Below are 288,358 nucleotides of genomic sequence, written 5' to 3' on the forward strand. Positions count from 1 at the left end.
CAGGCATTGTCATGAAAAGCAGATTAGTCATGTGTGTGTTTGTTTAATTTTTTTCCCCTTTTGTAATGAAATGAGAATGAATCTCATTTCATTTGTGGTGTGGGGGGAAGTTTTCCTGGAAAGCAGATTACAGCCATGAATTACTAATGGGCATATTGAACTTTTTAAGGAAGACCTGGGTTTTTAAAAGAAACTTACAAACAAGGACACTTGGGGAGGTGATGGCATGTTGGTAGTATTGTCACTAGACTAATATTCCAGAGACCCACGATAATGCTCTGGGGACTCGGGTTTGAATCCCGCTACAGCAGATGGTGAAATTTGAATTCAATAAAAATCTGGAATTAAAAGCCTAATGATGACCATGAAACCATTGCTGATTGTTGTAAAAACCCATCTGGTTCACTAATGTCCTTTAGGGAAGGAAATTTGCTGCCATTACCTGGTCTGGCCTACATGTAACTCCAGACACACAGCAATGTGGTTGACTCTTAGATGCCCTCTGAACAAGGGCAGTTAGGGATGGGCAATAAGTGCTGGCCTAGGCAGCGATGCCCACAACGCATGAATGAATAGAAAAAACTGAGCAAAAGATGGCTGATAATGTAAAGTAACCACTTTCTGTAAAATTCCTGTGCGGATTATACTGACAGACCTGTCCTGAGAGAACATGGAATTTTGTACCTGAAAAGGTGTCAGGGCCTTCTTCAAGCAGCAAAAGTGAGATAGGAAAGATGCAAAAGACTGAACTTTAATCTCCTGTGGTTGCAGACACAAAAGACTGATTTCTATGTTTCAGGAGTCACCCAAAAATTCGTCTCTTGCTGATTCATATCTCAGAATGTGTAAATAGTTCTGATATGATTGCAAAACAACCATTTCTCCTCATGGGAATACACAGGGAAAAAGCTAGCTGCAGACCAGTGTGCTGGGTGAGTGTGTCAGCAAGAAGAAAAAGCAGTCACCCTTGCAGTTTGCAGGCAAAGTTTCTCTCTCTCTCTCTGTTGCTGGAAGCAAGGCTCAGCAGAAGCCACAATCAAAAAGGAAATAGGACAACCTCTTCAGCTACCCTGCAGAACTAAGTGTCTCCAACCAACTGTGAATCTGCCAAGGTCAGTGCACTGGAATCGCCCAACTTAATGGCTGCAATGTACCACTATCTACGCCTCATGGACAAGCATAGGACTAATTTGTATATTTTTAAAAATTTTTTTTTGGACTCTTAACTTCTCATTTCTGATTTGTGTTTATGGGTGTTGCATTTTTATTATTTTTCTTGGGTTTTAGTAACTAATAAACTTACTCTTTCTTTGACTCAAGAAATCCTGGTTAAATTGGCTCCATAATAAAAGTAAATAGATTTGGATGGAAAAAGTTATCCAAGGGGAAAGGATTTTTAAATTAACATTGTTGGAACCAACCAAGGGAGTTGAATAAAGAAGAGGAGCCAGCTAATTCTTCCTTACCTGGGATCATTACAAAATTGGGGTCCTGTCCCGGTCATAACAAATTGGGGAACTCATCTGGGAATTTAACAAATTGGGGACCTCGTCCAGGGATTGATCATAACAGCATGCAAGATGAATCAGTCTTGCAGGCGATGATACAGAATTTCCAGCAGTAGTAGTTCAGCAGTTTGAACCTAGGGTCTGTGGTTAGGCCGATTGTCAGGAGATGGGGGTGTTTTAATGGGACTTTGGCCTCTTTAAGGGATTCCGGTTCAGTGTCCAGCTTGGGCGCTAGCACAACTGAGGTGTTTCAGATTCTGTTGCCAGGTGCTTTATGTTGGCACAGCAACAGGTAGGCAGTCTGCTCCTGAGCTTGGGCCAGCCATTATGAGCCCAGGTGATCGGAAGGGGCCTCTCCCACTTTCATACCAGGTAGGGTTACAGTGCTGTGGCCTGGGGCATTAATACAGATAATTTTAAATTCAGTGGGCAACACTGTCAGGTTGTCTCGCAATTCTGCATTGAGGTGGGTGGATATGAGATCCAATCTAGTTGGGATCCCTCTGCTGGTCAGTTGGGTAGTAGGTGCTGGGTCTTTTGGAACACTACTGCCCTCTGGTGGATAGTCAGCTCTCACTGTCCTTCCAGGTGGCTTTTCAATTAAGTGGGGCATCACCCTCACTCTTTCTGGGCCAATTTGGGAACCTTCCTGGTCCCCATTGAAATTCACCATAAAGCTGCTGGCCAGACCAATCACTGGCTTCTTAGTTGGTGCCTTTGGATTGGAAGGGGGCCCTCTCTTAACTTGTTCCATGTCCCCTGGAACACCACACTATCAAGTGGAGGTTCTGCCCCATGTACACCCTTGTGGCTTTTTGACTAAGAAAGGCATCTCACTCCCTGCCTGCTCATTGGTTTGGGAACTCCCTTTGCCCCTATTTAATATTGAAAAAAGGTTTCTGCCAGCCTTATGTTCTGGCAATTCCTTAGCCTTTGGTCTTTCCCAGTTTAATAGCTTGCTTTCCTTCAGGATCTTCAACTATGCGGGGCATCTTCCTCACTATCTCTTTCGCTGCTCTAGGACTTCTCTGGTCCGCGTTTAATTCTGGGATATTCTGTGAGCCTGTTACCTCTTTTAACTTTACTGGCCTGGCATCAGCCTTGCTACATTTGAGCAGCCCTTGCTCAATAGTTGTGAGTGCTATTTCGCCCTTTTGGGCCTCTGGACCTTCCCCAGCTTTCTGCTCTTTTGCAGAATTCTGCTGGCTGATATTGGCCTCTTTTTATTCGTTGGCCAACACCTTGCTGCTGGTCAAGTCGTTTCCAAGGAGGAAATCGATTCCTGCTACTGGTAGTTCAGGGACAATTCCTACCCTGACAGGGCCTGAAGCAAGATCACGCACTAGGTGGACCCTATGGAGGGGTGCAAACACAGATCCTCCTCCCACTCCACTGATCAGTGCTTTGTCCTTCAGGGAGGACTCGGGGGGTGGGGGTTGATTTAGGTTTCCCTCCAATATTAAGGACTGAATGGTATGTGTGTCCTGGAGCAGCACAACAGACTTGCTCGCATTCTTGGATGGGTATGGGGACACTGTTCCTGAAAGGGCAAAACTCTGGAAGAACTTGAAGTTTGTCTGGCTCAGACACACATAGTGCCATGCTCTCCAAAGGCTAAGTTTTGGTAGTGAGAGTCTCTGCCTGCTCTGCTGCACCAGCCATTGGGGCATCCTTTGGATGGAGCCCGATCAGACCCGTAGGCTTCCCTTGCAATCTCCAACATTTAGGTCTAGACTGGCCTATTTTATTGCAATGAGAAAACATCGGCTTCTGGGGGCTTTTCTTTCTGGCTTCTTGCACCCTTCTTTGTGTTTCCTTTTTTGGATGGAGGGGGCCTCTTCTTTCTGGGTCGCCCTGCTTATCTTTCCAATGCTCATGGGAATGGTTTGGAAAGGGTTTGCTTGAGTTTCCAGGCCTACGGGTGAGGTCGTGGCTGTCTGCTGACTACTGCATCCCTGGCTGTGAGGATTCTCTGCTCCTCTAGGTGCATCCGCAGGTTGGAGGATAAGCAATTTTAGAATTCCCCCAACAATATCAACTCACTCAACCCCTCACAGGTGCATGGGCTTCTTAGGGGTCTTATCCATCAGTTGAACATGATTTGCTTCAGCTGTTCAAACTCGATGTAGGCTCAATGTGTGGACTTCTTATGAGTGGCCCAGAATTGCTGGCAATATGTCTCCAGGACTAACTCAAAGGCACTTAGGATGGAAGCCTTGGTTTGCTTATAATTCACGGACACATCAGGGGTCAGCGTGGAGTAGGTGTCTTGGTCTGACAGCTGTCCTTGAATTAAAAATATCCAGATATCCGATGGCCATTTTAGCTGTCTTGCTGCTTTCTCAAAAGTGGAAAAAATGACTCCATGTCACTGTCTTTTGAATTTTGGGAATGAATCTAGCATACTTGAGGGCCTGAGAGAGTAGTTCTGGGTTCAGGAGATGGGGGTACTACCAGGTAGAGAGAGAGATTTTCCCTCACAGCTTCCGGTTGTCTGATCTGTCTCCCTTTGAGCTGCTAGCTCTATTCACAATTTTCAGAGCTGGAATTCTCTTTCCCTTTCCTGTTTCTTCCCCTGTGTTTCCCTTTCTCACTCTCTCCCTCTCCTGTGCTTCCCTTTCTCTCTCTCTCTTGTTCTCTTGCGCTTTCTTTCTCTTTCCTGTTTCTTCTCCTGAAATTCTAACTGCAATCAGATCTTTTCCAAGTTCAATTTGGCTGTGGGGGTGCGGGGCAGGGTGGATTTACAGTCAGGGTTGTGCCCTACATCTAACTGCTCTATTGGTAATGTGAGATCCACATGTCCTACCAACAGCTGGATCTGTCCATTTCTCTTCCCTTGATGGGCAATTTTAACCGTATCTTCCTAGCTGCAGCTTTCAGTTAAGGGACGCTAATGTTTCACTGTTCAAATTTCTCTGTTTGACCCACATCTGGGCATCAAGTTTCCATCTTCTCAGTGTTAGGGAGAAGGAATTTGCTGTGGTAAGTTACTGTGTTTTAATATTTGTTTCAGTCACTGAGTTTTCCTCTTAGCTTCCAATTGCCTCTTTTATATCAGATTTGGCTTTTATATCAGATTAAACTTGGACTCAGCGTCAGGCTCAAATGGGTGATCCTGAATTTGAGCTCCCCATTTCTGTTATGGACAGGAGGGGAGTTAAGGTTGGGTTCTGCAAGGGCCACTCAGCTCCTGACCTCATTACAGCCTTGGTTCAAACGTAGACAAAAAAGCTGAACTTGAGGTGAGGTGAAAGTGACAGACCTTGACATCAAGGAAGTATTTGACCAAGTGTGACATCAAGGAGCCCAAACAAAGCTGGAATCAATGGAAATCGGGGGGGAAACTTGCCATTGGTAGGAGTCATACCTACCACAAAGGAAGATGGTTGTGGTTGTTGGAGGTCAATCTGCTCAGTTCCAGGACAACCCATTAAGGTAGTGTCCTAGGCCCAACCATCTTCAGCTGCTTCATCAATGACCTTCCTTCCATCATAAGCTCAAAAGTGGGGATGTTCACTAATGATTGCACAATGTTCAGCATCATTTGCGACTCCTCAGATACTGAAGCAGTCCATGTTCAAATGCAGGAAGACCTGGATAATATCCAGGCCTGGGCTGACAGGTGGCAAGTAACATTCATGCCACACAAGTGCCGGGCAATGAACCATCACCAGCAAGAGAGAATCTAACCATTGCCCTTTGACATTCAATAGCATTATCAATGCTGAATCCGCCACTATCAACATCCTGTGGCAGGGATTACCATTGACATGAAACTGAACTAGAATAGCCAAGAGCAGGTCAGAGGCTAGAAATCCTGCAGTGAGTAGCTCATCTCCTGACTCCCCAAAGGCTGTCCACCATCTACAAGGCACAAGTCAGGAGTGTAACAGAATACCCATTTGGTTAGCACCCCTTTCACAAACATTCACTCCCTTCACCATTGACGCACAGTGGTAGATGTGTGTACCATCTGCAAAATGCACTGCAGGAACTCACCAAGCCTCTTTGGACAGCAACTTCCAAACCATATACCTACACCATTTGGACTGCTGCAGTTTAAGAAAGAAGCTCACCACCACCTTCTCAAGGGCAGTTAGGGATGGGCAATAAATGCTGGCCTAGCCAGCAATGCCACTCCCTGGAATGAATGAAAAAAATTTAAAAGGCACTCAGCAGCTACACTTGTGTGCTTACAAACTCAAAACTCCTGCCTTTACTCTTCAGACTCTAACTCAAGACTACTGGCTACAGAGGTAGCCCGGCTGCTCTGCTATCAAGATCATGTGATCTTACATTACAACATTTGTCTTAAAGGTATATTACACATTAGATTACTACAATAGCTCCCTTTGAATTTGGTCTCTATAGCCCACAGGGGGTCATTATTGGCTGCTCAGGGATAACAATGTGCAGGTTTCCCCAAAACTGCCAGATGGCTTCTTCTGTTTGTGGCCACAGACATAGAGTCAGCCATTTTAGGTCTTTGTCCAGTTTGAAATTTTTAGGGATAGCAAGGAGCACATCTCTATATGTATTTTATAAAAGAAATATACAGGATGAGGTCTTAGTCCCCCACACATTGCTTTTAATTCTAGAGTATGCATTGAGAATGTAGAATGTGCAATTTCTTGACATGGGACAGCTGGAAGTTAAGACTAAGTGTCATCTTCAGGTAACGCAAGGATTATAGGACCAATGTGGAGTGATGTAATTATTTTCATATTTTCATTATAAATTCCATTATACTTATAACAAAAATGACCTATGTAAACATGTCAGGCTGCAATTACACCCTCCCTATCCATCCACTGATGTAGCAGAGGAAATGGCATTCCCTTTCTTGTACTGACAGCACTGCAGCACAGCTGTGTAGACAACTGCAAAGTTTGTTGGGATGGAGACAGAAGGTGCTGCGGATCATTCAGTACGGTCGACCACATCTCCAGTAGTCTTGACTTGTCAAGCCACTGAGAACGGATGTCCAAGAGCGAGATTTGGGGCTGGCCAATCGCAACCAAGTCCACTGTAATCAAGTCACACACAAGTGTTTCTTATGTGCATACCAACAGGAGGACAAGCTCATTGTAATGGGGGCTTCAATGCAAGGGTAGAAGATGACTATCATGCCTAGGATGGTGTTCTGGGGAAGCAAGGTGTGGGGAAATCCAACAATCATGGCATGCTTCTCCCAAGTCTTTACACCTGCTGGAATATGTCAATCACCAGCACCATCTCAAGACAGAAGGCAAAGTGCAAAAACATTTGGAATGTTTTTTTCATTATTCATTCATGGGATGTGGGCTTTGCTGGCTGGGCTAGCATTTATTGCCCATCCCTAGTTGCCCGCAGGAAGGTGGTGGTGAGCTGCAGTCCATGTGGTGTAAATACACCCACAGTGCTGTTAGGGAGAGAGTTCCAGGGTTTTGACCCAGCAACAGTGAAGAAACAGCAACAGTTTTCCAAGTCAGGATGGTGAGTGACTTGGAGGGGAACTTCCAGGTGGTGGTGTTCTCATCTATCTGCTGCCTTTGTCCTTCTAGATGGTAGTGGTCGTGGGTTTGGAAGGCACTGCTGAAGGAACCTTGGTGAATTCCTGCAGTGCATCTTGTAGATGGTATACAGTGCTGCTACTGTGCATCGGTGATGAATGGAGTGAATGTTTGTGGATGTGGTGCCAATCAAGCGGGCTGCTTTGTCCTGGATGGTGTCAAGCTTCTTGAGTGTTGTGGGAGCTGCACTCATCCATGCAAGTGGGGAGTATTCCATCACATTCCTGACTTGTGCCTTGTAGATGGCGGACAGGCTTTGGGGAGTCAGGAGGTGAGTTACTCATTGGAGGATTCCTAGCCTCTGATCTGTTCATGTAGCCACAGTATTTATATGGCTAGTCCAGTTCAGTGTCTGGTCAACAGTAACCCCCAGTGTGTTGATAGTGGGGGTTTCAGTGATGCTAATGCCATTGAACATCAAGGGGCGATGGTTGGATTCTCTCTTGTTGGAGATGGTCATTGCCACTTGTGTGGCATGAATGTTACTTGCCACTTGTCAGCCTATGCCTGGATATTGCTGCTTCAGTATCTGAGGAGTCACGAATGGTGAACATTGTGCAATCATCAGCGAACATCCCCACTTCTGACCTTATAATGGAAGGAAGGTCATTGATGAAGCAGCCGAAGATGGTTGGGACGGACTCAAGATCTACTCAAGATGCACTCAAGATCTAAACACTGGCAACAGGTTAACTTTATCATTACATGGCAGAACACCAGGGTTATGATCACCAGTGTTATTAGAGGAGTGCTTTACAGACCACAGGTCTGCTATGCTCAACGATTAAATTTACTATCTTGCCAAAAATACCAACATGAACTAGACCCCCCCCCCCACCCACCCACACACACACACACCAAGAAAGCTACATGTGCAGAAACCGGCATCTGTCGACTGCTGCAAATAATTCAGGCTCAGACTTGAGAAATGATTGTCCTTCAAAGAAAACCCAAGTGATGATGGTGAAGTAACATGGTCAACCTTCAAATCAGCAGTCCTGGATACAGCCAAAGATCTCCTGGGAAGACAGAAAATAAACCACTGAGATTGGGGACGATATATTAACGTGGATAGAGGACTGGCTAACAAGAAAGAAAGTTGGGATAAATGGGTCACTTTCACGATGGCAAACTGTAACTAATGGGGTGCCACAGGGAACATTGCAGAGGCCTCAACTATTTACAATCTATATTAATGACCTGGATGAAGGGACTATCTGTATTGTAGCCAAATTTGCCGACGATTATGAAGATGGGTAGGCAAGCAAATTGTGAGGAGGATACAAAAAGTCTGCAAAGGGATCTAGATAAAGTCTGTGGGCAGCACCTTCCAAGTCCAGCGACCACTACCACCTAGGACAAGGGCAGCAGATGCATGGGAATACCACCACCTGCAAGTTCCCCTCTAAACCACACACCATCCTGACTTGGAACTATATCACCATTCCTCCATTGTCGCTGAATTAAATTCCTAGAACTCCCTCCCTAACAGCACTGTGGGTGCACCTACACCACATGGACTGCAGCAGTTCAAGACTGCCATCTTCTCAAGGGCACCTAGGGAAGTGCAATAAATGGTGGCATTGCCAGTGATACCCACATCCCGTGAAAGAATAAAACACAAGAGAATGGAGGAAACGAGGTATCAAACCTGCAACACATGCCACATAAAAAACTGCAGTAACATTTATCCTCCTGTATTCTGTGACACATGGACCGCCTATTCCAGATGCATTATGCAGTTAGACAGATTCTGCATGAGCTGCATTTAGAACATTCATGGACATCAAATGGGAGGACAAAGTGTCCAACACTGAGGTACATAAAGAGCAGAAATGTCTGGAATTGAAGCACTCCTCATCGGAGCTCAGCTCAGATGGAGCGGACATGTAGTATGCATAACTGATGATAAAATCCTTAAGATGGTCACATATTCACAACTTGGACACACATCACCTGCGAGGTGCGCTGAGATTAACGTTCGAGGACTCCTCGAAGACAAACCTCAGGGAAGTGGCATGTCACCCACAGACTGGGAGAAAAATACAAAAAAAGAGCTACTTGGGAGCAATCAAGCACTGGTATTGCTTCCTTCAAACAGCAAAGAATACAGGCAACTAAGGAAAAAAAAGACAAGCCAGAAAGACTGGGCAGTCCCATCAGACAATTCATCCTTACCCACATAGTGGAAAGCAATGCAAGTCTGTAATTGGACTGCGCAGCCACGTTAGAACGCACAACAGATGACTATGCATGCAAGAAATGGCTATCTTCGATAATGAAGGAAAACCATCAATGACAATCCATTTTTCTGAGTGCATTACAATGTGACAAGTTTATATAAGCAGCTCTCCAGCCAAAAGATTTCAACTGCTTATGGTAGTATGTGTGGAAAATTGGAGAGCAATGGCCTTTTACCTGACTCTGGATCTTCAGCGGGCTGTTTCTATTTCGCCTTAGGCTGTCTTTCTCTTGTGCTTCTTCAGATTTCCTTTAGCACTTCTGTAGTACAGAATGGTGTATCAGGGAAAAGGAGCCACCAATAGATACAAGCAGTATTTAGGATGGAGATTGGGGGTAAAGTGCTCTTAGCAGCTTCCTTCTGATCATCTTGTCACTTCCACCATATGCCCCCATATGTGTCTTCTCACAATCCATTCACTTTCCTCACTAACCTTACCTTTTCCCCATTGTCTTTACACTCATTCACTTTATCCTTCCCTTCCTCTTACACTGTGGTCACTCACCTACTCTCTTCCCACCCACGGACAGGAAGCAACCAGGATTTCCCCTTTTCCTCTCCTTCCCATTCCTCCTTTAGTATGCTTCTGAAGGAAAACAAGCCTCTATTAAAAAATGGAATTAGAAAAGAACAAATTGTCTGCCTTTCTATGTCTCTCTCTCCCATTTGTTTAAGGGGTTGGAAATGAATCAGTCACCCAGTACAATCATTTAGCATTGAGTTTTTCTGTCAGGCATGGTCAATGAGCTTCAAAATTCAACTAGTATTTATTTAAAATAACATTTTATGAGGATACACACTTGCTCCCCCTCATCTCTTCCCTCTGACTTTCTGAAAATTATAGGAAAAAATGCTGCAACAGGTGTGAAATCAGAACACTTCCTGCTCTTTTACAATGACTGTTTATAAACAGTGATTTTAGCTTGAGCAAACATTTTTGCTGTCCACCTGCTTTTCTTCAAATAATTTTGAAAAAATTAAATGGAAACTATTAGATGTTGAAAAAATATTTCTGAATATGGGTAGACTAATACATCCTGGAAAATCAGGTACACTTAAAAATCAGTTTTTGTCTCCTTATCCAAGGAAGGGTATGCTTACCCAAGAGGGGGTACACACTGAAGATTTGCTAGATTTAATTCTGGGATGAGAAGGCTGTCCTAAGAGGAGAGATTAAGTAGAGTCACCCTCTATTTCTCAGAATTCAGAAGAAATAGAGGTAATTGTATTGAAACATTTATAATTCTTAAGGGGCTTGATAAGCTAGGTGCTGAGAGAATGTTTCCACAGGCTGGAGAGTCTAGAATCAGAGATCACAATTTTTTTTAATTCATTCACTGGATGAACTGCTTTGTCCTGGACAGTGTCTAGCTTGTTCAGTGTTGTAGGAGCTGCACTCATCCAGGCAATTGGGGAGTATTCCATCACATTCCTGACTTGTGCCTTGTAGATGGTGGACAGGCTTTGGGGAGTCAGGAGACTTACTCGTTGCACGATTCCTAGCCTCTGACCTGCTCTTGTAACCACAGTATTTATATGGCTAGTCCAGTTCAGTTTCTGGTCAATGGTAATCCCCAGATTACCTGGATGTGGGCTTTGCTGGTTGGGCCAGCATTTATTGCCCATCCCTAGCTGCCCTTGAGAAGGTGGTGGTGAGCTGCCTTCTTGAACCGCTACAGTCCATGTGGTTTAGGTACACCCACAGTGCTGTTAGGGAGGGAGATCCAGGATTTTGACCCAGCAACAGTGAAGGAACGGAGATATATTTCCAAGTCAGGATGGTATGTGACTTGGAGGGGAACTTCCGGTTGGTGGTATTCCCATCTATCTGCTGCCCTTGTCCATTTAGGCGGTAGTGGTCGTGGGTTTGGAAGGTGCTGTCGAAGAAACCTTGGTGATTTCCTGCAGTGCATCTTGTAGATGGTACACCCTGCTGCTACTGTGCGTCGATGGTGGAGGGAGTGAATGTTTGTGGATGTGGTGCAAATCAAGTGAGCTGCTTTGTCCTGGACAGTGTCTAGCTTGTTCAGTGTTGTAGGAGCTGCACTCATCCAGGCAATTGGGGAGTATTCCATCACATTCCTGACTTGTGCCTTGTAGATAGTGGACAGGCTTTGGGGAGTCAGGAGACTTACTCGTTGCACGATTCCTAGCCTCTGACCTGCTCTTGTAACCACAGTATTTATATGGCTAGTCCAGTTCAGTTTCTGGTCAATGGTAATCCCCAGGACGTTGATAGTGGGGGATTCAGTGTTGGTAATGCTATTGGACATCAAGGGGTGATAGTTGGATTCTCTCTTGTTGGAGATGGTCATTGCCTGACGCTTGTGTGGCACGAATGTTACTTGCTACTTGTCAGCTTGGATTTGCTCAGGCCTTGCTGCATTTGGACATGGACTGCTTCAGTATCAGAGTTGTCGCACATGATGAACATTGTGCAATCATCAGCGAACATCCCCACTTCTGACCTTATGATGGAAGGAAGGTCATTGATGAAGCAGCTGAAGATGATTGTGCCTAGGACACTACCCTGAAGAACCCCTGCAGTGATGTCTTGGAGCTGAGATGACTGACCTCCAACAACCACAACCATCTTCCTTTGTGCTAGGTATGACTCCAACCAGCAGAAAGTTTTCCCTGATTCCCATTGATTCCAGTTTTGCTTGTGCTTCTCAATGCCACTCTCGGTCAAATGCTGCCTTGATGTCAAGGGCAGTCACTCTTACCTCACGAGTTCAGCCCTTTTGTCCATGTTTGAACCAAGGCTGTAACGAGGTCAGGGGCTGAGTGGCCCTGGCGGAACCCAAACTGGACATCAGTGAGCAGGTTATTGCTAAGCAAGTGCCACTTGATAGCACTGTCGATGACCCCTTCCATTACTTTACTGATGATTGAGAGTAAACTGATGGGGCGGTAATTGGCTGGGTTGGATTTGTCCTGCTTTTTTTGTAAGGATACGGCCAATTAAGCAGAGGGGAAATTTCTTCAATCAAAGGATTGTGAATCTTTGGAATGCTCTGCCCCGGAGGAATATGGATACAGATTGAGTATATTCAAGACAGATCAATATATTCTGGATAGAACTTGTATGCCTCCAATTTAACAAAATATTTCAAGGTGTTTGACAGGGTATTATGAAACAAAAGATGATTGAGCCACATCAGGAGATATTAGGTCAGATGACCAAAAGCTTAGTCAAAGAGGTTGGTTTTAAGGGGTATTTTAAAGGGCAAAGCAAGGTAGAGAGGCAGAAAGGTTCAGTTGAGGTAATTCAAGAGATTAAGGTTCAGGCAGCTGAAGGCTCCAAAAGTTAAATGATTTAAAATAGGGGATGCTCGAGATGCCAGAATTAGAAGAATTAGGGAATCAAGCGTTATGGGGATTGTGCAGAAAGGTGGAAGTGAGGTAGAAAGTCTGCCATGATCTTGCTGAATGACAGAGCAGGCTTGAAGGACCAAATGGCATACTCCTGCCCCTATTTTTAGAAACATATTTAGAAGCATTAAACAACAGAAAATAAGTACAATGGAAAAATTTAATATGCTCTTGCAAAAAATAATTTTATTCTGCTGACTTTTATTTGGGACATTAGAAATTTCAATTCCTGAACAAAAGAGAGACACAGGGTGAAGGCTTTCAGTGAGAGATGTGTGGAAATTCAGTGGCCAGATTACGCAATAAGAGTGATGACTTTAGAGGCAGTTTCCATTATAAATCTGGCATTGTAACAAGAAAGGCTGACCACAAAATATGGAACAGAAACAACAGGAAGTAATCCAGACAGGAATGCATTCAGACAGAAGGCTTTTATTACAAGAGATTTCTTGCATTTGCTCATTTACAGGAACTGGGTTATGATTGAGATCTTTAGATACCAATTTCCTCAAGTGTTAGCTGTGGCTCTGTTCGTAGCACTCTCGCGAGAGCCACGGGCTTAGGATTCAAGTACCAGGAGGCATTAGAGCTTAAAAATCAAGGCTGACATTCCAGTGCAGTACTGAGGGGTATTGCACTTTTGAAGGTGCAGTCTTTTGGATGAGATGTTAAATTGAGGCCCTGCCTGCACTCTGGTGGATATTAAAGATCACATGATGTTATTTCTGTTGGGCATGAAAAGAACTATTTAAAGTCTTTCTTTTACGGTCACTAGGCAAATACAGGGAATTGTGGCTACTTATAAACTGAAGTTAACTGTGGAGTTAATCAGAGGACATTAGAATTTCTCAAATTTCAGGCTTCAGATGAATAATTGGATGAAACAAATATTGTTTTACATCTGTAACAGTGCAAGTGCCTAGTATGCAACTGATAGGCACGAGCTGTGTGCACACACACATTACTGCTGCAGTCCACTGGCTTAAACCATGCAAACTAACCAAATAATATAAACAGAAGTATTTGGAATACATCAATAAATCAATGTCAAAAAACAGTACTCCCAGAAAGCAGCGATCATAGAGAACAGTCTCCACCTCAATTCTTCCCTCTTAAGGTGCTGAGGTGCACTCAACTGACCAATGTACAAGCTCCTCAAGCTGACCCTAACCTGTCCTCAACCAATGAGCATCAGTGGACTATCCAGCTGAGAGGGTCATTACAGTTGCTTGCCAGCCTGTCCTCAAACAGTATCACTTTTTTTTTCAAACAAGTCAATAGCTATCAAATAGGAGCAAAAGAATCCTCTTCCTAAATTGCATACCCAAGCAAAGGGCATTGGAGCCAACTAGTTTGAGGGGGAATTAATTTTATCTTCCTGGTTTGCAAGTCCCAGTTCCATAATCAGAAGTTTGCTTAGTGAGTGAGCCACAAAGTCAGTTTTCTAATAGTTTTCAGAATGTTCACATTATATTGTTAATGAATTAAAAATCAACCCATAATTCAAAATATATAGACACAAAACTCAACACAGGTTAAAGTGATGCTCTTTGCATTTAATCAAATTTAGCTTTTGTACAAGAAATAAAGTAAGCATCCAGGTCAAAGACCCCACTGACAGTCAAACTCTCCTTTTGACAGTTACCCAAATTAAAAGATTTTTTTTATTTTGTTTTTTACATAAAATACCTATTTTCATTTACATAACATTTTTTAATCATTTGCGTACATTTTAAACTGTCTTTTTCAGAACTGTACAACTTTGTTACAAGCCAACACGCGAGTGTGTTTTTCCATCCCCTATATGGAAACAAAAATTCCTCAGTAAGAGTTCCTCGGCAACAATATATCTAATGCAAGTTTAGGAACTTTGCAACCCTAACAATGGAAGCGCTGAAGTTTGAAGAAGCACGTGATACCATGATACAGTGGCTGCTTCTCATTTCAACAAAAAAAAACTAGCTTCTCATTTTAAAAAAAATTTTAATTAATATATTTTTTAAACACTTTGCTTTAACACGCACTGAACAGTGCGAGTTATTTTTGGGTTTTAAATACATAAAACAAAGAGGGGAAAATAGGCAATACAACATTACCCAGTAACAAAGGTAGAATGAAACACAGAGGCCACCTGCCTGCAACACAACGGCAATCTCCTGCCGTTTTCTATCCTCCGAGTTCAATAAAATCCTTTTTTTTTTAAGGAGTGTTTTTTTAAAAAAACTTTTTCCTCTTTGAATTTGAAAGTTGCTGTAGAGCTGTCCCATTCAGAACCGAGTAGTGCACTTTTGTCCATCAGCCTTCAAGTTAAAGTTTCCATTTTCTCTCCCCTTCCCAATCAGTGTCGTCGCATTTTAACTTTTCGGACTGGACTATCTACCCCTCCACCTTCATCGCCCTCGTCATCTTCATCGTCCACACAATCGTGTGTCTTTCTCCAGTAATTTTCTGCAGCACAGTCACTCCTCCTGCGGTGCTTTGGTAAAATCACTGACCGCCGATTCTCCTCTTTGTCCATTTCTAAAATTCTTGGCCTTTGAAAGAAAACAACAAAGCTTGAGTTAACTTCTGTCATGCCACACACCAATAACAAGTGTTCAATTATTTAAGACAAATTTAATTATTACTAGTTACATCACAGGTCAAGGACATGGTGGGATCCTAGTCATCCATATGGAATCCTGGCCAATTAGAAAAGTTTCACGCATACCAAGTAATGACAGTTTGTTATATTACAAGGATCTTAAAATCAAGTCTGATCACAACTCAGCCAACAACCTTATTCAGCCACCAGTAATTTTGCAGGGAAGTACATCAGCAAAATCAGCTGGCCAAATGTTCCCTATTCGAACACAGCTGAGACTGGTTACCTTCGCAGTGGGAATGAAACTTGAGTGCACAAACTAGGCTGACACTTCATTACAGTTCTCAGGAAGCATTCTGAGAGATGTGCCACTGAGGAGTTGAGTCCCCCCACCTCTTGTTATGCTCTAAACTGAGGTACATAAAAGATCATGAGGCTTTTTTGAAGGAGAGCAAGAAGCTTTCCAAGTCTTGACCAACATTTATTCTTCAAACAATTCCAACAAAACAAATTAAAAGGTCATATATCTCACTTCCAGGAATGAGACTCCCTAATATTCCCTAGCACATGACTTGCTCCCTACCTGTGGGCAGCATCTGGATCCGCCTTCCGATGAGACCGTTTCTGTTTTAGTACCACTTGGTATCGGTCACTATTGGACTGTCTGTTGGACATGTGAACTGGTAACACTGAACTGGTTAATGATTTTGACTCCAAACGTGGTGCATCTGTCCTTGTTCTGTGGGAGTAAAATACAGAAGCAACAGAAAAAAAAATTACACAATTGAGATAACCTTATCATTGAACATGATTGGTGTAGAACTTTTCAAAACAGGGTGCGTATTGAAAATACTGATTATTGGTACATCTTATCTATAGTTCTTATCCTCAGTAGTTTTGCAAGTGGACAGATTAGGAATAGATGAAACAAAAAGAAAAATGACAATAAACAAAAGTCTGAAATAATAGCAGAAAATACTCAGCAGAGAGAAAATTGTTTTCTTCTTAGGCAGTCCCTTGGGGTCAAGGATGACTTGCTTCGATACTAAAAATGAGTTCTCAGCTGACTGAAGAGTCCAATGCATGACCTACAGTCTCTGTCATAGGTGGGGCAGATAGTGGTAGGGGGATAATGGGTGCCTGGGTTGCCACATGCTCCTTTTGCTGTGAACACTTGGTTTGTTTCAGGGTGGTGCTGCAAGCATCCCTTACTGTTACAACACTGGAGAACAGTCACGCAGACCAGGTCAAATCACAGGCAATTAACCTGAGGGTAGTGAATAAAAAGTGTTTATAGGACAGTATGCTCACGTGAGAGAGAGCAAGAGCATGGGGTGGAAGAATGGGTGAGGGCACTATAACAATAATGTGGAGAAAGAGAAAATCATTGATGCACAAACAGATGGGGTAAGGCCAACATGCCTGATACTAGTGAGATGCTGTGGTTTAAAGCCAATAGCCAGAAGTTTTTAATGACACTTGTAACTTTATGGAGAGCACAGCTGACGGCTTCCTGTTCTCTCCTCACACCAATATCCACAGCACTCATTTTATCTCTTCCCAGCAGTGAAAGACTGAGTAAATAGTTCCAGGATTTGAAACCATGATCATGACTCCCAATCCAATGCTCAAAACATATGGACAGGGAACTTATTGTTTACCCACCCATCAGTGAAAAACAAACTTCATCAGCTTTCTAAGCTCAGTTTTTTTTGGTTATACAGTTATTCTTTTGTCATTTTCTATAAGAGATTAGAATTAAGACAGAAACAGCTACAACCACAGGCAGCAAACGGAAGAGCACAATGGTGTGTGTTAAAAATTGTTGCATCACACCGAAAAAATGTAAAGCTCTTACTTTCGTAGTATGATAACAGCCCTCCGCTCCCTGATATCTTGTGGTCGAATGCAGTGAGTGATTTCATCTGCAGCGTAATCACTGTAAGGAAATAACAGATCATGAGTCACTGGGAAAATGAAACCAATTCTACCCACATACCCATGTGCCATTGTTTCTGGCCACTAGATTGCTCTTATATCATTCCCCTCCCGCCACTCACCTCTCCCAAACTTCATCTTCTGTAGCCACCAACTCTAGCAAATTTATAACACCATGGACTTGGGTAACGTACACAAAGATCATGAGAGCTTACACAGCAAGTATCAGTAAGGTATTCTATGAAGGAAGACATCAAAGCTGAGTATGATTATGCCTATTCCCAATGTCCACACATACATGGGTTACAAAAAGACCAGGCAACTGAACGATGGTACACATGCCAAGAATCCTTGGGTAGTGATTAGCATCAGGGACTTTGTCTACAGGTGTGACATTGAACCCAGTTGCAACGCCCAACACCTCAGCTCACACATGGCAGGCATTGCAAAGTTAAAGCTAAGAAGGTGCCAAGCTGCGAGCGGGCGAAGCCGGGAGCCAGCTGCATCCAGTCTGAGAGTTCAGAGCCACCGAGGGAAAGAAAACTGGAGTGAGATATCACAGGGAAACAACTAAGTTTGCCGAGTGAGTGAGGTTGGTGAGTATTTTGTTAGTTTATCTTTCAATTACTCATAAAACCTTTCAAAACTGGTGTACTTTATTTGCATAAGTAAATTTTACTAGCAGCAATAAAATTCATTATGAGTAGTAAGTTTTATTAATTATAAATTAAGAAAAAATTAATTAACACAAAATAAAGACAGCAGGGCAGGTGATGTGTTGTGACTGCAGAACGTGAGCGCTCCTGGATACTAGTGAGACCCAGGGCAAACACTTCTGCACTAAGTGTCTGCAGCTTGACAAACTTTGGCTCAAGAGTCATTGAGCCGGAGACTGAGCTGCAGACACTGCAATGCATCAAGGATGGAGGACACTTTTGTTCCAAGAGGCAGTAACATCCCTTACGATAGGGTCTTCTGGTTTGGTCAGTGGTCAAGGATTGAGTGAGAGAGACAGGTAAGGGGATCAAGAAGATTGAAGTTGAGGATCCTCAGCCTTTGCAATTGTCTAACAGGTTCAAGGTGGATTTTCAAATTCATTCATGGGATGTGGGCATCTCTGGCTAGGCCAGCATCTATTGCTCGTTCCTAGTTGCTCGAGAAGGTGCGGTGAGCTGCCTTCTTGAACTGCTGCAGTCCATGTGATGTACGTACACCCACCATATGGACTGCAGCAAATTTTGCAACCTGTATGGATGAAAGTGTTGGTTGGCAGGTGGATGTGCAAACTGACCATGGCATTGTGGTACAGGAAGCTATTTAAGCAAGGGAAATTAAAAATGTAGTAGGGAACAGTATAGTCAGGGGGATAGACACAGTTCTCTGTGGCCGTGATCAAGAATCCAGATGGCTGCGTTGTCTGCCCGATGCCAGGGTTTTAATCTGGGCTGGAAATTTTAACTTAGAGTGGGAAGGGGAGGATTCAGTGGTCCTAGTCCACATAGATACCAAAGTCATAGCAGAACATCTTTCCCAGTTCTACCTGAGGGAGTATGAGTAGCTAGGGGCTAAATTAAAAAGCAGAACATCAAAGGTAATAATCTTTGGATTGCTATCTGAGCCACGAGCAAATTGACGAAAGATGAGTAAGATTAGAGAGTTAAGTGCCTGGCTCAAAGGTTGGTGTGGTAGAAATGAGTTTCAATTCATTCTGAATAAGAGTCCTACAGACTCGAAACGTTAACTCTGTTTTTCCCTCCACAGATGCTGTTAGATCTGCTGAGTTTTTCCAGCATTTTCTGTTTTTGTTTCAATTCGTGGGGGGTATGGCACCAGTGCTGGGGAAGTGGGAGCTGTACCGTTGAGATGGTCTTCACGTGAACCATGCTGGAACAAGTGTTCTAGTGAATCATACAGCTAGGGCCGTAGAGAGGGATTAACCTAAATATTGGGGGCTAGGGCTCATCAAGTGTGCGAAGGTGTTTTAAATTAATTAGAGAAGACAAGGCGGGAGAGCAAGATAGCAATAAGTGAAATGAAGTGGCAGCAAGAGGGGTGGCGGTGGGATAGTGGTATTGTCACTGACTAGTATTCCAGAGACTCAGGGTAATGCTCTGGGGACCCGGGTCCAAATCCCACCACAGCAGAATTAAAACTCTGATGACTACCATGAAACCATTGCCGTTTGTCATAAAAACCCATCTGGTAATGCCTCCTTTAGGGAAGGAAATCTGCTGTCCTTACCTGGTCTGGCCTACATGTGATTCCAGACCCACAGCAATGTGGTTTACTCTTAAATGCCCTCTGAACAAGGGCAATTAGGGATGGGCAATAATACTGGCCTAGCCAGCGACACCCACATCCCATGAACAAATATTAAAAAAAGGGACAAAGTGTACAAATACACAAAGTGTACAAGAGCGCGCCAGCAGGTAAGGCTTGAGTATTATGAAAATACGGAAGGTTCCATTTGATTGGAAAATAGCAAACGTAACTCCTTTATTTAAAAGAGAGATAGAAAAACATGAAACTACAGACCAGTTAGCTTAACATCTGTCATAGGGAAAATGCTAGAAGCTAAAGATGTTATAGTAGGGCACTTCAAAAAGTTTAAGGTAATCAGGCAGAGTCAACATGGTTTTGTGAAAGGGAAATCATGTTTAAACAATTTCTTGGAGTTCTTTGAAGGAGTCATATGTGCTGTGGATAAAGGGAAACCAGTAGATGTACTGTACTTAGATTTCCAGAAGGCATTTGATAAGGTTATTGCAGAAAATAAAAGCTCCTGGTGTAGGGGGAAATATATTGGCATGGATAGAACATTGATGAGCTAACAGGAAACAGAGGGTAGCCAAAATTGAGTCTTTTTCTGGTTGGCGGGATGTAACAAGTGGTATGCCATTGGGGTCATTGCTGGAACCACAACTTCTTACAATTTATATAGAGACAGATGATATGGTTGCTAAATTTGCTGACGACACAAAGTTAGGTAGGAAAGTAAGTTGTGAGGAGGACATAAGGAGGCTACAAAGTGACATAGATAGGTTAAGCGAATGGGCAAAGACCTGACAAATGGAGTATAATGTGGGCAAATGTGAAATTGTCCATTTTGGCAGGAAGAATAAAAAAGCATATTATCTAAATGGTGAGAGATTGCAGAACTCATGGATCTAGGTGTCCTAGTGCATGAATCACAAAAGGCTAGTATGCAGGTACAGCAAGTAATTAGGAAAGCTAATATAGTGTTTTGATTAATTGAGAGAGGAATTGAATACAGAAATAGGGAGATTATACTTCAATTGAGACCACATCTGGGAGTACTGTGTACAGTATTGGATTCCTTATTTAAGGAAAGATGTAAATGCTTTAGTAGTTCAGAGAAGGTTTACTAGGCTAATACCAGGAATGGGCGGGTTGTCTTATGAGGAAAGGTTGGACAGGTTAGGCTTGTATCCACTGGAGTTTAGAAGAGTAAGAGGCGACTTGATTGAAGCATACAAGATCTTGAGGGGCCTTGATAGGGTGGGTGGGAGAGTCTAGAACTAGGGGTCACTGTTTAAAAATAAGGGGTTGCTCATTTAAGACAGAGATGAGAAGAAATTTTTTTCTCAGCGAGTCCTGAGTCTTTGGAACTCTCTTCCTCAAAAGGCAGTGGAAGCAGGGTCTTTAAATAATTTTAAGGCAGAGCTAGATTGATCCTTGATTAACAAGGGGGCGAAAGGTTATTGGGAGTAGGCAGGGGGTTACAATCAGATCAGCCATGATCTTATTGAATGGTGGAACAAGTTTTAAGGGCCAAGTGGCGTACTCCTGCTCCTAGTTTGTATGTTTGTGTGTATCTGAATGCACATTGCATTTGTAAGAAAACACAGGAATTGACAGTGCAAATAGAATAAATATGTATGATCTGATAACCATTAGAGACATGGCTGCAGGATGACAAAGACTGAGACAGGAATATTCAATGGTACATGACATTTAAGTAGGACAAGAAGCTAGAAAAATTGGAGGGGTAACTGTTAATTCAGAATGACATTGGTACAAGAGAGAGAGATGACCGTAGTTCTGGGAACCATGATGTATGCATAGAAATGAAAAATAGTGAAGTTAGGAAGTCATTTGTTGGGAGTGTCTTATAGGTCCCCTCACAGTTACCACACTGTAGGACGGAGTATACAGGAAGAAGTAATGGGAGTTTTTGAGAAAGGTATGGCCATAATCATGGGCGATTTTAATCTACATATAGATTGGATGAATCAGATTGTGAACTCATCATCAAGGTTACCTTTGCCAGTGTGTTTTCAGGATAGTTTCTTGGAGCAGCACATTCTAGAGCCAACCAGAGAGCAGGTTATACAAATCTGGTAATGTGCAATGAGATCAGATTAATTAATGATCTCATAGTAAAGGCACCCCTAGGTAGCAGCGATCATAATATGATTGAAGTTCACATTCAGTTTTGAGGGAGTAAAGAGTGGATTCTAAGGTTAGTATTTTAAACTTAAATAAAGGGCAATTATGAAGGTATGAAGACAGAGCTGGTTGAAGTGAACTGGGAAATTAAGTTAAGGGATAGGTCAGTAGAGGTGCAGTGGCAGACACTTAATGAGATACTTCAGAATAGATACATTCCAGTGAGAAAGAAAGACTAAAAGAAGAGCGCACCATCTGTGGCTAATTTAGGAAGTTAAAGGCAGTATGAAATTGACAGAAAAAAATGTATAATTCTGCAAGAAACGATTATAAGATTATAAGGAGGGAGAAATTAAGAATATGAGAGAAAGCCAGCTAGAAATATAAAAACAGATAGTGAGTGTTCTTACAGGTATTTTGAAAGGAAACGAGTAAAGTGAACGTTGGTCGCCCACAGAGTCTGGAGTCTGGAGAATTAATAATGGAAAATAAGGAAATGGCAGATGAATTGAATAGATATTTTGCATTTGTCTCCACTGTTGAGGATACAAATAACATCCCAGAAATAACTGAATCAGGTAGTGAAAGGGAAGGAAGAACTCAAAACAATTACAATCACCAGGGAAAGGGTACTGAGAAAATTATTCAAACTAAAAGTTGACAAGTTCCCAGGCCCTGATGGACTTCATCCTCAGGTCTTAAAACAAGGAGCTGCTGGCATAGTAGGTGAATTGTTTTAATTTTCCAAAATTCCCTAGATTCTGTAAAGGTCCTTGTAGGTTGGAAAATAGCAAATGTGGCTCCTCTATTCAAGAAAGGAGGGAACAAAATGCAGGAAACTACAAGCTAGTTAGCCTAACCGTGGAGGTGGTGGAGGAGTGGTATTGCTACTGGACTAGTAATCCAGAGATCCAGGTTAATGCTCTGGACACAGGTTCAAATCCCACCATGGCAGCTGGTTGAATTTGTATTCAATTAATAAAAGTAATAGTGACCTTGAAACCATTGTTGATTGTCGTAAAAACCCATCTGGCTCACTAATGCCCTTTAGGGAAGGAAATCTGCCGTCCTTACCTGGTCTGGTCTACTTGTGATTCCAGACTCTCAGAAATGTGGTGAACTCTTAACTGCCCTCTGAAGTGGCCTAGCAAGCCATTCAGCTGTATTAAGCTGTTACAAAGTCTGACAGCAGCGGTTCAAGAAGGCTGCTCACCATCACTTTCACAAGGGCAATTAGGGATAGGCAATAAATGCTGGCCTAGTCAACAGTGCCCATATCCCATGAAAGAAGTAAAAGTAACATTTGTCACAGGGAAAATACTTTTATTAAGGAGGTTATAGCAAGCCACTTAGAAAATTTTTAATGCAATCAGGCAGAGTCAACATGGTTTTGTGAAACAAAAAACATGTTTGATTAATTTATTGGCGTCCTTTGAAGAAGTAACAAGCAACGTGAATAAAGGGGAACCTGCGGAGGTACAGTACTTAGATTTCCAGAAGGCATTTGACAAGGTGCCAAATCAAAGGTTACAATACAAAATAAGAGCTCATGGTGTAGAGGGTAACAAATCAACATAGAGGATTGGTTAGCTAACAGGAAACAAAAAGTAGTGATAAATAGGTCATTTTTGGGTTAGCAAGATGTGACGAGTGAAGTGCCAGAGGGATCAGTGCTGAGGCCTCAACTATTTACAATTTTTGGATAAAGGGACTGAATGTATGGTTGCTAAATTTGCTGATGACACAAAAGTAGGTAGGAAAGTAAGTTGTGAAGGTGGCATAAGGAGTGCAAAGGGATGCAGATAGGTTAAATGAATGGGCAAAAATTTGGCAGATGGAGTATAGTGTGGCAGGAAGGATAAAAAAGCAGCATATTATTTAAATGGAGGGAGAGATTGCAGAACTATGAGGCACAGAGGGCTGTGGGTTTCCTGGTACACGAATTACAAAATGTTAGTATGCCGAAACAGCAAGTGATTTGAAAGGCAAATGGAATGTTGTTGCTTATTATGAGGGGAATGGAATATAAAAATAGGGATGTTTTGCTACAGCTGCATAGGCGAGACTACATCTGGCATGCTATGCACAGTTTTGGTCTCCTTATTTAAGAAAGAATATAAATGCATTAGCAGTTCAGTTGACAGGTCTGGCGTTTAGAAGAATGAGAGGTGACCTTATTGAGAGATATAAAATCCTGAGGGGTCTTGACAGGGAGGATACTGAAAGGATGTTTCCCCTCGTGGGAGACACTATAACTAGGGGACACAGTTTAAAAATAAAGGGGCTTCCCAAGACAGAGACGAGTAGACATTTTTTCTTTCAGAAGGTCTTTGGAACTCTTCCCCAGAAAGCAGTGGAGGCAGGGTGAATATTTTTAAGGCAGAGGTGGACAGATTCTTGACTAACAAGGTAGTTGAAGCTTATTGGGGGTAGGCGGGAACCTGGAGTTGGGGCCATGATCAGATCAGCCACGATGCTACTAAATGCTGGAGCAGGCTTGAAGTGAAGAGGTAATTGCATGCACCTCTGGCAAGAGGACAGGGAGAGACACAGTAAATGAGGAGAGCTCCCAAAGATCTGCTCTTATTCCTAAAATTATGCTCCTGTGTCCTAATTTGTGTCAAAAATCAGAAAATTTAAAGTATACTACACTGATGAGTGTTTTGGATCAGTTCATACCAGCACATTCAGGAACTTGGTGAGTCCCACCTCCAATAATGGAGCTTCACAATCAAACAAGGCAAAGTTAGCAAGTGGGAGGTACCCAAGATCACCAACGGTGAGGCTATGTTGATAAATGCAGAGCTGCACTGGTCAGAACCAGCTATAGTAAGATAGATTCCAAATGCCAAAAACAGATCAAGCATACAGCAAAATGGAACAAAGTAAGCGGGAGTTAGGTGGGCTCAAGCACAACCTCACTTACTAAAACATCAAGACTGTGAGCTAGGAAAACTTCCCAGGTGTTCACACAAGTTGCGATGCAGTATCATACAGGTATCAGTTGGTACAAGCACCAGCAGGGAAATCGCAAATGGTAGAAATGTGAATGGAGCAATGCATCTCATCAGAGGTGTCTATGAAAAATGCAAGAGAGCCTGGCTCCCAAAAATCATCTTATCATAAAATGATGTATCACAGATGGAGCATTTTCATTCCCCATTCTCCACCTTCAAGTATTTATCCAATTGCCTTTTGAATGCTACCATTGAATCTGCTTCCTTGAACCCTTCACAGTACATTCTAAATCATAACACGTTGTGTCACAAGTAAGTTTCCTAGTGTTGCTGCTGGTTCTTTTGCCAATAACCTTGAATCAGAGTCCTCCAACTGATCCAGAACTCCTACTTGTTGAATGTGATGGCAATAAGTAATCTGGAACTCAAACCTATTGAAGGGTCACTGACTTTTCTGCCACTGGAAACAGTTTCATCTTTATTTACTCTATCAAAATCCTATGATTTTGAACATGTCTATCAAATCTCCTCTGAATCTACTTCTGCTCCAAGGAGAACAATCTTGGTTTCTCCAATCTCTCCACATAACTGAAGTCCCTCATGCGTTGTACCATTCTAGTAAGCCTCTTCTTCAGCCTCTCCAGGGCCTTGACACCTGGCCTAAAGTGTGGTGCCCAGTTGAAGCTTAACCAGTGCTTTATAAACTTTACCATAACTTACTTGCTTTTGTACTCTGTTCCATATTGATAAAGCCAAGGATTGCACATGCTTTAACAGTCTTCTCAACTTGCTCTGCCACCTTCGAAGAATTGTGCACATACCCTTAGGTCTCCCTGTTCTTACACATCCTATGGTATGTGCATTCCTTTGTTTTTTTCCCTTCAGCAGCCAAACTTTCTGCCGAAGTGCTTGAGTCCTTTTAACCATTTACTGCTCAACGCATGTCATACCTACATAGTTTGAATAGCCTGTTGGTCTGTAAATTATATCCTATCCCAATTATATGTGCCACTTTTATATTTTAGTACTTTTACACTAGATAATTTTATTGGGTTCAACAGCTCAGAACATATCTCTTGGCAAACTCTCACTTTCTAGGGTCCAGTGTGTGCTTTTACCTGCTCTGCATCTAGGCAATTTGACTGGGCCCAGACATTAAACAGACACTATTTTAACATCCTTGTTATACCACCCACCCTCATGTAATCTCACTTGGCCTCCGAAGACAGTGGAATATACACTTCGCTACAATTAGTCTTAAACCATACACTGCCAAACAGATTGATAAAATTGGCCTTAATAATCATGAGTGCTGTCATCACAATTGATTTTCTTTAACAAGGCTCATGCTCTTCAATTTATGTTAAGAAACGTCCCCAGGAATCCCATCTTTTCCAATATTATTTATTTCTATTTACTGCTTCAATTTATTCACTAAAGAATGATTTTTCTGGCACTCATCACTCTGAGAGCAAGGCTGGAATAGAAGACTTAAACCCTAAGGGCAATGGCTTCCTGACAGCTCCTGCTTTTTCAATCACACACATGAATACTGCTCATGTTTTCAACACATCCCAGTAAAACTGTGAAACCTCTCTACAAGAGATGCAATAAGTGAACAAACTTAAACCTGCATCAGTGTCAAAAAAAGACATGAAACAGAAGCTCTACTGTTTTAGCTGAATGTGTGTGTGAAATCTTAAGTATAAGACAGGAGCCATGTGCCAGATACTGAAATAACCAAGCACGTTTCAACTGAAAAAGAACCCTAAATCTGTACCTGCATTTGTCGTTAGCTCTTTGTTCAGCTGCAACCAGGAGTGCTATTCAATTGCAGCACGAGCAATACAAATGAGAGACTGTGGAATAAATCTATTTTTTCACTTAAATCATCTCCGACAAAAAGTTGTCACTCCTACCCACAGCACTTTCAGTCAGGAAGATCGCATATGAAAAAATCTATCCACAGCAGTAGAAAGGAAGCCTGAGTATTACAGGAAGGCATATCTCTCCTTGCTATCATCTTTGTCTCTACCACAAAAACTAAATTAGGGGCAAGGGAGAATCTGAACATGATCAGAACAAGTTTGACATTTTTTGTACTTGGGATTCTGATACTCATGAGGTGGGTAGGAAGTGAAGGGTGGATGGGCTAGCATTCACCTAGCACCTTTCACAAGATCAGGACATGCCAAACCACCTTAAGGATAACAAAGTATGAAATATGAAACATGAGGAATAGGCCATTCAGCCTCTTGAGCCTGCTTACCATTTAATATCATCACAGATTTGACTGTGGCCTGAACTCCAATTTTCCTGCCCAGCTGCCGCCACCACCCCACCCTCCCCCAACCCAAATAACCCGTCTCTTGTCTAACTCAGCCTTCAAGGCATTCAATGGTCCAGCCGCCCCCTGCTCACGGGGGAAGGAAAATTCTAAAGATTCATGACCTGCAGAGATGAAATTTCTCTTCATCTCAGTCTCAAATGGGAGATACCTTATTCTGAAACAGTGCCCCCTAGTTTTAGGTTCCCCCATGAGGAGAAGCATCCTCTTAGCATTTACCATGTCAAGATCCCTCAATCTTATGTTTCAATAAAATCACCTTTCATTTCCCTAAATTCCAATGAGCATAGGCCCAACCAGCTCAACCTCTCCTCATAAGACAACCCTTTCATCATAGGAATCAGCCTAGTGAGCTTTCACCAAGCTGCTTCCAATGCATGTACGTTCTTCGTTAAGTAAGATGACCAAAACTGCACTGTACACAATACTCTAGGTGTGGTCTCACCAATGCCCTGTGTTGTAGTAAGACTTCCCTACTTTTATACTCCATCCCCTTTGCAATAAAGGCCAACATACAATTTACCTTCCTAATTACTAAACGAACCTGCATGCTAACTTTTTGTGATGCACGTACAAGGAAACTCAGATCCGTGTCTGGTAGCATTTGTTATTCTCTCTCCATTTAAATAATATTCTGCTTTTCTATTCTTCCTACCAAAGTGGATAACTTCACATCTTCCCACATTATACTCCATCTGCCAATTTTGCACCCCCCCACAACCCCACAAACATGTTTAATATATGTATATCCCTTCTGCAGCCCCTGTCCTCCTCACAATATGCTTTCCCATCTATTTTTGTATAGTCAGCAAATTTGGCTACATTACACTCTGTTGCTTCATTCAACTCTAATATATATTTTAAACACTTCAGAAGTGTACTTGCAGTTGTAACGCAAGGAAACACTGAGTACTAAACAATTCCTATTACTTGGTTTTCATGCCACAATGTGTCTCTGTGATACCTGAACTTGCAGCACAGGTCCAATCAGCCCAGAGTTTAAATGATAGAAACAACACTGCAGAAGTGAGGTGCCAAGAGGTAGCCTGCCAACACTGCAACAGGTTGGTAACTGATTTAACTTGTGGTTCACCTCCTGAATAATGTGTGTTATTGATAAAATGAGACTTTTACAAATTAGCTGAAGGATGTTAACAGATGTGATACTACGGTTTAATTTCATTATACAACAGTGGTTCTAAAACTCTTAATGTCTCAGATGTGGTGTGAACTCAGAGTTGTTGGGTGGGTGGGGTCCTTCAGATAGCAACCTTCACTACTGTATCGTTAAACATACAATCATCCGAAAAGCACTGGGCCTAATAAGACACATGGCCATACTTGCTGTGACACAGTCCCTCAAAATCTGGCAGTGTGGTTGATAGGGCACATCTAATCTCTCATGCGACATCAAGGTTTGAGTGATATTAAGATATTGTTCAGACCAGTGTGCTAAATCTAGCTTCACACAAATACGTACTGGCAAAAGGGGCAATCACTTGCAACGCGATGTCAGGATAGTCAGGCTTCATACCAAACCAGAATTCTGTTGGAGAAACTCTGGAGAACAGTTTTGGTAAAAATTTGATGCAATGAAATTTCAATAAGCTATTCAATTTCAGCTGCAGGCAAATCCAGTTGTTCAGGCTGACAGTGAAAAGGATTTTGGACCAAACCAAACTTTTATCACATCAAAATCAGGGAAAAAGAATGCAAAATGCACCTCCAGGCAGCTGAGATGGTTGGTCATCACAAGCATGAGACACTGTTCAAGTCCTTGGCAGAGAGAAACTGGAGAGTAGGGGAAAAGAGTCAACTTCAACAACGTATTGGGCTTGAACTTCCTCGAAGTGGCAGAGTTGGATTGCCACCGCTCCACTCCTAGTTTCTTACCTTAAATTCTTTTCGATCCTGTCTCGCCCGACCTGCCAACTCAAGCTGGGCAAGATCCAGGCAGTGCAGCGCATCTCTGGGACCTAGCATCGAAGGGCAGCTCTGCCGGATGCAAGGAGGCCATGCCCCCACCCCTTTTTTTTTAATGACGCTAGCTGCCATAAACCAGGTAAGTTAAAGGTCCAAAACAAAAACAGAATTACCTGGAGAAACTCAGCAGGTCTGGCAGCATCGGCGGAGAAGAAGAGTTGACATTTCGAGTCCTCATGACCCTTTGACCGAAAAAAGGTCCAGCCAAGTTTAAAAGTCCTGGACATGGCAGGAGAAGGTAAGTGTATAAGGTAATTGGGTAGGATTTGGTATGGGGTGGGGGGTGGGATCCTGCAGGGCTCGGTGTGAGTCTGTGCAATAGTTGCTCAGAAGTTAGAAGTGGTTTTGATTCTTTTAAATTTTTTCTAGGTAACTGTCGATATAAACCAATCAGAACCGTCTGAAGTTTGCAATTTAAATGGCATTTTCGGATGGTTCCCTATGCTGGGCAATTGCCCAAATTGCCCGGGGAAATTTGCACTTCCAGGGAATTGACATGCAAACCATGCCTGGGAACTTCTGGTGGTGGTGGTGATCCTTAGCACATCCCCCAATATAATGCCCTGGAGCTTGGATGTTATGGCTTCTCTCCACGAATGGTGTGAGCTGATCACTCAGTTGAAGAATGTTTATGTTCTTTCCTTGCATTTTTGCGTTCATTTAGTTCCCAAATATGTCTGTGACATAAGACAGGAGGAATATAATATAAAAGCAAAAAACTGCGGATGCTGGAAACCCAAAAACAAAAACAAAAATACCTGGAAAAACTCAGCAGGTCTGGCAGCATCTGCGGAGAGGAACACAGTTAACATTTCAAGTCCGAATGACCCTTCAACAAAACTAAGTAAAAATAAAAGAGAGGTGAAATATAAGCTGGTTTTGGGGAGGGGGGGGGCGCAGGTAGAGCTGGATAGAAGGCCAGTGATACGTGGAGATAACCAAAAGATGTCACAGACAAAAGGACAAAGAGGTGTTGAAGGTGGTGATATTATCCAAGGAATGTGCTAATTAAGGATAGAAAGCAGGACAAGCAAGGTACAGATAGCCCTAGTGGGGGTGGGGTGAAGGAATCGAAAAAGGCTAAAAGGTAGAGATAAAACAATGGATGGAAATACATTTAAAAATAATGGAAATAGGAGGGAAAAGAAAAATCTATATAAATTATTGGGAAATAAGGGGGGGCGGGGGGTGGGTGGGGGAAAGAATCGGAAAGGGGGTGGGGATAGAGGAGAGATTTCATGATCTAAAATTGTTGACTCAATATTCAGTCCGGAAGGCTGTAAAGTGCCTAGTCGGATGATGAGGTGCTGTTGCTCCATTTTGCGTTGAGCTTCACTGGAACAATGCAGCAGGCCAAGGATGGTCATGTGGGCATGAGAGCAGGGTGGAGTGTTGAAATGGCAAGCGACAGGGAGGTCTGGATAATGCTTGTGGACAGACCGAAGATGTTCTGCATAGCAGTCACCCAGTCTGCGTTTGGTCTCTCCAATGTAGAGGAAACCGCAACAAATGCAGTAGACTAAATTGAGGGAAGTGCAAGTGAAGTGCTGCTTCACTTGAAAGGAGTGTTTGGGCCCTTGGACAGTGAGGAGAGGGGAAATAAAGGGGCAGGTGTTGCACTTTCTGCGGTTGCATGGGAAGGTGCCGTGGGAGGGGGTTGAGGTGTAGGGGGTGATGGAAGAGTGGACCAGGGTGTCCCGAAGGGAACGGTTCCCGTGGAATTCCGCCGGGTGAATGAAGGGAAGATGTGTTTGGTGGTGGCATCATGCTGGAGTTGGCGGAAATGGCGGAGGATTATCCTTTGCATGCGGAGGCTGGTGGGGTGATGAGTGAGTACAAGGGGGACCCTATCATGTTTCTGGGAGGGAGAGGAAGGTGTGAGGGCGGATGCACAGGAGATATCATGTTTTCATCAGAGAAAATCAATGTATTCCATATTTTGGCTGTCCATTCCTCAGTTCAAGAAACCTTTGCAGCAAACCAATGAGGAGTTTGGGAGTTTTATGCATGCAGAGGTACTTCTTGGCTCAAACCCTCCAATTGCATGATGGGAACCCCGCCTCACCACTTGGTCTTCCAATTGGGATTCCCGTTGAGGCCGACTGTGGAAATTTGGTCACTCCCCTCCAGCAAGCTGGGCAAAAAAATTGGGTGGTCACATCATGGGACCTCGAAGCTGGCCCCTGAACAGAGTCTCTGCTCCACAGCCGCCGTCACAGTCTTGGGTCATGCGACCCCAAAAATCTCATTCCACAACCTCACTGGACGTCGAGACCCATGATTTGGTAACCCTTGCTGCGCAAGCTTGCTGTGCCCTCTGGTGCTAACTAAGCAGTACTGTTGTAGATTGGTCAACTATCAAAACACTTTAAAATATTACAGCAATACACTACCAATATCTATTTGGTGTCCCTGATTTTACCATAAAAATACAAAGATATCAACCACAAAAGAACGAACCAGTCTTTAGTAGAGCTCAAATAAGCATTTGAAAGAATCTCTTAAAATGTCAGGTAGTATGATGGAAAACAGTTAGTAAATATTGCCATTAAAAAAACATTTTGAATCTTCACATTCAAAGTTAGTGGTCCTAGTGCTGGAGGATGGTATAGCCTCCATCTAAAACACTGCAGGTCTTGGATTCATGCACTACTCTGGGAGCCTTAGGACATAGACTAAGGGAGTGCTGCACTGGCAGTGGTACCATCTTTCAGATGGGACGTTAAACAGAGGCCCGTCTGCCCAATTAGGTAGGTGTTAAAAGTCCTGTAATGCTATATGAAAAAAAAAAGCAAAGCAGTTATTCAAATTGCCTGAGCTAAACGCCTCCCTCAACCATCATCACCAAAACAGTCAACTGGTCACTTATCTCACTGCTGTTGTGGGACCTTATTTCCATCTTTGCCTATCTAATAACAGCAACTATACTGTTAGTAAAAAAAAAAATTGGCTGCGAAGTGCATCTGGGCACGAGGACATGAAACACACTATGTACGTGCAAATATTTTTCCTTCTGCATCAAGCAGTCCCAGATTAAGTAGAGCAATGTTATCCAATACATTAACCGGTAGTCATGTGTACCTAATTGGAAATGCAGATCTGGATAAATGTAACTTTGATTATTGAATAAAAAGTGAGTAACACCAATGGCTATGAGATCTCAGCATTTACAAGTACTTTACCTTTTTGGTAAATTTGTTGGTAAAATGGCAATAACAACAACTTGTACTCATTTGGCACCCTTAACATAATGAAGCAGCACAAGGCACTTAGCAGGAGCATCAAACAAAAATTAACACCAAGCCACATAAGGAGATATTAGTGCAGATGACCAAAAGCCAGTCAAAGAAGTTTTGAGTGCCTTAAAGGAGGAAAGAGAGTTGAGAGGCAAAGATATTTAGAAGGGAATGCCTTGTCAGCTGGATGCACAGTTGCCAATGGTGCAACAAATAAAATCAGGGATGTTCAAGAGTCAGAAATGGAGGAGCATGGATATCTGAAGATTGTAGGCTAGAGGAGATTACAGATATAGGGAGTGGAGGGATCATAGAGGGATTTAGAAATAAGGATAAGAACTGTAAGATCCAGGCATTTCTGAACTGGGAACCAATGTAGGCCAGCAAGCATGGTGTGATGAACAAATGGGACTTGGTGCAAGTTAGGAAATGGGGAGAGTTTGAATTCTGGCAAGTTTGCAGAAGGTAGAATATAGGAGGCCTGCCAGCTGTGCATTGGAATAGTCAAGTCTAGAGGCAAAGGCACAGATGAGGATTTCAGCAGCTGATAAGCTGAGGCAGGGCAGAGTCAGGCGATGTTTCGGGGACAGAGATAAGTTGACTTAGTAATGGCACAGATCCGTAGTCAGTAGGTCATCTCAGGGTTAAATATGGCACCAAACTTGTGAGCTGGTTCAGTCTCAGACAATTGCTAACAAGAGGGGTGGACTAGATGGCAAGGAAATGGAGCTTATGGCAGGGAAGGAAGACAACAGCTTTGTCTTCCCAATATTTAGTTGGTGGAAATTTTTGCTTATCCAGTTCTGAATGTCAGGCAAGCAGCCTGACAATTTAAAGACAGTGGAGCAGTCGAGAGTGGTGAGGGGGTGAGATAGATCTCGGTGCCGTCACAGACTCATGAAAACTAACATTTGTTTTCAGACAATGTCACCGAGGGGTAGCATCTGGATAAGAAACAGGAGAAGGCCAAGGATAGATGGTGGGGGACACCAGAGGTAATGATGCAGGAGCAGGAATAAAAGCCACTGCAGATGATTTTCTGTCTATGACTCAATAGATAGAAATGGAACCAAGCAAGTGCAGGCCCACACAGCTGGATGGTAGTGGAGAGACATTAGGAGGATGGTGAGGTCAACTTTCTCAAAGGCTACAGACTAGTCCAGAGAGGAGAGATAGTTTACCAGGGTCACAGTCACAAATGGCATCTTATAAGAGTCATTTTGGCACTGGCAGAAGAGTAACCTGTTGTGAGGGTTTCAAACATGGAGCTCTGGAAAAGTTGGGCATGGTTTCAGGAGGTGACAGCACATTCAAAAACATGAGAAAAGGGAGGATGGGATTTGCTGGTAGTCTGCAAGGAAGCAGGGTTAATGGCTGATTTTTTTGAGGATGGGGTGATGACGTCAAGGTAAAAATCAGATCCCGAAGTGTTTTTTTGCATTGTATGTGCCTTACCTTATTATTTACTGCTTATTTGCTGTTAAAATGGTGCTAGAGAGATGAAAACCCAATACTTTAGCACTATAGAAAAATTATATGGAGAGATCAGCTTAACCAATAAGAATAATTGACACAACCAAATTTCACACCTGACCTTACAATCAATAGTAAGACAGAAATCTGGATCCCAAAGGTGAAAAATCAACATGTGCACGAAAGCATCCTGATATATTTTCAATCCCCAAAATCTTAAAAGTAGTCTATGTTGAGCACTTTCCCACAGAATAAACTTTAACTATCTACATGTGAGGTTCAAATAATTAAATTACATTGGAGAACATTCCAGCCTGTCCAAACCATGTACGAGGCTTATAAAGCCCTTGCTAATCTGCCATTGCTTGCAACATGCACTGAACCCAAGTTCAGAACAAAATATGCATTCCTTTGTCAATTTAAGCACTTGTCACAACTAAATGACTAAACTAGTTTGATTTAGTCTTGTAGCAGGACTCTAGATCTAAGGATGCAAGAACATGGCGTTGTACTACACTTAGTGAGGAGGCCTGGTAGTAAAATATAAATAATTAACAGTTGTACCTCATCACTTGCCATTTTATAATTTACCGGCAGTTTAATTCTACAACTTCTGAAATGTGATTTATAACAAAAAAAATGAAAAACAGCACCTGCTTTGTTCCCATAATTTCTAAATAGGAAGCTTTGTTCCTTTTCCAAAAATGTTAGCTTTAGGACTTGCAGCTTGCTACATGGGTTTATCCAGCATTACCCAGGCTAATACTGCAGTAAATCAAAACAAATGCCAAGAAAGGGATTGGCACACTATGAAATAAATACGTTACATGTTAAATATTTGCACAGAAAATAAAACTACATCACCCAAAAGTGCTGTGAAGCAGGAGAAAGATTAAATGCTTGCTTTACCTTCCAAAAGCAAATTGAACACAAGCACATTTTACAAACTTTACCCCGAAAATCTCTGAACATGCAGCAACACCTTGGTACATCACATAAGTGGCCATTCTCAATGTATTAAACTGGACAGTGAACATCAGCAACATGTACAAACAAGATGAGAAACAATAGCTCAGTATCCCATTGGGGAATGTGTTTACTCAAAGAGAAACTGAATTTCCTGGTAATTATACTGCAATGAAGAGGGTGTCATTCAGCCTAAAATTGAATAACCAACATGCACTAATTCCAGAATGATAGAGAGCTGCCAGCATAATCAATGCCTTTATTTAAAATCTGAGGGGGATAACTTACTGGAGTAAATAGTTAAACAAATATAAGCAGGAACCGAGTGATAAAGCAACTAGACATTATGAACTCCCCCCTCGATTTAGCCTGGCACTAACCCACCCACACTATGACACCTCTGGTTTCCATTAGCTTTGGAACACTGATATACTTTTCTCTGGAAGTGGTGTTCTGAGTTTAGATTGACCCAAGAAAAGCAGTACAAAAGTGATGTAAGAGAGCTGCAGACAGGAGCTGAGATTAGACTCACTTGGCACATAACAGTTAGCAGAAACTTCCATATTGGGGCACTGCTACTCAGATGAATATTGGTCTGATAATAAGGCCTGAGCAGTTAGCTGGGAGGCACAATTTCTTACCACATTGTGGTAGACATAAAGCTGCTGATGCATCTTTCGATAGTCCAGCTAGATAAGGGGGTCTCTTTTGGCAACAGATGTTTCCTGTTGTCCAAAATACAGGAAAAACAGCCTATTTGTTCCAAGTGCTGCTCTTCTGGCCAAGTAATACGACTGTTACATTGAGGGAAAGCTACCATTACAAAAATAGCAACAGAGACGGGGAGCTAGCTATTTTTAGGTGTTGCTATGGTCTGCAGTGGGTTGGTTCACCAACATGCTCATCAGTGACATAATTCAGGTCCCAGTCCAAGATTTCACTTCTTGGCAACTTCAAAGAGAGATACCAAATTCTCCCCAGCCTGACAAGAAAAGTGGCCATTTCTCCTCCACTTGCCACACCTCAGTTGGCAAAGGTACTTCTGAGCATGGTGTCTGTGCATGAAGATCAAGAGGGTTCCAGGTTTGAGCCTGGCTTCAGCTGACTTAGCTGATCCAACAGTGACGATACAATAATGGTGACCTCAACATGTGTAGGAGACACAAAATGGGGATGGGTCTAGGATGCAGAGAAGGCAAGTCTGCCACAGCACTCCTCCTGATCATAATCTATCAGTTTCTACTGGGGGTGCTCTCTGTGGACAAATAGCCCACTGTACAGGCTCAGCAAGCAGCATGAGTTGCAAAGAGGTGGAAACAGGAAAATATCCAACTAAATAGGGGACAGTCACCTGGGGCACCTGTACACTTTCCACTCACAAAACACATCATCATACTCTAAAAAGCAAACCTGAAATAAAAAGGCAGAAATGCTGTAAACACTCACCACATCAGATAACATTTGAGGAGAGAGAAACAGAGTTAACATTTCTCGTTGACCCCTCAGAACTGAAAAGATATTAGAGATTAACAGTGTTTAAACAAGTACAGAAGCAGGGAAATATGAGTATGGAATGGTTGTAACTTGCCTGGAAGCATATTTCCTTGCTCACTCGGGGATAGCAAACTGCACAAGATGACCAAAAAGATTACTGTCATAAAGTTATCATGACACAGGAGGCATCCATTCAGCCCATCTAGTCCAAGTCCAGCTTTCTGTACAGCAATCCAGTCCTATTCCCGTGTTCTATATGCTTGTAGCTCTATAAGTTTATTTCCCTGAAGTGCCCACCCAATTTCCTTTCAAAATCATCGATAGTCTCCACTCCCACCACTCTCCTAGGCAGAGGGGCCCAGGGCATTGCCACTCCATGTAAAAAAATTTTCCCTCATGACCATGTGTTTCTTGCCCAAAATATTAAACATGTGCCTCGTAATTCCTGTACCAACAGCAAATGGAAACAGCTTTTCTTTGTCTATATTATCTAAACCTGCCATTATCTTGTATACCTCTATCAGATCTCCCTTCAATCCCCATTAAACAAGCTGTTTTGAACTTAAGGTCAATACAATTCATTTAACAGTAAAAAAGCTAACTAAAAAGAGACAGTAGTAAGTTGATAGTTCAAATCAACTTGAGGCTTGATAGATTACTTTTAACTGCTAGTTGGTCTCATTATCTTTAGGCAAGCTGAGTGATTGAGCTAGCATTAACTGCTGGATTTTAGTGTATAATCTTACTATTCAGCAAAATATGACTTACCAAAATTAAAAAGCGGCCTGCTAATTTTTTTCATATGGCAAATTACCTCAATACTGACACACTCTGAGACCCATCACCCCCACTTAAATGCTAACACATTCCCAGAAAACCGTTGTAAATGCTGATACACTCCAAGAGGCCTCAAGCAAATGCAGACATGCTCCTTGGGACATCCCTCAATCTAATTACAAAAGGCAAAGTCAGTTACCCAATGGAAATTAGTGATACAAGCACAGAAGCTGCTTTTCCATCAGTAAAAACCAACTGAACGAATGTACTAACAAATACAGAAAAGATATAGGAGTCAGAATTTGAAAAAACGTGCTCTAAAATACAGGATGCACAGCCCCAAAGACAAAACGTGATGACCTTACAGATTCTATTCCAAAATCCTGAGACTATGAAATAAGTCATTTATTATTTGGAAATGTATGTGAAGCTGAAATAATGAAACATTTCAACACAAGAAATCAAAGCAAAAGTATCAGGTAAGAGAGTATCAGAGTATCAACATTTGACTAGATATACTGCATGAATGCATTTTGTACTACATTGAAATCTAATTGCACCATTAGAATTGGTCAAGTTAATAGAAACAAGTCTTTAAATGAATGTTTTTAAAAGGCACAGCACTTTTAAAGAAATGTCTTACAAAATACATTCTTGAATGGATTAACTACAGCTGCTGGCTCTTCCTAACATTTTCACTTATGGTACATTTTATTCCAGTGACAACACCTAAAATGAATACAATTTATAAGAATTGGTACTCAAATCTGTGTTTTCTTTATTCATTCACAGGATGTTGGTTATCACTGGCAAGGCTGGCATTTGTTGCCCATCCCTAATTGCCTAAGAGAAGGTGAAGACGAGCTGTCTTCATGAACTGCTGCAATCCAAGTGGTACGGGTACTCTCTCAACGCCGTTACGAAGGAAGTCCCAGGGTTTTGACTCAGTGACAGTGAAGGAACGGCGATATAGTTCCAAGTCAGGATGGTGTGTGGCTTGGAGGGGAACTTGCAGGTGGTGATGTCCCCATGCATCTGTTGCCCTTGCACTTCTAGGTGGTAGAGGTTGTGGGTTTGGAAGGTGCTGTCAAAGGAGATTTGGTGCGTTGCTGCAGTGCATCTAGTAAATGATACACACTGCTGCCACTGTGCATTGGTGGAGGGGGAATGAATGTTTAAGGTGGAGGGGGAATGAATGTTTAAGGTGGTGCATAGGGTGCCAGTTAAGCGGGCTGCTTTGTCCTGGAGGGTGTTGAGCTTCTTGAGTGTTGTTGAAGTTGTACTCATCCAGGCAAGTGGAAGTATTCCATTACTCTCCTAATTGGGGCCTTGTGGATAGGTTTTTGGGAGTCAGATGGTGAGTTACTCACCATAGGATTCCCAGCCTCTGACCTGCTCTTTATTTATATTGTATTTATATTGCTGGTCCAGTTCAGTTTCCAGTTAATGGTAACCACCAGGATGTTAATAGTGGGGAATTCAGTGATGATCATGCCATTGAATTTCATGGGGAGATGGTTAGATTCTATCTTGCTGGAAATGGTCATTCATGCACACAAGTGCTAGGCAATGTTTCTTGTCATTTGTCAGCCCAAGCCTAAATGCTGTCCAGATCTTGCTGCATATGGGACAGACTGCTTCAGTATCTGAGGAGTTGCAAATAGCCCTGAACATTGCACAGTGAACACCCCCACTTCTAACCTTTTGATGGAGGAAGGTCATTGTGGAAGCAGCTGAAGGTCGTTGGGCCTGGGTTGCAGAACCCCGAGAAATCCCGCAGCAATGTCCTGAGACTGAGATGCTTGACTTTCAATAACCACAACCATCTTCCTTTGTGCTAGGTATGACTCCAACCAATGGGGCTCCTTGATGTTACACTCTGTCAAATGCTGCCTTGATGTCAAGGGAAGTCACTCTCACCTCTTGAGTTCAGTTCTTTTGTCCATATTTGGACCAAGGCTGTAATGAGGTCAGGAGCTGAGTTATCCTGGGTAGAACCCAAATTGAGAGTCAGTGAGCAGGTTATTGTAAGTGCCACTTGACAGCACTATCAATGACATCTTGTGTCACTTTGCTGATTATAATGTGTCACAAGCCATCAATGGCATACACTTATCTGGTGATCTGAATTTAAACAAATGTCACAGTGTGCTTTGCATTGCCAGAATGAAATGCAAGAGATTTAGGATAGAAAGGAGAAACTTCTTTTACACAGAGTGACGTGAGTCTGTGAAATTAATTTAAGAATCAGTATTGGAAAGCAACACCACGGCAATGTTTAAGAATAGGTTAGGAGATTGAAAGAACCTTGAATCAAGGATCTGGAGAAAGGATTGGCACACAAGATGAGGACTACTGACATGTAGAATAATCACCAACATAGAGTAGCTGTGTCAAATAGCCTGCTGACATTATAACTTCTATGTAATTCACAAAGGGGGAGCACCCACAAGGAATTCTGCAGTGGGGAGAGGAAAGAGGAAGACTAAACAAGATCCTAAACAGGGTAATATGAGGTTTTAAAATGCAGGGCAAGAGGTTGCAAAGCAAAGACATTTTGGAGAGGATTCAAGGACTTGTGGCTGAAGACCTGCATCCAAAGGTGCAGCAAGTAATCTGGAGTCAGAAGACGAGTGTGTGGAAATTACTAAAAAACCCAAAAAATGGCTTCTTTCACAGCGAGGCTTCTCAAACTGTTTTACAGCCAATTAAGCACGTGATATTGTTCAATCTGTTTTTGTGATTTCATTTGAGGAATAAATATTGGCCAGGACACCAGGGATAACTTCTCTGTTCTTGCAATAGTGTCACAGGATCTTTTACATCCACTCAAGCAGGCAGACAGTTATCAGTTTAATGTCTCATCCAAAAGAAGCACCTCCAGTATTGCATTGGAATGTCAGTCTGGCTTTCTGTACTCAAGTCCTGAAGTGGGACTTGAACCCAGAACCTTATGACTCAGATGCAAGAATGCCTCCCACAGTGTCACTTGAGTGACAGCTGACACTAATCAAATAAAATGGGGTGAGATTGTGAAGGAATGCGGACACAAACAAGAATGCTGGTGTAGATTCAGTGAGACACAAGGATCCAGAGGAACTGGATGAGAATGAACTCTCAGTGCTCTTTCCAAGAAGACATGAACCAGAATTCTGCATTTGCTAATGTTTGTAAAGGATGGAAGCAGGTGAAGAGAACGTTTCAGGAATTGATAATGAAGATAATGCAGGCATGGATGAAGGTTTTATTAGCAAAGGAAATGAGATGATGTAAGTTGGCCTGGTATAGAAATGGAAGGCAGGAGCTGGATGTTGAGTCGGAATGTCAGCCCAGGGTTGAACATAATATGGAACCTGTGCAACATCAGCTCAGTGGAGTAAAAAACTAAGAAGCTTGAAATCATATAAATGTTGGAGCGAACCAAACAGATTCAATTCCAGGTGCATGTAAAACCATCAATGGTGGGGAATCAGAGCATGAGAACAAAAGGGGATCAAGGGAGGTACTGAAGTTGGAATGTGACTTAAAGATAATGAGCATCTTGAAAGGCAAGAACAGCAAAGAATGAGGTAGTCCAGAGCTGATAACAGTGTAACCTGAAACAATCTGAAAACTCTATACCAGTCTCAGAGATTACATAAGAGCCAGCGAACTGAATTACTGCCTTTTAAGTACTAGTTATCTTTAACCGGTAATATTGTCTGTTTAATTTGATATTAAGCCAACTTAGTGGATCAAAGATTTCAGAGGAACAATGCAAAACTGTTGTGATTATATTACAATCTGAATTACAAATATATACACAATGATTAAGAGTGTTCCTTTCAAAGGAATACCAAATAAATAAATGGGTTATAGTGGTTGACTTCTAATCTCTGACAACTTCTATTCAGCTAAGAAGTTAGAGAACAATTCAAACTGCAGGCCTCCATCTAACATGATCAATCCCATTTAATGATCAATCGAGCAGTGAAAAAACATTGCTCCCTCCCACCCATTCTGTACCTGCCAAGATAAACCCCAGCACTTCAAGAGCACTGATGGTGACATTTTTGGATTGTGAGCTCACTGTTGTTTTGCATCATAGTTATGCCACAGAAACAGACCATTCGGCCCAGTAGGTCTATGTTTGTGTTTATGGTCCACATGAGCCTTTCACCTTTCTTCATCTAAATCTTCATACATTTCAATTCCTTTCTCCTTCATGTGCTTCTCTAGTTTTCCTTAAAACCAGACACCTCAACTATGCCTTGTGGTAGCAAGTTTCACATTCTCAACACTCTCTGGATAAAGAAGTTGGTCTCCTGAATTCGCTATTGAATTTATTGGTGACTCTCATATTTATAATCATTCGCTCTGGACTCGCCTGCAAGTGGAGACATTTTCTCTACATCTACCCTTTCATAACCGTGAAGGCCTGTGTCAGGTCACTCCTCAACCTCCAGAGAAAACAGCCTCAGCTTAATTAACCTTTATGATAGGTATTACAACTCAGTGGTGGTATCATTCTAGGAAATCATTTTTTGTGCCGTCTCCAGTGCTTGACAATCTTTTTTAAAAACACGGAGACCAGAACTCTTTATCACTTTCTGCATTTTGTTGTAGTCCTTCTCTGCATTAACTATACACCCCAATTTGGTATCATCCACAAATTCTGAAATTGTACTTCGGATTCCCAAGTCCAAATTGTTTATGCAAACAGTGAACAACAGGGAATTCAGGACTAATCCAGCCAGCACCTTTACCACCTTTTGCCAATCCGAGCTCTGATGTTTTTTTTGTAGTCAGCCTGCTATCCATTCTGCTACTAGCCCAACTCCACATATTTTGACCTTAGTCATGAGTTTATTATTTACCTCATTGAAGGGCCTTTCAATATACATAATATATAAATTATATGTTACATATTCCATGTGCCAGGATCCAGTATTAAACAAGTGTGTGACCACCTCCTCAAACAGGCATTTAGATATTTATTTCAGTGTTTTATCCGTTTACACAGCAACCATGGAAAACTGATCTCTACATCCTCTCAACTGTACTGAAAAGTATGGATACACAACTTCTGGCTGTTGACAATTCCTGGTATAAACAGATAGATATATCCACACATCACTAGTCAAGATCTGTCAGTGCATGAATAAAATATTAGTACTGGAAGAGTAACAGCTGAAAAGGAAGAGCCAGAAGAAAACCAAGTAATGTGTTCTGAAACTCTGATACTGCAAGGAAGGTGGGGGGTGGTGTTGCTCATTTTCAAAGCTTTTTCATTTGGTCATGCTCTGAACTGTATTTTCACAACTCTGATTCTGAGATCAAAGATATTATTCTATTACTGGCATCAGATCTTCAAATGGTCACACAATAAGAGCAGCTACTCACTCACTCTAACAAAGTCCCCTTTAGCCAAAGCATTGTTGAAGTGCCCATTAATAGCATAATTACACCCAGTGCAGAATGCGTTTTTACCCGACAATAACTACAAAACTACAACCGACCTGCCTAAAATCCAGTCTGCAAGATGGTAGCCCCAAATCAAAGTAGTACCCCAAGTCAGTGATTGGCAAAAGCCTGGGAGCAGACCACCACCTTTTGACCTTCAGATCAGGGCTTAGTTGTCAAAGTATTAAAAAAGGTTAAACAAAGAACTAATTCATTTCGCATTTTCATTAAGAAGTTCTAATTTTTAAAACTAGATTTGGAAAATATATAGGTCAGGTTATCACATGACACTTATCACAAATTAACATGAATTCTTACCTATAAATTAGGACAAAGTATGTTATAATTAACCTATTATAAAAACTACAACTTCTCTGGGAAACTTTATGGCCACAAACTTTTGTAGAATAGCATAATGGCCAATGTCTTCCCCAAGCAGAAAATGATGAAATAAGACTAAGAAAATGGTCTATACCCCCATGTCTATCAGTCTTTTTCTTCCAAAATACTGCTGGTTTATTAGGGAGCCTGACATTTTTTACTTGTTTTCCCCCCACTCTTCCATCCTGCTTTAACCCTCCGGGTCTCAGATGCAGTCTTTTTTCTATATTATCTCTTATAGTGCCTTACCTTGTCTTATGCTATCACCTGCCATTTAATCATCTCTTGTTCACGACCTAATTACTTCATCAACTATTCTTTTCCTTCCCTATATGTGCTTGTTTATCCTCGAACTATCACCTGCTTCTAGGCTGTAACTAGGGTCACAAGACATGAAATGTTAAGCTAAAACAAAAATAAAAATACCTGGAAAAACTCAGTAGGTCTGACAGCACCTGCGGAGAGGAACACAGTTAACGTTTCAAGTCCATATGACTCTGCAACAGAACAAATGTTAAGCTATCCCATCTCTCACAACAGGTGCTCCTTGATCTGCTGAACATTTCCAGCATTCATCTTTATTTAAGACTTTCAGAATCTGGATTTTGTTTTTTGTTCCAAGCCTGTGGAGGGCAGCATTACAGAACATTTCCTATGCCTCCAAGTGTCATTGAGGCAAAAAGGCAAGCAGAGTGCAGAAAAAAGGTGAACTAAATGTGTAAAACCACTTACTTTCTATAAAGCACCTTTCATGTAGTAAAACATCCCAAGGTGCTTCATAGGTGCATGACTCGACAAAAATTGACAATCGCATCAGAAGAGATATTAGGATGAGTTTTAAGGAGGATCTTGAAAATGGAGAGGTTAATAGATGAGTTGCAGAGAGTTGGGTCTATATGGCTGAAGGCATGGCAGCCAGAAGTGGGGATTGGGAGGGTGGGGAGGGCAGTGCACGGCAACCCAGTTAGTGGAACACAAAAATTACAGAGGCTTGTAGGGCAAAGGAACTTACAGAGGTAGAGAGGAGGAAGGATTTTAAAGAGGATGCAAATTTTAAAAAAATCAAGGTGTTAGTAGACTGGGAGCCAATGTAGATCTGTGAGCAGGGTGATGGGTGAACAGGTCTTGGTGCGAATTAGGATACAGGCAGAGTTTTGGATGATCTCAAATTTATGGAGAGTGGAAGGTGGGAGAACAGGCAGGAGTGAATTGGAATAGTCAAGTCCAGAGGTAAGATAAGCATAGATGAGAATTTCAGCAGAGATGCTGAGGCAGGGACTGAAGTGGGCAATACTGTGGAGGTGCGAATAGGTGGTTTTCATGTTGGAGAAGATGTGGAGTTAGAAGCTCAGCTCTGGGTCGAATGGGACATTGGGCTTGCCAATAGTTTGCTTTAGTCCAAGATGGTGGCCAGCAAGTGGAATGTAATCGGTGGCAAGGGAGCAGACTTTGTGGTGGGTTCAAAGACAATAGCTTCAGACTTCCCAATGTTTAATTATAAAGTGATCTGACAACTCTCAGAAGGTGGAGAAGATAAGATAGGTGATGGTAGGGTAGAGCTGGATGTCATCAGCATCCATGTAGGTCCTGATGCCATGTCTATGATGAGGTTGCTGCGGGGCAGTTTGAGAAATAAGGAGAAGCCAAGGATATATTCACAGGGAACTCCAGAGGTAACAGTGAGGGAGCAGGAAGAGAAGCCATTACAAGGGATTCTCTGGCTATGACCGGATATGGGAGGACAGAAAGAAGCAGGATGCAAGTGTTAAGGTATACAAGGAAGTGACTGGAGATGGTCCTGTCTACGAGAAACTGTGGGACTATAGAGGACATGTGAGATGGCAAGGTTAAGGTGGTGGTTGTGAATATTGGTAGAAGTATTTTTATGGAGGGAGGTATTGAGAGAGAACATGAAGGCAGGGGACTCATGGAGAGGGGCAATGAAAAGTATGATCAATGTCACATAAAACATCACATTCCTTCAAATAGGAAGGAAACTCTCAATTTTTGTGATGACATCTTCCTACTTTATTTCACCACAACTCTACAGTGATTCCACAGCAGGTCAGGGCAATATCTGTGGAACAAACTGACCAGTTGAGATTTCCAGTGCGAATCCTGCCTGATCTACTGAGTGTTTGGTGATTTTGTTTCAAATCTCTGGCACTTCCATTTTTTTCCCCTATGTGTCAATGACTTGAATTCAACCTATGTTTATATCAATATTCAGAACAAAGTTGGCCTAACTGCTAACACACTGAAGATATCCAATAAAACTCAACTGATCCATAACTGCATTCACACAACTGCATTGTACTGATTGAAGTATTTCATATATTTGCATACATTATTTGTTCAGAAATATAAACAGTACAGATTAAATGCACTTTCACCAAGTTGGTCAAGGGCATGTTGAAATCTGCTTGCTTTTTGTCAAACACCTTCAGACCCAAAGAAGACACCCCAGTCAGTCATACCAAAGAGCTAAATTTTCAGAGTTATTTACCTCCCCAACTTGAAGCTTCTACTAAGTGGGTTTGATTAATTCTTGACAGGACCACTGGTTGCATGCTGGGGGAGGGGAGGAAAGGAAAGATAAAGGCCAGACTGACTTTCTTGCTTAACACCACTTCCTGCCAGCCAGACACACAAAAAAAAGCAGAAACTGCTGCATGGATGGAAGTGCCAAGTGACTCCACCCTCCTAGCTCGGAGTCCTTTCAGCAGCCAGGAGTATACAGAAGAAGATATTTCAGTGTAGGCTATGTTAATGAGATAGTGGCTGGCTGCAACTAGCTCCAGCATGTGCCAGAATGATTGATAACCAAAACAAGATAGACAATGCCAACTAGATTTAGAGTTTCAAACATATTCTATGCCATATTTATAAATCGGATTTTAAAAAAGCTAGTTTTGGTAATTTTTACCATGAAACCATTGTTGATTGAAATGAAGACCCATCTGGTTCACTAAGATCTGTTAGAGAAGGAAATCTGCCATCCTTACCTGGTCTGGCCTACTTTCAACTCCAGACCCACCGCAATCTGGTTGACTCTTAGTGCCCCCTGAAATGGCCTAGAAAGCCACTCAGAAGTATAAAAATGCAAAGTCTACAAAAAGGAATGGAACCAGATGGACCACCTGACATCGACCTGGGCACCGGAAACAACAATGGCAAACCCAGCTCCGTCGACACTGCAAAGTCCTCCTTACTAACATCTTGGGGCTTGTGCCAAAATGGGAAGAGCTGGAACTCCCTCCCAAACAACAGTGTGGGTGTACCTGCACCTCATGGACTGCAGCGGTTCAAGGCGGCTAACTGCCACCTTCTCAAGGGCAACTAGGCAATAAAAAACGCTGGCCTAACCAATGATATCCATGTCCCATGAAAGAATTTAAAAAATGACAAATCGTCAAGTAGTGTACACTGTTTCCAGGCATTACCACTCCATATCTAAAGGAAACTATTCCTCAAGAGTCTCCAGTCCCATTTATTAAAAAAAATGAGGAGGGGCAGAGCACAAAAGATCAATGCAATCATTTCAGAACAGGAACTGCACACTAACTGAACAATACTCTAGCACACAGTGCTTCACAAGTTGGTGGTTTGTAGAGTCCTACCTACAATTTGCACATCCTTGAGCGTAACAGTCAGGTTGTTTTAATTCCTGTTACCAGTTTCCAATGTCAAATAAAACAGAAAATGTTGGAAATCTACAGGTTAATCAAACAACTATTTCTCATTTCCAACATTAGCAATTTTTCTATTTATCCTAATTATTCCCTAAATCTGAGGTGCTGAGTGGAATGAATTAATTAATGCTTCTCCATAAGGAAGGCATGTAAGGGAGAGAGCTATCCAAGACTCCTGCTTTGAGGGAATACCACTCAAGGCCTGCATATAGACTGTATAAATCATGCATGCAAGTTTCTTCCCTCACACTTTTAGTTATCCTCAAAGGTGTCAAATCACAACAGGAAATAGTCCTAAGGGTACTAATGGCACCTAAATGGCTGTACCACATGCGAGTTCAGTGTCAACAACTAGCGTGAGGACTCTGGCCAAGCCAGATGCTGTCTCCACCCAACACTCATAGGTGTATATTCCAGGACAGTGAGCAAAGGAAACAATGGCTGATTCCTTCCTACTCTTAATTAAACACACACTCCTCAACTGAGAGAAAACCAAGACCACCTTATTCTATGAAGTTTCATATTAACCGGATACTGTAATCATCCATTAACCTATGAGTGGTGTGGAAAATTATATGCGTTGCTTGAAGTAGTCATCTCAATATTTAAGACAGGTTTGAATATTATTGACCTTCACAGGCCATTCAAATTTCCTGTTACAGAGCTGTAACAGAGTGCCTACTGTAGTGCCCTACACCACAGGCATGTCCATGCTGGCTGTATACAAACACGTAACCCATTACAAAACTTGATCTACAGAAAATCAATTTTATTTGTTGGATACAGTCCTACTAGCCATAGTCCTCAATACATGAAGTACAGGCTTCAAAAGAAAAATATAACATTTAAAAAAAAAGTTCAGGAAGCATTCTATTGAAATAATTACATCCTGAATGAGTCATCTCTCAGACCATATTTCGGTCCATGTTACAGCCTCAAAAAAAAACAAGAATGGCAGATGCACATTTGAAAACTAGCATTTCATATGATACACACTTGTCTAGCAAATAAAGCTTTTAGAAAGTTTGAACAGCCCATGCAGTGGCTGCTAATTCAATACAGAAACACTAACAAGGAAAATATATGCAAAAGTTCATAAGGGTGCATATACTTTTAAATACAAAAGTGTATTAAATAGATGGAAGAACTTAATCAGAAGTTGCCAATTGAGAACTGCATTAATCAACAATGATGAGATGAGATTCGCATGGGAAAATAATCCATGGATGAAGAAGGTTAAACACCAAAGTGCAAAAGATTACAAAATAGAATCTAACCCTGGAAATTGGCTTTGCAGGGCAGAATTGTCAGTGATCAGTGCATCTAGGTGTGCAAGCTTATTGGTGAATTGGAACAAATGTATGCAACCAAAATGGTGACGATTATATATATTGCCTTGCCCCGTTCAGCATTTTACTTCCTTCTCCTAGCTCCGTTTGATTTTGTCTCTCTTTTGGCTAGATACAGACAAGCAATCTACTCACCAGCCCCTGCCAGTCATTCTTCAACCAGATGTTCAAAGTAGCCCCAAAACCTCAGCTGCTAATCTTTCCTTTCCATGGGAGAAGTGCTTAACCTCACTTTTCTCCACGTGTCCAAATCAAAACCTTGTAGCTGTCAAACTACATTCAAACCGAATTGTGGCATAGCGTGTTATCTTTTCACCTTGCTGTGTGCTGGGGATTGGAATTTTCGCTTCCAATTGCATTGCATACATTTACATGATGCTGATCTGACTTAAGCAAGATTACCAATGTAAACCAGACATAATAAAATTCCATTAACATTATTTGGAATGTTAATTCTGAATACTTCTACCAAACAGAGATTTTGATAGTTTTTCTCAATTTATCCTATTTCCAGTGGCAGGAAGGTACACAAACAGATGGCATAGGTTTATATAATTGACAAAATAACCAAAGATGACGAAAATTTTCTTGAGTTATAATTTGGAGCGCATAAAAGGATATTGGAACTTGATGCATCAAGGAATTGGATATATGTGGAAAAACCTACATTTATTTAGTGCCTTTCATAGTCAGAGAAGAGTCCAAAGCATTTTACAAAGGAACAGGGGTAGGTCATCCTGCCTCTAGAGCCTGTGCTGCCACCATTGCCATTTAATAAGATGACATCTGATCAATACCCTAACTCCATCCACCTGCTTTGGCTCCAACCTCTTAACCAGCAAAAGTCTCAGATTTAAAATTATTGAAGTAGCATCTACTGTTATGGGGGGTGGGGTCCCCACACTTTTACCACTCTTTGCGTGAAGTATTTCCTACCTTTTAACTTTTTCCTGAATGGCCTGGCTCTAATTTTAGGTAGTGCCCTCTGCTCTAAACTGCATGACCAGTAGAAAAAGTTTCACACTATCATGTCAATTCCTTTCAAACATAATGCCCTGCCTATTTTAGATACTGCCTCAAAACACTCAGTTAGGATTGTTAGACAAGACCTCTCTTTACAAATCCAATGAATACAGCCACTGAAAAACTTTTGAAGCATTGTCAGGAATGTAAAAAAATGGAAAGAGCAGGTATTAGGATTACTAGGAAAGCAATTTCAAAGGGCTTCTTTCAGTACTGTATAATTCTAAGAATGAGATAACTGCCCTGGTTCCAAGACTTAAATCTTCCTGACAGCAAGCAACTATAAATGTAAACTATACAAAGTGGTACAGACACTGGAAAGGTTGTTTCACCTCCATGTACTTCATTTTTGGCACAAGTCATATTTCTCTCGAGAAACCTAAGAACTGACCCTGGCAACTCTCTCACTACCTCTCCGCCAGGGCAAAAGACGTTCAAACTTTTGAGAGATTACACTCCTGAAATATTTATCAATTGTACCGATGCTCATTACTCCTGCAACTCACCTAAGCACAGTGACACTGCCTCTCCGGACAGGTAAATAGTAGACTGGCTCCGACACCCTGATGGGTTTGAACTGGAACTTGCAGCCAAAACAGAGAGCCGAATCGCTGAAGAAGGAGACGGAAACGATGGGCCTCTCGAAGATATGGATGGGATCCACGTGGGAGACGATGCAGCCGCCCGGCTGATAGTCATTGATGACAGCGCTGTTGACGAAACCCTCAGGGATAATCCGGTGATCCACAAGCTTTTTGATGACCAGGTCGTGGACCCAATCGGGGATGTCGTCCACATCTCCCTTGGGATATAGGCGCTCTTGGCCAGGACCTCGCTTTTCCAGCTGTGAGCCGTACGTGTAGCCTTCCCCAAAGAAGTATTTGTTCCGTAACGGGGCCCTGTCCACCGTGTGGTCCCGGTAAATGCCCTTCTCGGCCCGGGAAACCACGTCGTCGATTTGCGTCTCGATCTGGGTACACTGGTCGGCGGTGAAGAGCCGCACCTGGCGGATGCCCTGCTTCACCCGCCGGGCTTCTCCTTGCCGCTCGTCGTCGTAGTCGCTGTGGTATTTGCTGTGCTCGTACTCGTCGCCACCGCCGCACAGCCCTGGCAGACCAGCCTCTCCCACCTCCGCCTCGAGTTTCCGCTTGCGGCCGTTGTAAGGCGCCGAGGCCGCCCGCTGTTTCTCGCGGTGAGGCGATTGAAGCTTCTCCCTCAAGTCTGCGTAGCCACCTGCCGCCATCTTGGCCGGGGAAGGGGCGGGGTTAACGTGGAAGGGGCGGGGTTAGAGTAAGGGCCAAATTATTGTCAACAATGGGCCACTGCGCATGCTCTCCACAGCGTACGCTCAGTTCCAGGCTCCAGTTGCGTTGCGCATGCTCAGTGCCGGCTGACAGTTACGAAAGCAGTTCAGGTATTTAGCAACCTTAATGAACGAATCATCTTCCGTAAGTCTTCTCCGAATAAATGGGACGCGATTTCCACCTATAGTAATTACGAGCTCCTGTACTTTACATATAATTTTCGCCGTAACTCTCGGGCGCAAACCTTTCCCGGACAGCCTGCAGACCTCTCCACATACGCTAACGCCTCAACCGAACCTTGCAATGGATTCCCCGCCCACAGGCGGCGGTGATTCGTTAGAAGCCGCGTGCTGCAGGGCAGCTGGCGCAATAGCCAGCGGTTATTGGCCACCTTAGCTGTCAATCAGATTACATCACCTCCCTTCAGCCATCAAGTTCGTTAGACGAGGACTGTCTCGGTCTTTATCGCAACCGTTCGCTCAAGAGTCGCCCTTTCTTTTGCCTGTAAAATTATCCTGACTAAAAATGATATTTATTTCAGGTTACTTTATTACTAGTTATTTATGAATAGATTTTCCTCTAGGTTGGATGCCACTTGTACTGCCAATGTAAATAATATAGTTCGCTGGCCCGCTAAGATACTCCAAGAGCAGAGAAGGATCCGGGGTAGCAGCACGTGACTCGAGCTCTGGCTCCAGGCTCAGGGGTCAACTGCTCAGGTTCACCATGACTTCATTGTAAAGATTTATCCAATTATCAGCTTTCTGCTTTCCCATTTACCATTAGGTAAAATTTCCAGCTGAATCAACTATCAAAACAAAAATTTCAAGCATTCGGCCCATCGTGTCAATGCCAACCCTACTGTATCACTCTTAAACTAACTCCGCTGCCTCCTTCTCTCCCCATAGCCCTAATACTTTTTAAGCTTTAAATATTATCCAGATTTTCTCTCTAAGATTCCACGGCCTCTGCCTAAATAACTCGTTGTTGCAAAACTTTCCATACTGCAGAAACCCTATATGAGGAAACTTCTAACTTATTTCCCTTTGATCAATGTGAGAGGTGGTGGGATCAATCATCATTGCCCACAGTCTCCACTTGTCTTTGCATTCTCAGCTGACTCTGAGCACAAAAATCAAGGCTAATGCTCCAGTATAGTACTGAAGGAGAGCTGCACTGCTGGAGGTACTGTCTTTCAGATGAGATGTTTTTCATTTGTATGGCTGGGGAAACAGTTATAGTTTGATTTTGAGGCTGACAATCCATTCAACACCTTCAGCTGACAGTGTGAATGGCTGTGATGCTACCAGGAATTGATCTTTCAGGGCAAAAGTTCAGTGTATGGGCAATGATCTGATTTGGATGGCCACAGTCACCATTTGAGCTGTTCCTCATGTTCCATTTGTGGAGCAAGTGGCCACATCTTCGTTGGTGATGCATTGCCCAGATTTTTTGTGCAAGGTTGAAACCTAGGACATCACGACAATGGTCACAGTATCACAATATCTTTACAGTGTAGAAGGAGGCCATTCGGCCCATTGAGTCTGCACTGGCTTTCTGAAAGAGCATTCCACCAGTCTTATCCCTGTAACCTTGCACATTCTTTCTTTTCAGGTAGCGATCCAATTTCCTTTTGAATACCTTGATTGAACCTGCCTCCACCACCCTTTCAGAAAGCTTGTTCCAGACTCCAAACACCCCCGGGTAAAAAAAAAAATTCCTCACACCACATTTACTTCTTTTGCCAATTATTTTGAATCTGTGCCCTCTAGTTCTTAATGTTCTCTTGAGTGGGAACAGATTTTCAATATTTACCCTGCCTGTGTCCCTCAGGATCTTGAATACCTCTATCAAGTCTCCTCCCAGACTTCTTTTCTCTGAGGAAAAGATTCCCAATTTCTCCAATCTATCCGCATAGCTACAGTTCTTTATCCCTGGAATCATTCTTGTGAATCTCCTCTGTACTCACTCCAAAGCCTTCACATCCTTCCTCAAGTATGGTGCCCAGAACTGGATGCAGTACTCCAGATGAGGCCTAACTTGCCTTATAGAAGTTCAACATGATCTCCTTACTCTTGTACTCAATGCCCCTGTTAATAAAGCCTAATATACTATATGCTTTATTAACTGCTATCTCAACATGCCATCTTCAATGACCTATTACATTTACACTGAGGTCCCTTTGTTCCTGCACCTTCTTTAGAGGTTCACCCTTTATTTTATACTGTCTCACATTTTTTCTGCCAAAATGAATCACGTCACATTTCTCTGCATTGAACTTCATCTGTCACTTCTCTGCCTAACCCACCAACATGTCTGTCCTCTTGAAGTTCAAGATTAACCCCATCACAATTGATAACATTTCCAATCCTTGTATCATCTGCAAGTTTTGAAATTATGTCCTGCATACCACAATCTAGGTCATTAATATATACCAGGAAGAGCAAGGATCCTAACACTGACCCCTGGGGAACTCCACTATAAACCTCCCTTCAATCTGAAAAATAACCATTTATCACTACTCTCTGTTTCCTGTCACTTAGCCAATTTCTTCTCCAAGTGCCTCCTTTCCCTTACCAGGTTGTGGGTGGTAATGTTTGCAGTCAGCCATCATCATCCTTCCATCGAGACTGTTGTCACTTTGCAGGGTGTGGAGTGTGTTCCAGTTGGGGCCATGGGATTTCAGACAAGTGCATGGGGTTTTTTTCAGGTCCTGTGTCAATGGGAGTGTTTTGTTGGCTATCAGTTTGTGGTGTTCTTTCAGGAGGTTGTTTTCTCTGTGGACATCATGGTGTTCAATATGTGCTAGCACAGAAAGCCATTTGAGCTGTGTAGATCTCAATGTCCCAGAAATAATCCTCATGATGCTCTCTTAGGTGGATGTATAAGGTCCTGTGGTGCTATTTTGAAGAGGTGCAGTAGGGAAGTTAAACCCCATGCCCTGGCCAATATTTATCCCTTAATCAGCATCACAAAAGCAGATTATCTGGAAATTTTCATATTGCTGTTTGTGGGAACTTACTGTGTGTCAGTTAGCTGCTGCATTTCCTACATTGCAAGTGACTATACGTCAAAAGAACTTCTTTGGCAGTAAAGTACAGAAATGGCATGTGGGGAAAGGACTATATAAATGCATTTTTTTTCATTTTAATCTCATCATTGCCTCCAAACCAGATGACTGATCTCTCATTATAACTATACTTTCCCATCCCTGCTATCATCCTGTAAAATCTATGCTGTATGCTCCCTATGGCTCCAATATTCTTTCCACCCATTGCTTGTTGTTGAACAAAATTTTCTGGGCATTGTTGCAATTTGTAAAATGTAAACAGGACATCCAGTGTGTTTTGAAATAAATGCTCAATATTTTTGCTCTCAGTAGCAGATTCATCTCCTTTAAAAATTCTGAAACATTTCCTGAAAATAAGAGTTGTTGTTGGTAGTCTTTTCCTACACTTGCCTTCATTGGAGGAAAGTATGTAGTGAGGTTCCCCCAGGGGAACCCCAGGTCAGTATTAGGAGCACTCCTTTATTGCTATACATTGACTTAGACTTGGGAGTGCAGGGCACAATTCCAAATTTGCAGATGACACAAAAATTGGAAGTATTGTGAGCGGTGAGGAAAGTGATGGATCTCAAGATGACATACTTTAGGAAGGATGCGAAGGCATTGGAGAGGGTGCAGAAAAGGTTTCCAAGAATGGTTCTGGGAACGAGGGACTTAAGTGTCAAGGGTAGATTGGGGAAGCTGAGATTGTTTTCTTTACAGAAGAGAAGGCTGAGAGGAGATTTGATATAAATGTTCAAAATCACGAGGAGCCTGGACAGAGTAGATAGGGAGAAATTGTTCCCATTGGTGGAAGGGTCGAGAACCAGTGGACACTGATTTGAAGCGATTGGTTTGGCAAAAGAATCAGAGGTAACATGAGGCCTCTTTTATGCAGTGAGGGGTTAGATCTGGAATCACTGCCTAAGAGTGTGGTGAAGGTAGATTCAATCATGGCTTTCAAATTAAAATTGGATAATTATCTGATGAGAAAAAAATTGCAAGGCTATAGGGAAAAGGCATGGGAATGGAACTAGCTGAATTGCTGTAGCAATGGGCTGGCATTTTAAAAATTCATTTTATGGGATGTGGGCGTCGCTGGCTAGGCCAGCATTTATTACCTATCACTGATTGCCCTTGAGAACATGGTGGTGAGCTGCCTTCTTGAACCGCTGCAGACCCTGTGGCGTAGTTACACCCACAGTGCTGTTAGGGAGGGAGTTCCAGGATTTTGACCCAGCAACAGTGAAGGAACGGTGATATATTTCCAAGTCAGGATGGTGAATGGCTTGGAGCGGAACTTCCAGCTGGTGATGTTCCCATGTGTTTGCTATCCCTGTCCTTGTAGATTGTAGTGGCCGTGGGTTTGGAAGGTGCTGCTTAAGGAGCCTTGGTGAGTTTCTGCGGTGCATCTTGTAGATGTTTGTCAGTGGTGGAGCGAGTGAATGTATGTGGAAGGGGTGCCAATCAAGCAGACTGCTTTGTCCTGGATGGTATCAAGCTTCTTGAGTGTTGAAGTCACATTCACCCAGGCAAGTGGAGAGTATTCCATCACACTCCTGACTTGTGCCTTGTAGATGGTGGACAGGCTTCGGGGAGACAGGAGGTGAGTTACTCACCACAGGATTCCTAGCCTCTGACTTGCTCTTGCAGCCACAGTATTTAAATGGCTAGTCAGTTCAGTTTCTGGTCAATTGTAACTCCCTGGATATTGATAGTGGGGGATTCAGTGATGGTAATGCCATTGAATGTCAAGGGTTAATGGTTATATTCTCTCTTGTTGGAGATGGTCATTGCTTGGCGCTTGTATGGCGTGAATGTTACTTGCCACTTGTCAGCCCAAGCCTGGATATTGTCCAGATCTTGTTGCATTTGGACATGGATTGTTTCAGTACCTGAGGAGCTGCGAATGGTGCTGAACATTGTGCAGTCATCAGCGAACATCCCCACTTCTGACCTTATGATGGAAGGAAGGTCATTGATGAAGCAGCTGAAGATGGTTGAGCTTAGGACACCACCCTGAGGAACTTCTGCAGTGATGTCCTGGAGCTGAGATGATTGACCTCCAACAACCACAACCATCCTCCTTTGTGCTAGTATGATTCCAACCAGCTGAGAGTTTTCCCCTGATTCTCATTGACTCCAGTTTTGCTAGGAATCCTTGATGCCACACTCAGTAAAATGCTGCCTTGATGTCAAGGGCAGTCACTCTCATTTCACCTCGGGAGTTCAGCTCTTTGGTCCATGGTTGAACTAAGATTTTTGAACCAATGAGGTCAGACACTGAGTGGCTCTGGCAGAACCCAAACTGAGCTTCAGTAAGCAGGTTAGTGCTAGGCAAGTGACGCTTGATAGCACTGTTAATGACCTCTTCCATTACTTTCCTGATGATAGAGAGTAGGCTGATTGGCTCGTAATTGGCTGGATTGGATTTGTCCTGCTTTTTGTGCACAGGACATACCTGGGCAATTTTCCACATTGCCGGGCAGATGCCTGTGATGTAGCTGTATTGGAACAGCTTGACTAGGGGCACGGCAAGTTCTGGAGCACAAGTCTTCAGTGCTATTGCCAGGGCCCATAGCCTTTGCAGTATCCAGTGCCTTCAGCCATTTCTTGATATCACGTGGAGTGAATCGAATTGGCTGAAGACTGGCATCTGTGATGCTGGGGATCACTGGAGGGGGCCGAGATGGATCATTCACTCGGTAATTCTGGCTGAAGATTGTTGAGAGTGCTTCAGCCTTATCTTTTGCACTGATGTTTCCCCCATCATTGAGGATAGGGAACAAAAACAAAAATAGCTGGAAAAACTCAGCAGGTCTGACAGCATCTGTGGAGAGGAACACAGTTAACGTTTAGAGTCCATATGACTCTTCATCAGAAGTAAGGAAAAATAGAAATGAAATGAAATATAAGCTGGTTGAGGTGGGGGCGGTGGGACTGGTAGAGCTGGATAGAGGGCCAGTGATAGGTGGAGGCAAAGAGGAGATTGCCAAAGACGTCATAGACAAAAGGACAAAGGGGTGTTGATGGTAGTGATATTAGCTATAGAATGTGCTAATGGTGACATTAAGGGTAGAAAGCAGGACGAGCAAGTGACAGATAGCCCTGGGGGATGGGAGGAAGAGATTGAAATGAGCTAAAAGGTGGAGGTGAAACAATGAATGGAAATACATTAAAAATAATAGAAATAGGTGGGAAAAGAAAAAAATATATTAAAAATATATATATATATATTAAAAAAATATAAATTATTGGAAAAAGGGGGATTGGAAAGGGGGTGGGGATGGAGGAGAGAGTTCATGATCTGAAGTTGTTGAACCCAATGTTAAGCCCGGAAGGCTGCAAAGTGCCTAGTCGGAAGATGAGGTGCTGTTCCTCCAGTTTGCATTGAGCTTCACTGGAACATTGCAGCAGGCCAAGGATGGACATGTGGGCATGAGAGCAGGGTGGCGTGTTGAAATGGCAAGCGACAGGGTGGTCTGGGTCATGCTTGCAGACAGACTGAAGGTGTTCCGCAAAGCGGTCACCCAGTCTGCGTTTGGTCTCTTCAGTGTAGAGGAGACTGCATTGGGAGCAGCAAATGCAGTAGACTAAATTGAGGGAAGTGCAAGTGAAGTGCTGTTTCACTTGAAAGGAGTGTTTGGGCCCTTGGATGGTGAGGAGGGGGGAAGTAAAGGGGCAGATGTTGCACCTTCTGCAGTTGCATGGGAAGGTGCTATGGGATGGGGTTGATGTGTAGGGGTTGATGGAGGTGTGCACCAGGGCATCCCGGAGGGAACGGTCTCTACGGAATGCTGATGGGGGGTTGAAGGGAAGATGTGTTTGGTGCTGGCATCATGCTGGAGTTGGCAGAAATGGCGGAGGATGATCTTTTGAATGTGGAGGCTGGTGGGGTGATAAGTGAGGATGAAGGGGACCCTATCATGGTTCTGGGAGGGAGAGGAAGATGTGAGGGCGCATGTGTGGGAGAACCTCCCAGAACCATGATAGGGTCCCCCTCATCCTCACTTATCATCCCACCAGCCTTCGCATTCAAAGGATCATCCTCCGCCATTTCTGCCAACTCCAGCACGATGCCAACACATCTTCCCTTCACCGCCCTGCCGCACCCCTCCCCCTTCTGTCGGCATTCCGTAGGGACCGTTCCTTCCAGGATACCTTGATCCAATCCTTCATCAGCCCCTACACCTCAACCCCCTCCCCTCAGCACCTTCCCCTGCAAACGCAGAAGGTGCACACCTGCCCCTTTACTCCCCCCCACCTCACCGTCCAAGGGCTCAATAACTCCTTTCAAGTGAAGCAGCACTTCACTTGCACTTCCCTCAATTTAGTTTACTGCATTCGCTGCTCCCAATGCGGTCTCTTCAACACTGGAGAGACCAAATGCAGACTGGGTGATCACTTTGTGGAACACCTTCAGTCTGTCCACAAGCATGACCCGGACCTCAATGTCGCTTGCCATTTCAACACACCACCCTACTCTCATGCCCACATGTCCGTCCTTGGCCTGTTGCAATATTCCAGTGAAGTTCAACGCAAATTGGAGGAACAGCACCTCATCTTCCATTTAGGCACTATGCAGCCTTCCGGACTGAATATTGAGTTCAACAATTTCAGATCATGAACTCTCTCCTCCATCCCCACCCTCTTTCCGATCCCCCTTTTTCCAACAATTTATATATTTTTTATATATATATATTTTTTTTTCTTTTCCCACCTATTTCTATTATTTTTAAATGTATTTCCATTCATTGTTTTATCTCCACCTTTTAGCTCATTTCAATCTCTTCCTCCCATCCCCCAGGGCTATCTGTCACTTGCTCGTCCTGCTTTCTACCCTTAATGTCAACATTAGCACATTCTATAGCTAATATCACCACCATCAACATCCCTTTGTCCTTTTGTCTATGACATCTTTGGCAATCTCTTCTTTGCCTCCACCTATCACTGGCCCTCTATCCAGCACTAGCTCTACCTGTCCCACCCCCCTCAACCAGCTTATATTTCATTTCATTTCTATTTTTCCTTAGTTCTGATAAAGAGTCATATGGACTCGAAACGTTAACTGTGTTCCTCTCTGCAGATGCTGTCAGACCTGCTGACTGTTTCTATCTATTTTTGTTTTTGTTTCAGTTTTCCAGCATCCACAGTATTTTGCTTTTATATTGAGGATAGGGATACTTATGGAGCTTCCTCCTCTAGTGAATTGTTTAATTGTTCACAATGGGCCAACTGGCCTCCTCTATGTTGAAAATATTCTATGATTCCATGTGATTCTATTACTTTCCTTGCTGAATGAACATGCCCCGAAAGTGTCTTAATTATATGAATGGTAGTTGGCCATTCAGTCCATCGAGCCAGTTCTGCTATTTTTAGTCTTAACTCCCTTTGTGCAACAGTAGAGGAAACTGACCAGTGTAATCCAAGAAATTCATTGTTCCATGAGAGTGACACATTGTTTACATTTGTTTTTATTTTTAGGCTTGTTTGCAAATGTTTGTGTGAAACAAGGAATTGCAACTGGAAATCCTGAAATGGACTGTTGGGACAATCAGGCCAAACACACAAAGAACAGAACTTTAAAAGTTCAGGAAGGAAAAAAGGGAAAATACTCAAACACCCTAATAACAATAATATTCAAACAATGGAGGTAACCTATTCAAAACATATTTCACATTAACATAAGGATAAGTATTTATATAATATCCATTAACTCAATGAATGGAAATGTGGGGGTTTCTGTGGGAAAAAGACAATAAAGTCATTTGGAAGAAGTTATTTTATGTTCTCAAAAAACCCAGCAGAAGTGATTAAAGCAGCTTGTTCTCCAAGAAGTTATACAAAAAATTATTCTTGGATTCTGCAACACCAATATATTCACCTAATAATCCAATTATAGTTTCATAAAAATATATCACATATACTGAACCAATACAAGCACCAAAAATCCTTCAGTTCTTAAAAAAAATGGGGCTGGGTGCAAATATGCAGCTATAACAACTCATAAACAACAACTCAAAATGACATTCAACAGCACTGGATATATTCAAAAAAGAATGTATATTTATTGCATTTTTTTCACCGTATCAATTTGACAGCTGAAAAATTCTAAAAATACATAATTCTACAATAGTATTTCTTAAGAAAACATTTTATAAATCTGTGATCTTTGAGTGGAATATTTGGAGAGTTGTTGTTAAAAGAAAAGCTGTCTGCTTTCCTTTCTCTATGCTTAAGTGGGACATAAGACAGTGTCAATGACAGGCTGCAATCATGAAGCAAGGATTGTTTGCTTCTTTGTGTTAATTATTAATGACTGAGAGCCCCTTTTACGATGAGCAAAACCACGAGTATCCTGCAAGGATCTGCATTGAGACCTTAAGTGTTTACTGTATATATTAATGACTTAGGAGATGGGACAGAGAGCCACATATGCATGTTTACCGATGACACAAAGATAGGTAGCATTGTGTATGTATGTTACAGATCGCTCAGGGAATCAGAGTTGTAGCAACATGCACATTTACATACATATCATAGTTCGGAGCCATTGATAGTGAAGGTAGAGTCTCCAACTTTCATTCCATCACTCTTACCACCTGTGTTGGAATGATGTTGGTGTGTGTTGGAAGGATTTGCAGGTTGATAATCAACCTGTTTGGTCACATTATGAATGCGCTTTATGAATGTTCCTGGGGTTGGACTTGAACCTGAAGCTTCTAGCTCAGAGGCAAGATGCTACCCATTGTGCCACAAGACCTCCTTAAGCAGTGTAGATAGAAGTATAAAATTATAAACGATATTAAGTGAATGGGCAGAACTGGCAAATGGATTTCAATGTAGTCAAATATGAGGTCATCCACTTTGAACGTAAAAAATACAGATTACTTTCCAAATGGCAAAAATCAAAGAGATTTGGTGACCCAGGTACCTAAGATCATTAAAATATCATGAATGGGTACAGAAAAATAATTACAAAAGCTAATGGAATACTGGCCTTTATCTCCAGTGGACGGAAGTACAAGGCAATAAAGTTATACCACGACTATACAAAGCTCTGGTTAGAACCTACCTGGAGCACTGTGAACCATACCTGGACCCTATGCCTCGGCAAGGATATTTTGGTGATACTGTAGGAGAGAGTGCAGCCTAGATTTACCAGAATGATGCCAGAACTCCAAGGGTTAAATTACGACAAGAGATAACACAAATTCAGGTTGTATTCCCTGGAATTAGATGACTAAGGAGTGATTTGATTGCAGTTTAAGAAATTAAGGGGAATAGATAGGGTAGACAGAGAGAAACTATTTCCTTTCATCAGAACTGATTCTGATATAAGTCATCAAACTGAAACATTCAATTTATCTCTCCATAGATACTGCCAGACCAGTAGTTCCAGTTTTCTCTTTTTATTTTTTTATTTCAGATTTCCAGCATCCACAGTACTTTATATTTGTTGAGAAAGTATTTCCACAGGTTGGGAAGTCTTGTGCATAGTCTAAAAATTACAGCCAGGCCATTCAGGACTGAAATTAGGAAATATTTCTACAGGCAAAATGTTGCTAGAAGTTTGGAACTCTCTTCCACAAACAGCAATCAATGTTAGATCACCTGTTAATTTTAAATCTGAGATTGATAGATTATTGTGAACCAAAGGCATTAAGGATTATTGGGCAAAATATACAGAGGCCATGCTCTCATTAAATGGTGGAATAGGTTTGAGGAGATAATTGAGTGTTTCTGTAGTACCAAGAGAAAAGCCACCAAAAAGTCAAAGACTCCATTTGTGGTTGTGAATTAGCTCAGTTTTGCTGGGAGAATACAATTCACTGCAGTGCCCCAGATTAGGGAGAAAGGCTAAAAAAAAAAAATCAGTCAGATCCCTCCCTCCTGATCACTGACCCCTGGTGGAAAATCTATGGAGATCCAGTAAGCAACAGATCCAACTGTGACACAAAAAACAAATTACTGCAAATTCTGGAAACCCTCAGCAGGTCAGACAGCACCTGTGAAGGGAGAACCAGAGTTAATGTTTCATGTTCATGACCTTTCTTGAGAATTTGGAAAAGTTAGAAATGTACTGTAATAGGGTTTAAGTAAGTGAAAGGTGGAAGGATGGAAGATCTGTAATAGAGTGGGGAAAAAAGGAGAGATTAAACATCAAAAGAGGTGGTGGTGCAGAGCCAAAGTGTCTGCTGATAGGACAAGTAAAGAAACAAAAGATTTTTCTAGAGGAGGTATGAATGGCTGAATGATTAACAGCTGCTGTCGGAAGGCAAAAACAAGGGAAACACTAGATTATAACCGAAACCTGCAAAGCAAAAGGAAACAAAATAGGGACAGATCAAGATCTGAAATTGTTGACCTCAGTATAGAGTCCAGAAGGCTGGAGGGTGTCTAATCAAAAGATAAGATACAGTTCCTCAAGCTTATGTTGAGCTTTCAGTGGAACACTGCAGAAGGCAGTGTCACACTCCATCCCCACCAAATCCCTGCCATTGAATAGCCTGCAAGCATCATCAGAACAGATGCGATGGAGGCGAAGGAACTGAGAGAATGGGATGGAGTCCTTACAGGAAGCGGGGTGTGAGGAGCTGTAGTCGAGGTAGCTGTGTGAGTCAGTAGGCTTGTAATGGATATTGGTGGACAGTCCATCACCAGAAATTGTTCTGATGATGCTACCTTCAAAAACAGTTCCTCTGACATGTCCTCCTTCTTCCTTAACCAAGGTTTCCCACCCACGGTCGTTGACAGGGCCCTCAACCGTGTCCGGCCCATCTCCTGCGCATCTGCCCTCACGCCTTCACCTCCCTCCCAGAAACATGATAGGGTCCCCCTTGTCCTCACTTATCACCCCACCAGCCTCCGCATTCAAAGGATCATCCTCCGCCATTTCCGCCAACTCCAGCATGATGCCACCATCAACCACATCTTCCCTTCACCCCACTGGCGGCATTCCATAGGGATCGTTCCCTCCGGGACACCCTGGTCCACTCCTCCATCACCCCCTACTCCTCAACCCCCACCTACGGTACCTCCCCATGTAAACGCAAAAGATGCAACACCTGCCCCTTCACTTCCTCTCTCCTCACTGTCCAAGGGTCCAAACACTCCTTTCAAGTGAAGCAGCATTTCACTTGCATTTCCCCCAACTTAGTCTACTGCATTTGTTGCTCCCATTTCGGTCTCCTCTATATTGGAGAGACCAAATGCAAACTGGGTGACCGCTTTGCAGAACACCTTCGGTCTGTCCGCAAGAATGACCCAAACCTCCCTGTCGCTTGCCATTTTAACATTCCACCCTGCTCTCTTGCCCACATGTCTGTTCTTGGCTTGCTGCATTGTTCCAGTGAAGCTCAACACAAACTGGAGGAACAGCACCTCATCTTCCGACTAGGTACTTTACAGCCTTCCGGACTGAATATTGAGTACAACAACTTTAGATCTTGAACTCCCTCCTCCATCCCCACCCCCTTTCCGTTTCTTCCCCCTCCCTTTTGTTTTTTCCAATCATTTATATAGATTTTTCTTTTCCCACCTATTTCCATTATTTTTAAATCTATACCTTTTATGCCCTGTTAGTCTTATTTCACCCCCACTAGAGCTGTACCTTGCGTGTCCTGCCATTCATTCTTAATTAGCACATTATTTTAGATAATATCACCACCTTCAACACCTCTTTGTTCTTTTGTCTGTGACATCTTTTGATTATCTGCTCCTATCACTGCATGCTTGTCCCTACAACCACCATCACCCCCCGCCACTTTTCTACCCCCACCTTAAACCAGCTTATATTTCACCCCTCTCCTATTTTTACTCAGTTCTGTTGAAGGGTCATGAGGACTCGAAACGTCAACTTTGTTCTTCTCCGCCGATGCTGCCAGACCTGCTGAGTTTTTCCAGGTAATTCTGTTTTTGTAAAGGATCCTAACAGTTAATTTTCTAGGGATAGTTAAACCTGAGTTCTGACCTGAGCTGGCTTTGCTTAAGACTAGCCATGCCTGTGCTTAACTGAGAGTCTACAACAGTGGGAAGGTTGGTGGAGATTTGAAGGGAAAACCTTGCTAGAAGTAAGCACAAGGACAGAGAAATCTTAACTGTTATATGATTCTTTGAAACGGTACTCAGACCAAGTGGTTAATCTTCCAATTTTTGATAAGTATCTGACTTGAGATTTTTGGGGTATAAGTCACAGAATTGTTACAGTGCAGAAGGAAGTCATTCAGCCCATTGTATCTGCACCAGCTCTCCAAATGAGCAATTCACTTAGTCAAATGGGTATAAAAGTAAATTTAAGTTTGGTTTAGAGTATAAGTAACTGTGTTCATTGTACTTTTAATATTTTTAATGTAATTGACTAGTTAAGATGGAGTATAGTTATTACTATTCATGTTCTTTGATTTTTGTGTAGTAAAATTATTTCATTTTAAACTGTGAACCTTGTGGCTTCATTCTTTAGTGACTTTTCAGATTCTTTAAAAAACACATTACTGGTTCTACCGAGATCATAACAGTATAGTTGGGGAATCCCACATCCATGGCTAATCTCTCTCAGTCTAAAAGAGGATGGTGACACAACAGGACATCCATTAGGGTATAGGATCAGAGTTTACTTTTGGTGTCCCTTCAGGAAGCCAGTGTCGTCTCTATAACATCAACAGAAACTCTACCTGTGTGAAATTAACAGTTGTTTATATTGAAGGTGAGATTCTGTGACTTGTACACATCTCTCTGATGTCTAATATCTAGTTCTTTCCAATGTATCGATTGATAATACCATCTTTAACCATGGTGTTGCCGCACAGGGTAGAGACTGATGAAATGGTGAGGCCACAATCTCAGTTCCATCAGCACTGGGTGCAATTTTTGTATGGCCAGCGCTAATCACAGCAAGGTAATCTCACTGGGGGGAAGAGTCAACCTCTTCTCTCGAGCCAGCAGCATGGACTCCACATGCATGGCTGTGACACGGCACATTTCCAAAGCCTGTGGGGGAACAGATCAGGTGATTACAGCAGGCCCAGTATTTGGTTTGTATTTATATATGAAAAGGAGGAGGTCAGTCAGCTCCTCAAGCCTGTTCTGTCATTCAATCAGATTATGACTGACCTGTATTTCAACCCATTTACCCATTTGATCCAGATCCCATCTGTGAGCCCAAGCTTTTCAAATTCCATTTCTCTCCGACTGAAGATGCTGACTTCAGCTGGAATACAGTTCCATGGGAATGTGCTATTCAGGAGCCTCCACTAGGTTCTTACCAGGGTTGAGGACTCAGTGATGATTTATAGTGAAAGATTGGAGAAGTTAGGATTGTTCTCCTTGGAACGGAGAAGGTTAAGAGTGACCTAGGAGGTTTTCAAAAAGATGAGAACTTTTGAAAGAGTAGAGAGAAAAACTATTTGTTCTGGTGAGTGGGTCAATAACCAAGGGTCATAGATTTAAAGTCATTGGTAAAAGATCCGGAGGTGAGATGAGGAGAACCTTTTTCCATTCAGAGTTGTCCGGAACTGAACTGCTTTTAAAAAAAACTTGGACAGGGACTTGAGAACAATGAATTTACAGGGTTACAGGCAAAAAGCAGGGGTGTGAGCCTAAGCATGCCTATGCTTTCAGAGAGCTAGCACAAGTACTACAGACCAATTGGCCTCCTTCTGTAAGTTTCTTTAATTTTAGGCTGGATTTTCACCCTTGAGGCATGTAGCGGGAGTTGGGAAAATTCCTGGCTTGGCCCGCCTGCCTTGGGAGAAAGTGCCAGGAAAGATGGGATTTTCATTGTGTGTGCGTTTTGCAGCCTGCAGTCGGGGCAGCTAACCCGGGGAAAAAGTTTGGAAAAAAGCCCGCCTCGATGCTATGGGACCTCATCTCTGTTATAATGAAAGTAGTAAGGCCCTCTAGCCCTTGCCCTTCACACCACCTTGCCTGCTACACACCCCCCATGCCCCATCCATACTACTCCATGCCCCCACTCACCTGCTGTGACCCCTCATGCCCCCCCATCACCAGGTATGTCCCCAGAAACCCTTATGCCCCCATGCCAAGCAAAGGCACTTACATGCCCATTCACCCATTATACACTGTATGGAACCAATGAACCCGGTAGGGACAAAAGGCTGTGTAAAACAAAAAGCTTTTAAAAATATCATTGATAACTTTCCATTTGCTTAAAACAAAACTTTTCACTACAGGCCAATAAATATCATCCAGCCTTTTTAACGTATCAACAGTTGAAACCAAAAGGACTTGAAACCTCTTTATCTTATGTAAATAAACATTGTGCAATTGACAGAAGAGATCAGAGAGCCAGAGCTATCAATCAAACCATGTTTTACCTGGGGTTCAGGTGCTACAATGTTCTAATAAAATTTCTGGGCTGTAAGCTAAGAAAGCATAATGAGGTTTAAGCCAAACCCATCATTAGAGTACTGAAACAATTAAGCCCCAGGGAAAACATTGCTTGAATGACAACTCTGGCTCTCTTGTCTCTTCTGTCAATTGTACAGTGTTAATTTACACAAGATAAATTGTTTCAAGTGCTTGCAATTTCAGCTATTGATACGTTAAAGGGTCTAGATGATTACCACCTTTATTAGCCTATAGTAAAAAGGATTTTTTAAGGAAATTGAGAATTAAAAAAATGAATGACTTCTTTAAAGATTTTTTTACACATCCTATTATTATAGGGTTCATTGGTTCTATACAGTGTATAGTGGATGAATGAGCATGTATGTGCCATAGCTTGGCATGAGGGGCCATAGGGAGTGGATGCAGGGGGGGCATGAGGTGGTCCTTTTGAACTTGGCTTTCATGCAGACTATTGTTTATGGCACGCCTGAATTGCCGTGAATCACAACACTTTGAAAAGCTGGCCTGATTCCTTTAAAATTGCGGAATTCTAGGAAATGCCTATCCTTGCAATGGAGCCAGCCAGGCCTGGAATGCAGGGTGCAGGCTCGTGACCTGAAGCAGCCCGCACCCTTAAATGGCACTGTTAAAAATTAGAAGCCTTGGGAATGGAGTTGGGAATGCCGGAATCGGGTTCCAGCCACCATTTTTACCCCTCCATGAAATCTCCCTGACTCCATGAAATTCCAGCCCTTTATCTCTAGACACTCTAAATCCTCAAAACGTGTTAAATATGTTAAGGGGAGTGTGAGATGTCCTGCTGTTGTCCTTTTGTTCTGTGCTCTAGTTACATGTTAGCTCTGTGTAATCCCAGGATCCAAACAACATTGCACTAATGGGGTGGCACCTCGCCAGAGGGAGAAGGTTTAACTGCCCAGTCCCAACTTCATGTAGCAGAACTGTGGAAATCGTGCATAACTGTCAAGGGTTTCTGCAACTCTTCCATTCAGCTAATGGAAATGAGTGGTAGAACCCTATGGAAATTTTCCTTCAAAGGGCTGATCATATTGCAAATTCTAGTCCTGTGTAAGCGGTACTGGACCAGGAGGCAGCACCTCTCGCTGAACCATGTTAATAATCTGGCAGCTCTCAAAGGACCAGATTCACACCTAGCTAAGCAGGCAGACTTTGCAGATCTTCCTTCAAAATCCCTTAGATTGAGTAGATGAAACCTATATTCCCTGGAGTTTAGAAGAATAAGATGTGAGCTAATTGAAACGTATAAAATTCCTAAGGGGCATTACAGGGTAGATGCTGAAAATATGGAATAGCAGTCTCAGATTAAGGGGTTAGCTATGTAGGACTGCTTAAGGTGAAATTTCCTCACTCAGTGTTGTGAATCTTTGAAATTCTCTACCCCAGAGAGCAGTGGATGCTTAGTCTTTGACTAAGATAGATGTCAATAGATTTTTGGGTACTGAAGCAATTAATGGATATGAACATAGTGTGGGAGATGAAGTTGAGGTAGAAAAAATCAACCATGATCTTATTAAATGGCAGAGCAGGCTCAAATGGCTAAATGGCCTACTCCTGCTCCTGTTTCTTATGTTTTTATTTTTCTGCAGGTTCTGTGGAAACAACAGGTTTGATGGACTTTTATATTTACCCAATTGCTTCTAAACTGTAAGTGCTTTCAACTAATTGTAAGTAGCAACACCGAACATTCACACACAACCCTTACAAACCTGATCAAGCTGAAGTTGTGTTATTCTTTGGGACATCAAGTCTCCCAGTTTAATCTCCACATATGGATAGCTGTCACTAGGGCCTGATCGCTGAGTTAGGGTGGACTGTACCTCCTTCAATGGGAAATTGACCATCAGTTCCTGCAAAATAAGGGTCACAATATACAGCTTTTACAGTGTCTGAATTACCCCTTCCAATTCCAGATGCAAGTTATCCTAGAGATAGAATAGATGACTCATGGTGGGGTGGTGGGCGAATGGGATGGAACATCCTGGCTCACAGGCATCCTCACCTTGCTGTTTCTTGTTAACGACAGGATCCTCATATCTCAACTCCCCCCATCGTATGACCAAGAACAGAACCTAGGATCATTCTCCTTTTTTGGAATTTGGATTCTCCAGATTCAAAGATTATTCCTTAACTAGGATTTGATTCACTCCCCACCCTCCTGTGTGGAAATGGGACAAAGATTCCTTGCAGTGTGTCTTCCCTTTGGAAATTATGGAGATGTTCAAAACATCTCTGTAAACAACAGTGTATTAAAATGATTATCCCACGAAGAATATCCAACCCATTTATGTCCTGCGACACCCCTCCCCCCCACCCCACCCATTAATGCTGAACAAAAGGAACTTTCATTTGTCATCACCAAGTTTCTCTGGCAACCAACTGTAAGGTGGATGGGAGAAGAAGATCTGATCTGAATGTTGGAAGGCCTGGCATTTAATTGCTGTTGAGCCAGCTGCAGAATGTCTCCACTCCCACAACTGGCGGACTCCTCTGGATAGCATAAAGAAGATGAGGATAAACCCTGTAACAAAGAGGAGGTAACCCAATTTTCCAAAAGTGGAAATTTGGGATCCAGTTGACAGAGTCAGTGCAGGGAATGTGACTATAATTCACTGAGTTATTGCTCAGGGCATTTCTCCAATTCCTTGCAAGTTATTGATCACAATGTTTCCCCAATTCCCTGTGAGTTTTCATCGTGGCTTTGCCCAAATTCCTTAAGCTATCAATCACAGTATTGCCCCAATTCCCCGTGAATTATTGATCATGCCTCTACCCTGGTTCCTCTTGAATTACTAATCATAACCATGCCCCAATTCCTTGAGTTATAAAGCAGAGCATGGTATACGGAGGGGAAGCCAAAGGGAAAATTGAGAAAATATAATAGCTTGAAATTAATAAACATTGACATTTTAAATATTTTGCATTGATGCCTGGCACATAGGTGACTATGGAAAAGAGAAACCAGTGGGAGATACATCTGTTAATTCTGGCCACCTACTTTGAAGAGGAAGAGAAGTAAATGCTCAATCAAGCCAGAGAACGGAGAAATTGCTGAATAAAGACACATGTCTAAGCTTTTTGTCTTGCACTCAGCAGGATATTTCACAACAATACTAGACAAAAAGAACATGTACACACATTGTGCCTGTTTCAGCTAAACAAAACAAGTGACAGCCATTCACTCACTCATTCCTCAGGGCAATGCCTTGACCAATCAGGGTCAAGCTGCCTTTTTAAATTTCAAACAATGCTTGATAGTTAACTGTCAGTCACCACCACTGGTGCATTGGAAAGCCTCTACCAATCAGAGTCCACATGCTAACCAATCAGCATTCTCTTCACATGCAGTATAAATTGATATTTTCCCCTTATATTGGTATTCTTGCGTTTTGTCCTGTTGAGTGCAAGATGAAATGCATAAGCGTGTCTCTTTTTTTTCAGCAATACTCAAGTTCTGTACTACAGAATGGAGAATGCGAATATCAGAGATGCAACTGAAAATGTTATACAGAGGGAATAAAGACTATTATTTAACTGCTGGGAGGGACTGGATAAAGAAAGAAAGGAAGCTTTGCATTTATATAGCATTTTTCATGATCACTAGACATCTCAAAGCGTTTTACAGTCAATAAAGTACTTTTTGAAGTGTAGTCACTGTTGTATTATGAGAAGCACAGCTGTTGATTTTCCCTCAGCCAACTCTCACAAACAGCAATGTGATAATGACAGGATAATCTGCTTTTTGTGATGTTGATTGAGGGATATGTATTGGCGAGGACACTGGGATAACTCCCCTACTCTTCTTTGAAAAAGTGCCATGGGATTTTTTACATCCACCCAATTAGATGGGGTCTTGGTTGAACACCCCATCCAAAAGACAGCACCTCCAACAGTGCAATGCTTCCTCAGTACTTCACTGGAGTGTCAGCCTTGATTTTTGTGCTCGAGTCCAGGAGTGGGATTATGAACTTGGAATCTTGTGATTCAGAGGAAGCGTGCTACCAACAGGACCATGGTTGACACAAGAGTGTCCTTGACAGATGGCTGGTCATGGCCAAAGAGAGGAGATGGAATAATATTCTGGGGTTTTATAAGATCATCTTTGTGGATCAGGGGTTATTTATCTGAAATTTTGCTCTGGTAATTCAGTGGGTGGGTGATCGGGGAGTTGCTACATGGGCTGTGGGAGGAGATACAGTGTGTGAGTAGGGTCAGTGATAGGGTTGAGGGCACAAGGAATTAACTTGATGGGCTCAATGACCCTTTCAATCTGTGGTTTTTTAATAGACTTAAAATATCTTCAGCAACTCACATGAGTCTCCTTGTTGAGGAAATTGAGTCCATTCTGGTTGACGGCCAGAATACAAGGGGCAACAATCGCACTGTTGCTGCTGCTCTGGATGTAGAAGAATGAGGATCCAAACATGGGGAATGCACTCACAAGTCCTTTGTGAAGAAAGAGAAACTAGTCACTGAAACAGGGTGAGAACATTGCAAATCAATCCCTATTCACACAGTGAAGCACAGGGTGGGGTCACTGGATGAAAAATACAGGATCCAGACCAGCACCTTGCCCAAGTGGACTGATTTATGAGAGTCTAGACAGAATCATGAATTGTATCAAACACTGTTCTTTCCCCATTTGACATTCATGTGTGGGATTAAGAATACTGTTGATGTTTCATCCTTCCTCCATAGGCCATAAGTGTTCAGGCCAGTTGCAGCTCTTGCACACAGCCAGCCCAGCACAGTTTGTGATCTTAACTATCAACAGCATTCAGAACTGCACTATAATGTCAGCCATTGCTGTTCCAATTTGAGCCCAACTGTTATGGGAAAAGCCCTGTTCTCCACTCAGCATCTCCGACTTAAAGCTGTAACTAATGTCAGAACTGTTGTAATTAGGGGTACCATGTAGCACATCAGGGTAAACTATGATCTGTCACAGCACAAACCTCTTCTGCTTAGTCACCAGCAAATTGTAATGCACTGAGTGAGAGTAGACACTTACCAAGGAACTGGGCTCTGGCCTGGTGAGAGCTAAGGGCCTGAACATGTTGAATATTCTGTGTCACCATGTTCAACCAAGGCTGTGGCCGCTGATCTCTGTAAATCTGTGCAGGTATGTAATCCTGCACCTCCCGGCTTAGAGAAAGAGAGAGAGATAAAGTGAGAGTCTCGCATAGTGGGGAGCGGCAACTTATTTTAAAAAAGATAAATTTTATCCCCAACATTTAAGTACCAAAATGAGCTCCAAAGGGATTTGTGGGTCTACTATTTCACCAACCACCACCACGGTTCACATTTAATCCTCCAATTTACCCTCATGTCCTGTGGGACACCGGAGCCTCAGAGGCTCTCATGAGCCCAGAAGAGTTCAGGTTAGGCATTAAACAGAGCTGGGATTAGACCTGCTCTGCAACAGTACATTGGTGCTTAAGGGGACTCAGTTCCTATGTTTTCTAACCAAATTCAAATTTAATATAAACTACTGGATCTCCTGTGGCATTGCTCATCAATAAGGTCTGACTTGTGCTTGACATGTATGGTTGCTATGTTGGCCTGTACTTTCAAGGCTGTTTGTTATTGTAGCAGAGCTTCATTAAAATTCATTAAGGTCTGAAGTCCTGCTCCCGGAGCATTCTGTGCTGGCAGGGAGACGGTTAGACCCCAAAGACCCTCATATCATTGCAGCTCCTGCTGTCACAGTAGCATTAGCAACACAAAGCAGAGGTTGGATTTTCTACAGAACATGCAGGGAATTCCATCAAGAATGGCTTTCCCAACATAATTGCTTCCAGGAGCAGGAATGTGTTATGCTTTTTTAAGGAGCTGTGCACTGCCTGTTGGCAGGTGCAACACAGGTTAGATACAGAGTACAGCTCCCTCTTTATTGTCCCATCAAACACTCCCGGGGCAGGTCCAGCACAGATTAAAGATCAGGAGTAAAGCTCCTATTACATTGTCCCAATGATTTAATGGAGCTTGTCACTCAGGCAGTCAGTACAGTTGGCTTCATAATATTACCCCAATGCTAAATGTGCAATAACTGTGCAGACCATTATGAGCACCACCACACAGGACTCTGGTCATGATTTAGGTACAGATGAAAGGGCAAGGTGTCCATCCAAGTTCAACTGTCTACAACAAGCCCACTATCCATTGTTTAGCTGATGTTTAGGATTGTGCCTCTGTTGCACAAGCCAATGTTCTAATGGACTCAGAGACCTGGCTCTTTAACAGGTGTCCATCAACAGGGTCCATTGAGTTACAGGTACTGCAATTTGTGAAGAATCTCTAGACAGGTCTATCTACTCTATGCCTGCTGCAGTTTGCAGTGATGGACTCACATGGTGGGCAGGTATAGATTGTCTTTTGCCCGATGTTGTAGACCTGCCAACTTTGACACTTGCTGGAGCTGACTGTCACTCATCATATCCTGATTCAGGATATGCAAGAGTCCTTTTAGGTAATCTGGAACAATCTGAATTTTAAAATAAACATATCTGCGTTACTTACAGGTGGATATCATACAAAACAAGTATTAATCTCACGCAACAAGAAGCTGAAATGTATTCATTTGCACTTTGTCTCTTGATCTCTCATTGCTTTTGATCCCCTGGTACCAGGCACCAGAGGGCAGGTGAACAGTGAGCCGGGAAACACTGGCCACCATAGCCTATGAGCTGGGAAACACTGGCCACCGCAGCCAGTGAACTGGGAAACACTGGCCACCACAGCCAGTGAGCTGGGAAACACTGGCCACCACAGCCAATGAGCTGGGAAACACTGGCCACCACAGCCAGTGAGTGGGGAAACACTGGCCACTACAGCCAGTGAGCTGGGAAACACTGGCCACCACAGCCAATGAGCTGGGAAACACTGGCCACCATAGCCAGTGAGCTGGGAAACACTGGCCACCATAGCCAATGAGCTGGGAAACACTGGCCACCACAGCCAGTGCACTCAGGAACACCTGGTATAATGGGAAGTGCTCCCAGTTCTGTGAGATTTACCCTCTCAACTTTTGTCCTTTCTTTCTTGTGAGGGAGAACTTGATCCACTGTACATACATATTTCAGATTTTGCATCTGCAGTATTTTGCTTTTATCACTGTAAATATATATTGGAGATCAGGAACTCACTGTATTGAGAAATGGGGAGAGGTGTGAGTGAGTGAGTTCCTACTCTGACCTTTTCTGCCAACCACTTCAAACCCTCAGCAAGGACAATTTTTGACTTGCTTCCTTAAATGCAAAACTGTTGGGCATATGTGTCAAAGATTGGTGCCTTGTCTGGTGCATAGAATCTGACAATGTGGAAACTAAATACTGCAATTGATTTTTTCCCAGTCTGCGAAGCCTTAATACTGCAGTTACTGCAGTGTTACTGTTCTAGAGCTGGAGCACACAATGGCTGGAACAACACGAGGCTGCGGAAGGAAAATAAAATCTATTTTGTTTTCCTACAACATTTCTATGCTTATCTGGAAACAAATTCTTTCCCTCCTTTGCAGCTTTGAACTTGTCCATTACTGCGATATCCACGGTCCCAGGTTATAATCCACAGTCACACACAGCTCTTCATTACTGCAATGTCCCCAGTACCTGATTATAATGCACAGTCACGCACAGCTCATTCTCAAACTTGAGTGGTTGAAACCAGAGCACACGTCGGAAACAGAAAGTGAAGTTTTGATCAACTTGCTCCATTTCTGCAGCTATATCAAGGATGTAATCTTTCTTTTTCAGTGGATGTACATTTTGTCCTGAAACATAATATGGGCTATTATCACATGGGACTGTAGCAGACAAGCCAACCACCCTCCCGGCTCACACGCACACACATACTTTCCCCTCACATTGCCATATTCATGCAAAAATAGACACTAAAATGGTCTCTAAAGAGAATACCTTTGTTGGTGATGACAAACACGGAATATTCATCTGCAGCCTCTGGGTTTTGAAGCCCCATTTCGCTGCAAAAATCTTCAATCACGTCAGCCGCAACCTGGACCGGAACAAAACAGCCAATCACCATCACTCATTCTAATCATCAGACAACTACAAGAAGATTTTTGCAGTAGCTTTCTAAAGGAGGGGGTGGGAAGGGGGGACATGAGAGAAGATGGAGCTGAGGGGGTGGGGGTGTTGAGAAAGAAGGGGGGCCGAGAAAGAGAGGGGGAGAGGGGGCGTGAGAGAGATGGAGGAAGAGAGAGAGGAGGCAAGAGTTGGGGGGAGAGGGCAAGAGGGAAAAGAGATGTTAGCACAAGAGAGTAAGGAGGTTTGGACAAGAGGTGGGGTGAGGTGAGGGGGGATGGGGTAGGGTAAGGGGTATCAGGCAAAAAGGAAAGGTGTTGGATGAGAAGGGGTTGGGCGTGAGGGAGAGGGGGTCGGGTGAGAGAAGAGGCAGTGAGAGAGGTGAGGGGGCAGCGTGGGAGTCATATTTGCTCATCCGATATTTAACTGCTCGACTGGTTTTCGCTCTCTACATTGCAAGCAGAAAGTTTATTATTTAATGCCCAATCTGTGGGCCACATTTTGGGTGCATTGTGCTAATGTGCCAGCTGTGCTGCCAATTCAAGGTGTCTTTAATTAACCCCTTCCATTCTGGACTTACTGTGCAGGTTTTTATCTTCAGATGTCTCTCCACGTTACCAGGCAACAAGAAGACTTGTCGTTTGGAGCTTCTCCCAGCCTAGGGGGAGGGAAGGGGAAGTATCATTCGAAACAATCAAGAAAACGTTAATGTTTATTTAATTATTCTTTAAAAGATGCAATAGGTTTTGTCAGAACCATTCCCTGTGGTGAAGCATTCTGTGCTCTACACTCCCTCTGGTTAAAGAGGTTTCTCTCAACCTCTCCCCTCACGGAGAATTTTAATAGCTAAACATCACCACAGATTCCTCAACCAGAGCAAATAGCCTTTTCCTCTTCACCCCATCAAAACCCTCCAGCATTTAAAAAAACTTGGGTTGCCAGGAGGCATTCGTGTTGCACGGGTGCCGGACAGTGGTCATTTCTGGCAGGAGAGAGTCTAGCCATCACCCCTTGACGTTCAATGGCATTACCATCACTGAACCACCCCCCCCCCCCCCCCCCACCCCACCCCCGCCAACTATCAACATCCTGTGGGTTGCCATTGACCAGAAACCGAACTGGACTATCCATATAAATACTGTGGCTACAAGAGTAGGTCAGAGGCTAGGAATCCTGCAGTGAGTAACTCACCTTCTGACTCCCGAAAGCCTGTCCATCATCTACAAGGCACAAGTCAGGAATGTGATGGAATATTCTCCACTTGCTTGGATGAGTGCAACTCCCACAACTCTCAAGAAGCTGGACATTGTCCAGGACAAAGCAGCCCACTTGATTGGCACCACATCTACAAACATTCACTCCCTTCACAACCGATGCACAGTATCAGCAGTATGTACCATCTACAAGATGCACTGCAGAAATTGACCAAGGCTTCTTCGACAGCACCTTCCAAACCCATGACCACTACCATCTAGAAGGAGAAGGGCAACAGATAGATGGGAATACCACCACCTGGAAGTTACCATCCGATTCACTCACCATCCTGACTTGGAAATATATTGCTATTCCTTCACTATCACTGGGTCAAAATCTTGGAACTCCCTTCCTAACAGCACTGTGGATGTACCTACACCACATGGACTGCAGCGGTTTAAGAAGGCAGCTCACCACCACCTTCTCTAGGGCAACTAGGGATGGGCAATAAATGCTGGCCCAGCCAGCGAAGCCCACATCCTGTGACTGAATATTTAAAAAATTATTCAATCTCCATAGAATCTTTTCAGTGGGAGCCATCCCAGCATCTCAAATCTCTCCTCAAAACTAAATTCCCATCGCTGGCATCAATCGGGTGAATCTACACTCTCTGCTCTTTCTGGCTTTAATATTCTTTCTATAATGGAGTTCCAAAACTGAATCTAGTCTTTAACTGTGACTTAACCAATATTTAGTACAAATTCATTACTACTTCATTTCTCTATGGTCCAGACTTTTGTCTCTGGCTTGGGAAATGAAAGTTGGGCCTATTTGAAACTGGAGCCTGCTGGTCTCTGAGAGACAATTAATTTCAATTAATAACTCTGGAATTAAATGTTGGTCTCAGTAATGATGACCATGAAACCATTGTTTATTGACATTAAAAACCCATTTTAAGTTCACTAATGTCCTTCCCTGGTCTGGCCTATGTGTGACTCCAGACCCACAGCAATGTGGTTGACTCTTAAATGCCCTCTAAAATGGCCTAGCAAGCCACTCAGTTCTATCAAAATGTTACGGAAAAGGTAACAAGGAATGAAACTGGACGGACCACCCAGCATCAACTTAGACTCCGGAAATGACAATGGCACACTCAGCTCTGTCTACCTTTTAAAGTCCTCCTTGCCAATATCTGGGGTTGTGCCAAATTGGGGGAGCTGTCCCACAGACTAGTCAAGCAACAGCCTGACATATTCATACTCATGAATCATACCTTATAGACAATGTCTCAGACACCATCATCACCATTCCTGGGTATGTACTGTATTACCAAAGACCCACCAGTGGTGGTGGCACAGTGGTATACAGTTGGGAAAGAGTTGCCCTGGGAGTCCTCAACATTCACTCAAGACCCTATGAAGTCTTATGGCATCAGGTCAAATGTGGATAAGGAAACCTACTGCTGATTACCAGCTACCACCTTACCTCAGATGATGAATCAGTATTCTTCCATGCTGAATACCATCCATAAGGTGCTGTGGGCCCTTAACAGCAGCAGAATTATATTCAACCACAATCTGTGATCTCATGATCCACCATTTTCCCCCTCTACTATTACCATCAAGCTGAGGACCCACCCTGGTTCAATGAGTTCAGTCGGGCATGCCAAGAGTAGCACCAGGTATACCTAAAAAGGGGTTATCAAGCTGGTGAAGCTACAACAGGACAACATGCGTACACAATATTATAAGTAGCATGTGATAGAGCTAAGCGAGCCCACAACCAACGGATCAGATCTAAGCTCAGCAGCCCTGCCACATCCAGTCCACCTGGTGGTGGACAATTAAACAACTCACTGGAAGGAGAGGCTCCACAAATATCACCATTCTCAACAAGGGAAATTCAGCACATCAGTGCAAAAGACAAGGCTGAAGCACTTGCAACAATCTTTGGTCAGAAGTGCTGAGTGGATAATGCATCTTGGCCTCCTCCGGAGGTCCCCAGCATCACAGCTGCCAAACTTCAGCCAATTTGATTCTCTCCATGTGATATCAAGGAACAGCTGAAGGCGTTAATACTGTAAGGACTTTGGGCCATGATAATATTCTGGCAAAAGTACTAAAGACTTGTGCTTCAGAACTAGCTGTGCTCCTAGCCAGGCTGTTCCTGTACAGTTACCAGCATTGTGGTAAATTGCCCAGGTACGTCCTACCCAGAAAAAGCAAGACAAATCCAATCCAGCCAATTACTGCCCATAAGTCTAGTCTCGATCATCAGCAAAGTGGTGGGAGATGTCATCAACAGAGCTATCAAGTGGCACTTACACATTTACAGTCGGGGCAATATTTGCCCCCCTTCGGGGGGGAAGTGCGGGAGCGGGCGGGCGACCTTCCGATTGGCGCTCCGGGTTGGGGGGGCACCGCCATTTTACGTGGGCAGGCCAGTTAAGTCCTGCCCAGTGTGACGTCCACCAGGAAGCGCTGTGCGCTCCCTGTGTGGGTGGGGGTGGATTCCCTCAGCCGGGATTGAGCTCTTTCGCGCATGCACGCAAAAGTGCACACGGATCTCCCTGAGGCAAAGTGCTGCCTCAGGGAGGTCGGCTCCGATTGAAAGTTTTAAATAAGGTGATAAAAAAAATACCTGCTACGTCCCCTTATGTGACAATGTCACATGAGTTGGGACATGTCCATAACTTTAATTGAACCGTTTCATAAAAATTTAAATACCCTCATGAAGCCTCATCCCGTCCGTGGATGAGGTTTCATGTTTTTTCTGAAGCCCAGCTGGGCTCCCGGCCTGCCCGCCAACTTTAAGGTTGGATGGGTAGGTCCATTAATCATCTTAATTAGTTTTTTAATGGCCTTAATAGACTGCTGACAGTTCAGCGGGCGCCCGCTGAACTGAGAATCTAAATGACGCAGGGTAACGATGGGATGCATGCTCGACGTATCCCCGCATCATTTTACGCGTCGGCAAGTGGCCCCCACTTGCTGACCAGAAGATACTGCCCTTGCTCACTGACACTCAGTTTGGGTTCTGCCAGGGCCACTCAGCTCCTGACCTCATTATAACCTTAGTCCAAACATAGACCGAAGAGCTGAACTCACAAGTTGAGGTTAGAGTGACTGCTGTTGACATCCAGGCACCATTTGACCGATTGTGGCATGGAGAAGCCCTAGCAATCTGGTGTCTATGGGTTTCAGGGGGAAATCTCCCTATTCATTGGAGTCATACCTAGCACAAAGGAAGATGGTTGGGGTCGTTGGAGGTCAGTCATCTTAGCTCCAGGACATCACTGCCGGAGTTCCATAGGATAGTGTCCTCAGCCTAACCATCTTTAGCTGCTTCATCAATGACCTTCTTTCCATCATAAGGTCAGAAGTGGGGATGTTCGCTGATGGTTGCACAATGTTCAGCACCATTCACAACTCCTCAGATAATGAAGCAGTCCATGTCCAAATGCAACAAGACCTGGACAATATCCAGGCTTGGGCTGAAAAACAACAAGTTACATTTGCACCACACTAGTGCCAGGCAATGACCATCTCCATCAAGAGAGAATCCAACATCTTCCCTTGACAACCAATGACATTACCATTGCTGAATCTCCCATGATCAACATCCAGACGGTTACCATTGACCAGAAACTGGACTAGCCATTTAAATACTGTGGCTACAAGAGCAGGTCAGAAGCTGGGAATTCTGTGGCAAGTTACTCACCTCCTGACTCCCCAAAGCCTGTCCGCCACCTACAACGCACAAGTGAGGAGTATGGTGGAATACTCTCCACTTGTCAGGATGAGTGCAGCTCCAATAATACTCAAGAAGCTCCACACCATTCAGGACAAAGCAGCCCATTTGATTGACACCCCATCCAGAACCATTCGCTCCCTCTACCACTGATGCACAGTGGTAGCAGTTCTGCCATCTACAAGATGCACTGGAGCAACTCACAAAGCCTTCTTAGATAGCACCTTCCAAACCCATGACCTCTCCAAACTAGAAGGACAAGGGCAGCAGATGCTTGGGAACACCACCACCTGACAGTTCCCCACCAAGTCATGCGCCATCCTGACTTGGAACTATATCGTTATTCTTGCGCTCCCTTCCTAACAGCACTGTGTGTGTATCTACACCACATGGACTTCAGCGGTTCTTGAAGGTGGCTCACCACCACCTTCTCAACAGCAATTAGGGACAGGCAACAAATGCTGGCCTAGCCAGCGGTGCCCACATCCTGCAAAAGAATAAACAAAAATTTTGTTTCTCGATTCAAAACATATTACCTCACACTTATCTATGTAAAACCGTACAGCCCAATCTGCTACATCCTCTTGAAAAATTCAGTTCTTCTCCCCAGTTGCCAAAGCTCCTAGTTCGTTGTATCTGTCCAAATCATTCACGTACACTAAGAGCAAATGAGGATTCTTCACTTAAATTTGCGATCACTACTTTCAACTCTTCTCCAAGCTAAAAAGCATATGTTTTATTGTAACTCTGATGTCAATCAATCAGCTTTCTATCCATTCCGTCACATTCTGAGATCCACACTCAGTGCCATGCGCCGCCATATGAACACACTCGACCTCTCCCTCCAGCAGCACCACTGCACCCTTTTTCAAAGCTGCGTGTGCCCCCAGTTTCATTTTATTCTTTGTCTCATTCGACGCCTCAGCAGGAAACTTTTTCTCTTTCTCTCAAGTGCTAAGGAACGCAAGCTCCAACAACTCATCGACACCAACACCCATCCAGGACCCTCCACCACTGCCTGTCCCTCCGTCCCCACCCCATCTTCCAATCCCAGCCCCGGCCGTGTATTCACTATATCCCCTGACCTTCCCCTCTCCGACGCTGAATGTTCAGTGCTCAGCAAAGGACTTAGTTTCATACCCTTACGCCCTCATCTCAATGAATTTCAGGCTCAACACGATGCTGAACTCTTCTTCCACCGCCTTTGTCGCTGTGCTCACTTCTTTGGGCAGGACCCCTCTCCCCGTTCAATGGATCCTTTTATCCACATCCAATATTCTCCCTCCACCTGGACCCCTCCCTCTGGATTCTTACCTTCTCTTGATCTTTTCATTGAGAACTGTTGGCATGACATTAGTCGTCTCAATTTCTCTGCTCCTCTCACCCATTCTAACCTGTCTCTCTGAATTTACTGCACTCCGTTCTCTCAGGTCCAACCCTAACATTGTCATCAAACCCGCTGACAAGGTGCTGTTGTTGTCTGGCGCACTGACCTCTACCTCGCGGAGGCTGAGCGTCAACTCGCAGACACTTCGTCCTACCTCTCCCTGGACCATGACCCCACCACTGAACATCAAGCCATTGTTTCCAGGACTGTCACTAACCTTATCTCCTCTGGAGATCTTCCTTCCACAGCTTCCAACCTGATAGTCGCCCAACATTGGACGGCCCGCTTCTACCTCCTACCCAAAATCCACAAACAGGACTGTCCCGGCAGACCGATCGTGTCAGCCTGTTCCTGCCCCACGGAACTCATTTCCGGCTATCTTGAATCCCTTCTCTCTCCCCTTGTCCAGTCCCTTCCCACCTACATCTGTGATTCCTCTGACACCTTACGTCACATCAACAATTTCCAGTGCCCTGGCCCCAACCGCCTCCTCTTCACCATGGACGTTCAATCCTTCTACACCTCCATCCCCCACCGGGATGGTCTGAGGGCTCTCAGCTTCTTCCTCGAACAGAGGCCCGAACAATCCCCATGCACCACTACTCTCCTCCATCTGGCTGAACATGTTCTCATACTGAACAATTTCTCCAAACAAAAGGTGTGGCTATGGGTACCCGCATGGGCCCCAGCTATGCCTGTCTCTTTATGGGGAATGTGGAACATTCCTTGTTCCAGTCCTACTCCAGCCCCATCCCACAACTCTTTCTCCGGTACGTCGATGATTACTTCGGTGCTGCTTCATGCTCTCGTCAGGACCTGGAAAAATTTATTAATTTTGCTTCCAATCTCCACCCCTCCATCATTTTCACATGTTCCATTTCTGACACTTCCCTTCCCTTCCTTGACCTCTCTGTCTCAATTTCTGGTGATAGACTGTCCACCAATATCCATTACAAGCCTACCGACTCCCACAGCTACCTCGACTACAGCTCCTCACACCCCGCTTCCTGTAAGGACTCCATCCCATTCTCTCAGTTTCTTCGCCTCCGTCGCATCTGTTCTGATGATGCTACCTTCAAAAACAGTTCCTCTGACATGTCCTCCTTCTTCCTTAACCGAGGTTTTCCACCCACGTTCGTTGACAGGGCCCTCAACCGTGTCCGGCCCATCTCCCGTGCATCCGCCCTCATGCCTTCTCCTCCCTCCCAGAAACATGATAGGGTCCCCCATGTCCTCACTTATCACCCCACCAGCCTCCGCATTCAAAGGATCATCCTCCGCCATTTCCGCCAACTCCAGCATGATGCCACCACCAAACACATCTTCCCTTCATCCTCCCTGGCGGCATTCCATAGGGATCGTTCCCTCCGTGACACTCTGGTCCACTCCTCCATCACCCCCTACTCCTCAACCCCCACCTACGGCACCTTCCCATGCAAACGCAAAATATGCAACCCTTGCCCCTTCACTTCCTCTCTCCTCACCGTCCAAGGGCCGAAGCACTCCTTTCAAGTGAAGCAGCATTTCACTTGCATTTCCCCCAACTTAGTCTACTGCATTCGTTGCTCCCAATGCGGTTTCCTCTATATTGGAGAGACCAAACGCAGACTGGGTGACTGCTTTGCAGAACACCTTTGGTCTGTCTGCAAGCATTACCCAGACCTCCTTGTCGCTTGCCATTTTAACACTCCACCCTACTCTCTTGTCCACATGTCAGTCCTTGGCTTGCTGCATTGTTCCAGTGAAGCTCAACGCAAACTGGAGGAACAGCACCTCATCTTCCGACTAGGTACTTTACAGCCTTCCGGACTGAATATTGAGTTCAACAACTTTAGATCTTGAACTCCCTCCTCCATCCCCACCCCATTTCTGTTTCTTCCCCCTCCCTTTTGTTTTTTCCAATAATTTATATAGTTTTTTCTTTTCCCACCTTTTTCCATTATTTTTAAATCTATACCTTTTATGCCCTTTTAGTCTTATTTCACCCCACCCCCACTAGAGCTATCTGTACCTTGCTTGTCCTGCTATCAATTCTTAATTAGCACATTCTTTTAGATAATATTTCACTCACCACCATAGCTTTGAGCTCCATGCCATCTGGGAATTGGGTCCTGCCTCCGAGCAGGAAGGTTTTCTTCAGGTTGTGATCGCAAGCTTTAGCAATTCCTGCACACAGAGGGTCAGAGTCAGGCTGTTAAACTCTGATGTGCAAACTGGGTCAGAATCAATGTATTAAACAATGCTGCGCAGAGCAGATCAGGATCAATCTGTTAAACATCGCTGCTCTGCATATAGTTTTTAAAACAGAAAATGGCGATAAGAAAAGTCATAAGGAAAGAAGGTAGTCACACTCTAACAAAATATAAATAAATAAAAAGCACCTTGAAAACTGGCAACGGGCATCCTGCAGACAGACTCCAGTAATTTAAAGAGGAAAGGTTTGAGCACCTCTGAACACTTGTAATAGGCGGTGAGGATATAGAGCAGCCTCCAACCTCGCTGAACACTATCACTGCAACAGACATTGAAACAACTTCAACAACTTGTTGATCTCATGAACCTGCATATTGCAGGTGATCAGTTCCATAAACTGCTCATGTCCCTTAATCACCTTTGCTATAGACATAAAAAGAAAGAACTTGAATTCCTATAGTGCCTTTCACATCTTCAGGATGCTTTACAATCAATGACGTACTTCGCTGTAGTCACTGTGTAACATAGGAAACACAGCAGCCAATTAGCGCACGAAAAGATCCCACAAACAGCAATGTGATAATGATCACATAATCTTTTAAGTGATGTTGGTTAAGGAATAAATATTGGTCAGAACCCTGGGGAGAACTCCACTGCTCTTCTTTGAATAGGGGCTGTGGAATTTTTAAATCTGCCTGAGAGGACAGACAGGGCCCCAGTTTATGGAAGGTTGTGTTTGTTGCCAAAGCCATGCATGCACAGTTCCACTGTTTACTCTGTTACGTAAGCAACATAAACAAGGAGCAACATGGCGGTGCTTTTACTTGGCTTCTTTAGGGAAACGATGGCCAGGATACTAGAATGTTCCTCCTCTCTTGTGGAGAAACCTCTGCCTCCCTCCCCCCACTGGGCCTGGCTTCAGCACTGTCTGTCCCAGATTGAAGTTCACCTGAGAGCCTCAAACTAACCTGTTAACGGGGGCAGGGGCGGCTGCGCCACACGCACAAACATTCCTGGCCACCTGCCCAGAGAGCTCCGGATAAAGCTGCCCGGCTTGGCGCTTTTCAAAAAATAATCTTGGTTCTGGACAACTTTATGACTGAGGTTGAATTTGGGAGCTTGGGTCCTGCTCCTACCCATTAGCCCCCACATGCCACCCTCCTACAGCCTGCCCATTAGTCGATGTGCCTGTCAATCAAACTGTTGCCATAGCATTTTGTCCCTCATCAAAAAAAGCTCTCTGGCAAGCTGAGCCCAGCGGAGTGACGTCATTGGATTTCTGTACTATAAGAACGCGCCATCTTGTGCAGCCATCTTGCATTGGCAGGAGATACAGTGTTTAACAAATCATTTGAAGGATGGCACCTTCCACATTGCAACAGCCCCTCAGTTCTGCACTGGAGTGTCAGCCTGGATTAAGTTGCTCAAATCTCAGGAGTGTGACTTGCTGACTATGAGATGAGAGTGCTGCTATTGAGCCGGGGGGACAATTCGAATTTGTTAATATTACCCCCCAACTCACTACTTTCCAGGCTTAAAGACAGAAGTCACAGTAGTGAGTAGTTCCAGTATTACATCATAACGTGTTGGAAGTCTCCTTCTTGTTGGAGAAATTCAATTTTTTTTATTTCAATCACCCCCACGCCCATCCCCAAGACCTCACTCCTCCATTTGAGCTCTCCCCTTGCACGGGAGTGAGTCCAATACCTAAAGCACAACAGAGACGATCTTCATAGGCAAGCCCAAGGTTGGTTTATTTGCTGTAGCTTGGGTCCCAACTGAACCTATATGAAGTGGGAAGGGCAGTTGTGGGCATGTACCAAACACTTGCCATCTTTCTCTAACTATCCTTCTCTGTGAGATTTCTGTATACTCAGTGGCAATGAGTATTATAGCCAAGGTCAAGCGGTGTTTGGGCAGCTTGGGGCTATGACTGGCAGGTGCTATTTCCTTACGTTTTGGAGCTGGTGTTGTCAGTGATCTGTTTGATAATCTGGCAGTAGGTTTCATCTTTCATCACCTCGTGTTCCCCGCACAGCTACAAAAGATAGAACAAAGTCAAAGGAAAGTGTCAAAACTCCTCACTAAGCAGCAGGAGGAGATCTGGCACATAGATCTTGTGTACAAAATGTGACCATCCCACCTTTTCCATACTGTTGTGCAGAGGACCAAGCATTACAGGGAGAAACCAGGAATGCCACAGTGACTGAAGCATCACTGGTTGCACTTCGGGGGTGGTGATCTGCCCACTTATTGCTGCTCTCCTGGCTGTAGACTCATTGGAGCTGAGTTAGAGCAGAAAGGAAAGGAAATAGGACACATTAGAGGGCACCTTGGCCCAAAAAAGCAAATAATGCCCCAAAGATATGTCCTATTAAGAAATAAAATAGCTAGTGAGTTGGCACATTGACTTTTCACTTGTTAATCAGTCTTACCTTCCTGGAGCCTCCTTTCTCTGTCAAACAGTAATCTAGTAAGCTCTCCAACTCCCAGCCATTCTCTTCCTTCTCTTAAACATAACAATTTTTGCTCAGCTGGCTGGGCAAGTTTCCCTCAAATCCAACTGCAATCACCATCCAAAGGCAAGGAGCCATACCTTTCCTTTTAAAGGTGAGGTTTCTTAAAGGACAATACCTTTACTCTGAGAACAGAGCCCTCAATCACATTGCTATAGCACGCATTCGCCTACTTACAGACAGCCATACATTGATATGAGTGAATATACAAGTACTATACTCACATTCATACATACCAACACATGCATATTGCACAGGCATGCAAGTCACCCTTTACCTTAAGGATAGTATAGACAGCATCTTGTTCTGTCTGTCCTTTGAGTGGATGATCCCCCATAAATTTCATGACAGCTGCAGAAGAGAAACATATGTCAGTTATCAATAACTGGCTGTTGTGGAACTCAGCTACGAAGATCAGAAGGCAGCCAGGTACAATTCCATTCTTCTGCTGAGTTCAGATTGATTTCAGATATCGGTGGGCCTCAGCACCTGTAGACTTGTTGGAAACAAATCAGCATTCTCACTCCAGACTTACTGCAGAAATCACTGCTGGAAAGAGGATGTCAAATGTGGTCCCAGACAGTAAGGACACTCAGGGCTGGGTTGCCACCTATCCCACTGATCACATTTTGTTTATTCATTCGTGGGACGTGGGTGTCACTGGCCAGCATTTATTGCCCATCCCTAACTGCCCCTGGTGGTGAGCTGCCTTCTTGAATCGCTACAGTCCATGTGGTGTAGGTACACCTACAGTGCTGATAGGGAGGGAGTTCCAGGATTTTGACCCAGTGACAGTGAAGGAACGGAGATATATTTCCAAGCCAGGATGGTGAGTGGCTTGGAGGGGAACTACCAGGTGGCGGTGTTCCCATGTGTCTGCTGCCCTTGTCCTTTCAGATGGTAGTGGTCATGAGTTTGGAAGGTGCTGTCTAAGGACCTTTTTGAGTTCCTGCAGTGCATCTTGTAGATAGTACACAATGTTGCCACTGTGCGTCGGTGGTGGAGGGAGGGAATGTTTGTGGACTGGGTGCCAATCAAATGGGCTGCTTTGTCCAGAATGGTGTAGAGCTTCTTGAGTGCTGTTGGAGCTGCACTCGTCCAGGCAAGTGGAGAGTATTCCATCAGACTCCTGACTTGTGCCTTGTAGGCGTTGGACAGGCTTTGGTGAGTCAGGAGGTGAGTTACTTGCCGCAGGATTCCGAGCCTCTGACCTGCTCTTGTAGCCATAGTATTTATATGGCCAGTCCAGTTCAGTTTCTGGTCAATGGTAACCCCCAGGATATTGATCATGGGGGATTCAGTGATGGTAATGCCATTGAACATCAAGGGGTGATAGTTAGATTCTCTCTTGTTGGAGATGGTCATTGCCTGGCACTTGTGTGGTGTGAATGTTGCTTGCCATTTGTCAGCCCAAGCCTGGATATTGTCCAGGTCTTGCTGCATTTGGACATGAACTGCTTCAGGAGTCGTGAATGGTGCTGAACATTGCGCAATCATCAGCGAGCATTCCCACTTTTGACCTTATGATGGAAGGAAGGTCATTGATGAAGCAGCTGAAGATGGTTGGGTCTAGGACACTATCCTGAGGAACTCCTGCAATGATGTCCTGGAACTAAGATGATTGATCTCCAACAACTACAACCATCTTCCCTTGTGCTAGGTATGACTCCAACCAGTAGAGAGATTTCCCTCTGATTCCCATTGTCTCCAGTTTTGCTAGGGCTCCTTGATGCCATACTTGGTCAAAAGCTGCCTTGACGTCAAGGGCAATCACTCTCATCTCATCTCTGGAGTTTAGCTCTTTTGTCCATGTTTGAACCAGGGCTGTAATTTGGTCAGGAGCTGGGTGGCCCTGGCAGAACCAAAACTGAGCATCATTGAGCAGGTTATTGCTAAACAAGTGTTGCTTGATAGCGCTACTGATGACCCCTTCCATCACTTTCCTGATGATTGAGAGTAGATTGATGGGGCAATAATTGGCCAGAACAAAAACAGAATTACCTGGAAAAACTCAGCAGGTCTGGCAGCATCGGCAGAGAAGAAAAGAGTTGACATTTCGAGTCCTCATGCCGGTTGGATTTGACCTTTTTGTGTACAGGACGTACCTAGACAATTTTCAACATTGCTAGTTAAATGCATGTATTGAACAACTTGGCTAGAGGAGCGGCAAGTTCTGGATCACAAGTCTTCAGTACTATTGCCAGAATATTGATGGAGCCCATAGCCTTTGCAGTATCCAGTTCCTTCAGCTGTTTCTTGCATCATGTGGAGTAAATCGAATTGGCTGAAAACTGACATCTGTGATCCTGGGGACCTCTGGAGGAGGCCAAGATGGATCATCCACTTGGCATTTCTGGCTGAAGATTGTTGCAAATGCTTCAGCCTTATCTTTTGCATTGATGTGCTGGGCTCCCCATCATTGAGGATGACAATATTTGTGGAGCCTCCTGTTCTAATGAGTTGTTTAATTGTCCACCAACATGTATGACTGCGTGTGGCAAACTGCAGAGCTTAGATCTGATCCTTGTTCTGAGTGCTGACCCTTGTCATGCTATCTTACCTTTATGCCACTATCAGCACCTTCTTTAGTCTTTAACACTCACTTTGTCCTGTGTCCATGGCATCTTTGTCAAATTCCTCCTTAGCTCCCACTTATCTCTGACCTTCTATTTTGCTCCACATGCTCCACCCACTCTTAAACAATGTAAAATCATCACATTTCGACTACTCTTTAGCTCTATAGAAGAGTCATACAGACTCGAAATGTTAACTCTGTTTCTCTCTCCACAGATGCTGCCAGACCTGCTGAGTTTTTTCAGCATGTTTTTTGTTTTTATTTCAGATTTCCAGCATCCACAGTATTTTGCTTTTATCTTGGATCTGATCTGTTGGTTGTGGAACAGCTTAACTCTGTCTATCACTTGCTGTTTATGACTTGTGGCACGCAAGTAGTCTTGTGTTGTAGCTTCACCAGGTTGACACCTCATTTTTAGTTATGCCTGGTGCTGCTCCTGGCATGCTCTCCTGCACTCTTCATTGAACCAGGGTTGATCCCTGGCTTGGTGGTTGAGTTGGGGATATGGTGGGCCATGAGGTTACAGATTGTGTTCGAGTACAGTTCTGCTGCTACTGATAGCCACAGCACCTCATGGATGCCCAGTCTTGGGTTGTTAGATCTGTTCAAAATCTATCCCATTTAGCAAGGTGGTAGTGCCGCACAACACGATGGTGGGGGGGGGGGGGGGGGGGGGGGGGGGGGGGGGGGGGGGCGCGGTATCCTCAGTGTGAAAATGCAGCTTCGTCTCTACAATGTGCGGTGGTCACTTCTACCAACACTGTCATGGACAGATGCATCTAAAGCAGGCAGATTGGTGAGGATGAGGCCAAGTATGTTTTTCCCTCTTGTTGGTTCCTTCGCCGTCTGCCACAGCCACAGTTGACGGAGTACATTGAAGTCCCCACCCAGAGTACATTCTGCACCCTTGCCACCCTCAGTGCTTCCTCCAAGTGGTGATCAACATGGAGGAGTACTGATTCATCAGCTGAGGGAGGGTGGTACGTGGTAACCAGCAGGAGGTTTCCTTGCCCATATTTGACCTGATGCCATGAGACTTCATGGGCCGATTTTGAGGATTCCCAGGGCAACTCCCTCCCGACTGTATACCAATATGCCGCCACCTCTGTTGGGTCTGTTCTGCCAGTGGGACAGGACATACCCAGGGATGGTGATGGTGGAGTCTGGGACACTATCTGTAAGGTATGATTCCATGAGGATGAATATGTCAGGCTGTTGCTTGACTAGTCTGTGAGACAGCTCTCCCAATTTTGGCACTTGCCCCCAGATATTAGTAAGGAGGACTTTGTAGGATCGATAGGCCTGAGTTTGCCCATGTTGTTTCCAGTGCTTAGGTCGATGGCAGGCGATCTGTCTGGTTTTATTCCTTTTAGGCTTTTTAGCGGTTTGATATAACTGAGTGGCGTGCTAGGCCATTTCAGAAGGCAGTTGCTGTGGGTTTGGAGTCACATGTAGGCCACATTAGTGAACCAGATGGGGTTTTATGACAATCGACAATGGTCATCATTAAACTTTTAATTCCACTCTTGGTGGTGTACATTGAAATCCCCCACCCAGAGTACATACTCTTGCCACCTTCAGTGCTTCCTCCAAGTGGTGATCAATATGGAAGAATACTGGTTCATCAGCTGAGGGGGCGGGAAGAAGGAGTTGGGGGTTGGGGGGGGGGGGGGGGGGGTGGGGCTGTGGTTACCTGGTAGTCAGCAGGAGATTTCCTTGCCTATATTTTTATTATTCCAGATTTTTATTGAATTCAAATGTCACCATGGTGGGATTCGAAACCTGCTCCCCAGAGCATTACTCTGGGTCTCTGGATTACTAGTCCAATAACAATACCGCTGTGCCACCACCTCCCCCTAATTACATCCTTGATCCATTTTCCAAGGGTAAGAATCATTGACCCTGTAAGGTTGCAAGGGGAGTCTGATGCAACTGTTACGCAACATTTTAACTGGGTGATGACCCTGTGGATGATGGAGCTTCACCTTTAGACACACTGGGGAGATTGAAGCTCTAGAGGTCGGCATACGGGACCAGACTGGAAGGGGAAACCTCGCAACCAAGCAACCTTATCTCATTGGAAAAAAATAATGGCTTCTTCTGCCGTTAATACAGGCATCCTGGCTGAAGGGTTGTGGGTTGGAGTGAGAAGTTAGGGTGAGAATCAGGGGGGAAGAGGTTGGGATGAGGGGTCAGTGGCAAGGTGTCAGGGGCAGTGCAAGGGGTCAGAACAGGGGTTTGGGGCTAGGAGAAGGGCTGGTGTGAGAGCCCTCAATGCCCCATTTTCAGTACAAAGGCTGACGGGTGATGATTGGGTCACTGGGTGAGTTAAGGCTGTGAGGGCTGAAGATCAGGGCACATCTCACTGTGAGAAATGGAGTTTTCAGGAGAGGAGAAAATTGGAAGGAAGAGAAAGAAATCTGGAAAGTGACACAGTCAATATGGTGAAAATAAACCCAAGCTAATTCTTACCAACAAAGATCTCAGCTGCTATCTTGTTCATATTCTCATCCGAGAACTCAATCAGGGACTCTTGGATTGGAGTCTTTGGAAGAAATGTGAGAATATTATAACTAAGAATTCACTGGATATGTGGCTACACCTGGTTATTAAAGTTGTTCATCTTAGTATAAAGTATTTTGCAAGCATTTTGTTTCATGAGGTAGAAAGGTTTGTGTGTCATTTCCTGTCAACCAGGGTACACACAAGTAACACAATATTGTGTTTCCACTGTGTGCTTTTTTAAATTCTTTCATGGGATGTGGGCAATGCTGGCAATTGCCCTTGAACTGAGTGGCTTGCTAAGCCATTTCAGAGGGCAGTTAAGAGTTAACTACATTACTGTGGATTTGGAGTCACTTGTAGGTCAGACCAGATAAGGATGGAAGATTTCCTTCCCTAAAAGACAGTTAGTGAACCAGATGGGTTTTTACAACAATCGATGATAGTTGGTCACTATTACTGAGACTAGCTTTCAATTCTAGATGTTTTAGTTAATTGAAGTTAAGTTCCACCAGCTTGAACCCATGTCCTCAAAGCGTTAGTCCAGAGACATTATCACTACACCACTGTGTGTGTGTCAGTGTGTGTCATTTGGTGTCTGATACCAATGGCCTGGGTTCAGGGATTTAACACGGGATGGGGAAGGACAATTTTCTGAATGTATGCTGCCCATGAGAATCTATACCCCCTAAATGCCCATAGTGAGGGGTCACAGCCACAAACTCTGATCTCACATTACACTTGGTCAATGTAAGAGGCTTCTTGCTGGCTGTATATGTTGTAAAACCATATCCAAAAATGCACAACGATGATAATCTTCTCCATAGCACACACATTAGAGATATAACCCAGGACTGAATCCACTCATCTCTGGGCTAAATATTCAATTAAAGTTTAAGGTGGGGTCTACCTGCAGGGGAGATTGAAAAATACAGGTGTTGGGGGGAGGAACAGAGGAGGTGGGGTAATCCTGCTCTCCCAGGGCTAATAGTGCTCAGAGAGAGTGAGGGCCAGGGTACTGGGGCAATACATGGGGGTAGTCCCACTCTACCAAGTGTTAATAGAGCTCAGAGAGAGTGGTGGGGGGGGGGGGGGGGGGGGGGGGGGGGGGGGGGGGCGTCTGGATATTGAGTCTATGCAGAGTATCCCAATCTTTAATCCATCCAAAAAGAACTTATGGAATTTTATCTAACGGAAAATTCCAGGCTTCAAACAACTTATGTTTAAAGTACCTAGTTTCTGCTTCATGCAGCAAGCATACTCCAGTCTGTGATATTCTATCTATTAATTATGGGGTGGCTGATAGTGTCCTGATAGGCAGGCCCAGCTTGTCCTGCCTGTAATTCCCATTGGTGGTGAGTTCTCTTAAATGCTCTGGGACTGCCATTTGCCCACGATCAGGTCACTGTGCAGTCATCATGGGGGATGGAGGATTGATCATCGCTGTGCATCGCTTACCTTTGTGTACTTCATCAGCTCAGCTGGCTCCTTGGGATCTTTGCCTTTTTTAGATTTTTCTTTGTTGAACTCACTACTGAAACAAAATATACCAATATTTTAAGCCTTGTTTTGCGCTACATGTTTATTTTTTGCATTTTTTTAAACACTTACCAAATTGTTTATTTTTCTGAGTGTAACATTTCTGATATGTGAAATGAGGATCTATTGTTTTATATTTCTTTTTCTTCTTTCTGGTCTCCTGAAGGTGCTGACTTCAGTGCCTCAGGCACCCTGTCGTTAAAGGTAAGGACACCTCTATCAGGCAAAAGTTCTTACTGAAGGATAAAGGACATAAAATAGGTGTTGTTACTGATACGAGGTACTTTTAATGATAGGGTGCCAGAGGTTAGAAGCCAATTTGTGGCTGGGTCAGGCTGGTCTAAGCAGAGTCAAGAGTGTCACATCATTGTGAGCAGTCTGAGGTGGAGAAAGGTGAGGAGAAAACCAGTTCAGATATGTAAGGCATGTTTAGTTGGAACAGAACGTCCAATGAAACAGATGATCCCACTCAAGGTCCGGAGAGGGAGAGTGCACAAGGTACAAATCACAGGGGCCCGTGACCTTGGGGGACCTGGGCTCTTATCTTCAAATGGACACAATGAAGTCAATATGCATGCGCCTGATAACAAGACAGCATTCCAATGCACGGCCGCTTGAGTTTGTGCAGGTGTGAAAGACATCATTTCTGGCTGGGCAGAGCGAGTCCAGAAGCGGGAGGTGAGACACTTGTTAATTAGTGAAGTACCCGGCTCAGAGGAGCAAAGCCACTAGTTTCTGAGAATATGTCGGTGAGGGAAGACTGAAGAAAGCCAGGCAAATTAAAAAAGGGCAAGTGACAAAGCAGCAGGTCGGGGCTCAGATGGTGGCAGGAAGTGGCAGGTGAGGGGGCTTCCACCTTCCCTCCTCAGGCTGCTGCAGGCCATACCGCCAGCGTTCATCGCTAATAAACTTTCCGCTCGCCGCTGATCCAATCCTAAAATCCCTCCACCCCCTAGCATCTACACCTGGGAAAGTTGGACACCGAGGTGGGGAACAGTGACTGGATTGTCCCTGTGCCACCCACCGGTGTTAGTTATTGTGTTGGAAACATCTGGAGCAAATGTAGAGAGGCTTTCCCTTTAAAAGTGACTTGTAGGTTTATTTACCTCTTTTGAGAAAAAGGTGATGAGTTTCAGAGCTTGAGCACATTAAATGCCTGAGCGTTGGGGCAAGTAAGGGCTTTTTCTGAGTGTAAAGTATTAGTGCAACATCTTGTGTAGAAAAAATAAGTTCCCTCGTTTTTCTCACCATTTTTATTTGAAGTGCATTTGATGCTGGTTTATTTACTAGAATTGGGGATGGTAGGGGAGGGTTGAGGTGGGTTGATGGGTGCGGCGGATATGTGGAATAAGGGGCTTGGAAACAGAAGCACCAGGCCCCAGGATTTCTCTCCTGTGCCCTGACCCCAATTCAAAGAAGTTTGAGAAGTCTGCTCATGGCTGTGTCCCAGGGCAGCAAGTAAAATCGCCTCAACCACACCGCGTGTGAGAATAAGGTTGTGTAAGCTCGGAATATTCTTAAGTCACATGCAAATCTTTAACTGTTGGATAGAATGGATATTCAAAACTGTTAAAACTTGTCAGCTACCTAAGGAATTAGTATTAGAGGAATCCTTCATTATAACAGAGACAATGGGTGGAGTTTTCCATGAATGAAACTAAATGTGGTGGCGAGAGGATTCAGCAGTGTCCACTCTGCTGACTGGGATGGCCGGAGGTCATGCCCGATTCTGCGCTTGGACCCTCATTAATTATGCAAAGGTGCGTATAGGTCCAAATCACCTGGTGGGTCGGGAGTTGACTCGTGCAGCCATTGTCAGCTGGCTGGTTCGCAGGTCAGGGCGCCATTTTTAAAGGCCAGTCCAACACACAATCTCATTCTCTCTAGCCCACCAGAGATTTCTGGCAGCCAGAGGTAGGCCAAGAGACTGAAGAACCAGACAGCACCCTGCTTCACCCTCCAGGCCTTAATCAGAAGGGTGCAGATGCACAGGAAAGTGCTCTATCCCAGGGATGGCTGCATGAAGCACAGCAGCCTCACCTCTCCAGCCTGGGAGTCCATCGCGGAGCAGGTCAGTGTGGCTGGCACCCGCTCCGGAAGTGCCACCCGGTGCAGGAAGAGGATGAAAGATCTCATTTGCTCTGTGAGGGTAAGTCATCCTTCAACACCTTCCAAGATCAAACTCTTATGTCATCATGCAATCAAACGGCTGCTCTCTTCAGGGGTCTCATGCAACCATTAGCAGGGGACACATATCAACGCTCGTTCCCTCACTGAGACTTTCACATCACCACCATCCCATCTGTCATGTTGCACACAATCCATCCTCTGGCCTGTCTGGCGAGGGCTCACCACACACAGGGAACATGCATCTTACCCAACCTGTGCTCCGTCTCTTCCCATCACATGCCTTTCTTTCTTCTTCATACAGGCCAAGCTGCACACAATAGGTGCAAGAGAGCGCAGACGGGGGAGGGACGGTCTACATCATCGCCCTCACTGAGTTTGAGGAGGCTGCAGCCGAGCTGGCTGGGTAGGACAGGGATCGCTCCTATGGGGGAAGGGGAGATCGGCCTCTCCCACCAACCCAGTATGGATCACAGCTCTGTCACTTCATCAAATCCTGACATTTACAATGAGTCATGTGAGGTCTTATCTAGCTCATGCTCATTAGCTGAAACTATTTTCTAGGCACCAGCAGATCAAGGCCCCCAAGCCAGTCCACCACCACCAGTGTAAGCCCCCAGACTTCAGCCGAGGAAGAAGCTCCAGAAGAATTGTCACAGCACCTCACACACACCCTCCACCAGCTCAGAGATACAGAGGTCGGTAGGGCACAGATGTAGATTAGGCATGGGCTCACTTTCTGGGGAACACCTCAGTAATACATCCCTGCAGCAGTTGGAGGCAGGGACAGCCCAGATCTCCGGCACTCGGAGGGCTGCTAAAGACCAGCCACACGCTCGGTCCGAGTCAGATTATAAGCTTCTGGAAGCGCCGGCAAATCTATGCTGGAGATGCAACTACATGTGGTGGAACATCAGGCAAAAATTTGACAGTCACTCAGCAGACTAGAGCGAACGATGGAGGAGTCCGCCTGCGTTCTGTCTGATGTCATGGCTCCAACATGCGAGTGCCTCGAGGTCACCATGGGAAGGCCGGTGACCACCACGGAGACCTTGGTCCAGCAGCTCTTGCTGGATTTGCACTTGGCCCTGCGCTTCATGGCCACACACCTTGGTGGGCAGCATCAGGATGTAGGTGATATGGGGACAAGGCACCTTGACCTCCCTCCAGGTGCACCATCTCCTGCAGGAGTCAGGGCGGGGCCCTCGGGCACCCACAGGGATGATGACCGTCAGCCGGACACCCTGGGGGCCTCCTCTCAGGACATTCCAAGGGTATGCGGTGCTCACAGCCCCATCTGCCTGTGACACCATTCAATCTAGCTTCTCAGGCCACCGAGCAGGTGACCCTTATCAGGCCAGGGCCCTCCAGGCCACCAGAGGATGTCTGCTAAGGTCATCACAGACATCAGGACATAGCAGTTAGCAGGCTGCCTCCATCTTGGCTGCGGATGTTGGGGCTGCACCTATGCGTAGCGCTGGAGTTAGGAAAATTAAGAAAAATTAATGTCTCTTTTAGGTCACAGATGTGCTCAACATGTAAATAAATTGCACTTTTGTAAATACATTTGATGGTTATGTGAATGTTTCTGTCAACTGAAGGTGTTGTGATTTTATACTTTGGAATCCTCTTATTTCGAGGTTTAGCCATCCTCCCACTCAGCGATAGTGTCCCACTGTGAGATTCATATTCCTGTGATGTCAACCTCATTGTGTGATGTCAGGGAGATGTGTTTAAATCTTTATCGGAAGTGCGTGATGTAAGCGTTTCTAACTCTTCTTCCTCAAAGAACATCATTGAGCGAATGTAGCTCATCAGCATTGATATTCTAGTGACATTTGTGTCTCCTCAATGGAAGTGGCAGAAGAAAAGACATGCACGGGAGGAGGAGATCCCTAGGCATAGCCACATATCAGTTGCAACAGTGTTTGCCATTCGATGGTGGCAAAGGCTTCAAGTCTTCTCTTGCACTGCTCTTGTTCCTAAGTGGGCTCTCAGTTCCCAGAGCTTCCCAGAGTGAGCTCACTCACAGGGCCCCACGGACCAAAGCAAAGACCATGGTCTGGCGATTCATGAGGCCAGAACGCGCAAGTGTGAATGCAGGAATCGTTCTCGCTGCCAGTGGGTGGACATTCCCTGAGTTGAAAGAAAATAGCATTGAGGGCTAGGAGAGATGTGGCCATATTCCCTCACTTGACTTTGCTCTTCCTAGAATTTGTCAGTGATTAACATATCATGGGCACCTCTCCCATGTCTTCCTTCCTCCATGGTGTGACCACACTCATACTGACCCTCAGCAGCATCTTGAGGTTCTTGGGCCTCTGGATTTTCATCCACCACTGAGCAGAACTGTGTGCAGTATTGTACCTCTCCTCGGAACGACACTGAGGGCAACGTACTGATGTCATCAGCCAGCGTTTCAGTGGGTACCCCTTATCCCCAAGCAGCCATGCCTGCAGATATAATGGCCCCTCAAAAATCTCAGGCAGTAGGGAGTGACTCAGGATGTAGGAGTCATGGCAACTCCCAGGGTACTGTGCGCTTTGTGCTTCCGGTGAGCACATACCAGTTGTACACTGATGGAATGATAGCTCTTGCAGTTTATAAACATTAGAGACTGCTGCCATGGAGCCCCTATAGCCACATGGGTTCAGTCTATTGCACCCTGCACTCTTTGGAAGCCTGAGATGGCGACGAAGCCGGTGAATCTCGCAGCCTGGCTATCGTCATCCAGAGCAAACCCGACATAATGATGGGCCTTCCTGTAAAGGACATCTGTGACCTCCTTTATGCATCGATGTGTTGCGGACTGAGAGATGCCGCACAGGTCGCCTGTTGATCCTTGGAAAGAACCAGAGACCAAGAAATTGAGTGCAGCGGTCACCTTCAAAGCCACTGGCAGGGGATACCCTCCAACTCCATATGGTGTCAGGTCTTCAAGAAGAATGTGGTATATGTGATGTACCAGAGCTTGGGACAAGTGCAGACGTGCAGGGCATTGCCTCTCACTCATTTGTAAATAGGAGATTCTTCAACGATAAACCCTAGGGCTGGCGAGTCGCCCCCGTTATCTGTGTCTCTCCTCCTGTTCATGCTGTGGCTCCGCATGACCATGTCCGTCCTGCTGGAACTGAGTGTGGAGTCGCTTCTCCCTCCTTCACTTCCACCATTGCATTAGGACCCTGACAAAGGAAGCATTGAGTCCTGGTTCCATATGTGCTTTTGCCTTCTGTCTGAAAGGAAACATTGAAGGCATTAATGATTCAAGGGGCAAGAAAGCGAAGCTCAGAAGATGACACATTTGGAGATTGTAAATAGTTTTCCCTCTCCGACTTGCATGGTGGCTGATGCTGCCTTGTCCCTGAAACACTCACGCACACATTGAGGTGAGCAAGCTGGCATTGCAGATGTAATATCTTGAGCTCTGCGTGGATGCTAAAGTTTAAGGGAGCTGAGTGACCCAATCTAGCTCTGTGCTTCAGTCTCTAATGTGGCCTATTAACAACCAATCAGTTGCTCATGGTCAATGAGCGGATGCTCTTTGGCTCATTAGGAATGTCACATCGGGTGAACACGTGACAGGCCTTCATTGACTGAATGCCATATATTATACAGCTGTGTCTCTCTCACAATTGCCCGCATTCCCAAATTCTACATTCCTATGTGTTACTCTTGAGATGCAGCAACTGTGATGTGAAGCCATTGAGCTCTGAGTAGCCCTTAGCCCTTTAACAGTGTTAATGAAGACATTGGCTTTAAGTGACTTTCATTGCAAGGATGTCTTCCTCCTTAATGTTCACTGATTGTATTGAAGCACGTCATGATCAATGTGGAAAACTTGAATATGATTGCACATTTTGAGATGGCCATTTTGAAATGTTTTGTAATGTTCTTTCAGACATTTTATGAATAAAGTATATTTTTCCCCCCCAGAAAGTTTTCCTCCTTTCTTTCTTAGCAGACTCCTGCTCAATCCTGCAGCAACAAGAGGTTAGAGGGGACCATAATTTTTACCCTTCCCTCTTACTGCTATTCCACAGCCTTCCCTCCCCATTGCCCCCAAAGTGTTCACCCTTCCGTTTCACTGCCATTCCACAGCCTTCCTTCCCCAATGCCCCCATGGTGTTTGCCCTTCCCTCCCATTGCCATTCCACAGCCTTCCCTCCCAGTTGCCCCCATCGTGTTTGTCAATCCAACCCTGGCCTCATAGCCCAGCCCTGGTTGAAGTGCTAGTCTCTGAAAGTGGAGGCCTGCATAAGTACCACTGCACATTGGTGTTCTTCGGGACAATGAAAGCAAAGAGAAGGAGCAGTCCTACCCTACAGCCCTAACAGAGTGGCATTCATCACAACAAGATTGGCGCAGCGCTATGGCAGATATGTTCCTCTCACCTCGAAGTTAACAGCAAACTGAGGCCTGACTTGTGCATGCCACCCTTTTTCAAATGGGTTTGAGGCCGACGTAACTTCCCACTTGCTTGTTGGAAGATTAGAAGGCATGGCTAGATTCTGGCGAGCAGCTATTTTAATAAGCATTCATTACATGCTAATGAATGTAAATGATGTTTGCGCCACTAGTTGGCGGGATGACCGACCCGCCATGAACACACCATTGGGAGAATTTTGACTTGTTTTTACAACAGCGGATTTGCGACTTTTTGCCTGCCGCTGGATTCTCCACTCCCTCCCGCCACAAAATGTTTCCTCTTGTGTGGAAAACCTTGAGTAGAGGCCATCAATATAAAACAGTCAAAAGAAATCTGATAGGGAATTCAGAAGGAATTTCTTTACCCATGGGAACGTGGAACTTGCTACCACAGGGAATGGTTGAAGTGAATAGTATACATGCATTTAAGGGAAGCTAGACAAGCATACGAGGGAGAGGGGAATAGAGGGTTCTGGTGATAGATTTAGATTAGGAAAGGTGGGAGGGGGCTCAAGTACAGCATAAATACTAGTATGGATTGGTTGGGCCAAATGACTTGTTTCTACATAATGTCCAGTCACTGCTATAGTTAATACTTAGCACCGGTTAATGATTTTTCTACATTACAACAATGACTACCCTTCAAAAGTACTTCACTGGCTGTAAAGCATTTTGGAATATCCAGAGTTAGTGAAGTCATATGCAAGTCATTCTTTTTCTCCCTTCGGTGCTGACACCCAATTCCTATGGAACTTTTGCTAATCGTTTTGTTAACTGCCCATTAATGATCTGCCAATCAATTGCTAGGCATCTCTGGTTAGATATGTCTATTAAGCATTTGTGTACGTGGCCTTGTGTATGAGAGTTGAATTGTAACCAATAAAGAGTGTTTACTGCATACTTATGATCTGGCTTCTTCCTTCATGCTTTGGTAGGATTTCATTCACCCAGAAAACTGAGGTAACCTAACCGAGGGTTAGCAAATTAAATTCATTTTTATCCAACCTGGCCAGTGTAAGACAGTTCTGTGATGTAGGCAAAAGACAGAGCACAACCCACAGTGCAAATCATACATTCAAGTGAAGAGTGGAAGAGGTGTGGGGAAAGCGAGAGAACACTGTATGAAACTTGACAAATGGGAATGGATTAATGCTGAGTGGCTGAGGCCAGTAATCATGTGACTGGTCACATCACTCTCAACCAGTTTTACGTTTGACCAGTCTGATATTGAGCTCACAACCCAGAAATATCACAGTTGGAATCTGTGTAATAATTGGACCTCATTTATTTGTGCCGTGCTGGGGTGACTCAGGATTAACATTGAACAACATTTGCTGCTTACTCACCTTTTTAACTTGTGTGGCTGACGGAAGTATTTCTTGGCAAATTCAATCATGGTGTACTGGTTATCCTGAAGGACGTATTCAGGTATACTATCTACAAACTCACTGGATGGTGGAGAGGCCTGCAGAAAAGTTATGAATTCCATGAAGTTTGGGCTCATATTGAAATAATGAGTTGTGAAGATAATCCTGTTTATGCGGCAAGTTGTAGATACCACAAAGCCCCAGTCTTGAGTTCCAGTCCATAGTGAGCCAGCCCGGGTGTCAGTAAAAACACTGTAATTAACCCCAGCCCCTCCCTGGGTTAGGTCCTTCTGCTGATCTCACCAGTAACCCATGCTGGAAGCCTACAGGTCAGCATGTCAGGTGAGGGCAAAGGTTGCACTCGGAGCGGTGAACCAAACTGCAGAACAGCCTGTGCTACTAGAACAAAAGCAAAAAAAACTTGTATTTAAGCCTCTTTAAACATTTTAAAATATCTCAAGGGTCTTCACAGGAACGTTATCAAACAAGATTGACATGGAGCTACACAAGTAGATATTAGGGCAGATGATCACAAGTTTGGTCAAAGAGATAGGTTTTAAGGAACGTCTTAAGGAAGAGAGAGACTGTAGAGAGGAATAGAGATTTAGGGAGGGAATTTCAGCTCTTAGGGCTGAGGGAGCTGAATGCACAGCCATCAACGATGAAACAATTAAAATCAGGGATGCTTAATAGACTGGAATTAATTGTAGGAACAGAGGTATTTTGGAAGGTTGTGGGGCTGAAGAACCTCACAAGATAGGGAAAAGTGAGGCCATAGAAGGATTTGAAAATCAGGATGAGAATTTTAAGATCAAGGCATTGCTTAATTGGGAACCAATATAGGTCAGCGGGCATAGGTGTGATCACTGAACGGGACTTGGTGTGAGTTAGGACATGGGCAGTAAAGTTTTGGATGATGCCAAGTTTCTGGAGGGTGGAATATGGGAGACCTCAGTCAGGAGTGGGTTGGAGTGGTCAAGTCTAGAGATATCAAAGGCATGGATGAGGGTTTCAGCAGCAGATGCGTTGAGGGACGGTGGAGTTGGGAGGTGTTACAGAGGTGGAAAAGGTACTGGTGAAACTGGGCCCTGGTAAGGAGTCATGTTCTTCAGTGAGAAAGTGATGAAAAGAAGTTGATGAGAAAAATATAATTGTTTTTCAAACTCTTTTCCTCACCTCTCCCCAAATCTAAAGTGTTTAAACTTTTACCTTATTGCCAGGGCCAGATTCTACTGATCACTCATTCAAAGGGGAATTTCCCCCCTCCCCATAATATCACTCAGATTCTGCAAGTTCACCCACTCCTCACTGTTTCATTCAGAAGCTGGGATCCCCCGCCCGCGCCCCCCCCCTACTCCCTTTCCCCATGATATCACTCAGGCATGGGGAGCTCCCACCCACCCTCCATGATATCATTCAAACTCTGCAAGCTTCCCCACTGTTTCATTCAGAGACTGGGAGCTCCCTTCCTTCCCTATTATATCAATCAGACATTGGGAGCTTTCCCCTTCCTCAATATATTGCTCAGTCACTGGGAGACGAGCGGAAGAAGAGGACAGTGACAAAGGGTTCCTGGCACAGGACATCTATGCCTGGGAAACATTCAAGGACAAGGATCCAAACCTCACTCCATCTGCAAATGTCTGATTTTACATCACTGGTTTCCCCAGCCACCCATCTGAGCTCAGGAACAGTATGGACTCTGGGGTAACCCCAGTTTCACAGTTCATATCCAGCCCTTATCTGCTTTTAAAATATAATGAGCAACACTACTTGTTGTCCTGACAAACAGACTTAGTCAAAATAAAGCTGAGAAACCTTTTATAATTTGTTGTCAGATTCCTCCCATTTTTTGTTTTTGCCTCTTGAACATGGTCCCTCCACACTTGGATAAATTGTTGTGGGCAGCAGTCTTGCTGATGCTGACTCCATGCCCATCCATTCCCATTGATACTGACTCCATGCCCATCCATTCCCACTGATAGTGACTCCATGCTCATCCATTCCCATTGATACCGACTCCATGCCCATCCATTCCCACTAATACTGACTCCATGCCCATCCATTCCCACTAATACTGACTCCTTGCCCATCCATTCCCATTGATATTGACTCCATGCTCATCCATTCCCACTGATACTGACTGCATGCCTATCCATTCCCACTGATACTGACTGCATGCCCATCCATTCCCACTAATACTGACTCCATGCCCATCCATTCCCACTAATACTGACTCCATGCCCATCCATTCCCACTGATACTGACTCCATGCCCATCCATTCCCAGTGATACTGATTCCAAGCCCATCCATTCCCACTGATACTGACTGCATGCCCATCCATTCTCACTGATACTGAAATGCATGCCTATCCATTCTCACTGATACTGACTGCATGCCTATCCATTCTCACTGATACTGGCTGCATGCCATTCACTCCCATTGATAGTGACTCCATGCCCATCCATTCCCACTGATACTGACTCTATGCCCATTCATTCCCATTGATAGTGACTCCATGCCCATCCATTCCCACTGATACTGACTGTGTGCCCATCCATTCTCACTGATACTGACTGCATGTCTATCCATTCTCACTTTACTAACTGCATGTCATTCATTCCCATTGATATTGACTCCATGCCCATCCATTCCCACTGATACTGACTCCATGCCTATCCATTCTTACTGATACTGACTGCATGCCATTCATTCCCATTGATACTGACTCCATGCCCATCCATTCCCACTGATACTGATTCCATGCCCATCCATTCCCACTGATACTGACTCCATGCCCATTCATTCCCATTGATAGTGACTCCATGCCCATCCATTCCCACTGATACTGACTCCATGCCTATCCATTCTTACTGATACTGACTGCATGCCATTCATTCCCATTGATACTGACTCCATGCCCATCCATTCCCACTGATACTGACTCCATGACTATCCATTCTTACTGATTCTGACTGCATGCCATTCATTCCCATTGATACTGACTCCATGCCCATTCATTCCCATTGATACTGACCCCATGCCCATTCATTCCCACTGATACTGACTCCATGCCCATCCATTCCCAATGATACTGACTCCATGCCCATCCATTCCCACTGATACTGACTCCATGCCCATCCATTCCTGCTGAACACTCTGTGCCCATCTATTCTGCCCATACCAACTTGGTCCCCACCCATTCCTGCAGGTACTGACTCTGTGCCACCAATTGCCACTGATCCTGACTCTGTGCTATCCAGTGTTGCTTTGGTGATGATGACTTTGTGCCATCAATTCCCGCTCCACTGATACTGACTCCACTCCACTCAAAATGTGTGAGATGAGCGAGAGAGTATTGGCCGTGGAGCTAAGTCAAAGCCGATCCTGCCACCTGATATCAATTCGTCTGTACCTTCCTGCACGGATCACTGAACAATGACCAGCAGCAGGAATCCTGGCTGATTTTACACCTCACAGCCCATGGAAATCGGGTCAGTTGATACTGAGATCAGGTAAGTGAGCGCAACCTGGAATCTCTGGTCTGTTTATGGCTTCACTGAGTGTTGTTTTAACCCATTGGCACCCTCGAAAGAGCTGAGTATCCACCCCTAATGCTGATAATCTTTTGCAAACTTGTCTGTAATTCCTAAGAATAGATGAATCGTTATAAAGCGAAGATCCAGGTCTAAAGTCCAGCAACTAAGTAAGACAGAGCTGGAAGGAGAACGTTGGAACCAATGGCCATCCAACTGTCTGCTTTTCACTCACCACAATAGATCAAAAGCTGTCACCACGTTATGACACTATGTTGCATGTGATGTCATTTCAAAGTTAACATAAATTAGTATTTGGCCCTGGCCAGGTTAAGAAAGTAGCTGCTCCCCTTTAAATAAACTATATGGGCACAGACAAGAGCAGTAGTGCAGAGCAATGGAATGGAGTGAAGGAGGATCAATTTCGCACCTCTGACTTTCTGTCCAGTTCCTCAGCTGCTGCTGTCAATCCCACTGCAGCTGCCACTGTGGCCGAGGCTGAAGCTGCTACTTTGCCCTTTTTGTCCATTGGTTCCTCTTTCTTGTCAGTGCTTAGGTGAATAAAGTCTGGGGCAGCCACAGGCTGCACATATTCCAGGGGGAATAGCCCAGACCTGCCATGGAAAGCTCCAAACTTCCACCCTGTCCAAACAGGCAAAAGTTCATTATTTCATAGTAGCTTGTAACAAGTGGACACAAGTCTTAATATATTTCAGTTATGTTCATTCAGGAAAAAGACTATGTATGCTGGGAACCTCATCGGTCAAGGCAGCTTACATCAATTGATCCATGAACTGGGAGCTAAGACCTACCCAGTTTCATCATCCAACACCTGCAGCACCAACACACCCATTCCCAACCTGCTCAATTGCTTCTACAGAATACAGTAGCAGGTTAGCTACAAGAAGGCACATGAGCAGGAAACATCCGCCCCTCCTCCTGGGTCACAACATCCGAAATTTACTCTGTATCTAACCCAAGCTATACCTGCCCGTAAGTGTTTGATGGGACACTGTATGGTGTCCCACCATTCCTGGAAGTGATGGGTAGGACTGTGCGGCGGGACCTTTATTAAACCCATGTTGTACCTGCCTTGGGAGTATTTGGTGGGACAGTGTACAGTGGGTTTTACTGTGCATCTCACCCAAGGCCATTACTGTGCTGTGAGTGTTTGATGATTCGGTGTGGAGGGAGCTTTACTCCATTTCTAACCCTGTGCTGTACCTGCCCCTTGAGTGTTTGACACTGACACTGGGTTCAATTTCCAATGTAAATCCCTGACATTGATGAGGTGAATAAAATACACCAAAAGAAATAAAAATTTTAAATTGAAAAAAATAAAAGCTTCAGTGAGCAGTTTTGAAGAAAATTTAAGTGGCTTTCAGTAAGAAGGGAAACCACTCGTTTGCTTCCCAGCGTCTCCAGTAAATACTGAAGCAAATCTGAGCCATAACTAATAATTCGCTCCGATACCCACTCCGCATGAAAGAGCCACTGAAATGTCCTCAGCTGCTTGGTCTGCTGCAATATAATAACACAACTAAAAACACACAAGGCATTGGAAACAGCCAGCAGGTGATGATTATCTCAAAGCATGGAGCTAGTATTTTGCCTGGAACACCACCTGTAATGAAAACTAGCTGTCATTTTCCCTTCCCAATGCTGACTGAGGCCGGCTGCTTCCGGCTTTTCCCAGTTTTTGTTTTCCATATTTCATATATAATGTGGCAGCTTTGGATACAAAATGGGCAAGGCCTCAGTGAGCACGAAACTTGTCAAACATGCACAAACCAAGTCTAAAACATCACAGATCAAAATATCAGCAGACTATGTTTACTCAACTCAGTCCACAGGCAAACAGCTGGAGTCTCTGAAGGCAATGGAGCATAGCACAGGAAGATGGAGCACTAATTCAGGGAGGGGGAGTACTAACTGAGCAAGGTGGAGCCTTAATGCAGGGAGAGGGGGCATTGACACAGCAAGGTGGAGCATTAATGCAGGGAGAGGGAGCATTAGCACAGCTGGTGGAGCATTAATATATGTCGATTGAACATTAATGCAGGGGGGATGGAGCATTAATACAGCAATATGTAACACGGTAACAATACTGTCATTGTTTACAATATTTCCAGTTTTCTCCCCATTTCTCCTGGGTTCAGAGGTGCTGGGAATTCGTTGGTAACTTTCCAACTAGTTAATTAGTCTTTGAGGGTAGATCTGAGCTCAGCCCAGTATCGACACATGCACACACTTTTCAGTATGAGGTGATGGAATCCTACCTGTTTGGCAAAGGACCTAGGACTATCCACACCAGGCTTGACCATTCACATCAGACCTGGGACTATCCACACGGGATCTGGGATCATCCGCTTACCAAGTGAGCCAATGGGGAGGGGGGAACCCAATCCAAATTCTTTTTGTGTCAAAAATCAGCACCCAAAGGGAGGTGGATGGGAAGGGGGTGGGTGAGGGATGATTCACACACAAACAGTAAGGAAGCAGATTGGCTCTGCTTCCAACCCACCAAAATCAGGAATGTATTTCTTTAACTCTTCCAGGTATATAACCTTCTTTCTGACGATGCAGCCATAGCAACGATCTGAGGGCAATCACAAAGCATCAGGGGAACAGAAATCAAGCAGTGGCAGAAACAGAACACAAAACAACAAAACCACAGTTGCCCAACACCAGCATGTGAATTTCACACTCACTGGCACTAGGGTATGAATTTCACACTCGCTGACACCAGAGTGTGAATTCCACACTCGCTGACACCAGGGTATGAATTCCACACTCGCTGACACCAGGGTGTGAATTCCACACTCGCTGACACCAGGGTGTGAATTTCACACTCCCTGACCCCAGGGCGTGAATTTCACACTCCCTGACCCCAGGGAGTGAATTTCACACTCCCTGACACCAGGGCGTGAATTTCACACTCCCTGACACCAGGGTGTGAATTTCACACTCCCTGACACCAGGGTGTGAATTCCACGGTCGCTAACACCAGGGCGTCAATTTCAGACTCACTCAACCCCCAACTCCACCCCTCCAAGGTACCAACCTGTGTATTGATAATACTAATGAGAGCAGATCTCACTTCTGATGGAGTTGCACCAACAGTTCTGTGGACTATGGAACCGCAAGATACTTGGTCATGATCGTAACAGACACATCATCTAATCTGATCCCAGTTTTCTTTCCTCCTCTCTGAATGTGCTGACTTTTGCTGGGATAAACCAGGGCTGAACCAAAGGGCCCATCCTGCCAGTGCACCATTTCACCAATGGTGAGCATTACTACCGATCCTGTCTGATGGAGGCATGGGCATTTCACAGTGGTGACCTGACCTACTGGGTCCTGCTCCTTAGGCAGGTATAGTGTGGCACAAGTCTGGGATGAAATTTGGGGCCTTTCTGCTCAAGGTGACTCAGTACCACACTAGGTGACCTATTTAACCATCCAGTTACTTACAATTAATGTTCCCTTTCAACCAACTAATAAGTTCTTGCAGACACAGGGCACACGATGTCCCATTTAGGTTACTATCTGTGCGGAGTCATACAAAAAAAATTAAAGGGCCTGCACACTTAAACGGACAGGCCATGCACTACAAAAATAAAATTAGAAGGTATGTTGCTTACAATCATTCCAGGCACTCAAATTTACAGGCAAAAACCTGGAATTAGCTGTTACCTTCTGTACTTGATCCCAATGAATGAACAATTAGACATCCTTGGACACTGACCTTTCTCGAGACCTTCCATGGGTTGTAAGCGGATGATGTCTCCCTTGTGGAATCTTAGGTTGGAGCTGTTGTTTGTGATGTGACTCTTCACAGCTATTACATAGTTAGAATCCTGGTGACAGGTCATATATAAAGACAACATTAACTCTGTGATCTTACTAACCACAGCCACTGACAAGAAACAGCACTGATCATGTAACAAAGCATCCAAGACACTTTGAAGGCAGACAACAAGCAGAAGGTGGGGGAGGTCACTGAAGACTCAGTGTGAGGAGGCTGTGAAGGGGGGGACAGCATTGATCAGGCAAAGGACAGGGAAGTGAAAACTCATGGAGACCAGGGGCGGTACGCAACCTGGGTAGCAGGGATTATTCAATAAATCAGTGGATGGGAGCATACTGACGGCAATGTACTGGTGACATTGTAATGCAGGGCACTGTTTGTGTCCTGAAGCCTGAAACAAGTGTTCCTGTGTCACACTGACACCAAGCTCCCATACAAACATCCCAGGACTGGGATGAATGCCCATTGCCAATCCAACCGTTTCTGAACTCTGCGTAAGTGAGATTGCTAAATGTGGCACTGTGTTCTGTCATAGGTCATTGCAAATTGGGTTGAAACTCTCCCTGTATATTAAGTAAAAACAGAACGTGCTGGATATACTCAGCAGATCTGGCAGCATCTGTGGAGCAATAAGGAGTGAGAATATGACTTCTTCAGAACTAGAATAAAATCAGGGGCAGTATTCAATTTGGGTACCAGAGGTCATACAATTGTTTCAATTATGAGGTTTATAAGATTGTTAGGTTTTTGGGGAGTGGGGGTCGGTTAGCTCAGTTGGGTAGATAGCTAGAGTGTGGTGCATAATGATGCCATACTGCCATCAATCCCCATACTGGCTGTGTATATTATGGAGGCTTGCCTCCTTGCCTTGCCCTATGCTTGATACAGAGTGGTACCCCCCCCCCAAAGCTATACATAATCAATTGTCTCTCTCTAATGCAGACAGATGCCTCCGGTTCTTTGTGGACTTTGGCTAATTACCTACCTATGTTTTGAGACTGTGTTTAACTAAAATAAAAAGAGGGTCATGTGACCTGTTCTGCAGTTAGCCTGACGGCAAGTCTGGGTGTTTTGATGGTTAGAGATTAAAGGGGGACCAAATTGTTTTACTGGGAAGAAGGCGCAAGGTATTTACATTTGGAGACAATGACAGCAGCCTGTGTGCTAACAGTTGATAGTTTGGGTTAAGTCCCAAAAAGGCATTGAGATTGTTGGGCTGTAATCAGTTGTGCTTGAAACTGTCCATTTACTTCCAAGATAAGAGAGATTTGGAATCTCAAGGATAGGTAATCAGCAACTCTACCTGGCTACAAGGTCCATGTGATTCACATTGTCATGGTGAGGGGCTTCGAAATGGGAAGGGTACAGAGGAAGCCATTGTGATATCTGGTTACAGGCTTTCTTAAAATATCACAGAGAAATTAGTCAGCCAGGATCTGGGGGAGAGAGAGCAGCTTGAGTCTGAAAGACTCCATGATTCACTGCCCTGGAATGCAGCAGGTGGAAGCTCATGTTCAGATTGAAAAGATCAAATTTGTGTGGAGCTAAAATTAAACTGGAAGATTCACCTAGCTTGTGCTGGAGGGAGGATCTCTAGTAATACAGAGCAGTTCTGGAGTTAGAAGTTACCAGGCTGAGAAAGGAAAAGAACTGAAGTAAACCCCACAGGAGCTAAGAATCACTTTGGACTGATACTAGGAGAATTGGATGTCTACTTAATGGATAGTGTAACATATACCTGATAGAGGGATTTTTTGGTTAAAAATGAGAAGGGGTGGTATTCCATTCAATGGTTTATAGTATAAGGTGCCTACAAAGGTAGTGTTTATTCAATAGTGCTTGTAATCTTTTGCTACAGTAAACATCTTAAAATGTGAAATCTTGTCATGTCATTCTTTTAGCTGGAAGTTTGAATTTCTTTTTAAAATTTATCGGTCCCTATAGTGATTGTAACACAATAAAACTGAGGGTGGGTGGGCAGCATACTGATGGCAGTGTACTGGTGATATTTTAATGCAAGGCACTGTTTATGTCCTGGAGCCTGAAACGAGTTTTCCTGTGTCACACTGATACCAAGCTCCCTTTAATCAGTCCAACACTGTGCCTTAATTCCAACATCCCAGAACCAGGGTGAATGCCAATTGCCAATCCAGCCACTATTGAACTCTATATAAGTGAGATTGCTTAAATGGGGAACTGTCCTGAACCAGTTCTGAAGTCATATTTGATTTGAAACGTTATTGTTCCTCCCTCCACAGATGCTGCCAGACCTGCTGAGCATTTCCAGCACTTTCCGTTTTTATTTCAGATTTTGGGTTTTTTTTGTAGTATTTTGTTTTTATCTCCATATTTATCATCTGATTGGCAAGTTTCACCATTTCAACCATGACTGAATTAAGCCTAGTTTCTAGAGGCGAAAGAACAAGTGAGGAATCCACAGCATTGCAAAGGTCTCCTTCAAGCCTTTTTTATTTACTTAAATCTCAACAACATTTGAGACTGCTGCAGGCACTGTAGCCTGCATTTTCTGATTGGTTCTAATTTAACAAAGATCGGAAAATTTAAGGCAGTGCAGAGATAAAGGGAGAGATTGCATTCATATAGCACCTTTCTCATCCTTAGCTAATGAAGGACTTTGAAGTGTTGTCACTGTTGTAATGTGGAAAACCAATATCTGTACAGCAAGCTCCCACCAACATCAATGGCTAGATAATCTGGTTTAGTGATGCTGGTTGAGGAACAAATATTGGCCAGGACACCAAGAATACTCCTCTGCTCTTCCATTAGTACCATGGGAACTTTTACATCCACCTGAGAGGGCAGATGGGGCCTCAGTTTCTGAAAGATGGCATTTCCAACAATGCAGCACTCCCTCAGAGTAACTACCTAGATTATTTGCTCAAGTCTCTGGAAAAAGACTTGAACCCATGACCTTTTGCCTCTGGGGCTCCTGTAGTTCCTTGATTCCTGAACAGAAAGTATATTGAGAAGCATTATTTAGCTCTTTCATACAAGGGCCATGTGAAAGAGCTTAAAAGCAAGTTCTCTACGCACCTTCTTCAGTTCCGTGATGAAATAATCGATCATACTCTTAACTTGTGGAGCCTTGGAGGAAAACAGAATCAGCTTCTCATTGGTGAGGTTGAAGTCCAGCATATTCTTAGAAGGGATGGTGACAAACAAGATGTCTGAGTAGCTGAAAGGTGGTCATTAGGAGAATGGTTAGATTAGGTATTGTAAATTTAAAGCATGTTGGATCCATGACTTTGACCCTGGATTTTTGACTCATACAAAATTCTGGTATAAAGGCAAAATGGGAAAACTCAGGGACTAATGTGATCTACACATTTTCTGCATACGTTGTGCTTTCTCTGGGTCAGCTTGATGCAGAAATTAATTGAGCAAAATTGTCCCAGGTTTGCACTAAGTGCGGTAGTGAGTGTGAAAAAAATGTTTTACCCGCCAGCCGCAATGGTAGGTTTTCGTGTTGTATCATCCCCTTCCCGGTGCATCCCGACACGTTAATATTGCATTCATGGGAACCACTCCAGATCACTGGCAGTCGGGCTCGGATTTGCCTGCCCCGCCGTGACCTCAGTGCTTTCTCGCTCCAGGTGCCATGTTTAAAGTGCACCAGAGCGCATGCCTACTTCACGTTTACAGACCAGGACTGCTCCAGGTGGCACTGAAAGCAAAGATGACGACAGCCCCCAAATTTAGTGACGTCTCCCTGTGGCGCCTGCTGGACGCAGTGGAAGGCCACTGCAATGTCCTCTACCCCTGCTCTGGCTGCAGGAGGTCCACCAGAGTCACCAGCCGGCCTGGGAGGAGGTGGAGTGGCGGTCAGTACCACTGGAGCACAGAGGAGGTCAGTCATCCAGTGCAGGAAGAGGATGAATGCTCTCATTCATTTGCCAGGGTAAGTCAACACCTCATCGCTCTCAACTCACACACTCCCAAACCCATCACACATCCATAGCGATCTCACACCTTAAGAGACAACAGCACTAACTCTCAAACACATCCTCACATCTCCATCAGGCTCATGTCCTCTGGAGCTCACGTTCTCATCCCGTCCATGGCTCTGTTCACCACACAAATATTCCGCCCAGCGCCATGTGTCCTGCTCACACTCTCTCCATCTGTTTTTATGCAGGAGAAGCTGGCTCACAACAGCAGGGAGAGGTCACAGACCAGGGGTGGAGTGGCCCACATTCGGCTCCTCACTCACTTTGAGGAGCGTGCCATCACACTGACTGGTGAGGGCATGGACTGTCTGCGGCGACTGTGAGGTGGGCGGCGAACACCCACGTGAGGGTCCTGCACCACATCATCTCTCTCTCAATGCAACTGTGAGTGCTCTCTCTCTCTCTCCTGCTTTTGACTCTGCTGCCATGCACTAATTACTGCTACTTTGGTTCACAGGGAGCTCTGCCAAGTGACCAACACCATCAGCCAGCCAGTCCCTCAGCTCCATCCAGGTCCTCACCTCCAGCCAAGAGGATACCTCCTCCATTGAAGAGCTGGAAATAAGCAGCCTGGAAGACCGTCACGGCGCTTACCCACACCCTCCACTAGCGCAGAGACATATACCTGGGTGGGATCTAGATCTAGAGCAGGCTCAGATTCACAATCTGGTGGTCATTGCATGGACTTGTGTCTGAAACAGGAGGAGGCAGGTTCAGCCGAGCTAACTGGCACTCAGAGGACTGCTGGGAAAGAGGCATGTGAGGTCCGAGTCAGATGAATGAGCCTCTGGATTTGGCTTTTCAACTCATCGTGGACAATCACCAGAAAGTGAGGGAACATCACGAAGCATTGTAGGAAGTCCTCAACAGAGGGCACATGGGTTGAAGGAGAATGTCCGCCTGCTCTCTGATGAAGTGGTGCCCAAATGTGCACATATGGAGTCTCCATGGGAAGGATGGTGGACGCCATGGAGATCCTGGTCCAGCAGAACACAGAGATGTGCGCAGACCTGCACTCCATCACGGTAGCCATGGGTGAGTTCCTGCAGTGGCAACACAAGAAGGAAACAAGGCACCTCGATGTCCCTCCAGGTGCTCCCTCCCCTCAAGGAGTCAGGCCAAGTCCTTTGGGCACCAGAAGGGAGGAGGAGCGGCAGCTGACACCCCTGGGTCATCCACTCAGGAATCTCAGAGGCTGTCCATTTCCTCCGAGCCCCTTAGCCTGTGACCCCCTCAACCTTGTTGTCTGTCACTGCAGAGAGAGCAACTGGCCTACAGGAGGACAACCAAAGCAAGCTGGGGCCCTCAAGACTTCAGCTCTCCAGAGGATGTACGTTGAAGTCATCAGAGGTAACATTGATTGCCCTGAGCTCCAACTTCCCACCCCCAGGGTCCGTGTCTGCCTCAGAGTACCCACCAACCACCCTAGCTGTCCCTTTTGCCGTTACCAATGCACCCTCACCCTCCCACCCTATTGGCTCCCTCTGCCCCCTCTCACACTCACCATTCCCTCCTACCACGCCTATCCTCAGTTTGCTCCCCAGGAGGCAGTCATTGTCTCCACAGACCCCTCCCTTGCATGTTCTATGGACACCAACTGCCCCCACCGCCCCACCCACCTTTATTCCCTCCTCCATATTAACTCCCTCCTTATTCCCTCCTCCCCCTTGGACACCTTCTCCACTCCAAACTCCCGCTCCTTCCCGGACACCTTTCCTTCTCTGAACTCCCTCCTCCGCCCCGTCACCATCCCCCTGTAAACACCCTCCTTCCCCAAGACACCTTCCCCCCTCCAAACACCTTCCTCCTCCCAGACACCTTCCCCTCTCCAAATTCCCTCCCTTAGACCTTTCTCCCCACTTGCCACATTCTCCGCCCCATGCTCCCTCCTCCCCCCTCCCAACCTCACCCTCCCTGATACCTTCAGCCCCCGATGTCTTTGCCCCACCCCTCCCACCCAGTGTACCTTCCTCTCCCACTCACAGCTGGACCTTCCTCTTCCCACCAACTTCCGCCGATCATCCGTAGCAGCCCATGGCCATGACCGTGATGTTCCAAAGCAGACCCGAAGCATCAACAGATACCTCCCACCTTCCAAGAGCTGCTTCGTGGTGGAGCCATGTGCATGAGGATCCACCCAGCAGGTGATGCACGTGTTCCTCCAGGGTCTGGTAGCTGTAGGGCTCCAGCACCTTCTGCTCCCCAGATGTCCGCGATGTGAGCAAGGCCCTAATGGTAAGTCCCGACTTCTGCATGTCACACTCTTGTCCAGGTATGTTCTGGGCCGGCGTGTTTCCCCGCTGGCGAAATGGTAAATCTAGTGTGGGGGGACGATACTGGTCAGGCCTTACTTTGCATCCCATTACCAGGATGCAAATTGGGTTCACGCCAGCCTCCAGTGGGATTCTCGTTCTGCTATGGCGGACACCATCGGTTGATCCCGCTGTGATTTTACGCCGGTGTGAAACCAATTTCCTTCCCTCACGCTGAATTGTCACCCACCCCCCTGCCCGCCATGACCCCTGCTGCCAATGGTACCGGACGATTCGGGCCTTTATTCTTCAAACCAGGCTACTGAGAAACAGATTCAAGGAACAAAACTTTTGTTCCCACAGGGCCACGTCTGTCTGACCGAATCCAAAGCAGTGAAACAGTCATGACATGATCCCTTCCTCATCACTCAATTTCAAGAAGTCACATAGGGTCATCTGTCCCGTTTGTGTGAGGCACCTTAAAATCAGATCTGCCAGGGTAGGTCAGTAACCTACAGCTACAACTTGATTTATACAGCATATTTAAAGTAACATCCCAAGACGCTTCACAGGAGCAGTTTCCAAACAAAATATGACAGCCAGCCACATACAAAGATGTTGGAAATAGAAACATCATAAGCTAGTGATACTCAACAAATCTGGCAGCATCTGTGGAGAGAGAAGCAGAATTCATGTTGCAGGCCAGTAACCTTTCATCTATTCTGAAAGGTTATCAACTTGAAACATTAACTCTATTTCTCTCTCCAAAGATGCTGCCAGATCTGCTGATTATTTCCAGCATTTTCTGTTTTTATTTAAAATTTCCAGCATCTGCAGTATTTTGCTTTTGTAAAGAGATATTAGAATTGGTGGTCAAAATAGCTAACCAAAATTTAGTCAAAGAGATCATGCTTAAGGGGAAGAGAGAAGCAGAAAAGTTTAGGAAGGGAACTCCAGAGCTTAGGACTTAGGCAGCTGAAGTACAGCCACCAATGGTGAAGTGACTAAAATGTGGGGTATGCAAGAAGACAAATTAGAGCAATGCAGATATAAAGGTTGTAGGATGAAGGAGGTCACAGAGATGGGAAGAGGTGAGATCATTGGGTGAGTTGAAAGCAAGTATGAGAATTTTAAATTTGAGGTCTTGCCAGACCGGGAGCCAATGTAGGTCACCGAGCAGAGATGATGATGGGTGAATGGGATTTGGTGTGAATTTAAGATATGGACAGTAGAATTTTAGATGAGTTCAAGTTTATGGAGGGTGGGAGATTGGAGGCTGGCCAGAAGTGGGTTGGAATTGTCATGCCTGGAGGTAACAAAGGCAATGGTATGTGCTTCAGTAGTAGATGAGCTGAGGCAAGGGTGGAGATGGAGAATGTTACAGAGCTGGAAGTCGGTGGTCTTGGTGATGAAAACGTTGGGGAGTCAGCAGCTCAGCTCAGGAACACTTATGACACCGCAGTTGTGAATGGTCTGGTTTAGCCTCAGGCAGAGGCCCTTGGAGGGGTTAGAGTCGGTATTTAGAGACTGGAGTCTGGGGTGTAGACCACAAACAATGCCCTAGAAGAAGTGGCAGAAGCTTCCTTGTTGATTTGCTGGGTGTGGTACTGAGTCATACTAGTACTAGTCAAATTATTGTCTAGATGTACAAAAGAAGAGTGGGTGCTTAGTGAGATACCAAAGATGCCATGGAAAGATAGACCAGGATGGGGCAAGTCCATAGGATAGCAGGAGGAGTGGAACATATTGCAGTCTGCTTCCCATACCTGTAGCTCCTGAGCACCCTCAGTTTCTCTGCTGCTGTGCTACTGGCTCTCACTAGTTTCAGTAGACAGATTCCTTTATGGGAGACTCCCAGAATCTGCACTCCAGTGCCCACACTGCCCTGAAAGAGTTCAAACAATAATTGCAAATTAGCATCAAGGTAAAAAAACTCAAGGCAAATTGAGGAGATACATTTTTAAGCTGTCTATGTTTTTTCCCATTCCCTGGGTCAAGCAGGTGCAGGAATTTCCAGGATATGGCTGCTCCTGTGCTGGTCACATTTACATTAGGGGAGAAATAATGGGAAAATTAAATGTTGGGATGTTGATGTAAATTGGCTATTTGACCTTGGAAGGTGCAGGATTATAGTTAAGCACCTCAAGAGACATGAGGTTACAAAGTCATTTCTGCAGAACGGCTGATCATGGAATAGACTTCCAGGAAAAGCTGAATGCATAATTCCTTCAAAAATGAGTTGTATGAATATGGTTGGAGGATTATAGACTGAAATAGTCTCTGGGTAGAGAAAATGTCTGGAAGGCAGCAGCCAGATTTAGACATGTAATGTTGAGGCAGATTGTGGAGCTTTGTTCAATAGTCTTTGGAGACCAGAATATTTGTCCTGAGATGGAGTTGGGGCACATCTCAGCCGAGGTATAATTTAATTGTGAAAAGGCACAAGGAGTTAAATTGCTGGCTCCTGTTCCTGTGATTTAATGAGCTGCCCCTCCAGCAGGAGCATTACTCCAACCTCCGCCCCATTATAGACCCCCACATATGCTGAAGATTTTAAAAGTATCGATAAATAATATCTAATGACACAACATGCTATGGTTTAAATAAATTTGGTATAAATACAGGAAAGTTGTCTCACGGAGGCAGGGAACAGACGGCAGAAATAAAAATCCCAAGTCTTTCTGGCCACCATCACAGTCTTCCTCTTGATAGCTTCATCCTTCACCAGAGTTGAGGCTTGAATCTTGTTTTCAGCTAAAGAAGATAAACAGATGCCGCTGTGTTTGTTGTTATACACGTTGTCCATTTATTGTTCTTCTACCAGTCTGCTTCACTCAAAGAGAATGCTTTCAAAAGGGCAAGAGGTGGATCTACTAATGGCACTTTAATACTTGTCTGTTTAGCAGTGAATGCTGATAGCTTATTTGGGAAATGAGGCGAAAGATTCATTGAACCAGATGGTGTGAGGAAACTGAACTGACATCAGTAAAGATACAGTCAATAGAACACTGGCCAGTCAGCATTTGCCAAATGCACTAACTCCTTCCAATCAGCACCTCAACTGATGATAATCCACCTCTCTAACCACTTATCCAGCTGCCCTGTGTTGCCTACTGTACCTCTGTCACACTGTAACTCAGTACCTTCTCCCAGTCATTTCGCAGAGGAAAGTCAGATTGTTATATTTTGGGTTTGCAAGCTTCAGGTCGATTCTAATGAACAGTCACATCCTGAGAACATCATTCTCTGTCCTTACAGATGCTGACTTGCCTGCTGCGTGTTTCCTGCACACTAACCTACATAATCGGAAAAGTTGATAAATAGCTTAAAAAAAACTGGTACAGCCCCAATAAAATCTGACAGCTCAAAAAGCAGAATTACAACTGATGATCTGCCTGATTAAAGATCTGGGAGCAGGGCTAATGTTTCAGGGTGACTGAATAAATCACATCCTTTTTGTTATATCAAGTTTCAGGATTTTTAATAGTGTTTTCCTGTCATTCTAGAATTTAGTTTGTTTATTGCTGAAAACTGAAACCAAAAAACACTCACATCAGGCACACGAAAAGTTACAGTGAGAGTGCAGTGGGACTGCAGCTAACTTCAATATTCCATCAGTTGTATTGCTTTCCCCTCAGCGTTCATTTTGGCATCACCGTCCTATTCCACTTCAGCATCCCTTTCGCCCCCGTACCCTGCCAACTTTTCCTCTTTCTTTCTCTGCTCAGCTGCCATCCAGCCCCTCCACCCAATCCCAGCAGAGTTTGGAATACTGACCTAGGAAAGATTTCATCTTCATCTGCTCCTCTTTGTTCAGCCTCACACAAGTTTCAGAGAATGTATCGTTCACGATCTTTACAGAATTGAAGGAATATTAAACAAAAAATTATTAAGAAGCTACACAATACCTCCACAAGAATGAAGCAATCCTCAAAAGCCTCAATTAGATCCTCCTCTTTAACTCACTCTTAAGGATCTATTATTCTCTAGTCACTTGGTAGTACAGGACTTGAATATTGCTGAAAAGAGAGAGATGTTGCTGAAACTTTACATCTTGCATTCATCAGGACTAACACAAGAATTCAAAATTTCAAACGATCAAACAATTTTTATACTACAGGAGAAAAGGGTGCTGATGTAGACTCTGATTGACCAAGGCGTTGTCACGGAGAAAGCAATGGGGACCTATAGACTTCCCAAGCTCTTGGATAATTCCAAAAAAAGGTGCAAGGCTTGAACATATTTCTTTTGTCTGCAGAGAATGGGTCACTGTATATGAATAGATGTTGCTTCCAGCAATCAAGAGGAATACAGAAGGTCCTGAATGGAGGTGAAAAAACATATTAGAGAAGCGAAGAGGGATTGTGAGAAAAGACTGGCAGCCAACAAGGGTGGTAAAAGGAGGAGTAGGGCCAACTAGGGACATAAAAGGGAATTTACACTTGGATGAAGGGGCCATGGCTGAGGTATTAAATGAATACTTTGTATCTGTCTTTACCAAGGATGCTACCCAGGCCATGGTGACAGACGAGGAAACTCTGTCACTAGAAGGGTTCACAGTTGATAAGGAGAAGTGTTGAATAGACTGTCGGTACTTAAAGTTGACAAGGCACCAGGACCAGATGAGATGCATTCAAGGATATTGAAGGAAGTGAGAGTAGAAATTATAGGGGAACTGGCCATAATCTTTCAGTTTTCCTTAGATTGGAGAATTGCAAACATTACACCCTTGTTCAAAAAAGATTGTAAGGATAAGCCCAGCAATTACAGACCTGTTAGTTTAACTTCAGTGGTAGGCAAGATTCTAGAAACAATTATTCAGGATAGAATTAGTAGTCAAATGGAAAAATATGGGTTGATCAGGAAGAGCCAGCATGGATTTCTAAGGGGAAATCGTGTTTAACTAACTCGCTGGAGTTTTTTGAAGAGGTAACAGAAAAGGTCGATGAGGGTAATGCTGTTGATGTGGTGTACCTGGACTTTGAAAAGGCATTCGACACAGTGCCACACAACAGACTTGTGAGAAAAGTTACTGCTCATGGAATAAAAGGGAAAGTAGCAATGTGGATACAAAATTGGCTGAAAAATAGGAAGTAGAGAGTAATGGTCAATGGATATTTTTTAGGCTGGAGGAAGGTTTGTAGTGGAGTTCCCCAAGGGTCAGTTTTGGGGCCCTTGCTGTTCCTGATATATATTAATGATCTAGATCTTGGTGTGCAGGGGACAATTTCAAAGTTTGCAGATGATACGAAACTTAGGAGTGTTGTGAACTGCAAGGAGGATGGTGTGGAACTTCAAGAGGACGTAGTCAAGTTGGTGGAGTGGGTAGATAGGTGGTGAAGTTCAATGCGGAGAAGTGTGAGGTAATGAATTTTGATGGAAAGAACATGGACAGACAATATAAAATAAGGGGTGAAATTTTGAAGGGGGTGCAGGAGCAGAAAAACTTAGGTGTATATACGCATAGATCATTGAAGGTAGCAGGACAGGTGGAGACAGCAGTTAATAAAGCATTTAGCATCCTGGGCTTTATTAATAGGGGCACAGAGTACAAGAGCAAGGAGGTTATGCTGAATTTATATAAGACAGGCCTCAGCTGGAATATTGTGTGCAGTTCTGTTCATCATACCATAGGGAAGATGTGAACACATTGTAGAGAGTGCAGAAGAGGTTTACAAGAATGGCTCCAAGGATGAGATACTTCAACTATGAGGATAGATTGGAAAGGTTGGGACTGTTCTTCATGGAGAGAGAGAGGCTGAGAAGAGATTTGATAGAGATGTTCAAAATCATGAGGGGGCTAGACAGAGTAGATAGAAAGAAGCTGCTCCCATTCGTAAATGGATCAAGAATGAGAGGGCACAGATTTAAAGTGATTTGCAAAAGAAGCAAGTGTGACGTGAGAAAAAACTTTTTCATACGATGAGTAGTTCGGGTCTGGAATGCACTGCTTGGAAGTGTGGTGGAATCAGGCTCAATTGAGGCATTCAAGAGGGCATTAGATGATTATTTGAATAGAAACAATGTGCAAGGTTATGGGCAAAAGGTAGGGCAATGGCATGAGGTCATAATGCTCATTTGGAGAGATGGTGCAGGCATGATGGGCTGAATGGCCTCCTTATGTCCCGTTAAGATTCTGTGATTCCATGAAATGAGCCACATTATGATCTCAACATATTATCTTAAAGTGGTTGTGAGTGTAGCTCACTTAGGATTGTTCAGCATGTGCTGCCTAATTGTGGAATCACATCTAATAGTAGACATTTTGTTTTGGGTTTTGCAAACACAGGTTGGTTAAGTATGGTCTGTACTCTGCCTATTACAAACAGCTGAAGGAACATGCTGTTTGATTTGATCATCCAGTCACTGGGACATATGGCCTACATACTTGGCATCACGCCAGCACTGAAATTCATAGGCAGAACATCAGCATTCTGTAGTGAAAAATACCACTTGTGTAGCCGCTGCATAGTAGCAGTGTGAAACTACTTCCTTACCCTATTATTCAAATTTTTTGAGATACTTTGCCTTTCCAGGGTAATTTGAGATAGACTGGGCAATTTTCAAGTCTGAAAGTGGCAGGCTTTGGGCTATTTGTGAGTTTGTGCTATACACAGTGACCAATGATCTGATCAGGATAGCCAATGTCCCACAGGATAGCTTTGATGCACTCTACTTCTCCATAAAACTTGCGGCTGAGCATGTAGCTAGGGCCCTGTTGACAAGTTTCCTAATAAGACCAATCTTATACCCTGTTGAGCTGTACAAATCCCAAAGTGTATATTGATTGGTGAAGGTAGGCTTTCTCAACTAGCACGTCAAGGAAAGATTGCTCCATCCAGGTTATTGGTTGTTTGAGATATAAACTCCCAAGTCCTCAATTTGTTCCCATCCTGTAACTCATTCCTGGGTATCTGCTATTTTATATATATAAACCTTCTCAGCTAAATTGGAGCTGGTAACTCACTCCAGGTTATCTAATATTCTATAAATAAATTCCCAAACCTCTCAGTTTGTTACCAGCCTGCAACTCACTCCCAGGTATTTCTTATTCTACATGAATAACCAAAACCACTCCAGTGGTCCCAGTCTTTTATTCTAGGGTGCCTGTCTACCACTCTAATGCATGTTTCCTGTTGTTATACTCTGAGGTTAATGTTGAGCTTTGACACCGACTTCTCCACAAATCTGAGTCAGACTTACCTGGGCTCTATACTCACTTGCATCTCCTACTGGCCAATCAGAGAATAGCATTGATGGGGATGCACGTACTTCTCTTATACACAGAAGGTTCAGCTTTGATCTCTATCTGAGCTGCCTTTAGCTGTTACAGTGGTGGGTTGGAGAGTTCTGGGCAGGGGCTTTATGGTGGGAGAGTAGAATAACCTCAGAGGAAAGACAAAAATCAACTTGTATCTCCCAGCACTAATTGAGAAGAGGATTAGATTAATCATAGCTACGATCCACTAATGGCATTTAGTTGTACATTTAGATTTTAGATTTGCAATTTTAATAAAATTTTAGATCCAAATTTAATAAAAGCGAAAGTTGGCCAGAAAGTTGGCTGTGTTTCCGATTCCTGCTTGTTTCCAAAATTTCAGCAATAGTTTAACTTGTTTTTCAAACTGTTAATTGAACGCTACTGAATTTAATCAATTGTTTCATAACAGAGCAACTACTTGAGTATTGATGAAAAAAGAGACCTGTCCAAGCTTTTCATCTTGCACTCATCAGGCCACTTGTAAGAACACCAATATAAGGGGAAAACAACAATTTATACTGTATGTGAAGGGAGTGCTGAGTAGTTGGCAAGTGGCGTTACCCTGGAGAATGCACCACTGATAGTGACTGCCAGTTAAGTGCCAAACATTATTTGAAATTTAAAGCAGGCAGCTTGACCCTGATTGGTCTGAGGAATGAGTCAGTGAATGGCTGTCACTTATTTTATTTAGCTGAAACAGGCGCAATGTATGTAAATGTTCTTTCTGCAAAGAACAGGGACCTGTGTATTAATATACGTAGTTTCCAGTACACGTAAATGTGCCACACTGCAAGCCTGACTGATAATCTTAAATTGGTTGTCAACATAATTCTCGCAAACATCTTTTTGGGTTCCATGAGAAAAGTGTCTTTGATGGAATGATGCCTAACCTCCTACCTCTTTAAATTTCAAACAATGCTTGGCAGTTAACAGTCAGTCACCATCAATGGTGCATTTTCCATGGCAATGCCTCTTGCCAGTCAATCAGCACTCTCTTCACATGCAGTATAAATTGTCTTCCCCTTATATTGGTATTCTTGCAAGTGTCCTGATGAATGCAAGACGAAAAGCTTAAACATATCTCTTTTTTCAGCAATACAAATGTACTACCAAATGACTAAGAGCAACAATTCCTTGCTTTAACACTTTACCAACAACCTGGTTAATTTTGATGTGGCTTCACAATGGCCAAGCTGTTGCAGCAGGCTCATTTCTCATATAGTGGGCAGCTCAATTACAGCTATTGATCATCTATTGGAGGTGTAACTGCTTGAAGAATTACACTGAAAGAACCGAACTTCTAGAAAACCAATCCTCATGTCAGGTAGCAGGTAAAGTTGGTTAAAAAAGGAAAAGCCTACCATCGAGAAAAGTAGCTGCAGCGAGCAGGAGATGGAGCAATTTAAAATTGAATCATCACAAAATCACTCAAATCAAGAAAGACTTCTCATGCTCAAGTATTATATCTTGCTGAGAGCAACACAGTTAGAGTGTCTAGAATTGAAAGGAGAAAGGGAGACAGAGCTGAAGTGGGCAGAAGCTGACTGGATGCGAATAATGCACAACAATATTCTCTGAAACTTCGTGTATAAAAATGCAAGGAATTGTAGAAAGTTCCCAAATAATAGATCAGTTTGTTTACATAAAATTAAATGAAGCTAGAGTTTAGATATGTAACATATGTTAGATGTTTAAAGTTAAAAAGATTTGCTGCTGTCTAAAACTTAAACTTAACATGAGACAAACAGAATGAAATTTTGGGAGTGTATATCATGTGACCAGGTATTGAAAATGGGACAGGTACAGAGAGGCAGAGGAAATAGTACATATCCCCAAAAGATACCATTGCACAAAAGCATGACCTTAAATCAGACTCAAACTTGGGAGCAGAGATACTGAGCCAAACCACACAGAGGTCCAGACCTGAGAGAAATTGCTCCAAATTCAATGTGAAGGAAACTGGGATCCATTAGTTTTCTTACCTGTCTGAAAATAAGATCCAGTATCACAGGGCTGTGGAAACTGTCCTTAGGATAAAATACCTGAAGCAGGAAAAAAACAAAATACAATATGAAGTACAATGAACAGGAGCCTGTATCGCTGACTTTACCAAATTACAGAGCACAGGAATGTGCCCAGCAAATGTAGCCCCACACAACACCACTTAAACTTAGCACATATTTTTGCTGAGCTGTGACTTGATGAAAAGTACATATTGCAACCTGGTGGCAACAGGAGAGATAAAAGACGGTCCTCTGCGTACAAGCCCATTCCCAGTCGCCTGTGGCCTGATCCCAGTCCCCTGTGGCCAACTCTTCCAGACCAGTTCCAGCCCCCTGAGGTTCACACCTTGCCAATTCTCCCTTCCCCCACCCCCCCCAAGTCTCAATCATAGCTTCCAGGGTTTGCTCCTTGCCTCCTGGGCCCACTCCCAGCCCACAATACAGATTCTGTCTCTTATTTACTTCAGAGCCTGAGAGCTGCTTTAGATTGGATATAGCTGCAACTGAGGTTATGGCCTGCCCATGTCCCACTGCACAGCTCTCATCTCCATGAGATATTAAGCATATACATAGGACAATTTTTGTGGCTGTTGTCAGCTTTTACTAATTTTCTGAATCCAGTGACTACACATGTCTTGGTACCTCTTTGCGGATGTAGATATCGCAGGGCATTTTGCTGTAGGTGTAGTATCCCTCACAAGGCTGCCCATGTAGCTGTGTCTGGATCTTCTCGTCTTCTCCTGTCAGCTCCCGAGAAATCGAAGCTGGGAGGTGCAAGTGGAAGAAAGAAAGAAAGAACTTGCTTTAATTTAACTCCTTCACAACACTCAGGCTGTGTCAAAGCTATGCACACAGAACTCATTACTTTTCCAAGTGTTGTCAGGGAAATGTGGCAGCCAATTTTTGTGCACAGCAAAGTCTCGCAATGAGTTAAGGTTAAAAATTGGATAAGACCGTTAGTAGGTATGGGGATTATGACACACAATTACCCCGCACCCAGTGGAAATGTAGACAACAATCAGATTTTGCCATGCCTGTTCATATACATAATTGAGGCATGCCCCAGGGCTAAATGAACAGCTGAGTGACCCCATGCTGAGCAGAGGTCCCAGGTTTGTGCAAAGCTAGCACAGTCTGCTTAGGTTGGGAGTGATCCATTTCAAGGATTGCTTGAGAATTGAGTCAGTACTGGGGATTCAGGGACCAGAGAGTGGAATTTGCTCCCCTTTCGGCTCTCTCCGTGTATCCCGTTTTACAACTCTCCCCTTGTCTAATTTCTAACTTTCTTTCATCCTCTCTCTGCCCTTGTTTTGCTTTGATTCTCTTGCTTTCTATCTGTTCTGGGTGGGAAGGGGAGAGAGGGACTGGGATCTTGGCAAGAGGATTCAGTTCAGGGTTACAGGCTTATTGGGTCACAGGTTAGGGGAAGGATATGAGCAGGGCAATATTTGGATGTGGGTAGAAATCAGCACGTGATCCATAAAATAATGTCATGCATGCACTTTAAATTAGAACTGAGAGTAACATAGGAACAGGAGGAGGCCATTCAGCTCCTTGACCCTCTACCCGAATTCAATCAAGTCAGAATGATTTCCCATTGGCGTAAAAACAGGTTGCAATCGTCCAATCCTACCCTCAATGTTGGCATGCTTTCCTGCTAAGCCATGTCGGGAATGCAATTTGAATATATTAGAACAGCATGCATGTTCATTATCAAGACATCTCACTGGAATCACATCCCCACGCTGGGTCAAAAGGCCATGCTGGCGCCTAGTTAGACCGGCGTCATCCACAACTGCACGTAGGTGATGTGCACCTGGCGACGTGCACTTCAGTCGTAACTTCGGGGTTTGTTCACCTACCTTGCATCGTGCAGCGCTCACAGCACCTTGGACTCTGCGCTGGCTTTGCAGGCAGCACCACTTTACTTTCAAGGAGGGTTAGAGAGGCAAGGCTCTAATACCAAACCAGCGGTAAGATGGGGGTGGGTTGTAATGTGCCGCAGAGCAAAGGTTTGACTGGAGGGGTTGCAATTAAAGGCGCGCCTGGAATCTGTATCACCACCTGAGGAGGAATGCACAACTAAGACATGTTAGGAGCATCTCAATAACTATCGAGGCAAACTGGAGCCTTCAATGTAACAACGGATTTGTGCGAGATTAATTCCAATGTGTTCCAATCATTGATCTTCCTGCAATAATCCATTGTACCAATTGTGTTAATTCCCCAGTGTGGTGATGACTCCAAAAACAAGCGGGCACCTGGACAAACAGGAGAAGCCTCATGGGAAGCCCACCTCAGAAGCTTGCAGCTGCCAGGTTCAGAGGCGGGAACTCCCAGGATCCCCTATAAGAATCTCATCCCTTCACAGAGTATGTGCCCTTATGTGTATTCCAAAGGATGTAGTTATAGAATCCACTGAATGAGTAATTTATTGCCTTGAATAAATTTAAGACACCCAAGCGCCTGACCAAATCCATCCCATAGCAGTAGGTCTACTGAAATGGGACTGGGATGGGGGTGGGAGGGGTCAAACGTACTGTGTAATTGAGAGCGGTCATTGGTTGGGCCAGAATTGTATTGGCTAATACTTGCCTAGGCTATAATCAAGTCCTTGAACCCGCAGCCACTCACGATTTGAGAACAGAAAGAAAACATTTGGAGGCTGATGCTAAGTCTTTTTTTTCTTTCAATGTTCCTGCGGAGAGGAAACCTTCAGGGAGATGGAGGGTGCATTTAATGTTGCCTGCATCATCGCATGTAGGCAGGAGGAAAGCCAGAGAAGTGTGTTATGGCAGTGCCAGGCTCATCAAAGCGGGGGAGCATCACCCTGATGAGCAAGGGACAGCAGGACCCTCTCTGGACCCAGATGATGAGGCTCACAGAAACGCTGTGTGTTGGCGCCTCTCAAAACTGAGGGCGTACAGAAGATGCATGTCTTTTCTGCAGATGAGCAAGAGACAGTGTCGCCGAGGCCTCTGCATATCCAGGCATCTGACGGCTCACATTTATCACATTCTCCATGAGTTGACGCCGTGGGGACTGAGAGGACATCCTTTTCCTGTGGCTCTGAAAGTCACCGCTGCTCTTAACTTCTGCACGAGTGGCTCTTTCCAGGGCTCCACTGCGGGATCTCTCAAGCTCCCACGCACAAGTGCATACAAGAAGTGATAGTCGCCTTCTTTGCCAAGGCCTACAATTATGCGCACTTCATCAGAGATCAAGCCAGTCAGGCTGCCCGAACACTGGGCTTTGCTGCTATTTCCGGATTCCTACAGTTGCAGGATGCCATTGACTGCACTCATGTGGCTATAAAAGCTCCCTGGCAACAGGCACTCCAGTATATCAACAGGAAAGGCTTCCACCTGCTCAGTGTGCAGCTGGTCTGTGACCACCAGAAACACATCATGCAGGTTTGTGCAAGATACCCGGGAAGCTGCCACACCTCCTACATCTTGAGTAGATTGCAGATCACGGACATCTTCGAGGGACCACATAGCATCCAGGTTGGGGTCTTCAGTGACAAAGGCTACCTGCAAAGGACGTCCCCAATTCCACACCCCCCCCCCCACCCCCCCCCCCCCCCCCCCCCACCCCCCCCCCCCCACCCCCCACCCCTCCAATGGCCACAAACTTCACCTGGGGGAAGATACAACGATGCTCATTCTGCCACATGAACATTGGTAGGGCAGACCATTGGCATCTTGGAGATGCGATTCCGATGCCTTGCAGATCTGGCATAGCACTGCAGTATATGCCCCTGAGAGTCTCACAGATCATCGTGGTTGCTATGCCCTACAAAATGGGGAGGACTTGCCAGATTTTGAGATGGAGGATTTGCATGTCTCCTCCAATGAGGAGGACATCGAGAAGGATGAGGGCGATGAGGTCGAGGAAGCCGAGGCTGCAGGGGAAGAAGCCGTAGCATGGCCAGACGAGGCAGGCGTGCATGTGAGGCGCTCATAACCACCAGATTCCAGGAGGATGTTGATGAGTATCAGTGCTTATCCGTTGGACCAGTGTCCTCTCTGATGGGCCCACATCACCACCAGCATGTCTAGTCTTCTCAATCATCCTCTTCATTCTGAGATTGAGTATTTGCACATTCTGCTCACCATGTCCTCATCTTTTGAAGGACGATGAAGCCTCAGGGGCGCGTGTCCTTGCTGAGATGAGGTACCAACTTCACGAAGTCATTCCGGCAACAAACAACTGAAGGTGCGGCCTCTTCAAGCATCTCTTCAGCATCTAGTCGCTAAGGCAGCCTTTAAGAGGCAGGAGCTGCACTGCAGTCCTCAGTGGATTCATGGCTGTGTACATTCAGTCTGACAAACCGCCTCAAGGAGATCCATCTCCACAAAGATAAAATGCCTTATGTGTCATTTCGATACTGCTGGGCTAGACTTGGGCCAAATCAGGCGAGGACGTTCAACAGATGTTAACGCTTGTTCAGAGCACTCAGTCCTCAGCGTTACCTTGCTCCCCATTACATTGGGACCCTCCACTCTCAGTTAGAGATGTGGTACTCCAGTTAGCCTGACCTTCCAATAGATCACCTCACGATGACCATCTTCACACAGTTGCCTGACAGACATGAAAAAGCCTCCTTTTCCACACCATCAGTTTCCCCTATTGGTTAGCCCTGGCTCTTGTGGCCCCAAGAATGCAGACACACCATGGAGTCGTCAAGGTTCTGCTTCGTTGATAATAAAGAGCACACATCAGCTGCATTACATCCTAGCAACTAGCCATTTCTGCCCTGAGCATTGTCTTCCCATCAAGCCAACATATGGGCATCGAGACCATGCTCAATGGTTCCATTGACTGCAACACATTTCCATATTGATGTAGCACTTTGAGCTTGACGAGTGTTTAGGGGAGAAGGGGCAAAGCAGAATGAATGGGTCAGTGCTGCTTCCCTTCTTTTTGACAATTGCCTTGTGGGTACTATGCAGGCAATTTCAAGGTGCAAAATGGTTAAAGCTGTAGCTTTGAACACCAGGACAAAGTTGTGCCCACAAGGAACAGAGCCACTGGCACAATGAGATGGGCACATTTATTGGTCAGCTTAGCAGATGTATACTCAGAGTCAACAACGCGCAAGGCTGGCAGGAGCGCACATGATCTCTGAGTACGGGCTTATAGATTGCAAACCCTCACAGGTGACAGAGAGCATGGAGTTCAAGGAAAGATTATCCTTTTTCATGCGCACCTACATCTCTCCTTTTACACTAAGCCTTCACCTTTCCACAATGCAGACAAGTCGGGGCACTAATGAGCCTCCATCTTACACAGCCAAGAATGAGCCTCATTTGAACCTGCAATGAATGTCAACGAGATGCCTTGCACAAGCACACTTTACATTGAGGATGAGGCATCACTGATGTTGACAGTGAACTGAGAAGGGGCACACATTGTGATGAGATGGCTGCACACAACATTGACCAGAGGCACATGATGTGAAATCTGTGATAAGTGAGGGGAGAGAACATGGTGTGACATCTGATCGAGCACAACACAACTCAGCATACAGAGGAGGCATATACAAGAGGAGATGTGGAAAGGGTGCAATTTTGTTTACATTGGTGGAAAGTATATACACGTGGTGAACACCTGTGCCACTGTTGTGCTCCTAATATTTCTTGATCTTGCTAACCCTGTCATTACGTCTTGGTGCATCCCTGACATCCCACGCAAAGGCAGAGGCAGCCTGTTGACTGCTACACTCTGTTGTTTGTGAAAACTTTGGCACAGGTGTCCTCTGGAGGGCCCCTTCCTTCTTTGGGTCTCCTGCTGTGGGAAAGGTGCACCCTCCTCAGCCTGTGGAGCTTGAGGTGATGGGGTCACAGGCAGAGGGGACTGGGATAGGCTGGACACTCCTGGAGTCACCTGGGTGGATGGCCCCAGGGTGTCTAGCTGCTGGCCCTTGTCCCTATGGGTGCCCGAGGGCCTCTGGCTTACTCCTTGAGGATAAGGGCACCTGGAGTGAGATCTCGGTGCCCTGGCCCCCTTTCATATAGCCACTAGTGGATGCCCCGACTTGTCTGCATTGTGGAAAGGTGAAGGCTTAGTGTAAAAGGAGAGATGTAGGTGCGCATGAAAAAGGATAATCTTTCCTTGAACTCCATGCTCTCTGTCACCTGTGAGGGTTTGCAATCTATAAGCCCATACTCAGAGATCATGTGCGCTCCTGCCAGCCTTGCGCGTTGTTGACTCTATGAGTATACATCTGCTATGTCTACAGTGATGGAATGCAGCTCCTGCAGCAGCACAGGCGCTATGCCCAGGTACAAAGTCTCCATGGTGGCTGCCACCGTACCAGTGTTGACCTCAATGTACTGGCATGCTGGTGCTATTACCTCAGACTGAATGTGGACAGACTCCTCCATCATACATTGCGATCTCTGGAATGCAGCTGACAACCCTGCCTGTGTCTGTTGCTGCACCTCCAACTTCTGTGTTAAGACTGAATCCACAGGCTCATTATCTGACTGGCACTCAGCAGAAACCTGGCCTCCGGCAGCCCTCCATGTGTCTGTGACCTTGGATTGGTCTGTCTCTGCCTGCTGTGGACCAGAATCTGTGCTGTGTTCATCAGGCCGTGACACTGAGCCTAGTCTAGATCTAGGCCCCACCGCAGTGTGTGTCTCTGCACTGGTGGAGGGTGTGGGTGAGCGCTGTGACAGGTCTTCCATAAGTGGACCCTTAAAATCCTCATCCGAGGTGCCTTTGGGGCTGGAGATGAGGGGCTGGCTCCTGGTTGATACTTGGCTGTGGTGTCTATGAAAGAGAGTAGAGATAATAAGTGCATGGCAACAGACTCAAAGGCCAGGACTTTTTCGCTGAGCGGTGGGCGCACGCCCGACCCACTCAAGCGTAAAATGACGCGCAATGACATCAGGCGAGCGCCCTGACATCATCGCGCACTCATGTGATGTTTTGGTTGGCGGGCATGCGCAAGAGTTGGCAGCGCTCCCGCTGACAATTAAAGGGCCTATTAAGGCCATAAACAGAATCACAGTGCAGAAGAGGCCCTTCAGCCCATCGAGTCTGCACCGACACGTGAGAAACACCTGACCTTCCTACCTAGCCCCATTTACCAGCACCTGGCCCATAGCCTTGAATGTTACGATGTGCCAAGTGCTCATCCAGATACTTTTTAAAGGATGTGAGGCAACCCGCCTTCAGCATCCTCCCAGGCAGCGCATTCCAGACGGTCACCCCCCTCTGGGTAAAAAAGTTTTTCCTCACATCCCCCCAAAACCTCCTGCCCCTCACCTTGAACTTATGCTCCCTTGTGACTGCCCCTTCAACTAAGGGAACAGCTGCTCCCTATCCGCCCTGTCCATGCCCCTCATAATCTTGTAAACCTCGATCAGGTCACCCCTTAGTCTTCTCTGCTCCAATGAAAATAACCCAAGTCTACCCAACCTCTCTTCATAACTTAAATGTTTCATCCCAGGCAACATCCTGGTGAATCTCCTCTGCACCCCCTCCAGTGCAATCACATCCTTCTTATAATGTGGTGACCAGAACTGCACACAGTACTCCAGCTGTGGCCTCATCAAGGTTCTATACAACTCCAACATGACCGCTCTACTTTTGTAATCTATGCCTCGATTGTCCCATATGCCTTTTTCACCACCCACTAACATGCCCCTCTGCCTTCAGAGATCTATGGACACACATGTCAAGGTCCCTTTGTTCCTCAGAACTTCCTAGTGTCATGTCGTTCATTGAATACTTCCTTGTCAAATTACTCCTTCCAAAGTGTATCACCTCATACTTTTCCGGGTTAAATTCCATCTGTCACTTACCTGCCTATTTGACCATCCCGTCTATATCTCCCTGTAGCCCATGACACTCAACCTCACTGTTAACTACCCAGCCAATCTTTGTGTCATCCGCAAACTTACTAATCCTACCCCCCACATAGTCATCTATGTCGTTTATATAAATGACGAATAATAGGGGACCCAGCACAGATCCCTGTGGTACGCCACTGGACACTGGCTTCCAGTCACTAAAGCATCCTTCTGTCATCACCCTCTGTCTCCTACAACTCAGCCAATTTTGAATCCACCTTATCAAATTACCCTCTATCCCGTGTGCATTTGCCTTCTTTATAAGTCTCCCATGTGGAACCTTGTCAAAGACTTTGCTGAAATCCATATAACCTACATCAACTGCACTACCCTCATCTACACATCTGGTCACCTCCTCAAAAAATTCAATCAAATTTGTTAGGCATGACCTCCCTCTGACAAAGCCATGCTGACTATCCCTGATCAAACCTTGCTTCTCCAAGTGGAGATAGATTCTCTCCTTCAGAATTTTTTCCAAGAGTTTCCCTATCACTGATGTGAGACTCACTGGCCTGTAGTTCCCTGGCTTATCTCTACAACCCTTCTTAAATAGTGGAACCACATTAGCTGTTCTCCAGTCCTCTGGTACCTCCCCCGTGGCCAGAGAGGAATTAAAAATTTGGCTCAGAGCCCCTGTGATCTCATCTCTTGCCTCCCTCAGCAGTTTGGGACACAAATCATCTGGATCTGGAGATTTGTCCACTTTTAAGCCTGCCAACATCTCTAATACCTTGTCACTCCCTAAATCAATTTGCTTAAGAACCTCACAGTCTCTCTCCCTGAGTTCGATACCTTCATCCTCATTCTCTTGGGTGAAAACGGATGTGAAGTATTCATTCAACACTCTAGCAATGTCCTCTGGCTCCAGCCATAGATTGCCCCCTTGGCCCCTTATGGGCCCTACTCTTTCCCTGGTTATCCTCTTCCCATTGATATACTTATAAAATATCTTGGGATTTCTCTACTTTTACCAACCAGAGCTTTCTCATATCCCCTCTTTGCTTTCCTAATTGCTTTCTTAAGCTCAACCCTGCCCTTTCTGTACTCTACTAATACCTCTGCTGATTTGCTTCCCTTGTACCTGCTAAAAGCCTCCCCTTTCCTTCTCATCATAACCTGAATATCTCTGGTCATCCATAGTTCTCTGGGCTTGTTACTCCTTCCCTCCCCATTTCCTTTTTGAATGCTCCCCACTGCTCCTCTGTAGATTTTCCCACAAGTAGCCGTTCCCAGACTACCTTGCCTTATTTTACTAAAATTCACTCTCCCCCAATCCAAAACAATTTTTTGCAACTTGTCTATTTCTTTGTTCATAACAAACATAAACTGTATCATGTTGTGGTCGCTATCACTAAAATGCTCCTCCACCACCACCTCAGCCACCTGTCTGGCTTCATTCCCCAGAATTAGGTCCAGCACTGCACTGTCCCTTGTTGGACCCTCTACATATTGACCTAAAAAGTTCTCCTGTACACATTTCAAGAAATCCACTCCATCCAAGCCCTTAACACTATGCCTATCCCAAATAATGTTGGGGAGGTTGAAATCACCAAATATAATTACCCTATTATTATTGTTTTACACACCTCTGCAAATTGTGCACATATTTGCTCCTCAATTTCCCGCTGACTATCTGGGGGTCTATAATAAATACCTAACAATGTGGCTGCCCCTTTTTTATTCTTAAGCTCTATCCATAAAGCTTCATTCGATGCCCCCTCCAAGATATCATCTCTCCTTACTGCAGTAACTGACTCCTTAACCAATAATGCAATGCCTCCTCCTCTTTTACCCTCTCCCCTGTCTCGCCTGAAGATTCTATATCCCAGAATGTTGAGCTGCCAATCCTGCCCCTCCCTCAATCACGTCTCAGTGATGGCGACTATATCACAATTCCAAATGTCAATCCTCACCCTTAATTCATCTGTTTTACCTGTAATACTCCTGGCATTAAAGTAGAGGCCATCTAGCCTTGCCTTACTGCCTTCAAAGTTAATGCAGCTGTACTCCCTTTGACTTGATTGTTTTACTGTATTATGATGTGTCCCTATTCTGCTAACATCCGGTGTCCCTTCCCCCTGCCGAATTAGTTTAAACTCCTCCCAACAGCACTAGCAAACCCGCCCGCAAGGATGTTAGTCCCGCTCTGGTTCAACAATCCAATTGATTTAAAATTTTCGCTGCCCGTCCAACCTTACAGTTGTCGGGCAGGTGAAAAGGCCACGCGGTCGTTGCATTTTTAGAGAAATCTCATCCACGGGCGGGATGAGGCTTTGATCCGTCATTAAAAAAAAATTCATCCTAATTTCATGTGTCACATGAGGGGACAGGTTTGTTAACATTTTAAAAATCCTTCCCTCCCTACACAGGCAGCGTGACCTGCCAGCGTGAAATCATGGTCCGGCATTGATTGTGGGCGGTGGTCAGCTTCCTGATCGCCCCAGCCCATCCCCTGCCGTGCCCGCCCAACAATGGCAAATTTCTGCCCCAAGACATAACATTACACTCACAGTCTCGCTGTCCAAAGAATCAGCTGGTCACTTGGGTGTGTGCTTCCGGCCTCCTGTCACCACAGGCAAAGACCCAGTCCTCTCTCGCTAGGTGTACCGCATGCTCCTCATACGGGGTGAGGGCCCTGATCTCTGGCATCCCACCACCAGCCTGCGGCCTCTCCCTTTTATTGAGGGTGAGTATGAAGACAGACAGAGTGCGAGCAGGAAGCATGCCAAGGCAGTTGATAAGGATGCCTGCCTTGTGTGTGTGCTAAGTGGAGCCGTGTATGGGATGAGGATACGAAGTGCATAGGGTGCGAGCCCAGATGGCGATGTCAGGGTGTGTGTGGGAGAATGAGTGGCGATGTCCCTTGTGCTGGTAGTGTGTGAGACGTCTGTGGACTGTCATCCTGCAAACATGTGAGAGGCTTGTGAGAGTGTGAACTGAGAGGGATGAGAAGGTTGACTTACCCTGGCCATGCGGATGAGATCATTCATCTGTTTGCGGCACTGTAACGCTATTCCCTTCCGGGACAGGTGGGCTCTCACTATCACGGACACCTCCCCCCAAGCTGGGCTAGTGACTTTGTTGGCCATCTGCCAGCCATCCCAAGGGTAGGGAAGGTCATGGCGGGGCCTCCACAGCGTCCATAGGGGACCCAGCAAGGTGTCACTAACTTGGGGGTTGTACTCTTCCTGCTTTTGGGGGGGCCATCTCTCACCTGGAGCAGTCCTGGGCTGCTGATATTGAAAGGTCTGCGTGTAGGCATGGTTTAAATATAGCGTCCAGATCGAGGTTCCGCTGATGTCTTGGTGGGGCAGACAAATCACAGGCCACCCGCTAGCAAAATGGGGTGTTTCCAACTGATGCATATTTATAGAAGGCGAACAATTGGGTGCAAAAATGCACCATTGCAGTCAACAGGGAGAAAGCCGCTTTTCCCACTTAGCTTTAGTTTTTAAGGTTAGGTCGCCATCTTCTGGTGTCCCCCTGCCAGGGGAAATAGTTTCTCTCCCTTATCGACAGCTTTATTTGTCTTAACCACCTCGGTTAGATCAACCTTAATCTCCTATTGTGGAAGGAATACAAGCCTAGTCTATGCAATGTGCATTTGTAGTTTAACCCAGGGAGGACTGGAAGGTAAAGGATATGTAGTAATCATCTGTAGAAGTGATAATTTAAATGTGACATCCTGGCATGATGAGAAACAGCTTAGAGTCTATCAAGTGCATCATCTGCGCAACATTTTTGGTTTCTTTATAAAGAAGGTTGTACAACAAATATATATGCCTTTAACAAAAATATCCCATTTCATTGAATTCCAAGTGCTGTCTGCCTACACTTCATACCTTACAACTGGTGAGCTTAGTGCCACTCTGATTGGAAACTGAATGGAATAGGAATTGGCCCTGCATCACCCACTAGCTGAATTCTACCACCAGCCCGTCCTTCATTGTGAGGTTTTCATGTCTCGCAACATGCTCTGTGTGTATAATCAGGGGCTGTCTCATTCTAAACCGCGGGGGATCAGGAGGCATAATGACTTTATCTAAAGCAACTGGAGCTGTAACCTGTCACTGACCTCCCGAGAACACAGGGTGTCTGGCAGAGACAGCTGGCACTAGTTGGGTGCTGCTCTTCAGTGTCACGCCACTGACAGGCTTCACCATGGCAACGGTTTCTTTGGAACTCTTTTCCTGTGACGGTGCAGGTGCTGGTTTCTGCTTCAGTAAAATAGAAACAATTAGAGAGAATCTTCTCTAATTCTATTTTCCCTAATTCTCCCTTCCCCATTAGAACAATTAATTAAAGGGCATAGTCTCATTCAGGCCAGCCTATCATTCTGTTCAGGCTTTTACTATTCAGTCTGTTGTCACATTGTGACATGTGGTGTGCCTGTCCTGTTAGTGGGGGTGGACAGGCTGTGGGGGTGGGAAGAGTAGGGAAATGAGGTGTGGGGTGAGGTGGGGAAGCAGCATAGTTCCAGCTATTTATTGTACTGGAAGCCCAGCACCAGCAATTGCCCCATTGAAGCTGTAGAATTCCTTGCCAGGTTAAAATGAAAACTGCATCCCCCCGCAACACCCCACCCCGCCCCCCACCCCCCCTGCTCCCCACCCCCCACCAACCCCCACCAACCCCAACCCCCCCCAAAAGCAAGGTGGGTTAGTGTGCCTGTCTCTTGGTGTAACAGCCATGTTGGATCCCAGGCTGTGAATGAAGAAGCTCCTGGTCACACCCCAATGGTTTTAGGAGTCTTGCTCGAGATGGATAATGGCTCTTTCCCAACCAGGTGTCCAAAGATCTCGTGGACTAACTGCAAGGCCTCCCACCCTTCCTGATGGACATGGATTACAAATGCTCCTGAAAGGTTTGCTGATTTTTGAGGCCCTTATCTATTCTTATAAAAGCCTTGTACCTTGTGCCTACATCATATCTAAACTGTCACTTGATTGGTTTAAATACATTTTAAAACCAACAACAGGCAGGAGACAAAAAACAGTTTAAGAAAGACAGCCATTTCCTTCTGATCTTTTCTAATCTTTGGAGTTACAAGCAGTTACCAATCTGCTTAATCTTCTTAATAGTAATTAGTTATTAACTGCCAAATCTATCCACAGCTATCAGATCTTATCGTCCTCAGGCAAAATGTTCTTTTGCAGCAGAATGCTATTTTGTAAATTTTACTGACTTAAGGTCATCCTTTTTAAACACGCCCTCCAACTTGCTTGAAAAGCAGCACGAGATATACCTACCTCAGCTGGCTCAGACACATGACCACTGCCAGCTGTCAGTGGCTGACAGTCTTGCTCTTGCCTCTTACTCTTCAGCCATGCACTCTACCCATGCCTCAGTGGAAGCACCAGAGTTCCCATGGGAATATAAAGTGGGCAGAGAATGGCCATTCACAAGTTTTCACACCCATTATTTTTGTAGTTTGCAATTGGAACAGACTATTCCCCAGAAGATCTGCCCACTAATGTCAACATTAAACTTCAAAAAGCCACCATGTGTGTAATAAAGTTCCAGACTGCAATTATTTCTTAATGATATTGTATTACCTGGGAAATACGTGGCATTTTCTGTCCTTTCAAGATAAACATAGCCTCTTCATGAGGGTCCATTTTCTTGGTGAATACCTTTCCAGCTTCTTTTCTGATAACAAGGAAACACAAGTATTCAATCTTATCCACACACAGAGTTTATTACAATCTTCTGTCATGCTTCACTTATTGTGTTTTACTGGGAAGCTACAGATCTGTTTCGAAAGTTTGTCAGCTCTAGGATCATATCCCTGAACCATTGTCCCATTACACAGAATTCCAATGATCAAACTTCTTTCCCATTGTACAGAGTTCCAATGAGCAAACCCCTGTTCCATTGTCCCATTATACAGAATTCCAACGATCAAACTCTTGTCCCATTGTCCCTTTATATAGAATTCCAGTGGACCAAATTTCTTCCCAGTTCCTATCATTGTGTAAAATCTGTCAACTGAACCATTTCCCAGTCTCTCCAAGCTTTTTGTTAGTATTCGTCCCCTCTGGTATGGTTAACGCCACCCATGTAATTATGGCTGCAAACCCACATCCTGCCCCTGTGCCACCTTGAAGCCCAGTACACTCAGTTTTACCTGGCTGGCCCAGTTTTCTTCTGAGTTGCTGGCTGCTCGTATTGCTTGATGATATCCTTGATGTTGTGTGTTGGCTCTGGAAAATGCTCTGAATTGAGTGTGGTGTGACGGACAGGGTCTTGTGTTGCAACATTGAGTTTTGGGGTTTGAGCAGCACCTGTATTTCAGGGGAAGAATTAATACAACAATTGGGTGCGGTATCACTCGTAACACATTTCCGACAATGGGAATGATGCTGTACACTAGTATCAAGGCACTAAACTATGCTGTGGAACAATCTCAGGTTCATGAGTCACTACCTGGTGAATTTCCAATCTTAGCTGGCACTGATTGAAGGTGGTTCCATAATTCTCTCTCCAGAGGGGTAGGAACAATGCAACAGGGATTTATCTGGTCCACTCTCTGCCTTTTCTATTGGTCCTGTATGGAGAAATAGATTTTGCTGCACTGTGGATAGGAACCACTACATTATCCATAAAGGGGATCGATTCTCAAGGAGACAAGCTGGATTTTTTTCAGTTAACTTATGCACTGATCCAGCTTTGGGGCATCAATTCTATGAAGCAGAACATTTTCCATTCCGGGCCCCCAAGTCCAGAAAACGCCTTGGGGTAAATAGGGCACAATAGCATTTATGCTACATCTCCACCCTGTTTGTCTTGCCCTGGGGTCATCTTAGGGAAAAGAGGTCAGAGGGCCTCAGGGGTAGAGGTCAGAAGGACAGAGGTCAGAGGCCTGAAGGGCTACATAAGATTACATGCATAGACAGGCACTCATTCTAATTATGGCAACTTGTTTAGATGCAAAATTATTCTGTACTAGAGATGCTTGGATACTGGACATTGTCGGTATCAGGTCAAACAATCTGGAAGATGAGTATAAGATATTCTCAAAGGAACTGGTAACACCCAGCAATCAGAAGGCAACTGGATTACCCAGATATCTCTCTCTTTCCCAAGTACAGTTGTCTCACTACCCCAGGTACAGTTGCCTCTGTACCCCAGGTGCAGTTGTCTCACTATACCAGGTACAGTTGTCTCACTACCCCAGGTACAGTGGCCTCTCTACCCCAGGTGCAGTTGTCTCACTACCCCAGGTACAGTTGTCTCACCACCCCAGGTACAGTTGTCTCACCACCCCAGGTACAGTGGCCTCCACCCCAGATGCAGTTGTCTCTCTCTACCCCAGGTACAACTGCCTCTCTACCCCAGGTACAACTGCCTCTCTACCCAAGGTACAACTGCCCCTCCATCCTAGGTACAATTGTCTCTCTATCCCAGGTACAATTGTCTCTCTATCCCAGGTACACTATCTCTCTAACCCAGATACAGTTGTGTCTCTCTATCCCAGATACAGTTGCCTTTCTACTCCAAATACAGTTGACTCAGGTACAGTTGTCTCTCTACGCCAGGTGCAGTTGTCTCTCTATCCCAGGTACAATATCTCTCTATCCCAGGGACAATTTCTCTCTAACCCAGGTACAGTTGTGTCTCTCTATCCCACATAGAGTTGCCTTTCTACTCCAAATACAATTGATTCAGGTACAGTTGTCTCTCTACCCCAGGTACAGCTAACTGACTCCTATGATCTTCTTGTCAGTCCACAGTGTTATGGAGCTGATTATTATCTCTGGTGTCGGACAGCACACTAGTCCTTGTGCTGAGGATGACTTACTGGGCCTGTTGACAGGTGCCTTCCCTTTGGCAGCATTGTGGGAGATCAGCGGCTGGGCTGGGTCTTTGTTGGCAGCGTTAGTCTGAAACATACAGAACAGGTGATAATATTCCAACTGCAAATATCTGTCTAGTCTGGAGATAGAACATAAGAAATAGGAGCAGGAGAAGACCATATATCCCCTCCAGCCTGTTCCACAATTCAATATGATCATAGCTGACCTTTTGCCTCAACTCCACTTCCCCGCCTACTCTCCATATCCCTCAGTTTCCTGAGGGACCAAAAATCTATCTCAGCCTTGAATATACTGAAAAATGGGACATGTATAACCCTTTGGGTAGATCATTCCAAAGATTCACAGCGTTCTGAGAAATTTCTCCTCATCTCTCAGTTCCAAATGATCGACCCCTCATTCTGAGTGTGCCCCTGTTCTAGATTCCCCAGCCATGGGAAACAACCTCAGTACCCATCCTGTCAAGCCCATTCAGAATCTCATATGTTTTAATGAGATCACGTCTCATTCTTCTAAACTCCAGACAATATAGGCCTAATTTACTCAGCCTCACCTCATAGGTCAACCCTCTCATCCCAGGGACCAATCTAGTGAATATCATCCTAAGAGTTAATTTAAATGGCGAATAAGCACATCACTTTTTCCTTGTGTCAGCCTTAGCTCACTGGGGAGAACTGTTACCTTAGAAGGTTGTGGGTTTGAGTTCCACTTGAGGGACTTGAGTTTATAATCCAGGCTGACATTCCAGTGCACGATTAAGCGAGTGTTGCACTATTAGAGGTGCAGTATTGAGGGACCGCCACAATGTCAGACAGGAAATATTACTACATTGTTGAAAGATATGGCTGCAATGCTGGAGGGACAGTCTAGGAACCAGTATGCTGGCAGAAGAGCAATATTGAGAGAGCGCTGAACTGTTAGAGGGACAGGAGAACTGCAATGTTGGAGGGGAAGTACTGAGACAGTTCTGCACTATCTTTCAGATAAGATGTTAAACTGAGACCCTGTCTGCATTCTCATGTGGATGCAAAAGATCTCACGGCTACTATTTCAAAGAAAAGCAGTTTTCCCCCATCTGTTCTGACCAATATTCCCTCCCCCAGCTTCACTAAAATCTGTTTGTTATTACATTGCTGTTTGTGGGATCTTGCCATGTACTAATTGGCTGCCACTTTCTTACAGTATAACATTGGCTACACTTTAAAAGTGCTTCATTGACTCTAAAGAGTGTTGGGTGTCCTGAGGTTGTGAAAGGAGCTACATAAATGCAAGTTCTTTTTTTTGACAGCTAATGAGTTCTTACAAGTTCCCGATCGGCCATGAAGAGATGGGAGCCTCCCCTGACTCTTCTTACACCCTCCTACATCCTCTTACACCCTTGCACACTTTCCTAAAGTTCTGGAAATAGGCAGTTCTTGCACAGTTGGTAAATAACTGAACATTGGTGAATATCTGTGACAGCCTGGGGTTGAGCAGATGATAGCAGGGTTTCAAAAACTCCCAAACAATGGCTGCATCCAGTTTCTTGTGAGCTTGATGTCATGTTCAGTATTGTACTAAGGGTATCATACTTCAAAGACAATTGAATGTATAAGTTGGAAATATCACACTGCCACAGTAAGGTTGATGCTGTTAGAGATTGGGGCTAAGGTACATTTCTAAAGAAAGCAGGAACTGACCAAAGCTCCTTAGACAGCACCGTCCAAACTCACGACCACTAGCATCTAGAAGGACAAGGGCAGCAGACACAGGAGAATACCACCACCTGGAAGTTCCCCTCCAACTCACTCACCATCCTGACTTGGAAATATGTCGCCGTTCCTTCACTGTCACTGGATCAAAATCCTGGAACTCTCTCCCTAACAGCACTGTGGGTGTACCTATGTCACAGGGACTGCAGCAGTTCAAGAAGGCAGCTCACCACCACCTTCTCAAGGGCAACTAGGGATGGGCAATAAATGCTGACCTAACCAGTGATGCCTACATCCCATGAATGAACAAAAAAAAATGGCTCTAAAGCCGAGCTGGGAGTGTTTTATGGAAACATAGGACACTAAATTTAGTAAACCATTCTAGTCCATAATACTAACGGCTCTAGGCTTGATGAAAACAAAAATACACTGCACATAGAAAATGTAACAAACATTCATGTGCTGGTCTGTTAACAGTTGAGAACATTGAGTATTGGCTAGCAAGCTGAGGCTGTGATCATATTGCAATGTTACAAGGAGAGGAAGTAGCATTACAGGTAGGAAGAAATCCAGAAGTAAGTGGCTCCTACCACAATGATTCTATAAGTTTTTGAATCAGATCCTGGTGACACCTCTGTAATCCCGACTCAGCTTCCTCTTGCTAGTGATGTGAACTTGAATGAAATATCCCATGCTGGAATTCATCAACAGACTAATCAGTCCCATGACACGCAGTAAATTTCGCAGATCCAAAAGCACCCACCTGACCAGGGAAGTTCACTTTTGGTTTGGATGCTGTGATTGGTGCACTGTGGGTGCTGTTGGTGTCTTTCATGGCAGCTTTAGGGTCATAGTTCAGGCTGGAGTCTGGTGAGCTGGCACTTGTCATTTGCTGTTGGAGGGCCATGGCCTGCAGGGTCATTTGCTGGGCCTATTAGCGCAAACAAGAGGTAACACAAATCATTTAATTCCCAAAGGCAGCATTTGGATAGAGCTGAAAACTATTATTACCTGTTATCAATGTCTGATATAGACCATGTTAAATGTTAAATAAAAATTAAGGGAAAATGCTGGCAATACTCAGCAGGTTGGGCAGCATCTTTGGAGAGAGAGTTGATGTTTTGGGTTTATGACTTTTCATAAGAACTGGGAAAAGTTAGAAATGCAATAGGTTTTAAGCAAATGAAATGGGGGAAGTGTGAAAAAAACAACAGAGGGGAAAGTCTGTGACAGGATGGAAGACAGGAGAGATTAAATGACAAAAGAGTTGGTGCAGGGCCAAAGTGAGTGGTGATGGGACAAGTAAAGGAACAAAGGATTTTTCTAGAGGAGGTGTGAATGGCAGGATAATAAACAGCTGCCATCCAAAAGCAAAAACAAGAGGAAAATTAGATTAAAACCAAAACATGCAAAGAAGAAAAGGAACAAAACAGGGACAGAAATTATGATCTGAAACTGTTGACCTTGACGTTGAGTCCGGTAGGCTCGAGGGTGCCAAATCGAAAGATGAGGTGCTATTCCTTGAATTAATGTTTGAGTTTCATTGTAGCGGTGCAGGAAGACGAGAACAGAAGTGGGGTCATGCTTGTGAACTGAATGGAGGTGTTATGCAAGGCAATCATGAATTCTGTATTTGGTCTCCCCTGTATTGGGCAGACCACATTGTGAACAGTGAAAACAGTATACTAAATTGAAAGGAGTACACATAAATCACTGGTTCACCTGGTAGAAATGTTTGGGACCTTGGAATGTGAGGAGAAAGGAGGTGAAAGGGCAGATGTTAGATCACCTGCGCTTGCATAGAAAGGTACCATGGGAAGGGGAGATGGTAATGGGGGTGATTGAGGAATGGATCTGGATGTCACAGAGGGAATTATGAAAGGGGAGGGGAGGGGAAGATGTGTTTAGTGATGGTCCGTCCCCTCATCTCTTTCTCTGGTACATTGATGACCGTATCAGTGCCATTTCCTGCTCTTGCCCTAAACTGGAAAATTTTGTTGATTTTGCTTCCAATATCCACACATCTTTCACTGAATTCTTTTCTTCCTTAACTTTTCTTTCTCCAAATCTGGGGATAGGCTATCTACAAATACAGTATTCACCATAAGCCCAATGACTCCCACAGCTACTGTACCTCACCTACACTTCCTCACACCCTGCTTCCTGTAAGGACTTCACTCCATACTCCCAGTTTCTCAATCTCTGTCGCATCTGTCCTGATGAAGCAACTTTTCAAAACAGAAGTTCTGATGTTTTCCTTTTTCCTCAACCAAGGATTCCCCCTCTGTGGTTAGCATGGCTTTTGGCCATGTCTGTCTCATTTCCTACACTTCTGTTCTTATCCTTTCTCCTCCATTCCAGAACCCTGAAAGGGTTTTCTTTGTCCTCACTTTCCACTCCAGTAGCTTCCATCTTCAATGGATCATCCTGCGCTAATTTTGCCATCTCCAACATGATGTCACCACCAAACACATCTTCCCCTCCACTCCTCTTTCAGCTTTCTTTATAAATCACTAATGTTGTCACTGGTTAAGATGATTATACTAGAACTCACCAGGAGGTAGGCTTGCTGGTTTACGAAATCTTGCTGCTGGGCATTCAATTGGGAAGGGTCATAGCCTAAAGAACAATAGTAAGAACAAAAGTACCAATTAAATTTTAATCAACAACCTTTTCTCTTTCCTTAGACTTGAGAAATCGTTTTGTATTTTCTTGCCTTCCCTTTTTTTCCAGGTATTCTTACAACAGGGAATGAACCTGGGAATAGAAAGGGCCTGGGAATGGGAATGCTGCTGAGAATGGGCCTGAGAATCAGAATAGGCCTCACAATGGGAATAGGGTAATTCTCTTTACAGTGCATACGGCTCTTCAATAAAGAGCTTTGGGCCTTTTTCCTTTCCTCCGTTTGCCCTAATGGAAAGCAGTGGGATTCACTGATGGTTGACAAAACCTGTCAGGTCAGCACCAGCATGAGTTAGTGCTATTTACAGTTTAAAAAAAATCACTGCTTGACCCTGATCAAAATGAAATGACTGGATCATAAAGCATTTTTGCCAGTGGAAAGTTCCTATCAAACAGCCCCACGAATACTGACCTCGATGGGCTCCAGGGATCTCCATAGATTTCACAGGGGTCAGCTGAGCCTCGTCTCCATTGCCAGCTCCTACTTTCCCACCTCCCTTCATTCGGGCTGACACTAAGGAAGACCGTTCCAAATCCTTCGAATGGGAAGGAGAAAAAAATGCTTCACACCAAAACATGCCCACTTGATGAAAACCATGACTTAACTAATTCCAGAATTAACAAATTCCTGAAGCAATATTATTTAAAATGCAGCAACTTAACTAGCATTAAAAGAAAACTTAACTTAAAACAACCACTGAATGAAATCCCAACAAAACTTTCTCCATAGCTTAACAAAAGCTCACTGATTAATAAAACCCCACAGGATACCTCCTCACAGCTTAACAAAACTGTACCAGTGAAACCCCACACTATAACCATCACTACAGGTTAACAAAAACCAACTAATTAATAGGATCCCACAACATTACAAAACCCCATAAATTAATGAAACTTCACAACATAACTAAAACCCCACTAGTTGATGAAACCACGCACACATCATAGCCCAAACGGAAACTAGGCTGAGGGGTGACGACACCTTTCACCTTAATGAAGCCTCCTCGCCTGGCTATATCTTCCACTAACTGCCCTGTCAAGATCGTCGCAGAAGATGCTTATCACCAAATCTCACCTTGGCCTGACCCCCGACTCCAGCACCTCCTCCTCTTTTGAACATCTCACCTTGTTCCAACCCCTTACCTCTTCTTCAAAATCATTATTCTCTCCCACCATCCCAAGTATGATAATTTTCTCACTGAGGTATCTTCACTGCTTTTTTCCCTTAGCAACTACACCAAAAGCCTTCTCATCCTTGGTGATTTCAACCCCTATTTCAACTCATCATGCTCTCTCTCCTTTGATTCACTGCCCTCTTATCTCCTCATCCAACTTCCCCTCCTGGTCTCCATGTTAGCCGATATTATAAATGGTTCTCTCTCATCTGGTGTTGACCCTTTCTCCTTTAAGCCTGCCATCATCACCTCTCTCCTCAAAACACCAACCATTGGTCCATCTGTCCATGCAAACTACTGCCCCATCACCAACCTCCCTTTCCTCTCCAAAGTCTTGAATGTACTGTTGCCTTCATTCCTGTCTTTGCCAGAACTCCATATTTCGATCCCCCAAATCAGGATTCCACCCCTGTCACAGTAATTAAATGGATATTATGAAAGTCACAAATGACATCCTATGTGACTGTGACAGAGGTAAACTTTCTCTCCTTGTCCTTCTTGACCTGTCTGCAGACTAACACTCGACCACATCATCCTCCTCCAATGCATCTGCACCATCATCTAGCTGGGTGGGACTGCACTCAGCCAATTCCATTCTTATCTACCTAATCGTGGCCAGAGAATCACTTGTGATGGCTTTTTTTCCCTCTCCTGCTCCATTACCTCTGGTGTCCCCCAAAGATCTATCCTTAACCTCCTCCTATTTCTCATCTAAATGTTGCCCCTCAGCGACATCATCTGCAGACACTGTCAGTTTTCACATGTGCTCTGATGACACTCAGCTCTATCGCACCACTACCTCTCTCAATTCTTCCATTATTAGGATAATTAGCTAAATTATCAAATTGCTAATCTGACTTCCAGCACTGGATGAGCTGAAATTTCCTCCAACTAAATATTGGGAAGACTGAAGCTAGTGTTCTTGGTTCCTGCTTCAAACTCCATTCCCTTTCTACTGACTCTATCCCTCTCTAAGGGATTAAAACCAGTCTGTTATCAATCTTGTCATATTTGACCCCATGTGTTTCCGGCCACATATTCATGCTGTCACTAAGACCACTGATTTCCAGCTGCATAACATCGGCGAACCTCATCTCTGCCTCAGCTCATCTGCTGCTGGAACCCTCATTCATGCCTTTGTTACTTCTAGACTTGACTATTCCAATGCACTCCTGGCTGGTTTTCCACATTTTACCCTCCATAAACTTGAGGTCATCCAAAATTTTGTTACCGGGTCTTAACTCACATCCTCCTGTGCTCGCCGACTTACTTTGGCTCCTGGTCAAGCAACGTCTCAATTTTAAAACTCTCATCCTTGATTTCAAGGTTATCCATGGCCTTGCCAATCCCTACCTCTGTAATCTCTTCCAGCCCCAAAACCCTCCAACACATCTACGCTTATCTAATTCTGGACGCTTGTGTATCCCTGATTTTAATTCCTCCACCATTGGTGGTTGTGCCTTCAACTGACAATAGGCCTTAAAGCTGTGGAATTCCCTCCCCACACCTTTCAACCTTACTCTCCTCCTTTAAGATAAACCCTCAAACCTACCTATTCGACCAAGATTTTGGTCATCTGCTCTAATAACTCATTATGTGGCTTGGTGTCTCTTTTGTTTATCATGCTCCTGTGAAGCATCTTGGAACATTTCATGATGTGAAATATGCAATACAGGTATAAGTTAATGAGGTTTGCAGCTGAAGTCCCTTTCTTGACATTTATGTAGTTCTCTTTGATTTTGAGAGATTTCCTCAGCATCTTGTTCCCTGAATATTTATTAACTGGAAGAGCAGTGGCATCTCCCTGTGCTTTGTGCATGACAGCTTAGGCAAGTCCTCAATACCTATTCCTACACCATTACCTTGACCCTGTTTCCCATTCAGGAGCAGAGCTCACTGACCCTGGGCTGCGGTTAGGAAAGTTAAGTAAAAGTAGTTGCACAGCCTGGGCGCAGGTGCTGGTCACTCATGCATACTGTTCACTATTGTCAATAAAATCCTAAGAATGTCTCCCTGTCTATGGCTCCTTGTTCTGATGAGCAGTGTTCTTGTCACTCAGATGTGAACACCTTTTGCACAAGTTAAAAGGCAGGTGCCTCAGTCCAGGGCCTCTTCCCTATGCTCTGTGTAGCCTTCAGACCACATTAATGGTCCAGTTTCACATTCCCTGGAAACATTACTGATGCCTGCACCTCGGCGGTGCTGGTCATTGCTGTCAGAATGTAGTGGGCAGGCATCACAGAGTTCTCTCATTCTCCCGGTGTGCTCTCAGCACCTTTAAGGCAGGGCTGGCCCTGATCACACCAGCATCTGTGACCAGTGATGCTGTGCACTAGTTCCTGAAGGGCTGAGGTGCTGAAGGTGGACACTGCATCAGATGAGTCTAAAGATCATGCAGCGAAGGCGAGTTGCCCTCAGCCAGACAGGAGACAGATATTCTCAGAGGCTATGTGAAGATCCATGGAGTGTCCTCACTGCATGTTGTCATCATCCTCCTGCAATTGAGCAACTATTAGGGCCTCCACTGCATCTCTATGACAGGAGCATTCACTCAGAGGGTATTGGCACTGCCATAAGCCAGACTGGAGTCAAACGTTCACAACAGCAATGTGAGGATCAATGGGGGCACCTCATCATCCTGTTGTCAACATCCTCCACAAATCTGGCAGCTATGAGGGCCTCCTGAGCACACCTCGTCTAGCCAGTGCAAGAGCCTAATCCCCATCATCGTCACCACAGAGGACCTCCTCACTCTCATCTCCATCGGTGTCCTCCTCAACCGAGGAGACCTCCAGCTCCTCCTCAGCCAGCTCGTCTCCCTGTTGGAGTGCCAGGTTGTAAAGGGTGCAGCAGATGACGACGATGCATGATACCCTCTGTGGACTGTATTGCAGGGCTCCACTAGACTGGTCCAGGCACTAGAACTGTATCTTCAGCATCCCGATGGTCTGCTCCAACAAGTTGCGAGTTGCTGCATAAGCCTCATTATACCGTCGCTGTGCTGTAGTCTGAGGCCGCTGCACGGGTGTCATCAGCCACAGCCTCTGCGGGTAGCCCGTGTCACCAAGAAGCCAACCCTGCAGCCTCTGTGGACCCTGGAAGACTACAGGGATCTATGGGTAACTCAGGATGTCAGCGTTGTGCACAATCCCTGGAAACAGTGCGCACACCTACAGGATGCGTTTCTGATGGTTGCATACCAGCTGCAGGTTCAGTGAGTGGAAGCCCTTGTGGTTGATGAAGTCCACTGAGTGTAGTGATGGAGACCTGAGTGCCCCATGAGTGCAGCCAATCGCACCCTGCACCTGTGGGAATCCCAAGGTTAGGGCTTGCATCCTGGCTGCCCGGGTCCCAGGTGAAATGCACAAAGTTGTGTGCCATGGAGAAGATGGCATCCGTGACCTCATGGATGTATTTGTGGGTGACGGATTGTGAAATTGCACAGAGGTCATCTGTGGAGCCCTAAAAGGAGCCACTGGTGTTGAAATTGAGCGCTGTGGTCACTTTCACAGCCACTGGCAGTGGATGCCCTCCGTGTCCCCATGGCGCCAAGTCCTGTAGTAAGTGGCAGATGTGAGCAACCAGGTTCTAGACATGCGCAGTCGTCGGCGACACTGGTTCCCAGTCATCTGTAGGAATGACAGGCAGTGTCTATAGACCCTGGGTGTCACTAGGTGCCAACCAGTCACAGCTTGTTGCCGCTCCTGGGCAGCATTTGTTGGAGCTCCTGCTGCCCCTTCTCCATGAGGTTGCTGCTCCTGTCTTTGTGCAGCCTGGTGCCTCAGTCGCTCTCTCCTCCATCTTCTACAGTCTCTGTAGGAGATCAGGCATACAGCTAGGTCACCAGGATCCATTCCTGACATGGTCCTCCTGCAGTATGAAAGAGGGAGATGAAAGATGGTTATCATGGCTGTACGTAGCACCTTTCCTGGCCCTGTGTGACCGCCCCTTAATGCTTCCAGGAGAGTGCTGTTCACTCCTCGGATGGTCAGAGGTGCGTGCGCTGCATGGCTGCCTTGTCAACCTGTGACATGGGGAACACTGGTCCAAAGTGGGATGCTGAGATTGCAAGGGGCTGTGAGCATCTCCAGCAGTGATTGCTACATGGCCAGCATTGGCGAGGAGATTGTACAATGTGCGCAGTTCAACTGCTCTGCAAAGTGATGGCGGACTTGAAGTCTGTGCCGGGGTGTGAGTGGGGACAGGTAAGGTATGGAGTGCTTGGTGACTCTTTGGTGCCACCGCATTGCTTGCATGGACGGGCCCAACCCCAACCATATCTCTGTGGCTGCACCTGATCTGTCTCAGTTGCGGAGGTACAGTCAGTTTATACATGTGTCCCTAATGCGTGGCCACTTCCCTCGCTTACCCTGACCCCCAACCCAATTGCCTGTGCGCGGGATGCAACGCCAGGGCAGCACTTGACCCCCAGCGACAACGGTCGCTTCCGAGGCTGTCAGCACTTGCCCCGGGACACCCCCCTCCCTCAGCTGTCGCCTCTGAGTTTGGCCAGCACTTGCCCCTGAATCCACCCACCCCTCAGCAGTCGCCTCCGAGGCTGGCCAGCACTTGCCTCTGGACACCTCCCCCTCTCGGCAGTCACATCTGGGGCCAGGTATCAGTTGCCCCCACCCCGTGGCGTCCCTGAGGCCTGTAAACAACAGGTGAGCTGTGGAGAACGCTGTTGCTCAGTTATCTCAGTTCCCCCAAAGTGAAAGCGTTTCCCTTAGATGGGAGCCCAATTATTTTTAAGCTGCGTCCCCTAGTTCTAGTCTCTCCCACAATGTGAAATATCTTTTCAGCATCCACCCTGTCAAGTTCCCTCAGAATCTTACACGTTTCAATAAAATCTCCTCTCATTCTTCTAAACTCCAATGGATACAGGCCCGACCTTTCCAACCTTTCATTGTAAGATAACTCCCCCATCCCAGGTTTCAGTCAAGTGAACCTTCTCTAAGCTGCTTCTAAAGCATTTATACCCTTTCTTAAATAAGAAGACTGAAACTGTATACAGCACTCTAGGTGTGGTCTCACCAATGTCTTGTATGAGTGTAGCAAATCATCCCTACTTTTATATTCCATTCCCCTTGCAATAAATGACAACATTCCATTTACCTTCCTAATCACTTGCTGTACCTGCATACTAACATTTCCTGATTCATGTATCTGGACACCCAGATCCCTCTGTATCTCTGAATTCTGCAATATCTCTCTATTTAAATAATGTGTTGCTCTTCTATTCTTCCTGCCAAATAATAAGTTCTCATTTTCCCACATTATATTCTGTCTGCCAAATTTTTGCCCACTCATTTAACCTATCGTTTATTGCAAGGGGAATGGAATATAAAAGGAGGGATGTGTTGCTACAGTCATACAGGATGTTGGTGAGGCCACAGCTAGAGTGCTGTGTACAGTTTCAGGCTCCTTATTTAAGAAAGGATATAAATCCTTCACATACTCCTTAAGTTCTTTTCACAACTTACTTTCCTAACTATCTTTGTCATCAGTAAATTTAGCAACAAAACATTTGGTCCTTTCATCCAAGTCATTGATATAAATTGTAAATCACTGAGGTCTCAGCACTGATCCCTGTGGCACTCCACTTGCTACATCTTGCCAACCCAAAAATGACCCATTTATCACTACTTTTGATTTCTTGTTAGCTAACCAATCCTCTATCTATGGTAAGAAAATACTCCCTACACCACGTGCTCTTATTTTGTGTAGTAATCTTTGATGTGGCACCTTCTCAGGTGCCTTCTGGAAATCTAAGTACAGCACATCCACATGTTCCCCTTTATCCATGTTGCTTGTTATTTCTTCCAACAACTCCAATAAATTAGTCAAACATGATTTCCCTTTCCCAAAACCATGATGACTCTGCTTGATTGCAATGAGATTTTCTATGTGGCCTGTTATAACCTCTTAATAATGAGTCCAGCAATTTCCCTACACACCCTTCCTCCACCATAATCAAATTCTTTAGCATAGGTTTAGCTGTAAATCAGCTGAGGATCCACAGAAACTCCAGTAATAGGGCACACAAGTGGAAGGATATATCCCTACCCCCAAAATGCTAATATTGAGGTCACAGGTGAAGACAGTGTACGGTCGTGGGGGCTCTTTGTGCTGTAAGCCTTCACGGTTCTATGCTCCTCACAACACCAATTATCTCAGTACTCTAACTCTTGGTCCTATTTTCATCACATATTCTTTTTTAACAAGTGTAACTTACTTAACTTTGCTCTGAGTCCATTCCATTCGACCACTAATCTTCAGGATAAAATTCTTTCTAATCTTTAATCTTTTGAAGCTTCTTAATTTTCTCTAACACTCCCATCTTAGCTGTACCCTGAGTTCTGGAACCTTTTTTCTTACTTATCTTTGAATTCTCAACAATGCAGCACTGCCTTTCGGAAAGATGTGTCTTATCTCATGGACATATTTCCTTTTAGAACATGCCTGAAGTTCCATACCCCATTTTCATACGATAAAACAGGATCAAACAGGCTATCAAGATAATGATCGAGTCCTTTTTGAGAGCGGTGTTCATTGAAGGCATTGGAATCTTTCAAAAACACAAAGACAAAAAAAAATCAAAAAAGAATCACAAGAATAATAATAGTCAGGAGCAGGAATTGCCTCAAGCAAGAATCACCAGAAACAAGAATTGAACAAGAAAAAGCTCAAACTTTTGTCCATGAAAATTCTGAAAATTGTCAATGCTTCAGTTTCAGTTTTGAGGAGGTAGCATCTCTAAAACTTCAGTAACTCTCAATCAAATAACTCACAGAAAACAATCTCACCTCGTCTAACCGATCCTGAAAGGCGTCTGGCTGAGTTTGGCATAAAGATGGGGGCCTGTGCGATGGGAGGGGAGGGAATATCATCATCTGAGTCGAAACCATGGCCAAAGACACTGCTCGGGAACAAAGACAAGTTACTAATGAGGCATCTGGCAGTATTACCCAGCTCCAGCTGGCAATCGGGTAGCATGGCTTCCCAGGGGGTGCGGAATCTTTGGGAATCTCATGATAATAAAGAACTCTGTAATCATTTGGGGTGGCTCTGCAAGTCTCCTGATTTCCTTTACAGCCCATCTGCCCTCTCTGTGGGCACTGCTTAAACCATTGACACATTGTGATATCAGCCCTGATACTGCCTGGTTAGTCACCCAAAGACAGATCATAGAACTCAGCACAGAGAGTCAGTCCGCTGAAGTTTCAAAGTTCCCAATTCTGTTGTCATTAAAATGAAAAGACGGAAAAAGTGTCGACTTGTTACCAGGAGTAGAGCTCCCTTGCAGGTGAATCCAAGCATCAGGGAGACTAAATCTCATCCACAACCCTGGGACAAACACAGTGCTCAACACCTTGACCATGGAATACCTACACATTTCTGTTCTTCTGGCTTCTTGCCTTTTCCTCAGAGGAAATGAAGTAGAATTTCTGCCTTGGGAAAGCTGTCACGAGTTCCAGGTCAGATACGAGGTCCATTGCATAGTCATGGCCTCCAAGCTCGGCCCATTCGCCTTTACTCTTCCTTGCCACTGACCAACCTCGCCAGCCTTCTGTCACACCCCTAGAATAACACTTAGCACTATTACTTGCTGTTACGACAGCGGACTAACAGTACCAATTACTTACAGGCAATTTGAACCTGATAAGGAAGACCTGTGTTTTTTAAAAAAAGATATACATGATGGCTGATAATGTAAAGTGACCACTTTCTGGAAAATTCCTATATAGATTATACTTGACTGACTGGCCCTGAGATGACATGGAATGTTGAACCTGAAAGGTGTCATGGCCTTCTTCAAACAGAGGCTCTTCAGAGGGAGATAGGAAAGATGCAAAAGACTGAACTTTAATCTCCTGTGGTTGCGGAGACAAAAGACTGATTCGCACATCTCAGCAGATATCCAAAACCTATCTCCTGTTGATTTATATTCCAGAATGCATAAATTGTCTGAGATGAAAAGAACATGGACTCTGGGTGCGCGTCAGTTTTTTCCCTTCCAGAATACACAGAGAAAAATCAGTTAAAAAGCTGGTGTGCTGATGTGTGACTGTGTGTGTCAATAAACAGAAGAACAAGTCAGTCACCCCCCTTGCAGCCTGCAGGCAAAGAATCCCTCTCTCTCTCTATTGTTGGAGACAAAGCTCAACAGAAGCCACAATCTAAAGGAAACAGGACACCCTGCAGAACCAAGTGTCTCCAAACTAACTGCGAGACTGCCAAAGTTAGCTCTACCCGGATTACCTAACTTAAAAGCTGCAAGGTACTGTTATCTGCGCCTCATGCACAAGCCAAAGACTGATTCGTATATTTTTAAAAACTTTTATTTAGACTCTTAGGCCGGAATTTTCCAACACCCCTCACTGCAGTGGGGCAGCATGCCATTGAAGTCTCCATTCACATCGGTGGGACTGGAGGGCCAGCATGAGGGGCTGGAAAATTCTGGCCTTAACTTCTCATTTCTGATCTCTCTGTGTGTGTGTGTGTGTGTATGTGTGTGTGTGTGTGTCTGTGTCTGTGTGTGTGTGTGTGTGTGTGTGTGTGCTGTGATTTTATAATTTTCTTTGGGTTTTAGTAATTGGAAAATTTACTCTTTGACTCAAGAAAGCCTGGTTAAATTGGCTCCTTCTAAAAAGAAACACATTTGGACTGGGAAAAGGTATTCACTGGGGAAGGGATCCCTTTTAAATTAACCTTGTTGTGACCAGCTGAGAGGGTTGAATAAAGAAGGGGAGCCAGCTCATTCCTCCTCACCTGGGAGCATAACAAAATTGGGGTCCTGTTCGGGAAATTAACAAATTGGGGGCCTTTGCCTGGCGACCGGTCATGACAGTGCATGTGCGTGTGCTTGGTGTGTATGTGTTTGTCTGTGCCACAATGAGGCCATAAAATTCCACTTAATGTGTTTGTGTACATGTGTTCATGACAGCACCTACATGTGTACCTATAGCTGTCTATGTGTGCGTATTTCTGTGTGTTGTATGTATTGTGGACGTGTGTGTGTATTTGTGTGTGTTTTTGTGTTTGAGTGTATGTTTCTCTGTATGTGTTTTTATATATGTGCTTCTGTGTGTGTGTATCTATAGACCTGGATATTTACAGCAGCATCTGAAATTTTGGATGTGGCTCATTTATTCACTAAGCATGTTCCGACATGCTTGTGATTAGTGGCATGCCCGTTGTGGGGGTGGGATATTTTAGATACCATTACAGAATATAAAGTCCTACATCAGCAAAATTTCACCATCAGGATCTGCTCTGAAACCACACTAACTCTCCCTTCTTCTGATGTTACCTGTGTCGCAGAATATCTTGTCCCAGTTCCTCTCCTGTGGTCCAGGAATTCACTGGGCACAGGAAGTTCACACCTGCAAACAATTTAAAGGGAGTTGGTTACTTTGCTGTCATTTTTGTTATAAATTATATATTTTGTTTAGATCATTTAGCAGTTCAGAGTAATGAGGGGTTTTGACCAACTGTTTGCACTGGTCAATGCATCAGTAACTAAACTTTACTCAACTGAAGATCATCGCCAAAAGAATTAAGAGAGAGGTTATTAGAAAACTTTTTAAACAAGGATGGTTAAGATTTGACAGTGCCAGTTGTCCATGGAGTGTCTGGGAAATGCCTGACCAAAGAGGGAAATATTTATTCAATGCTTCTAGAAAGAATTCAGTGAACAAAGGATGATTCAAATAACTAATTCTCTGCCACGTTTAAGAAGAATATTTGATAGTCTGAGGAGTGAGGAGAGGGTGGGGTGGATTATATTTAGTGGGAAATTAAAGGTTATGGGGAGTGAGAGAAGAATTCAATTAGACTGAATGGTATATTAGAAGGTACGGGGAGTGTGCAGGAGAGTGTTAATAAATGGGGTGGGATATTAAAATGTACAGTGAGTTAGGGGGAGAGTGGTGTTAGACTGCATGTACTATTCTATTACTCGGGTTGTGAGGGGGAGATTGTGATTAAACTGGGTAGCTCAATGGAGAAAAGCACTAGCACAGGCATAATGGACAGAATGGCCTATTACTCTGCTGGACCATTCTATAACGCTGCTGTTACTGAGCTGTTGCTGATGCCATATCATTCTCCCCAGCTCACATGTTGATCAGAGATTCTGACTTTGTAATCAGAGAGGTTGTGCGAGGGAGAAGGAAGTGGTGGGGAACAAATTACCTCCTGAGCTGGGGGGGTCTAACCTCAGAGGGCTGGATTTGCAAATTTGCTTTCCCCAAACAAATTCTATCTCAATTAAACTCTGTTATTTAATTCCTGTGCAAGTAGCGCTAGACAATATGAAGTGAGCCTGTATGATTGGGAGAATCTGTGCTCACCATCCAAGCAGGAGACTTCTAAAACAATGTTGCCTTTCCTCTTGTTGCCTGCCCACTCCAGAAGACAAGGCGGGAAGCTTCTGGCTCCCCCTGGACCGTACCTGGTCTTTTGCATTGCCTGCATGAGCTTGTGCTGACACACAGACTTAAACCCATTGTAAGCATGATCCGACACAAACCTGTTAGACAGAGGCAGAGAAAGGAGGAGAATGAAGGAAAGACATTGTTCATTTTTAACACCCCCATTTAATCTTTCAGCTTCCCCCATATCTAAACCAACTGCGCCTGAGGGTGATTCCAGAGCTTGCCTGATTATAATGTACCAAGGTGAGGTGTCAGGCTGCACACACAGTCTCCAGCTCCTGCAGATGTTGTTCAGGATACTGTGAATTACAGGTGTGGGAGTCAGCATGGGAGACGGCCAATGAGGTGAGGCGAGGGGGGGGCGGTGGCTGCTGGTGGGGGTCAGGTGGGTCAGCAGAGGAAGGGTGAGGGGAGGTGAAGGAGGGATTGAGGGCTTTGGGCCATTGTGGGTGAGGGGTGGGAGTGGGTCAGTGGGAAGTAAATGCTGGTGGAAGAGGTGGATTGGTGAAAGTTCAGGGTGGGGAGGCTGGCCTGTAGGTGATTTTCCTCCCTACCCAACCACTGCTTGAACCAAGTACTATTTCTTTACCTGTCGAATGTTAAATAAACCTCCTGAACCCCAGCCTAGTGGTGTGCCTCCACCTTCACACTGAATACACAGAAAAATCACATGGTACACTACAGAGAGCTGGAATGTAGCGGTAGTGGTCTCTGCTCCAACCCTGACTCCTGCTACTTTGTGACCTGAATAGCAGTCAGATGCAGACTCAGTCCAGGTCATGAGGGCTGCGGAGTCTGTTCTACTAGAATCATTCTTGATGCTGAATCCAAGTAAAATATCTGGTATAAAACTACAAATTTTAAACAATGCATTTAAAAAGACAAAGAAAAGGCTGAACAAAAAATCCAAAATATGACAGGATTATGGTACAGATATCACGCAATATTCTCTGGCCTTGTGTTCGCAGCCCATACCCCACTATCACCACTCCCCCACTGCCCTCCCTGCCTCTTCATGTAATACTCACTTCAGCAGATACTTGTCCATCTTGGAAGAGGGAGCAAAACAACTGAGGCAGGAAGCCAATAAGAGCCAGCCTCTTTCTGCATTCTTATCATTGGCATTTCTCCACACCTGATTGGCTAGTTGAGCAAGGATTTCATCTCGCAGACTAGGGCTAGCCAGCCCGATCTGGACTATGTAATCACCAAAGAGGATTTCTTGAGCTCCATTTAGTTGGGGATCACCCATGAATCTCATTATCTGCAAGAGGAACATTGTCAGCTTCTTGCAGTGGACAAGAAATGGAAATGCAAAGAGCAGATACTGTGTGGCATCTCACTCACTGGGAGTTTCCTCTGCTCCCCTCAGCTCATCCTCACCTTCCTCTGGGCTATAGTTCAATGAACACTGCTGCCCTCTGATCCTTAAACCATGCGTGAGCCCAGTCAGTGGGTTCAGAAGATTATTTGAATATGGGAATCTGATCTTGTCCTCACCTGTCATTCATACACACAAACACAATCCACACACACACAAAAATGCACACACACAAACATGCATACATATACACACATGCACTCGAATGCACATGCACACAAACATGTGCATTCACATAAATACTCACAGGTGCAGGCACACAGAAATTCAAACTGGAAATGTTGGTTTCTACACACACATACACACACACACAAACTTTCCAACAAGTGTGAAGGTTGGCAATCAAAGTGAGCAATGACCCTTCTCCTCTTTCATCCAGGAACACCAAGCCAATTAAAACACAGCAATCACCATTCTGCAGAGAGCACATCATCAGAGCAGGGATTAAATCTGGGACTTTTATTGCTCAGTGCCACGCCTGACCACTGAGTGGAGCTCTGCTAATGTGCTTTACCTCAACCTTTGAATCTGTTCCTTGTGTGTTCTAGGGTGAGATTTCGAAAGGTGGAACGTTTACTCCTGGAGACCACGTGTCGGCATCAAACATCCACACATCATGTGGTTCATAGACTATTCTGTCCAAATAATTTATCTTAACTCTCTTCCAATTTTGGGGAATATGCTTCCAGTGCACCATTCCAAAGTTCGCATTTCCACTTAAGCTATCTTCATCAGCTCTCTCCGCAAGACTGTCAACTTCATATCAATTAATACTGAAATGAGGCAATTTTGAGCTTTGGAGTGGAAATGGGATGGAATCCTCCCAAACTGATCCCACTTAAAAGAGTTATAGTTTTTAAACCCTTTCCAAGCAGCGCATAAATCCTTGAATGATGCCTAGAGTGAGTTCAGACTAAACTCTAATCAAGGGTTTTGCGTCGTATATGTTGTGAGCCCATACAAATACAACTGAGAATGGAACAGGAGAGAAGTCCTCAGTAAGTGCCTGCACTTCCCCACATTGCTGAATTTCCACTGCAGCCATGTGGGGCAGCTCATAACAGGGCAAGAAGAATTGGGAAGAAACTCACCCCAGGCAGTTGCTTCAAAGCTGCATAAGTAGGGGCCTGGGAGTAGGCCACTCAATCACACTCTGGGCTGCAGCCAGTGTATTGCGGTTGCATCACATAGTTTGCTAATAGTCAGTCCTATGAACCTTACCAGCTTGAAGACCATAACAGCTTCTTCACTCAAATCTTCTTCTGATTGGATCAGTGCTTCATCCAGTGGAGTGGTCAACATACCGAATAAGTGTTTCTGCACAAAATAAGGCATCAATGATAACAATATTGGGAACACCCTCTGTTCCCTCCTCCAAATCATTTATGTGCTGTATAACCAGCACAGGATCCCATGCAAGTTTACCTTGAAGTGAACCCGTACAAATCTGGAGAAAGGGTAGTTGTTGATATCAAGAGTCATTACTAGCTGTTCCTCTGATTGTAGTTTTGGAGTTTCAATCTGGATAATACAATCACTGTGGTTTTCTTCAAGAGCTGCAAGAAAACAAATAACATCAACAGGTTTTTCAGTATTTTCAACATACTTTTCTTGATGAGAAAATGGGGGCTGTATTTCATGGATTCTAGGTGATAAAAAACAAATACCACAACTTAGAGAGAGCCAAGCAATAAGTAAAAGCATTGGTTAGCAGCAATAAACCAGCAGGCAGATTTCATCCGTGTGTTTTCTGTACTGGGATTGCCAGTAAATTTATAAAGATGTCTCTTATATTCTCACTGCAGCAGACACACAGCGAGAATCCTTTCCCCAGATAATTTCACTGGTGTGGAGGGTTCAAGGTTTCTCATATCTTAGTGTTAAAAATAGGTACAACATTGCAGCTTTTGTGACATTTAAGGTGTGATTTCATGGAACTGCATGATTTCCAGGTAGTGCTCCTGGATTATTTTGTCTGTAGTCTTTACACCACTGTCAAGTGCACAACTGAATTATTTACTGGTGTAATATTTCCATGACAACGGCAGAAATACAGAAAAAGAGTGAAGAACACAGAGAAAGACAGGCAAGGAACAGAGAGAGAAAGAGAGAGAAACCGAGGTAGAAAAACACAGATTAATTAGATGAAAAGCATACCCGCTGCAGCTTGGAGTAAGAAAGCCAACTCAGCAGGAATGTCCAGGTGAGCAACATTCACCACTTCCCTCATCGTTTGTTCCTGATTGAAAAGATCATTGTTTTATAGTTACATTTTCAGCAGAACAACTTTCCAAATACAGCTGGAGTCCCAATGTGGATACAGCAATTAATCAACAGGGATACAAAAATATTTAACAACACTCTGAAACACAGTATACGAGTAATTTGAGACATGATGTGTGGCGAGTGTAGTGTGCTTTGGAGAAACAGATGCCTTTGAACCTATGGTCCCAAAAGCTCTCCATTATTTGGGGTTTCTTTCAGACTCAATGACCATGTTCTTTTTCTAGTTAGCAATTCCTATATTCTTATGTTTTTAATAGAATTTTTTTGACTGTTCCAGAGATAAAGGGAACACAGTGGGTGTAGAGCCTATGGATTATCAGAAGGCTTGCAGACATTTCATAGAATAAATGTCACTAAAATTCAAGCATATTGGAAAAAAAGAAAAGTAGCAGCCTGGATAGAAATCTGAATGATAGAGAGAAAGTTTTAGGGTTAGGGTAAGGGTTATTGGATTAGAGTGAGGATTAATGAGTTAGGTTGACAGATTAGAGTTAATTGGTTAAGGTTAGGATGAGAATTAGTGGGTTAGGTTTAGGATTAGAGTGAGAGTTAATGGATTAGGGTTAGGGTTACAAAGTCACAGAATGGTTAAAGCACAGAAGGAGGCCATTAGGCCTGTTATGTCGGTGCTGACTCCTTGCAAGAGCAACTCAGCTAGTCTCACTCCCCTGCCCTTTAGTGGTACTCTGCAAATTTTCTCTCTTCACCTGCTTATCCAATTCCGTTTTCAATCTGCCTCTCAGGCAGTGCATTCCAGATTCTAACCACTTGCTGCGTAAAAACATCTCAAGTCACTGTTGGCTCTCTTGCTGATCACTTTAAACCTGTGACCTCTAATTCTTGACCTTTCCACTAATGGGAACAATTTCTCCCTATCTACTCTGTCTGAACCCCTCATAATTTTGATCAATTCTCCTCTCAATCTTCTCTTCTCTGAGGTTAATGGGTTAGAGTTAGGGGTTAAGGTTAGAGTTAATTTGAGAGTTAAGGTTAGTTGGTTACTGAGATAGGCAGACAGATGCAGAAGAAGTTTAATGTGGAGAAGTGCAAGGCAAAATATTTTGGGAGAAAAATGAGTAATGGGAGAATAAACTCAGTGGAATGATCATGAAAGGTGCATGAACAGGGTGTTCTGTGAAAGTTTATTGTTGATGATATAGTCATTAAAGTGGATTAGCACTTTAGAGCTAGGGTAACGTTCAAAACACTCATGAATATCATAGGGTGTGTAACATACCCTAGTGTATGATACCATATCCCAGTATAAGGGACCATACCCCAGTGCAATCCCAGTATGCGATACCATACTCCAGTATGTGGGATTGTCCCCCAGTATGTGGGATCATATCCCAGTATGCAATTCTATACCTCTGCATGTGATAGCAGTGTGCGGTATTGTACCCAAGTATGAGGAGTAATGGGAGATAAGCCAAAAATAATATGAAAAGAAGTCTGTTACCATCTCAATCCTCTCACGTTTCTGTTCTCGTAGCTACAAAAGAGAAAAATATATTTTTAGGAAAGTAAAATGCCATCTTACGTCTCAGAAACATTCAACAATGTTTCACGTACATGCCATTAATCTCAGCTGGATTCCCCCAATTTCCAATTCCCTATTGTTACCACAGCAGGAAGTCTGTCAAATTCTGGAGAAAGGCTTTGCATTTACCCTGAGTGGTTTGTAAAATTCCAGTAGACTCAAACCCAGAGTGAGTTGCTTTGAAGTTTAACTATGCTTATTCAGCCATACATAGTGGCCATTTTGTGCACACCAAGATCACACAAGGTGAAAAATTAGTTTGCCCATTGTTAGAGATGGCGATTGAGTAAGAAGTCGTTGGTCAGGACTCCATGTCTTTTTCAAATAGTGATGGGTAATCATTAATACTAACCTAAAACAAAGACCAAAGTAGACATAGACCACGTAAGCCAGGTAGACTCGGAACATGTAGGCGAAGTAGACATGGACCATGTAGGCCAGGTAAATATGGACCATGTAGGCCAGGTAGACATGGATCAGTTGGACCATACGGACACAGATTAGGTTGACATGCAGTCCAGGATGACATTGTAAAATGGTGCACGCAATGTTCTTACTTACTCTGAGGAATCTTTTGCGGTTCGTAAACATGAGGATGATGGATCGTACTTTGATCAAACTTTCCTTAAACTTTTGAAATTTCTTCCTGTCAGGAGAAACAAAGAACAAAATACAAGAGGAGTGAGGGAAGATGCTAATTCTATCCTTTCCACTGGTCTCTTTTAACAACTCCAGAAAATGACAAGACTTTGTTATGCTGGGTCCCACAGATTACGAGAACATTCACTAGACAATGAATATCAATTGGTGCCCCTGTGCAGAGGGTCTCTTGATGCCAGGATTCTCACCTCCGTGGTTCCCTCATGGTCTGCCTTAGACTTGGAGACCAGGATGCTGAGGGCAGTGAAGCATAGGGCTACCAGATGGGTGCAAATGGGCCCCACCCGGGGAGGGGGGTCAGTACTTATCCAGGGAAGTAGATTCCTGAAAATGGGGGGGTGAGCCTGGGTACCACCACACCCGGGCTGGACAAGCACTGGATTTCTGGCTGTGAAGGGATAGGTAGTTATGGAAATGAATCTGCAGTGCCACCTGCAAGTCCCACGCAAACGAGGCCCTGCCACTTATCCTGCAAACTCCTGTGGGGTCAGTGCTGCAGAATAGAATCCTGGCATAATCACTGGTTTGCAGCCACAAACTCTTGGACCCTTATTTTTATACTTCCATAATCTCTAATCTTTATTCTCTTTTTAAACCAATTTTCACTTCCGCTGAAGGTGCAAGTCCTTGGTTAGGTAGTCCCACGGGTGCTGCAGTAGAGTCCCATGAGTGCCGGTGTGGAGTTCCATGGGTGTTGGGGACTTCCCCATTTGTGACCCGGAAGTGTCCACAGGCTATTCTACCATGGAGGGAATCAAAGCCATGGCCATTTGGTCCTGGCCTGAGATGTGCTTTCACACAGGAAGCCCTCGGTAGCAACGGGAAGCAGGTAACTTGACTAATGTCCCCAAGACGTTGAGGTGACTGTAACACTTCCTCATTGACAAACTAAGACTAGCTAAGCATACAGATTGGGAACTAAACCTGCAATTGAGTTGTATGGTTAAACTGCTCAGTGGATAAGCTTGTTGAATCCTGGAGAAACATAACGTACAAATTTAAAATGAGAATGCACAGAACAAAGAAGCCGCACAGCCTTTTAAAGCTTGTTCTTGAATGTGTGATTGCAGTACCAAGTGGACCAGGCCAGGGAGACGCAGGTTGCTGGGTGATGGTAAAAATCTTCCCAGATCCCACCTCACCAATACCCCTCCCCAACCCCTTCCCAAACACTCCAACACTCCCTGAATACAAGGTGTTCAAGAATAATTAAGTCCCCAAAAGGACTTCTTTAGACCAGGTCTCTGTTTTTGCTACAATATGATAGTCCCATGTGACAACCTGTGGCTGCAACTCATCAACATTATTTGCCATGCTGTGTGCATTCATGTACATGAATACCAAACCCATCTTAGACAGGCTCACATTTGTTCCCTCTCTGATCCCTGAATTTCTGGACTATTATTTACTATTTCTCTCTAATCCTCCGTGTACTTCCTTTCTCCTCTAGCATGTTTCATCCAAGTGTCAACCCACTATCAAATTAGTTTACACCCTCCCAAAGTCCAAAAAACTTTCTAGCAAAGACATTGTCCCAGCTCTGTTGAGATGCAACTCATCCACTTTGAACAGGTTTCTCCTGCCCCAGAACAGGTCCCAACCCCCAGGAAGCTGGAGTCCTTCCTCCTGTACCATTTCTCCAGCCATGCGTTAATCTGTTTTATCCTACTATTCCTATAGTCACTGGTGCATAGTGCTGGAAGCAATCCAGAGATGACTACCTTTGAGGTCCTACTTTTTAATTTCCTCCTGAGCTCCTGAAACTCTGACTGCAAGGCCTCAAACCTTTTCATTGCTATCTCGTTGGTTCCCACCTAGACCATGACTTCTGGCTGTTCCTCTTCTCCCATCAAAATGCTCTTTACCCTCTGAGAGATGTCTTTTAGTCTGGCACCAGAAGGCAACATGCCATGTGGGACTCATATCAGCCGCTCAAGAAGCTTTTTAGAAATAAATAATATTGCAGTTTGGTTTTCCTTAACAATTTTCTCTTTCAAGCTGATCTTCCAACTTCTGCCTTTATGGCTGTTAAGTTCTGTGGTGCTGATACCAGATTAATCTCTACTCTCATAGCCTTGGATTTTTCCCTTACCTGGTGAGGTAACCTCTGGCAGAAGCCTGCAGCAGAATGACTGTCCTCCGGAGCATTATGTAGCGTTTCCTTGCAAAGAACCCACGTGCGTATCGCTGCAGGGTGAGGGAGGCAATGAGCAGGAGACCATCCCGTTTGATCTCCAGAGTGTGATATAAATTCTCTTTGAGAAAAAGCTGAAACAAAAGCAGATGCCAGCTTGTTACTTTCCAAATATTGTTAGACGTAGAGTTTTACTTAATTTTACCACATTCTCCATTACAAATGTTAGTTTAATATTCAATGTCCAGTATTTGGTATGTGATAATATTTACTTAAAGCTATGTCAGTTTTACGCAATAAGTGTTTAGGATCTGGGAATGCACTGCCTGAGAGTATGACGGAGGTGGGTTTAATTAAGGCATCCAAAAAAGAGTTGGATCATTACCTAAAGAGAAAAGATTTGCAGGGTTATGAGGAAAAGGCAGCCAAGTGGGACTAGGTGAGAAGCTCTTGCAGAGAGCCGGCACAGACACAATGAGCTGAATGGCCATCTCCTGTGCTTTAACCATTCTATAATTCTAAAAGAGAAGAATGGCCGCTCAAGTAAAACTCTAGAAGTTTATCACTTCTCATGAAATCACCTCAGAAAACACCTTCCGAGAGTCAGTGCCTGTGGAGCTGAACCTCAGTGAGAGGCAATGGGTGAAACAATACATCAGGGCGAGTCAGTACGTGAAACTGTAGCTCAGTGAGATTCAGTGTGTGAAATTGTACATCAGTGAGAGTCAGTGCCTGTGAAACTGTACATCAGTGAGAGTCAGTGTGTGAAACTGTACATCAGTGAGAATCAGTGTGTGAAACTGTACATCAGTGAGAATCAGTGTGTGAAACTGTACCTCAGTGAGAGTCGGTGTATGAAACTGTACATCAGTGAGAGTCAGTACCTGTGGAACGATACCTCAGTGTGAGTCAGTGTGTGAAACTGTACCTCAGTGAAAGTCAGTGTATGAAACTGTACATCAGTGAGAGTCAGCATATGAAACTGTACTTCAGTGAGAGTCAGCGTGTGAAATTGTACCTCAGTGAGAGTCATTGTGTGAAATTGTACATCAGTGAGAGTCATTGTGTGTGAAACTGTACCTCAATGAGAGTCAGTGCGGGTGAAACTGTACAACAGTGAGAGTCAGTCTGTGAAACTACCTCAGTGAGATTCAATGTATGAAACTGTACATCAGTAAGAGCCAGTGCGTGAAACTGTACATCAGTGAGAGTCAGTGACTGTGAAACTGCACCTCAGTGAGAGTCATTGTGTGAAACTGTAGTTCAGTGAGAGTCAGAGTGTGAAACTGTAGCTTGGTGAGAGTCAGCGTGTGAAATTGTACATCAATGAGACTCAGTGCCTGTGGAACTGTACTCCAGTGAAGACAGTATATGAAACTGTACCTAAGTGAGTGTCAGTGCCTGTGAAACTGTACATCAATGAGAGTCAGAGTGTACGGAACTGTACCCCAGTGAGAGTCAGTGCCTGGGGAACTGCAGGTCAGTGAGAGTCAGTGTGTGCGGAACTATACCCCAGTGAGAGTCAGTACCTGTGGAGCTGTACCTGAGTGAGAGTCAGTGCCTGTAGAACTGTACCCAGTGAGAATCAATGTGTGTAGAACTGTACCCCAGTGAGAGTCAGTGGCTGTGGAACTACACCTTAGTGAGAGTTAGTGGCAGTGAAACTGTACCCCAGTGAGAGTTAATGTGTGTGGAACTATACCCCAGTGACAGTCAGTGCATGTGAAACTGGACCCCGTGAGAGTAAGTGCGTATGGAACTGTACCTCAGTGACGGTCAGTGTTTGTGGAATTGTACCCCAGTGAGAGTCAGTGGCAGTGAAACTGTACCCGAATGAGAGTCAATGTGTGTGGAACTATACCCTAGTGACAGTCAGTGCATGTGAAACTGGACCCCATGAGAGTAAATGCCTGTGGAACTGTACCTCAGTGGCAGTCAGTGTTTGTGGAACAGTACCGCAGTGAGAGTCAGCGCTTGTGGAACTGTACCGCAGTGAGAGTCAATGCTTGTGGAACTGTACCGCAGTGAGAGTCAATGCTTGTGACACTACCTCAGTGAGAGTCAATGCTTGTGACACTGTACCTCAGTGAGAGTCAATGCTTGTGAAACTGCACCCCAGTGAAAGTGAGTGTTTTTGGAACTGTTCCGCAGTGAGAGCCAGACCTGTGGAACTGTTCCCCAATGAGAGTCAATGCTTGTAAAACTGTACCCCAGTGAGAATCAGTGTGAGTGGAACTGGACCTCAGTGAGAATCAGTGCCTATGAACCTGTCCCGCAGTGAGAGTCAATGCGTATGGAACGATACCCCGGTGACTGTCAGTGCCTGCGGAACTGTACCTCAGGGAAAGTCAGTGTTTGTAGAACTGTTCCGCAGTGAAAGTCAGTGCCTGTGAAACTGGACCCCAGTGAGAGCCAGTGCCTGTGGAACTGTACCCCAGTGAGAGTCAGTGCCTATGGAACTGTACCCCAGTGAGAGTCAGTGTCTGTGGAACTGTACCCCAGTGAGAGTCAACGGGTGTGGAACTGGACCACAGCAAGAGCCAGCGCCTGTGAAACTGTCCCCCAGTAAAAGTAAGAGCCTGTCTCTTTATGGGGTATGTGGAACATTCCTTGTTCCAGTCCTACTCCGGCCCCCTCCCACAATTCTTTCTCCGGTACATTGATGATTACTTCGGTGCTGCTTCATGCTCTTGTTTGGACCTGGAAAATTTTATTAATTTTGCTTCCAATTTCCACCCCTCCATCATTTTCACATGGTCTATCTCTGACACTTCCCTTCCCTTCCTTGACCTCTCTGTCTCAATTTCTGGTGATAGACTGTCCACCAATATCCATTACAAGCCTACCGACTCCCACAGCTACCTCAACTGCAGCTCCTCACACCCCGCTTCCTGTAAGGATTCCATCCCATTCTCTCAGTTCCTTCGCCTCCGTCGCATTTGTTCTGATGATGCCACTTTCAAAAACAGTTCCTCTGACATGTCCTCCTTCTTCCTTAACCGAGGTTTTCCACCCACGGTGGTTGACAGGGCCCTCAACCGTGTCCGGCCCATCTCCCGCACATCCACCCTCAGACCTTCCTCTCCCTCCCAGAAACATGATAGGGTCCCCTTTGTCCTCAATTATTACCCCACCAGCCTCCGCATTCAAAGGATCATCCTCCGCCATTTCCGCCAACTCCAGCATGATGCCACCACAAAACACATCTTCCCTGCACCCCCCCGGCGGCATTCCGTAGGGATCATTCCCTCTGTGACATCCTGGTCCACTCCTCCATCACCCCCTACACCTCAACCCCCTCCCACGGCACCTTCCCATGCAACCGCAGAAGATGCAACACCTGCCCCTTTACTGCCTCTCTCCTCACCGGCCAAGGGCCCAAACACCCATTTCAAGTGAAGCAGCATTTCACTTGTACTTCCCTCAACTTAGTCTACTGCATTTGTTGCTCCCAATGCGGTTTCCTCTACATTGGAGAGACCAAACGCAGACTGGGTGACCGCTTTGCAGAACACCTTTGTTCTGTCCGCAAGCATTACCCAGACCTCCCTGTCACTTGCCATTTCAACACTCCACCCTGCTCTCATGCCCACATGTCCATCCTTGGCTTGCTGCATTGTTCCAGTGAAGCTCAACGCAAACTGGAGGAACAGCACCTCATCTTCCGACTCGGCACTTTACAGCCTTCTGGACTGAATATCGAGTTCAACAATTTTAGATCATGAACTCTCTCTTCCATCCCCACCCCTTTTCTGATTTTTCCCCCTCCTTTTTGTTTTTTCCAATAATTTATATCGATTTTTCTTTTCCCACCTATTTCCATTATTTTTAAATGTATTTCCATCCTTTGTTTTATCTCTACCTTTTAGCCTTTTTTGATTCCTGCACCCCACCCCACCCCCACTAGGGTGGTGTTTGATCACTGCTTGTTTGTCCCTACAACCACACCCCCCCCCTCCACCTCTGTCTCTCTCTCTCCGCCCCCCACACACACACCTTAAACCAGCTTATATTTCAACTCTTTCTTGGACTTGAACTCAAGTTCTGTCGAAGGGTCATGAAGACTTGAAACGTCAACTCTTTTCTTCTCCGCCGATGCTGCCAGACCTGCTGAGTTTTTCCAGATAATTCTGTTTTTGTTTTGGATTTCCAGCATCCGCAGTTTTTTTGTTTTTATCTCTGTGTTTAATTGACTGCCACTGCTCTTCAAGAAATGCCTACCTCCTTGAAGAAGTTCTGTTCTTTTCTGCGACAAGATTTCCGTTCCTCTCTTTTGCCCTGCTCACCTTCCTTGCTTTCCATTTCCCTCCTGGTGTTTGATCACTGCTTGTTTGTCCCTACAAACACACACCCCCCCCCTCCACCTCTCTCTCTCCGCCCCCCACACACACACCTTAAACCAGCTTATATTTCAACTCTTTCTTGGACTCGAACTCAAGTTCTGTCGAAGGGTCATGAGGACTCGAAACGTCAACTCTTTTCTTCTCCGCCGATGCTGCCAGACCTGCTGAGTTTTTCCAGGTAATTCTGTTTTTGTTTTTGTTTTTGTTTTGGATTTCCAGCATCCGCAGTTTTTTTGTTTTTATATCTTTCTGTACTTGCTTGTCCTGCTTTCTACCCTTAATTAGCACATTCCTTAGATAATATCACCACCTTCAACAACTCTTTGTCCTTTTGTCTGTGACATCTTTTGGTTATCTCCACCTATCACTGGTCCTCCATCCAGCTCTCTTGTCCCACACCACACCCCCCTCCCTCAAACCAGCTTATATTTCACCCCTTTTCTATTTTTCCTTAGTTCTGCTGAAAAGTCATGCGGATCCGAAACGTTAATTGTGCTCCCTTCCACAGATGCTGCCAGACCTGCTGAGTTTTTCCAGGTATTTTTGTTTTTGTTTCCCCAGTAAGAGTCAGTGTGTGTGGAACTGTACCCCAGTGACAGTCAGTGACTGTGAAACTGGACCCCAGTGAGAGCCAGTGTGTGTGAAACTGGACCCCAATGGGAGTCAGTGCCTTTGGAACTGTACCCATTGGAAGTCAATGTCTGCAAACTGTACCCCGTGGAGAGTCAGTGTTGTAGAGTAAAGGGTTAACTCTAATATAGCTACTGAGCATGTGTGTAAGGAGCTATGCCACAGTGATGTCACTCACTGAAGATGACTGAAAAGCATCTTGGAGAGTAGCTCCAGCTATATCTTGGTCTTACTTAATATTTGTAGATAGTATGTAAATAAATCTGTTTTCAACAAAAGATCATTGTCTTCAGCAAGATCCCTTCTAGAGTAAGAAGCTAATGAATTCCGAGATAAAACCACAAAAACAGATGGTGGCAGCAGTGACTACACCCACAGAGAAATCGTAGAAAATGGTGGGAAAAGCCTTAAGTGAAACCCAGCAACAGTGCAAAGCAGCAGGTGAAGGACTTCCAAGGCCAATCCAGAAACCACACTGGAAACAAAAAATATTCAGGGCAGCCCAGTGATTGGCAAGGGAAGCAGCACAGGAAAAGACAACTCGAACCAAGGTGAGAAATGGCTACTATGTTGTCCTTACCAGTATCATTTCAGAATAGAGGACCCCAGACAGGCTGAGCAATGGCAAAATTGGTGAAGATGGTTTACCCAGTACTGTAATGCCTCAGGTCTTGCAAGTAAAGGGAACAAAGATCAAGTTAGCACTTTGTTATACGCTGTTGGGAGCATAGCAGACAATGTGCTGTCCAGACAGGGGGTGAATGAAAAGACTAGCTTCTACGAAGATGTCATTAGAGCCTTTGACTCATAATTCAGCCTTCGTAAAAAATACTGTAATTGAAAGGCCAAAATTCAATCGGTGCAATGTGACGATGGGTGTTATTATTTTAATGTTTTTGGGAACATGATGGTATTCTGTAAAGAAGGGTGTGTGTGTGTGTGTGTGTGTGTGTGTGTGTGTGTGTGTGTCTGTCTGTCTGTCCATGGGTAATTAAATTGGGGGAAGGTTAGTAAAGGAAGCTTGTTTGTGGGAAGATGGAAGGTAAAGGTGCTAGATGCATACATGTGTAATGAGAGGCTATAGTGAAACTGGAATTACAAGTAAATAAGTTGGCTTTTAAAATTTGCATTAGGTGATAGGTAAGGACTTTTCAGCTGCTAAATTTCAAATGGAGTTTATTGGATTTTTTCAACTTACAAAAGCTTCATAAGTGAACAAGGGAAGGTTATTACATTTTATTTGACCTGAAAGCGAAGGCAAGAGGAAGGCATGAAAGTTTTTTTTATTTTGGAAAAATTGAGTTCAAAGAGGTGCTAGGGACAATGTAGTCTAGGATGAAAGGGAAAAAAATGATATTTAAGGAAAGACATTTAGTTGAGTTGTGTGTGGCTCTGTGGGGGAGATGTCCTGAGACCAGCTCTGTGCTGAGAAAAGTTGTGAATTTGAGGTAGCAATCCAGGTTCAAGCCAGAGAAGTCTTTGCTTTCAGAAAACAGCCTGTTTCTGAACTTCCTTCGAATTCCCACAGCAGAGTGGAAGAGAGTGAGAAGTCATGTGGTATGCTTTATTAAGGCAGCAGCAGTTTTTGTCTTGGGTAATATTGCTGGATTGAAATGGTTAAAAAGCTATATGGGAGCTATTACCAAGTAGCTTAATTGTGTGTTCTGACCAAATGGGTTTTTTTGGGAGGAATGTTTTGTAAGACTGTTTCAACTGTGTAAATTTAATCTTGTGTATATAAGCTTCTATCTTCTTGTTAATAAATCTTTTAATTTTAAAATCCTAAATGTAATAACGTGATTTTATGCTTCTGGGATCAGTAGTTTTCCCCTCGTTTTCAAAATAATAAACCAAAAAGGTTCTGATCAGTAAGACAAGTTTCCTTCTGGGATTTGGCTTGCTCCCCGAATAACATCAGCTGCAGTTATAACAGCAGTCTAAATCAGGGCAGAGGGATTGACTCACTCATGAATGAATTGTATCACCTAGCTGAAAATTGTGAATTTGGAACCCTAAAAGGCGACCTGATGAGAGATAGAATAGTCATTGGTGTTTTAGATGAGAATCTCTCTGGCTTCTTACAATCTTGGGAAGATTTAAATTTAAGCAAAGCAATGCAATTGGCTAGACAGGTCAAAGGGCAGAGGCAGAAAGGCTTTTGTCAGAGATGTGAGTGAAATTTCCCGAGAGCAGCCCAATGAAGTTGTGCAATTTGCGGGTTGTAAAAAAACGAAAGTATATCAAGGTAACAACCAGGGATCCCCCCCGCAAAAGTGCCAATCACCATTTTCCAATGTCCCCGCTGTGGTGGGAAGAAGGTTCATAGGTGGGAAGAAGAAGTCCCCTGCTTGAATTGCATAGTACCATGGCTGTGGCAAGTTAGGCCATTTTAAAGTGGTCTGCTGTTCCAGGGAATCTGTGTTTACAAAACAGAAGGAGAAATCTGCTGAAGGAGAACCAGGGAATGATCTTCCTAGGATAAATAAAAGAAAATCAAAAACCAGTATCAGAGTGCTGACATTGATGTAAATGGGCATCTGACCAAATTCAAGCTAGACACAGGAGCAGATGCCTCAGTGTTATCCAACAGAGTTTCATGGCTGAATGAAATTACACTGCAGCCATCCTCTTTTCAATTCCAAGGACCACAGGAGGATATTGTAGACCATACACTTTGGGGACGGGCTAGAAGAAGCAGGAACTGGATGCACCAAGGATGATGGTAACCTCCCGCAGAAAGATATTCTAGGCCTTAATTTGCTCTTTCAGGAAAGAATGCAAGAGAATGAAGCAATCGTGGAGACAGATGATCTTTTGGAAGAAGAGGTCCTGGACCTTACTGCACTCTTTGACTCCACTGCCAATGATCATGAAGTCTTTGTTGTCTCTATTGAGGAGAATTACCCTTTTGTTGAAGAAGGTAATAACGAGGTGAATTTATCAGCTTATTCCATTGAGCCCACCAACAACATGCAACAGCAATTGCAAGCGGCCAGCAAAAAGCTATCCAGGGAGAATGAGAGGCTTAGCTCCAAATTGGATCAAACCAATAGTGAAAGTTAACAGATTATTAGTCCATACAACTGTATGATCTAATCAGCAAACCTTGGAGGCACTCAAACTTCCTTTCAGTAAAGAAACAGAAACCCAAACTACAGAGCTTCTACAGCTGAAGAGTGCCGTAGGAAACTTAAAGTCGAGCATCAAATGGAGCTTGAAAATATTAAAATTAAGCATGAGTTGGAGAAGTCTAACTACCTAAAAGAGAAGGCTGAACTACAAATGCAGCTATTAGCAGCCACATAGCACTATCAAGCCACGGGGAGGCATTTACACGGTAGAAATGGTGCAGCAAAGGAAAGTGAACATATCGCGGTATAGGAGTGTATAAAAGCTGTGTTGCATGTAAGGAAAGGGCGACAGTACCAGACGAAAGAGTTAGCTACAGAGCAACTATCTGAACAAGTACTGACACTAGTGGTCTTTCCTATTACCACTGAGATTCTTGTAGTAAAAATGACCAACGTGGATATTGAACTTTCAAGCAAGTCTGCAGATCAGAGTACTACACAGGAGGTTCCTATAGGTCCTGGTCCTGAAGTTTATTCCATTGTTGATGACGGCGCTAATCCTGCTTTCTCCTGCTGACCCCGAGATCCCATTGTCTGCAGCGGAGCAACCTCATGCCGAAGCCAGTGTGGAGATAATACCACTACTTACAGAAAGAGAAATTCCTACCAAAGGGTAGTAGGGAAGTCCTCCTTTCCTCATCTCCAGCAAAGTCTTCAGGATGTTCTTCATTCTTCTTTTCATCTACAAGATCCAGTCCTTACTCAGGAACTGAATGCTTCTCTTGTCATCACAGCAGCTATGAATAACACAGCTGCAAAGTTGTTCATTGGAGATGAAAGTGCTTCATTTTGTCAAGCTGGTGCTTTCACCTTTCCCGGGTGTGCTACGCAGAAGATGATGAGCAGGAGAATTTTAGTTTGTTGTCTTCCTTTTCAAGGGGTTGTGATCATTTGAGTCCTGGAGGGTTCTCAAGAGTCAGTTTTTCCTTAATTGGTTTTTACTGCCTTTACATTCAGGTCATCGTGAGTGTCACAGCCCAGGAGCTAGCTGTCATGAGAAGCTGTTATCCCACTCTACCAATGCGCTTGCCATCCCAGGAAATGATAAGCAAACACATATATCCTCCAGAAAGCCAAGAACACTGTTGGGGATTGATGCCTTTGATGAAAATGATATGTGGGGGTGGGAGGAGGGAGGGGAAGTAAGAAAGAAGGAGTTGGCCAGAAACTGTAAATAGTACATGAGGGTTAACAGTTTGTGGGAAGTGTGAACTTGGAGGGAGATGTGGAGTAAAGGGTTAACTCTAATTATAGCTACCGAGCATGTGCATAAGGAGCTATGTCACAGTGATGTCACTCACTGAAGGAAGATGACTGAGAAGCATCTTCAAGAGTAGCTCCAGCTATGTCTTGGTCTTATTTACCCTTTGTAGATAGTTAGCATGTAAATAAAATATGTTTCCAACAAAAAACCAATGTCTCCAGCAAGATTTCTTCTAGAGTAAGACGCTAACAAATCCTGTAATAAAACCACGATAACAGAATTGCGTGGGAAACTGTACCCCAGTGAGAGTCAGTGCATGTGGACTGTACCCCAGTGAGAGTCAGTGCCTGTGGAACTGTACCCCAGTGAGAGTCAGTGCCTGTGGAACTGTACCCCAGTGACAGTCAGTGCCTGTGGAACTGTACCCCAGTGAGAGTCAGTGCATGTGGAACTATACCAAGGTGAGAGTCAGTGCGTGTGGAACTATACCCCAGTGAAAGTTAGTGCTTGTGGAACTGTACCCCAGTGAGAGTCAGTGCCTGTGGAACTGTACCCCAGTGAGAGTTAGTGCATGTGGAACTGTACCAAGGTGAGAGTCAGTGCCTGTGGAACTGTACCCCAGTGAGAGTCAGTGCCTGTGGAACTGTACCCCAGTGAGAGTCAGTGCCTGTGGAACTGTACCCCAGTGAGAGTCAGTGCATGTGGAACTATACCAAGGTGAGAGTCAGTGCGTGTGGAACTATACCAAGGTGAGAGTCAGTGCGTGTGGAACTATACCCCAGTGAAAGTCAGTGCTTGTGGAACTGTACCCCAGTGAGAGTCAGTGCCTGTGGAACTGTACCCCAGTGAGAGTCAGTGCCTGTGGAACTGTACCCCAGTGAGAATTAGTGCCTGTGGAACTATAACCCCAGTGCCTGTGGAAACATATCCCAGTGAGAGATAGCATCTGTGGAACTGCATCCAATGATAGTCAGTGTCTATGATATGCACCAGTGAGAGCCAGTGTCAGTGGAACTGTATCCAATGAGAACCAGTGCCTGTAGAACTGTACCAAGTGCCAATGCCTGTGGACCTGTACCCCAGTGAGAGTCAGTCCCTGTGGAACTGTACCCAGTGAGTCAGTGCCAGTGGAACTGTATCCTGAAAGAATAAATACCTTGAAGACAGAAGAGAAAAATGAAGCAAAAATATTAGATGAGACAGGGGAAAAATTCTGTTTTCCAATCTATTTTAGGCAACTGAAACACAAGGAAGTCCCTTCTGCAGGGACCGAAGATAATGTAAAAGTGGATTTGAGGTTGTTTTACGGATAAATTATAGATGATCAGACCTTGGTAAGTCCGATGCTGTATGTTCCTCTGCTGACAGGAATGATCTGTTTCAAGATGGTTACACAGTTCTCGCCATCCGCCTTTATCTGATTTGTCAGTCCCAGTAAGATTTTGTACCTGTAAGAGAAGTTTATATTATTAATCTTGTCTGAGTAACAATAAAATTCATCCATTTATAACGAGAAACTATTTGCCAAACTAAAAGCTTTCCAAACAAAGAAGGCTGTAAAATGCAGGATTGCTTGCCCTTTGGTTGTTCCACTGACTTTAGTGTTCACACATCTTCCTTTCTGAAATATCACAAGACATCTCAGTTCATTTATCCACTGTCTGTCTTATTCATTTTATTTTCTAACCAGAGACACATAGTTGAGTGTGGGGCCTATTTGACTGGGGATGACATGGGGCAGAATTTTGTCCTTGGCGTGCGGGCTCAGCGGGGGTGGCAGGGAAGCCCACCACCTCCCATGATCAGGCCCAGAAGACAACTTTACGCTGATGGGCCAATTAAGGTCCACCCAGTGTGAAACACGAGTGGCAGCGCTAAGCGCTGCCTGTGCTGGATGGGAGGGGGGGCAGGAGTGTGAGCTGGGCGAGCGTGACCTTCGTGCATGAGCGTAAGTGGGCTATATAATCTCCCTGAGGCAGAGAGCTGCCTCGGAGATGAACTGATTTCGGATAAAAAATTAAAAATCGTATAAATGTTATGAAACATGTCCCCTCATGTGACTCTGTCAGTTGAAGAAGGAAATGCAAATAAGGTAGAATCAGGATCAAGTCAGCAAAGGGGAGATTTTGGAAGAAGGAGACTGAAATTACTCCAACTGCCCTCAGCCGACTTCCACATTTTGGAAATTTTTCATCATGCATCTCAGTAGCCACAGTAGAGATCCTAGCTGATTATTCCTCTCTTTAGTCCAGAATTAGTGAGGTCACTCGCTCAATCTTTAACCCACACTTTACTGTTGTGACTGGCTGATGTAGCATAGGCTAAGGAGTGCAGTTGTGTCAGTTATGGTGTTAGAGGTTGTAAACCCCTTACTGGCTCACTAATGTCCTTCAAGGAAGGGAACCTGACACCCCAGTGGTTGAACCTCCACATGACTCCAGTTCCACACTGTGTGGTACACTCTTGATGTCTTCTGAAGTGATTTTGCAGTCAGTTGTGTTACATTTGACCCACCATCACCTTCTCAGGGCAACTAGAGATGAACAATAAATGCCAAACATGACATCACCCACATCCTGAGGTCAAATAAAAGAAAATGGAGTTGCAAAATTCACGAGGTAATAAGCATACATCAAAAATTCAGATGCATACTACACCAAATTTTCTATTTTTAACTGAAGTGTATGGAAAATCCTGTGCAGCATCCAATTCAGATTTCAAACAGACATAGTGGCAAGGCATAGACCAGCAATCAGAAGTTACCTTTGTAGAGTGATCTCTATATTTAGCTTCACCCCAATTCACAAGCTCAAATTCTACTGCATCAATGTAAATCTTCGTGTTGTCACAACAGGAACTGAGGTTGCTAGTTCAGTTATAGGTCAGGGTTTCCTCTGGAGTCCACACCCTCTATTTGCAGGTTCACTGTGTTGAATTTAAAACACATAATCCCGCTCCACATTACAACAATGACCACACTTTGATGTCCTTGGGATGTTCTGAGGTCATTTAAGGCAATGTATAAATGCAGATTCTTTAATTTAACTCATTATTTTCTATCATCTCAAAGCCTTGGAACTCCTAATCTTACCTTGCTCAATTTACCCTTCATTCTAAAGTCTACAGACTTTATAATCCAAACTGATCAGCGTCTAACCACTCCTTCTTGTTTGACCTTGTCCACTTCTAGTCTATGTTGCTGTGCACTTTGGGTTTTGACCCTTCATTTGGATTTCCAATAAAATTCATAACCAAAGGTATTAAACTGAAAATGCAATAAACTCACTTCACTTTCAGTTATCAGGACAAAAAGCCTTTGATGCCCTCAATCTGGACTGGATTCAAATTCAGGGCCCAGAGTTTGGAGCACAACCCCTGTAACCCCTGGGTCACCAAACCCCCTGTGTTCTTTCTTTAGGTTTGGCCATCTGATTATGAAAGTTTAATAGAAATCATGATTTAAAAGTTAGCACATTTTGCATCAAACAGCATCCAAGCACAGACAGATCCCACACTCACCTCTTGATGAAATTATCAAATGTAATGCGGACAGGATAGCCCTCCTTCCGGATACGGATGGTCTCCAAAATTCCGGAATACCGTAGCTGAGAGCTGACAACATCAACCTCAAAGAGTTCGGATTCCTATAGAAAGGGAGAAGTTCTCATGCCAGTTTGTCATCTGATGGATTGTCCCTCTTTCTCCCCTACTCTCTGTTGTAAATTCTTGTCTCATTTTATGTCCTTTCCTCTTCTCTAGAACAAATTAACTTCTTGCTGGCAAACAGTTCCATGACACCTTCCAATATCTTGTCCAAGTGCCATTCTTCATGTGTGAGCGCTAACATGCCATTCAACTACCTGGAGGAATCACATCTGACCACCATCAAAATCCATATGCATCCAGCTTTCAGTGAAGGGCTCTGCATTTTTTGAACCCAGTAAGGCTGAGACCAATACAGGCCAAGTCAAATGTGGAACCTTCCATAAGACTCAGTTACTCACTGTCTTCACCAGCTGAGACCCTTCTCACCTGTCTCTATCCTATTAAACGCTGGTCAATCCTCTCTGATCATTCCTCTCTTGTTCCTCGTGGGCTACAAATACTTCCTCCCACACACTCTTCCACCTCACTGCATCTTAATTGAATTGAAATTATAGTGAGCGCATTTTCGTCTTATGTCAGTCTTTCCCAAGATTTCACACTGCGTAATTCTTTACCTCCCTCAGCTTTCCCCTACTTCAATTTGTAGATTTTTAAATGATCCAACTTTATCTCTCTGAATTACCACTTCCTTGTTGACCTCACTTTAGAAAAACAAAAAAGGAAGAAGCAAAGAGTGCAATCAATCTGACTGGGCAAAACCCCTCAATCAACCACTCCCTCAAGTAGTCATCCATTCTGCCTGAAGTTTAGCTACAATGTGCCTCCCTAGCCTGTCCCTACCAGACATTCACTTCTCTCTGCCTACAAATTGTCTGTGCACCTGGGCTGGAGCCTGTGTCCTCTGATCTGAGAGTTTGTTCCAATCACCATATGACATACTATGTTCAATTTATTAATTCCTTTAAGAACCTAAATATTTTCACTATTTTAAATTTTTCCAGTTTGCTGCAGTGTAGCCTTTGGTCCCTCATTTAACCTCCTCCTGAAAAGTAACAGTTATAAACCAATGGGAGTTGTTGATCTTCATTTAATACATCCCCCCAAATCCCAAGGAGAATACTCTTGTCCCACTGTTCATTCATTTTACCTTTTTGTTGTTTGGTTTGATGCAGCGGACAAAAAAAGGATTGCAGCTGAAAAAAAACAGAACATATATTGATTATTATCAGCTTATCAACTTTGCGCTCTGGGGAGAGAACTGGCTCGCATTTATATTGTACCTTATCACATCACATAAGATCTTACAGTGCTTAAAAATAACAAATTACTTTAAAGTGCAGTGGATGTTTCTATGTAGGCAAACATGGCTGCAATTTTGTACACACTTGATCCCATAAACAGTGGCAGGATCAACGATTGATTCATCTGTTTTAGCCACTGGTTGAGATGAGACTGTTGGTTAGGACTCTGGGAGAATTTGATGCTCTACTTCAAATCACACCAACGGATCTTTAGAGTTCACCAGCATGGCCAGCATAGGCAGGCAGAAATGGGTGGGTTAGGTTAGGGTTAGGGATAGAGGATTAGGGTTAAAGTAGGAGCTGAGCTGGGAACAATACAGAATGGATTAAAGTTAAGGTTAACATTAGGGTTAGGGGTTAGGTTTAAGAATTAGGTTTAGAGAGTTAGTGGGTTCAGAGGATAGGGTGTTGGTGCAGGGCTGAGCTGAGGGGGGAGGATAATGCAGTCTGGATTAGGTTTAAGAGAATGGAAGGGTGTGATGCTGTATGGGGAGGGAGAGAATGTTGTTTGCATGCCCTGAACTTACCTTTCCATTTTCTCCACCAGTTCCATCAGAGACTGTTGGAATTTGGCTGCCACAGTGGGAGCCTGGTATCTACGGCTGATGGTATTGTTCCTAGTTGACATGATTTTCATGGTTTGTCCAGAGAAGAGACTAGTTAGAATCTAATAAACAAAAGAAATCCATTCCATCAGTTAGTTAAAATCCAGTCACTAATCTAGTTCAGTTCAGTTGATTAATTTGGTGGTTCCTATGGCTCACCATTGATGGTGCTTAGCATTAGGCTTAGCGTTAAGGCTAGGAAAGTTGGAGGTTTAGAGTTAAGTGGGTGGGAGGGTGTGGTACTGGTTGGGGTGGGGGAGAATGCTATCTTGAGGAATTATGCACATTGATGAATAATTTGAAAGCAAAATACAGTGGATGCTGGAAATCTGCAATAAACACAGAAAATGGAAATACTCAGCAGGTTTGGCAGCATCTGTGGAGAAAGAAAAAGAGTTAATGTTGCAGATTGATGGCCTTTCATCAGAAGTGGGTAAAGTTACAAATGTATTAGGTTTTATGTAGGAGAAATCAGGGTGGGTGGAAAAAAAGAAAGGGAAGCTCTGTGATGGGTGTAGGAGACGGGAGACATTAATTGACAAAAGAGTTGGTGGAACAGAGCCAAAGGGAGTAGAAATGGGGCAAGTAAAGAAACAGAAGATGGGCCCAGAGAAGGTGTGAATGGCAGAATAAGGAACAGCTGGTATCTATAAGCAAATTGAGATTGCAGGCAATCACCCCCCATACCCCTCCACCATCCCCTGCTCATATAGGTTCACCAGCAGCGTCCCCCACATTCACCGCCCCCCACCATCCTTGTTTGGAAGCCAAACTGTCCCTAACTTTATTCCCCAAGAGTTGGTTACTCTATTTGTAGAGTAAAGGGTTAACATCAGAAGCATATATGATGCTGGTGTAATAATGTTGTCAGATCACATGACTAAGAAGTAAGCGAGATCTTGCTGTAAATAAACAGTTCTGGTTAAAGACTATGGACTCAAGCAGCATTTCTGGGAGACTAGACAATCCCCAAACCCTGTCTAAACCCCTGCCACACAATAAAAAACTGTCCACAAAGCAGTCACCCGATCTGCATTTGCTCTAATGTAGAGACGGCATTGTGACCAACGAATAAGGTAAACATTATTACATTGAAAGAGTATATGTATATTGCTGCTTCGTCTGGCAGGAGTGTTTGGGGCCTCGGACGGTGAAGAGAGCTATCACAGTTTGGAATGTTAACTCTGTTTCTCTCTCCAAAGATGCTGCCAGCCATGCTGAGTATTTCCAGCATTTTGTATTTATTTTTGAATAATCTGTGGAAGTTTGATTGTTTACCACAAGATAGCTACAGATGAGGGAAGCCATTCAGCCCTCCTGTCATCCATCTAGTGTAACCCAACAGCGCTCCCAATGCAAATTGCAGTTGGTTCTTATATGATTTGCAGGTTTACTTTAATTAGGAATTTATTCCATGTGGTGATTACTGTGTGAAGAAGTAATGGACATCAATCTGAAGTAAGGTTTTTATTAGTTTAAATCTCTGATCCCATGCACTACTCTCTCAGTTTAAAACAATTTTCCATGTTATTGCTCAAATATTTGCTTTCAAGGCTGCAGAAAGTTTTAATTAAACCATCAGTACAGGGCAATAGATCATTGAGTATGGCATGCCACCTGACAGCTAACATACATATATCCACTTGGCAGGGTGGTCTGAAGAGAATGTTTCTCTGTCATTTTCTGACACTTCTTGGCATGATCAGCAGCACACATAAGCAAAGAATTGAGCTGGAGCAGTCAGGCAAACAAATCTCACCACCTCACCTTTGTTTTGCTGTTGACAAACAACTCCATGACATCCTGTCGAACCTGATCATGATTTTTCTCAATAAATTTGTAGACCTGTGAGAAATAGAAACAGGAATGAAGAAAGATCTGGTCAGCACCATTGCAAAGCTAGGAGGCAGGGGGTAAGAGAAGGCCATTCATCTGGCAAACTTGCTTCTCCCAACAAGCCATGTTCAACAGATGTTGTCACGGACTATCCATTCAGCTATTTCATCTCCTGTCATCAAATTCCTTCTTTTTCGCCTTACCCCTTCTCATTCTATTTGCATCACACACCACCCCCAAGGTGATTTCATTGAATCATAGGGCAGAATTTAACGCCCTGCCCTGGGGCAAACTTTTAAAAATTTGTTCCTTCATGGAATGTGGGTGTCACTGATAAGGCCAACCTTTCTTGCCCATCCCAAATTGCCCTTGATTTGAGTGGATTGCAAGGCCACTTCAGAGAGCAGTTAAGAGTCAGCCACATTGCTGTGGGTCTGGAGTCACATGTAAACCAGACGAGGTAAGGACAGCAGATTTCCTTCCCTAAAGGACATTAGTGAACCAGATAGGTTTTTATGACAATCGACAATGGTTTATTAGTCACTAATATGGAGACTACCTTCTAATTGCAGATTTTATTAATTTAATTTAGATTCCATCAGTTGCCATGGTGGGATTTGAACCCATTACCCAAAGCATTGGCCTGGGCCTCTGAATCACTACCATTATGCAACTGTCTCCCCACCATTGTTGGGGTGGGAGGGAATGGGTACATTTAATTAGGCAGGAGGGTGGAGACCCCGCTACCTTCTTGCCTCTGCCCCAATTAAGTCCAGGGCAGCAAGGCTCATGGATGGCTGTCAATTGAGGCCTTCAAGTGGGCAATTAATGCCACTTGGCAAAGAATTAGCTGGTGATGGAGAGAATGAGATTCCCCTATGATTGTCGCAAGATTGGTTGGTTCTTTTCCACCTATATAGGTGGATAATAGAGGCATCTTTGTGTTCTTGCTGGATGGTTCCTTGCTCCCTGGGGCTGAAGGGGTTCAGTGAGCTTTTTGACCAGGCATTGACCTCCAGCCTTGTAGACCTTAGCTGGGATAGTATCAGCTCCAGGAGCTTTGCTGTTAGACAGAAGTTTGATTGCTTTTCTCGTTTCTGGCAGAGTGGGAGGGTCATCAACCAGTTGATGGCAATCTGTGGCAGCCTGTTGATTGTTTCTTCATTCCTGAATGAAGGCCGATTGAGGATGTGGTTAAAGTGATCTGCCTATCCTTCTAGAATGTGGGCTTTTGTCTGTGAGCAGTGTTGATCCATTGGTACTGAGGAGTGGTGGTGAACAAGTAGACTGGGGTTTATAGATAGATTTCAGAGCATCATAAAATCTCTTTCAGTCTTTGTGGTTTTCATATCACTGAAGTTTGTCTGTTTTCTGATTCACCTCTCTGAGTTTGCATTGGACAGTCCTGCAGATATTTCAGTAGGCATCGTACTTGGATAGTGATGACTTTTCACTGAGGTAAGCCCTGTAGTGGCGATGTTTTTCCTCCAATAGTTTCTGGAATCCTTCTGAACTGCTTAGTGCAACATCTCGACAGGATCTGCTGCCAGAGAGTCAGTGTGATTTCAGAAAAAGTCAAAGAATCACTGATATGGTGTTCACAGATAGACAGCTCCAGAATAACTGCCAAGAACAGAACATGGACCTCTATACCACATTTGTTGACTTGGCCATGGCCTTTGACACAGTCAACTGTGAGGGCCCTTGGAAGGTGATGGAGAAATTCATCACAGTTCCATGGTGATATGCTCGTGCATGTCCTGGATAATGGTGACCCTTTCCCAGTTACTAATGGAGCTAAACAGGACTGCACGCTAGTGCCAACCCTCTTCAGCATGCTCTCCGATGCCTTCTATGCTGATGATCCTTTGCAGCCGGTGGGTGAGACCCCTGTCATCTTCATTAAATGCCATCCGTAGAATGATACAGCATAGAAGGTGACTACTTGGTCCATAGTGCCTGTGCCAACAGTTTGAAGGAGCTATCCTATTAATCCCACGCCTCTGCTCTTTCTTCATAGCCCTGCAAGTTTTTCCCTCAAGTATTTATCCAATTCTCTTTTGAATGTCACTGTTGAATCATCCACTGCCACCCTTTCGGGTAGTGCATTTTGGATCACAACAACTCACTGCATAAAAAATGTTTCCCCATGTCACCACTGGTTCTTTTGCTGATCACCTTAATTCCGCACCCTCTACTTACCAGCCATTTTGCCACTGGAAAGAGTTTCTCCTTATTTACTCTATCAAAAGCATTCATGATTTTGAACATCTCTATCAAATCTCCCCTTAACATTCTTTGCTCTAAGGAGAACGACATCAGCTTCTCCAGTCTCTCCATATAACTCAAGTTCCTCAGCCCTCGTACCACTCTAGGAAATCACTTCTCCACTCTCTCCAAGGCCTTAACATCCTTCCCAAGTGTGGTGCCCAGAATTGAACATAATGCTCCACCTGGGGCCTAAGCAGTGATTTATAAAAGTTTAGTATAATTTCCTGCTTTTGTATCTTATTCCTCTGTATTTTTAAAATGCCTCTGCTCATTCTTCCTACCAAAATGTACATCTTCACACTCTGTTTTAATTTCATCTGCCATTTGTCCGCCCATTTTATTAGTCTATGTCCTCCTGAAGTCTATTACTATCCTTATTCTTTCCAAACTTCATTTCATCTGCAACTTTTAAAATTAGCCCTGTCTACTCAGGTCCAAGTCATCAATATATACCAAATAGAACAGAGATCCTAATACCAACTACAGGGGTCCTTCCAGCCTAAAAAACAATTGTATAGTGATGACTTCTGACCCCCCTCCCCCTCCACCTTTGTATTCATGCTGCCACTGTCCCTTTAATCCCATGATTTTATTAATGGTGGAGCAGGCTCGAGGGGCTAAATGGTCTACTCCTGCTCCTATTTCTTAGGTGTTGGCACTGATTTGTTGAAGGAAAATTGTGTTTAACTATCAGTTATTGGTCCACACTTTTCCAAATGGCAATTAATTTTGTCTTGGTTAATTGTTTCCCAAAGTTTCCCACTACTGACCTGCGGCTGACTGGCCTGTAGTTGCCAGGTTTCTCTCCTTTTTTTGAACAGGATTGTCACATCTGCAAACCTCCAGCACCACCCCCACATCGAAAAAGGAGAGGAAGAATGTGACCGGAGCATCTGCAATTCCCACCCTTACTTCCTTCACCCCCCTAGATTACTTCCATCTGGACAGGGTGCCTCTTCTACTTGAAGGACTGTCAATCTTTTAAATATTTCCTCTTTATATATGCTTTATACTATCCAATATCGCTGCTGTCTCCTCCTTGATTGCAACACTGACAGCACCACAAAGAATCTCTTGCCAAGACTGCAGGCAACTTATTCTAGACTTGCTTTCTAAATGGCTGCTAACAGTTCTCTAATAATTGGTCTGACTGAGCCTGAGGAGAGATGGGACCTTTTTAAAAGTGGCATTGGCAGCATAGCCTGACAGCTTGGGTAGTGCTGGGGAATTTTGGCTATAGTTACTGTTGGGATGGCGTTGGTTGCAGAACTTGTCTGTTCGATACTTTAATATTAACTGCATGTAATTATAAACAAATGTACAGTAAAGGATACAGACATGGAACACACTCCATCCTAGGTCTTAACACATCTCTGGCTGACACCACACAGACCCTAGGTCTAAGTCATGTGCCTTCTTACATCACCATGTGGGCGGTACTGTACTCAATCCCACATTAACACTGCATATATCAGACCTTTCCAATATAGATACAGGGCAAATATCACAAGAATATATGACTATTGCTAGTTTACTGGTCAGATCTTCAGATATTACATTTCGACTATAAGTGAGTTATTGTATTTCTGAGAGCTATCTGAGTGCTATCAGCATTATTAGTTATTGGTGAAATTTCATTGAATTACTATCAGTTTCTGGTGGAATCATAGTTCCACTACTGACTTTCCCTCTGCCAATTCTCCCCGCCCTCAATTTTCTTTCTCTGCCTCCTGGTTCTTGGAACTTCTCACACCACAGCTGTTAGTGTGAAATTTGGAGCAGGCGCTTAACTACAAGATCAACATTTACACTCAATGACCGGACCTGAGTTTTAAACTCAATGACAGAACCTGAGTTTTAAACTCAATGACAGGACCTGAGTTTTAAACTCAATGACAGGACCTGAGTTTTAAACTCAATGACAGAACCTGAGCTTTACACTCAATGACAGAACCTGAGCTTTAAATTCAATGACAGAACCTGAGCTTTACACTCAATGACAGGACCTGAGCTTTAAACTCAATGACAGGACCTGAGCTTTAAACTCAATGACAGAACCTGAGCTTTAAACTCAATGACAGAACCTGAACTTTAAACTCAATGACAGAACCTGAGCTTTACACTCAATGACAGGACCTGAACTTTAAACTCAATGACATGACCTGAGCTTTAAACTCAATGACAGGACCTGAGCTTTAAACTCAATGACAGGACCTGAGCTTTACACTCAATGACAGGACCTGAGCTTTACACTCAATGACAGGACCTGAGCTTTACACTCAATGACAGACCCTAAGCTTTAATCTAAATGACAGGAGCTGAGATTTACACTCATTGACAGAAGTCAAGCTACACACAAATACAGTGTGAATAAATGATGAGGTGGGCTGATTAAGTAAAGAATGATAATTACTTGATATGTCACTTTCCCAGCATAGTGTTTAATAGTAAATTCAGGCAGAGGCATCTTTGGCTTTGAGTACAGGGGGTTGTTGACATGGTGATAGTGACATTTTTGCAGGAAGGTGTGGTCAGTTGCCTGTTTTGAAAGAACAGAGTATTACAGCCACATTGCCAGTAATTCAAAAGCTCAACTAATCCTACACCATTCCAACAATCCTACATACGAAGAGTTTACTGGCTGATACACATTGTCCCATTTGAATGTCTGGTAAATTTGTCTCGAGCTTTGCTGATAATGCTGTGTATTTTCCTGTTCAGAGTTGGACAGGGAGCCTGCTGAAATTTGCAGTAGGGATCAGGAAGGAGGCTGATCCAAAAGGCAGTCAGTCACTGGGAAAGCTGCCCTCCTGTATGGCAGCTCTCAACTACACTGGTTCCTTCCCATTACCTTCTGACAGATAAAAAGGGGCAAAAAAAAAACTTTTATAACCCCATTTGTAAATGTATCCCATCCTTTTCTGAGAGTGCTAACTCTCCCTGGAGTACAGTTCCTGAAGGTGCTGACTCTCACTGGGATAGTCCCTGAAGGTGCTGACTCTCCCCAGAGTACAGTCCCTTTAGGTGCTGTCTCTCCCCGGAGTACAGTCCCTTTAGGTGCTGACTCTCCCTGGAGTACAGTCCCTTTAGGTGCTGAATCTCACTGGAGTACAGTCCCTGTAGGTGCTGACTCTCCCTGGAGTACAGTTGCTGATGGTGCTGACTCTCACTGGAGTACAGTCCCTTTAGGTGCTGAATCTCACTGGAGTAAGTCCCTGTAGGTGCTGACGATCCCTGGAATACAGTTGCTGATGGTGCTGACTCTCACTGGGGTACAGTCCCTGAAGGTGCTGACTCTCACTGGGGTACAGTCCCTGAAGGTGCTGACTCTCACTGGGGAACAGTTCCTGAAGGTGCTGACTCTCACTGGGGTACAGTCCCTGAAGGTGCTGACTCTCACTGGGGTACAGTCCCTGAAGGTGCCGACTCTCACTGGGGTACAGTTAATGAAGGTGCTGACTCTCACTGGGGTACAGTCCCTGAAGGTACTGACTTTCACTGGGGGACAGGTCCTGAAGATGCTGACTCTCACTGGAGAACAGTCCAAGTAAGTGCTGGCTCCCACTGGGGTACAGACCCTGAAGGTGCTGACTCTCACTGGGGTACAGTTACTGAAGGTGCTGACTCTTACTGGGGTACAGTTCCTGTAATTGCTGAATCTCACTGGATTATAGGAATAGAAATTTTACCTCCTGTCAATCCAGGGACAGAGGTCAATTTTAATGTTGATTTCTGCATCAATGCTGAGACCAGGTAAATCAGGAGTACAATTCTAACTTGTTCTGAGAAGTATGGAGGGAGAGAGCTGACACAGTATAACAGGGAACAGAAATATACTTTATATACAGTGCAAGAGCAAGACTGAGTGATAGAGAGAAAAGAGAGCAAATATCAGACAGAGGGAGAGAGAGAGGGAGAGATTGAGAATCAGCATGATCTTTAAGATAGTTTAAAGTTGTGCCCTTTAACAGGCTAGTGTGTGTTTAACAAGAGGCAAGAGTGGTTCAGATCCGCATCCCTACAACCTGTGGGAAGGTGCTTTGGTCATCCAGTATCCTAAGGATTCCATGAGGCTTCTGTGAAATAAGATCAAGGCAAGCCTGGTTGTCACTGAAAGTAATTTCCTTCCAGTCGATCTGTTCTCTGATATACTCCTCCTGTAAAAGGAAAATATGTTGAGCTAAAATCCTCCAAATATGAAGAAAATGAACCTGGTCTAACAAAACAGGGCAGTTGAATCCCAAATAATTTTCACATTTGCTGTAATTTTCTCCATCCCCTCTCTAGGAAATGTTGGTGCAATTTGGTTTGATTACAGCAATCTCTTTCACAATCTCACCACAATGACCTGTCTTCATGGGTGAACGTAACTGATGGCTGTTAAAGCCTATGACTGAACACATGTTCTCACACACACACTTTCTAGAATTGAGTAGGATTCAGGAGCAAGGGCCCTGACTAATTTTCTCCTCACTAGGCCAAGGCCTCGAAGGGCAGGGTTTTCCCCTCGGGTGGGAACGGCGGGCAGACCCAGGAGAGGCTGCAAAATGGTCTGCCACCCACGATCGGGCCTCAACCACGATTTCACTCTGGCTGGTCAATTATCAGCCAGCTAGCGTGAAATGTACACTGAGAGGCTCAGTGCTGCCAGGGTGGGGGCGGGAGAAGCGCGAGTGCTGAAGTGTGTTCATGCGCGGGGGTGCGCTCACTGAAAACTCCCTGAAGGCACAGAGATGCCTCAGGGAGCTGAATATTTTTAAAATGAAAAATGAAGGATCAACAAGTAAAACAAACATGACCCTACATGTGACTCAGTCACATGGAGAGGGACCTGTTAAAAATGAGTATAAAAAAATTTAATTGCTTTTTTTTATTCACTGTAGGAAACCTCATCCCACCCGCGGATGAAGTTTCGCAAAAAATGCAAAGGCTGCTTGGTCTATTCACCCACCTGCCAACTGTAAGGTTGGATGGGCAGCGAAGAATTCAACTTAATTACCTTCTTAAGGGCCTTAATAGGCCTCTTATTTGTCAGTGGGCATGCTGCTGACTCTTGCGCATGCCCGCCAACTGAAATAGCGCGCAAGTGCGTGATGACTTTGGGACGCTCGCCCGACATCATCGTGCGCTATTTCACGCTCGGTCGTGTCGGGCGCATGCCCACATGCTGAGCTGGAAATCCTGATCTAAGAGTGCACAAACTTTGTAATTGCAGATCGACTGATTTAGCACATACTGTGAAATAAAAAATTTCAAACATTCATGAATTGCATGGTTCAGTGACACTTTGGCAGGGCGTCCATTCATTGCCCCATAGGGGAAGATCTATTATGGAATTAAAAGGCTGAGTAGCATAACTGTACATTGACTCATTATTATATGGTTCCTGTCCAGGAATGGGACAGTATGTTAGCTCACCATTACATAGTCCCAGTGGAGGATCAGGATAGTATACCTTTATGTAGTCCCAGTACAGGACTAGGACAGAGTTTCAGCATGCTATTATATAGTCTGAGGGAAGGATTGGCACAGTGGCTAGAATTTTCTGGCCCCTCCCAATGGCAGGGTCTTTTGGTCCTGCTGAAGTCAATGGCCTTTTGAATGGCCTGCTGCATTTTCACCCCCCTTGCCCCCACCCCCACCATCTCCGCCTCGACAGAACCGGGAAATTCTACCCACTTTGGCACACCATTATCTGGTCCCGGGTTAGGTACACCATACAGCTGAGCCTCTCATTGCTGAAAGGGAGAAGGATATAGAATGCAGTGCATTTGGAGCACTCGCCGCCTGAAATTAAAAACAGAAACACTCAGCAGATCTAACAGCATCTGTAAAGAGAGAGAAAAAAGCTAACATTTCATGTTAATGATCGTTCATCGGTACTTACTGACGTGTACACGCTCATCTGGCAAAAGAAAAATAGAGATGTTAATGTTAAATAAAATTAAAAACAAAACCTTAAACCTCCTACCTGCTCCAATTTGAAGATGATCTTATTGAAGAAGTATTGTAGGTACTCATTAGCATAATTAATGCAAAGCTGTTCAAAGCTGTTAACACTCAAATCCTGTAAATGAAGTAAAAGAATAAGTGGAGAGTTTAGGGTTAGAGATATCAGACTGTATACGGTGTGTGTACAGCAAACATGGGCTTCAGAGAGTTAAGGGTAGTTTTATTCAGAGCCTCCTTAAAACTTGAATTTGGATCTCATCTCTCTATGATTTACCATCCTGTCTGCCGTTTCTCCTTTATTTCTTTCAGTTCCTCAAACAGGCAGATGTAACATGGAGCTGCTAAAGGAGGGGACAGGGGAGACAGGAGGAGATGCAAATCAATGAATGAATCTGGAAAAGTTTTGTATTGAGATCTATTCCAACTAAAGTATTTTTGTGATTTGGTCAAGGAAAATACATTAATAGGCTTCAAATGTGCTTGCTTTTTATCGTAACTAAATTATATTCAGGGTGGACATCTATGGGAATTTGTGGAAATGCGGAAAGACCAGATTACCTCAGGGTTTCACTCGTTTTTCACCTGGGCCATCTGGGGATAGGAACATGGTGTGCTTGCCTGGTGGGCCAGTGTGGATCATGCGAGAGAATTCTTGGATTATTGCCCTTTGCAACTCTCGGTGAAAGAGGGCCCTAGGCCACCCCTTGTGGCTTGAAATGCTACAGCATTGGAGGTGGGATTTCTGCCATCTAATACAGAAACAGTTCTGTTAGATATTTTTGAGGCAGCCCAGTGATGCTGCTGCCTGGTCACATTGTACCTGTCCTTATTGTCTTTAGCACCATCACAATAGCTGTCCATTATAGATAAAGCACTGGATCCACCCACAAGAAAGTCATCCTTACCGACTGAGGGTGGTTAATTAATGCATTTGTAGTTGTACACACCATAACTAATTAACTTAAATATGCAAGTCTCACAACAAAACTGGTTGCTTGACACATCAAATAAGCACTTTCCTGAACAGTTTGAGTGCGGGTTTTTATAGTAATCCAATTAAAGTTTTAATATACCTTGCAACAGTATCTGGCATTATAAGAAAGATACTGCTTAAATAAGTTTTAGCTCTGTTTTAATATGAACCTCCCCCCAAATTTAAATTCTAGTTTCATTATTCTAGGTTTGTTGCCTCATCTGCTTTTTTTTTTGCTGATAGAACAGAAAGCAATCCCAAACACACATGTAGGGCAGAATTTTTCACTCTTGATACTAAATGTGGTGGCGGGCGGGATAAACCCGCCCATCATGGCGGGTTTCCCTGCCAGATCGTCTGCTTTTCAGCTCATTACTTATGCATGAACGTGAAGCACGTTGTTTCTCGTGACGGGGCAGCTGGGGTTCATCTGCCCCGCCATGACTTCATCAGAACATCTTTTCGGGCGCCATATTTAAACCGCACCTATGCACATCCTTCACTGTCTGCAGTCCAGGACTGGTTGTGATGAGTGATATCCCTGAGAAGGAAGAAGCCTACTGCCCCCAAGTTCAGCGACAATGCACTGGGGGCACTTCTTGACACTTGAGGTTCGCTGGGACATAATTTACCCCCCTTTTGGAAGCAGATCGCCAGAGCAGTCAGCGCCAACGCTCTCAGAAGAGGACAGCCATCCAGTGCAGGAAGAGGATGAATGGTCTCATCCCTCTGCTAGGTTAAATCAACTTTCTCTTCACTCTCAATTCTCATACAAGTCCATCAGGCAGTTGTGGGGTTACAGTCCACAGGGATCTCACTGCCATCACAAGGGACATCACCACTGACTCTCACACACACTTTGTCATCTTCCCGTCTTCTCACATCCTGTCCCGCTCACATCCTCACTCCTTATAGAGGTCCACACAACACCCACAGAAGGCAGGCAACCTTATCATCTGCCTTGGCATTCGTCCTGCTCACAGTCTGACCATCTGTCTTTACACAGGAAAAGATAACAAAAGGGAGAGATCCCAGACTGGAAGGGGGAATGCCTGAGCTCAAGCTCCTCACCATCTATAGTGAGGACCAAGAGTGTGCCCGTACTGAGGGTGAGACCAGTGTCTCCCAAGCTAGTGAGGATCTATCACCAGCTCATCATTCACCTGATGAAACTGGTGAGTGCTTTGTAATTTTGGTGACTATGCAACCAATCACTCATTTCTCTTTCTTTAACAGGTACCTGCAGCAAAAGGAAGAGGCCCACCAGCAGCCAGCCCCTCAGCCCCCACACCACCTCAGATGAGGATCCTGAGGACCCACTGGATGTAGAGCCGTCACTGTGTTCGACCTCTACCAGCGCAGAGACATGCACCTCAGTGGGACTTTGTTATAGAGCAGGCTCAGGATCACAATCTGGTGAGCACAGCACAGATTCGGATCCACAGCAGGTGGAGGCAGGGACATCCAAGGTCATCAGCACTCAGAAGACTGCTGGGGTCCAACCTCCTGCAGAGTCAGAGTCAGGTGACGAGCCTCTGGACTTGGCCCTAACACAAGTGTTGGAGCTACAAAGACAGACACGGGAACATCGGGCAGGGTTGTCAGATACTGTCACCAGATTGCAACAGACAGTGGAGGAGTCCGTCCATGTTCAGTGTCATTGTGCCAACATGCCAGAGCATCGAGGTCAACACTGGAAGGATGGTGGCCACCATGGAGACTTCTGACCAGGACATTATGCCTGATATGTGCAAAGACCTGCACTCCATCACTCTAGGCATGGGTGGGATCCATCAGTGGCTAGGTGAGAGGGGGGCAGGGCACCTCGACCTCCATCCAGGTGCCCCCTCTCCTCAAGGAGTCAGGGAGGGGCTGTCCGCCACCCAGATGGAAGATGACCATCAGTGGACACCCTAGGGCCACCCACCCAGCTGACTCTGAGAGTGTCCAGCTGCTGCCAATCCATTCTGTCTGTGACCCCACCAGCTGCAACTCCACAGGCTGAGGAGGTTGCACCTGCCCCACTGTAGGAGATCCAAAGCAGGCGGGGCCCTCCAGGTCTCAGCCCTCCAGAGGATGCCCGCCAAAGTCATCACAGACAACAAGGCGTAGCAGTCAGCAGGCTGCCGCCACCTCTGCTGTGGATATCGGGGATGGACCAAGATGTAGTGGTGGAAGTAAGAAAAGCTAAGAAATTTGATTCATTCCACTCTCGTGTAGTGTATGCTTCTTATATTTGACGATATGCTCCATGGTCAGTCAAGTGTCGCAGATGGACCCTCACCCCACTCCTTCCTCACAGATGTCCTGTCATCTGCCTCTGCTCTATGGTTTCTCAAACCATTTCATTATAGTGCCTGACCCCGATGTTTCTGTATTGTAGAGTGCTCAGTGTGGATGTTAAAGGATTAAGTAGCAACATGAATGAAGTTGGTGCATCTTTCATTGCCTCTACATACCTTCCGTCAGCCTTGATGCTCCCTACATATGAACAAAACTCGGAGCTCCTGTCGGCCAGCTGTGTTATCTCATGTCCGTGTGAACGTCTGAACATCATTCCAACCTTCCCGCCTCCATGATTTAGAGCAATGGACATCGCTGATACATGTTGAGCATAGCGATTCCTGCTAGATGGTTAAACCTGTGCAACATAGGAGTTGTGCATAAAGGCCCCAGATGCCTGACTTGGACATGGGAGGAAGCAGCATTGGGCCTAAAGGTTAATTGACATGGTTGTGTACTACTTACAATGGCATTGGTGTGACTGGCTTCCATGTGCATATGTCAAACTAATGGAATGAAAATGTGGAGGGCTCAAAAAGAGTCAGAATGAGGCTCCGATACATCTAACGTGTACTCTTTATTATCAATGATTGAGGTCCTTAGACCTAAATGGAGTGTCTGCATTTTTGGGCCCACAAATACCAAGGCTAGGCTGCATGGAAAGTTGGGAGACTCCAAATGAAGGCATGGTCATGAGTGCTTGATAGATATCAGACTATGCTGCTCCTGAGGCTTTCGCAATCCACTGAAAGGTGAGCTGAAGTGCCGCCTATCATCCATTACTGAGTGTTACAGATTATTCCTGAAGATGTACCTAACACTGGGGACAGAGTATGATAATGAGGTCTGAACACTTCTCTTGCATGAACGATTGCCTGTGAAGACAAAACACATTGTGGATTCAGAATCAACCTCAGACGTGAAGGCGAGAACCATTGAGTGATGATTGTCCTCCTTAAGATGCCTTGACAGACTGCAGGCATACTATACAAGTACACTGATTGTTGCTGCTGCCTCTTGAAGGCTACTGTAAGCAGTAGAATAGTGCTGAGATGCTTGAAGAAACTGCACCATCTCAACTCTGCTCACGAGATGCACTGTTGCAGTTATTATCCCATAACATAAAGGCTGCATGCTCCAGAGGCTGCCTCAAGTTCCAAGGATGAGGACATCATGATGCAACAGTGTAACTACACACTCAGAGGTTGATGTGCTGCATTGAGATGATAAGGGTTACAATGAAGTTGCTAAGGTGGACCCAGCACGGAGGGCACTGGTGAAAGAGGCTGCTTCGAGCTAGTCGTCATCATCTTCCTGGAACCTGGTGGCTATAAGCATCTCACATGCACACCTGCCTCATATGGCCTGTGCTATGGCCTCTTCCTCTGGAGTCTCTGTTTACTTGCTCTCATCAAGCTCAGCCCTCTTGAAGTCTTCATCAATGGAAGAGAGGTGCAGCTCCTCCATTTCTCGTTCTTGCAAGGCATCCACCCCCACTTTGGAGCACCAGGTTACGTAGAGCGCAGCAAGCCATGATAATGTGGGAGGCCCTCTGTAAAGAATTCTGGAAAACATTGTCTGACCTGTCCAGACATTGAAAATGCATTTTCAAAACGCCAATGGTCTGCTCAGTCAATGAGCGTGTTGCAGAATGAGCAGTGTTATAGCTCTCCTCTGTGGTACTTCATGGCTGCTGAATGGGCATCATCAGCCGGGTCTTTTTGGGTAACCTTTGTCACCAAGGAGCCAACCCTTTATGCGCTGAGGGCCCTGGAAAATCTGTGGCACCTGCGAGTGACTCAAGATGTATGAGCCGTGGGAGCTTCCAGGGTATCTTGCATATACCTGCATAATTTGCTTCTGGTAGTTGCAGACCAGCTGTACATTGAGGGAGTGGAAACATTTCCTGTTGATGAATTGTACTGGCTGTTCCCAGGGAGTTCTTAAAGCCACATAACAGCAGTCAATGGCACCTTGCACCTGTGGGAATCCAGAGATTACTGCAAATCCCACTACTCTGGCAGTCTGGCCGCCTTCAGCTAGGCAGAACTGGCCATAATTGTGTGCCTAGTTAAAAAGAGCACCCATAATCTCTCTGATGCATTTGTGAGCAGTTCCTTGAGAAATCCCACTGAGGTCCCCAGTGGAGCACTGGAACAAGCCACTCATGAGGAAACTCAGAGCGGTGGTCACTTTGAGAGCCCCTGACAATGGTTGGCCTCCTAGTCATTGCTGTGTCCACTCCTCCTGGAAAATGTGGCAGAGGCGAGCCACCATATCCCTAGACATGCAAAGGCGTCTAGAACACTGTCTCTCACTCATTTGGAGGTATGAGAAATGTCTTCTGTATTCCCTTGGTCTTGCCAGATGCCTCCACTCAATGGCTCTGTCATCCCCAGCTTCTGGGTCTTGAAGGGGCCCCCCTGGCACTTGTTCATCAGGATGAGGCTCTTCCCTTTGCCCAGCCTGCCAGCGATAGGCCCTTCTTCTCCTCCTCCTCAGTGGCCTGATTGCCAGGAAAAAGTCAACGTTGTCTGCTCCATCCATTATGCACTTGCGCTCGTCTCTGCGGAAACATTGCACAGAAACATTAATGAACAATGGTCTACAATGGTCACTTTCCAGTCGTGAACTAGGGAGTCATTGTGAAGCCCATGGGTTGCTTTCATCCCAACCATTACATCCCCAAATTGTCCCATGGAGCATTAGTACTGCCGTCGGGATCAACAGTAAAGCACTCAGTCCCCCAAAAAACTCAACCCCACCTCCAAATGCAAAAGGGGCTTTGACATAGGACCTTGGGTCTGATTGAGTTCAGCTTCCAGCCTCAGCCTGTGACCATCAAAGTCCCTCCCATTGTGCCGGAGGAGCACCATGGGCAGGTTTCCCTCCCTCCAATCACTCTCCTTCCTCCCCCTCTAATCCTTGAACCCATCTTGATTGTTGTTGATAACCCTGTCCTCCCCGAAACTGTTTGATGGTGATGTCCCAATGCCCCATGTAAACCTGACCCTGCCCCAGTTTGAGGCCCACTGTACTATGACTTACTGAGACCCACATCCATGAGACCATTGAGTGGCCGCAGACCTCCAACAACCCTGCTCCACCTCCCCCCCGCACTCCCCGCCCCACATTACCTGTTCCCCATCTATATGATTGTGCCATCTGTGGCCCAGTATCAAGCCAAAAACCCCTAGGACCGATTTGGGTGAGGGGCTGACTGCGTCCTGCACTCCTTGCTGGGCACGACTGACACAGGACTAACAGGCCCTCCCCCTCCCTGGACTGGGACCTAGACAGGGTGTGACAAGCAGAACACAAATTGTGGTGCAGATTCCACAGGACTGACTATACTTTCTGGCCCTGGCTACCCGTTGCTCTATTGCCTAGGACTCTCTATGCTCTCTGGTCCCAGCTAATTTCCACGCACCCCCCAGTCACATGTCTCTGTGGTCTCTTCCTTCAGTCATTCCCCCCCTCCACTTCCCAGCCATGTGTCTCTGGGCATTCTTTCCCTCGGGCTCCATTGCCACCCCTTTAATCCTCCAATCAAGCCTTTGCCTTCCAACCCCTTCTCTTGCCTTTGTTGTCTCAGCACCCACCCCTCACCCTCACCCCCACCCCTACCCAAGCCAAGCCTTTGCCCTCCAACCCTCTGCTTTTCTGTTGGTCTTACTTGGTAAGCCTTGGCTCTGACCTCCACCCCCTCTACCACCCTGAGTTCCCACTGGTCTTGCCTGCGCAACCTTGGCACGGATTTGGAGCAGCCGCGAGCGCAGCACGGTGAAAGGTAGGCCAACGCTGCAGGCACACACACCTCGAGGTCATGAGTGAAGTGGCACTCCCCAGGTGCACATCACTCATGTCTGGTCGTGAATCACGCCGTTCTAAATAGTCGCTGGTGTGGCTCAACATGGCATGACCGGCTGCCCAGCCCGCCATGGAAGTCGGGAGCTGAAGATCATGAAGTATTTTTATGCCGGTGGGAATCTGACTTTAGGCCGTTCTCTGCATTCTTCCATCCTGCCCGCCGTGATGACCACTGCTGACGGGACCAGAAAATCTTGACCATAGACAGAAACTGGGCAGCTGGGGGTTAAGCTCATGATGTTTCATTCCATTCTCGCAGGAAGTAGACACCTGCTGAAACCGGTGGAGCCCTTCTTTCAATCAGTGTCCAATTACGTCACTATTTCAATGAGTGGCCCAACAGCAAAACTAATGGGAACAGCAGTCAGGGAAACAATTAACCCAAAGAGGGAATTATCTTCCACTTTCCTTGTGGGATGTGGGAGAACAGGAAGGTCCTACAGGAAGCTTAAGCCTTCCATGCCCAGACTCCCCCATTCTTGATTGCAAGACATCCCGGAAACTGAAAGACTTGCTTTTATTTAATGTCCTTCATAACCTCAGGACCTTTACAAACAGCGAAGCACTTTTGAAGTGTAGTCACTATTATAATGCAGAAAATGCAACAGACAATTTGCACATGCAAGCTCACACAAACAGCAATGAGATAATGATCAGATTGTTCTGTTTTTTAGTGATGTTGGTTGAGGGGTAAATATTTGCCGGAACATTCGTAAAAACCCATCTGCTATTCTTTGAAATTGGGTTGTGGAATCCTTTCTGTTCATCTGAGAGGGCAGATGGGGCTTCAGTTTAACATCTCAACCTATGACAGTGCAACACTCCCTCACTACTACCACTCTGTCAGTGCAACACCCTCTAAGTACTGCCCATTGACAGAGCATCATTCCCTTAGGACTGCCCTGCTGACAGTGCAGCACTTCCTCAGTACTGTTCCACTGGCCATGTAGCTCTCCCTCAACACTGACCCTCCAACATTGTAGCACTCCCTCAGTAGCCCCCCCCTCCGACAGTGAAACACACCCTCAGTACTGCACCTGCAGCACTCCCTCAGTACTAACCCTCTGACAGAGCAGCACTCTCTCAGTACTGCCCCACCGACAGAGCGGCATTCTCTCAGTACTGCTCCTCCAACAGAGCAGCACTCCCTCAGTACTGCCGTTCCAACAGAGCAGCACTTCCTCAGTACTGCCCATCCAACAGAGCAGCACTTCCTCAGTACTGCCCATCCAACAGAGCAGCACTTCCTCAGTACTGCCCATCCAACAGAGCAGCACTTCCTCAGTACTGCCCATCCAACAGAGCAGCACTTCCTCAGTACTGCCCATCCAACAGAGCAGCACTTCCTCAGTACTGCCCATCCAACAGAGCAGCATGCCCTCAGTACTGCCCCTCCAGGACTCCCTCAGTAATGCCCCTCCAGCACTCCCTCTGTACTGCTCCTCCAGCATTCCCTCAGCAATGTCCCTTGGACACAGCAGCACTCCCTCAGTACTGCCACTCCAACAGTGCTGCATTCCCTCAGTACCACACTGAGTGCTGGGCAATTACCTGGGTCTGATCCTATGATGTCAGTTAGGGCACTGACTGGAAATTAATGTCTCTTGGGCTTCAAGCCTTGCGACTTAACATCCCAGCACCCATCTCTGCCTGATCTCCACTCTGGATTAATTTGGAGCTGCATTTGGAGTATTTTTTTAAAAAATTAAACAAAATTCAACAATAGCATAACTCTGAACTTGAAACCTTAATTTATAACATGCCTAACATGTGAATACAAAAAGCTAAACCTTGACTCTGTTTTTTTAGGAGGGAATTTAGGCCACAGTGACTTTTCCTCTACTGGGGTCTGCTTTACAAATCCCACAATAGCTAAGGTCCTGCAATGGCCAAGGGCCCTGCAATGGCCAAGGGTCCTGACATAGGCCAAGGGTCCTGACACAGGCCAAGGGTCCTGCAATGGCAGGATGTGGCTGCTGCAGAGCTTTGTTATTATAAAACCCTGATGGAGGAAGGATTTTTTCTTTTAACACGCTGGACTGATTAAGGGCTTGCCACTTCCCAACTGCTCCCTTTCCTGGGTACTTACCTCAAATCCATAAATATCCAAAATAGCTATGGACAATGATTCTGTCTTGGGGGAAACCAACTTGTTTATCCTGTCAGTGAGCCAAGTGAAGAGCAGGGAGTAAAGGATCTTGGCAACGGCATCTCTGTAAGAAAAGTACAACAGTGATTACATCAATAATTTTAGTCCATGAATTTGCTATCAACTGGAATAACTCTTGCCAAGCTGTCCTTGGCGACATCATCCACAAACATGCATCTGACGACATCCAGTTCTCTCTCCCTACTACCTTTCCTGATTCTCCATTGCTCGACACCCAGTATTGGATAAGTTTCCACCAGTTAAGTACTGTGAAGACCAAAGCCACTTTGGATCTATCCCAAAATCCATTCCCCCATCACGGATTCCAATTCCCTCCCTGACTATGGTCTCAGACTGAACTGGAACATTCAAAATTTCAGCATCTAATTCAACCCCTAAGCTAAGTTTCTGACCCCATGTCCTCTCCATCACAAAAGCTATTTCCTATCTCCAACCCACCTCAGCTCAACACCCTTTGTGACTTCCCGGATTCAACTAATCTAATGCTCCCTTGGCTGGCATCCCATATTCTATAAACTTCAGCTCATCCATAATATTGCCACCTGTGTCCTACCCCACAGTAAATCCAGCTCAGTCATCATTCTTGTGCTTCCTGATGGGCATTAGCTTTCACTCTGTAAGAACATTTAGGAGCTGAAGTAAGGCCATTCAACCCTTTGAGCCTGCTCTAATCATGGTGAGATCACAAATCCAACCATTGAGTAAGTTTAAAGCAGAGATTGACAAATTTCTAAATGGCATGGGGATAGTATGGGTAAAAGGCATTGAAGTGGATGATCAGCCATGATCATATTGAATGGTAGAGCAGGCTCAATGGGTTGAATGGCCTACTCCTGTTCCTATGGTGGGACTGGTTGTGGCCTCAACTCCACTTTCCTGCCTGGCCCCCCATAGCCCGTCACAAAAATTCCCCCAATGGTCAAAGCTAAAATGTTCACTCTCAGTTTTGAATTACCCATGTCCTTGAACCTGTAACATTCTCAGTGTCCAATCATGCATGTGTCCACTAGTCCCTGAAATTTCTTGAGCGTTCTCCCAGCTACCCATCATTAGCTCGCTGGTAGGAGATTGGAGGAACCTCCAGGAAACCAGAGAAGAGTGGTTTGTGCTGCTAGAGTTTCTAATTGCACATGTTTAAAGCCCCAAGTTCATATCTTCGGTGTACATATCCTGTAGACCATGGACCGAAATTCTACAGGGGTTGTGTCACTCTCTTGCCATCTCCCTTCGGGTTCTGACTGTCTCACATCAGAATAACAGCAAGAATCTGGTGGAACCCCATGGAATTTCAGCCTCTGTATGTCCACATCTCCAAGAAGCCACCCAACACCATCACCTCTACCGAGGTAGCCAGAAAATCTTTCTCTCAAGACGAAACTAAGTAAACTTTGCCTGAGGGAAACTAACGAGCAGATGCCCTGATTAAAGTCCACTAAATGAATAGAGTGCACACATAGTATTCACAGAAGGGCGCTATGCTTTTCTCAATGTAAAATAGTCCACAAAATATCAGCTGAATATTTTCTCTAATATATTATTTTAATACTGTTGATTTAATGTCATCGATTTTATCTCCAATTAGGTTCCTTCTTCACACAATTGTGGTGCGGCATTACAAGTAGTGATTTCGTCCCTCACCCATAACCATTGCAACACCACAAGTAGCGACTTGTGTTGATGACATTCAGCTTGGCAGGTTTTTAGTTTTCAATATCATGGAAAAAAAGTAAACAACCATATTCATACCTGGCATCGACTGCACTTTCCACAGTTAGAGGGGTGAAAATCTTCTCCCTCATGGTTTCCTGAGGGCAAGAAACATAACCTAAACTCCTTAGAAACCCAATACCGCAAACAGCTGTGTCAGTGTGCAATTGTTTGTACGTTAAAATGTATAATACTGTAAACACATTCCTCAGCTCAGCTAATGTCACAATGAAACAGTCTGACAACAGAAATTCTTGATATCCCTAATCTTTGTTTCTGTATGGGGAGGGGGCTGAGGGAGTTGCTGAGTTTGGGCAAAGGTAGTGGAATAGGCTGGGGAGGACGCACCCCCCTCCTCCCCCCTCCCCCCCTCATTTTTGTCAGCGTCCACGCTGTTTCCAGATCCATTAAGCGTACATCTCTACTCTTGAATTGTGGGGAGATTCAGCAGGCCTGGAAGAGATGCTGAGGAAAGTACAAAAACTTATCTTTCTGCTTTGTGGCAACTTTTGAAGCACCAGACACTGTCTGAAAGCAAAGTTAATGTCTGGCAGGGGGAGTGGGGGGAACGGTGGTGAGAGAGTGGAAGGAGGATTTCCCAAAAGACACACCCCCAACATCTGGACTGCAGCAACAAAGAGCCCTATGCCTTCAATCTCAGCCTTCTGAATGTTAAGACAAGCACTTTTAACATCTGCAATTTACAATGGGAGCAGCTCCATCTCATCTGCGGTACGTACAGGCACAGGTGGAGCAGTAGCAGCCTGACATGGCTTGCTCACCACCTGCACAGCTCCAAAGCAGGGATTCACAGCCACGCCAAGTGCCTGCAAAGAAGGAGGCATATAATGCTGAGGAATTACCTGCCTGAGAGGCTATACAGAGACAGGGTCAGTTACCTTGAAATAACTGAAAAGCAATGTCAGAGGAGGATGCAATGTCCCAAGAGGTGGTCCTCGAGCTTTGCAACCTTTGGAGAGAAGACCTTCAGCCAAGGGGAAACCAGAGGCACACACACCCAGTGGCCTTGAAGGTGATGGTGGCCCTAAATTTCTTTGCAACCAGTCCTTTCCAAAGCTCCACACCTGATCTCTGGGATCACAGTCCACAGCACACAGCTGCATCTATCAGGTAACCAAAGCCCATTTTGTCAGGGTGGATGACTTCAGGGCCAGCTCACACAGGGCAACAATATATCTTCCAGCAAAAGAATGTATTTACATTTAAGGGTCATAGGTCACCTCCAGCAGTGTGTCAGGCTTTCCCTGGGATGATGTGTTGATGTTGTGCAGTTTTTTACTCTCTTATGCACGTAGGCGACAGGAGGAACCCACTTCTGCCTCAAACATCTTCCAACCCCAAACATGAGCTAGAACACAATCTCAGCTCACAAACTGCACCCACAATCCGCCTGCTCCCGAAATCTATGAAAATGGCGGTTGAAGACAGACAGGGGTCATGGGTGCTGTTTTGTGAGTCGCGAAGTGGTCTGACGCGCTTTTTGCAACCCAAAAACAAAACTTTGGCCCCAGGATTCAGAAGTTTATGGGTTCACGCCCCACTCCACAGATTTGGACAATCTAGGCTAACGCCCCCAGAGTGCTGCATTATCAGAAGTGTCACTTTGTTGAAGAGACATTAAACCATTAAATTCCTCAAGCAACAGCCAAAACAGATAATCTGATCTTTTATCTTATTGGCTGTGAAGCAGTTTTGAATATCCTGAAGTTATGAAAGGTGCAATGCAAGTTCTTTCTTTCTACACCTCAGCAACAAGCGTGTACATAAAGCTTTCAGGAGAGGGCATTTTTCTTAAAACAGATCATAAAAATTGTACTTGGAGAGTTTTGGAGGCTGTGATATAAAATTTGTTTAGAGTGACTAAAGTGGAGAGGCATGCCAAGGAAACCACGTTTTGGACAAGGCGGGCATAAGCCTTTTGCATTGCAGAAGTGACTGTATAGGATTGGGTAGACAGTCTCTCAGAGTTGGATGACAGTGGGGTAATGGAGGAGCAGGGTGTGGTCAGTTCTTTTGAATGCTGTGGGCAGTGAGTGTTATCAGTGAAAGAAAGTAATCAGATGAATAGCCAATTTGAGAGGGCCCTCAACCGTGTCCGGCCCATCTCCCGCGCATCCGCCCTCACGCCTTCTCCTCCCTCCCAGAAACATGATAGGGTCCCCCTTGTCCTCACTTATCACCTCACCAGCCTCCGCATTCAAAGGATCATCCTCCACTATTTCCGCCAACTCCAGCATGATGCCACCACCAAACACATCTTCCCTTCACCCCCCCTGTCTGCATTCCGTAGGGATTGTTCCCTCCGGAACACCCTGGTCCACTCCTCCATCACCCCCTACTCCTCAACCCCCTCCTATGGCACCACCCCATGCCCACGCAAAAGATGTAACACCTGCCCCTTCACTTCCTCTCTCCTCACCGTCCAAGGGCCCAAACACTCCTTTCAAGTGAAGCAGCATTTCACTTGCATTTCCCCCAACTTAGTCAACTGCATTCGTTGCTCCCAATGTGGTCTCCTCTACATTGGAGAGACCAAACGTAAACTGGGCGACCGCTTTGCAGAACACCTGCGGTCTGTCCGCAAGAATGACCCAAACCTCCCTGTCGCTTGCCATTTTAACACTCCACCCTGCTCTCTTGCTCACATGTCTGTCCTTGGCCTGCTGCATTGTTCCAGTGAAGCCCAATGCAAACTGGAGGAACAACACCTCATCTTCCAACTAGGCACTTTACAGCCTTCTGGACTGACTATTGAATTCAACAACTTTAGGTCTTGAGCTCCCTCCTCCATCCCCACCCCCTTTCTGTTTCTTCCCCCTTCCTTTGGTTTTTTCCAATAAATTATATAGATTTTTCTTTTCCCACCTATTTCCATTATTTTTTAATTATTTTTAAATTTTTTATGCTCCCCCCACCCCCCACTAGAGCTATACCTTGAGTGCCCTACCATCCATTCTTAATTAGCACATTCATTTAGATACTATCACCAACTTTAACACCTATGTGTTCTTTTGTTCTGTTGTCTGTGACATCTTTTGATGATCTGCTTCTATCACTGCTTGTTTGCCCCTACAACCACACCACCCCCCTCCACTTCTCTCCCCCAAACCCCACCCCCCCCACACCTTAAACCAGCTTATATTTCACCCCTTCCTTGGATTCACCTAGTTCTGTTGAAGGGTCATGAGGACTCGAAACGTCAACTCTTTTCTTCTCCGCCGATGCTGCCAGACCTGCTGAATTTTACCAGGTAATTCTGTTTTTGTTTTGAACAGGGCAGCACCTGGGCTCTACACTGTTCTCAAATCAGGGTGTCACAGGACAAAGCACACAGTGCTAAACACAGAGTTCTTCCATTCTATAGCTGTCTCTGTATATTTTGCAATTGTATTTCAGCAGATGTGACGTGCACGGTGGTAGGGATTTCTCTCCGAATCCTGAACAGATTCTGGTTTGGCTCCACTAGATTGTATATTTGTGCGGAGCTATGAATCTGACACTGCTTGAGAAGCTCAGCTTATCTGCTTAGTAGGACTGTTTCCATGTGGAGACTGACTGTTAAAAGCTTCATTATGAGGTTGCATGATCTGCAGCTTCAGTGAACTGAACTCACCGTCACTTTATACGTGATGGATTTCTGCAGCCCCTCAGGAGAGATCTGTAACAGTTCTGCCACCACTCGGATCTCACGAGCACTCACCACTGAAGCAACCTCCTGCGAGTCTGTCTGTAACATTTAAACATGTGAGTATATCAGTGAGACAGAGTCCAGTCATTCTTTAACTTCCAGCAATTTTGAAATATATTAGATTTGAACAATGAAATCCAATAATGTTTTAACAGTGGGAAACAATTTACCAACATTCCTGCTGACAATCACATCAGGTGTGACTACAATCCAAGCTCACAGCTGAATTTGGGAGTTCATCAAATAATCTGAACCTCTTCAATGAGATTTAATCCTTCCAAGGGTCTATTATTCTATTTGTAAACCTTCAAAACCTCTTAACTAGATTGTAGCCTATAACCCCTCAATTGCAGCTTGCAACTCACTCTTAGGAGTCCGCTATTCTGTTTATAAGCCAACATTATGTCTCTGATTAGATCCCAGCATGTAATTCAGCCCAGGAATCCACTCCTCATGGTTAATTTCCTGGGTCTGTTACATCCAAGGAGCCTGAGCAGGCGGTGACACAGGTTAGATATAACACCAAAACCCTAGTGCCCCGGCCTGCAACGACAGAACAGCTTCTCAAGTTTACAGCCAAAACTGCAATGGGGTTCTCACTAAACCACTATTTCAAAGAAGAGACAGGGAATTATCCCTGGTGTCTGGGCAAAATTGTTATCCCTCAACTAAATTGCAAAAACAAATTGCTGTTTGTGGGATTGACTGCAACAGTGACTAGACTTTAAAAGTACTTCCATAAAAACAAAATACTGTGGATGCTGGAAACCTGAAACAAAAAAAATGCTGGAAAATCTCAGCAGGTCTAACAGCATCTGTGGAGAGAAAAAGAAAACAGAGTTAGCGTTTCGAGTCCATATGACACTTCTTCAGAGCTAAAGAGAAGTAAAAATGTGATAAAATTTATAGTGTATAAGGGGATGGAGCAGGTGAAGCTGGATAGAAGGCCAGTGATAGCTGGGGGCAAAGGAGAGATTGACAAAGATGTCATGAATAAAAGAGTAAGGGGGTGTTAATGGTAGTGCTACTGGCTAAAGGAGATGCTGATGTGCAGAATGTGATAACAGCAGTACAAGGATGAGCACTCTGGAAAGAACAACATGAACAAGTGACAGATGGCCCTTGTTGGGGTGGGGGGAGGGGATGGTGGTGGGTAAAGGGACAGAAAATAGGACAAAAGGTGGGGATAAAACGAATAAAAATGAAAATAAACATAAAAATGTGTTTAAAAAATAAAAATGAATATTGAAAAAGGGGGATTAAAAAAGGGGTGAGGATGGAGGAGGCAGTTCATGGTCTGAAGTTGTTAAACTCAATGTTAAGTCCAGAACGCTGTAAAGCGCCTAATCAGAAGTTGAGGTGCTGTTCCTCCAGTTTGCATTGGGCTTCACTGGAACATTGCAGCAGGCCAAGGACGGACATGAGGACATGAGAGCAGGATGGTGTGTTAAAATGGCAAGTGACAGGAAGGCCCGGGTCGTGCTTGCAGTCAGACTGAAGGTGTTCCGCAAAGCGGCCATCCAGTCTGCATTTGCATCTTTGTCAATCTCTTCTTTGCCCCCAGCTATCACTGGCCTTCTATCACATAATCACAGAGTCACAGAATCACAGCGCAGAAGAGGCCCTTCCACCCAACTTGTCTGCACCAACAGTGAGAAACGTCTGACCTACCTACCTAATCCCATTTACCAGCACTTGGCCCATAGCCTTGAATGTTATGATGTGTCAAGTGCTCATCTAAGTACTTTTTAAAGGATGTGAGGCAACCCGCCTCCACCATCCTCCCAGGCAGTGCATTCCAGACCGTCACCACCCTCTGGGTAAAAAACGTTTTCCTCATATCCCCCCCTAAACCTCCTGCCTCTCACCTTGAACTTATGCTCCTTTATGACTTCTGTCCTGCTTCACCTGCTCCACCCCCCTTATACAGTATAAATTTTATCACATTTTTACTTCACTTTAGCTCTGAAGAAGTTATATGGACTTGAAACGTTAACTCTGTTTTTTTTCTCTCCACAGATGCTGTTAGACCTGCTGAGTTTTTCCAGCATTTTCTGTTTTTGTTTCAAAAGCACTTCATTGGCTGTTAAGTGCTTTGAGACATCCAGTAGTCATGAACTGAAGAGAGAATGCAGAAGATGCTGTTCTGTTCATCTGGGCTAAAACTGAGCACCTCCATTGAGCTGAGCAGCCTGAGAAAATCCTCCGCATCATCCTTCCCAAAAAATTCACAAATTCCACCTTGAGAAAAGAAACTTAGTCTCAGCTTTTTTTTTAACGACTTTATTAATGCAAGGCTTTCTTTCTTTTCAAAGGCCATCAGTCTGAAACATTAAGCTCTACCTTTCTCTCTCCACAATGCTGCCTGGCCTGCTGAGTGCTTCCAGCATTTTCTATTTTTATTTCAGTGTAAGAGTTTAAAAATCAAACCTCATATTTCTCAAAGTAGACATTCCCGAGGTGAAGAACTGAAGAGAGAATGCGGAAGATGCTGTTCTGTTCATCTGGGCTAAAACTGAGCACCTCCATTGAGCTGAGCAGCCTGATGAAATCCTCCGCATCATCCTTCCCAAAAATTTCACAATTTCCACCCTGAAAAAACAAACTTAGCCTCAATTTTTTTTCACATGACTGCAGTCTGAGTGAATAAGGTTCTCACCATAATTGATGCCACTGTCCAGCCAATTGAGTTCACTCCATGTGATATTAGGTGGCTGAGTACACTGGATACAGCAAAGATTATGTGACCTGACAACATCTCAGCTGTAGTGCACTAGAACTAACCACGGGCCAAGACACTCGTGATGAAGTATAATAATTTTCATAATATTTTTCTAGTTTATTGTGAAGGAGGTTTATGGGGGTAAGTATAGTTGGGTCTATCTGGATGGTTTAATTACATTTATAGTCAAGAAGGCTGCAAGGTTGAAATCATTGAAAGAAGCTAAGTGTTTGACATGCTAATGAGTAAACTTGGATGATGGCTTAGCATGTAAGGTGTGAAGGGAATTTGCATTTTTAGATAAATGAAGGGATATTTGGATTTCAAAGGAATCTTAGTCTGTTTACAACTAGCCAGAGAAGCAAAGCTAAGGAATGTGTTAATTTTCCCCAAAGGTTACTGACAATATTGGCAACGTGCAAGTTTTTATATTATGAGGAAGATACAGTTTCAAAGACATATGGAACAATAGAATTTACATATTAAAAAGAGAGAAACAGATATAAAGGAGAATGAAAAGTTATATGGGAAGGAGGCCATGTCAGATCTAACAGCAGTGTGTGAAATAGCCTTAATAAAGCCTCCAGCTATGTGTGCATGAGTCTGCTATATAACAAAATTGAAGTTGGGGAAAAGCTATTTGGAATTCCACTGTCAAATGGGTATTGTGTTAGCTTGCTTTTTTAGATTTTTAAATCTAAAATCTATTTTGGACCATTGCCTTAAAGGAAGTGTCAGGTTAATTAGGCATTTTAGGATTTATTATATTAGTAAGTAATTGTGGTCTTATGTATGTGTTTGAAATCTTTTATTTTGTTAATAAATATTTAAATTTAATTTTTAAAATCTCTAAACGTCTTGGTAGACATATTGCTTCTGAATTCAGTGCACAATCTCACAATAAATACAAATTGCAAAACCGTTGTGCTAGTACGACCAAGTTTCCCTTGTGGAGTTGGTCCACTTGGCATACATCATCTGCCATGTCATAACACACTCCAGCCCAGCTACAACTCTGGCATCTACCCAGCAATATGTACAATTATCCACATATATCTTTTGCAATAAGCAGGATAAATATAACTGGCCGATTAATACCCTTGAAACCTCCATCCAATCACCAACAAAGTCATAGTAGAACTCACTAGTAGTGCTGTCAAATGGCATGTATGATACAAGGGGACTTTGCAAAACTGAAGTTAATGGTGCAAGGTCAATAGGATCAAAGAGAAATCATTCAGCAGCTGGCATCATATCTGGCACACAGGAAGATGGTCATACTTGCTGAAGGTCAACAATCACAACCCAGAACATCATTATCAGAGATCCACAAGCACAGCTCAACTCAACAATTTTCAGCTACTTCATAATGATTTACCTTCTGTCATAAGACCAGGACCACAGCTTCCCAGATAATGAAGCAGTATGTTCCAGTCAAAGCAGGACTTGGAGAACATCCAGATTTGGGCTAGCAAGTGGCAGCAAACATGCCATAAAAGAACCAGGGAAGGATCATCCCCAAAAAGAGAAAGCCCAGAAATTTTCACTTTCAATGAAGTCAGCATTGATGAATTTCCCACTATCAACATCTTGGGCACCCCTGCCTGGAATTTTAACTGGATCAGTCAGGTAAGCACAAAAGGAGGTCAGAGCTATACTCTGGAATAACTGGTTCACCTCTTCACATAATCACATAATCACGGAATCACAGTGCAGAAGAGGCCCTTCGGCCCATCGAGTCTGCACTGACACGTGAGAAACACCTGACCTACCTACCTAATCACATTTACCAGCACTTGGCTCATAGCCTTGAATGTTATGACGTGCCAAGTGCTCATCCAAGTATTTTTTAAAGGATGTGAGGCAACCCGCCTCGAACCACCCTCCCAGGCAGTGCATTCTAGGCCGTCACCACCCTCTGGGTAAAAAAAGTTTTTCCTCACATCCCCCCTAAACCTCCTGCCCCTCACCTTGAACTTATGCCCCCTTGTGACTGACCCTTCAACTAAAGGGAACAGCTGCTCCCTATCCACCCTGTCCATGCCCCTCATAATTTTGTACAGCTCGATCAGGTCACCCCTCAGTCTTCTCTGTTCCAATGAAAACAATCCAAGTCTATCCAACCTCTTTTCATAACTTAAATGTTTCATCTCAGGCAATATCCTGGTGAATCTCCTCTGCACCCCCTCCAGTGCAATCGCATCCTTCCTATAATGTGGTGACCAGAACTGCACACAGTACTCCAGCTGTGGCCTCACCAAGGTTCTATACAACTCCAACATAACCTCCTTACTTTTGTAATCTATGCCTCGATTGATAAAGGCAAGTGTCCCATATGCCTTTTTCACCACCCCACTAACATGTCCCTCCGCCTTCAGAGATCTATGGACACACATGCCAAGGTCCCTTTGTTCCTCAGAACTTTCTAGTGCCATGCCATTCATTGAATACTTCCTTGTCAAATTGATTCTCCCCAAAGTGTCTCCATCATCTACATGGCCCAGCCAAAAATGTTTTTTTAATATTCATTCGTGGGATGTGAGAGTCACTGGCAAGACCATCAGTTTTTTGCCCATCCCTTTTTGCCCTTGAGTAAATGGAGGTGAGCCACTTTCTTGAACCCCTGCAGTCCATGTGGTATAGTTCACCGACATAGGAAGGGAGTTTCATGATTTTGACTCATCTACAGTGAAGGAACGACAATATAGTTAAATGTCAGGACAATGTGTGACTCTGAGCGTTAACTTGCTCATATGGTGGTGGTGTGCTCATATGTTTGCTGCCCTTGTTCTTCTGGGTGGTAGAGGTCATGGTTTGGCAGGCGTTGTCAACAGAATCTTGGAAAGTTGCTGCAGTGCATCGTGTAGTTGGGACACATTGCTGTCACTGTGCAACAGCAGTGGAGGGAATGAATGTTTAAGGTGGTGGCTGGGGTGTCGATGAAGCAGGCTGCTTTGTCCTGGATGGCAGGCTACTCACTACTTGCCTGGATATAGATACAACTGCAAAAGTACTCAAGAAGCTCAGCACATCCAGGGCAAAAATGTTCTTTTGTTTAACGCTCCTACTACTGGGCTAACTGTCCATCTGCACCCCTGCTAGTGCACCGTGGATGCAATTTTTACAATTTACATGATGCACTGCAGCAGCTTCAAGGTTACTGCACTTCTCATGATCTCTACCAGCGAGAAGCACAAGGGCAGGAGTGTCTTGGGAGCATCATCACCTCCAAGTCACACTCCATGACTTTGACATGTATCGATACATGTCAAAGTTGTCACTGTGTTACTGTGTCATTCATTGTCACTGTGTTAACATCCTGGAATTCCCTACCAAGCACTATTGTGGAAACACTTTCAGCACACTGACTGCAGCAGCTCAAGGCAAAGGCCCACCACCACCTTATCAGCCCCACTAGGGATGGACAATAAATGTGAGCATTACCCACATGGCAAGAACAAATGACGAAAAACTAATTGAGCACCGATGAGGATTGAACTACGAAACCTTCCTTGTTGTTGTGACTTGCTCCTACATCAGGCGACACCTTTAGTCACTGAACAATGAGAGAAGGCTGCATCTGCATCTTTTAAAGAACTTACCTGATTCAGGTAGTAGTATGTCTCAGCCTCCTGAAGGTAGAATCTTTGCTTCTGTTGACTCGAGAGTCCTGCCAGCATCTCATAGAAAATGTGGTAGTTTCTTTCATTTTTGGCCTAGATATTGAAACGTAAAGAAAGCTCATTTCCAACCACCTTCGAAGTGTAACAGAAAGTACCTTTTCTCCCTCCTAGTTTCTCGTAACTCATTTGGGACAGGGTGAAATATTTGAAGCTCCCAACAAATTTGAATTCACCAATGGATTTAATTTCCTTTGTGGGGTTCCTTGATATATTGCATTGGCTAGTGTGTCCTCATTAACCTTCACTGTATAAACATAATGAGTGAAGGCTGTGTTGGAATAGCAAAGGCAAATTATGCAAATACATAACCTGTGCAAAAAGACTGGTGGACACTGGAAATTAAAGGCACTGGGAAGAAGCTTGGCTACTATTAGGTAAAAGAAAAGCACACTTTCATCAATTCACAGAGTTTATGTGACAGAAAGAGTGAATAGGATAATTTACTCAAATCTGATAGCTGAACAAGAAGAGGCCAATCTACTTTAGATGCATATACGGTCTGCTTGGGAGTGGGAGTAATCCCCATTTCTATCGCCAACAAGCCAGAAATGTACAAAGTCATATGCTGGCGGCATTGCAAGCACAGGAGGTAATTTTAATGTAACCCACTTAGAGGGTAGTTGACGGGATTAGATCACCCACACAACATATGCTCTGTGCGAATTTACTCTCTATTGATTTCAACACATCAGACAGGTCAGGTTAAAATTGTCCCCAGCAAGTGCATTCTTTTCTTTTGCTAAGATATAGCCTGCAAACAATGGCTGCACATATACGCTTTCTAACAAAGGTCACTAGATTCTGATGGGGATTAGGGTCAAGGCCTAGACAGAGAGACAGGCCAGTGGCAGCACTCCCAATGTAACAGACATCACAGGTAAGTCTTTCACCCTACTGCATGTTGAGGTCATTGGAAACAGGCTCTGTTTTAAGTGACACGTCACTGCTGACATGAAGATGGTGTACACTTGTGGCACATGTGCAGTATGTGCAAGTGTACAGCTACTCTTTGGGTACATTTCACAAATGACATGCGACATTATCAAATAGAAAAGGCAGCTTGACCAGAAATATACAGAGAATGGCAGTATGACTTGAAACCTAAAACTGTAACCCAGCACACACCTGAAACACAATCCTCGACTTCTCAAGAAGATACTGCGAGGTTATGGCACCACATATCACCCCACTATAAAGAAAGAATGTTATCAGTACAGAGACAAAATCAACTTTAGGTGGTTAGCACCTGTGGCACAGGGTCTTAGAGGAACTGAATGAATGAGTGAGCAAATGAATGAGTGGGTAGAATTTTGGATTGTGTGAGCAGACAAATGTTAATACTTACTCCTGCAAAAATATTTCAATGTATTTCCCAAACCTACTGGAGTTATCATTTCGAACTGTTTTGGCATTCCCGAAGGACTCCAGAAGGGGTGTGGCTTCAAGGATCTGTTCAGGAAAAGTTCAAAGTAATCACCGACTCTTCACCCGAACTGAGCATAGAATAACAGCCAATCACTTAAAGAGACTCAATTAAATTGATCTATTTGGATATGTTCTATTCCTGAAGGGAAACACATCTCTGTAAACAGATTGGTGATTTGTCTCACTCATTTTGTGATTCTGCACCATGTATATTCAGGGCCAATATGTCACCTGTTCCAAGAGTGCTCCACACTCCATTTAATAATGCTCTGCCTGCCTTGCGAGTGCTCTACACTCTGTCTAAAAATGTTCCACCTGTCACGAGAGTGCCTTAAACTCTATCCAATAATGCTTCACCTGTCTTGAGATTGTTTATTTGCATTATGCCTGCCTGAAAGAGTTTCAGTTAACAAAGGATGCTTGAAATAATATTCTCAATGCTTGCAATTTTTGTAAGTTTTTTTTGAACCGTTTTGAAACAAGAAGTTAAAAACTCTAGCAATTTTCAATTTTATATATTTACAGAAACAATGCCGTTTCCAGCATATAAACACAGGAAATACACACTGGGTGTGTTAGCATCCTCAAAGTGAAAAGATACTCAGTCAATTTTGACTGTTGGCTTCAGGTGAGAAGTCCATGGAAGGAAAATCAGACAAGTATTGACAAACAGTCAACTCACTACCTTGCATTTCCTGACTAGCCCAACAATTAAAGTCAACCTTGGATAAAGATCTGGTTGAAGATCCTTTGTTGGACTAATTTTTGCCCTAAGACATGAACCATTTTCTCTGCAGATGCTGATGGGCCTGCTGTATTTCCAGAATTTTCTGCTTTAAGGTTTCCAATATTTGTCAAATACTTTTGAAACACAATGTTGCCTCTTTAATTGCATTTGAAGCACATGCATAAAATTGGAAGTGCTGCTGGACATTCTGACCTTGTGTTGGAGACAGTCACAGCAACCATTACTGTACCTCAATCTTCATAGACATCAAGGTGCAAGAATAAGAAAAAGGCAGAAGATGTAAATAACATCAAACACATGATACACATCAGCAAAAATAACATTAGCCCTCTCCAATTCAAACCAAAAGCCTACTATTTTATCCTTGTACAAGACCTTGATCAGGCGTCACTTGGAATACTGTGTCCAGTTTTGGTCTCCTCATATGGTGGATGATATTGAAGTTTTAAAAAGGGTCCAGAGGAAGGCCACTAAACTAAATCCCAAAATAACACATCTTAGTTATCAAAGTGGGTTAAAAGAGATAGGACTTTACACTTTAGGGAAATGTAGAATTAGGATGATCTGATCAAAGTTTAGAAGATGTGAAAGGAACAGATTGTATTCCAGTTTATAGTTTGTTTGAATTAAACATGTTAGGGAGCACTAGGGGTCAAAATTTTAAGCTGTAGGTCAAACCCAGGTTAGAAGTCAGGATGTGGTCCTTTACTCAAAGAATAATGGGTCTCTGGAACAAGCTGTAGGCTCATGCAGTGGACTCCTACTTGCTGAGTTCCTTCAAGCAAGAGAACTTGTGGCCAGAATGATACCGGACTAGTTTCAATCACCTAGATGGGCTGAAGATGAATTTCCCAGATCTATCCTGCCATTTGCCACGGGTTTTTATCTTTTTTAATCTTTCTTCAGAGGAAACACTGTGTAAATATTGTGATACTCGAGGCATTGCAACCATGTAGGAAAGGCAGAATGGACTAGGGTGTCTTTATCTGTCCATCATTATTCATAGAACAGCAGTAGCTAACTGCCAGATAATAGCATTCCCACCCTAAAGTGATTGGTTGAAGCTGCACAGAAATTAATGAACCCCAAACAGACAAAAGCAGAATTTTTACATCTTTGCTTTTCCTTGGATTATGTTTGTTTGAACCTATTTAATTATTCAGTCACATGTTTTTGCTCCAGATCCAGTGAAATTCTGGAACTCCCTCTTCAAAAAGCCAGTAAACACTGGGGGTCAATTGAAATTTTCAAGACTGAGATGGAGAGATTTTTCTTGGGTCATTCTATCAAGGGATAAGGAGCAAAGACAGGTAAATGGAGTTGAAGTACAGATAAGCCATGATCTAACGGTGGTGGAACGGGTGGTGGTGGGGTGGGTGGTGGGTAGGTGCTAAATGGCCTCCTCCTGTTCCTGTGTTCACGATTAAGGAGGTTTTATTGCAACCAATGCCGAACCCCACCATTTCCATTTGTTTGAAAAGCACTCAGTGAAATGCAGAGTCAGATCTGGCACTGAAAAGTCTAATCTCCAAGATGCCCGACCTGGTGACATCCTGACTTTGGACAGAATGTAGAATTGGCTACAAATTAGCTTCAGTGCCCTGAAATTAAGGAGGAGAAAGATCAACAAAAACTCCTGTTCATGATTGCCAATCCATTACCTCCGCTGGACTGCATTGGATGAAGCTGTGAGATACCCAAAACCTGGACCAACACCCACTGATACTGTCCAGGCTGGTGCATGAAGAATGATCACATGAACAGTCACTGCTTGTGGAACCCCAAAAAGGGCCAGGCACTTTTGTGACCCAAACTCCACCAAGATGTACCTGCTCCTGATACCTAGTGACACCTGTGGGAAATGCATTTATGAACAAAGACTTGAATGTGGCATCTCCATAGCCACCAATATAGGGCAGCATCTCCTGCACAACAGGGGCTTTAAGATGCAATAAAGCTAGGTTTACACGTGAAGAATAGCTACTTGGGAAGATAACTGATTACAAGGAAGTTTAACTTGATATCTAATATTTAGAAAACAGTTTGTTTGGAATGATAACTGTCAATATATCTAATCAAAGGTTGCTGCAAGTTACCTGTTGTGTCACATTGTCTTTGTGTTTGTGGTGCACGGCAGCTAAATAACGGAGAACCAGTTTGGTGGCTTCAGTCTTGCCTGATCCGCTTTCACCACTTGATAAATAAGAAGAAACACAATGAGTGTACGATCCTTCTGCCTCACTGAGGGCAGATATGGGGCGAAATTTCACAGCAGCGGGATTTTATGTTCCGCCAAAGCCAATGAGGTTTAGAATGTCTCGCCACATTTTACGGCTCCATCCCCTCTGAAACCGGGCCGTAAAATTCTGCCCATGGTGTGTGCAATAGCAGTTAAAATGCTAAGCTGCACACTCTGTGACAAGCTAAATCCAGGAAACCAACACACTCTGAGACAGGTTACTTGGGAGCAATGTTACTAGTGACCCAAGGGATGGGATATTGGAAGATGCAGTTTTGGATCCTTTAATGTCTGGGCAAGTTGGTTAAAAGGCAATACCAGATGCTCTGAGAAGAGAGGGGGAAAGGAGCAAAGCACCATTGTGCGCTAATACATACCACAAAAAGGGTTGCCAAATCTGGTTGGAGTATTCCTGGAGGATTCATCATATGACTCCACCATTGATTGCCTAAAACCCCCACTCACATGGTCTAAAACCTTTCCTACCAACTGGCAGACAGACCCTTCCTTACCTGATTGGATGATTCTTGACTGTTTGTCAAACCGTCCATTTTACTCATCTGCAATATTTTTATAGCTAATAAGTAATGGTGTTTAAGGAAAATGAAAGAATGATGTAGAATTACATGGAACATACAGCACAGAAACAGACTTGTAGGTATAAATTCATACTTCTGTTAACATCTTTGTACAACTTTTTTTGCACCATCTCCAGTGCTCTGTATTATTTTAATAATATGGCAACCAGAACTATACACGTACCCCAAGGGCAGGATTTCCCATTCAGTGGGTGGGGGGACCTGGGAGTGGCTGGGGAACGGTCCGCTGCCCGCGATCGGCCCAAAACCGCGAATTCATGCTGGCTAGCCAATTAGCGGCCAGCCAGCATGAAAGGCACACTGAGAAGGGCAGGCGCTAAAGTCTGTGCATGTGCATGGGAGCACACACTGGAGGTTCCCTGATGGCATAGTGCTGCCTGCGGGAGCTGAAGAATTGGACATATACAAATAAAGATTTTAGAAATGATATAAACATGTCCCCACATATGACTTAGTCACATGAAGAGGGACATGTTAAAAGTAATGTAAAAAATTTTTTATTGGATTTTTATCTCCCGTTGGAAACCTCAGCCTGCACGTGGATGAGGTTTCATAAAAATTGCAAAGGCTGTTTGGCCGATTCGCGAGAAAATAGAAATAAATTAATTGGTTAAGGGCCTTAATCCACTTCTTAATTGTCGGTGGGTGCGCTGCCGACTCTTGCGCACACCCGCCAACCGAAATATTGCGTGTGTGTGCGATGACGTCATTGCGTGTGATTTTATGCCCGATTGAGTCGGGTGTGTGCCCGCCTGCGGGATGTAAAATCCTGCCCAAGTGTAGTCTGACTAAAACTCGATACAGGTTTAGTTGAATTTCTATATTTTTCAGTTTTATACTTCTAGAAATAAACCCTAGTGATTTGCTTGCTTTTTTATGGCCTTATTAACCTGTGACTCTAGTGATTTGTGTATTTGTACTCTGAGATTCCTTTGTTCCTCTACCCCATTCAGATTCTTATTTTTCAAGTAACGTGTGATCTTCTTACTTTCCTTACCAAACTATAATACCTCACACTTAACGGTGTTGAAATTCATTTGCCCATGAAATGCCTATTGTACAAGTTAACGTTTGATAATTTGTTGCAGTTCTCACTGTATTACCCTTGTATACTCTCTGCTACTTCTTCAAAGTATTCAATGAGGTTGGTCAAGCAAGAATTTCCCTTTTAAAATCTATGTTGATGATTCATTATGTATTTATTATTTTACATTTTCGGTTTCTTGATATTTTTCTACTTTCTACTTTAGTAAGGATTCTATCTTCTTTTCTGCAACCTATGTTAAGCTGAGTGGTCTAAAGTTCCCCGGACCTATTCTATTTTTTAAAAAATTGTTTTACTTGTTTGTGGGATGTGGGCATTGCTGTCTATGCCAGCATTTATTATCCATCCCTAATTGCCCCTGAGAAGGTGGTGTTCAGCCTCATTTTTGAATCGCTGCAGTCTATCTGGTGTACACCCACAGTGCTGTTAGGAAGGGAGTTCCAGGATTTTGACCCAGTGACAGTGAAGCAACAGCGATATATTTCCAAGTCAGGATGGTGTGCGGCTTGTAGGGGAAATGGCACATGATGGTGTTCCCAAGCATCTGCTGCCCTTGTCCTTCTAGACGGTAGAGGTCGCTGGCTTGGAAGGTTCTGTCGAAGGAGCCTTGTTGAGTCACTGCAGGGGATTCTGTATATGGTTCATACTGTTGCCACTGTTTGTTGGTGGAGGGAGTGAATGTTTAAGGTGGTTGATGGGGTGCCAATCAAGCGGGCTGCTTTGTCCTGGATAGTGTCGAGCTTCTTAAGTGTTGGTGGAGCTGCACTCATTCAGGCAAGTGGACAGTATTCCATCACCCTCCTGACTTGTACCTTGTAGATGGTGGACAGGCTTTGGGGAGTCAGGAGGTGAGTTTTTCTCCAAGAATTCCCAGCCTCCAATCTGCTCTTGTAACCACAGTATTTATATTGGTGGTCCAGTCCAGTTTCTGGTCAATAGTAAACTCTAGGATGTTGATAGTGGGGGATTCAGCACTGCTAACGCCATTGAATGTCAAGGGAGATGGTTAGATTCTCTCTTGTTAGAGATTGGCATTGCCTGGTACTTGTGTGGTGTGAGTGTTGCTTGTCACTTATCAGCCCAAGCCTGGATATTGTCCAGGTTTTGCTGCATTTGGACATGGACTGCTTCAGTATATGAGGAATTGCGAATGGTGCAAAACATTGTGCAATCATCAGGGAACATCCCCACTTCTGACCTTATAATGAAGGGAATATCATTAATGAAGCAGCTGAACATGATTTGGCCTAGGACACTAACTGAAGAACTCTTGCAGTGATATCCTGAGACTGAGATGATTGACATCCAGCAACCACAGCCATCTTCCTTTGTGCAATGTATGGCTCCAATCTGCAGAGAGTTTTCCCCTGATTACCACTGACTTCAGTTTTGCTAGGGCTCCTTCATGCCACACACGGTCAAAGGCTGCCTTGATGTCAAGGGCAGTCAATCTCACCTCACCTCTGGAGTTCAGCTCTTTTGCCCATGTTTGGATCAAGGTTATAATGAGGTCAGGAGCAGCAGTGGCCCTAGTGGAGCTCAAATTGAGCGTCAGTGAGCGGATTGATAGTACCGTCGAAGACACTTTCCATCACTTTGTTGATGATCGAGAGGAGACAGATGGGACTGTAATTTGCTGGCTTAAATATATCATGCTTTTTGTGTACAAGACATACCTGGGCAATTTTCCACATTGCCGGGTAGATGCCAGTGTTGTAGCTGTACTGGAATAACTTGGCTAGGTGTGTGACTAGTTCTGCAGCAGAAAGTCATCAGTACTATTTGTTTTGAAATAGAAGCAGAAGTAGGCCATTTAGCCCCTTGAACGTGCTCCGTCATTCAATTAATTCATGGATGATCTGCTTGTGTTTCAAATTCCACATTCCTTTGATTCCCTTGTCTAACAAGAATCTATCTACCTCCACCAGAAAAATATTCAATGACTCCGCCTCCACCACCTTCTGAGGCAGACAGTTTCAAAGGCCAGAAGGTTCTCTCTGTTGGGGTGAGTTATGCAGGGGCGGGGGTGGGCATGAATCATTTTACGTGGGCAAGCCAATTAAGGCTCGCCCATTGTGACGCGTGCCCGGAAGCGCTGAGCGCTCCCTGTGTGGGCGGGGGCGGGGGGTAATTCCTTGAGTGGTTCCCTGCGTTCTTTTACGCATGTGCACGTGAAAGAGCGCAGAGATCTCCCTGAGGCATGGAGGTTTCAATCTTAAACTTCTAAATAAAGGATTTTTAAACTTTTAAAACATGTCCCCTCATGTGACACTATCACATGAGCTGGGACATGTCAAAGAATAAATGTATAAATTTTTATTTGATTTTAAAACAGTTCATGAAACCTCATCCCGCCCGTGGATGAGGTTTCATGAAAAACGTGAAGGCCGCCTGGGCTCTTTGCTTGCCCGCCAACCTTAAGGTTGGACAGGCAGCTCATTAAATTGAGTTAATTAGATTTTAAAAGGCCTTAATAGTCCCTTGACAGTTTGGCGGGCGTGAAGCTGAGTCGGCTGCGTCCCCACCGAACTGACAGTCTAAATGACACAAGGTGATGTCGGGATGCCCGCCTGACGTCACCGTGCGTCATTTTACGCGTCGGCGAGCGGACACCGCCCCTCGCTCGCCGACGAGAAAATGCTGCCCAAAGTCGCACAGCCCTCTGGGAGAAAACACTTCTCCTCATCTCTTTCCTAAAAGGGCAGCCCTTAATTTTAAAACAGTTCCCCTAGTTCTGGGCTTACCCACAAGAGGAAACATCCTTTCCACATCCACCTTGTCGAGACCGTTCAGAATCTTGTATACTTCAATCAAATCACCCCTCACTCTTCTAAACTCCAGTGGAAACAAGCCCAGCAGGTCTAACCTTTCCTTATAAGACAACCTGCTCATTCCAGGTATCAGTCTAGCAAACCTCCTCTGAACCACCTCCAATGTATTTACATCCTTCCTCAAATAAGGAAACCAAAACTGCACACAGTATTCAAGATGTGGTCTCACCAATGCCCTGTATAACTGAAGCATAACATCTTTACATTTATGTTTGTTGCCTCTCATAATAAAAGATAGCATTCCATTAACCTTCTTAATTACTTGCTTTACCTGCATACTAAATTTTTGTGACTCATGCACTAGAACACCTAGATCCTTCTGCATCTCGGAATTCTGCAGTCGTTCTCCATTTAAGCAATACTCTGCTTTTTTATTCTTCCTGCCAAAGTGAACAGCTTCACATTTTCCCACATTATCCTCCATCTGCCAGACTTTTGCCTATTCACTCAACCTATCTGTATCCGACTGCAACCTCCTTATGTCCTCTTCACAACATACTTTCCTACCTATCTTTGTGTCATCTGCAAATTTAGCTACCATGCTTTTGCTCCTACCATCTAAATCATTGATATAAATTGTAACAAGTTGAGGCCCCTGCACAGACCCCTGTGGGGCTCCACTTGTTACATCCTGCCAATCAGAAAAAGATCCACATATGCACACTCTCTGTTTTCTGCCAGCCAACCAATCTTCTATCCATGCTATTGCTGGAATATTGTCAGGCCCATAGTCTTTTCAGTATCCAGTGCCCCCACCCATTTCTTGATATTACCTTGAGTGAAATAAATTGGCTGAAGACTGGCATCTGTGATGCTGTGGCCTCAGGAGAAGGCCGAGATGGATCATCCACTTGGCACTTCTGGCTGAAAGTGGCTGTAAATGCTTCAGCATTGTCTTTTGCATTGATGTGCTGGGCTCCCCCCATCAGTGAGGATGGGGATACTTCTGGAGCCTCCTCCTCCAATGTGTTGTTTATTTGTCCACCAACATTCACAACTGGAATTGGCAAGTCTGCAGAGTTTAGTTCTGATCCATTGGTTGTGGGATCACTTAGCTCTATCACTTGCTGCTAATGCTGTTTGGCAAGCAAGTAGTCCTGTGTTGTCATCAGGTTGACACCTGAGTTTTAGGTATGCCTGGTTCTGATTCTGGAATGCCCTCCTGCACTCTTCATTGAACCAGGGTTTATCTCCTGGCTTGATGGCAATGGTAGAGTGGGGAATATGCAGGGTCATGAGGTTACAGATTGTGGTTGAATACAATTCTCCTACTGCCAATGGCATACAGTGCCTCATGGATGCCAGGTTTTGAGTTGCTAAACCTGTTCAAAGTCTAACCCATTTGGTACTGGTGCCACACAACATGATGGAGCCACTTTCGGTCATGGACATTGAAGTCTTCCACACAGAGTACATTCTGTGCCCTTGCCACCCTCAGTGTTTCCTCCAAGTGGTGTTCAACATGGAGGCCATGTTAGGTGCTAAGTTTGACCTGATACCATGAGACTTATGGGGTCCAGAGTCAATGTTGTACACTACTGTTCTGCCACTTCTGATGGGTCTGTTCTGTCAGTGGAACAAGACATACCCAGGGCTGGTGCCTGGGGCATTATCTGTAAGGTATGATTCTGTGAGTATGACTGTGTCAGGCTGTTGCTTCACTTGTCTGTGTGACAGCTCTACCAATTTTGGCACAAGCCCCAGATGTTACTAAGGTGGACTTTGTAGGATCGAGAGGTTTGGGTGTGCTGTTGTCATTTCCGGTGCCTAGGTCAATGTTGGGTGGTCCGTCTGGTTTCATTCCTTTTTTGTAGGCTTTGTCGTGGTTTGACACAACTTATTTCATTAAGAGTCAACCACATTGCTGGAGTCAAATGTAGGCCAGACCAAATAAGGACAACAGATTTCCTACCTTCCCTAAAGGGCATTAGTGAATTAGATGGGTTTTTATGACTAGCTTTTAATTCCAGATTTATTAATTGAATTTAAATTCCACCAGCTGCCATGGTGAGATTTGAACCTGTGTCCTCAGAGTATTAGCCTACTCTGGATTACTAGTCCAGTGACATTATCACAATGCCACCGCCATCTCCCTCCTTAAATGAAGGTACAATATTTAGGTATCTGCCAGTTCTCCAGCACAATACCTTTTCTAACAAGTATGTGTATTAGTGCCTGTATTATCTCTTCCCTAGATTCTTTTCAAATGTTTGAAGGCAACCACCTGGACCAGCAGTATCCTGGAGATTAACCATGACAGTCACACCAACAGGACAGACCCACCAGAGATGGCAGCATAGTGCTATATAGTCAGGAGGGAATATCCCTGGGAGTCGTCAACACTAAGTCCGGACCCCGTGAAGTCTCATGGCATCAGGTCAAACACTAGCAAGGAATCCTCCTGCTGATTACTACCTCCCAGCCTGGAAGAAGCGCTGAAGATGACAAGGCCACAGGATGCACTCAGGTCACTAAGAGTGGATCAGCAGTACCACTGATGGTACTGTGACCTATTGGCTCTCACGCTGAACAAAAAACTCACCAGAATCTTGCAAACCATTTATCCATTTTTGTTTACAGTGACTTAATTGTTGAAATCAGGATTCTAAGTTGTTACATTCCAGGCAGCCAGGCTGGGCCTGTGGCAGGTGGTGAGTGAACAAACAAGGGGGAAAAGCCTACCTATTCTTGCCTTCACCAATCCACCGGTTGCAGATGCATCTGTCCATTACAGTATTGGTAGAAGTGACGACACCACAGTCCTTTTGGAGACAAAGTCACACCTTCATACTGAAGATACTCTCCATTGTGTTGTGTGGCACTACCACCATGATAAATGGGATATATATAGAACAGATATAGTAACTCAAAATTGGGCATTCATGAGGTGCTGTGAGCCATTAGCAACAGCAGAATTGTATTTAATCACAATTTGTAACTTCATTGTCTGACATATCTCTCACTTGATCATTACCATCAAGTTAGGAGATCAACCCTGGTTCAATTAGGTGTGTAGGAGAGCATGCCAGGAACAGCAAAGGGCATACATAAAAATGAGGTGCCAACCTGGTGAAGCTACAAAACTGGACTACATGCATGCTAAACAGCAGAAACAGCATGTAATAGATTGAGCTAAGTGTTCCCACAAGCAACAGATCAGATCTAAACTTTGCAGTCCTGCCACATCCAGTTGTTTCATAGTCATTGACAATTGAACAACTAACCAGAGGAAGAGGCTCCACAAACCCCATCCTCAATGATGGCAAAGCTCAGCATGTCCTGGTAAAAGACAAGGCTGAACCATTTGCGGCCATCTTCAGCCAGAAGAGCTTAGTGGATGATCCATCTCGGCCTCCTCTTGATGTTCCCACCATCATAGATGCCAGTCTTCAGCCAATTCATTTCACTCCATGTAATATCAAGATTAAGGAACAGTTGAAGGCATTGAATACAGCAAAGACTATGAGACCTGACAACACCCAGGCTGTATTACTGAAGACTTGTGCTCCAGAACTAGCTACACCATTAGCCAAGCTGTTGTAGTACAGCTACAACACAGACACCTACCTGTCAATATGAAAAATTTCCACAAACAGCAGGACAAATGCAATTTGGATAATTATCGCCCTAGTCTACTCTCAATCATCAGCAAAGTAATGAAAGTATGATTGACAGTGCTATGAAGTGGCAGTTATTCACCAGTAACATGCTGACTGAAGCTCAGTTTAGGTACTGCCAGTGCCGATCAACTCCAGTCCAAACATAGTCAAAAAAGCTGATTTCCAGAGGTGAGGCGAGACTGAATGCCCTTGACATCATTTGACCAAGTGTGGTATCAAGGAACCTCAGCAAAATTGAGGTCAAGGGAATTGGGGAAAATTTGTCACTGGTTGGAGTCATACCTAACATGAAGAAAGATCTTTGTGGTTGTTGGAGGCCAATCACCTCAGCCCCAGGACATCACTGCATTAGTTCCTCAGGGTAGTGTCCTAGGACCAACCATCTTCAGCTGCTTCATCAATGAATGAAAGCCTAAGGTCAGAAGTAAAATGTTTGCTGGAAGAACAAGGCTAGCAGACACATGGAACACCACCACTAGCAAGTATCCTTCCAAGTCACACACCATCCTGACTTGGGACTATATTGCTGTTCCTTCACTGTCACTGAGTCAAAATCCTGGAGCTCCCTTCCTGATAACACTGCAGGGGTACCTGCACCAGATGAACTGTATTGTTCAAAAAGACAGCTCACCACCACCTGCTCAAGGGCAATGAGTATCGCAGTATCTTTACAGTGCAGGAGGAGGCCATTTGGCCTATCAAGTCTGTACTGGCTCTCTGAAAGAGCATTCTAACTAGTCCCACTTCCCTGGCGTATGATGTGATGGGCAAAAATGTAGGTCTTACCAGCAACATTCACACCCCAAGAATGAATAATAAATAAATAAATAAATACATCAAAAACTAAATTACCGTGGTTCCTGACTCTTGAAAGTGTGAAATTACCAACACTTATAACTGAGCACAAGTTCTGGAGATTGGGAGAACCAAAGGTCCTTAATTGCTCTCTGTGCCTTAAAATAAAACCAAGAATTGACCAGAAAAGAGAAAATACTTTACCTGATTATAATGCACTGATTGTGTTTGGCATCAACCATCTTTGAGTAGGCCACATTAGCAATGGCAAAGAGATGTCTGAAGCAAAGAAACATGAATGTAGTAATTACAAAACATTCTAATATTTCAATACAGGAGCATTTATTTTGTCTTTTTCAATATTGTTCGCCCTACCTTTCAGTCAGGAGTCTTAGCTTAATCTGAGCCACGGATGCCAATTCCTTCTATAGCTGCTCTCATTGCTCTTAAATTAATCTTATTTCTCCTATTTCTCTCCCCACCTTTCCTGGGCTTTGGGAGGTCCAGATGTTGGTAGTACCTCAGCAGACAGTCATTCTTCAAGATAGTAGCAAGCTAGTCATTCAAGGAGGGTCAAGGTAGCCAAACTGGACTCTGTTCTTAATGTGCACGCTTGCTAGCTTTGATCACAGGGTAGCAATCAGCAGTCAGCCTGGCTAATTCCAGCCCTAACTAGTCCAGTAGCACCAAGCACCTGAACTGCTGCTCCCACTGAGACCATTTGTTGAGGACCCTGTCTCTGATAGTTCCCCATTTCCACTGAAGTTATAGCTGGGCACTTACGGTGGGTTTTCTGCGAATGATTTCCCTTTATATTTCAACACGGCGTCAGTCCCGTAAATGTTATACATTTTATATGGATTCACAGATAAGAGAATGCTGCCAATGTATGTCTGCAGGAAAGAAACACATTTGTTAATAAAGAGGTGATGAGGGTCAATGTGACCTATTGGCTCTCACGCTGAACAAAAAACTCACCAGAATCTTGCAAACCATTTATCCATTTTTGTTTACAGTGACTTAATTGTTGAAATCAGGATGCTAAGTTGTTACATTCCAGGCAGCCAGGCAGTGATGGGTAACACTGAAGCCAATCTTTGCACATTTTTATAAGCATTTATTTACAGAGATACAGATTACAAGCATACACCTCCTAGCCCCATCACCTATCTATGTGGGCACAAGTGGATCCCAAGCAGCTGCTGTGCTTATAGCTATACCTGCCAGGAAATTTGCTGTCATGGTATGACACATCTGACATGAAAATCTATCACCTTTATACAATTAAACATAATTAATATATATAATTAACAGTTACTCATTCAGCCTATTAGGAGATTTGCATGCTTCACAGAATGATAGAATGATGTAGCACAGAAGGAGACCTTTCGGCCCATTGTGCCAGTGCCAGCAGCTATTGAATTAATCCCAGGGCCCATTGTTTACACTTACTCGTACCTCAATTCCCCTGTAGCTGTGCTTAACCGTCACAATTTTTGGATACTTAAAAAACTTGGGTAAAATTGCTTCTGGGTTTGATTGCTGGTCTCTCTGCATGACAGAGTGCCACAACTAATTATAGGCTGTCTGAACCAAGAAATCTGGGTGGGGGTGAAGAGATCCTGGGAGGGGAGGAGCTTTGAATGGGTGGACAGCAGCCTAGCATTTTGTCAGCCTGATTGTCCCAGGCACTAAAACTGATGTCAACACAACTGGTGAGAATTCAGTAACATTGGACTGGCGGGAGGGGAGTTTAGGAGTTACTGAGAAACAGTGTGAAGGGGCTGCTTTAACTTCAGTAGAGATACCCACAGTAAAATTGGGCACTGGTTGGAGGGGTTACTGTGTGACAGTGTCAGGAGGCTAGATTAACATAAGTGGAGATACTGTCAGTAAATGTGATAGAGGTATTCAAAACCAGGAGGGGTCTGGACACAGTAGATAGCGAGAAACTTCCCACTCGTGAAAGGATCGAGAATGAGAGGACACAGTTTTATAGTAATTAGTAAAAGAAACAAAAGTGATATGAGGAAAATCTTTTTCACACAGTGAGTGGTTAGGTTCTGGAATTCTCTGCCTGAAAGTGTGGTGGAGGCAGGTTCAATCGAAGCATTCAAAAGGGAATGAGACTGTTATCTGAAAAGGATGAATGTGCAGGGTTGCAGGGAGAAGGCAGGGGGGTGGTACTAGGTGAGCTGCTCATTTGCAGAACCGGTGAAGGCACAATGGGCCAAATGACCTCCTTCTGCGCTGTAAAAATTCTGTGATTCTGTGAATTCTGTAAGAATGGGGCATTAGGTTACTGAGAGGGGTTACTGAATGACAGTTTATGAGTTGGATTAACATCAGCAGAGGTACAATCAATGACACAAGGCTCATGGCACTGTTTTAAAATTAGGGGTCGCCCTTTTAGGACAGAGATGAAGAGAAATTTTTTCTCTCAGAGAGTTGTGCGACTTTGGAACTCCCGGTCTTAGAAGGCAGCCGAGGTGGGGTCTTTGAATATTTTTAAGGCAGAGGTAGATGGATTCTGGTTAGGCAAGAGAATCAAAGGTTATCGGGGGTAAATGGGAATATGGAATTTGAAACACAAACAGATCAGCCATTATCTTATTGAATGGTGGAGCAGGCTTGAGAGGCCAAATGGCCAACTTCTGCTCCTATTTCGTATGTTTGCGTGAATGTTCGTACGTGTTACCAAGTGACAGTGTGAAGGGACTGGACCAGTATCAGTAGAGATACAGTAGAATAAAATAGGCCTCTCGGGGGAGTGGAGAGAAAGGGTCACTGGGTGACCCCAGCCCCAACACTTTCTTTTATGAGCCAACCATTTCACACTTGGAAATATGTGGAAGTCAGTTAGGCCTATTTCAAACACAGATGCATCGGGGGACTATTAATATCTCTCACGTGCAAAAACATCGATTCATCACAGTTTGGTTTACTACCTTTTAACCAACTTCCTATATATGGGGCCACATTCCCTTTAATACCATTTTCTTTAATTTTATCAACTAGCCTTCCATGTTGCACTTTATCAAAATTCTTGAGATCAGTGTTCACATCTACTTTATTTCTTTAACCAGCACGCAGTGTTCTTTCCTCAACTAAACTAATCTGATTCACCAGATGCATGTTGCCTGGTCTTAATGACCTCATGTCTTTCTAGAAATACTAGTATTCAATTTTATTTTATAATGTGGCTCCTTGAAGCTCACCCAGTTAATTTGACTGGTTTGCTTATTTATAGTTAACATGTCTCATTGCTCCATCTCCTGCACTTGTTCCCTTTCATTGCCGGTGCCACAGCCTCCTGTGATAACTGATGCAAAGCCTCCACATTCCTTCATCTACCAGATATTTTGATTTTTCATCTTCAATTGGCATACCTGGCTCTTTAACTTTTACTTTTACTTCAATGTGCTTATAAAAAGCTTTACTATTTCCCTTCCCAGTCCTAGCAGACATTCTTCACTCCCATTCGTGTCCTTTGTAAATGCTTTTTTTTGCTCTGCCTCTCTAATTATTATATTCAGTTTGATTTTATTTTATATTATTGGTCCTAGATTTGTCGTGTTCCTCCTTTTTTGAATCTTATTTGAATTTTAATTTCATTCAAAGAACTTCAACTTTTGTTGAACACTGTTACTGCCTAAGTGGAAATGTCCAGTTTCTATGCCAATTACCTTCCATTTCAACCTTTCCCAATGCACATTCTCATATCTTCTGCCAACTTTCTTTCAAGTTTACCAGGTCATGGTCCATTTTGGTGCCAATGACTTAGGTAGGAAAGGAGATGAGGTCCTGACAGCAGATTTTAGGGAGCTGGGAAGGAGGTTGAAAAGCAAGACCTCTAAAGCAGTAACCTCAAGATTACTCCCAGTCCCGTGGGCAAGTGACCATAGAAATAGGAGAATAGGGAATTGAACACATGGCTGGAAAGCTGGCGTAGAAGGGAGGGCATCAGATTTCTCAAGCATTGGGACAAGTTCTGGGGAAGGTAGGTCCTGTACAAGCCAGACAGTCTACATCTGAACAGGACTGGGATGAATATCCTCACAGGGAGATTTGCTAGAGCTGTTGGTGGGAGAGGGTTAAACTAGATTGGCAGGGGGCTGAGAACCTAAGGGCAAATTCAGAGCAGGGAATGGGAGATAGAGAGTTAGTGAGTGACTGTGAAAGACAGAAGAAACACAGGTTAAGAGTACAGCACAGAAATTTGGCAGTGTTAAAAGGTGTATATGTAAATACAGGGAGATATATAGCAAATAGTATAACAAATAAAGCCAATAAGCTGAGGGCACAGATAGATACGTAACAGCATGAAATCATAGCTATAATGGAAACTTGGCTTAAAGAGGGGCAAAAATGGCTGCTCAATATTCCTGGATATAGTTTTCAGGTAGGATAGAGAGGGGGATAAAAAAGGTGGGGGTGTAGCATTATTGGTTAAAGAAACAAATGAAGCATCATATGAGGCCATATGGGTTGAGCTCAGACATAACAAAGGAGCAGCCACATTGCTATGAGTGTATTATAGACCCTCAAATAGTGGAAGGGTGTTAGAAGAGCAAATATGCAGGCAAATTTCTGAGCGCAAAACAATAGGGCAGTAATAGTTGGAGACTTCAACCACCCTAATATCAACTGGAATATGAACAGTGTGAAGGGCACAGAGGGCACAAAATTCATGAACTACATTCAAGAGAACTTTTTCAGTCAGCACATAACAAGTCCAATGATAGGGGGCACAATTCTAGGTTTAGTTTTAGGAAATGAAGCTGGGCAAATGGATGAAGTAGCACTGGGGGACCATTTTGGAGATTGTGACCATAATGTAGTTAGATTTAGTGGCATTATGGGAAAGGACAAAGATAGAACAGGAGCAAAAATTCTAAATTGGGGAAGGCAAATTTTACACAGCTGAGAGGTGAACTGGCGAAAGTGGACTGGATACAGCTACTAGAAGAGAAATCAGTGCCAAATTAGTGGGAGGTATTCAAAAGCGAGATTCTACGGGCATATTGTAGACATGTCCCCACAAAAAAAAGGGTAATACTGAGCCCCCTGATTGTCCAGAAGCATATAGGGTAATATAAAGCAGACAAAGAAAGCTTATGACAGTCACAAAAAGCTTAATGCTGTAGAAATCCCAGAGGAATATAGAAAGTACAGGAGTGAAGTAAAAAAGGAAATTAGGTAAGCAAAGAGAGGATACAAAAAAAATTGGCAGATAAAATCAAAGAAAACCCAAAGATGTTTTGCCAGTGTATTAGAGCAAGAGAATAACTAAGGAAAGAGTAGGGTCTATCAGAGATGTGCATGGTAACTTGTGCATTGAAGCTGAAGATGTGGGCAAGGTTTTCCATGAGTATTTTGTCTCATTGTCTTCACTAAGGAGAGGGATGATGTTGACATTCTAGTTAAAGAGGAGTGTGAAATATTAGATACAATAAAAGAGTGAGAGAGGAAGTACTGGAGGGACTGGCATCTTGATAGTGGATAAATGACCAGGGCCAGATGGATTGTATCCCAGGTTGTTAAAGGAAGCCAGGAAGGAAATAATGGATTCTCTGAGGATCATTTTCCAATCCTTACTAGATACAGGCAAGGTACCAGAGGGTTGGAGGTCTGTGAGCATTGTACAAATATTTAAAAAGGGTGTGAGGGATATGCCAGAAAATTATAGGCCATTCCATTTTTTGAGGAAGTAACAAGGAGGATTAATGAGGGTGGTGCAGTGGATTTTGTCTACATGGAATTTAGTAAGGCATTTGACAAGGTCCCACATGGCAGGCTGGTCAGAAAAGTGAGACCCTATGGGATACAGGAGAAAGTGGCAAATTGGATCCAAAATTGACTCAGTGACAGGAAACAAAGGGTAAGGGTCAATGGATGTTTTCACAAATGGAAAGCGGTTTCTAGTGGTGTTCCACAGGGCTCAGTGTTTATTTATGATTGGGACTTAAGTGTGGGAGGCATGATTGGGAAATTTGCAGATGACACAAAAATTGGCCATGTAGCTGATAGTTAAGGGAATAGCTGGTGTCTCCAAGAAGATATCAATGGTTTGGCTGAGTGGGCAGGAAAATGGCAAATGGAATTCAATCCGGAAAAGTGCATTTGGGGAGGGCAAGTAAAGCAAGGGAATACTCAATCAATAGGTGGATATTGAGAGGGGTTGAGGAAGTGAGAGGCCTTGAAGTGCATGTCCACAGGTCCCTCAAGGTGGCAGGACAGATGGATAAGGTGGTAAAGAAAGCACATGGAATGCTTTCCTTTATTGGACAAGGCATTGAGCAGAAAAGCAGGGATGTAATGGTGGATCTGCATAAAATGCTGGTTAAGCCACAGCTGGAATTTTGTGTACAGTTCCGGTCACCACATTATAGGAAGGACATAATTGCTCTGGAGAGAGTGCAGAGAAAATTTACAGAATGTTGCCAGAGCTGGAAAATTGCAGCTATGAGGAGAAATTGGATAGACTAGGTCTGGCAGCATCTGTGGAGAAAGAAACAGAGTTAACGTTTTGAGTTCATAAGACCCTTCTTTGAAACATTAACTCTGTTTCTCTCTCCACGGATGCTGCCAGACCTGCTGAGTTTTTTCAGCATTTTCTGTTTTTGTTTCAGATTTCCAGCATCTGCAGTATTTTGCTTTTATCTTTGGATAGGCTACGGGTTGTTTTCCTTAGAACAGAGGTGGCTGAGGAGTGATCTAATTGAGATGTACAAAATTATGAAGGGCCTAGATAGAATAGACAGAAAAGACCTGTTTCTTCTGGCTGAGGAGTCAATTATCTCAGGAGACATAGATTTAAGGTGATTGGTAGAAGGATTAGAGGGGACATGAGGAAAAACTGTTTTATCCTGAGGGTGGTGGGGGTCTGGAATTTACTGCCTGAGTTGGTAGTTGAGCTTGAAATGCTCAACTCATTTAAAAGGTACCTGGATCTGCACCTGAAGTGTTGTAATCTGCAAAGATAAGGACCAGGTGCTGGAAAGTGGGATTAAAAATATGTGGCTAGTTTCATTTTTCTCTTTTTTTGAATGGCCTCTTTCTGCACCATAACTTTTTTACGGTTTCAGGAGTTATCCAAAAAGTTCCCTATTTATCTCATGTCTTTTTTCAGAAATTTATTTTTTTAATCTTTGTTCATTTTTATATTAAATCTAATTGTGTTTGGTCACTGTTTCATGACAGCTGAAGAGGCTCACTGAGTAGTTTGCTTACTGCTGAGCCAGAAGGCACAAGGTTCAAGTCCCACTCCAGGACTTGCTGGCTGCGAATGAACCCTGCTGCTGGTAAGCCATTGTGTGTCGGTGCTAGTTGCCAGCCTGGATAAATGAGAAGGGTTCGTGGCAGGAAGGGCATCTAGCTGTAAAACCACTCGTCAAATCCAAAGTGTGGTGGTTGATATGACGGTGATATATCAGCATTCTGGTGACCCCGTGTAACATGGAAAAAGCTGAAAGAGGAACTAATTTGTGTTTGGTCACTGTTTCCTAGATGCTCCTCTAACTCTTGGATTACCAACTCATCTCACTTAATTTCCTAAAACTAGATCCAGCATGATTTCCTTGTTGAATAATATGGAACTGAAAGCATAGCTGGACAAATTGTAGATGCCCCTCCCTTTCCTGCACCTTACATTTCTTTCATGATCAAGATTATTGCCATTCAATCCTGTTACTGAGAATCCCTGATCCAAATTCAGTGACCTGAATTTTATCTTTGGTGTGCACGCGTGATTGGCGGGCCTGGGAGTGGCTGGGAAACGGACTGCTGACCACGATTGACTCCCGACCGCAGTTTCACGCTGGCTGGCCAATTAAGGGCCAGCTAACGTGAAAAGTGTGCTGAAAAGCTCAGCGTTGCCGGGATGGAGGCAGGAAGAGGGTGGGCGATTACATCACCGCGGGTGCAGATGAGCGCTGCGAGACCCTCAAATGATGAAATAAAGGTTTAAAGAGCTGCAAAAAAATGTCCATGCATCACAATCAAGCACCAGAAAATATACCTCATAAAAATGCTGTCCACAGATATTTATTTTTATTTTATTCCATAACGGAGATTTCATCCCGCCCTTGGATGAGGTTTGATTGAAAATGTAAAGGCCGCCTGGCCAATTTGCCCGTCCGCCAACTGTAAGGTTGGACGGGCCACGAAAATCGGAGACATTGCACTGTTAATGGGCTTAATTGCCCTCTTAAAAATCGGAAGTGTGCCTACCAAGTGAAATATTGCGCAAATGCGCAATGATGTTGGGATGGTTGCCCGATGTCATCTCATGCGATTTTATGCCCAATTGGGTCGGGCACGTGCCTGCTCATGGGATGTAAAATTCTGCCCTATAATTCATGGTAAGTTTTCTTCTCTTGCCCTGAACATGTCGGAACAGTTGATGTTACAGTACTTACATATATAATATGCTGTTCAAACCTCTTCTTTAAATTGTACAACACTGCACCATCATGTAGGTCTCTGAAAAAACACAAATATCATATGGCCCTTTAACAGCTGCAAGAAGACAATGTGAGGACAGTTTTTCTTAAAGGCCTAGTGGCCTTGACACCGGTCAATAACTCACATGAACTGTGTAACTGCATGTACATGTGGGGGGGAAATTCATTCACATTGATTCCCTGGGGACAGGTGGTGCCACTAACTGCTACTTGCATGTAACCTGCAGCATTCCTAATTGATATAATTGAAGAATGCAGATGGGTTGCGCAGATAGCAGCCTGCAGCTCTGTCTGCCCTCAGGAAATCGAATCAATGTAGTCGACATAGTGTCATTTGAAACAGTGCTACGCGAATGAACTTCCCAACCCCTGCTGCCCCAGCATTGTCCAACAGCTTGCATGTACTGCATAAACACTTTCACACATACTACCCAACAGCTCGCTTGTCACTCAAGTTATTACAGACTATGCTAATGGGTTTGCACCGGTGTTTAATTACACTTGCATGCGAGAGTTTCCGATAATCTTGGATTTCAATTCATGAACTTTGATCTCAGCTGAGACCCCCTTGCCTTTTTGAGCTGCCTCTATCCCATTAGTGAAGTCCTTAATTAGGTTGTGCAATGACTGCATTCAAGAGACATCAATAGAGTCCAAATGATTTGGTAGGTTCATAAGACATGAAAAGAAATCTAAAACTGCGTGTATCAAAACTTTATTCTTTTGTTATTTTTTAAATGGACTTTCTGCTGAACTAAAGTGTTCTAAATGGCTGCTTCTAGGTGAACAAAATGGCTGCTACAAGTCACATGATTACAGGATTGGCCCTTTGTTCTGGAAGCTACCAACATGAGTTACAAGAACAAAAGAATCCACCTCTCATCAACGTGGAATCTCACACCCAATTGTAAGGACATGATAATTACAAAACCAGGGACCTGCAGGTCGAAACTTGTTATGCCTGCAGAGTTATCTCATACCTGGGACTTTCCAGATCCATTTCAAAAGGGGATCTTTGAGGGGGCAATGGACATCATTTGCATCTTGATAAGCTTACCCCTCTAGCGGAATCAGAAGGCCTGCCTAGACAACGGTTTACCGACACAAGAACCTCAATTTGGATGTCTCTTTCAAAAGATAATAGCTGGGATGTTAACAATCCTAAAACCAAAGTCAAACCCAGACAATAGATAAACATCCCTTTTGATGTCATTGTGGAGAAAGAAGGTCATATGACTTGAGTGACCATTTTGAAATCTTTATATTCCACTGGGAATTAAGGAATCATCAGACTGTTGCTTTAACATCAACTGGAAAGAACTTCAGCAACCCGGCTAACCAAGAAGCTGGCCACCATCTCTCAACTCCTTGAAGCCTGTTTGATTTTAAAAGCCTCTGGTCTTTGCCTACCAAGTGGTCTAAGCACAGAAAGCCCATCGTGCTGCAACGTCATTCATTTCAAAGATTTTCATGTTGTTGTCTCCAATCAGAAGTTCATCTGGACTGAAGCCTGCCATAAAAGAAACACCCTCTGGACTTTGACTTATCGGACACTAGAAATCATATGATCCAACATTCATTTCTGTGATACTTTTAATGTTGTTGCCCATAGTTGTAAATCTTCCTCTTTTCTATCCCCCCTTACTGTATGTGTGTGTGTGTGTGTGTGTGTGTGTGTGTGTGTGTGTGCAGGGTTGAGAACACTGCCTCCCCCCCCCCCACAACTCCCCCAACCTCCACAAACCATCCTGGGTTGAATGTGAATAAAATAACCCTCTGACTTAATCATAATGTGAGTTATTTTTAAATTGGACCACACAAACTGAGGGTTTGGGGAAACACGCCACAGCCTATTTTAAAAATAATTCAAAAACACCTCTTATGGACAGGTGGGGAGAGGATAAAGAAGTTCAGTTTCTCTCTCTCTCCAATCCATAACAGTCTGACCTTTGTAGCTCCTTTAGACCACAAATCCTCCCAGACCACATACAATTGTAAATTAGCGCTCCTATTAATTTGCCTATGTCTTAGGTTGCTCTTCCATGGCGTTTTGTTAGAAGATAAATTCACCAATAGCATAATAGAACCAAGAGCTGCCTCACTCAAAACCAAGGACCACGTAACTCCAACAGAAGAACCCAGTGGGTAGGCAATAAAGGTGCAAGTAGCCTAAGACTCCTGGCCTCAATGGGTCAGATTATCCAAGGCTCAGAGAGAACAGACCACTCTTAAAGACCTTCAGGCACCACTTCAAGCATCAGATATGACATATAGAATGGATAAAACACTCCAAATATGCACTAACAGCGTGACCTTCACCCAACAGGTTTTCGGGAAAATGCAAAATGCAAAAAGCAGAATTGACCTCAATGCTCTCCATATAAACTCAAAAATGGACAATCACATAAAAAGGATTGCATACAAAGCCCTAACATTTTTGAACTAACCCTAACACAAAATACCAACCCGACTGTCTCTTCATTTTAGCACTCAGCTGAATAACTTCACTCCATTTCGACTGCTTTTCTTGGTAATCTGGTTCTGGTTGCTGCCTTCATAGAAAAATGATCATTTTTGCTGTCAATCTAAATTTTCCCTTCACAGCTCGACCATGTGCCCTTCCACCCTGCTGCCTGAAATTTTTGAATTTATTCTGTCAGGCTTATTCTCTCTGTCCCCATTATGCAGATTGTATACTTTTTAAAGATTCTTTTCAGGCCGAGCAGCTCCAGCTTATCAAGTGCTACTTGATAGCTCATCCCTATAATTGTAATAAACTTGGAGTGCAGGAGAGGTTTCTTGCAAGAAACCGTAAACTTTATTTACAGAGCTCCTGCTGAAGCTACATGCTTGTTCCAAGAACACGGCTAGAAAACTCCGCCCCTAAGATTACCCATGCTTAGGGCTGATTCATTTATACAATTACATGATCCCCTTAACAGTATGAAAGGTTTAACTTACATTTACTACATTCCCCTTTAATTTTGTTTCATCATTCTTAACCTTAGTACCTTAACCCAAGTCATATGCAAATATATACAGTTCATGCAATTATACATTTAGTCTTTGAGGTGGTTTTCTGATTCAGGTAGAGTGATGCAACTTTACAACTTGAGATTCTTCCTTGGGATCAACTTGACCAAGAGCTGCAGCATCAGGGATATCCTTAGACAATGACAGTTCCGAGTTATTTACTTCAACAGAGACATCAGGTATGTCTATTCTTTGTTGAACTGGCACCTCAGGGATCAGAGGTTTGGCTTTGATTTCAGGTGGATTAACTGGCTGTTGGAGGGTTTCTCAGCTTCTGAGATGATCCATGTGTTTCCTAACAATCCTGTTTTCCACTTCGACTTGATATAATAAAGGTCCTGTTTCAGAGACAATTGTACCAAGGACTCATCTCAGTCCAGCTGCAAAATTTTGTACAAAAACTGTCTCTCCCACAGTAAATTCTCAATCTTTACTGCGAACCTCGTGATTCACTTTTTGACTACTCTGGTTTCTCTCCACCTTCCCCTCTAAGTTAGGGAATACTAGACTCAATCTTGTATGAAATTGACGTTTCATTAGCAATTCAGAAGGTGCTGAACCTGTGGCTGCATGAGGAGGCATGTGATAGTTGAACAGAAATTTTGAAATTCATGTCTCTAATATTCCCTTAGATAGTTCTTTCATGCCTGTTTTAAAGGTTTGTGCTGCTCTTTCTGCTAAGCCATTGGATGAGGAATGATACGGTGCTGTCTTGACGTGTTTAATCCCATTTAGCTTCACAAATCTTTGGAATTCCGTACTAGTGAAAGCAGTACCATTGTCCCACGCAATAAGTTCTGGTCGGCCAGGTCTAGTAAAACATTGGCACAGCTTTTCAATAGTTGCACATAGTGTAGGTGATCTCACTTCATACACATCCATCCACTTTGAATGTGTGATGATGATCACTAAAACATGGTACCTAAAAATGGACCTCCATAGTCCATATGTAGTTTAACCCAGGGTCAACTGGGCCACTCCCACAGATGCAGTGGAACTGAAACAGGAAACCTCTGCTGTTGCTGGCACTGGAGACAGTGCTTAACCATTTTTCTATATCACTGTCTATACCTGGCCATCAGATATAACTTTGTGTGAGCATCTTCATTTTTGAAATACCAGGATGTGCATGATGAAGTTCTGTCAACAGTGATTCTCTTCCTTGCACAAGGATAAAGACTCTTGCTCCCCATAACAAGATACCATATTGACAACTCAGTTCAGATTTAGGGGCATAAAATGGTTTTAATTCTTCAGAGACTTGTGCATTTGACCATACTTGCAATACCTGTTCATGGACTCTTGATAAAATTAGATCCCGGTTTGTCCAATTCTTTATCTGTCTTGTTCAGGAAATTCAACACAAGTACCACCTGTTGAGGTTCTGGAGCATGTGAAATGCTATCTGGCAAAGGAAGACGACTGAGGGTGTCTGCATTTGCTACGTGCACACCTGGACGGTGCTTAAGAGTGTACTCGTATGCCGACAATATTAAAGTCCATCTTTGAATTCTAGCAGAGGTTATCAGTGGAATTGCCTTGAGTGTAAAAATTTCTTGACTTTTATAAAGACATCATCTTGCTGTGCCTTCCAGGACCATCTGTAGTTCTTCTTTAATAATAAGTGTAAAGGGGCTAACAGTGTAGATAGATTAGGCAAGAATCGACTGTAATGAGTTACCATGCCCAAAAAAGACTCTAGCTCCATGATTTTGGTTGGACAGGGCACTTTCTTGATTGCCCTGACTTCCTCCTCTAATGGATGCAACGCTTGGGCATCCACTTGATGACCCAAATACGTGACTTCAGTTGCTTGGAAAGTGCACTTCTCTTTTTTCAAATGTATGCCAGCCTCCAAAAATTTCATTGGAACCTCTTTTAGGTTGGTTAATTGTATATCCTGTGATCAGGATGTCATCCAGGTACACTATAACTCGGGGAAGTCCTTGTTGTAGGCTTTCCATGGTTCTTTGGAAAATTGCACTAGCAGATGACACACCAAAGGGTAGGTGTGTATATTGGTACAGGCCCTTGTGCGTACTTATGGTGACATACTCTCTTAATGTGTTGTCCAGCTCTAGCTGTTGGTATACATGGTTCATGCCCAATTTAGTGTGGGATCTTCCTCAGGTCTTCAATCCTGGGATTGGGTATTTGTCTAATTTTGCAGCTTTGTTCTCAGTTAACTTACAATCTCTGCAGATGTGAATGGTTTGATTTGGTTCCATCACAGGGACCCTGGGTGCTGCCCATTCTGAAAATTGGACTGGCTGGGTTATTCCTAACTTCTCCAAATAGTACAATTCCGCATCCACATTTTCCTTTAGGGTGTAAGGCACAGGTCTTGCCTTAAAAAACAGGGGTGTTGCTTGAGAGCTTGTAGACCTTTGATTTTACCCAATTCATCTTGGAATACTCTGTCATACTTTTTTAACAACTCAGTGATTCTTCCTGTTCTGACTTGAAAAATTTCTGACCAGTTCAGTTTAATTTCTTTCAACCAGTCACAGCCCAGAAGGCTAGGACCTTCTCCTGTTACAACAATTATTGGCAGCTGTGCTATCTGTTGCCTGTAGGATACAGGTATAGAGATCTTACCTTTCACCTGTATTGCCTCTCTTGTATATGTTTTTAGCTGAGCCGTGGTTTGCTCCAAGCCCAATGGCTGGGTGCCTTCGCTGAGGCATTTAAAGACGTGTTCTCCTACCACTGTGGTCGATGCTCCTGTGTCAACCTCCTTGGCCAGAGACTTTCCATTTATTTGAAGGGTACCAGTGATTGGTTCAGTTTTCCTGGCCTTAAGATTGTGTAGGGAATAGATGTCAGTATCAGTGGCTTCTGGTTCATCTATATTGTGCACTTCATTTAACTTGACCTGCTGTCTGAATGGCTGTCTTGATCTTGTCCTGCTTTGTTTTACAACATGCCCTTTTTTTGTGACAGTAGTGGCATTCTGCATCTTTAAATCTGCAGGTTTTAGGTACATGATTTCCCCCACAACGGTAACACTTTAATTTCAGAATTACTGGTGAGCTGCTTCTAGTATTTCTTTTTGTTTTTCTAGCGGTAGGGACCATGTCCCGCTTTGTGGTAGCCTCCCTGGTTTTCACATCATGCCCAGCAACAGGTTCCTGCCCTAACTGCCAAATGGTGCCATGTTGCACACTCGCAAAGCCTGTGAGTCCCTCTCAGCACTCTCCAATACTAGCGCTATCTCTAAGGCGCTCTAAGGTCTATATTAACTTCAGCAAGTAAACAGCGCTGAATGGCGTCATCCTGTATGTCACAAACCAAAAGATCTCACTACATGTCGTTTAGAGTATCACCGAAGTCACAGTGCTCTGTTAACTGTTTTAACTTTGCGATGTATGTTGAGGTCCACAAGCTCGGTGAAGGATCTGGAATTTGGCATGTTCGGAGCTGTCAGACTACGGATTATGTTATATGTTTTGCTCTAGCAGACACTTAAGAGAATCACCTTCTGTTTCTCCTCCACTGTTATTTCATCTGCCACAAAGTAGAAATCCAGGCGCTCTATTTACTGACTCCAATCCTTGATGGATGAGCTGTATGGGTCAATTTTACCGAAGAGAGGCATTGCTGGTGAGTATATCTTTTTCTTTCTTTTCCTTTAAAAATCAAAACACTCACAATCAAGAGGCGAGGTGCAGCATTGAAGCTATTTATCCTCATTGCCAATTGTAATAAACTTGGAGTGCAGGATGGGCTTCTTGTAAGGAGCAGTAAAATTTATTTACAGAGCTCCTGATGAAGCTACATGCTTGTTCCAAGACCATGGCTAGAAGGCTCCGCCCCTAAGATTAGCCACGTTAAGGGCTGACTTGTCTATACAATCACATGATCCCCATACCAGTCTGAATGATCCCTTTAACAGTATGGAAGGTTAACTTACAATTACTACAATAATACTGAAGAGTGGCCTCATTAATCCCTACACCACCTCCAGGATCCTTGAGTTACAGTAACCAGGACTGTGAGCATTGTCTCAGTTATGTTTTTTTTTAAATTGAGAAAGCTGGGCCTTTCCTACAGGTTTGCCAGTGAAGTTGAGGAAAGTAGGTAAGGTGACTAAATGAAAAGTGTTGGGTGCTGCATGCTTGAGCTATGAAAAGGGTGCAAGTTGTAGGATGGGAAGGCTGACAAGCTCCACAATGTAGAAGCCCTAGGAATATATAAGTTAGACTCAGAAATGTTCAACACGCTATGAATGCATGTGTATAGTTAAGATGAGATTCGGTTGAACTTACTCTAACTGGGTCATATCTGCCACTCCATCTTCTTCCAGGTGTTTCCGATAGTGCACTGGAGGCTGATCACCAAGGGAGTACATCTGGAGCCAAGGACAAATCACAAGCAATTAATCCTTTCTCGATTTTGAACTTGTGAATGAAATATCTGTTTCTTACTCAAACCAGATCTACCTGCTACCTTAAATACAGCCACCCCTCTCCACCTCCCCAATTCTGGGCATTTTTTTTCTATTTTCTGAATGTCCTACAGAATATGTTATTAACGGTATAAAGTTATGAGATCTCTTTATTGCCTCCCAACTTTACAACTGGTTTTGCTGAAACTGTAACACATAAATGTTCAAAGGGTACATGTGGAGCAGACACTTTGATGTTGGGTCCAATAGCACCATAGCTATTAGAGGTTAAATAGGTTAAGATACATAACAATACTATAAGGAATGAGTCTAGTACACCAAATGGCCTTTCCTCACATTGAAGGGCATTTCTGGATTGAGGTTATTTTTTAAGTATGCAGATCTAGTTTTACAAAAATATATTTACCGTCCTGATTGTTGCACATTGATTATGAAGTCAACTAAGCAACTAAGAGTAATCCTGATCTGTTAACACTGCCTGTAGTAAAAGCTGGACATTGGAAACTGGAGCACTAGAAATTGTATCAGCTAGGGAGGAGCTAGGAAGGAGCCCCTGAATCCTTTCTACTGGGAACATCAGCTCAGGTTTGAAACCAATCATTGTTGACTATGCCAGGGTGTAAAATGGGTGACAAATGAGAATTTGCCTTGTTCTCAAATGGATCAGCTGGGCAAACCAGTGCCAGCTTGGAGAAGATATAGGAAAACAGGATTAGCAGCTTGAGTGGGAAAGGAGACAACAAAATGGAGCAAGTAAAGTACCTTGAAGTGTTTGAATGGGGAGGGGGAAGAGGCACAGTGTCTTGTGGAAAAGGTGGAGTGTTGGATGTGCTACAGTGCATGTGTGAAAGAGTGGGGAGGTCAATAGGATACAGTGTGTGTGTGTGTGTGTGTGTGTGTGTGTGTGTGTGTGTGAAAAGGGGGGAGTTGCCAGCAATACAATGTGTGTGTGAAAGTGGGGAGTTGGATGGGGTACAGTGTGTGTGTGAAAGTGAGGAGTTGGATGTGGTACAGTATGTGTGTAAAAGTGGGGATTGGAATGGGGCACAGTTTGTGTGTGTCTGTGAAAGGTCAGAGAGCTAGATGGGTTAGTTATTATGTGAAGGGATGGGGGGTTTGATGGGTACAGTATATGTTGATGTAATTTCTGGGGGTGTGATAGTCTGCTATAGGGTTGGTTAGTTCAGTTGCTAAGAATGTGTTTGATAGTGCTGACAGCATGAGTTCAGTCCCCACAGATCTTGGGGCTGCCTCTTCTACTTGCCCCATTGAGGTATCATGGAAAGGTTGCTAGAGATAGAAATGTGTGGAGAGCCATGATAAGCAACTTTTGGACAACTGAGGATTCTACATGAATTGAGAGAGAGGGATGGTCTGCTTAAAGTGAACCAGAGTGTATAATTTGATGATAGTCTCCCCCAAGAACACCTCCTTCTCCAGAAATCACCAACACCTGAAGCTGTAACTGGTTTATTGGTGTGAGCAAGCGATGCTTAATAGTCAAAGGAATAACTGATAATGTTACCAATTGCCTTACTTTACAAAACACTTGGAGGCATTATGCAGACTTACCTGGATTCCCAGGGCAGGAGATATTGTAGGGTGCTATCTGCACATTTTTCTTCAATGATATGGGTACATGCAGCTGCATATCTGTGTGCACCCAAAAATATGGGAAAGGTACCATCCCAACATACATAACAGGCTGATGAGTTAGCAAGATACCAATGTTTAGTTCTGCAGAAGAGTCATACGGGCTCGAAACGTTAACTCTGTCTTTCTCTCCACAGATGCTGTCAGACCTGCTGAGTTTTTCCAGCATTTTTTGTTTTTATTTCAGATTTCCAGCATCTGCAGTATTTTGCTTTTATTCTCTCAGCAACTACCCTATCAAGCGCTCAAAGATTTTTTTAAGTGTCAATGGGATCACCTCATTCTTCTGAACTTCAGAGAATACAGGCCCATTTTACTCAGTCTCTCCTCACAGGACAACATTCTTATCCCAGGAATCAACGTATTGAACTTTTGTTGCTCTTCCTCTAAGACAATTATATCCTTCTTTAGTTAAGGAGGCCAAAATACACATAGTATTCCAGGTCTGATCTCATTAAAGTCCGATATAATTGCAGCCTCTCTTCCTTATCTTCTACTCAAACCCTCTTGCAGTAAAAGGCCAATATACCATTTGCCTTCCAAATTGCTTGCTGTATCTGCATGTTAACTTTCTGTGATTTATGTATCAAAGATCCCCAAATCCCTCTGAACATTAACATTTACTAGTCTCTCATCTGTTTCAAAAAATCTTCTGCTTTTCCTTTCTTCCTACCGAAGTGGATAACTTCACACTTCCCCAGACTATACTCCATCGCCAGCTATTCCGCAATCACTTAACCGATGATTCATTCTCCTCACAGCTTACTTTCCCCATCTAGCTTTGCGATAGTCAGCAATCTTTGATATACCCCACTCGATCCTCTCATCTAAGCCATTGATATAAATTGTAAACAACTGAGACACAAGCATTGTTCTTTACGGCATTCCACTAGTTACATCCTACTACCCTGAAAATGATACATTAATTCCTATTCTCTGTTTTCCATCTGTTAACCAATCAATCCAAGTTAATATATTGCCCCCCAGTTCCATGATCCCTATCTTATCTAACAACCTTTTGTGTCACACCTTATTGAGAACCCAAATATATTACATCTACTGGTTCTCAACAGCCTCAACAGCTCTAATAGATTTGTCAAACATGATTTCACTTTATAAAAACCATGTTGATTTGGTCCAATCATATTGTGATTCCTAGGGCCCTGTTATAATAACCTTGATAATAGCTACTACAATGCCTTTCATGAGCTCAGGATGCCCCAAGCACCTTAAATACTTTTTTGTAACATAGTCACTGTTACAATGTGGGAAACATGACACCTAATTTGTGCACAGCAAGGTTGTATTGTGATAACGATCAGGTAATCATCATTGTAGTGATGCTGTTGAGGAAAAATATTGGCCTAGACACTGAGGAGACCTGATTTTCTGTTCATAGTGAAATGGGTCCTTTATGTCCATCTGAGACATAACATCTCATCTGAAAATATGAACGTATGAAATAGGAGCAGAAGTAAGCCATTCAGCCCTTCGAGCCTGCTCCACCATTCGATAAGATCATGGCTGATCTGTTTGTGTTTCGAGTTCCACATTCCCATCTACCCCGATAACCTTTGATTGCCTTGCCTAACAAAAATCTATCTACCTCCGCCTTACAAATATTCAATGACCCCCCACCTCCACCACCTTCTGAGGCAGAGTTCCAAAGTCGCACAACCCTCTGAAAGAAAAAGATTCTCCTAAGCTCTGTCCTGAGAAGGGTAACCCCTAATTTTAAAACAATGCCCCTTTGTTCTGGACTCACTCACAAGAGGAAACGTCCTTTCCATGTCCACCTTTTCAATACCATTCAGGATCTTATATCCTTCAATCAAGTCACCCCTCACTCTTCTAAATTCCAGTCCAGTCTACCCAACCTTTCTTCATAAGACAACCCACTCATCTCAGGTATCAATCTAGTAAACCTCCTCCAACTCATTTACATCCTTCCTTAAATAAGGAGACCAAAACTGCACACAATATTCGAGATGTGGTCTCACTAATGCTCTGTATAACTGAAGCATAACAACCTCAATTTATGTTCAATTCCTCTCATAATAAAGAATAGCATTCCATTAGCCTTCTTAATTACTTGCTCTATCTACATACTAAGTTTTTGTGATTCATGCACTAAAACACCTATATCCCTCGGCACCTCGGAATTCTGCAGTCATGCTCCATTTAATAATACTCTAGTTTTTTATTCTCACTGCCAAAACGAACAACTTCACATTTGCCAGTACTCCATTTGCCAGATTTATGCCCACTCACTTAACCTATCTATATATGTTTGCAGCCTCCTAATGTCCTTTTCACAACATACTTTCTTACCTATCTTTGTGTCATCTGCAAATTTAACTACCATGCCTTCGCTCCCCTCATCTAAGTCATTGATATAAATTGTAACAAGTTGAGGCCCAGGTCAGACCCCTGAGGGACTCCACTTGTCACATCCAACAGGACTCCACTTGCCATCATCTCCAACAGTGCAGCATTCCCTCAGCACTGCCCCTCCACAATGATATCTTATTTACACAGTCTCATTTCCTGCTTTCTTCCCATATCCTTTCATGTACTTTTTTAAAATGTAATTATCGAATACCTCAGAATACTCTAATTGATTTAACATTGATCATCAATTGTGGCAAAACATTCCTCATTCCAATAATGTTAAAAACATTCTTCACATTTTCCTCTTTAAGTAATTATTGCTTATCTTCAGCTCTTAAAAGAAAATTATCTATATCTTGTCTATTCCTTTTAGCACTTTGATGATCACTATCAAATGCCCTCAATCTCAGGGGAGTCAGCCTTTGCTGGTCTTGTCCGTTCTTGTCATTCAGCTTCCTTAAGCCCGCATGATCTTAGTCAATCACTGTTGCGTTTTCCCTGGTACTATTTGTAATAGTCAGCAATCTTTGATATACCCCACTCAATCCTCTCATCTGAGTCATTGATATAAATTGTAAACAACTGAGACCCAAGCATTGTTCTTTACGGCACTCCACTAGTTACATCCTACCACCCTGAAAATGATGCATTAATTCCTATTCTCTGTTTTCCATCTGTTAACCAATCCTCCATTCAAGTTAATATATTGCCCCCAATCCCATGATCCCTATCTTATCTAACAACCTTTTGTGTCACACCTTATTGAAAACCCAAATATACTACATCTACTGGTTCTCTACAGCCTCAACAACTCTAATAGATTTGTCAAACATGATTTCCCTTTATAAAAACCATGTTGGCTTGGTCCAATCATATTGTGATTCCTAGGGCTCTGTTACAACAATCTTGTTGTTACTATTTGATATCCCCTATAGTGAAAAGCTCAACCTGCCCTCATAAATTAACAGAGCCACCAGTTTATGCGATATGAATAAATCAAATCACATACTTGTCACATGAGTTTCTGGGGTTTGCACATTTGTTTTGGGCATCGTGCTTTGCAATTCCATCTATCTTGCTGTGAAAACTGAAACCAAGTGTCCTTGGTCATTAAGTATAGCTGTGATTTAATCCTTAGGATGCTGAGGATAAATTTAGTCACCAAATTACTGGATTGACAGCATGCTGAATTCATGTGGTGAGCCTCATAGCACCACTTTATTCAAGTGGATTAATCAAACTGCTTCCATTATCAATAAATGTCTGCTTTAATGTTTAATTCTACACTGGAGAGCATAAATACAAATAAAACACTTCATTGCATTAATAATTCTGCTCTGATTAATTCATTGCAACATAAGAATTCTACAATAATACACAAGTACTAAACGTGGAAAGGATTTACCTTACTAAACCAAGGCATTCCTTTTCCATTATCATAATCCTCTTCCCATTCTTGCAAATGCATTTCTTTTGGAATAGGACTTGGCACTAGAGGGCCAGTTGTATTCTCCTGCCTGTAGACTGAGAGTTTTGTAATCTTTTGTACTGGTGGATGTTGAAATTCCTTCCTTGCTGAGTAAGAGCTAGCCATCCTCCCTGAATCACTTTGAGACCAATGGTATTTTGAATGATGTTGACGAGGGGGAGGTGAGGCTCGATAACGTACTGAGTGAACACGAGGTAGCACGACTGCATACCTTCCCATCGCGCTTTCTTCATCGTCAGGTTGTTCCATTGGTTTTGAATGTTCCCTAGGCAATTTTGGTGAGACAGGTCTATGTAACTGTAACTCAGGAGGTTGATTAGAAGTTTGGGCTTCAGCTGATGGATAATTCTGCACCTTAAATGGTTTCCTTTGGGACTGTGGGCTTCGATGTCCCATAGTTTCACTGACTTCTTCTTGAGATGGCTGTAGGACAGGTGCTTGTTCTGTGTTGTGACCAAAATATTTAAATAATTGCTTTGGTGAAGATGACCTTTGAAATTGTACTTCAGTATTCTTATGGCCAAGTAATTTCATCTGTGGACTTGCAGAAGGTAAACACAAAGAGCCCATGGATGTCCCACCTTGTTTCATTGAAGGTTGTGGGGAGGATGGATTTGGGGATCCTCTTATACTCATTGGCTTTCTCCCTGATCTTATTGATGGCTGTGGTGAAGGTTGTCTTTGTGATCCAGGGGGACTTCTCTGCCTTACCAATGATTGAGGTGAAGGAGGATGTTGGGGCTCACTGCTGTTAGGCTGTCTAAAACGTTTTAAGAATGAATTTCCAGAATTTGACTTTGTTCTGTCTATTTGTGGAATTTTACAGCCAAACATTTTGAATTTTGGTTTTGGAGAAAACGTCAATGGGGAACTCATCTGTTCCACTGGAGGTCCATTCTGACTGAAAGAAGGTCGTTGGTAGGGTGGCCTTTGGAACCCTTTGACACTCACTAAATGTCCTTGATTTTTAAATGATGATTTTGGGGAAAGTGATCTGCTATGCAGATTTGCTTCAATATCCTGCTTAACTGATTGTCTTGGAGAAGGTAGCATTTGGGATTCTCCAACCTTAGGGTGACGAAAGCCTCTTAAATATGGGTTTGTAAAGCCAGGCTGTGAAGGTGGTGATGGTGGTGTCAGGGGTTCCTTTGTATCTGAAGAAGGGCTTACTACTGATCTCAGGCCCATAGGGAGACCACCATGTTTCATAAATGGACTTCGAAGAAAAGGCTTTGATGCTTGTTGAGGGGGCAACTTCTGGAATGCTCCAACACTCACACGATTATGCGCTTGCTTTAGTGATGCTTGAGGGGATGATGGTCTTTGAGTCCCCACTGTATCCAAGGAAGGTCTATGCTGCCTCACTGATTGTTGTGAAGGATTTGGTCTGGGTTGATAATTTACTGCAGGACAACCAAACCGTTTTAAAAACGGATTTCCAGAAGCTGGCTTGGGTGACTCTGTTGGTATTCTTTTAGAACCAAAGTGTTTTAACTTTGATGTGTCAAAGGATGGATTACCACCTTGTCTAAGACTGTGTTGGGCAACTGATTGTTTACGGAGCAGTATATTTTGACTTTCTCTTATGCTATGTGATGCTCTTGGTGATGATGGTCTTCTAATTGATGATCTAGGTGAGGATGGTGTTTGGGGCTCATTTTTAGGCAAACCAATCCGTCGTAGAAATGGATAGTCAGATGCTGGTTTGGGGACATTTGCCTCTGGTGCCTTAATGCCAAACACTCCCAGTGCTTGCCTTGGAGGGGTTGACTTTAGCTTTATTGATGACTGTGAAGAGAGTTTTTTGAATTCTTCACCAGGCACCCTTTTTAAAGGTGACCATGAAGAAGACAATTGTCCATGTTGCCTTAATGATGATTGAGGTGAAGGAGGCCTTTGAGGTACACTGTTAGGAGGTTGACCTAAATGTTTAAATGGTTTTGGGAAGATTGGCCTTGGTCTTTCAGAAGTTGCTGCTTTCCGATCAAACATCTTGAATGGTGAGTGTGGTGGAGGTGGGCTACGTTGTCTTAATGACAAAGGTGGTGAAGATGGTCTTTGTGAATCCCTTTTCATGGAGCTGCCAAATTTTTGTAAAGATGGCTGATAGGATGACAGTGGGCAATTTTGCCTTAGTGAAGCTTTTGGTGAAGGATAATTTAGGAATTCTACAGGTGAAGGGGTTGTAAAGCGTTTAAACAAATTAGGATAGACTGTGTTTGGGGCTAGTGCTGCCGGTGTTTTCTTTTGTCCAAACATCCTACTGGGCAACTGGGGAGATTTGCCTAAATGTTGAACTGAGGGCCGTGGAGATGGTGGACGCTCAAAGTGCCTATGAATTGGCTGTGGGGTGGATGATCTTTGCTCTCCCCTTCCCACTGGACTGCCAGGTCTTGGTTGGGAAGACAAAAGTAAACTAGTTCGTCTTAATGGTTGTGGTGAGCTTCGTTTTGCGTGGCTATTAGAGGCTGGGGACCTTTGGGTTTCAGGTGCTTTCAGACCAAATGGCTTTTGTGATAATCTTGGACTTAGTTTACCAGTGGGACTGTCAACATGTCTGATAGATGGTTGTGGAGATAGTGAATAACCTCTTTGTTTAACAGGTAACTGTGGTGATAGTGGCCCTGCTTGTTGTCTCACCATAGAGCTGTCAAGTCGTCTTATTGATGGTTGGGGTGAAATTGGGGGGCTGTTACTTCGCATTCCAAGTGGTTGTTTTGCGGGTTCCATCGATATTGGGCTTCTAAAATGTCTTGATGATGGCCTTGAGAAAGTTCTGTTTTGGAGTTCTATGGGATGGCCAAATTGCCTGACGGGTGACTGTGGGGGTGAGGGGGAATTGTGGCCATATTGCTGCAGACATGGGCTTGAAGAAGCTGAGCTTGATTCTTCTGTGTCCTGTGCATGCCATGCGAAAGAATGATCCTGGAATTCATTCTCTTCCAATGGATATTCAAAATTTGTCGACATTGAATATGGGGAGAACAGCCTTGGGACTTCAAACTTTTCATGTCCAAATAGTTTAACTTGTGGCCTTGGAAAAAGTCTAAACTGTCTCGGCAAAGAAAATGGTGGAGCTGGTAATTGATAGCTCATTTCTGTGTTTTGCTGGTTAATCCATGGAGGGCTGAATGCTTGAAAATCAGACTCACTATCCATTTCTTCCTGCTCTTCAATATCACTCATTGGAGAGCCAAATTGATTGTATGATGACTGGAGATATGGTGACCCCTCATCCTCACTATAATTGAACCCATATCTAAATTGTTGTGATGAATATGGATCATCTGAATAAGGACCACACTCCCCTGCATGTGCAAAAGGGGATTCATAGTAATCCGTTCCATCATCATAATACATATACTGGTCTGGTGATGTATATTGGGTAGGTATATCATATTCTATTTCATTTTCATATAAATCATACTGTTCATATGGCAAATAACCATTAGGAGAATGATAATAATCCACTTCATTGTCATAAGAGCCATATTGGTTTGGTGTCAGGTATCCATTGGGTAGATCATAATATTCTGTTTCATCTTCATAATAATCATCCTGTTCCTCTGATAGTGTATTGTGATAATTATAGTATTCCATATCATCTTCATAATACCCATATTCTTCAGGATAACCATAGCCAGTATATGTATCATAGTATTCTTCTTCACCATAATAATTGTCACACTGCTCAGCTGGTGTATCATAGTATTCCATTTCATCATCATAATAGTCATACTGCTGGAATGATCCAGGGGAGGGAAATGATCCTTGATTCCATGAATGATGGGGTGACATCCTTTGGTAGATCATTCCTCTTCCATCATATCCCTTACTGTAACCATATTGCTCCGGGCTCCATGCATGTGGTTCCCTGAGGTTTTTCATCATGTTTGCTCTGTGCAGGAGGATTTCATCTCCAGGTGGGAATGGTAACTTTTTGGCCCCAATTTTAGAAAACCAGGCTGTTGATCCAACTCCTTTCACTGAACCTCTCATTTGCATTCCATACTTGGCCTTTTTGGACAAAAATTTCCTGGTGAGCCAGTTGGAAGCAGTGGCCATCCGACCCAGGAGCTGAGCGCTGGGTTTAAATTTGGCATTGGTGTTTTTCTTCTTCGTATGAAAGCCAAATTTGGTTTTACCGAACAGTTTCCCCAAACCTTTTTTTTCTGCTGCCTTTTCTGGTTTCTCAGTTGTTCCAGCTTTATCTCCCAACCGGATCAATAGGAATGATGCTTTTCTTGGACCTCTAGGTGCTTCAGCTTGTTTCTTTTTAATAGTTGATTTAAATCCCAGCATGAGCTTTGAAGTATTCTTTAAGACTCCAACAGAATGCTTCTTGGCTTTTGTAGCTGGGAATTTATTCTTTCCAAAGCCCATAAACATCTTTGAGGTACTTTTTAAATTACGTTTGCTCAAACTTTTTGGTTGAAGTTTGGGTTTACCAAATCCCATGAAAAGCTTGGAGGCATTTTTCATACCTTTTACAGATTTTTTCTGGCCAGCTGTTTCTGTCTTGCCTTGGAACGCTTTCAGGCCCATAGCTTTTGAAGCTCCCTTTAAGTGAGCCTTTACATCGTTTTTTTTCTTCTTTGCTTTTCCATCTCCTGCCAGTCCCAGCACAACTTTCGAAGCCCCCTTGAGATGTAAATCTTTCTTGGCTTGCTTTTTCTCTTTTTTGCCAAAGCCTGCCACAGCTTTTGAAGCTCCTTTCAGTTTCATTTGTTTACTAGGTTTCACTTCCTCTTCCTCCTCCTCTTCTTCTTCTTCCTCCTCCTCCTCTTCATCCTCATTTTCATTGTCTTCTGTCTCTTCCGTCTCAGACTCTGCTTTCTTCCCTTTTCGACCATCATGTTTTCTACCTCCCACTGCCTTAGAGGCACCTTTCAGAGCTGCAAACTTTTTCCCTTTTGGTGCTGGAAAATCGCTATCCACCTCTGTTTCTTCTTCATTTATTTCACTCAATTCTTCACTCACTTCAATTTCATTAGCACTTTTCTCTACTTCTGACAACTCTTCCGATTCATCACTGGTTATAGCCTTTTTCGTTTTTTTAACATCTTTCCCCTTTTTCAGGTCCTCTTTGCCTTTTCCTCTTTTTGTGTTGTCCTTCCCTTTCTTGGGATCAGCTTTCTCTCCAGATTTCCCTTTACCTGGATTCTTTTTGTCTGCATTCTTGCTTTTCTCTGGCTCCTGTTTCTCTCCTTTGCCTCCCTTCTTTGCTGCAGGTTTTAGATCACCTTTTTTGCCTGGCATTATGATTTCTGTTAAGAGTCATACTAAATGATAATAGCAGTAACGTTTCAATCTTCCACTGAACTGTCTCAAGAATCAATTCATGCATCCCATCTCACTCACCTCCGAATAATGCAAACGTCAAGTGACAGGAAATTGTTCCAAAGCAAAATCCTCATCAATAGCTAGAAACTGCCAGCGATTAAATGTCAAGGTGCAAAGTTCAAAGTGTATCAAATTATTGAAAGATCCAAAAGACCAAGAATTAACATCACCATCGCAGGATCTGAATAAATGTTTACATTAATCATAAATATCACGGCTATGTCGTTTCATTGCAGCGATTCTTCAGAACACCCAGGATTTTTTTATCCAGGTAGATCAAAAAGCAGAAGAATTCTGAGCGTACATTCATGTCCAGGGGAACACCCCTCGCCTCGGGTCGGTTCTTCTTCCACCGAAATAAATCTGTCTTTTGCATCATACAGTTTGGTCGCTTGTGAGCAGAAGTTAACAGCAACAGTTGCACTCGTATCAAGTCGGCTATACACAGCTGCCAGCTGGAGAATATACAAGCATCTTCCCCTTAACTTAATCGGCACAGGTTACCGATTAGTTCTCTCCACAGTCCCCATTTAAAACCTGCACCTTTCCAATGGAAACACCCTGTCAGTGTAAGTAAGAACCTCACATGTTTGGATTGCGTTTGTTCTCGGTGTGTTGAAGGAGCCTTAATGTTGGTTCCACTTGCTTCAGTGTAATGCTATCTAGCTTTTTCCCGTATGAATAATGCAAGTGGGCTGAACCGTTACCACATCAGCCGACAGCGAGAGGGAACATTCCCAAGCAAAAAAAAAGGAAAGATTGACAAAAAAAGTGCTTCGCTCAACTACTCTGTCCCACCAGTCAAGTAAACCACCAGAATGTACAAAATACAACGAGACATTGTTCAACTCGAAGTTTATAAGTGACATCTGATTCCACCTCATTTAAGCATTGATACCCAAAACTGAGGAAAACTCACTTGTCACATTTTTTAACTACGATCCATTTTCACATGCAGCAAACTCTAGATTTTATTGTCTTAAAGGATGTTTTAGCTTGAGGTGAGGTGACACTAAGCAGCAGAGGAAGAGTAGAAAGGCCAAAGTCAGAGTGTGATGAAAGGTCACTCACCTGAAATGTTCACTCTGTTTCTCTCTCCACAGTTGTTGCCAGGCCTGCTGAGAATTTCTAGCATTTTCTGTTTTTACAGCAGTCAAGGGAATGGGATTTATGAAGCTATGGAAGGCAGAAAGAGATGCAGCAAGGCAAGATGGGTTAGGCAGAGTTCAGGGCCTGTGGTGATGGAGTGCAGGCAGCAGGGGACAAGGAGAAATTCAAAGTAACAGGATCAAGGAGGGAGGGACAAGGCTGTGGTGGAATTTAGAAATGAAGACAAGAATCACAGGAAAAGAAAGGCTTCTGTGTGAAATTGTTCATAGGCATCACCGGCTCCACAGCGGGCAGAACACAATCTGATTTACATTGATCTTCTGATCGTCTTGTTTAGGTCCAGGGACCAAACTCGTAAATTTAACATAAATTTGAATGAATTGCTGTTAGTTTCATGAGTAGGAACAGAGGAACAGGGGTAGGCCATTCATTGCAGAGCAAGTGTGGAGTTACTAAAAGAGCTCAGAACTAACATTTCTTTATTCTTTTTAAAATAATTTTTTGCCCCTAAAGGGCTGGCCTCACAGATCCTGATACAGTGCCTTATTGCATTTAGGATAGTGAAGGAAAGGTGGTGAAGGTCCTTCACGTTGAGTCACTGCCTGCTGTATGTTGCTCGAGGAATATCTGGGGCTTCCACCAAGTAGAGCAAGTCCAGGGCTTGTAACTGGAGCAGGTTGGGGCCTATAATTGGAGAAAATTCAGTGCTAGCCAATCAAACGCCAAGGGCATGGGAATTTTCCCAGCGACAGTATAAACTCCACCAGGTGATACTAGGTTCCAGCTGTGCTCTTGCCTCCAAGTCAGAAGGTTGTGAATTTGAGAGTCACTCCTGAGAATCTGGGCTGACTCTCCAGTGTGGCAAAAAGTACTGTGCGGTTGGAGGTGGCCTCTCTCAGCTGAGGAATTAAACCAAAGCCTTGTTTGCCCTCTTAAATAGATTTCCAAAATGCCATATTGGCTGGATGGTGCTTTGGGACATCCTGAGATATAAAAATATGCTGTGTCTCTGGAGCCTGACACACTGTTCCTCTGCAAGATTGAGGTAGGAAATGTGGTGCCAGAAACCCTCATGCTGCAAGGCCTACTTCCTTCCCAGCCAAACAGCATACCCACATCCTAACAATGATGTTCTTTGAAAAAGTGCAGCAGTTCTCAAAAATCACTCTCCGAGCTTGGCAAAGCCAAACAGTGGACAAAACCACCATCAAAAAAAAAAATCACCAAAAGGTTCTCTGAGAGCCTATCAAGTCTTAATGGTGTAATGAACTTCGATCCTTACCTTGAGTTCAGATTGGGAGTTCGGAGTTTGGGAGCTGCTGTTTTCGGCGGGCCTCAGGACTTCGGTTCACTCGCTGGCTGGGAAAGGGCCGCACACCCGCAGTTTGTCCATTTTCACATCTTCAGGCCAGGAACCAGCCGTGCGCACATGAGCAGGAGAAAAGGAAGGAAAGTGAAACAGCGTGAAACTGCAAGTCAGTTGACCTGAAGAGGAACACCATTGCTGAGAAGGTGTCCCAGGGAACAGGACATGGGGAGGAGGACAGGGAGAAGGTCCCAAACCAAGAACAAGATCACAAACTAGGGAGTGGGACAGAATCAGATCCCAGAAGACAATCCCAGGTAAAGGACAAGGACAGAGACCAGGAATAGATCTTGGCAAAGAAAGCTGATAGAAAGGAACAGAGCAATTGACCCTGAATTAAAGGGAGAGAGCTACGGGAGCAGACTTGAAGCAAAGTGGGCTCAGGAAAAGTCCTGAAGATCTGAGAGGGAAGCAAGAGGTTGGCAACTTAGTACTGCAGACAGTAAGAGCAAAGTGGTGTTCTGCTTGGCACAGCCGAAGATCTGAAGTTGTGCTTGAAAGGCGAAGCTTGAGTGTAGTGGGAGACTCAGGCGAAAAGGATCTCTGGGGGTGGATTCTTGTTGAAGCCGTCTGAGTGGGAGCAACCTTTGGAGAGAATTCCAAGGTGAGTTCTTCAAACATGGAGATTGTAAAACCTCGTGAGAAAGACAGAGTTTCAGTGAGAGCAGTTGGCTCACGGTGTGACGAGCATCTGAGTGGGTTGTTGAGAAATCCATAGTATCTGTTTTGGTCGCATCTGTCATTTATTTTAGAGTGTGGTGTGTCTGACCACAGTTCATCAGTTGGTTCACTTGTTTCACGTACTTGTCCTTAATATTAGAGTATAAGATAGATATGGTAAATTGTTTTATCTTTCCAAATTTGTAGGTGTTTGTAAAGATATGGCTGGGGTGAGGGGATAGTGAATATTTGAATTATTTTCTTGTGTTTGTGTTGCGATCTTTCCAACCTTTTTGTCTGATGTAATATAGTTCATTTTCCTTGTTTAATAAATGTTTTATTTTTTGTGTTAAAAGTTCATCAGCAGACTCCTGTGAATTTGTTCAGTAACTTATCTCCAGGGTTTCTAAAAAACATAAAAGTTAGGATCTATCAAGCCAGATTTCACTCTGGGATCTGACATCTCTAGTATTAACATTAGCTGGAGTTGTAACAATGGAAACAAGTATCCCTTTAAATGGTGTTACTGCAAAATGATTCCTGACTGTTAAGCTTGACTGGGAAGTAATTGGGCCGGCTATTTTGCTGAGTGGGCAGGCGTGCAGGAGTTGGCTGTGCGCCCGCTGACAATTAAAAGGTCTATTAAGGCCATTGACAATATAATTTAATTAAATTGTTCACTGCCGGTCCAACCTTAAGGTTAGCAGGCAGGCAAAAAGGCCAAGCAGCCTTTGCATTTTTTGCAAAACCTCATCCATCAGCAGGATGAGGTTTCGATCCATCATTAAAAAAAGTAATTGTCACAAGAGCAGGGACAGGTTTTGTAATATTTTTAAAAATCCTTATTTTTAATTTTCAAAACTCTTCATCTCCCTGGGGCAGCTCTGTGCCTCAGGCAGCTTTTCCAGCGTGCACCCCTGCGCATGTGCGAACTTGTACTCTTGCCTCCTCCTCTGCAACCCGCACCCCCAACACAGGCAGCGCTGAGCGCTGATGCACATGTTTCACACAGGGTTAGCCTTAATTGACCTGCCAGCATGAAATCGCAGTCCGACCCTGATCGTGGGCGGCGGTTGGCTTCCTGACCGCTCCTACTGAGCCCGTCCGACAAGGGAAAAATCCTGTCCATCATCTTTTGACCCAGTGATTCATGCAGGTGCTTCCATGCATGAATTTAGCAAACAGGTTCAGGCTCAGGACTGTCATTTTAATATTTAAATCAATTCAGTGCTCCTCACAGGCAGCAGCCAGGGCCAATTAAAAACAATCTCAGGACCAATTTAACAATGGCTCAGGAGTCCCTGTCAATCTGGCTCGGGCTGCTGCGCTCCTAATTTTATCATCACTGCATCTGGGTCATGCCTGAACAATGGGTACAATAGTGACAAATGTGAACTCCTTTATTCCTTGTCTCAAGTAAAGCAAGATTACGGTGTCATCTGACAAATTCACTGGTTCAGTGTGACTGCACACAGATTATTATCTCTGTTAGAGTTCCATTCCTCATTAATGAAATAAATAGAAATGCCCTGAATGGAAACTTTACTGCACCACTGTTTATGGGAAAGAAGTCCATCACTAAACCAAGTGACAACACTTAGGCTGGAATTTTCCAGCCCCATTAGCATCGGGCGTCATGGTGAGGTGGTGGGGTGGGGGGTGGGGACAATATGGCGAGAAGGCTAAAAATCTGTTTCATGCAGGCGTGAAAGCACAGCAGGATCATCTGATGGTGTCCGCCATGGCGGAATGCCAATTCCACTAGAGGCCGGTGTGAACCTGCTTTGCATCCCGACCGGAATCGTCCCCCCACGCCAGATTTACCGTTACACTAGCGGGGAAACGCGCTGGCCCAGAGCATGCCTGGATAAATGTGAGGTGCAGAAGTCAGGGCTTACCATTAGGGCCTTGCTCACATCGCAGACATCCGAGAAGCAGAAGGTGCTGGAGCCCTACATCTACCGGGCCCTGGAGGAACAAGTGCATCGCCTGCTGGGTGGATTCTCATGGTCATAGCTCCACTGCAAAGCAGCTCTAGGAAGTTAGGAGGTCTCAGGTCTGCTTCGGAATATCATGTTCTTGGTCATGGGCTGCTACGGATTATCAGCGAGGTGGGTGGAGAGGAAGATCTGGCTGCGAGTAGGAGAGGAAGATGTACCAGAGGGGGTGGGGTGGGGTGAGGTTAGGATGGGAGGATGAATGTGTCAGGAGGGGGTGAGGTTGGGGGTAGGGAGACAAAGATGTTGGGCTGTGAGGTTAGGCAGGGGGCAAACGTGTTGGAGGGGTGAGTTTGGGAGGTGGGAGAAGGGAGTACTGGGGGAGGAGGGTGTCACGGGGGAGAATGCAGCAAGTCGGGAGGTAGGCATAAGAGGGGAGTGAGGTGTAAGGGAAGGAGTTTGGAGGGGGGAAGGAGTTCGAAGCAGGAAGGATCTTTGGTGGGGGGGAAGGAGTTCGAGGGGAGTAAGGAGTTCAGAGTGGGGAAGGAGCTCAGGGGGTAGAAGGAGTCGGGGGGCAGGAAGGAGTCCAAGGGAGGAAGGGGTCTGGGGGAAAGGAAGGAGTTTGGAGGGTGGATGGAGTCCAAGGGGAGGAAGGGATCTGGGAGCAGTAAGGATTTTGCAGGAGGTAAGGAATCCAGGGAAAGAAGGAATCTTGGGGGTGGGGGGGGGAGGTAGGGGCTCGAAGGGGGGAAGGAGTAAGGGTGGAGGAAGAAGTAAGGGCGGGGGAGGGAGTAAGGAAGACCAGGTGAACGTGTGAGGGAGGGGTCTGCGGAGTCAATGACTGCCTCCTGGGAGCGAACAGAGGGTGGGTGTGGTAGGAGGAAATAGTGAGTATGGGAGTGGGCAGAGTGAGCTGGGAGTGTGAGGGTACGATAGTAGTGGTAGAAGGGATGGTAAGGGTGGTTGGTGAGGACTTGGAGGCAGACATGGACCCTGGGGGTGGGAAGGAGGAGGTCGGGAAGATCAATGTGGATGGGGGTGGGATTTTCAGGAAGGTAGATAACATGTGTGCTTACCTGGGCATTCCGAGAGAAAAGGGTTCTGATTGGTGGGTGATAGTGGGGAGGTGGAAGGTGATGCTGGGGGGGGGTCAACAATGATGGGGGAAAGGTCATGGGTGACTGGGGGAAAGGAAAGGATGGGAGAGTTGTGCAGAAACATGATGACTACCATTTTTCTCAAATCGAAAGTGAGCAGAGCCTCCTGTTGGACAGGCACAGGTGCTGCATGGGTGCGATCAGTGGGTGGATGGAGATGCGGGTCAGCTCAGATGGGCAACTGAAAGAGAACTCTAGCAGCAGCATTGAAATTGCTCGGGACATTGAGATTAATGCGATGGAGGAAGGCTTTGCATGCGTGGGAGAGTGTTTGCACCAGGCTTTGGTGTGTCTCACACACACCCGCCTCTCCCTCCAGAATCACATGTGGTCCAGCTGCATGCAGCTGAACTGATAGTGGGGCAGGGGGATGCAGCGGGAGGGCACACGAAGCCTGTGAGTGAAGCTGAAAGATACCATGACACATTGTTCAGTGACAGTGAATATATTTTAAGATTATAGCGTAACAAAATATGTGCACCCATGCTACCACTTGTGATCAGAAGTTCTTAACTTTTCTAGGCCTGCCACTTTTTCTAGGTACTGCCCTGACCTCTGCAGGAGAGGTGCAGACAGCCTGTGTAATGGTTGGCCCTGTTGCCTCTGATGACTTCGGCATGCATCCTCAGGAGACCCGGCTTGCTTTGGCTGTCCTCCCATGAGCCAGCTACTCCCTCTGCAGTGACAGAGGACATGGTTAACGGGGTCACAGGCAAAAGGGACTCGGAGGGAGAGAACAGCCTGGAGATTCCTAAGTGGATGACCCAGGGGTTTCCAGCTGCCACTTGTCCTCCCGGCCTGCCTCCTTGAGGGGAAGGGGCATTGAGGTGCCCCGTTTCCCTCTTGTGTTGCCACTGCAGGAACTTACCCATGGCTACTGTGATGGAGCGCATCTCCATGTTCTGCTGGACCAGGGTCTCCATGGCATTCGTCGTCCTCCCCTTGGAGGCCTCCATGTGTGCACACGTGGACTCCACTGCATCAGAGACATTTTTCTCCAACTGCAGTTGTATGCCATTCTGTTGAGGGCTTCCAACAGCTCTGTGTGAAGATCCCCTGCCTTCTGCTGACTCTCCACAATGAGTTGGAAGGCCAAATCCAGAGGCTCGTCATCTAACCGAGACCTCACAGATGACTCTTCCCCAGCAGTCCGCCGAGTGCCAGGGAGTTCAGCTGAACCTGCCTCCTCCTGCTGCGGACACAAATCCGTGCGGCAACTGCAAGATTACAAACCCAAGCCTGCTCTAGGTTTAGGTCCCATCGAGGTGTGTCTCCCTGCACCCTGGAGGGTGTGGGTAAAAGCTGTGATGGGTCTTCAGGGTTGCTTATTTTCAGCTCTTCAATGGAGGAGGTCCTCTTGGCTGGAGGTGAGGATCTGGATAGAACTGAGGGATTGGCTGGCTGAGGGTGTCGGTCACTAAGTAGAGCTCCCCGTGAACCAAAGTAGAGATAATTAGTGCATGGCAGCAAAGTCAAAGGCAGGAGAGAGAAAGAGAAAGAGAGCACTCACAGTTGCGTTGAAAGAGGGATGATGTGGTGCAGGATTCTCAAGTGGGTTTTGCTGCCGACCTCACAGTCGCTGCAGGCATGGAGCACATCCTCGCCAGTCAACACTTTGGAACGTTCCTCAAAGTGAGTGAGGAGCCTAATATGGGCCACCCCAGCCTCAGTCTGGGACCTCTCCCAGCTATTGTGAGCGGCTTCTCCTGCATGAAAACAAATGGAGAGAGTGTGAGCGGGATGCATGGCACTACGTGGCATGTTTGTGTGGTGAGCACATGGATGCGAAGAGGACACGATCTTCAGAGGGTATGATGGAGATGTGAGGGTGTGTGTGTGAGTTAGTGATGTTGGCCCTTGAGGTGTGAGATCCCTATGGATGTGTGATGGGTTTGTGAGTTGAGAGTGATGAGTCAGTTGACTTACCCTGGTGGAACAGATGAGACCATTCATTCCTATCCTGCACTCGGTGGCTGACCTCCTCTGTGCTCCGCTGGCACAGACTGCCACTGCCACTGCATCCCAAGCTGGATTGGTGACTCTGATGGACCTCCTGTGGCCAGAACGGGAGAGAGGACATCGTGGTGTCCTTCCACTGCATCCATCAAGCATCACAGGGAAGTGTCACCAAATTTGGGGGCTGCCGTCTTCTTTGCTTTCGGGGCCATCTGTCACCTGGAGCAATCCCGGTCTGGAGACATGAAGTTGGCATGCGCTCTGGTGTGCTTTAGACATGGTGCCCAGAGCGAGGAAGCATTGAGATCAAGGCGTGGTGGGCAATCTGGCGTGCTCCCCATAAATGCATAATTAAAGAGACTGGGCGTGCTGGGAATGGGACGATACAGTGAGAAAAGCCGCCATTGTGGCTGGCGAGTTAAACATAATTTCTCCCGCCCGCTACTGCACTTTGTTCAAATCTGGAACAATTCTGCCCCTAGGAACTACAAGCTCCATAGGAACTGTGAAGTTCAGTACATTAGGTTATTGTCCTTCATCTCTTGGGTCCTAGGTTCCAAGTCAGCTCAAACACCTGGGATCCATACATGTAAAGGGCTATGTGAAATAACATTGGGCAAATTCAATCACTATGTTCCTGACCTTTTGTGAATGCTTATTAACTCATGCTTGGAAGGTTACTACCTTTCAGTAAGTCATTAAACATAGAAAAAATTGTCCATTTGCAATTTAAGTCAAAAATGCAACAGATAAGGTTAAGTGACAATTCACTCAGGCGGCGATGGGACTCAGAGGTGTATTGATGGAAGTTTTACTCTGTATCTAATCTGTGCTGCAACAGCCCCGGAAGATTTTGATGGGATAATGTGCAGGGATCTTTGCTCTGCATTTAACTTGCACTGCATCTGCCCTGAGGCTGTTTGATGAGAGTGTAAAGGGAGCTTTACTCTGTATTGAATTCATGCAGTATCTGCCCTGGGATTGGTTGATAGTGCTGTGTAGAGGGAACTTTACTCTGTATCCAAGCAGTGCTGCACCTGCCTGGAAGTATTGGTGAGACATTGTCGAAAGCAGTTTACATTCAAATTAACCTGGGCTCTATTTCATCTGGGAGTGCTTCATGTTGACACTTAAATACCATTTGCTCAAGGCTTTATTTCCAGGTCAAATCTCACTAGCAACAAATGCAGGTCAGAAAATTGTGCATGCAATATTGGAGCCTCATCCTAATTTCTGCCATCACTGCCAGATCTACGACTGGATCCTCACAAGATTGCTCCATTAATATAATCCTTGAAGTATAAAAGTTCACCATCGGCCAGAATTCTACATTGGTTGTGCAGGCAAGTGCTCGACTTGACAGCGCGTGAAATCGCACCAGAAGATGTCAGATGCACATCCCATCATCATCGCGCACTCGTGTGATATTTCACTCGGCAGGTGTGCACGGCAGTCGGAAGTGCGCCCGCTGACAATTAAGTGGACAATTAAGCCCATTGTGGAGGCAATTGTAATTGATTTTTATGTGGACCGTCCGTTTCACAATTGATTGACCGGCCAATTGGCCCGGCAGCATTCACATTTCCGCTGAAACCTTGATCCGGGATGGGATGAAATATAATAAAAAGAGTCTGGGGACTGACAGTTCTGCTGTCAGGTGCTTGAATGTGTTGCATAGACACTGTTTGGTGCATTTTTTTCTTGTCATTTAATCTGTCCAGGCCAGCGGCTCCCTGAGGCAGCTCCGCAGCAGCTGTCTGCCTTCAGGGAGCTCGCTTAGAAGCGCCCAACCACACCCTCACTTTTCTTGGTGCCCATCCACTTGCTCAACACCACACCCCTCCCACACCCCCACACCCCCAGCAGCACTGAGGCTTTCTCAGCATGTGTTTCAAGCTGCCTGTACATTTAAAATGGTAGAAATTATTTTACTAGTCATGCAACAAACTTTTCAAAAAACATAATTTTAGTAAAATACAGTGATTGCTGGAAATCTGAAATAAAAACAGAAAGTTCTGGAAATCCTCAGCAGGTTTGGCAGCTTAGGTATCACGTCAGGTACGCATGACCGGGCCTGGAAGTGGACGCCACATGCAATTCCGGCTGCAATCGTGTTCAGGGGTCGATTGCAGCCGGAATTGCATATGGCGTCCACTTCCAGGCCCGGTCGCACGTACCTGACGAGTGTAAGGCTCAGGCCCATTTTTATTGTACCAATTCTACTCTAAAAACATGTTGGAATTGCACAGCAGATTGATTAATTTCAGAAAGAGAAAAGATGGCTCCATGTGTCGGGGTCTCTGAGACAGGTCGCGTTTGTAACATTAATCTGTCCTTTCCGTTTTACATACTTGCTGAGTTGCTGTCTACATTTTGAGAATTTTTGGCTTCTCCTTATTAATTTATTTTATTTCCACCAGTTCTCTCCATGTATTTGGATGCCATTACCATCACCCCAAAGCCCCATCCCCATCCACCTCGCTACATTTGAGTTACTGAGATCACACTCCCATTCGTCCCACATTAGAACTTGATGGAACATACTTTCAGGTTTAAACTATATTTATCATTCTGACCACACCCTTAATACACACACGGATTCACTTTTCATTGAGAGAATTAATTTATTTTTTAGATATATTCTCAGGTTGGCTAATGCCAGTAACAGCAATGTTCATTGTCCATCTATAGGTCCCTAAAAAGGTAATGGTTGGCCACCTTCCTAAGCCAATGCAATCATTGCAGTGGTGGTGTGGCCCTTCACTGGGGTTAGGTAGGGACTTACTGAGGAACCTTCCTGCCCAGGTGCCTGCTGGGTAATCACATCATTCTCCCCCTTGTCTAATTCACCCCTCCCAATGCCGACCTTGTGGATTCTGACAGCAGCTGACCTATCATCATTTCTCTCTACATCTATGCAAGATAGAAAAGGGTTCAGAATGTCCATTCATTTGTGAACAAGGCCCTTACCATCCATGAACTTATTATGGATGATTGCATTGATACCATGACCTTAATAGGAATCTGGCTTAGGGGTGCTGACACCTTTCCCCTACATGAAGCCTCTATGCTTGGCTACACTTGCCACCACTTGCCCTGCCAAAACCGTCATGGTGATGGTGTGACTCTTATCACCAAATCACACTTTGGTCTGTCTCCTAACTCCTTTGGCACTTTGTCCACCTTTAGGAATCTCACCTTGTTCGACACTTCTCAGCTCATTTAAAATTCTCATTTTCTACCATCCACCCAAATATAAAAATGTTGTCACTGAGATATTTTACTTTCTTCACTCAGCATCTGTACTAAATGACTTCATATCCTTGGTGAGTTCAACCTCCACCTCAATTCATCATACTCTCTCTTCTCTGAGTTCATTGTCCTCTTTTTCACCCTTAATCTCAGCCTCCACGTAATCTCAACAAACGATATTCACAATCACCCCCTTAACCTTGCCAGCTCACGTCATCTCGCCACTCCCATTGTATGAAATGTAGATAAGGCCATCTCTGATCACTTTCTTGTATTGTTTTCCACCCACATCTCCCTCCTCAAAAACAGAATTACCTGGAAAAACTCAGCAGATCTGGCAGCATCGGCGGAGAAGAAAAGAGTTGACGTTTCGAGTCCTCATTCGAAACGTCAACTCTTTTCTTCTCCGCCGATGCTGCCAGACCTGCTGAGTTTTTCCAGGTAATTCTGTTTTTGTTTTGGATTTCCAGCATCCGCAGTTTTTTGTTTTTATCTCCCTTCCCCCTCCCAACCCTACTTCCTTCCATATGCGCCCCTGCACTTTCAGAATCACAATTGTTTATTATTGAAGCAGAAAATGCTGGAAATACTCAGCAGGTCAGGCAGCATCTGTGGAGAGGCTTAACGTTTCAATGCCCTTTCATGAAAACTGGCGCAACTGCCCAACTATCTAGCCCTTGGCCCTCTGTTCACCTGACATTTCTGTCACTACCGATCTGCTTGATCACACTCTCAGCTCCATATTTGATGCCATAGTCTCTCTCGCCCCAGGGTCTGCCCCTGGTATGGTCCTCATCTCCACTCTCTTAAGTTCAAGATCAACCTGAAATGCAAAGATGACCCCTTTTTCTCTACTTAAACTGTTTCTTAGAGCCCTCTTCTCTATATCCTCTGCAATCCCCTTCCACAAGGAGTTCATGGAGTTCTTAGTCAATACGATTGAGACCATCTAATCAGCTACCTCTGCCACTTCTGTCCTCTCCCTTGACCACCATTATGTTGGATGAATAACTTTGGCTTCTCTGCTAACTGTCTTGACAGTCATTGTCATTTCAGCTCATGTTTCTACACCATTTTGAAAGATTCACTGCCAACGTGACTTATTAGCAAAATTCAGGGTTTTTTTTCTGAGTTGCTTAGGTTGTTTCATGTGATTGCATTAATTACAACCCCACACAGAACATTCTACACACCGCCCTCCAACCATGTTTGTATTGTGATGACAGACGTGCCTTGGGAAGCATGCTTTTTATTTGTGCAATGTCCCTTTAAGACAAAAATGAGCTGTGGCATATTCTGAAAGAGGGATAATTGGTTTCCTGATTATGTTCCAACAAATTCTCATGTGATCTAGGATTGCCACAGGAATGAAGAGCCCAGAAGCAAAGTGTGAATAGAAGGATAATTGTAGTGGGATTGGGTCAACCAGTGTATTCTGTTTGGCAGTTCAGAACACACTGAGAATTTATGTAAAGAGGAAACAAGCAAAATTCTATCTGAATGGAACAGTTTTCCGCTTGGCAATCTTTGAACAAATCCTGGTGTTGAAGTAGGTCTCTGCGAATACAGCAGAGACTGCATTACAATGTTATACATATGGAAAGAGCAGGGAGATGAAGATAGGAAGGACAACCAATTGTGGATTGGACAAGACTCATTGCTGCTCTTTCACTGGTGCCAGAATCAACCAGACCATTTATAGGGAATGGAGAAGGGAGTCTCTGGGGATTCTGGGGGTTCTGACTGTCACGACCTGAGTGAGAGAGGGTTGACAGATGTGGGTCTTGTTAGTGGTAAGGAACTCTGGGTGGAATATGGCTGCTGGTAAATGTGACTCAAGAGCTGCATTGATTGTATGGGAAGTGACAAATCCTACAAAATGGAGGCCGTGTTGGAAAGACAGTGAGTTTGCACATGGTCTCACATTTGAGCAGGAAGTAATGAGAATGCTTGTAACTACTTGAGGTGTGTCTTTATTATATCGAATACTTAAAGTGAAATTTACCTCCTTGTTTAAAATATCTTTTGCCTGTTAATTAATGTTTGAATTATACTGATTTTAGTTGGTTTGTTACAGTAAAACTTTAAAAATGTGAAATCTTGTCCAGCAATTTTCTTTCCATGGGGATTCCTTTATTTTTAAAAAGTTATTGATCTCTACAGGGATCGTGACAGTATTGCAAAAATACAATGAACGAAATATAGGTAGAGTACTCAAAATATGGTCCCTTTGATACTCTCATGTCAGTGTCACCTCCACAGATTAATATTCTGTAGATAAGACCATAAGACATGGGAGCAGAAGTTAGGCCATTCGTCCCATTGATTCTGCTCCGCCATTCAATCGTGGCTGATAAGTTTCTCAACCCCGTTCTCCTGCCTTCTCCCCGTAACCTTTGATCCCCTTACCAATCAAGAACCCATCTGTCTCTGTCCTAAATACACTCAATGACCTGGCCTCCACAGCCTTCTGTGGCAATGAATTCCATAGATTCACCACACTCTGGCTAAAGAAGTTTCTCCTCATCTCTGTTCTAAAAGGTCTTCCCTTTACTCTGAGGCTGTGCCCTTGGGTCCTAATCTGCTTTTCATACTGCTTGGGCTCCACATATACTGACAACCAAAGTGCCAACTGACCATATTATATTCATGATTAAGGGGTTAGACTGATAGATTAGACATTTTAATGTGAATTTTATTCATTTCATTTGCAATTTAATCCTGAATTGTACAAATTGGAGTCATCTGTACACTTGTCAGGACCTTGCAATCATCTCCTGCTCCTTGGCTGTTATGCAACACCTGGTCACAGGCAGCTTTGAAGCTGGGCTTGGTTGAGAATTTCCTCCAATGTACTGTATGCCTGCATACTTGACACAATGGGTTCCATCAATGTGGGAACAACTATCTTCTTGGAAAAGTGCCAAAAGTTCCTCAGTGCTGCTCTCCTCTTCAGGAGGCCCATCAACACTGGCCAGTAATGCACATCCCTGCCCCTTCAATTTCCCCATCCACAAACCCCAACCCCAGCCATCACCCACATCCCGTCAATTCCGTCATAGACTGTGCACTTTTTAAAAACTGCCTGACTAGCCCAGGTCTCTTGAATGGCCTGCTGAAAGAAGTTACTCAGTAACCCCCTTTGCATAGTCCCCTGTGTTACTGACTGTATCTCTCCTGGTGTAAATCTAGCTCCCCCATAATGCCACTCAGTAACCTCTCCCCTACAGTTCCCTATGTTACTCATGCCTTGCCAGTTGTGCACACACACAAAAGCATACACACAAATATCTCAGTAGGAGTTCAGTGATCAGGAGTGGAATTGTGACTGATTTACCTTCCTAGGAGCAGTTGTAATGTTCAGCCTGCTACCTTGGACCTGGTAAGATCTGTTGACTGCTGGGAGACAAGTAGTTGAATCAGGACTGTCATGTTTCAGAAGTTGATTCAATCTCAGGGACAGGTAGATTTTACATTCTATAGAAAACCCTTCTGCACAAATGGACCTGAACATTTATGACTGTGACGAGGAGAACAATTTTCTCTCTGAGGCATGTTAGTTTGTGGAATTCTCTTCCCCAGAAAGCAGTGGAGGCTGGGTCTTTGAAAATGTTCAAGGCTGAGTTAGATAGGGTCTTGATCAGCAAGGAAGTTGAGGGTTATTGACAGCAGTCAGAAAAGTGGAGTTGAGGCCACGATTAGATCAGCCATGATCTAATCGAATGGCGGAGCAGGCTTGAGGGGCTGAATGGCCCACTTCTGCTCCTAATTTTTGTGTTCTTGTGTGTTGAAAGCTGCTGAAGTACATTTTTCTATTTAATATGTAATTTCTGCAAAGCTAAAATCCAAACTTGTGAAGTCTTGAATCCTAAAATGGAAACAGAAATTGCTGAAAATTAAGAGCAGGTTGATCAGACTGTGAAAAGGGAATTGTTTTGGGAGCATCCTTTATCAGAACCACTAATATTAGCCCAGACGCTGACAGATCTGTAAAACTCTTTGAGTTTTTCTTTGTTAGTATAGAACATATGCAACATTCACAACACTGTGAATGCATCAAATGCTAATGAAAGGCAGAGGATTCAAATTGCTGTGTATTTGTTAATGTTTAATGCCAGACGGGCTAAATTTGTACAGAGTAAGCTTACTACAGGAGCTTGGCAATAGGAGACAATTATTAGCCACATGCTGCTCTGCAGACCAGGAAGCTGCTCCAACTATATGTGATTATGTGCGTCTCAGAAAAAAATGTGCAGTCATTTGTAACAAAAGAGAGTTAATGAGTTTCATTAATAATTTACAAGGCTTTATAAATAGAATATGGTCAAAGACTGACTCACTGATACTGACTGATACCATCGGAAATACCATTTAAGATATGGGGGAAATTGGCATTTTGGGCAATTCAAACCCTTTGCAAAATTTTCTTGAAAAAGAGACCAGTCTGGTGATGCAGAAAGAGGAGGTTGAGAAACATGTGAGGAGGGTCTCAGATTACTCATCTCATCTCCTTGTGTTTATTGGTAAACCAATCCAGTCATTATTATGCATTGACAAGACTCAGAGGGATGATATCAGCCTTGCTTCTGTCTTAACGTTGATGTTAATTCTTTAAGTATTTGGTAACTGACCCAATGCTTTACTGATAACGACGCTATCATACGACTGTAAATCAATCAGGTGTTACATCACATTAATTTCAGACTTGATGGTGTCACACGATACACTGACTTGAATCGTTCTCAGTCACACCATTGGTTTTAACTAATTCACTATACACTGTCAATCAGCATGTTTACATGTAAGTACTGAAAAACACATTAAAATTAAAATGAGACATAGTGGATTGCAACTCTGCCCTATCACTCTAAGGTAAAAGCAAAATACTGTGGATGCTGGAAATCTGAAATGAAAACAGGAAGTGTTGGAAAAACTCAGCAGGTCTGACAGAATCTATGAAGAGAGAAACAGAGTTAACATTTCAAGTCTGTATGACTCTTCTTCAGAGCTAAAGAGAAGTAGATATAGGACGAAATTTATACTGTTTAAGGGGGGTGGGGGGGAGCAGGTGAAGCTGGATAGAAGCTGGATAGTTGGGGGGCTTAGGAGAGATTGACAAAGATGTCATGGACAAAAATACAAAGGGAGTGTTGATGGTAGTGGTAAGGGCTAAAGAAGGTGCTGATAGTGGCATAAAGGTAAGAAAGCAGAATGTTTTAATAGCAGAACAAGGGTAAGCACTCTGTGAAAGAACAACATGTAAAAAGTAACAGATGGCCCTTTTGGGGTGGTGGTTGGGGAAAATGGATAAAAAGGGGCGATAAAAAGGGGATAAAACAATGAATAAATGAATAAAAATGAAAATAAAAAAAATAAAAATAAGTAGATAAAAATTAAAAAATAAATTTTTAAAAAAGGGATTAAAAAAGTGGTGAGGATAGAGGAGAGAGCTCATGGTCTGAAGTTGTTGAACTCAATGTTAAGTCCGGAAGGCTTTAAAGTGCCTAGTCGGAAGATGAGGTGCTGTTCCTCCAGTTTGCGTTGAGCTTCACTGAAACATTGCAGCAGGCCAAGGACGGACATGTAGGCATGAGAGCAGGGTGGTGTGTTGAAATGGCATGTGACAGGAAGGTCTGGGTTATGCTTGCGGACAGACCAAAGGTGTTCCGCAAAGCAGTCACCCAGTCTGTGTTTGGACTTCCCAATGTTGAGGACGCCGCATTGGGAGCAGCAAATGCAGTAGACCAAATTGAAGGAGGTGCAAGTGAAGTGCTGCTTCACTTGAAAGGAGAGTTTGGGCCCTTGGCCAGTGAAGAGTGGGGAGGTAAAGGGGGAGGTGTTGCACCTTCTGCGATTGCATGGGAAGGTGCTGTGGGAAGGGGATAAAGTGTTGGGGGTGATGGAGGAGTGGACCAGGGTGTCCCAGAGGGAATGGTCCCTACAGAATGCTGATGAGGGGTGAGGGGAGATGTATTTGGTGGTGGCATCATGCTGGAGTTGGTGGAAATGGCGGAGGATTATCCTTTGAATGTGGAGGCTGCATTCAAAGGAAAGACTTGTCCTCACTTTTCACCCCACCAGTCTCCACTATCATTACCCTGCATTATTGCCTTGTCCTTGCTCTTTAACTTTCCAAATGCCCCCTCACATGAACCTTTCCCCTGCCACGATTTAGTTTAAAGTCCTTGCTATAGCACAAATCATGTGATTCTCCAGGACTGGTACCAACATGGTTCAGGTGAAGACCATCCTAACAGTACAGCTCCATGTTTCTCCAGTACTGATATCAGTGCCCAATGAATTGAAACTCACTTCTCCTGCACCAATCTTTGAGCCACGCATTCAACTCTCTGATCTTATCTATCCCAATTTTCTCGTGACTCAGGTAGCAATCTAGAGATTATTACTGTTGTGGTGCTGTGTCTTAATTTAGCTCCTAGCTGTTCATACATCTTTAATAGAACCTCTTTCCTCATCCTACTATGTCACTGGTACCAATATGGACGACAACTGGATCCTTCTCCCACTCCAAGTTCCTCTCCAGCTCCAAGGAGATTACAGAAGTAGGGTGGGGTGAGGCCATGGAGCGATTTGAAAGCAAAGACAAGTATTTTAAAACCAAAATGTTGCTTGACTGAACCAATGTAGGTCAGTGAGCATAGGGATGATAGGGAATGGGACTTGCAATGAGTTAAGACACAGGCAGAGTAGTTTTAGATGACCTAAAATTTACAGAGGATAGAATGTGGGAGACCAGCCAGGAGTACATTGGAATGGTTAAGTCTGGAGGTAACATAGCATGAATGAGGGTTTCAGAAGCAGATGAGGTGAGATAGGGGTGAGGTTGGGTGATGCTGTGGAGGTCAAAATAGGTAATCTTAATGATAGCATGATAATGAGGTGGGAAGCTCATCTTGGGGTCAAATGTGATCAACTATGATCAAACAGACTGGCTTAATCTCAGACTGTTGTCAGGGAGAGAGATAGAGTTAAGATAAAAACAGGAAGTGCTGGAAAAACTCAGCAGGTCTGGCAGCATCTGTGGAGAGAGAAACGGAGTTAACATTTCAAGTCTGTATGATTCTTATTTGTAACTGAGACGGGATGGAATTGGTAGCTAGGGAACAGAGTTTGGAGCAGGGTCTGAAAACAATACTTCAGTCTTCTCAATATTTAACTGGAAGAAATTTCTGCACACTCAGTACTGGATGTCAGATAAGCAGTGCGATAATTTAGCAACAGTGGAGGAGTTGAGAGAGGTGGTGGTGAGATGGAGCTAGGCATCATCAGCAGATATGTGAAAATCAATGCTGTACCTTTGGATTAGATTACCAAAAGGTGGCATGTACATGGGAAATAGGATAGGGCCAATGATAAATCCTTGGGGGTCACCAGCAATAATGGTGCGGGGACAAGAAAGAAGCTATTGTAAGGAAGTTAGGGAAAAGTGGTGTGGTAGCTTTGTTAATTAAGAATGTCATTAGTACAGTAGTGAGAGATGACCTTAGCTTGAAAGAGCAAGATGTAGAATCAGCTTTGGTAGAGTTAAGAAATAGGAAAGGTAAGAGGTCACTTGCAGTAGTTTATAGGCCCTTTATCAGTAGTTATACTGTGGAACAGAGTATACAGGAAGTAATAAATGCAGTGTGTAAGAAAGGTACTGCAATAATCATGGGTGACTTTAATCTACATGTAGATTGAATGAATCAGATTGGCAAAGGTGTCCTGGAAAATGAGTTCATACGAGTATATGCAGGACAATTTCTTAGAGCAGTGTGTTCTAGAGCTAACGAGGGAGCAGGAAATTCTAGACCTGGTGATGAGCGATGAAACAGGATTAGTCAACCACCTCATGGTAAAGGAGCTTTTAGGTGACAGCAATCATAATATGATAGAATTTCATGCTCAGCTTGAAGGAGTGAAGTGTGGGTCTAAAACTAGCTTTTTTAAACCTGAATAAAAGTAATTATAAGTGTATGAAGGCAGAGCTAGTAGGTGCAGTGGCAGACTTATAAGGAAATTATATAATAACTCTCAGCAAAGATTTATCCCATTGAGAAAGAAAGACTCTTTGAGAAGAATGCATCATCTGTGACTGAATAAAGAAGTTAAGGATTGCATCAAATTGAAAGAAACATGTACAACTCTGCAAAGATTAGTGGTAGGTCAAAAGATTTTAAGAACCAGGCAAGAACGAATAAAAAAACTAAAAGCAAAATACTGTGGATGCTGGAAATCTGAAACAAAAACAAAAATAGCTGGAAAAACTCAGCAGGTCTGACAGCATCTGTGGAGAGGAACACAGTTAATGTTTAGAGTCCTTATGACTGTTCTGATGAAGGATCATACAGACTTGAAACATTTACTGTATTCCTCTCCACAGATGCTGTCAGGCCTGCTGAGTTTTTCCAGCTATTTTTGTTTTTGAATAAAAAATATGGATGGAGAAAGCTGGCTAGTAATATAAAAACAGATAGTAAGAGTTTCTACAAGTATTTAAATAGGAAGAGTAACTAAAGCTAATGCTGGTCCTCTAGAGAGTCTGGGGAATTGATAATGGAAAACAAAATAATGGCAGAGGCATTGAACAGGTATTTTGTGTCTGTCTTCACTGTAGAAGGCTTAGGCCAGAATCTTTATGTCAGCGTCTGGGTGCACGCGCACCGGAGTCGGCTGTGCACCTGCTGAACTGTCAAAGTCCTATTAAGACCATTTAAATTCCAATTAAGATAATTAACTGAGCTGCTTGTCCAACCTTAAGGTTGGTGGGTAGGTGAAGAGCTCAGGCAGCCTTCGCATTTATCATGAAACCTCATCCACGGGCAGGATGAGGTTTCATGAAAGTTTTTAAAGTTTAATAAAAATTTTTAATAAAATTCATTGACATATCCCAGCTCATGCGACACTGTCAAATGAGGGAACATGTCAGAGAATTTTTTTTTCTTTATTAAAATTTTAAAAAATCAAATTAATCTCCCTGAGGCAGCGTGAAAGGTGCAGGCCTCAGCTCTCCCTTCTCCCCCCACCTGCACAGGGAGCGCTCAGCACTTCCGGGTGCGCATCACGCTGTGTGGGCTTTAATTGGCCTGCCCCTGCAAAATAGCAGTGCGCAGCCGAACATGGGCAGCGATCGGCTGCGTGCCCGACTGCACCCATTCCCGCCCATTCCTCCCCCGACATGGAGAAAATTCTCCCCTTAGAAAGCTTCCCAAGATTCTTGAAAATCAGAAGGTGAACAGGAGGGAGGAACTTAAAACAATGGCCATTGTTAGGAAACAGGTGCTGGGAAAACTATTAGACCTAAAGGCTGACAAGTCCCCAGGACCAGATGGCCTGCATTCTAGAATCTTAAAAGAAGTCACTCCAGAGGTAGTAGGTGCATTGGTTATAATCTTCCAAAATTTCTTAGCTTCTGGAAGGGTCATAGTGGAATAGAAAATAGCCAATGTAATAGCTTTATTGAAGAAAGCAGGGAGATAGAAAGCAGGAAACTAAGGACTAGTTAACATAACATCTGTCATTGGGAAACTGCTAGAATCCATTATTAAGGAGGTTATAGCAGGATACTTAGAAAATCATAATGTGATCAGAGTCAACATGGGTTTATGAAAGGGAAATCATGTTTAACTAATCTATTAGAGTTTTTTTAAGGAAGTAACAAGCAAGGTGGATGAAGGAGAACCTGGAGATGTGGTGTACTTGGATTCCAAACTGCATTTGATAAGGTGCCACATCAAAGGTCACTACACAAAATAAGAGAACAAGGTGTAGGGGGTAACATATTAACATGGATAAAGGATTAGAAGCAGAGAATGGTGTTATAGGCAGGAGGGGAATTAATTTAAAACAGCCCTGATTTCTCCTCTCACAACCCATCCATAAATAGAAAGGCTGTTTTTGATTTTTGATTTCTCCCTTTATAAGAGGTGACATACTTATCCCAACCCTTCAGTCTTGGGGTGATCCAATCCTCTATTAATAAGCCCACAGCAAGCTCAAGATAAGGCAAATTGAGAGGGGTAGTTTATTAGACACACACACACATACACAAAATGCAGGAAAGGGTTTTGGAATATCCGTCCCTTTTTGCATTCATACAATAAAAGAGGGATAAGGGAAAGAAAGGGATTCAGGGCAAAGGCCACGATGAAAATAAGAATTAATTATTATTAATTATGGTTTCATGTGAGCCCAGAGTCCAGAATCAATGTCCAAGGAAGGTTTTTTTAGGTGGCTTTGTCTGGCAGAATTCCTCGTCTTGTCCTAGGAACTCGGTTGCAGGTTGCGTCCATTGAAGATGCAGCCAAGTATCTTGTATCCTGGGTATTAGTTCACTCTGTAGGAAAAATACTAGGTTCTTTCTGGATATCAGACTTAGGGAGAGATGGAGGCAGGCTGCTGGCCTAGAGTCCGGTTCTCTTCGGAGGCTAAACTGCAACTGAAGATAAAATTCAAAAACTGTATAATTAGAGGAATTCAAACAGCTGAAATCTCAGTCATGTGATAGGGTGGTTTCGGGTCAAGCTATTCAGATAACAAGGTGCCCTTGCTAAAACCCATTGTGTTTTGAGCAGGTAACTGAAGAACCATTAGTACAATGTTGGAGATGATGAGTCCCAAATAGCTCTGCCTTTGCCCAGACCTGGCTGGTGCACATATTGTCTACGAATCTTTTGTGTTGGCTTGGCTAGAATGTTATACAATGCAAGTCTTATTCCAGGAGGGTGATCAGGTAGCCTTTGTCTATTGGTGCAGCTTAGAATCTTCCAGAACTACGAGCATGTGATCAGCTGCAGCCATTTTATCAGCACAGTAATTGTCCATTTTGAAAAACAGAAACAAAAAATATTTATAAAGTAGCCAGGCTAACATTGGGAAATATATTTTTTCTTCCTGTCTCCTGGATCAGACATGCCTCCCTCGTTGGAGAAAAATGAAATGAATTCCGTTTCATTTTTTATATATATGTGGTCTTAAGAAGGATGAATAGGAAGTGAGGAGGTATACATTCATCCTCTCATTCACTCCTGAAAAAAACAAACACACACAGCTAGCAGTGGGAAATGTCAGCTCTCTGCAGCATTCTCAAAGTTTACACATGGGAAAAGATCTCAGCCAATGTAAGTAATATATTTTATTGGTTAAAAGGCCGCAAGGTCCAACTCCAGGGTATTGCGGGGTGGGGGGAAGCTCCAGCTGTATCAGGGGCCAGCAGGTGCTGGTTTCCTGCCTGACCTGGGCCAGCTGGTTGGGGTTCAGCTGGTGAGGCTTTCACTTTATTGTTGGGGGTTCTCCCACATCCACATCATGGACTGCTAGTGGGGGACCCTCCAGTGGATCCCTGTGAATTCCTTTAAATTTCCCAAGCCGGGTGTGGCCACATCCTCCCACTGCTCTCGGGTCAGGGTTGCTGATTGGGCATTTGAGACTCCGGGATCTACCAGCCTGGGGAAGCCTCCTTCTCACTTGACCCCTCCTGGCTATCCTCAGGGGTGTCCACCCCCTGGCAGACACTGACTGGTTGGCTGGGCTCTGGGTTCAATTTGGTTCTAACTGCATTTGAACTCCCCTTGTGGTAGTCTCAAGGGCGGTGGAGTTTCAGGGTTACTGTCTTTCCCTGACCGGTCATCTTGGGGTTCCCAACCAGTGCCACTTGGTTTGGGACACTACTGCCCTCAGGTGCCTGTCCAGCTCTGGCTGTACCTCCAGGTGGCTTATCAACTGGGTGAGGCATCACCCTCACTCTTTCTGGGCCAATTTCGGAACTTTTTTGCTCCACATTTAAATTCTCCATGAAGTGGCCAGCGAAATCAATCACTGGCTTCCCGGCCGGGGCCTTTGGCTTTGGAGGGGTTGCTCTCCTAACATGTTCCATGTGCTCTGGAACACCACTGCTCTTGAGTGAGGTGCAGCTCCAAGTACCCTCCATAGTGGCTTTTTGACTGGGGAGGCATCTCACTCTCTATTTGCTCTTGGATTTGGGAACTCCCTTTTCCCTTATTTAATGTTGGAAAGAAGTTTTTGTTGGCCATGTTTCAGGCAAGTCCTCACTCTTTTCCTTTTCAGGCTTAATAACCTGTCTTCCTTCAGACTCTTCGGCTACATGGGGAGTCTCCCTCGCTATTTCTTTCCCTATTCTAGGACTTCTCTGGTCCCTATTTAATTATCAGATACTTGGGAATTTCTCGGGTCTGCTTCCAAATTCGGAAAGGCGGGTTTGGGTAGCCAGACCTCTTGCTCGCCCAGCAGGGGTGCAGCTCCTTTAGTTTTAAATCTGGGCAAGGGTTGCTTCCTCACCAATTGTGTATCTATTTGGGGATTTTCCTGGCAGCCCTCTTCAAAAAGTGAAAAGAAGGTTTCAGACAGCCAGGTCTCCTCCTCATCCAACAGGGGTATGGGCTCCCTTCTTTTGAAATTTGCTGGCTGGGTCTGGGGGCTTTCTGTGCCCCTCCTTCTCTCTGGAGAGAAGGATTTCGCTAGCCCCTCTTTGGCTGCATCTCCCCTGTCCTTTGCTACTCCCATCCCTGCCTTTTTGCTTCCCCCGGCTGAGTACTGCCCACCCATTTTGGATGCCTGGGAGTTAACTGCAACACTTGCCCTGCCTTTTGGGTGGTGGCTACTGTGGACTTGTTCACAGGATAATGACTTCCCCAATTTTGTTACTGTAGGGGTGGGCCCCTCTGAGACACAGTGGCTCACATGGGGCTGGCTAGCTGTGCCATGTGGCTCTTTGACTGTGTGAGGCAGCTCCCTCACTATTAGTTTAGCTGCCTGGAAATGGCCCTGTTTCCTGTTTAATTTGGCAAAGAAGGAGGCGTTGGCCAATTTGGTCTCTGGCTCATTCCCTTCATCTCTTTTGAAATCCATTTACCCGACCCCTTTGAATTTTACTGGCCTAATCTCAGCATTTTTAAATCCAGGGAACTTTCCCTGAGCCACCTGATCCCTGATGTGTTCTTTCTGCCCCTGCAGAGTCTCTGAGCTTTTTCAGCCTCCTGTCACACTGCCGAGCTTGGCTGAAATTGTTCGGTTTGCCCAGCTTCCCTGGACTGTTCTGGCTCCTTAGGGCACAGTGCTTGGGACCTCACCAAGTCATTTCCCCATAATATAGCCAATTCCCTCTGTCTCCTTTCCATCTCACTTTGGAATTCCCTCTCTACTTCTTGAGTTTTTAATTTCTTCTCCAGCATCTTTTTCTGGTGAGCTGGTCTGTTGTTCTCTTTTCAGGAACTCTTTCTCTAGCCTCCTCCTTTCCAGCCCTAACGGCCATTTTGTGGCGAGGGTAGTTTTCTTGAATACAGGTCTCCATTCATTGTTGGTTCTGATTCTTCTATCTGTTCTGGATAGGGACTGAGGTCTAACTTCTCCATAAGTATTTGGAGTACTTCAGAGTTTTTGGCTTCTGGAGGGACTGTTACCTTTAGTTTCCAGGCTACAAATCTTAATTGTCCCCGACTTAGGGAGGCTAAGGTTTCACTAATTCGTACTCCCTTTTCCATACCCATCTTTGTAGTATGATTTACCATGTTGCTCTAATGTATGACTAAAAGAGTTTGCTGTGGTATATGCATTTGTCTTACATATAATTCCAGCCACTAAATTTTCCTGCTTTTGGCTTCCAATTGACTCTTTTATCTCTAATTTGGATCATCTTTTAATTTGGACTCAGGTCAAATTGAAATTGGCTCAATCCTGGATATGAGCTCCCGATTTCTGTTACGAACCCCGGGTTGGTATATATGTGTGTATATATATATATTTCTTCCTGTCTCCTGGATGGAACAGTAGGGATAAATGGGCCTTTTTTGGGGTGGCATGATGTAACTAGTGGAATGCTGCAGAGATGTGTGCTGGGACCACAACTATTTACAAACTATATCCATGAATTGGATCAAAGGAATTGAATTAGCTAAACTAACTTAACTACTCTAGCTAACTGAAGTAGCTAAATTTGCTGACGATGCCAAGTTAGGTAGGAAAGTAAGTTGTGAGGAGGAAGTTGATAGTCTGTAAAGGGATAAAGGCAGGTTAAATGAATGGCAAATATTTGGCAGATGGAGCATAATGTGGGAAAATGTGACCTTGTCCACTTTGGCAGGAAGAGTAGAAAAGCAGTATACTATTTAAATGGAGAGAGATTGCAGAACTCGGTGGCACAGAGGAATCTGGGTGTCCTGGTACATGAATCACAAAAGGTTAGTATGCGAGCATAGCAAGTGGTTAGGAAGGCAAATGGAATATTGGCATCTATTAAAAGGCAAATGAAATATAAAAGTAAGGAAGTTTTAGTGCAGCTGCACAGGGCATTGGTATGACCACACCTAGAATACTGTGTACAGTTTTGGTCTCCTTATTTGAAAAAAGATATAGTGTGGAATCATCCCAGATTTGTGCTAAATGCAGTAGCGGGCAGGTAAAACAACATTTTACCCGCCAGCTGTGATGATGGGTTTTCATGCCATATTGTCCCAAACCTGCCACGTTACTTATGCATTCCCAGGAAACATGCCTTTTCCATGGCAGGCAGACTCTCATTCGCCCACCACGCCATCACCTCGCCGCTTCATCATGCCTGTGTTACGGCACAGTGGATGGTAAATGCTGAGCTGCTCAAATTCCAAAGGGAAACTTGAAACAGCTGCCACAACTGTTTTGCAATTTCTATTTTTATTTCAAGATGTGTGCCTTGAATTCAGTAGTAATAAGACCACCGAGTCTTAGAGGACTTTTACAAAACTAAACATTTACTAAAAAATTAAAGATTTTAACCAGATACATAGGTCTACAAATTACTACCATGATAACTCCTAGCTCCCCTAATTAATCTGACTCCCAGTTACACACCTGTTAAGGCAACAGTAAAATAACATGGATTTCAACAGACCCAGGCAAAGCACACATTAACCTTCTCAGTGATATTTAAAATGAATTCTCTTAGCTTCAGCTCCTGGAGTGCATAGAGGCTGGAAGCTTTTCACACTTGTTAGATCTTAGAACTCCTTCTTCTTTGCGCATAACCTCATCTCCTCTTTACATGTTTCTCCCTTTTTAACGTAAATCCCATTGTTCCAACATCATCTTTGCAACTTTACTTTTTCCATAATATAAATCTTTCATTGTATTCATATTATCATTATCTTTGGGGAAAATAAACATACTGTTTGACTTAACCTCTATTGGCTGGGTGTAACACCTAACCAGCTCTTTGAAATTTACGTCTCTGGTTTATCTAAAAATGCAAATGTTCTTCACACCTCACATTCTAAAACTTCAGAAATGTTTACATATTTAGCATTTCAGAACTAGTTTTCCTTCTGATATATCAAAGCACCCAGGCCAGCTGTCTGTAATTCAATTAAAACCCACACGCACACACCTACGCACAGAGAAACTAATCCAAATCCCACTATTAACCTACCTTTACAATAAATTACAATAAGTTATGAAAATTATTATATTTTCATCATGCGAGGCACCACATTTAAAGTACAGCCGTGCTCAGTGCTTCCAGCTCAGGACTGCAGCAAAGAAGACATGGCCCCGAAAGGCAAGAAGACTGCAGCCCTTGAGTGCCTTTTGGATGCTGTGGAGAGAGGGAGAGAGAGAAAGAGAGGTACAGAGAGAGAGAGAGAGAGAGAGTGACAGGGAATGATGTCCTCTACCCCTGCTCTGGCTGCAGGAGGGGCAGCTACATTACCACTCCAGTTTGGTAGGCAGTGGCAGTAGTGATCAGTGCCAATGCTGCACAGAAAAGGTTGGCCATCCAATGTAGATACAGCATGAATGATCTCATCCGTGCAGCCAGGGTATGGCAACCATCTCATCACTCTAAACTCACATACTCAGGCCCATCACATATTCACTGGCATCTCACCCACTGCCAGCTCAAGGGACATCACCACCCATTCTCACACACATACCCTCACATGTCCATCTGGCCTCATCTCCTCTGGAGACTGCCTCCTCAGCCCTCAACATCTTGAGGCCACTTGCATAGATCAACATGTGCCCCCACACACACCCTGGGATAGCCCCCTTCCCCAGTACAGCCCTTGTCCTGCAGCCTTTTCTCTTGCTTGAGGCCACTTCACCCCCTTTCTCAAGCAAGGCCTTGCCTTGCAGCCGTTGAAAAGTCACCCACATATGACTGATCTGGTAGATAGAGACCTACCCATGGGTCCCCCCTAAAAGTGATATGGTGCTGTCGATGAAGCCTGGCGCTGATGACTGTAAGTGCTGACCGAAGCAAGGTAGGCAAACAATCCTTGAAGTCCCGAGCGAATGCAGCCCGCCAAATGCACACCTTATATATGCTGTTGTGAAACACATTGGCATGTTTTCCGCCAGCGTGGGCAGACAATCCTGAGGGGGCGGGGGGCAGGGCGGGGATGAGTCAGTCCAGCAGGCTGGCCTTATAATGATATACTGATGTATTACAATGAGATTCCCAATGGTGGGGAATATGGCCCGCCATTGGCAGGCTGAGCGAATGATCACAAACTGGTTTCATGACGTCGTGAAACCAATTTTTGGCCTTCTCGCCACATTGTCCTCTCACGCCACCAAACACATCCAACGCTAGTGGGAATGGAAAATCGTGCTCATAATTGTGTTAGAAGCAGTACAGAGAAGGTTCACTCGACTCATCCCTGGGATGAAGGGCTTATCCTATGCAGAAAGGTTGAAGAATGAGAGGTTAACTTATTGAAGCATTTGAGATCTTGAGGGGCCTTGATAGGGTAGATATTGGAAGGATGTTTCCACTTGACAGGGAGACAAGGACAAGGGGACCAGTTTAAGAACAGAGGTCACATGTAAGACTGAGAGGGGCAGAAATTTTTTTTCTTAGTCTGTGGAATTCTCTTCCCCAGAGAGTAGTGGAGGCTGGGTCATTGAATTTATTCAAGGCAGAGTTAGACAGATTTTTAATAGACAAGGGAGCCAACAGTTTTGGGAGGCAGACAGAAAAGTGGAATTGAGGCCACAACCAGATCAGCCATGATCTTATTGAATGGTGGAGCAGGCCCAAAGGGCCAAATAGCCTACTCCTGCTCCTATATTCCTAAGTGAATCTCTGGCTATCTTTAGATAGCTAAGAATGGAACCAGGTGAGAGCAGACTCACTCAGCTGGATGACAGTGGAGAGGCGCTGGAGGAGGATGGCGTGATCAACAGTGTCAAAGGCTGTGGACAAGTTGAGAAGGCATAGGGTGAAAATTTACCTTTGTAACAGTCAGATAGGATGGGAATTTGACATGATAAGAACTGTTTTGGTACTGTGGTAGGGTCAGAAACTTAATTGGAGGGATTGAGTTCCAGAAAAGATGGGAATGGATTTCGGACATTGGAGAGAGAAGGGAGGTTGGTGGTAGGACGATAGTGTTTTTTCAAGAAGAGGGGTGATGGTTGTGGATTCAAAGGAGAGAGGGACAAAACCAAAAGAGAGAGAACTTTAAGCTGGAATATCTTTGGGCTTGTTATGTTGATATATGTGTGGAGGTCAGGTATTGTTAACCCTTGAACCTACCAGGGTATGTGGTGTCAGCGTGAGGTCAAGTCATTAACAGATTGTGGGTAGGAACCCACACCAGTATAGCTGTGTCTTGGGGCCAATCTGAAACATTGTAAGGAAGCATTTTCATGTCTCCTCTGCCCAGAGACTATGGTGGGCCACACTTCTTCCTTTAAAGTGATCTGATAGCTGGTTCTTCAAGGCAGCACTGACGCAGAAGCTCTATGAATTCCAGTGGAGATAGGTCATGCCTCCTATTACATCATAGCCATGTTAGAATAAAACAGAGTTCTGTCCCCCATCCTTCCCAGCCCCAACGTGAAATGCCAGCAGTAAATACTCTGGACAGTGATTTGCACCCCATTTCATTCTCCTTATGCTAAGCTGCAGTCAGACTGATTTATGTTCTGCCTGGCTTCGAGCTCCCCCCAACACACCCCCAAAAGCAGACACTGCATCTGTGCAAAGGGCCATTGCAGGATCCAGCTGCACCCTTCCCATCCCCTATCAGCAACTGGAATTCGGATAGATTACACACAAAGCGAAAACCCAGCCGACCCATAGGAAATTCCACAGACAATCTTAGCCTCAGAGGAAATTTGGAACCTTCGGCTTTCCTTTCAGAGTCTGGCCAATTCTAACGTTAAATATTTTGCATTGTGTTTGTGTTTGTAATCTTCCTTCCATTATTTGTGTGTCTGCCTCACTCTCTCTTTCTCTCAATGAAGCACAGGAACCACTGAATTCTACAGTTTAGGAGGCCACTTGGTGCATCGTGTCTATGCTGGCTCTTTGTTTGAGTAATCCAGAGCTAAACCCACTGGCCACCCCTCTCCTAACAACCTATATATTTCACATAGTTATCTAATTTTTCATTAAGAGATACAATGGTTTCTGCTTCAACTATTCACTGTGGCAAAGCATTCCAACAGCGCACTGTGTAAAAAATGTTTTCCCACCTGCTTTCCTCACTTCCTGAATGACAATATTAAATTTATGACCTCTAATCATTGACTCTCCAGCCAGAAGAAAGTGACCAAATTTTCATTCCGCCTCTCCCTCTTTCCCCAGCCTCTGATTCCCATTCTTCCCCCCTTTTACTCCAGCATCTGCTTCCCAACCCCTTCTATCTCCAGCCTCCAATTCCCAAACCGCTCTCTCCAACCTCTGATTCCCATTCCCCCCTCTCAACCCAGCCTCTGATTCCCATATTACTGTATATTGATCTGTTTACTGAATCAATACAGAGAATGAAGTTTTATCATGTACACCCCCATCACTTCCCCTCCTCACCCAGTGCCAACAGTTTTTTGCCCCCCATGCATCAGCTTTAAAAATCTTGATCTTTGGTTTTAAATCCCACCCTGGTCTCAGTCCACCCTACCTCTGTGATCAAGGCTGACACTCTGGTGCAGTACTGAGGGAGCACTGCACTGTGAAAGGTGCTGTCTTTCAAATGAGATGTTAACTGGGGCCCCTTGGCACTAATTCGAAGAGCAGCAAGGGAGTTATCCCCAGTGTCCTGACCAAAACTTATCCCCCAATCAACATCGCAGAAACAGATGATCTGGTCATTATCACACTGCTGTTTGTGGGAGTTTGCTGCGTGAAAGTTGGTTGCCGTGTTTCCGACATTACTCTTCAAAAGTACTTGATTGACTGTAAAGCGTTTTGAGATGTTTGGTGGTTGTGAAAAGCGCTGTATAAATACAAGTCTTTCTTTTTGGTCCTCCACCTTGTGACACCCCAGCACTCTTTGCTTTTCCAACTCTGGTCTCATGCACTTCTTGTTCCTTAACCCTCCATTGCGCCATCAGCTCATGCCTTTACATTCTGGAATTCTTTTCCTAAATTGCCTGCCTTTGTTACCTCTCTTACACTTTTGAAACCTCTTCAAGTCCCAGTTTTTAACCCTGTTTTCAGTCACCTCTTTTAACTCTTTCTTCCACTTGAACTTGGTATCCTCTTCTACAGCATTTTGGGATGTTATTCTATGCAAAAAAAGCTACATTAATGTTTAGTTGCTATTGCTATCACTTTTTTTCCTTCCAATTGTGAAGACACAAATTCATATTGTACAAAAGCAAAATGCGACAAATGCTGGAAATCTCTAACAAAAACAGAAAATGCTGGAAATACGCAACAGGTCTGGTCGCATGTGTTGAGAAACAGAGTAAATGTTTCAGGTCTGATACTTTTCTTCAGAACTCTCATCTGATGAGAGGTCACATACCTGAAACGTTAACTTTGTTTCTTTCTCTACAGGTACAACATGACCTGCTGAGTATTTCTGTTTATAACTTATATTATTCCATTATACAGTTCCAAGATGAGGAGATTTCTCCCCTAATCATCAGTCGTGACTCAGTTGGTAGCATATTTGTCTCTGAGATTGGTGGTTTTGTGTTCAAGTCCCATTCCAGGGCCAGAATTGTATGTCCCGCGGGTGGGCACGCTCCCAACCAAAGGGGTAAAATTGCGCAAGATGACGTTGGGCTAGTACCCCGACGTCATCGCACACTCTCATGATATTTTGCTCGGTGGGCACATGCAAAAGCCAGAAGAGCGCCTGCAGACAATTAAGCGGGCAATTAAGCTCATTAATGGCCCAATTGCAAGTGATTTTTCGTGACCCGTCCAACCTTACGGTTGGTGGACAGGCCAATTGGACAGGTGGGCTTTATGTTTTTGATGAAACCTCATCCAAGGGAGGCATGAAATCTCCCTTAGGCTTTAAAATAAAAAGAATTATCTGGGGACTTTTTTTATGAAGTATGTTTTCAGGTGCTTGATTGTGCTGCATGGACAATTTTTGCAGCAATTTTGTGTTTTATTTTATTATTTGGAGGTCTGCAGCTCCCTGAGGCAGCTGCCTGTCTTCAGGGAGCTCAATGGAAGCGCTCAGCAGCACTCGCGGTGACGTCAGTAGCCGCCCTCATCCTGCCTCCACCCCGGCAGGGCTGAGCCTTTCTCTGGGCACGTTTCATGCTAGCTGGCCGTTAATTGGCCAACCAGCGTGAAATCGCGAACGGACACTGATTGCAGTCAGGGGATGGTTTCCCATCCACTCCCAGGCCCGCCGATTGCGCACTCCTGACGAGTGCAAAGTTCAGGCCCATGAGTCAGCGTTGATGCAACATTTTCATGTACTGTATTAGCTTGTGCAATCAATACAGAGATTTGACAATTTACCACGTACCTTCCCACTCAATAGGCTTTTCACTGTCAAGAATGCTCCCAATTCCTTCTCTATAATGATGCCTGGTAGCAGGTTGTTCCTCGCTATGTCAAACCAGACTGCCGTTCCCTAGAGGAAGAGATCAAATAGTAAAATGAATCACGAGATCACAGGAATGGCTCAGTGAGGAAATGCACCACCTGATGTGCTGCTGATCCACAGAGACCAGAGTGGGTCCAAATCTGATGTCTGTTTGTTCTGAGTTGGCTGATCATAGCTAGGGCAATGGTAGATGTTACAATCTTTTTTTACTGGGTTGGGACAGATTTCCTGGCCAGCGATTGTAGCTGGAAAGTGAAAATTTGCAGATTGTCAGGTGTGAACTGAATGAAATCCAGCTGTGATGACCACTGTGGTGGAAGTTTGCCAGCACTCGCTGACAAAAATTACACTTGGAGAATGGCCGCTTGAGTGACATTTGGTAAAAGTGTTCTCACTATTTCAGGACAGCAGGGTTAAAGGGAGACAATCAGGGAAAAGTAGGAGAGGGAGAAATTACAGGAAAGACAATTTATGGACAACAGACAACAGGTAGTATGCAGGGAACTGGAGAAAGGAATTCTATCCAGTGGGAAGACTTCCAAGTATTTGGATTCAATATTTTACATGAGTGAGTGGGTAAGTGCCTTGAGATTCTGGAGAATCAAAAGTAATGAGAGAGATTATGATGGTGAAAGAGAGAATACTCTCTCTTTCATATAGATTGAGGCACATGCATTGATTCTTGCTGTACTTCACTAGTTACTGCATGCCAGTCCGAATATGATGCATTTGTTCCTACTATCCATTAACCAATCCTCAATCTGTGCTAATATATTGTCCCCAATCCAATGAGGCCTAATCTTGTGCTATAACCTTTTGTGCAGCACCTTATCAAATGAATTTGAAAACACAAATACACCACATTAACCCTACCCTCAAAAATTCTAATAACCACACACAAAACACACACAAATAAAATCTTTTTCACTGTACCTTCACTCTCTCTCTATCCTTATTGCCTCTCTATCTTACCATCTCTACTCTCTCTCTGCCTCACCAAGCCTATTCTCTCTCTATCTCATTGTCCCTACTCTCTATCTCACCGAGCCTATTCTCTTTCTCTATCTTACTCTATTTCACTGTCGCCACTCTCTCTCTATTTCATGATTCCCAATCTCTCTTACTCTCCCCAATCTCTCTTTCTTTCGCCATCACCAATGTCTCTCTCTCCATCCCTACTCTATTTCTCTCCAACTCACTGTTCCCATTGTTTATCTCACTGTCCTTACTCTGACTTTCACAAACCCCACATTCTTCCTCTATCTCATCATCCCTAGACTCTCACTTTTCTTACTCTCTCTCTATCCACTTCAACTTTGCATTTTCCTTTGCCTATCCTTACTATCTCAATATTAAGTAATTTCACTACCTGTACTTGTAATATCCATATAATCTCTGTACATGTCCAATCTGTATTGTTTATATTTCTGCATTCTGTCCCAAGTTTCTCTAATGAAGCAACTCCAGCAACTCCCCTATGATCACCACCTGTCAATGTTCAAGCCTTGTCATGCAGTCTTTTGGATTTTTAAATAAGCAATGATATATATTGTTTTCAAAGGAGGTTAGACAACTTTGTTCCTCAAAGGTCCACAAATCTGAGATCCTGCTCTGTTAATCAAACCATGTCGTTTTCAATGGGGATGTCAACCTGCATCAGCACCTCACTGTTTTGTGAGTCTGACCCCTGTTTGTACAGAATATCAGGATGTCAGTAGCATGCTATTGACTTATTTCCAGTTAATTAGTTAACATTTCTGCTCTAGAAACTTCTTTCCAAAGGCAGCACTGCCAAGCTGTAGGTTTGGGTAACACAGGTGGATATGTGCTAGACTCAGGGACACAAGTCCTGAGTTTGAGTCCAGAATCCAGCTCTCCTCTTTCTGAGATTGATAAAATGAGCCTCAGTGTAGAGGAGGAAACTATAGGCAGCTGCAGTCGTTCATAATGGAGATTGGTGTTGATCCCATTTCATTTGTTTCTCTCTCTTGTTGACCAATCTGTTTCTGCTGCCACCTAGTGGCCAATTAGAAAGAAACAGAATTAGAGAATTTTACAGCACAGGTCATTCAGCCCATCGCCCCTGCGTTGATGCTTTAAAGAGCTATCTAATTAGTCCCAAAATTGCGTTCTTTTTCCATACCCTTTTCTTTTTAAAATATTTATTTACTTCCCTTTTAAAAGCTGTTATGGAATTTGCTTCCCCTATAATTTCTGGCATTCTATGTCCGAACAACTCTGAATGAAAACATTCTCCAAAACTCTCCTTTTGTTTGGTGGTGAACTGAAAAAGAAAAAAACTTGTTGACTATCATTAAATTTAATATTTTTACTTTGATATAAATTTGACTTTGTTTTATAGTGCTCCTAATAATTGAGACAGTTTCAAAAATGTTTTCATGTTGATCTGATCAAAGAATTAAATAGTGAGAGGACATCACCTGGACTTATGCCTATCTGTAAACAGTAAACATAGAGTCATGGAGTTAGACAGCACAGAAACAGGCCCTTCAGCCCATCATGTCTGTGCCAGCCATCAAACATCAATCTATTCCAATCCCATTTCCCAGCACTTGGCCCGTAGCCCTGTATGCTATGGCTTTTCAAGTGTTCATCTAAATACTTCTTAAATGTTGTGAGGGTTTCTGCCTCTACCACCTCCTCAGGCAGTGTGTTCCAGGTTCCAACCACCCTCTGGATGAAAAAATCTTCCCTCAAATCCCCTCTAAACCTCCTGCCCCTCACCTTAAATCGATTCCCCCTGGTTATTGACACCTCCGCTAAGTGGAAATATTTCTTCCTATCTATGCCCCTTATAATTTTGTATATATTTTTAGGAACAGGAGAAGGTCATTAGGCTAAATCAGTCAGCCCCTTTCTGAAAAATACAGCCACATCTCTTCATCATATCCACCCATCACTTTTTTCTAGAGGATTCTATAAGTACTTCATTGACCTACTTCCCACCCTTTATTCCACAAATCCATTAAATTTTGGATCTGATGCCCTATCTTGCCCCAACATTCTCATTTTCAATTTGTGTTCCCACACACCCAACGCCATTTTATTATTTATTCTTGGGATATGGATGATGCTGCCCCAGCCATTTAATGTTCTGCCCCTTCTCCATTTACTGCCCGTCCATCCCCTTGCATTTACTACCTCTTCCCCGTTTACTGCCCCCCCAACACTAACATTTACTGCCCTTCCCCACAGCATTAAATGCCCCTGCCTCTGTCATTTTGTGCCTTTCCCCTTGACATTTACTGCCCCATGCCTGGCATTTACCGCCCCCAGCATTTTCTGCATCCCCCCTGGCATTTACTACCTAGGCCTCACAGATCTGAGAATGGTAGTGGGTTTCTTGCTTCCACGCCCAGGAACTTGCTGGATTACTTACAAAGGTATTGAATAAATCAGGTTTCTTATATGTTCATAGGCTCAAGAAAGAGCGATTCTCTCAAATATCAGATGAGAGGCACCCTCTACATGGTCATACACCTACACCCAGCCGCCTAAAGTCAAGGAAGAGCTTCATGAACAGTGCTGTTCCATTACAATCAACCCCATCTGAAGCCCACATCGCCTTGTGGAAAGACCGGCTCGCCTGTCTCGAACAACCCCCAGTGATGGAAATTCTACCGGATGACAGCCTTTCCCCAGGAGCTAATTGCACTGGGCAACCTGGAAGTGCCTTAACAGACTTAGGACTGGTGTAGGTCATTCAAAGGTGTCAATAAGCAAATGGGGATATACAACCAGCCCGACAACTTGTGAATGTGGAACTGAGCCACACGCTATGCAACATCTCCTGCAATGCCTATCTCTAGAGGAACCCTGCACTGTTGCAGATCCTGCCGAATTCAACAACAAGGTGCAAAAATGTGTCCAGTTCTGGCTGGGCCATGTATAGACTGTCCGTGGACATGATAATAAATAAATAAATAAATAAACAAACAAACAAATAAATAAATAAAGCCTCAATAGGACAAACTCTCTTGTTTTTGTGCCTAAGAATATTGGCCTTAAATGAATGGGTGGAAAATCCAGCAGGCCCAACAGGCCTGTGTTTCTCCTACCTAATCTTCTCCGCTCGCTGATCTTGTATGCACAAAAACAAGGCTATCTATGTTATTTAGATGTGAAATTTTTAAGGGGCCTTACCTGTAGCTCTGAGGTTCTTTGTTATGGGTATTTTTACAATAAGTGAACAGCAGAGTTGCTAGGCAATGCTTTCAATGATGATATCCCACTGGTGAGCTGCCCTGCTTTAACAGAACAGGTTTCGAAGGACAGCATTACCTCATGTGGAGTAACAATCCGTCCAGCACTTCAGAGCCACTAATACCAAGAGACAGCTGGAGCTATTCAGGATTTTAAAAAATTTATTCGTTCATGGGATGTGGGTGTCTCTGGCTGGGCCAACATTTATTACCCATCACTAATTGCCCTCGAGAAGGTCATGGTGAGCCACCTTGTTGAACCGCTGCATCCATGTGGACACCCACAGTGCTGTTAGGAAGGGAATTCCAAGATTTTGATCCAGCGACAGTGGTGATATAGTTAGAATGGTGTGTAGCTTGGATAGGAAATTGCAGGTGCTGGTATTCCTATGCATCTGCTGCCCTTGTCCTTCTAGGTGCTAGAGGTCCTGGGTTGGGAAGGTACTGTCAAAGGAGTTAAAAACAAAAAACTGCGGATGCTGGAAATCCAAAACAAAACAGAATTACCTGGAAAAACTCAGCAGGTCTGGCAGCATCGGCGGAGAAGAAAAGAGTTGACGTTTCGAGTCCTCATGACCCTTCAGCAGAACTGGTTGAATCCAAGGAGAGGGGTGAAATATAAGCTGGTTTAAGGTGGGGGGTGGGGGGGTGTTGGGTGGGGGGAGAGAAGTGGAGGGGGATGGTGTGGTTGTAGGGACAAGTAAGCAGTGATAGGAGCAGATAATCAAAAGATGTCACAGACAAAACAAAAGAACACAGAGGTGTTGAAATTGGTGATATTATCTAAATGAATGTGCTAATTAAGAATGGATGGTAGGGCACTCAAGGTATAACTCTAGTGGGGGTGGGGGGCATAAAAGATTTAAAAATAATGGAAATAGGTGGGAAAAGAAAAATCTATATAAATTATTGGAAAAAACAAAAGGAAGGGGGAAGAAATAGAAAGGGGATGGGGATGGAGGAGGGAGGTCAAGACCTAAAGTTGTTGAATTCAATATTCAGTCCGGAAGGCTGTAAAGTGCCTAGTCGGAAGATGAGGTGCTGTTCCTCCAGTTTGTGTTGGGCTTCACTGGAACAATGCAGCAAGCCAAGGACAGACATATGGACAAGAGAGCAGGGTGGAGTGTTAAACTGGCAAGCGACAGGGAGGTTTGGGTCATTCTTGCGGACAGACCGCAGGTGTTCTGCAAAGCGGACGCCCAGTTTAGGTTTGGTCTCTCCAATGTAGAGGAGACCGCATTGGGAGTGGTACTGTCAAAGGAGCCTTGGCAAGTTGTTGCCGTGCGTCTTGTACGTGGTACACACTGCTGCCACCTTATGTCGGTGGCAGAGGAAGTGAATCCTTAGGGTGGTGGATGGTGTCCCAATCAAGCGGGCTGCAATATCCTGGATGGTGTTGAGCTCCTTGAGTGTTGTTGGAGCTATATTCATCCAGGCAAGTGGATGACACTCCTGACTTGTGCCTTGTAGATGGTTGACAAGCTTTGGGGAGTCAGAAGGTGAGTTACCCACTCTAGAATTCCCAAACTCTGATCTGCTGTTGTAACCATAGTATTTATATGGCTAGTCCAGTTTAGCTTCTGGTCAATGGTACCCTTCAGGACGTTGATACTGAGGGATTCGGTGATGGTAATTCCATTGAATGTCAAGGGGAGATGGTTAGTTTCTCTCTTGTCGGAGATGATCATTGCCTGGCACTTGTGTAGTGTGAACGTAACTTCCCAATTATCAGCCCAAGCCTGAATGTTGTTCAGGTCTTGCTGTATAAGACAGGAGCTGACTGGCCCTGCAGAGCCCAAATTGAACATCAGTGAGCAGGTTATTGTTGAGCAAGTGCTGCTTGATAGCATTGTTGATGACCCCTTTCGTCGCGTTACTGTAGATCAAGAGTAGACTGATGGGGCAATAATTGGCCAGGTTGGATTTGCCCTACTTTTTGTGCACAGGACATACCTGGGCAATTTTCCACATTCCCAGATGGATGCCTGTGTTGTAGCTATAAGCTGTACTGGAATAGCTTGGCTAGGGGCACAGCATGTTATGGAGTGCAGGTCTTCAGTATTATTGCTGAAATCTTGTTAGGGTCTGTTAGTGGGAATAGAATAAGAATTGGTTGAAGGGGAATTACTTAGAAACCCAGCCAGTCGGTGCCATCAAGTACATTAACAATTAAGAGTTACCAGATGAGCTTTGCACACCCTTAGAGCCTGTAATCACCAGAAAGACCCTGGAAACTGGACTGGAGACGGAGGTTGGAAACAATATGGATTAAGTGTGCTCTTCAACAGATAAGGAAAGGCCAGGTGGTTCTAGCTTAGATTGGGGGAGAAGGATCTGCCTGGGTCTAGGGGATGTATGTACCCATATGCTGACAAGATTGGAATCTGAACAATGTCCTTGTATGTGACCAGTAATGTGTAAATATGCTGAATACTTGTAATTTAGCAGAGTGCTACCTCAAGCTGATTTGAGGTGGTTCTCTCCTTGCAATTGCTCAAATAAATGATCGTAACCTGTACCTGAGCCTCCTGTGGGTTGTTCATCAAAGTTACCTCACCAGGGTCCATAGCCTTTGCAGTATTTAGCCATTTCTTGATATCACGTGGAGTGAATCAAATTGCCTGAAGACTGGCATCTGATGCTGGGGACCTCAGGAGGAGGCTGAGATGGATCATTCACTCGGCACCTCTGACTGAAGGTGGTTGCAAATGCTTCAGCCTTGTCTTTTGCACTGATGTGCTGGTCTCCTCCATCATTAAGGATGGGGGTTTTTGTGGAACCTCCTCCTCCAGTGAGTTGTTTAATTGTTCACCGCCATTCACGGCTGGATGTGACGGGACTGCAGAGCTTAGATCTGATTCATTGGTTGTGGGATCACTTAGCTCTGCCTACTGCATGTTGCTTCCACTGTTTGGCATATAAATAGTCTTGTGTTGTAGCTTCACCAGGATGACATCTCATTTTTAGGTATGCCTGGTGCTGCTCCTGGCATGTCCTCCTGCACTCTTCATTGAACCAGGGTTGATCCCGCGGCTTGATGGTAATGGTGGAGTGGGGGGTGTGCCAGGTCATCAGGTTACAGATTGCGGCTGAGTACAATTCCACTGCTGCTGATTGCTAGATCTGCTTGAAATCTGTCCCATTTAGCATGGTGGTAGTGCCACACAACATAACGGAGGGTATCCTCAATGTGAAGGTGGGACTTGTCTCCACAAGGGCTGTGCAGTGGTCACTCATACCGATACTGTCATGGACAGATGCATGTGCGATATCTAGATTGGTGAGGATGAATCAAGTAGGTTTTTCCCTCTTGTTGGTTCCCTCATCACCTGCTGAAGACCCAGTCTAGCAGCTATGTCCTTTAAGACTTGGCCAGCTTGGTCAGTAGTGGTGCTACCGAGCCACTCTTGGTGATGGACATTGAAATCCCCTATCCGGAGTACGTTTGTGTGCTCTTCAGTGAGCACTCAGTGTTTATTGTTATCTTATTCTTCTTATCAGCAATATTGATATTGCTTCACCTAAACTGAAATATAGGCAGGTGAAAGAGCAAAGCTGAAAGGAGTAAAAGATAGTGGCCGTAAAACATAAAATATAGGAGAAAATCTAAGAAATGCATTTCTTACAATGTAGTTAAGATATAGATCAGCCATGACCTAATTGATTGGTGGAACAGGCACTGAGGCTGAATGGCCTCTTCCTGTTGCTATGTACCTGCAGACAGGGTGGTGAGGTTGCAGAATGCACCAGCTGAGGCAGAGACCATGTGAACATTTAAGAATAGGTTAGGCAGGTAGTTGGCGGAAAGTGTAATAAAGGGATAGGGCCATAAGGTAGGCACACAGATTATGATCATGTGAAGGATAAACACCAACTGTGACTGGTTGGGTTGAATTGCCTGCTTCTTTGTTGTAATTTCTATATTAATGCTATGCAATAGGTTCATGCAAAAAGGGTCTGGCCATTATAATGGGAGAGTTAGTGTATTACTGGGGTACGGACATAGGAACTAGAAGGAGAGCATTCAGTGGCTCGAGCATGTCCTGCCATTCAGTTAGAATATGGCTGATCTGCATCTTAACATCATTTGCCCACATTAGTTCGTTAACCTGAAATATCCCTTAAATATCCGAAATGACCCCCAGCCTCTGTGGGGGAGGGGGAGATATGTTGCTTGTGATTATTGGAGGTCAGCCCCACTTCATCACTGCAGAATTTCCTCAGTGTCATTGGTCCCTTTATTAATTCC

At 44.2% G+C, this 288,358-nt stretch overlaps 2 protein-coding genes across 2 annotated transcripts; both read right to left on the bottom strand.

Moving 5' to 3' along the window:
- Nucleotides 1-14,212: 14,212 nt before the first annotated feature.
- On the bottom strand, nucleotides 14,213-50,328 carry alkbh5 (alkB homolog 5, RNA demethylase). Its single transcript, XM_041207302.1, has 4 exons — nucleotides 49,236-50,328; nucleotides 17,120-17,200; nucleotides 15,845-16,000; nucleotides 14,213-15,211 (listed from the first exon to the last, which is right to left on the bottom strand). The coding sequence occupies exons 1-4, from the start codon at nucleotides 49,970-49,972 to the stop codon at nucleotides 15,016-15,018; spliced, it is 1,170 nt and encodes a 389-aa protein (XP_041063236.1). The 5' UTR covers nucleotides 49,973-50,328; the 3' UTR covers nucleotides 14,213-15,015.
- A 13,638-nt stretch (nucleotides 50,329-63,966) lies between these two features.
- myo15aa (myosin XVAa) lies at nucleotides 63,967-236,719 on the bottom strand. The gene is made up of 65 exons (XM_041206940.1): nucleotides 236,641-236,719; nucleotides 229,295-229,358; nucleotides 221,658-221,767; nucleotides 221,079-221,153; nucleotides 211,842-211,938; nucleotides 208,918-209,021; nucleotides 208,698-208,761; nucleotides 207,492-207,605; nucleotides 203,598-203,759; nucleotides 201,093-201,206; nucleotides 197,498-197,556; nucleotides 195,671-195,794; nucleotides 186,475-186,570; nucleotides 184,529-184,660; nucleotides 182,917-183,042; nucleotides 178,164-178,241; nucleotides 176,319-176,458; nucleotides 175,638-175,683; nucleotides 174,404-174,528; nucleotides 172,215-172,332; nucleotides 161,535-161,710; nucleotides 159,344-159,428; nucleotides 158,702-158,734; nucleotides 157,114-157,195; nucleotides 156,382-156,512; nucleotides 156,178-156,273; nucleotides 154,604-154,839; nucleotides 153,492-153,670; nucleotides 152,450-152,522; nucleotides 150,529-150,717; nucleotides 149,998-150,058; nucleotides 149,748-149,778; nucleotides 149,613-149,704; nucleotides 142,374-142,497; nucleotides 141,834-141,898; nucleotides 140,043-140,210; nucleotides 137,576-137,657; nucleotides 135,908-136,058; nucleotides 135,330-135,432; nucleotides 133,850-133,988; nucleotides 122,552-122,673; nucleotides 121,889-121,948; nucleotides 116,423-116,498; nucleotides 115,284-115,399; nucleotides 114,412-114,530; nucleotides 109,480-109,621; nucleotides 106,357-106,474; nucleotides 105,139-105,213; nucleotides 103,045-103,256; nucleotides 99,066-99,175; nucleotides 93,445-93,460; nucleotides 91,078-91,146; nucleotides 89,590-89,662; nucleotides 84,820-84,893; nucleotides 83,982-84,064; nucleotides 82,215-82,345; nucleotides 81,905-81,999; nucleotides 74,083-74,160; nucleotides 73,377-73,473; nucleotides 73,071-73,231; nucleotides 71,814-71,947; nucleotides 70,475-70,608; nucleotides 69,776-69,909; nucleotides 67,173-67,313; nucleotides 63,967-64,068 (listed from the first exon to the last, which is right to left on the bottom strand). Exons 1-65 carry the CDS (start codon nucleotides 236,652-236,654, stop codon nucleotides 63,967-63,969), a joined length of 6,930 nt encoding a protein of 2,309 aa, XP_041062874.1. The 5' UTR covers nucleotides 236,655-236,719.
- Between the last annotated feature and the right edge of the window lie 51,639 nt (nucleotides 236,720-288,358).

The sequence above is a fragment of the Carcharodon carcharias genome, chromosome 15, assembly GCF_017639515.1.
Source record: "Carcharodon carcharias isolate sCarCar2 chromosome 15, sCarCar2.pri, whole genome shotgun sequence".
Lineage (NCBI taxonomy): Eukaryota > Metazoa > Chordata > Chondrichthyes > Lamniformes > Lamnidae > Carcharodon > Carcharodon carcharias.

Coding starts and splice junctions, on each gene's coding strand:
- myo15aa (XM_041206940.1), bottom strand. Junction 178,242..182,916: donor CTGGGAAAGTGACATATCAA/GTAATTATCATT, acceptor TATTTCTCACAG/GTCTACAAATTTATTGAGAA. Junction 70,609..71,813: donor AATCTATACCTGCCCACCAT/GTGAGTCCATCA, acceptor TCTTTCTCTAAG/CCGGGAGGTGCAGGATTACA.
- alkbh5 (XM_041207302.1), bottom strand. CDS start 49,972: ATGGCGGCAGGTGGCTACGCAGACTTGAGGGAGAAGCTTCAATCGCCT. Junction 17,201..49,235: donor GGCAGTGTCACTGTGCTTAG/GTGAGTTGCAGG, acceptor ATTTCCTTACAG/TGATTACGCTGCAGATGAAA. Junction 16,001..17,119: donor GCTGTTATCATACTACGAAA/GTAAGAGCTTTA, acceptor TTACTCCCACAG/AACAAGGACAGATGCACCAC.